Source organism: Bos indicus, chromosome 8 (genome assembly GCF_029378745.1).
Source record: "Bos indicus isolate NIAB-ARS_2022 breed Sahiwal x Tharparkar chromosome 8, NIAB-ARS_B.indTharparkar_mat_pri_1.0, whole genome shotgun sequence".
In the NCBI taxonomy this organism is placed as follows: domain Eukaryota; kingdom Metazoa; phylum Chordata; class Mammalia; order Artiodactyla; family Bovidae; genus Bos; species Bos indicus.
Window position 1 is genome coordinate 71,387,713 of NC_091767.1, and position 288,358 is coordinate 71,676,070.

At 39.1% G+C, this 288,358-nt stretch overlaps 2 protein-coding genes across 10 annotated transcripts; both read left to right on the forward strand.

Annotated features, from left to right (window-relative positions):
- The first annotated feature begins 70,130 nt into the window (after nt 1-70,130).
- Nucleotides 70,131-194,756, forward strand: LOC109563140 (disintegrin and metalloproteinase domain-containing protein 28). Of its 6 annotated transcripts, XM_019966372.2 has the most exons (35): nt 70,136-70,331; nt 79,200-79,303; nt 84,918-84,994; nt 86,458-86,536; nt 88,070-88,146; nt 89,883-90,072; nt 94,686-94,757; nt 96,026-96,097; nt 101,214-101,383; nt 103,608-103,692; nt 107,251-107,381; nt 111,551-111,728; nt 113,683-113,772; nt 126,461-126,656; nt 128,825-128,927; nt 131,340-131,499; nt 132,640-132,720; nt 133,520-133,598; nt 144,592-144,700; nt 145,625-145,703; nt 147,283-147,345; nt 169,272-169,434; nt 169,671-169,789; nt 170,570-170,646; nt 172,078-172,156; nt 174,973-175,049; nt 176,307-176,493; nt 176,719-176,781; nt 177,466-177,537; nt 178,561-178,730; nt 179,093-179,174; nt 180,140-180,270; nt 181,362-181,536; nt 187,400-187,483; nt 194,053-194,756. In XM_019966372.2, the coding sequence occupies exons 1-34, from the start codon at nt 70,280-70,282 to the stop codon at nt 187,478-187,480; spliced, it is 3,723 nt and encodes a 1,240-aa protein (XP_019821931.2). In that variant the 5' UTR covers nt 70,136-70,279; the 3' UTR covers nt 187,481-187,483; nt 194,053-194,756. The 6 variants fall into 6 exon arrangements, 5 of the variants coding, with proteins under 5 accessions (XP_070651037.1, XP_019821931.2, XP_070651034.1 ...); XM_070794933.1 differs by lacking the exon at nt 147,283-147,345; XM_070794934.1 differs by lacking the exons at nt 169,272-169,434; nt 169,671-169,789; nt 170,570-170,646; ... (9 more) ...; nt 187,400-187,483; nt 194,053-194,756 and adding an exon at nt 149,199-155,497.
- Nucleotides 194,757-222,267: 27,511 nt separating this feature from the next.
- Nucleotides 222,268-277,952, forward strand: ADAM7 (ADAM metallopeptidase domain 7). 4 transcript variants are annotated; one of them, XM_070794937.1, is made up of 25 exons: nt 222,289-222,421; nt 223,456-223,528; nt 226,037-226,178; nt 227,626-227,729; nt 231,443-231,519; nt 234,894-234,972; nt 236,508-236,584; nt 240,023-240,215; nt 241,789-241,842; nt 243,020-243,091; nt 246,212-246,381; nt 250,608-250,692; nt 252,320-252,450; nt 253,996-254,170; nt 255,639-255,728; nt 256,789-256,984; nt 257,656-257,758; nt 262,404-262,590; nt 267,027-267,107; nt 268,450-268,528; nt 269,449-269,554; nt 269,932-270,031; nt 274,460-274,525; nt 276,167-276,223; nt 277,704-277,952. In XM_070794937.1, exons 2-25 carry the CDS (start codon nt 223,520-223,522, stop codon nt 277,746-277,748), a joined length of 2,478 nt encoding a protein of 825 aa, XP_070651038.1. In that variant the 5' UTR covers nt 222,289-222,421; nt 223,456-223,519; the 3' UTR covers nt 277,749-277,952. The 4 variants fall into 4 exon arrangements, with proteins under 4 accessions (XP_070651039.1, XP_070651041.1, XP_070651038.1 ...); XM_070794938.1 differs by lacking the exon at nt 274,460-274,525 and having other exon boundaries at nt 222,268-222,421; XM_070794940.1 differs by lacking the exons at nt 231,443-231,519; nt 234,894-234,972 and having other exon boundaries at nt 222,288-222,421.
- The last annotated feature ends 10,406 nt before the right edge of the window (nt 277,953-288,358 follow it).

Consider the following 288,358-nt stretch of genomic DNA (forward strand, 5'->3'; position numbering starts at 1 on the left):
ATGTGAAGCAAAACACCATAAAGAGTAGTGCCTCAAAAATATTTATGAAATAAAATGGAATTTATTCTCTATCTTAGGAAAATGTAACTTTTTCATCCTACTAATTACCTGGAAATTAAAAATCCACATGGACTATAAAGATAAATGAAAACAATAAAGTAAGGGCTATCACAGAAGAACTAGACTTGAATCTACCACTGTCTGTGCGTGAGCAAGTTACTCTACTTTGCTGTGGTTTGGTTTTCTAGCTTTAAAGTTTGAGGAATCAATTATTTTTAATTGGAATGGGATGAAGATAAGAACAAGTCTGAGGCAGTACCACTTTTCTTTCTGTACCTTTAGATTTATGTGTATTTGAGCTGTTCAAAGATTCTGTGTGTTGTGTATGTGTTAGTCGCTCAGTAGTGTTCCACTCTTCGTGACCCTGTTGACTATAGCCCACCAGGCTCCTCTGTCCATGGAATTCTCTAGGCATTCTCTAAGAATACTGGAGGGGGTAGCCATTCCCTTCTCCAGGGGATTTTCCCCACCAAGGAATCAAACCAGGGTCTCCTGCATTGCAGGAGGATTCTTTACCTTCCGAGTCACCAGAGATTCTAACACCCTTAAAACCCTAACTTCCAGTGCAAAAATCTGTGTTATATATTGTGTTGAGAGTGAATATGATCTACTATTATAGGTAGTTTATAGAAGTCAATCTGTACCCATCTTAGAAAAGTAGACATCTGGGGTTAAGTGTCCAAATCAATAAAGTAAAAAATATTTTCCCATTAAACCCAATAAATCATTTAGTTCAGTTCAGTTGCTTAGTTGTGTCCTACTCTTTGTGACCCCATGAACCGCAGTACACCAGGCCTCCCTGTCCATCACCAACTCCCGGAGTTCACTCAAACTAACGTCCATGGAGTCAGTGATGCCACCCAGCCATCTCATTCTCTGTTGTCCCCTTCTCCTCCTGCCCCCAATCCCTCCCAGCATCAGAGTCTTTTCTAATGAGTCAACTCTTCGCATGAGGTGGCCAAAGTATTGGAGTTTCAGCTTTAGCATCATTCCTTCCAAAGAACACCCAGGACTGATCTCCTTTAGAACGGACTGGTTGAATCTCCTTGCAGTCCAAGGAACTTGCAAGAGTCTTCCCCAACACCACAGTTCAAAAGCATCAATTCTTCAGCGCTCAGCTTTCTTCACAGTCCAACTCTCGCATCCATACACGACTACTGGAAAAACCATGGCCTTGACCAGACGGACCTTTGTCGGCAAAGTTAAGAGGCAGACATGACTGAGCACACATGTACCTTTAGGATTGGCATCTCTCAAATTTAGTATAACGGGGACCTGGGAAAGAGGTAAGTAAGGGAGAAAGAAGTATGGTTTGATTAATTTCCATTTCAAGATACGCAAAGTCTCTGGATTGTGTATTTTCATAACATGAAAGTCAGTTAATTTCAATCATATTAATCCTGTTACAGGCTTCCCTGGTGGCTCAGTGATAAAGAACCCCCTGCCAATGCAGGCGATGTGGGTTTGATCCCTGGGTCAGCAAGAACCCCTGGAGGAGGAAATGGCAACCCGTTCCAATATTCTTGCCTGGGAAATCCCATGGACATAGGGACCTGGCGGGCTACAGTCCAGGGGGTCTCAAAGGGTCAGATACCATTAAGCAACTGAACACATATGCCCGTAATCCTGTAACAATTGGAGAAACCCTTTATATAACAGATATGTGTTAAGATCATTTGAACTATTAATGAAGCCATACTCAAGCATCATCTGAAATTTAAAGAAAAAAAAAAAAGTAGGGACTTGGTGAAAATAGGTGACCCTGGAGGGTGAATCTATTAGGTTTAAACCTGTAAAGGAACAGCCAGCCTCAAACACAGGGGTGAATGAGTGAGTGCCCACATCCTAATTCAAAGGTCAAAGGCATATGTTTAGTATTTGGAGAAAAAGTGACACTTTTCATTAGCAAGTGAGACCCTAAATGACTCTGCAGGAAGCTAACATCTTAATCATGAATTACACATCAGCATTACAAGTGCTCTTAGTGGAAACTTTCTCTATAGCAATCTTCTCAGTAGATGACTAAGCTAGACCTCACTGTCTCTGTTAATTAAATGCTCTGTCATGATGTTTCTTTATAAATCATGTTGGAGTATTTAATTAACACATTAAAGTCTGTAATAATATTTTCTTACGTGGGACAAGTATTTTCTTGTGTGGAACAAGAGTTTAGTTTTTTTTAATACGACAATTTTTTTTTTTTTTTCTTTACCCTCTTTTGGTCATTTTTGGCAGAATATGGATAAAAGATGCATGATTTATGACACAGATCTGACTAGATTCACTTGAGGATTAAAAGTGCAGTGGCCAATTGAAGCCATACTACTCTCGTGATGTGCTTTAGAATCAATACATTCAACTTGCCACCTTTAATTACACTAGGTAGGTGAAAATGATTCTGTTTTGGTTCCCTCTTTGGCACCGAAGTATGAAGCATGCCATCCCTTTTCCTCATAGAATTTATGAACCTTTCCATTAAATTTGAGTTTGGGACTCTGATTTCTCAGCTTATTGTTTCTAAGGAAATGGCTCAGAAAGGTCACCATCAGCTTTTTAGTGTAAAAATAATGAATGGGCATTTGAAGTTAGTAAGAATTAGTCCTCACCCTCTGTCCCACCTAGGCCACGTGTTTGCCTTGTGCCTCATTTCCCACAACTGGAAGCTCCCAGCTGAATAATCACATCCAAACATGCTGAGCTAATTGAAGAAAGGGGCTATATAAACACAAGGTACTATTATTATGGTCATTTTCCCAGGCCTTGGGCTCCCCCACCCACTTCCTCTAAATGCACAATGAGATGGAAGGCACGCTTCCTCCAGAGGCGACTCTGAGAGCAATGCCTCTGGTGCCCTCAAGTGGTTTCCTCTGGTAGAAATTACTCAGCTGTGGAGCTGAAGCTCATGGCACAGAAAAGATTCCCTTGAACTCTCCAATTTAAAGGGGGAACAATATATGACAAAAGTATATAAGGCCTTTTAGGTTAATATTTTTTAAACAAACTGATTTACATGTATAAAAATGCCAGGCAGTCTTCACTTTATTCCTCTGTCCATGGAATTCTCCAGGCAAGAATACTTGAGTGGGTAGCCATTCCCTTCTCCAGGGGATCTTCTTAACCCAGGGATTGGATCCTGGTGTCCTGCCTTGCAGGTGGATTCTTTACCACCTGAGCCACCAGGGAATCACATTTAAAATAATATTAGTGGGCAGAAACATTTTCTAATAAAAATAAGAAAAGGGACTTCCCTGGTGGTCCAGTGGTTAAGACTCTGCACTTCCACTTCAAGGGGCATGGGTTCGATCTCTGGTTCGATCTCTGGTTGGGGAACGAAGATGCTGAAAGCCACGTGGTGTGGCCAAAACGAAAAGAATTAAAAAAATAATATTAGTATCTCTTCTTAACAGGAAAATATAAGTACAAAAAATTTTTTTTCTTAATATCTAACCCCTCTAGAGGTTGTTGAGACAAATCTTTCTATCCCTACACTGAAGGTTGCATTGCGGATGCATGAGGGCATGTGCAGATACTGAACATGCAGCCAGTTCTTCCTAAATATTTCCTGAATCTCTTTCTTGTCTCAAGTCAGCCACCATCTAGCTGGGTGAGGTCAAATAGTTACTTGTCCTAGTTGACCTGTAATTTCTTTATTCTTAAAAGAAAAGCACTTAACCAAATGAGTGGTTTTTGAAGTTATCTATTGGTTTAATCAGCTGAGCCTCTCTTTATGAAAGACATATTCCTTATAACTCCAAAATGTCAAATAAATGGGAGTGGAACCGTTCTGGCTTAGGCTTTGCTGAAGAGGCTGATTTTTACATACTTAGTCTCCTTTCCTTTTGATTCCCCCCAAAGTCCTTGATACACCTTACAGAATCTCAGAGCTCTAAGGAATATAGTTTTTAAATCATTGTATTAGCCTACTATTTATTAACTCTCCAATTTTAAAAATGTTCCAAAGTATTACTTAGTCATTTTCCTTATAGTTTTCTACAATTTTAATTTTTCTGCTGTTCTGTAGTAAAACTATTTTCTCACTCCAGTCATCAACATGCACACAAACATAATAAAGTGGAAAAGATGAACTTCCAAGGTTCATGTCTATCCTCATGCTTTTGAGACTTTATGAATCTATAAATGATTCTATTTAATCACACACACTGTTGAGTATCAGATACTCAACTTGATGTTGGGTTTTTGTCAGGATAAAGAAACTGGTTGAGGCGTAAACTAATTGACAAAATTTTAAAGCTATAAAGTATCGCATCATAAGTAATTGGATCATATTAAAATATATATGTGTTGACATTCATGTGATAAAGTTGTCTAAAGTTTATTGCTGTTCAGAGGAAAAGGAGGCAATTTTGGCAGGAGTCAGAAAAAGAACAAAGTGAGATGAGCTCAGACTAGAAGAAACCATGAGTTTGGACAGACACAAAAGAGCAGAGGTTAATGAGATCTTTATACAAGTTTCATGGGGGCACTGAATGCACGGAGACCAGCTGTGTGAGGCTGTGTGATATGCGGGAGGACCAACAGCCGGGGTCAGCGCCTCTGTTGCTGGGCCCTGACTTTCCTTCTTGGTCAGTGAAAGAATGTTTGTGAAGACATAAACAATATTTGGCACTGAAACCAATTCATTTCTGCCTCTCTCTTTAAAGGGGGATGTGAAGAAAAACATTAATCCATGCACTCTGCTTCCACTTACACATTATTTTTGCCATGTGAAACTACTGGAAAATAACAGCATATTTATGGCAGAAGTGCACAACTTATACTTTGAAATGTATTTAAGTTATAGCCCTTACTCTAAGCAGATAATTCATTTTTTAATAAGTGTGTCAACTAAAAAAAAAAAATTCACACCCTAAACATAGAGAACTGTGTTTTATTCATGGGAATTTGTAGGACTTTAAGTTTGGGAGGGGCCTCCCAGGTGGTTCAATAGTAAAGAATCCACCTGTCAATGCAGGAGAAGTGGATTCAATCCCTGAGTTGGAAAGATCACCAGGAGAAGGACATTGCAACCCTCTCTAATGTTCTTGCCTGGAAAATCCCATGGATAGAGAAGCTTGGTGGGCTACAGTCCATGGAATGGGGATCACAAAGAGTTGGGCATGACTGAGCAACAAAACACACATGCAAGTCTAGGAGGCAGCATCTCAAGGAACCCTGAGAGAACTGCTCCATGAAGGTGATGGAGGCAGCCAGGATATACAGGAGTTTTCCAACAGAAGGTGGGTAGTTGGGAACTTTGAAAATTATTGTTAATTAAAGAAAACCAGATATCCCCAGTTAAGGAATTTAGTGCTTTTCTGTGTATGGTAAGATGCAAGAGCTTGGGCTCACTGAAATCATTCCTTTGGTATAGAACAGTCTTATGGACTCTGTGGGAGAGGGAGAGGGTGGGAAGATTTGGGAGAATGACATTGAAACATGTAAAATATCATGTAAGAAACGTGTTGCCAGTCCAGGCTCGATGCACGATACTGGATGCTTGGGGCTAGTGCACTGGGACGACCCAGAGGGATGGTATGGGGAGGGAGGAGGGAGGAGGGTTCAGGATGGGGAACACATGTATACCTGTGGCGGATTCATTTTGATATTTGGCAAAACTAATACAATTATGTAAAGTTTAAAAATAAAATAAAATTAAAAAAAAAAAAAGAAATCATTCCTTTGCTGTCCACCTCAGTTATCTGGGGCCAATATCTTGTGTTTGCGTATCCTGAATTTCCTCAGGGCTCACTGTGGGGAGTGACTGCAGTCTGATAGCTGCTAGATGGCAGATGTTCTTTCCTTCCTGAGTTCCCCCAAGGCTCATCAGAACTTTAGGCTGTGGCTGCAAATGCTGATGGCTGTGTTTACTGATATGGCAAGAAACACTGTTTCTCATGTAGATCGGTGACGTTAAGAATTGGTATAATATTTTCAAACATGAGTGCTTATAGTTCTGTGAAAATTTTCTCACTGTCAGGTAGGCAAGGAACTCTGCCTCCTAGGTCAGTGCTGCCTGAAACAGATTCACAAGTCATCAGGTGTCCCCTGTCCCAAGAAGTGAGATAGGTTAAGATGGAAATCTAGCTTTTCACATGTAAGAAGTGGAACATGACTGAAACAGAGTCAAGTGACATCTTCAAGGAGCAAAGCTCAGATAGATAAGGTAAGAGGTAACACAAATTTTGTTGTTGTTCAGAAGCTCAGTTGTGTCCGACTCTTTGCAACCCTATGGACTGAGGCACACCAGGCTCTCCTGTCCTTCAACATCTCTTGGAACGTGCTCAAACTCATGTCCATGGAATCAGTGATGCCATCCAGCCATCTCGTCCTCTGTCGACCCCTTCTCCAGCCTTCAGTCTTTCCCAGCATCAGGGTCTTTTCTAAGGAGTCAGCTCTTCACATCCGGGGGCCAAAGTATTAGAGCTTCAGCTTCAGCACCAGTCCTTTCAGTGAATATCCAGGATTGATTTCTGAGTATGGAATTTAGTTGATCTTTATAAAAACACTATAGATCCTATTTGGTGAAGGAACAATAAAAATCTACCCCTCCACAAAAGTTGGTGGTGTTTCTCCTCTTAAATGCTATAATTTTTCTTTTTCATTTCATACCTTGGCTCATTGACTTTCTGGCCCTGAAACAGATTGAAGTGAAAACAGGAAAACATCATTTCTCTTTTCTGTTTCCTGCCAGATCAGAGCTAGGAAGTGCTATGGACCTGGAGGTGTGGACTCAAGTCAGTTCCTGAAATCTTCCTAAATCAATGTGGTTCATCCCCTGAGAAGAAGACTTGCTGTCAGTAAAATATTGTGACCCAGACCCAGGAAGAACATTGATAGAAAATCAATTAATGTATTTTATCATCTTAATAGGCTAAACAAAATAAAGTTGGATAATCTCAAACGATGCTGAAAAGTTATTTGAAAATATGAAAAGCTCAACAACTATTCCCAAGTGAAAAATATTTTAGGACATTTGGAATTAAAAGATAAATGGGCTTCCCTGGTGGCTCAGTAGTAAAGAATCCACCTGCCAATGTAGGAGACGTGGGTAAAGAAGGAAATGGCAACCTACTTCAGTATTTTTGCCTGGAAAATCCCATGGACAGAGAAGTCTGGCAGGTCACAGACCGTGGGGTTGCAAAAAAATCAGACATGACCTAGTGACTAAACAACAGTGACAACAATAATTAGAATAAATATGTAATATGTTTTCTAAGGAAAATAATATATAAGTAATGGGAAAGAGGACAAAGAATTATTATTATACATAGATGGTGCACCAATCAAGAAAATCAATAAACTACTTTGACAATTACTTAGAAACAAGAGATTGTAAGTATGTAATTATAATACTTACATATGAAAATTATTAGATGTTCTCATTATAGCAATAACAAGTTGTAATGAGAAAATTTTATTTAGAATAACAATAAAAATGAAAATATCATGAATAAAACATAAGAAATGTTTTAGAAAAAAATTGAAGGATATAATAATAGAAAATGATTTAATGTGGGTATAATCTATTGTCTTACTGAAACTTGCAATGTTTATTTCTTTAGCTGTCCTTGCCTTGGGTTGCAAGAGGTAAGAGATTATAACTGTTACTATTATTAAAACTCTCAGTTTTTCAGTTTATGCCTTGGGCTGAGAATTCTAGACTTGTATGTAAGTTGTTAATTCCTGTCTTTAAGCTCTCAACTACTATTAGAAGCCACCAATTCACCTCCAATCCCTTGAAGTTCTCTTGCCCTATATACTATATATTCTTCCATGCACAGGCCACTCAGACTTTCAAGTGTTGCCTGTTATGTGCTGTTTATTACTTGTGATCCCAGACAGCCATGCATGCCTCTAGATGCCAGAGTTCCAGCCCTTAATTGCACCAAGAGTTTTCACTGCTGTCAGCATCAACTGAGCCAGTAATATATCCTAAATTTCACCGACTTCTTTGGTGGAATTTTTGTTGATTGCTTTAGTTTAGTTGTAAACATAAGAGTATAACTTATAATGTTAAGAGTAAAAAAAAAACATTGTTATAAGCAAAAGGATGCTAGGTTTATATAGATTGGAAAGGATTTTTTTAAATTTTATTTTATTTACCTTTACAATATTGTATTGGTTTTGCCATATATCAAAATGAATCTGTCACAGGTATACATGTTGGGGAACTTACATAGGCAGGAAGAATGCTTCAAATCCTTCCCACCACCCTTCTACTACTACAGGGACCTAGGTATTCCAACTTGGTGCATGCTAAGTCCTTCAGTCAAGTATGACTGTTTGTGACCCCATGGACTGTAGCCCACTAGGCTCTTCTGTCCATGGGATTCTCCAGGCAAATATACTGGAGTGGGTTGCCATTTCCTCTTCCAGGGAATCTGCCCAACCCAGGGATCAGACCCACATCTCTTATATCTCCTGCATTGGCAGGATGGTTTTTTACCACTAGCACCACCCGGGAAGCCCCAGGGGACATAGGTATTATGTATAAGTAATGCTAATCACTCACTAATGCCCCAGGCATTGCTGTCACTGCAGCTAATGGAAAGGACAAGTAGCTACTGCTTCTACTCCTATCAACACAATGTGAATTTCCAATTAGGACCCGAGGAAGAGTGTGTCTGATTGGCTTGGCATAAACCATGTGACTGCAACTTGAGCTATGGAGGCTGGGAATGCAAATATTTCACATTTACAAGCCTTCTAAGGAAGCAGCATTAGTTTCTTCAGGAAAAGGAGTCTCTAAGTACAGGAAACAGTTCTGTTGCTGGGATGCAAAAACAATGACAAATAGTAGATGTGAGAAGTTCTTGTTCATGTATTCTTTCTGAAAAACATTTCTTCTCAACATTTCAATCTTATTGTTTCCAAAGGGATCATAAGGTCATATGATACATTTTGAAACTATTAAGTAGAGTTCAGATTTTCATTACAATAAATTTAAATCAATGAGATAAATTGAAAAAATTTGCATTTTATAATACTCAGTATTTCCATCTAGGACTAAAGCATGATGCAATTGATTCACATATTCATTTATAATTTATAACCAAGTGTGCATATATTTTATGTGAAGATAAATTACTAAATTTATTCCAAGGTGATTTTTCTGTTTCAAATGAGGTCTTTATATGCTTTTAAACTTTAAAACTATTTACTAAAATATAGAAAATTCTTTGACTTGTAAAAATTGTTTTGTTGAAATATAATATACATTTAGAAAAGTATATATGTCATATGAATTTTCATAAATTGAATATAAACTCATAATCAGCAACTAGACCAAGGAACAAAAAATTACCAAGCTTACCACCAAAGGCAAAAGGTTAGCATAATTATTTTGAGCTTTATGTATGTATCAATAATTCATTTCTTTAGAGCTGAGTAGTATTTTATTATATGTGTGTATCACAATATATTTATTCATTCATCTGTTGATGGACAATTGAGTTGTTTCTAATTTTTGATTGTTATGAATGAAACTGTTATGAACATTATGTCTAAGTCTTTGTATGGGCATATGCTTTCATTTCTGTAGGATAAATACTCTGCACTGAAAATTTGCCTGGGATTCTCATCTCCATCTTCATAACTCAGGGAAACTATACATTTGGGTCTGCCTTCTTGTGCTTTGTCATGGAAAATCTTTCCAGGCTGGAGCAGATGTGGGATTTACCTCCATGTTTCTCATCTTTCTGGGATCACTGTCTTTAAATTGCTAAATGTCCAAATTCTTGAAAACTGTTGCTTAATAATTTCTTCCCAATTTTTTGTGTCTGCTAGAAGGGTTGTTTATTTATGTCTGCTAGGAGGGTTGATGGACAAGGCAATGGCAACACACTCCAGTACTCTTGCCTGGAAAATCCCATGGGCAGAGGAGCCTGGTAGGCTGCCGTCCATGGGGTCTCGAAGAGTCGGACACGACTGAGCGACTTCACTTTCGTTTTTCACTTTCACGCGTTGGAGAAGGAAATGGCAACCCACTCCAGTGTTCTTGCCTGGAGAATCCCAGGGATGGGGGGGCCTTGTGGGCTGCCGTCTCTGGGGTCGCACAGAGTCGGACACGACTGAAGCGACTTAGCAGCAGCAGCAGGAGGGTTGAGTCTGCTAGGAGGGTTAAGTGACATGTTTTTCCATGTTGACTTAAAGTTGAAGTCCTGATAGATTTTCTTTTTTAAGAATAATAACCTTATTGAGAAATACTGTTGTTTAGTTGCTCAGTTGTGTCTGACTTTTTTCACACCATGGACTGTCACCCACCATGGACTGTCACCCACCATGGACTGTCACCCACTATCCATGGGATTCTCCAGGCAAAAATACTGGAGTGGGTTGCCATTTCCTCTTCCAGGGGATCTTTCCGACCCAGGGATAGAACCTACATCTTCTGCATTGGTAGGCCGATTTTTCACTACTGAGCCACTAGGGAATCCCATCTTGAGATACTGCACATGCTAAGAGGTTTACTATTTTAAAGTGAAGAATAAGCATTCTGTAGGTTGCCTTTTCATTCTGTGAAATGTTTTATTTGCTGTGAAGAATCTTTTTTAGCTTTTTTCACTTTCTTATTTCTGCTTTGATTACTTTTTGCTTTTGGTATCAGATTTTAAAAATCGTCATCAAGACCTATGTCAAGTAGTTTATCACCTATGTTTCCTTCTAGGAGTTTCATGATTTTAAGTCTTATATTCAAGTCATTAATCCATTTTGAGTTAATTTTTGTGTCTGGTGTAGTGTTCTGTAGGCCTGGTATGGTTCAGTTTCATTCTTTTGCAGGGAACTGTCCAGTTTTCCCAATACTATTTATTGATGAGATTGTTCCTTTTCCACTGTATATACTTGGCTTCTTTGTCATGAATTAATAGACCATATCTGTGTGGGTTTATTTCTGGGCTCTCTATTCTTTTTTTTATTAATCTATATTTTCTTGCCAATATCATACTCTTGGTTACTATAGTTTTGTAATATAGTTTGAAATAAAGAAGCATAATGCTTGAAGCTTTATTCTTCTTTCGGAAAATTAGTTTGGCTATTTGGGGTCTTTTGTGGTTCCATACTGGAGAAGGCAATGGCACCCCACTCCAGTACCCTTGCCTGGAAAATCCCATGGATGGAGGAGCCTGGTGGGCTGCAGTCCAGGGGGTCGCTAAGAGTCAGACATGACTGAGCGACTTAACTTTCACTTTTCACTTTCATGCATTGGAGAAGGAAATGGCAACCCACTCCAGTGTTCTTGCCTGGAGAATCCCAGGGACAGGGGAGCCTGGCGGGCTGCCGTCTATGGGGTCGCACAGAGTCGGACACGACTGAAGCGACTTAGCAGCAGTAGCAGCAGCAGTGGTTCCATACAAATTTAGGATTGTTTGTTCTATTTCTGTGAAAAAATGCCATTGAAATTTTGATATGGGTTATGCTGAATCTGTAGATAGCTATTCTTTTTTCTTTTTTAAAAAAATTATTATTTTAATTGGAGGCTAATTACTTTACAATATTGTCGAGGTTCTTGCCATATATTTACATGAATCAGCCATGGGTGTACATGTGTTCCCCTTCCTAAACCTCCCCTTCCAACTTCCCTCCCCATCCCATCCCTCAGGGTCATTCCGGTGCACCAGCCCTGAACACCCTGTCTCATGTGTCAAACCTGTACTGGCAATCTATTTCACATATGATAATATACATGTTTCAATGTTATTCTCTCAAATCATCCCACCCTCACCTTCTCCCACAGAGTCCAAAAATCTGTTCTTTACATCTGTGTCTCTTTCACTGTCTCTCATATAGGGTCATTGTTACCATCTTTCTAAATTCCATATATATGCATTAGTATACTGTATTGGTGTTTTTCTTTCTGACTTACTTCGCTCTGTATAATAGGCTCCAGTTTCATCCACTGGATTCAAATGATTCAAATGCATCCAACTGATTCAAATGCATTCTTTTTAATGGCTGAATAATATTCCATTGTGTATATGTACCACAGCTTTCTTATCCACTTTTCTACCGATGGACATCTAGGTTGCTTCCATGTCCCAGCTATTGTAAACAGTGCTGTGATGAACATTGGGGTACACATGTCTCTTTCAATTCTGATTTTCTCAGTGTGTATGCCCAGCAGTGGGATTGCTGGGTCATATGGCAGTTCTATTGCCAGTTTTTTAAGGAACCTCCACACTATTCTCCATAGTGACTGTATTAGTTTGCATTCCCACCAACAGTGTAAGAAGGTTCCCTTTTCTCCACACCTTCTCCAGCATTTATTGTTTGTATACTTTTGGATAACAGCCATTCTTTTCAGCATGAGATGGTACCTCATTGTGGTTTTGATTTGCATTTCTCTGATAATGAGTGATGTTGAGCATCTTTTCATGTGTTTGTTAGCCATCTGTATGTCTTCTTTGGAGAAATGTCTGTTTAGTTCTTTGGCCCATTTTTTGATTGGGTCATTTATTTTCCTGGAATTGAGCTGCAGGAGCTGCTTATATATTTTTGAGATCAATTCTTTGTCAGTTGCTTCGTTTGCTATTATTTTCTCTCATTCTGAAGGCTGTCCTTTCATCTTGCTTATAGTTTCCTTCATTGTGCAAAAGCTTTTAAGTTTAATTATGTCCCATTTATTTGTTTTTGCTTTTATTTCCATTACTCTGGGAGGTGGGTCATAGAGAATCCTGTTATGATTTATGTTAGAGAGTGTTTTGCCTATGTTTTCCTCTAGGAGTTCTATAATTTCTGGTGTTTCATTTAGATCTTTAATCCATTTTGAGTTCATGTTTAGATCTTTAATCCATTTTGAGTTTATTTTTGTGTATGGTGTTAGAAAGTGTTTTAGTTTCATTCTTTTACAAATGATTGACCAGTTTTCTCAGCACCACTTGTTAAAGAGATTGTCTTTTCTCCATTGTATATTCTTGCCTCCTTTGTCAAAGATAAGGTGTCCATAGGTGCATGGATTTATCTCTGGGCTTTCTATTTTGTTCCATTGATCTGTGTTTCTGTCTCTGTGCCAGTACCATACTGTACTTGATGATTGTAGCTTTGTAGTATAGTCTGAAGTCAGGCAGGTTGATTCCTCCAGTTCCATGCTTCTTTCTCAAGATTGCTTTGGCTATTCGAGGTTTTTTTTTTGTCTGTCAGTCAGTTCAGTTGCTCAGTCGTGAGCTCAAAAAAAGAAAATCCCTCACTGTTTCCATTGTTTCCCCATCTATTTGGCATGAAATGATGGGACCAGATGCCATGATCTTAGTTTTCTGAATGTAAAGTATTAAGCCAAGTTTTTCACTCTCCTCTTTCACTTTCATCAAGAGGCTCTTTAGTTCTTCTTCGCTTTCTGCCATAAGGGTGGTGTCATCTGCATATCTGAGGTGACTGATATTTCTCCTGGCACTCTTGATTCCAGCTTGTGCTTCATCCAGCCTGGCATTTCACAGTACAAGTGAGAAATAGATTTAAGGAACTAAATCTGATAGACAGAGTGCCTGATGAACTATGCACAGAGGTTTGTGACATTGTACAGGAGACAGGAATCAAGACCATCCTCAAGAAAAAGAAATTCAGAAAAGCAAAATGATTGTCTGAAAAGGCCTTACGATTGGTTGTAAAAAGAAGAAAAGTGAAAAGCAAAGGAGAAAAGGAAAGATATACCCATTTGAATGCAGAGATCAAAAGAATAGCAAGGAGAGATAAGAAAGCCTTCCTCAGCAATCAATGCAAAGAAATAGAGGGAAACAATTGAATAGGAAAGGCTAGAGATCTCTTCAAGAAAATTAGAGATACTAAGGGACCATTTCATGCAAAGATGGGCTCAATAAAGGACATAAATGGTATGGACCTAATAGAAGCAGAAGATATTAAGAAGAGGTGGCAAGAAAACACAGAAGAACTATACAAAAAAGATCTTCACGAAGCAGATAATCACGATAGTGTGATCACTCACACTCGCCTAGAGCCAGACATCCTGGAATGTGAAGTCAAGTGGGCCTTTGGAAGCATCACTACAAAGAAAGCTAGTGGAGGTGATGGAATTCCAGTTGAGCTATTTCAAATCCTGAAAGACGATGCTGTGAAAGTGCTTCACTCAACATGTCAGCAAATTTGGAGAACTCAGCAGTGGCCACAGGACTGGTCAGTTTTCATTCTAATCCTAAAGAAAGGCAATGCCAAAGAATGCTCAAACTATCTCACAACTGCTCTCATCTCACACACTAGTAAAATAATGCTCAAAATTCTCCAAGCCAGGCTTCAGCAATACGTGAACTGTGAACTTCCAGATGTTTAAGCTGATTTTAGAAAAGGCAGAGGAACCAGCGATCAAATTGCCAACATCTGCTGGATCATCGAAAAAGCAAGAGAGTTCCAGAAAAACATCCATTTCTGCTTTATTGACTATGCCAAAGCCTTTGACTGTGTGGATCACAATCAACTGTGGAAAATTCTTCAAGAGATGGGAATACCAGGCCATCTGACCTGACTCTTGAGAAACCTGTATGCAGGTCAGGAAGCAACAATTTGAACTGGACATGGAACAACAGACTGTTTCCAAACTAGGAAAGGAGTGCATCAAGGCTGTATATTGTCACCCTGCTTATTTAACTTATATGCAGAGTACATCATGAGAAACGCTGGACTGGAAGAAACACAAGCTGGAATCAAGATTGCCGGGAGAAATATCAATAACCTCAGACATGCAGATGACACCACCCTTATGGCAGAAAGTGAAGGGGAACTCAAAAGCCTCTTGATGAAAGTGAAAGAGGAGAGTGAAAAACTTGGCTTAATACTTTACATTCAGAAAACTAAGATCATGGCATCTGGTCCCATCAGTTCATGCCAAATAGATGGGTAAACAATGGAAACAGTGTCAGACTTTATTTTTTTGGGCTCCAAGATCACTGCAGATGGTGTCTGCAGCCATGAAATTTAAAGACACTTGCTCATTGGAAGAAAAACTATGACCAACATATTAAATGACATATGACAGGATATTAAAAAGCAGAGACATTACTTTGCCAACAAAATTCCGTCTAGTCAAAGCTATGGTTTTTTCCTTAGTCGTGTATGGATGTAAGAGTTGGACCTAAAGAAAGGTGAGCACTGAAGAATTGCTGCTTTTGAACTTCGCTATTGGAGAAGACTCTTTAGAGTCCCTTGGACTGACTGCAAGGATATCCAACCAGTCTATCCTAAAGGAAATCATTCCTGAATATTCATTGGAAGGACTGATGCTGAACCTGAAGCTCCAATACTTTGGCCACCTGATTAGAAGGGCTGACTCATTAGAAAAGACCCTGATACTGGGAAAGATTGAAGACAGGAGGAGAATGGGACGACAGAGGATGAGATGGTTGTGGCATCACTGACTCAATGGACACGAGTTTGCACAAGCTCCAGGAGTTGGTAATGGACAGGGAAGCCTGGCGAGCTGCAGTCCATGGGTTAGCAAAGAGTCAGACACGACTGAGAGACTGAACGGAACTGAACTGAACTTTGAGTCCACTTCCAGTCCACGGATTGATTCAAACAAGCCAATCACATCCTCCTGGGCATCCTATTCTCTTGATACTACAAAGTCTGTTTCCTGTAGTCCCTGGTTGTTCACCTTGTTCCTAAATGCAATCCCTGTGTGGCCCTTCGTAGCAGAGTTCTCCTCTTACAGGGTGTGAGTACGTATGCCTAATATGCTGCTAATGATCTTGTCTGTGCAGTATTATATGTTGTGTGTCTCATAACTCTATGGTAGGAATCTTTCCTGCATGAACTGGGAAAAACCATCAAAACTCAGATTAAATGATTTTATTTACTAAATGTATATATTTATGTATAGAAAGTAAGACCCTTAATAGATAAAACTCTTATGAATTAGTGACAAAATAAAACAAATAAAATGGGCAAAAGATTTGAATGAACAGTTTACTGAAGATCTTGAAAAGCTAAAATGCATCTTGAAAGATTCTCAACACCATTAGTCACAAGGAACATATCAAGATGAATCTGTAATGGATATTACACAGCCTCTAGATGTTACTGACCAGGGTTCCTGGCCTTCCCCAATCAGTAAATCTGGCTAGAGGCCAGACAAGAATTCAGGTAAGGTTTTATCAGGGCTTCTGCTGCAGCAGTGGGGAGCAAGAACAAAAAATAGGTTCCCTTGTTTCTTGCTCCCTAGGTGGGGGAAAGTCCCCTCCTTATATGTGGTGAGGGTAGGGGTGTGTCCAGGAGTCGGGCTGGAGGGATGGCTTAGGTGTTTTTCTCACCCCTTAGGTGTGCTGCATACAGGACGCATGCTCAGCAGATTGCCTTTGCTTCCCATCATCTTGCCTTTGTTCCATGCTCCTCAAAAGTGGCTCTTGTGTTCTCTGGTCTCTCTGTATCTTTAGGGCTCAGAATTTGCCCAAACTGCGCATGCACACAGCCATTCCTAGTCCCATGCAGTATCCTGATATTCTGCCAGTTCAGGAGAGGTGTGTTCAGGTGCAAGCACTGCAGCAAAGGGTCCCAGGTCCCTTGCCCATCTCATACGTAGCCTATGTGTATATGCATGCTCAGTCGCTCAGTTGTGTCTGACTCTTTGCGACCCATCAACTGTAGCCCACCAGGTTCCTCTGCCCTTGGAATTTTCCAGGCAAAAATACTGGAGTGGGTTGCCATTTCCTTTTCCAAGGGATCTTCCCAACCCAGGGATTGAACCCGAGTCTACTGCATCATCTGCATTGGCAGGTGGACTCTTTACCACTAACACCACCTGGGAAGCCTCATGATTCCATTGTTATATTCTATATAAAGCAGATCTTGATATTAACAGAAATCAGATCACTAATTATTTAAGGCAATGGAAGAATATCTTAGAATAATGAAAGGAGATAACTTTCCCTGGTGAATTCTTTAAAAGCAATAACAGTCACCTGAATCTTCAGACTCTGCATTGTTTAAAACACATATATTCTCACTTGTTCAAAATATATCAAATTTGGAAGTAGCTAACTGAGTTTACATCCCACCTAAATCACTAATTGTGTGATCTTAAGCAATTATGTGGGACTTCCCCAGTGGTTCAAGCAGAAAAGAATACTGCATTGCAGGAGACACAGGCGCTGCAAGTTTGAGCCTTGGGTCAGGAAGATCCCCTGAAAGAGGAAATGGCAACCCATTCCAGTATTCTTGCCTAAGAAATCCCATGGACAGAGGAGGATGGTGGGCTAAAATTCATGGGGTCACAAACAGTTGGACACAACTGAGCCCACAAGCAAGCAAGACTGTATGATCTCTGAGACTTACTTTTGTTAGAGTTAATTGTGTGATAATAATAATGTTTCATAAAGGCATGATGTGAGGATTATGAATATAATTTATTAAAAGCACAAAGCCTGACACAATGAAGCTGTTCTTCACATGGTAGTTATTTTATTTGTTCCATTGTATTTGGTGTCGAAAGAACTAAAGCAAGAGCAGAAATAAAGGAATTATCATTCCACTCACATTGTATTATTTTCAGTTTTGTGAATCAATCAATTTGAAGCTTTTAAAGAATAGGGCTTATGCATCTTCCATAGAACCTAGATGTATAATGAGTATGGAAGTTATTCAATAAACTTTACTCATTTCCTATTTTGCTATTGAGCACTTACTGTGCTCATGTGTGTGTGTTAGTCAGTCATGTCCGACTCTTTTGCGACCTCATGGACTATAGTTCTCCAGGCTCCTCTATCCATGGGATTCTCCAGGCAAGAATACTGGAGTGGGTTGTCATCCCCTTCTCCAGGGTATCTTTCCAATACAGGACCAAACCTGGGTCTCCCACATTGCAGGCAGATTTTTTACCATCTGAGCCACCAAGGAAAAGTAAAGCTGAGAGTGTTTAGGTCTGTCTTGGGGCTTCACAGGTGGTACTAGTAGTAAAGAGTCCACCTGCCAGTTCAGGAGACCCAAGAGACTTGGGATCGATCCTTTGGTCAGAAAGATTCCCCTGGAGGAGGAAATGGCAACCCACTCCAGTATTCTTGCCTGGGGAATCCCATGGACAGAGGAGCCTGGCAGGATACAATCCATGAGGTCACACAGAGTCAGATAGGACTGAAGCAACTGAGTGTGCCCGTGTGCACACGCACATACACACGCACACACACAGATCTTCTTGTCTTGGTGTTTCACAGAAAGATTTGACCACTAGGGGGCAACAACATACAGGGAAGAACATTAAAGATCTGACTTTCTCTTATATAAATTAGCTGGTCTGTGTAAGCTTAAAGAAGCTTGTCAGCTTCCCTGTCATTGGTAATGGTCTGAGTTACTTTCTAATGGTTACTATGAATGCATTTCATATCTGGTGTTAATGAAGCAAAGCCATAGTTTCACTTTGGGACCACGCCAACAGGATAGAGTTATATTTGGGAATTACGTTTTTTCTTTTTAGTGAAGAGTATTGCTAAATAAACAATGTTCTCCAAAAATGCTCCCACTGCACTTGATACCTACCTCTCTTTCAGCTCAGACCAGCTTGTCCTCCATCTTTTTCTGTAGCTGTGTCACAAGCCCCTGGTGAGAATATACATATATATTTTTACCTTTAAAGGCTTCCCTTGAGGCTCAGTCTTAAAGAACCCACCTACCAATGCAGGAGATGTGCCTTCGATTCCAGGGTCAAGAAGATCCCCTGAAGGAGGAAATGGCAACCAACTCCAGTATTCTTGCCTGGGAAATCCCATGAACGGAGGAGCCTGGTGGGCTACCATTCATCGGGTCACAAAAGAGTCAGACACAACTGAAGCAACATGATGACAGGTATGGAGCCCTATATCAAGGTCACAGATGCCAGGCCTTGTACCAGGCCATGGATGTAGAGCCCCTTACCAATGTCACCTCTGGAACTCACCAAGCCTTATTGTAACCATTGCCCAAGGCTCTCGACCTCCGATCCTTTCCAACTAGCTTCCTTGGCAAAAATACTTACCCTGGTGAACACCATGTAGCGCCTTAATCAATCACCTAATGCCACACTTCCAGCAGGCATTTTCTTTGTCTTGAGACTATAAAATTTGGCTACTAGCCCATGAAAAGTGTTGGCTCTCCCATGAGCCTGTCTGCTGTTCTAACAGTGTCTCCTACTCTAGTAACCTCTACTCTCCCTTCAGTTGATTCTCTCTGGTCTGTCAGGAGGTCAACCCACTGTGCTTGCAGTGTCCACATTAGCTCTATTCTTTGTTCCCAATGAACACACTCCCTTCTGTAATGCTCTGTATCTGAAAATTCTTTTCCAACCGTGCTTGGACCACTATAACAGCAGGTAATATTCCATTTCTCAGTTTTAGTCATATACCAATGTCCAGATGAAACCTTCTGCATCTAGTCACTGTCCAGAGAAATCCACCAATTAAGAGGTACCTTTGTTTGCCCAAGATTTTAAACCAAGTTGTTTCTTACTACCATTTCCAAACTCCTTTCATAGCTGCCTGTGTGTGCATGCTAAGTCACTTCAGTTGTGTCCAACTCTTTGCGATTCTATGGACTGTAGTCTACCAGGCTCCTCTGTCCATGGGATTCTCCAGGCAAGAATACTGGGGTGGGTTGCTATTTCCTAATCCAGGGGATCTTCCTGACCCAGGGATCAAACCCACATCTCCTGTATCTCCCGCATTGGCAGGTGGAGTCTTTACCACTAGCACCACCTGGGTAGTCCTTTCATACCTGCCTATTTGCATTTTATTCCCAATTCTCAAACGATTTTAATGTAGTTACTCTTTACTGCAACCTTTATGAATAGATGCAATAGGCATTACTCTGTCAAATTTACAGATTTTTGCATTTTTACAGATCACTAAAGAGAGAATTAGAGAGTTTAACTACATTAGAACTAAATCCATGTAGGAATTTATACCAAAGAGTTTGACTCTGAGGTTACTGTTCTATCTTCTCTACCTCATTGCTTTTACCTCTGTAGACATATAACAGATTTGTATGTGTGTGTGCTCAGTCATGTCTGACTCTTTGCAACCCCATGGACTGTAGCCCACCACTGTCCATTAGATTTCCAAGGCAAGAATACTGGAGTGAGTTGCCATTTCCTCCTCCAGGGGATCTTGTCAACCTAGGGATCAAACTCAGGTCTCCTGGGTCTTCTGCATTGACAGGTGGATTCTTTCACCATTGAGCCACGTGGGAAGCTTTTAGAGACCACAGGGGCTGCTAAAAATTCTACAATGCAAAGGGCAGCCCCGGACAGCAAAAAAATTATTTACCTCTACTCAAAAGTATCATTGTAGAGAATGGGACAAAAAAAAAAAATTTGTACCCTTCTTAGTGGGTTATATCCTACAATCTGTGAGATTTGATGAGTGTCCTTCAGAAGGGTGTGTGCGTGCATGTGTGTGTATTTGTAGTGTGTGTTTGAGTGAACAGTTACCTACTGATTAACCATGAGGATAAAGAGGTATGCTACCTAGGCCTAAACTGGATTGGATTTGGAATGTCACTGGCTTCCGGTTCCTTAAGTTCTCTCTCTCTGTTTTTTGTTTTTGTTTTTTTTTTCTGTTAAGTTTTCTTATAGAAAAAGTTGAAGATCGTAACCAATACTTTCCTGTGCTTTCCTACTCAAGAATTTCCAAATACATTCAGGCTAGGAAAAATGTAGTTCTTGAGAGAGGGACAGTGAGGGAAAAGTGGTTAGCCTCATAGCAGAAGGTGAAGAGTCACATAGCAGAACTTAGAAGAAGCAGACGGTTTCACAGACAAGCACCAACAGGACTATGGGGTGCAGGGCATACATACTGGAGTGGGCTGCCATTTCCTTCTCCAGGGGATCTCCTGACCCAGGGATTGAATCTGGGTCTCTTGCTTCCTTCAGGTGGCTTCTTCACCAATGAGTCAACTGGGAAGTTCTTGCAGAACTGCCTAGTTACAAAAAGGCTGAGAGCTCTGATTTTACCCTTGTTATCCAGATAACTATTAAAAATAGAGCTCTTTTTCATCCTAACCATGGAGCAAGTTGAGCCCCCAGAGTGAACACATGCAGAGTTTATTCAGGGAAGGATTGTGTTTCTTGGGTGCTTTGCCATTACACTAATATAGAAGTCAAATTTTAAGGCTTTATACATCTCCTATATTGTAATTCTTTTTTATTTGCCCTAACCTTTTAATAAAATCATGTATTTGTAAAGCTGTGTCAGGAAACTAAAGAAACAGATCTGTCAGTCTCACCCTCTTTGGCAATCAGCAGCCAAGTAGAGTTCAGTGACCATAGGGTCATCAGAGGCTGAGCTGGGAGAACAGGCCAGTTGTGGAGGAGTAACCTAGGAAAATCAAAAGGATTTAGTTCTTTTGAATTGAGGTTTTTTTTTTTTGTTTTGTTTTGTTTTTTTAACTAAGGACTTGACAAGCTGATTTAGTTATCAAAGAGTTTTTGTGGTGTTTGTTTGTTTGTTTGTTTTACACTTAAACCTCATTCTCTGCACACAGGTTGGCTCCATTTTATTTACTTATTTATTCATTCGTTCATTCACTCACACATTCATTCATTTATTATGTAGTTTCATTTCCTGTAAAATTCCCATTTATGCTGCATGAATATTGGATGCAGGCTGCTCCCCTCAGGCTGCTCTGACGTCTTTTTTCCTGCTTATCAACCAAGAATCTCATCCACTCTTTGTCTTGTTTTTGGATTTAAGTTTGTTCCATGACCTGACTTTTAGGTTATTCATCGACTCATGATTCAAAATACTCACATTTCTGCTGCTGTTTCTCCTTGACATAGGAAAAAAATAAAAATAGAGTCTTATATCAGTGTGGCTGGTATAAGAGAGAAAGTAATACTTGTTGGCAGGCCAAATTCTTGGCTTTCTCAGCCCCACAAAGACAAATGAAAAATACAGAGACAGAGTTTGGAGAAAGTAGAAAGGTAGCTTTAATTCTCAGCCAGCAGAGAGAGGAACACAGTAGGCTCATGCCTCAAGAACTGTGTTTCCTCCTCGCCCCTCCAACTAGGGGCTTATATAAGATGAGGGCTCATAGTCAGGAGTTAATGATGAGGAACAAATGTGTTAGGATCTTGATTTCTTGCTCTTGCACTGTTTCAGAGTCATAGGCTTGTGTCAGTAACCCAGTAGTTGGGTCTGGCAGTTTGGGTGGCTCTGAGACTTTCTTAGGCTCTGAGGCCTAACAGAAGCAGAAGATATTAGGAAGAGGTGGCAAGAATACACAGAAGAACTATACAAAAAAGATCTTCATGAAGCAGATAATCACAATGGTGTGATCACTCACCTAGAGCCAGACATTCTGGAATGTGAAGTCAAGTGGGCCTTAGGAAGCATCACGACGAACAAAGCTAGAGGAGGTGATGGAATTCCAGTTGAGCTATTCCATATCCTGAAAGATGATGCTGTGAAAGTGCTGCACTCAATATGCAAGCAAATTTGGAAAATGCAGCAGAGGCCCCAGGACTGGAAAAGGTCAGTTTTCATTCCAATCCCAAAGAAAGGCAATGCCAAAGAATGTCCAAACTACTGCACAATTGCACTCATCTCACACACTAGCAAATTAATGCTCAAAATTCTCCAAGCCAGGCTTCAACAGTATGTGAACCATGAACTTCCAGATGTTCAAGCTGGATTTAAGAAAGGCAGAGGAACCAGAGATCAAATTGCCAACATCCATTGGATCATCAAGAAAGCAAGAGAGTTCCAGAAAAACATCTACTTCTGCTTTATTGACTATGCCAAAGCCTTTGACTGTGTGGAACACAACAAACTGTGGAAAATTCTGAAAGAGATGGGAATACCAGACCACCTGACCTGCCTCTTGTGAAATCTGCATGCAGGTCAGGAAGCAACAATTAGAACTGGACATGGAACAACAGACTGGTTCCAAATAGGGAAAGGAGTATGTCAAGGCTGTATATTGTCACCCTGCTTATTTAACTTCTATGCAGAGTACATCATAAGAAATTCTGGGCTGGATGAAGCTCAAGCTGGAATCAAGATTGCTGGGAGGAATATCAATCACCTCAGATATACAGATGATACCACTCTTGTGGCAGAAAGTGAAGAAAAACTAAAGAGCCTCTTGGTGAAAGTGAAAGAGGAGAGTGAAAAAGTTAGCTTAAAACTCAAAATTCAGGAAACTAAGATCATGGCATCTGGTCCCATAACTTCATGGCAAATAAATGGGGAAACAATGGAAATGGTGAGAGACTTTCTTTTTGGGGGCTTCAAAATCACTGCAGATGGTGACTGCAGCCATGAAATTAAAAGATGCTTGCTTCTTGGAAGAAAGTTATAACCAACTTAGACAGCCTATTAAAAAGCAGAGACATTACTTTGCCAACAAAGGTCCATCTAGTCAAAGCTATGGTTTTTCCAGGAGTCATGTATGGATGTGAGAGTTAGACCATAAAGAAAGCAGAGAGCTGAAGAACTGATGCTTTTGAACTGTGGTGTTGGAGAAGACTCTTGAGAGTCCCTTGGATTGCAAGGAGATCCAACCAGTCCATCCTACAGGAAATCAGTCCTGAATATTCATTGGAAGGACTGATGCTGAAGCTGAAACTCCAATAGTTTGGCCACCTGCTGCAAAGAACTGACTCATTTGCAAAGACCCTGATGCAGGGAAAGACTGAAGGCAGGAGGAGAAGGGGATGACAGAGGATGAGATAGTTGGATGACATCACCGACTCAATGGACATGAGTTTGAATAAACTCCAGGAGTTGGTGATGGACATGGAGGTCTGTTGTGCTGCAGTCCATGGGGCCAAAGAGTTGGACACAGCTGAGTAACTAAACTGACTGACTGAGGCCTTCTTTCTGATATGTAACTACAAGGCGATGGGTGTTGTAAAGGTAAACACCGGATACAGGATGTATTAGGATAGAGTCAAAGGAAAATAGGTGCGAGTGTAGCTCATGGAGAGTTAGGGGGCAGAAAAGCAAACTTACTTATAGACATGCAGAATTAGAGCAGTTAAAGTTAAAATTAAAAACAAAACAAAACAAAAAACAACTAGGAATGTTCAGGCCTGCTCACTCTTCTTTTTGTTGTCAGGAAAGGAAAAGGGAAAAAAAAAAAATTCACTCCTCTTTTTTTTTTTCTTTTTCACTGCAACAGTTTTACATTTCTAGATTGAGCCAAGGTCTGAAAAGCAGACCTGAGGATTGAGGTCCACCAGGCATTAGGAGAAAGAAAACCAAAAATATGGAAGTCCAAAGAACAGATCTGGGGTGGAAGACCTTAAGGCAGTATACTCTCACACCTGGCTGGTCATCATATTACATGTAAAATTTATAAAACCTAGATGGCGTGCCTCACTACAGATCTGATCAGTGAGAAGCATCCATATTAAGATTCAAGGATCTCAATTGATCTAGAGGATTTGTATTTTTGGAAAGCATCCCAGGTGATTCTGAAGACTGATTAAGTTTAAGAAATTGGGTTCTGTGGATTTCAGATGAAGAGCTGCCTTTCAGGTATGACCACATTTGTGGATCCTGAGTACCGGGGAGAGGCTTACAGAGTTAATGAGATGCAATATTGTTGGCTCCGGAGTTCTGCTTGGGCCCAGCCTAATTTGTGTCATGCACTCTCCTGTACTCCAACCTTGGGCCAGGTCCTCACTGCCTAAGTGTTCCTAAACTTAGGTGGAGCACTGCTCTAATGTACAGATTCCATCAGTTTGGACTGGACCTTACTGTATTTCTCTTGGCTTACACTCATGGCATAAAAAAGAGATGAGAATAATTTGTTAGATTAGCCACAATCCCTATATATATTATTTTTCCATAAAATCCATGCCACAAAGAAGGAGTCATTTCCAGACCTGGGCAGCCTCTAACAGTTGGCATATGTGGTTCTGGTACTGAAATCTGGTACTGCTCTTTCTGAGGGCTTTGGCTCATCTCGCTGCTTGCTGTTGGAGATTTTTAAGTTACAGGATATTAGTGTATGATTTTCAGGGAATTGGCACAGTTATGCACAATGGGACCTCCTATTATAAAAGATCCTGCCCTCATATAGTATGTCCCCTAATCTTGCATTCAGGACTTATTTTAAAAATGTAAACATCTTATTTGCTTTTCTGTTTACCACACTTTCCTGTTTTTTAACTATCGTATGATTAACACTTTCCTGTTATTTAAAAAAAATCAATGATTATAGTAATGCATGACCTAAAAGTATAGTCCTCCCATAGTCCCTTCTGATTTAGATATGTTTAATATTCTTCATTAGGGACCCTGTTGTATAACTGTCGTGTTGCCTGGAGAATCCCATGGACAGAGGAGCCTGGCGGGCTACAGTCCATAGAGTTGCAGAGTCAGACGCAAGTGAAGTGACTTAGCACGCATATAGTACAATGTTTGGGATTCCCAAGTGACCCTAGTGGTAAAGAACCCATCCGTCAATGCAGGAGATGAAAGAGATTCGAGTTAGATCTCTGGGTTAGGAAGATCCCCTGGAAGAGGGCATGGCAACCACTCCAGCATTTTTGCCTGGAGAATCCCATGGACAGAGGAGCCTGGCAGGCTACAGTCCATTAGATCACAAAGAGTTGGACACAATTGAAGCGACTTAGCACTCACCGCATGTACATATGTTTACAAAAACACAGAGACTCATAATTTGAAAACGTAAAAATAAAAGCTAATGTGGTAAAAAGAAGACTTAAAGTGGGTATCACTGAATGGGTTCTAGGATGATATGTGTCAACAAGTAACAAGATTAGCTTACCCGCAGCATCTCAGTATTGTACCTTTGGAGTTTGGTATTAAAAAACTAAGATTATATGAGATTACAAAGAAACTCTGGGATTCTGATAGTATCTTATACTTCGTGAATTAATGCCTTTATAAAATAAGCCCCAGAGAGGTTGTATCCACCATATGGGGACATAAGCAGTCTTGCAGCCTGAAACAGGACCCTTACCCTACCTGGCTGGCCCCCTGATCAAGATTTCCAGCCTCAAGAACTTTGAGAAATATATTCTATTGTTTATAAGCCACCCAATCTGCTACTTTGTTGTAGCAACCAGAATGGAGTAAGACACTTAATATAGTGGTCAATGCCTGGTCCTTATTGTATTTATTATATCATGTCCTTATTTATTATATCATGTCCTTGCTCCACCACCATCTTTAGTTACTCATCATCCATGGGCAAAAATTAAAATTATCTAGTTTCATGTTCTCAATAATTTCAAACATCTGGCTATAATTAATCGAAGTCCCATTTTCATCCAATTTTCTCTAAGAATCTTCTATTTCACCCAGACTACACAATTTCCTCATTCTTAGGGAAAATATCTTTGTTCAAGATTTCCTACTCTTCAGAAGGGTCAGTCTAACTTTTCCCATATATCTGAGTCCTACTTATAATTTAACACCTAGTTTGCATTGGACCCAAAACAAAAAGCCTTTTGACATCCCAAGACCAAAATGTTCTTTTCTATCTTTGAAGGCTCATTTCATTCTTCTGGCCATTAAAATATGCTGTGCTGCACCGTCAGAGAACTTTAAAGCTATGTTTTTATGTTATAATCTTAGTTATGTTGAAAGTCCCTAAGGATAGAAATTTGGAGACGTCTTCTTCGTAATCTCTCACAATATACAGAACAGTGCCTCTCATATTGCATTCAAATATGTATTTAATTATTAATATACCCAACCAAAGTAGGTATAATATAAGTGCTATTGAATTTCTAACTGCTTGTTTATAACAGTATTTTTCCTACCTATGAAAAATGTGTTAGTATTCGTTCCAGTCACTTATTTTTTTATTTTCATAATATCTTTGGATAACATGTGAGTTTCTTTTTCATTTGTTTTCAACAACTCCTAATTTTAAATGTTTAAGCACAGTTTTTAAAGATGTTAAATGGTAATTCTGGCTAAAAATAATTCTCATCGAATGGGTCTGTTTTTGGACCAAAGTTTGAAAGGAAGAAAAATCAATGTTTTTTTCTAAAAGCTTCTTTTTAAAAGGGCAATACACATTCCCAGAATTGTGGAGAAGCTATAGCACAGTTCAGTTTATTTGCCTGGAAGCCAAAAATTCAAAAGAACATATGTTTGGCAAGTTAGTAGGCTGTCAGAAGATGGGTTTAAGTAATCATAGGATAATTCTGTGGCTAAGCTTTTCAGGATTTGGACATTTTAGATGAATGTCACTGGGACTGGGGAACGGCGGGAATGAGCAGAGCCTGTAATTGTGGTCATTTATTTTATATTTTATTACACTTACCATGATTATGTGCGTCTCTCCCACAGCAAATAGATGTCTGCTCTGTAATATTCCATTACTCAATTGGAAAGTAGAAAGCTCCATATTTCCAGGTTTGTTCAGTAACGCGCTATATCAGTGCCAACCACCCTAGCTCATTCTGTCTTCAGAGATAATTACCATCATGAGACCATTGTATACATCACCAATTCAACACCCTGAAAGTGACTGAGCTGTTTTTCCAGCTATTCATACCTCACCTAAATATCCTGAGAGAACCAAACAGAAATAAGAGGACTTGACTTTCTTGTTCAAGTCTTCAGAGATTAACTTGGCATTTATTTGTTTCACTCTCAGAAAAAAAAAAAAAAAGAAAAACCCAATAGATTTATTTTAAAATCGAATACAGACTCATAATAGATAATTTGGAAACAAAAGACTAGAGAGCAAAGAAAAGAAAACGTTCTTGTATTTTCATCCATCATGATCCGCTAAGAGCATTTTGTTGCATTTTCTGTTTGTTCTTGGAATATACATCATATTTTAAAATAAAATTTGAATCACACTGCCCTATTTTATAATTTTTTTAAATTTCACAATGTGATGTGCATGTTATACACCATGCACGTTATTATCATGACATGCATTATTTGTCCTCTACAATGTCATTTAACGTGTCACTTTAATATTTTTGTAAGTGCAAGCGCTTTTCTTCTAAATACAGAACAATTTCTCAAGCTCGCTTTCTAATTCCCTCTAGTATCCAACCTAATGTATTCTGCTTCTTCTACACATTAGTAAATATTATATTTTCCATCCCTAGAATTTTCCTTATTTGAGCTTTTCTCCTGCCATAAAGGTCTGGCCTAATTTCAAGATGTAATATTTTCTCAGATAACTTGATGAGCAAAAATCAAATATTTACTAACATTGCTGATATTTCACAATATATCTGTTTCCTTTAAGGCTATTTGTTAACGTCTTAATCAACTCCTTTCTTTGAATAGCTGTCTTTTCATATGTAGCTAATCCTTTCCCACATGATGATCCTATGTACTAAGCCATAAAATGACACATGATCTGAAAAAAATAGTTTGATGCAACTGCTGGTAACAAAAAACATGTTAAGAGGTATACCCTTAAATGTTAGAATATCTGCAATGTCTGGTCTCTACTATAGAGACTATTGAATAGTATTCTGATAATAATGTTTTTCCTAAAAAATGGACAGGGTTAAAGTTTATAGAGGAGATCACTGAAATTGTTACAGCAGGAAGGTAGGTGAGTATGAGCAGAGAACGGGGGGCAGGGGCCAGGTGGCAGGAAAACAAGCATCTTGTAAACAACAGGATTCCACTGGGCTTCCCATGGTGGCTCAGTGGTTCAGAATCTGCCAGCCAGTGCAGGAAACCCGGATTTGATTCCTGGGTTGGGAAGATGCCCTGGAGAAGGAAACAGCAACCGACTCCAGTATTCTTGCCTGGGAAATCTCATGGGCAGAGTAGCCTGGTGGGCTACAGTTCATGGAGTACACAAAGAGTTGGATACAACTTTGAGATTAAACAGCAACAATAACAACAACAACACAGGCAGACAAGGGAAACAGAAATGGAAACCTTCAGACTGACAAGAAATTGGGAGATAAAGGTCTGAGTAGAAGACAAGGAAAAGTGGGAAAAGGCGAGAATCTTCTGCATTCAAATGTAGTGTCTTGCTCATGATGTTCTCACTGCTATGAAATTCCTTAGAGATAAGAAGTACTTATCAATGATGTCATGGCATTTCTGATCCAAGCTAAATAGGGACAGAAACCCCCCCTTCTTGTTGGAGCTGGGAGGAAAAATCAGGGAAGTTGACCCCCAGCCTCCTCCTTCCCCAGTGAGTATTCCTCCCCTTCATTTGTACATCCCTCATAACAGCCTTGACAAAGAAACTCAGAATACAGCTCCTAACCTGCCTGCCAGCTCTTCCTCTTCCTTATCTTTGCTTGAATAAACTCTCACTTTACTTTCTTAACCTCTCTGCTTTGTCTCCGAATTCTTTCCCAATGAAGAAAGAATCTCAAATTCCCTGGCAACAAAATCAATAAAAGGAAACATAATTGTTAATGCATGTGCTAATTATGTCAGCAAATTCTTGTGAAGTTTTTTATTAACATGGCTGGTAAATACAACATTAGGGATATTTCCAAAAGGAAGAGCTTCTTAGAGAAGCAAGGTAGAAATCCATGTTTTATCATGTTAGGAGATTTTTTTTCTGGTTTCAGTTCTGTCTTGTTTTAATCTCCAGACAGTGCTTTTTTATTTTTTAACTGGAAGATAATTGCTTTACAAAGTTGTGTTAGTTTCTGGTGTACAACAACATGAATCAGCTATCAGATCAGATCAGATCAGATCAGTCATTCAGTCATGTCCAACTCTTTGAGACCCTAAGAATCGAAACACGCCAGGACTCCTTGTCCATCACCAACTCCTGGAGTTCACTGAGACTCATGTCCATCGAGTCAGTGATGCCATCCAGCCATCTCATCCTCTGTCGTCCCCTTCTCCTCTTGCCCCCAATCCCTCACAGCATCAGAGTCCTTCCCAATGAGTCAACTCTTCGCATTAGGTGGCCAAAGTTTCAGCTTTAGCATCATTCCTTCCAAAGAAATCCCAGGGCTGATCTCCTTCAGAATGGACTGGTTAGATCTCCTTGCAGTCCAAGGGACTCTCAAGAGTCTTCTCCAACACCACAGTTCAAAAGCATCAATTCTTCGGCACTCAGCCTTCTTCACAGTCCAACTCTCACATTCATACATGACCACAGGAAAAACCATAGCCTTGACTAGACGGACCTTTGTTGGCAAAGTAACGTCTCTGCTTTTGAATATGCTATCTAGGTTGGTCATAACTTTCCTTCCAAGGAGTAAGCGTCTTTTAATTTCATGGCTGCAATCACCATCTGCAGTGATTTTAGAGCCCAGAAAAATAAAGTCTGACACTGTTTCCATTGTTTCCCCATCTATTTCCCATGAAGTGATGGGACCAGATGCCATGATCTTCATTTTCTGAATGTTGAGCTTTAAGCCAACTTTTTCACTCTCCTCTTTTACTTTCATCAGGAGGCTTTTTAGTTCCTCTTCACTTTCTGCCATAAGGATGGTGTCATCTGCATATCTGAGGTTATTGATATTTCTCCCAGAAATCTTGATTCCAGCTTGTGCTTCTTCCAGCCCAGCTTTTCTCATGATGTACTCTGCATAGAAGTTAAATAAACAGGGTGACACTATACAGCCTTGAGGTAGTCCCTTTCCTATTTGGAACCAGTCTGTTGTTCCATGTCCAGTTCTAACTGTTGCTTCCTGACCTGCATACAAATTTCTCAAGAGGCAGATCAGGTGGTCTGGTATTCCCATCTCTTGAAGAAATTTCCACAGTTTGTTGTGATCCACACAGTCAAAGGTTTTGGCATAGTCAATAAAGCAGAAATAGATGTTTTTCTGAAACTCTCTTGCTTTTTCCATGACCCAGAAGATGTTGGCAATTTGATCTCTGGTCCCTCTGCCTTTTCTAAAACCAGCTTGAACATCAGGAAGTTCACGGTTCACATATTGCTGAAGCCTGGCTTGGAGAATTTTAAGCATTACCTTACTAGCATGTGAGATGAGTGCAACTGTGCGGTAGTTTGAGCATTCTTTGGCATTGCCTTTCTTTGGGATTGGAATGAAAACTGACCTTTTCCAGTCCTGTGGCCACTGCTGAGTTTTCCAAATTTGCTGGCATATTGAGTGCAGCACTTTCACAGCATCATCTTTCAGGATTTGGAATAGCTCAACTGGAATTCCATCACCTCCACTAGCTTTGTTCATAGTGATGCTTTCTACGGCCCACTTGACTTCACATTCCAGGATGTCTGGCTCTAGGTGAGTGATCACACCATCGTGATTATCTGGGTCATGAAGATCTTTTTTGTACAGCTCTTCTGTGTCTTCTTGCCACCTCTTCTAAATACCTTCTGCTTCTGTTAGGTCCATACCATTTCTGTCCTTTATCGAGCCCATCTTTGCATGAAATGTTCCTTTGGTATCTCTGATTTTCTTGAAGAGATCTCTAGTTTTTCCCATTCTGTTGTTTTCCTCTCTTTCTTTGCATTGATCACTGAAGAAGGCTTTCTTATCTCTTCTTGCTATTCTTTGGAACTCTGCATTCAGATGTTTATATCTTTGCTTTTTTGCTTTGCTTTTCGCTTCTCTTCTTTTCACAGCTCTTTGTAAGGCCTCCCCAGACAGCCATTTTGCTTTTTTGCATTTCTTTTCCATGGGGATGGTCTTGATTCCTGTCTCCTGTACAATGTCACGAACCTCATTCCATAGCTCTTCAGGCACTCTATCTATCAGATCTAGGCCCTTAAATCTATTTCTCACTTCCACTGTATAATCATAAGGGATTTGATTTAGGTCATACCTGAATGGTCTAGTGGTTTTCCCTACTTTCTTCAATTTAAGTCTGAATTTGGCAATAAGGAGTTCATGGTCTGAGCCACAGTCAGCACCTGGTCTTGTTTTTGTTGACTGTATATGTATACATAAATCCCCTCCCTCTTGAGCCTCTTTCTTCCCTCCATCCCATTCCTCTAGATCACCACAGAGCATCAAGCTGAGCTCCCTGTGCTGTATAGCACAGGGATCTTCCCTTCCTCCCCCTGGAGGGAAGTTCCTCCAGAGGATCTCCTCAACCTACACATTAAACCTGAGTCCCTTATGTCTCCTACATTGACAACCAGGTCTTTACCAGTAGTGCCACCTGGGAAGCCCAATTCTAATTTTAAGTGTAGGGCAAAAAATCTCTATTAATGGCTGTTTCTCACTGGCTACAAATTTTTGTTTTGTTTTGTTTTTAATGTTTTGGAGGAATGGGGTCTGAGTGTATGTGTTTTTGTGTGTGTGGGTGTGTATGCTTGCACAACCTTAGGAGGCAGTAGAAAAGAGAAAGAGAGATGGGGGGATTGTTAAGAGATGCTCTAATAGAAAGGATCAATAAGAGACGCTTTCCATTGAAATCACCAGGAATGGTACCATCTAAAACAAGTGAATAAAGAGAATAAGAAATGACTTGGCTAGAATTTGTAAGAGAATGAACTCTAATAAAATTATAACCTTTGAGGGAGGGTAGATTTGATGCAGACAATTGGAGAGGCATGTTATGCTGAGGCACTAGATGGCTGGTGACAGTTTATGGCTTAACAATGAAAATTGAAATTTGAAAATTCTTTTCAAATTCTATTCAAACTGATTTGAGAAAAACAAACATTATCTCTCTATGTTACCATGGTATTGTGTTATCATATTACAAGTTGTTGGGGCAGGCAATAATTGCTTTATTTGGAGACCAAGAAGTTTTTAGTGGACTAGGATCCCAGAAAACCATCTTGCCTGGGTTTGGATGCTATTATAAATAGTTTCTCTTACAGAACAAAGAGGGGGAGATAAGGAGGTAAAGTTAAAATAAAAAAAATAAAACAGGCGATAAGGTGTTGCAAATATTTCCTGGTTCTGTTAGGGGAAACACACTGATTGAAACAACAGCCTACCCTCCCCCACCCCACCCCACCCCCCCCCCCCCCCCCCGTGCCAGGCACCATAGAAACAATTTGCATGAGCTGTTCTATGATAGGAGGTCCTGGTAAGGAACACAGAACTAACAAGCCACAACCATTGGGAAGAGTTCAGGAAAAGTCAAAAGGAGATGCCACATATCCTACCACTTCCCAGAATCCTTCTCCCTGACATCCATCTTGGCTGAGCAATGTGTGTGGCACCAGGAAGGACCTTGAGTCAGAATGATTGGCCAAAGACATCCAGAAACTAACCCTATCACCATAAAACCCAAGACTGTGACCCATGAGGCAGAGTAGTCCTCCTGGATTCCCTTACCTCCTGCTCTCCACCTGGGTGCCCCTTCCCAATAAAGTCCCTTACTTTATCAGTACATGTATCTCCTCAGACCATTCATATGTGAGTGTCAGACAAGAGCCCACACCTGGACTCTGGAAGGGGTCTCCCTTCTTACAACTGTTCCAGACAGACTTTGGTGGGAATGTGTTAATTTCTTTCTTGAAGCCATCCACCGTTTGGCCTGGTCAGGATACTTTCTGTGGCATTAAAGACAGGTATTTTAGCTTAAGGCTCAGGCCTGGAAAGTAGAATTCCCATAGATGGACCATTATGTTTACTTTAAGCTAAGGGCAACATTCCTTTCAGTTAAGTTCAGTCATTTAGTTGTGTCTGACTCTTTGTGACCCCATGAACTACAGCACACCAGGCTTCCCTGTCCATCACCAACTCCCAGAGGTTACTCAAACTCATGTCCATCGAGTCAGTGATGCCATCCAACCTTCTCATCCTTTGTTGTTCCCTTCTTCCACCTTCAATCTTTCCCAGTAGCAGGGTCTTTTCCAGTGAGTCAGTTCTTGGCACCAGGTGGTGAAAGTACTGGAGCTTCAGCTTCAACATCAGTTCTTCCAATGAATATTCAGGAATGATTTCTTCTAGGACTGATGGATTTGATCTCCTTGCAGCCCAAGGGACTCTCAAGTGTCTTCTCCAAAATCACAGTTCAAAAGCATCTATTCTTTGATACTCAGCTTTCTTTGTAGTCCAACTCTCACATCCAAACATTACTACTGGAAAAAAACATAGCTTTGACTAGACAGACTTTTGTTGGCAAAGTAATGTCTCTGCTTTTTAATATGCTGTCTAGGTTGGCCATAGCTTTTCTTCCAAGAAGCAAGCATCTTTTAATTTCATGGCCACAGTCACCATCTTCAGTGATTTTGGAGCCCCCCAAAATAAAGTCTTTCACTGTTTCCATTGTTTCCCCATCTATTTGCCATGAAGTGATGGGACCAGATGCCATGATCTTAGTTTGCTGAATGCTGAGTTTTAAGCCAAGTTTTTCACTCTCCTCTTTCATTTTCATCAAGAGGCGCTTTAGTTCATCTTCACTTTCTGCCATAAGGGTGGTATCATCTGCATATCTGATGTGATTGATATTTCTCCCAGAAATCTTGATTCCAGCTTGTGCTTCATCCAGTCCAGCATTTCTCATGATGTGCTCTGCATATAAGTTAAATAAGCAGGGTGACAACATACAGCCTTGATGTATATTGTCCTTTCCCTACTTGGAAGCAGTCTGTTGTTCCATGTCCAGTTCTAATTGTTGCTTCTTGACGTGCATACAGATTTCTCAGGAGGCAGGTAAGGTGGTCTGGTATTCCATCTCTTTAATAATTTTCCACAGTTTGTTGTGTTCCACACAGTCAAAGGCTTTGGAATAGTCAATAAAGCAGAAGTAGATGTTTTTCTGGAACTCTCTTGTTTTTTTGATGATCCAACAGATGTTGGCAATTCCTTTAGTGATAACTTACAGCAAAAGGTATGGAATACAAAGTTAAAGTAAAAGAAACAAAACCAATATGGAATCAGATTTGTTCTTCCCTATTACAATAGTAAGACATATATATCTTGATCTGTATCCTTGGCCCCTGGCCAGACCTTCCCAAACCCTTGTAATTTCTTAAATAATAAGAGCAAAAGAAGCATCTTTAGTTACATTTCCTTTTTGTCCCTAGTTCTTGAAATAGCTTTGGAGCTATAAATGGGAAATTTCAGCTATTTAATTCATAATAGGCCCATTTCAACCTTTATTATGTTAATAAGGTAAATTTTATAAAGCCTCTCAGGATACAGAGCTGGTTGCCAGGAGAATCAACCACATGATTAGAGGATTGGAGCTTTTGGTCCCACTCCCTGACACCTGGGGAGGAGAGAAGGGCTTGAAGTTGATTTAATCACTAGATCAAAAAATAGGCAGATGACCTGAATAGACCTTTTTCAAGAGAAGATATGTAAGTGCATGAAAGTGTTCATCAAGGAAATGGAAATCAAAACCACTGTGAGATATCACCTCACACCTGTTAAGATGATTATTGTTGAAAAGAGAAGAAATAACAAGTATTAGCAAGGGTATGGAAAAAAATGGAAATCTTGTACACTGTTCACAGGAATATAAATTAGTGTGGCCTCTATGGAAGACAGCATGGAAGTAAGTTCCTCAAAAAATTAAAAACAAACTACCATATTATCCAGCAACTCCACTCTGGGAATATATCCACAGTAAATGAAATAATTATCTCGAAGAGATATCTGTATTTCCCTGCTCATTGCTCAATTATCCATAATAACCAAGTTATGGATATAATCTAAGTGATCATCAATGAAATGGAAAAGCAAAATCATACATATTATTATAATATATACATACATATGTATATATACCCAGTGAAATATTATTCAGCCTCTAAAAAGGGAAAAAATCCTGTCATTTGTGACAACATCTAACAGGTTGGAGGACGTTAAGCTTAGTGAAATAAGCCAGACTGAGAAAGATGAATACTACATTGTGTTACTTACATTTGAAATCTAAACTCCCCAAAAGTCAAACTCAATGCAATAGAGAATAGAAAAATAGTTGCCAGGGTGGGGGAAATAGGGAGAGATTAGTAGAAGGGTACAAAGTTATAAGATGAATAATGTCTGAGGGTCTAATGTATAACCTGATGACTATAATTTATAACTGTATTATGTAGTTCTATTTTATTTGCTAAGAGAGTAGAATTTAAATGTTCTTACAAAAGATAATAATTATAATAATAATGAGGTAAATATGTGGGATGATGGGCAGGTTAATCAGCTCAATGAAGGCAACCCTTTTACAATGTATACATACATGTATCAACTCATCAAGCTGTATACCTTAAATATCTTATAATTTTGTCAATTACACCTCAATAAAGCTGGGTGAAAACACCCTTAATGACCAATGATGTAATCATTCATGCCCATGTAATGAAGCTCTTTATAAAAACTCTAACTAAAGGAATTCAGAAAGTTTCTGGGTTGATCAACACATCAGTGTCATGGAGGGTGGGGTGACACATTCAGAGAGGATACGGGAGCTCTGGGGTCCTTCCCTACACCTCGCCCTAGTCATCTCTTCCTTTTGGCTGTTCTGAGTTATATCTTTTGGGAACTTCCCTGGTGTTCCCCCGTTAAGATTCCATGCTTTCACTGCAGAGGGCACAGTTTCAATCCCTGGCCAGGGAACTTCCCTGTGCAGCATGGTGAAAAAAAGGAAAAAATAAAGTACAAATTCTGAGTTTCATCATTTATAATAAACAGGTAATAATAAGTAAACTTCATTCTGTGAACCATTCCAAGAATTTCTTTGAACTTGAGGAGTGGCTGAACCAGTTTCTATTTATAGCTGATTGGTCTAAAGTATGGGAAGCCTGAACCTGTGGATGAGATCTGAAATTAGAGTAGTTTTGTGAGACTGAGCCCTTAATCTGGGATTTGAAGCTAACTCCAGGTAGATAGTGTCAGGATTGAGTTGTAGGACACCCAGCTGGTGTCAGATAATTGGTCAGTGTCAGAGGGAAAAAAACACACATGTGTGGTGTTAGAAGTATTGTGTGATGAAGAAAGATTATTTTTCTGTATAAATTGGTAAATATGCATTAGTTATCCACAATGTGGGTTCCCAGGTGGCTCAATGGTAAAGAATCTGCCCACAATGCAGGAGACACAGGAGACATGGGTTCGATCCCTGGGTAGGGAGGATCCCCTGGAGAAGGAAATGGCAACCAACTCCAGTAGTCTTGCCTGAAAAATTCCCTGGCCAGAGAAGCCTGGCGGGTCAAGAGGAGTCAGACACAAGTTGGTGACTGAGCACATATGCATACATCCACACTGTAATAATCTCTATGACTTGATGTAATCTCTTTAAGAGCATTCAGTCTGAAATACTGAGACTACTGTCACTGCTATGATAGCTTGTGCCAAGCTCCATGTGCCAGACACTATTTTGAGAGCTTGACATATATTAAGTCATTTAATTTTCACAATAACCTAGTAAGACAGGTAACATTATTACATCTAAGACAGGCAAAGAGCAGTGCCATAAGCATAACTTGTATGTGGTGGAGCTGAAATAAGACACACAATGGAAAAATTATTGATATTAAAAAAAAGAAATTGCACTAAATGCCACATGAGTGTTAGAGGCAGTAAGTACAATAGGTGTTCAGTGGAGCAAGAAATCAGCGTGGGTTCTGTATGGTCAGGGAATGTGTCTTGGAACGTACAGGATCATAAAAGATAAAAGCGTCTTTTAAGTATAATCTGAGCTTACTGGAGCATAGTTAAGACAAGGTCAAGCTCCATGGTTTTTACCTAACCACATGTTTGCAGTGTGAGTTCAAAAATGAGGGCAGAGGTGGGCATCAATAGCAATTGGTCACTTCCTATGTTCCTTATTTATTCTGCTTTTTTCAGAGGCAATATTCTGTTTTGTGGTTGGGTGATTTTAAAAAAAATGTAGAGCAGAAATCAAGGTGAAATAGATTAGGTTTGAACACTAGAAAATGGTTTATAAGACTCAGTTGTTTTGTTTCTCTTCATTCTCTTTTTTTTTATTTTTTAAATTTATTTTTTAATTGAAGGACAATTGCTTTACAGAATTTTGTTGTTTTATGTAAAACCTGAACATAAATCAGCCATAGGTATACATATATCCCCTCCCTTTTGAACCTCCCTCCCATTCTCTTTTTAAGCCACTAAATAAATCTGAAATAGCTTTACCCAGGTCTTTTATGATTACCTGAGATTTATTGTTAAAGTAACTGAGTCACCTTTGGAATACACTCAGTGTGTGGACCGTTTTCAGTCTTTACTGTTGTTACAATACTCTTTCTGTTTTATATATATATATTTTTTTTTGGCTGGGAGGCATAATCCACAACCCCTGCATTGGAAAGTGAAAACTTAACCACTAGACACCAGGGAGACACCAAGAATTATTATCCAATAATTCTTTTATTTAATTATTGTGTTGTCTCTGTTGCATTATTTAAAATGGCTGTTTCAAACTTTTTTCATTTCCTTCAAATCTCTTCTTCTGTCTCATTTCAGCTCCTGTGAGTAGCTGATAAAGCCCATGATAAAGTCTGTACCTCCTTGCTGCTCTTGACTCTATTATGAAGAATAATTAGTTGTTCAGTCGCTAAGTCAGGTCCAACTCTTTGAGATCCCATGGACTGTAATATACCAGGCTTTCCTGTCCTTCACTATCTCCTGGAGTTTGTTCAAACTCATGTCCATTGAGTCTGTGATGCCATGTTGGGTCCATCCAATCAGAAGTCCCTTGAACATTTTTGCATTTTATCTGGATATTTCCTTGAATTATCATATTTTCTGTCCCTCTTTGATCCTGCCCAAAATTCCTTCTAAAGATCAGGTTAACTGAAGCCCATCTTATCCTGCTCCTATTAGGTGTTAAGTCATCTCTCTGCCCAGCCTCTTCCCTCACTCCCTAGTCATTGACTTATTGCCTTCAGGCATGTTGAGGTCTTACCACCTCAGTATAAATTCTCCTTCATCCTAGATCTACTTATATTACCAAGATATCTTCCTCTTTCCTAGATAACAAATCTCCTAAATGCGCAATCTTTCCTCAGTTCAGTTCAGTATGCTCAGTCGTGTCCGACTTTTGCGATCCCATGGACGGCAGCACACCAGGCTTCCCTGTCCATCACTAACTCCCAGAGCTTGCTCAAACTCATATTCATCGAGTGGGTGATACAATCCAACCATCTCACCCTCTGACGTTCCCTTCTCACCATCTCATCCTCTGTTGTCCCTTCTCCTCCTGCCTTCAATCTTTCCTAGCATTAGGGTTTTCGCCAATGAGTCAATTCTTCATATCATATGGCCAAAGTATTGGAGTTTCAGTTTCAACATCAGTCATTCCAATGAATATTCAGGACTGATTTCCTTTAGGATGAACTGGTTGGATCTCCTTGCAGCCCAAGGGACTCTCAAGAATCTTTTCCAACACCACAGTTCAAAAGCATCAATTCTTTTGTGCTCATCTTTCCTTATGGTCCAGCTCTCACATCCATACTTGACTACTGGAAAACCATAGCTTTGACTAGATGGACTTTTGTTGGTAAAGTAATGTTTCTGCTTTTTAATAGGCTGTCTAGCTTTGTCACAACTTTTCTTCCAAGGAGAAAGCATCTTTTAGTGTCATGGCTGCAGTCACCATCTGCAGTGATTTTGAAGCTCAAGAAAAGAAAGTCTCTTGCTGTTTCCATTGTTTCCCTATGTATTTACCATGAAGTGATGGGACTGGATGCCATGATCTTAGTTTTCTGAATGTTGACTTGTAAGGCAGCTTTTTCACTCTCCTCTTTCACTTTCATCAAGAGGCTCTTTAGTTCTTCTTCGCTTTCTGCCATAAGGGTGGTGTCATCTGCATATCTGAGGTTATTGGTATTTCTCCCAGCAATCTTGATTCCAGCTTGTGCTTCATCCAGCCCAGTATTTTGCATGATGTACTCTGCACAGAAGTTAAATAAGCAAGGTGACAATATACAACCTTGATGTACTCCTCTCCCAATTTTGAACCAGTCTATTGTTCCGTGTCTGGTTCTAACTGTTGCTTGTTGACCTGCATACATATTTCTCAAGAGGCAGGTCAGGCAGATTGTTTACCATCTGAGCCACCAGGGAAGCCCAACAATAATAATAAAACCAAATCAAATACATGAATCTCTTTTACGATAACAAATGCACACTGCCTTTGGTGTATTTTAAAATTTGTCTCATTTCATATCCTCATTTGGAATGTTAAGTGACAGCAGAGAGTATATCCCATCATCTTTGTTTTATCTGTGGTCCCTAGAATTTGCCCACATATAGTAGGCAATCGATAAACATTTACTAAATTTACAAAGATATTCATGAAGTTCTTGAGGTATATAATGCAAAAAGCTGTTCCAAATATGGGATGGTTGGTGGAGCAATTGCAGACAATAGAGTAGAAAGGTTACAAAAAGCAATCTTTGCATATTTGTTTATTTTTCCCTAGGCCCAGACATTACTGTGACCTGTTCAGTAAGAAACAAAGGACATTAATACAAAAAATGGATACATTTCTACCCATATAAACACTTTGTGCTTTTTAAATCCCTTTGTTTTCTTTGTGATTGGGGAGCCCTACATATTTAGATTAATGTTCATTCTGGATATACATCCAGAAATATTATAGGATTAGTTCATGTATGAAACTTAAGAAATTTTTGTATATTATTATTACTAGTAATAATAATAATTAGTTAATAAAGAGAACATTGATTCAAGACCAACAGAGCTCTCAAAACCATTCAGTGTTTGAAATCCAACTGGAGGTGGTACTTGATGAGTCAATGAGTGTGAGCCAAGAATTACAGAAACATAAACCTTAGGGAAACTAACTTCCAACTTCATAAATTTCCTCTTTAAGTTTCAAAGTTGCTTTTTTAAAAAAATTATAAAATACCAGAACTTTCCATTTTATTTTGGAACTAAATTGTCTCAGAATCGAGCCACTGCTGTTCTCTGAGTTTTGGTTGGTTTCATCCTGCATTTTCATTAATGTGTCTGGCACTGGCTCTAGCATTATTCCTAAAAGTGTGGGCTCATCAACAAAATTCAGTTTTTTGTTTTTGTTGCCAATGTGTTACTTGTGTCCTCACTGAATATTTACTGGGTAAATGGAATAGTCTCCATTATCTGTGGCAATAGGAATTATTTTTGAAAGAGTCATTTGCTGTAAATGAATGTGCTGATGTGGGCTACTGCTTATACCAGCAGTATGTAAAATTAGAAACATATTTTCAAAGAAACCTGAATATGAAGACATGATTTAAATCTTGGAAAGTTTTTGGATTGGTATTTGAGTTCTTAGACTAACCCATGATGTATGGAGTATTTACCAGCGAAGAAATAAGGAACAGAAAGAAAAAAAGGCACACAAAAACCTTTTCTTTGACTTTTATTTTTTTCTTTTAGCCTATACAGATGAAAGTTCAGAATTTACTGCCAAGCACTTGTCCCATGAGTTTAAGACAAATTAAATGAAGATAAGTTAAAAACAGCACTTTGTAAAATGATAATTAACTAAATAAATGAAAGGTATTATTATATTGCAGATCATTTAAAGTAATATTAGACAATATGGAGCAGTTTAGGAAAGATTTGAATTTATGAAAGATTGTAAAGTCCTTAATGCTAGGAAAGAAATTCTGCTTCATTTTTGTATCTATTCAGAAAAGTGGTATATTTTAAATGAAGATATACATGTGAGTGTATTAATATAGGATTTTATATGTGTATATAAAATATATCAATATTTTGATGTTATAAAATATTTAATTAATATTGCAAAATATAATATGCACATATGATCTATATATGCAGAGTCACAAGTATATGTTTCTATTGATTTATGGAAACATAAAAAGTTAAATTCAGGAAAGAGAAAGCAGGAGCCCAGAATTCTCCAATGTGACACACTAGAAATATTCCTACAAAACAGAAATATCTATGAGTTGATAGCCTGATCTGAGAATATGGCCCTACAAAGATAATAGGACGAAGAAAACAGTTTGTTGACTCATCTCTTTTCAATAGATGTTCCTATGTAGTATTGTGAATGAAAGGCATTCCCACTCCAAAATAACACACCCATTCAATAAAGTCAACTTCATATGTCCATTTCTTTAGAGAAAATTATAAAGCCAGTTGTTTACACACTTTGGAGACCTAGTAAAGATTCACTTAAAGCATAGAATTGGCTCAGATGGTAAAGAATTTGCCTGCAATGCAGGAGACCTAGGTTGGGACGATCCCCTGGAGAAGGGAATGTCAACCCCTTCTAGTATTCTTGCCTGGGAAATCCCATGGACAGAGAAGCCTGATGGGGGCAGAGGAACCTGTGTCCATGTGGTCACAAAAAGTCAGACATGACTGAGCAATTAACATTTTCACTTTTGTCTATTCATTAATTCTAACAGACCCTCCAATCCCAGGTCTCACCTTCTCCTGGAGTCACCCACTCTGCAGAAAGGAAAATTAAAAACCATCTTATTTGACTGTATTATTTTACAGGCTAGAGAACTGAGGTAGGGGGAGGTGAAGTGAATTGCCTAAAGTCACACAATCTGTTGTTCTAAAGCCAGAATGCAAATCTTCAAGTCCAAGTCAAATTCATTTTCTTCACTTCCTCACCATCCTTAGTGAATTTCTCAGGCTTTGAAAATGACCAATAAATACAGCTTAGGGACGTGGTGTTCTCAGAAATTGGTAAAATGTTTCAGGGCCAGATCCCTAGAGGGTGTTGTCCTGACAAAGGAAATAGATATAAGAGGTTTCTTAGAGGCTAAACCTCAGTTTTTCCTGGCTGATGAGTTTGAGTGGGTGATGATGGCATTTATAACAGAGTTGGGACAACCTCCTAGCCAACGTTATTACAGCTTACCTTTGATATCAGGAACTGGTGTACGTTCTAGAACACTGACTTTGAAAATGAATCTATCAATGGGCTTCACAAGCTCAGTACCTCTCCTGAAAATCTATGTCCAATTTTGTTCATTTTTTTTGCACTTAATCAAGGGTAAAGTCCAGAGATTTCCTCATATCATCTAAGGATTTTGTGAACCAAAGAAGATATAAAAATTACTGACCTAGATTGTCAAAGAAACTAAATCTTACTCTAAAATTGCCAAGTTGATGCTTTTATGTTTCATATTTCTAGACTCATTTTTCTGTAATGTTTTGACTTGATTAACAATGTTCTGTTCCAGTCATTCTCTGCTGTTTCAGTACTCTGTTCTTATGGTTTTTTCCCCCTCCCCTTTCAAAGACTGTCTTCAAGGAAAAAAAATTCAAAACTCTTTACTCCCCACTGTGATGTTTGTAACCATAAGGTTAGCATACACCTACTCTCTTCTATTTAGTTAAGCTGGAGGTTTAAGGGTGTCCAACCACTTCCTGCTTTGGTAATGAGAGGATGTCCTCAACATTCCTTGGCTATTTGCCATCCTCTTTGTCAGACCAACTTTAATGGTTCTAGATGGGATATAATTCTTTTCCTGTGTTTATCAATTTAATCTTCTAAAGACATGGAGTTTTTTTTGTGTGTGTGAAATGATTACCAAAATAAAACTCATTAATATATCCAATCACCTCCCATAGTTATTTTTCTCTGTGTGTGAGGTCTGCTGTCTTGGCAAATCTAAAGTATACAATAATGATGTATTGTTAATCATTTCAAGAACAAAACTCCATGTTCTTGAGGAGGTTTGCAATATCAAAACAGAGACACAGATGCAGAGGACAAACATATGCATACCAAAAGAGGAGTGGGAGAGGAGGGTGGGATGGATTGGGAGACTGGGATTGACATATATGCACTCCTATGTATAAAACAGACAACTAATGAAAACCTTCTGTATGTCAGAAGGAACTCTACTCAATGCTCTGTGGTGACCTAAATGGGAAGAAAATCCAAAAAAGAGGGGATATTTGTATATGTACAGCTGAGTCATTTTGCTGTACAGCAGAAACTAACACAGCATTGTAAAGCAACTATATTTCAAAAAGGATTTTTTTTTTTAAAGTATACAATGCATAAGGCTTCCCAGGTGGCGCTAGTGATAAAGAACCAGCCTGCAAATACAGGAGACATAAGAGAAGCAGGTTCAATCCCTGGGTCAGGAAGATCCCTTGGAGGAGGCAGTGGCAACTCACTCCAGTATTCTTGCCTGGAGAATCCCATGGCAGAGAATCCTGATGGGCTACAGTCCATAGGGTCACAAAGAGTTGGACATGACTGAAACGACTTAGCATACAGGCATGCATTCACCAATATTAACTCTGACTACCATGTTTTACCTCAGATCTCCAGAATGTATTCGTTTTATAACTGACAGTACCATTTGATGAATTTCTCCCCTCTTCCCTTTCACCTCCATTCTCTGGTTTCTATCATTCTGTTTTCTATTACTCTGAGTTTGACTTGCTTTTTAAAAGATTCCATTTATACATGAAGAAAGGACTGCTGGACTAGCCTGAAGAGAAAGGATTTGCTTTGGGAATTATAGGAAGTAAGCCTGAGCACCTACCAGAAGATAAGTTACGTAGGGTTTTCCATTCTATGATGAATTTGAATAGTGTTTACAGATTTGGTATGGAACATGTTCTCTTTGTGGGGACTTATGGCAAGAAAAAAAAAAGATGCTCAGGAAAGTGACTTACCTGCAAGAGTGACCCTACAGGTGCAGATGGGTGGAGGAGACAGTATAAGATTTGGAAAATAATTTAGGTGACCAGTGAATCAGGTATTCAGAACAAAATAGTAGGGAATTTAGGCAGAGGTTAGTTTTCAGATTTCAGCAAGAAGGTCAGGAAGTACTTGCTATTTGTGAAAATTCTTCATGGATGATGAGGTTCTTCACACTGACTTGGGTTGAATGTAAAGCTCAAAACTTAAGGTGGGACTATAAGCCACATCAGGATCTCTCTCTACAAACACACATGTGCACACATGTACACGCACTTGCATACTCACACACTTGAATGGGCACAGCCCTAGATCAAAGACACAGAATAATAGGCTAGGCCAACATTTTGGTCAGACTGGAGAAGGAATTGTATCAACTGTACAACTTGTATCCAGAACTATTTTCTGGCATTACAAAGCTCTGCATTAACAAAAGGGATACAGAAGAAATGGCAACCCACTCCAGTATTCTTGCCTGGGAAATCCCATGGACAGAAGAACCTTGCAGACTCTCAAGGAGTCAGACACAACTTAGTGACTGAACAACAATAACAAATATTAGAGGAGTCCAGGTGTGGTAATGGCAACTGAGAAGGGGATGGTAAACATGATATAAAATCTGCAGGTGCATTGAAAGTCTAGCAGGTACCAGATTGAGGGCTTGGTTATAGGCAAGTTAGTATGGAATTTATCATCCAAATCAAGACGTATCTGAGAGTGAAAGAGCAATAGTTAGGCTGGGACAACAGGAGTAAACTAGGGTTGTCCCAGGCAAGCTGAGATAGAGGGTCACCTTGGGTATGGAATTCAGGCAAAAGAAGGAGTCCAAGTGAATTCTCAGATTTGATCAGCTCAAAGGAAACTTCCACACAGCCTACAGGGAAGTAGCTCTTTGCATTCATTCACTCTTTGTATGATATGAGATTACAGGGTCTAATAAATCTGCTGTTGTTGTTTAATCACTAAGTCACGTCCGACTCTTTGCGACCCCATGGACTGAAGCCTGACAGATTCCTCTGTTCATGGGATTCTCCAGGTAAGAAGACTGGAGGAGGCTGCCGTTCTCTTCTCCAGGGGATTTTCCCGACCCAGCGATTGAACCCAGGTCTTGTGCATTACAGGCAGATTCTTTACCACTGAGCCATCAAAGAAGCCCCCAAAATCTTCTAAGTACATGCTATTTTCTCCTTTTTCAGACTCATTTTGTTTTAACAATTTGTATATCTAATATTTGAAGTCCTCAGTATGATAATGCTCCAGGCTTTGGATGCATTAAAACTAGTTCAGAAAATATCTAAAAGACAGTTTCCAAACCATATTCTAAGAAACATTGTTTGCAATAATGTGATGGTTTTAAAACTTGTCCTCTGATGATTCTCTGACACTCCTTCCATGAAGAGAAATCTAATTCTCCTCCCTTTGGTGACTTGTTTCTAATGATTAGAAGTTGGTGGAAATGGTTCTGTATGATTTTTAAGGCTAGAGTTTTGAACTCCCACCTCCTGAGGCTCTCTTGGGACACTTGTTTTTGTTCTGTTTTGGAACTGAGATGACTTGCTCTGAGGAGTGCCTGGCCATGTGGAGAGACCATATGACTGGTCAGTTGCTGTCTGGTTTGGATCCCATGCAACAGCCAGTGCTCACCTCCAGACATATGAAAGAATGTACCTCCAGGTGTGTCAAGAGGCAGCCACTGTCAGATATCTCAAGAACAACCTAGCCCAGCAAATTCCAGAAATAGAAATATTTGTCTATGGTTTGAAAAGATTTATCTATGGATGTTTTATAAGTACTAAAATGCGTGGGGTGGTAAGGTATGCATCAACTGGGCTCCCCAGGTGGCTCAGTGTTAAAAAAAACCTGTCTGCCAATGCAGGAGATGCAGGAGACATGTGTTCGATCCCTGGGTAGGAAGGATCCGCTGGAAGAGGGAAATAGCAGCCCACTTCATTAATCTTGCCTGGGAAATCCCGTGGACAGAGGACCCTGGCGAGTTACAGTCCATGGGGTCACAAAAGAGTCAGACATGACTTAGCAACGAAACAACAACAAATAAGTTACTAGAACAGACAGTAATCATTCTTCCACCAAAAATATTTCAGTGATCAAATATCTTCTGGCAATTCTACAGTGTCTCGTCATGTCATCAGGGATAGTATAGTTTCTGATACGTCTTACAGTAAGGATAGCTTGTCATTGCCTAACTCGTGAAGTCAACGAACATCCCCACCCCACTTCTTTTTTTGCGTAACTTTATTTATTTATCCATTTTTATTTTGGCTATGCTGGGTCTTCTTTGCTGCGCTGGTTGTGATGAGTAGCGGCTACTCTCTGGTTTCAGCATGTGTGCTTCTCACTGAACTGGCCTCTCCTGTTGTGGAACACTGGCTCTAGAGCAATCAGGCTTCGGTCCTTGAGGCACCTGAACTCAGTAGCTACTGTTCCCAGGCTCTAAAGCACAAGCTCTGTACTTCTGGCTCACAGGCTTAGTTGCTCCACGGCTTGTGGGATCATCCCAGATCATGGATCGAATCCATGTCACTTGCATTGGCAGGCATATTTTTTACTACTGAGCCACCAGGAATCCCAGAATCCCCACTTTTTCTGATAGAAATAGCTTTTAAATTCACAATGTATCAGAGACTGTATTGACAGTATTGAAAACCACCTAGAAAACTCTCTATTTCTACTAGATATTTTAAATTGTTGCTGAAGTGTCTCACTAAGAGCTAAATTTTTTCTTTTAGGAGCATTGCTGTCTTTCTAATTTTTCTAAAATAAATTCTGTGCAATTGAATAAAACCTTTTCCTCCAAGCTATCCAGTGTCCTTCCTGGCCAGTAAAGATCATCATTTCAAGAATGGGCTAGACAATAAAAAAGAATGAAATAATGTTATCTGCAGCAACATGGAAGGGCCTAGAGATTATCATACTAAGTGAAGGAAGTCAGACAGAGAAAGACAAATATCATATGATATCACTTATATGTGGAATCTAAAAAGGAAAATGATAGTTGAGAACTTGTCTAGAAAACCGAAACAGAGTCAGAGACTTAGAAAACAAATTTGTGATTACCAAATGGGAAAGGTGGAAGAGAGGGATAAATTAGGAGGTTGAGATTAATATATGCACATTACTATATGTAAAATAGATAACTAATAAAGACCTACTGTGTAACACAAAGCCCTCTACTCAATACTCTGTAATAGCCTAAATGGATAAAGAATCTGAAAAAGAATAGACACTTCTTTGCTATACACCTGAACTAACAGAACAGTGTGAATCAACTATCAGTTCAGTTCACTTCAGTTCAGTCGCTCAGTTGTGTCCAACTCTTTGTGACCCCATGAACCGCAGCACGCCAGGCCTCCCTGTCCATCACCAACTCCCGGAGTTCACTCAGACTCATGTCCATCGAGTCAGTGATGCCATCCAGCCATCTCATCCTCTGTCGTCCCCTTCTCCTCCTGCCCCCAATCCCTCCCAGCATCAGAGTCTTTTCCAATGAGTCAACTCTTCACATGAGGTGGCCAAAGTACTGGAGTTTCAGCTTTAGCATCATTCCTTCCAAAGAAATCCCAGGACTGATCTCCTTCAGAATGGACTGGTTAGATCTCCTTGCAGTCCAAGGGACTCTCAAGAGTCTTCTCCAACACCACAGTTCAAAAGCATCAATTCTTTGGCACTCAGCCTTCTTCACAGTCCAACTCTCACATCCATACATGACCACAGGAAAAACCATAGCCTTGACTAGACGGACCTTTGTTGGCAAAGTAATGTCTCTGCTTTTGAATATGCTATCTAGGTTGGTCATAACTTTCCTTCCAAGGAGTAAGCGTCTTTTAATTTCATGGCTGTAATCACCATCTGCAGTGATTTTGGAGCCCCAGAAAATAAAGTCTGACAATGTTTCCACTGTTTGCCCATCTATTTCCCATGAAGTGATGGGACTGAATCAACTACACTCCAATATAAAAACAAATGGGCTAGACAGAACCCAGGGATGATAAAGCAGCTTATTAGGCTGGAATGGAATAAAACTCAGGTTCCTTGGTAACCTGAGCTCAAATTTTGTTTTTGTTTAGTTGCTAAGTTGTGTCTGACTTGTTGTGATCTCATGGATAGTAGAATGCCAGGCTCCTCTGTTCTCCACTATCTCCGAGAGTTTGCTCAAATTCATGTCCATTGAGTCCGAGATGTTATTTAACCATCCTATCCTCTGTCGTCCCCTTCTCCTCTTGCCTTCAACCTTTCCCATCATCAAAATGTTGCACCTTCAGCATCACTCTTTCCTGTGAATATTCAGGGTTGATTTCCTATAGGATTGACTAGTTTGATCTCCTTTCAGTCCAAGGGACTCTCAAGAGTCTTCTCCAGCACCACAATTTGAAAGCATCAGTTCTTCGGTGCTCAGCCTTCTTTACGGTTGACTCTCACATCCATTCATGATTATTGGAAAAACCATAGCTTTAACTGTAAGGACCTTTGTCGGCAAAGTGATGTCTCTCTGCTTTTCAATATACTGTCTATGTTTGTCATATCTTTCCTTCCAAGGAGCAAGCATCTCTTAATTTCATGGCTTCAGTCACCATCAGCGGTGAGTTTTTGAAGCCCAAGAAGATCAAATCTGTCACTGCTTCCACTTTTTTTCCTTCTATTTGCCATAAAATGATGGGACTGGATGCCACAATTTTAGTTTTTTTAATGTCGAGTTGTTTCAAGCCCCTTCACCACAGCAATGCTGTGATCCATGAAAGAGGAGCTCAAATTACCTACCTTTTATCTCCTGAGTGTCTCATTCTGATCTAGAAGATCATTTTGCTTAAATTCCATCTGAAGTTTTCCTGAAGTAAACATGAACGGGCTGAGAAAAACTAGCACAATAGTAAAGAGCACAGAACCAGGATTAATACGCACATAGGGCTTTGGGGGAAGACTTACGTGTTACACCATTTACTCTGGGATCAAGTATTAATGAGACATATAAAGAGGAGAAAGTAATTATGACTCACTTTGTCATCTGGTACAAAACACATCCTCTGGTGTGCGAACACGTCCTGTTCCCCTCCAGAAATGGTAGAAAAAATGGCTTTGAAAAAAATCTGTTTTGCAAGATAAGATTCTGAAGGGCCTAGTGTGTTTCTTTTCCCAATGAGCCTTACCTCCAAACACAAGGCCATCAAGTCCTTTATTTTTTATCAGGCTGTGGAGAATGCCAGCTTCTCTCAGTTCATGCTGACAAATTTCTTGCCCTGGCACTGGTCCATTTCTGCCTAAATGAATTCATGAGAAATGATATAACTGGAGACAATGTTTGCAGCCAAAACATTTGACTGAGAGAGAGAACTAACTTTATTTTCCACTTTGGTATTAAGTGATACTGGGATTGTTTTTAAAAAGTAACTTAGCCTTGTTGATCCCAGCTTTCTTCCTCTTTTGTTATTGTTGTTTTAATGTTTATTTATTTATTTGACTTCGCTGGGTCTTAGTTGCACCATATAGGGTCTTTTATTTGCAGCTTGTGGGATATGGTTCCCTGACCAGAGGTCAAACCCGAGTCCTCTGCATTGGAACATGGAGTCTTAGCCACTGGACCACCAGGGAAGTCTTGATCCCAGCTTTCTTATTAGAAATGGAATGTTTGAGTAGAGGTAGGTTTGGGTAGAAGGCCCACCTAACAAGATCTCAGATTCCTGATGCATTCAGTTTCATTTGTGTTAGGGTTAACAATGCTGTGTTGTGCAAGCAGGGTTGATTTCCACAGCTCAGTCTTTCCTTTGACTGGTTCTATCTTCTCCCTCTTCTTCTCACCACGCACATTATCTATTCACTGATAATGAATGGATGCCTCAAACAGCATCCCCAGCCTTCCCGTCCCTTACATCTTCCAATAGTTCAAATTCTAGATGTCTTCTCCTCATTTCCTCCCAGACTTCTCTCTCTCAGCCTTCACTCTGACACCCAAGTCATTAACAATCATTACAATTGTTCCCTTTATGTGTTCCAGTTTCTTTCTCTTTGCATGCATGCATACTCAGTCACCTCAGTCCTGTCGGCCTCTTTGTGACCCCATGGACTGTAGCCCTCCAGGCTTCTCTGTCCATGGAATTCTGCAGTCAAGAATACTAGAGTGGGTTGCCATTTCCTCCTCCAGGGGATCTTTTCCCCAACCCAGGGATCGAACCCACATCTCCTTTGTCTCTTGCATTGCAGGTGGATTCTTTACACACTGAGCCACCTGGGAAGTCTAGTTTATTCTTACAAGAAGTTGTTCTGCCTGGACAGAAAGAATAACTAAAACAGAACCAATGAAAATTCTGCCTCTTCCCTACCATCTTCTCCCATATGCTGTGAGCTATTTAATCATTGATTTTATGATATTCAGGTCTCCAGTTCTTGATTATAAATTCTCAGAGAAGAAAAATGTTCTCTACTTGAGCAGTGGGCATGGGAGAACAAAATTCTCATGCTGTGTGATCTTTGGCAAGGGACTGCTGTGTGATATATGCGAATTCACGTTAGGACCTATCTCATGATCTCAGCATGTCATCATGCAGTAAATGAATTGCTTTCTTCCTTTGCTCTACTTTTTTTCTTTTTCCTCTCAGAAATGCTCCCATTAGGAGCTTATGTGAGCCTCTTGCAGGTAGTTTCTTTAGTGTCTGCTGTGTGTGTGTCTGTATGTGTCTATGACAGAGAGAGAGTGAGTGGGAATGTGAATATATAAAGAAGGTAATGATTAGTCACTTATGGAATGAATGAATGAAAGTAGTTAAAATATATGAAAATCAATGGGTTGTCATTTCTATTAATAAATATAACAGAGAAACATATTCACTTACTAATTGCATTATACTTAAGAAGGAAAAGCCAAAGTTTTCAAAAATTCAGTGAGTTTTTTTTTGGTAGCTCCCATTTTTCATGTCCGACTCTTTGTGACCCCATGGACTGTAGCTTACCAGTACTGGAGTGGGTTGCCATTTCCTTCTCCAGAAGATCTTCCCAACCCAGAGATCGAACCTGGATCTCCTGCATTGTAGGCACACACTTTACCGTTGAGCCACCAGGGAAGTCCCAATTTATTTCAGAATTTTCCAAACTCCACATCTTCTTAGAAGGTGTATTTAATGTTTTTAAATGTAAATAAAATAAAGCATGCTTCCAGGAAAATGCCTAAGTGCTAACAATTAGTTGTTCAAATTTTCAAGTGACTATAACTATTAATTCTTAGTTGATAGAGACTTTGTGAGCACACTATACTCAATAGCGAGAGATTTGCCAACAACAGCTTTATTTTTGTTTCCAGTGAAAGGCGTTGCCCATTTTGGCAAAAGTAGAACTAATTAATAAATCATTAATTTACTGTTATGTATTTACATATGGGTGACTCAGTGGTTGGAGAAGGCGACGGCACCCCACTCCAGTACTCTTGCCTGGAAAATCCCATGGACGGAGGAGACTGGTGGGCTGCAGTCCATGGGGTCGCTAAGAGTCGGACACGACTGAGCGACATCACTTTACTTTTCACTTTCATGCATTGGAGAAGGAAATGGCAACCCACTCCAGTGTTCTTGCCTGGAGAATCTCAGGGACAGGGGAGCCTGGTGGGCTGCCGTCTATGGGGTCACACAGAGTCAGACACGACTGAAGTGACTTAGCAGCAGCAGCAGACTCAGTGGTAAAGAATCCACCTGCAGTGTAGGAGACATGGATTCAATCCCTGGGTCAGGAAAATCCCCTGGAGAAGGAAATGGCAATGCACTCCAATATTCTTCCCTGGAAAATCCCATGGAGAGAGGAGCCTGATGGGCTACATACCACAGGGTTGCAAAAGTGTAAGACAAAACTGAGAGACTAAACAACAATATACTCTCCCAGTAAACAGCCCAGTTATTCAAGCCTGCTTTCCAATTTGCAGTATTTAAAAAAAAAAAAGGCTGAAATACCAGAAGATGTTCTAATAAAATTGTATGTCTACCTGCAAACTGTGAGAGTGTTCCCATGTTTCTGCATGGGTATTTTCTATAACTCTGTGACAAAGAAATGTTGGAAACAATCCCAACAAAAGTGCATTAGCTAAATTGTATATCCATCCAGTGGGGTGCTGGGCAGCAATGCAAGTGCTTCAAAACTGTACCTATTAATTTAAAAGATTTTCATGGCAAATTTTTAAATGAAAAGAAAAGCTATAAATCTTAATATCATGATCTCATTTTGGAAAAAGTAACACACATACAGACGTGTAGAAAATTTCCTAAATGATTATACCCTGAAGTGAGAACTTGTCTGTCTTGTGGGGAGGTTAGAATCTTTAAAACTAGGTATTTTTCCTTTGTTGCTTCTTGGTACTTTCTGCTTATCTATACTCAGCATAACATGATAATAAGGAGAAACACTTTCAGGATGGCTATTTGGCCATATATATTAAAGCCCAAGAATCATCATGCCCTCGGGATAGGAAAAATTTTTATACTTTGGGATATAATGCATGAAAATGATTAGCAATGTATATGACATATTCAAAATATTGGACTAATTTCCCTGCCCTTCAGCAGTGGTATTTTTGACAATATTAAGCATTATCATTTAAAAATTTTGTGCCAATTTGATGGGTGATAAGAGGTGTTTATTTATATTTAATATATTAATTTTTAAGCAATGTGGAATTAATATATCAGACAGGAATTATAAGTTGATTTTTTTCTATGTAGTTAATTAATTAGACTTACTATTTAGTAAACCTACTAATTATTACCATTTATTGAGGACCATAAGCTGGTATGAAAATTTAACCTTATTATATGGAACAACAGACTGGTTCCAAATAGGAAAAGGAGTACGTCAAGGCTGTATATTGTCATCCTGCTTATTTAACTTATATGCCTAGTACATCATGAGAAATGCTGGGCTGGAAGAAGCACAAGCTGGAATCAAGATTTCTGGGAGAAATATCAATGACCTCAGATATGCAGATGACACCATCCTTACGGCAGAAAGTGAGGGGAACTAAAATGCCTCTTGATGAAAGTGAAAGTGGAGAGTGAAAAAGTTGACTTAAAGCTCAACATTCAGAAAACGAAGATCATAGCATCCGGTCCCATCACTTCATGGAAAATAGATGGGGAAACAGTGGCAACAGTGTCAGACTTTATTTTTTTCGGCTCCAAAATCACTGCAGATGGTGATTACAGCCATGAAATTAAAAGACACTTACTCCTTGGAAGGAAAGTTATGACCAACCTAGATAGCATATTCAAAAGCAGAGACATTACTTTGCCAACAAAGGTCTGTCTAGTCAAGGCTATGGTTTTTCCAGTGGTCATGTATGGATGTGAAAGTTGGACTGTGAAGAAAGCTTAATGCAGAAGAATTGCTGCTTTTGAACTGTGGTGTTAGAGAAGACTCTTGAGAGTCCCTTGGACTGCAAAGGGATCTAACCAGTCCATTCTAAAGGAGATCAGTTCTGGGTTTTCTTTGCAAGGACTGATGCTAAAGCTGAAACTCCAGTACTTTGGCCACCTCATGAGAGGAGTTGACTCATTGGAAAAGACTCTGATGCTGGGAGGGATTGGGGGCAGGAGGAGAAGGGGACGACAGAGGATGAGATGGCTGGATGGCATCACTGACTCGATGGATGTGAGTCTGAGTGAACTCCGGGAGTTGGTGATGGACAGGGAGGCCTGGCGTGCTGCGATTCATGGGGTTGCAAAGAGTTGGACACGACTGAGCGACTGAACTGAACTGAACTGATACTAAATTTTATAGATATATTTCTGTCTGTTTCTGGACTATCTAGTTTATCTCATTTAACAGTCTATTACTCTGCCTGGACAAGACCTTTAAGTATTGTAGCTTCATGACTTAACTCTGGTGAAAATTTGCCCCTCCTTGTCATCGATTTAATGAAAGTTTGTTTACTAAAATAGAGAAATGTTAATCAAGAAACTCAAGAACATGAATAGGACTATTTGGGAGCCCTTTACAAAGTGCTTTGTTTTGTTTTTGTTATTTTGGCTTTTTTTGGTTATGCTGGATCTTCCTTGCGGCAGGCTGCTTTCTCTAACTGTATCTCGAGGTTTTAGTTGCTTTGTAGTATGTGGGATCTTAGTTCTCTGATCAGGGATTGAATCCCTGTCCCCTGAATTGGAAGATGGATTCCCAACCACTGGACCAGCAGGCAAGTCCCTCTTTACAAAGTTTTGACAGATAAACTGGTGGTATATTTCTCTAGGTATCTAGGTAAGTGATTTCACCATGACTTGTTTACACGCATAGACAGGTTTCATGTGCCCATCAGTACTTCTAATCAGCTTCTCTACTATAAATTTTCTTACTCTTTGCCACCCAGTTTCTTTCCTAGGGACAAGGAATAACAATGTAGAAACTTCATACAGCAACTTGAGTTCTGTGGGTCATATTTCATTCTATTCATCCTACTCCTCTGACCCCATTCACAAGGTATCACTGTTCCTGACAAATACCTTTCCTAGGTATAGTAAGGCACCTGCTAAGGTCTGCTAAGGAGAAGGCAACGGCATCCCACTCCAGTACTCTTGCCTGGAAAATCCCATGGATGGAGGAGCCTGGTAGGCTGCAGTCCATGGGGTCGATAAGAGTCGGACATGACTGAGTGACTTCACTTTCACTTTTCACTCTCATGCATTGGAGAAGGAAATGGCAACCTACTCCGGTGTTCTTGCCTGGAGAATCCCAGAGACGGGGGACCCTGGTGGGCTGCCATCTATGGGGTCGCACAGAGTTGGACACAACTGAAGTGACTTAGCAGCAAGGTCTGTACCCAAGAGCTCTGGTAGGTCGAGCAGCTCTGGCTGTGATTCATTAGACGGTTATGCTGGAGACATTGGAGATTGTTTTTATAAATCTCTGTGATCTATGAAGATAGTTCAAGATACTGTTTGTGCATGAAGGTCTCATCTCCCCTTTCTGCATTCTTTTTATCCTTTCAAGTATTTTCTCCTAGAACTGTACCTTTTTAAAAAAATTTAGTTTTTGTTTTATAATGGAGTTGAGTTGACTTAAAATGTTGTGTTACTTTCAGGTATACAGCAAAGTGATTCAGTTATACATACACATATATACTCTCCTTTTCATATTCTTTTCTCACACAGGTTATTAGAAAATATTGAGTAGAGTTCCCTGTGCTATGCAGTAGGTCCTTGTTAATTATAGAACTGTAACTTTGGTTTTTCAAGTCCTGCCATCCTTGGACATCTTCCAAATGAAAACTACTCTGATTAATTTTTTTCTATAGCTTTATCTCAGAATTTCTCTGTGCTTCCTTTGCCACCTTGTCACCATACCAATGCTTTCTCTTTCAGACTTTCCATTGTGCCTTCCAGAATGACTGTGTCATTATTTACAAAACCTGTGTCTCTTTTAATATCATTCAGCTCTAGCAAGGATAATGCATATCTGTGCCTTTTTATTAGACAGTCTTCATTCAATTACCTCCTAAGAATGCGAGTAGTGTTTCATTTTCCTAAGTTTCTCACTGCTCTTGGCATCTCTCCTCTTCTACATGTGTGACATCTCTTTTCCTATGAAGTTCTGTATTTGCTTAGCCTCCAAACTACTTCTCCGTTTTCATCTAGAAGTTAGTACACGTTTCACAGGTTTTCCTCTTTCAAACCCTGGTTTCTGCCATCATCCCAAGTGAACACAACCCTCATAAGATCTGACAGAAATATCTCAACTTATCTCTCAGTTCCTTCACATTCTGTTGTATTTATCTTCTCCTTATGTCATTCTCAGAAATAGCTTCATCCTCGACCTGTTTATGATTCTAAAATTTTCTGGTTTTGAAACATTAAAAGGTTTTTGATTTCTAATTTATTTTATTAAATTAATCATGTGCTCTTTAGGAAAATTTTGAGATTTTAAGAATAAAAAAATATACAACTCACCATGATGTTGGTGACTTGTATGTTACATATCTATCTATCTCTATATCTATCTATCATTCAGCTATCTATCTATTTTTTGTCTATCATATGCACCTGATGTGAAGAGCCGACTCATTAGAAAAGACCCTGATGCTGGGAAAGATTGAGGGCAGAAGGAGAATGTCGACAGAGGATGAGGTGTTTGGATGACATTAGTGACTCAGTGGACATGAGTTTGAGCAGACTCTGCGAGGTAATGAAAGGCAGGGAAGACTGATGTGCTGTTGTCCACAGAGTTGCAAAGAGTCAGACACAACTGAGCAACTGAACAACAACAACAATATGCACGTTATCTAGCTAACTAGTTATCATCTGCTGCTGCTGCTAAGTCGCTTCAGTCATGTTTGACTCTGTGTGACCCCATAGATGGCAGCCCACCAGGCTCCCCCATCCCTGGGATTCTCCAGGCAATAACACTGGAGTGGGTTGCCATTTCCTTCTCCAATGCATGAAAGTGAAAAGTGAAAGTGAAGTCACTCAGTCGTGTCGGACTCTTCGTGACCCCATGGACTGCAGCCTACCAGGCTCCTCCACCCATGGGATTTTCCAGGCAAGCAGTTATCATCTAGCTAGATAGTTATTGATCTATAATTCTCCCTCTTCAAACCCTTAGCCAGAGACTTCCCTGGTAGTCTAGTGGGTAAGAGTCCACCTTCCATTGAGGGACACAAGTTCAATCCCTGATCAAGGGACTAAGATTCCACATCCTGCGGGGTAACTAAGCCTGAGTGCCACAACTAGAGAGGAGCCTGTGCACTGCAATGAAAGACCCCACGTGCTGCAACAAAGATCCCACATGCCGAAGCTAACATCCCATGCAGTCAAATAAATAAATAAATATTTAAAAATTAAAGAAAACTCTCAGCCACACAGTGACACTTAACATATAAGTTAATGCCAGTGTGTGTGTGTATATATATATATGTGTGTGTGTGTGTGTGTGTATGTATACATATATATATATATATATATATATATTTTTTTTTTCCTATGTCTGCATGAAGTGGCAAGTGAAACCCATTCTGGCTCAGACTGCTATGAATATGCACATGCCCTGAAAATATGGCTGTGTGGATGAATTCTCAACATCATCACATTGTGATTCAAGCCAATTTGAGCAAGAAGCAATACCATTTCAGCCTTATTGCCTCTCCTGGTCTAAACAGGAGACCTCTTTAACTCCCTATAGCTCTTAAATAATCGTGAATAATGTGACCAACAACAGTGCAGCAACTGTCCTGCAAGGCATGCAGGATTCACTGTGTTCTGTGTATCTCCAGGGGACGTGTAGTGCCTATAGCAGAAAGATTAGATTCCTAAACTCACATGGCCATCTGACATAGGCATTCTTCTACATGATTTTTTGTTTGTTTGTTTTTTCATTACAGGTAGCTCTCTTTGCACATTAAGTGTGTTTCCTTTTCATGGCTTTCTTCATCTGTTATATGGAAATTAAAAATACATGTATTTTGTTGGGGGCAACATATGACTTCTAAATAAACTCCTAAATAAACCCATGTCTCCTGTGTCGGCAGGTGGATTCTTTACCACTGGGCCACCTGGGAATCCCCAAAGTTTCAGTTATTTAAGGTAAATAAGTTCTGGAAATCTACTGTACAGAACAGTGCCTACAGCTAATAATACTCTATTATAAGCTTAAAATTTACCAAGAGCGTAGGTCTTAGGTTAAGTGGTTTTGTCACACAAAATAATAATGATAGTGAAAGTAAAAAAATAACTTAAAAAGAAGTGGGAGGAAACCTTAGGAGAACTTAGATATATCTATGGCCTTGATAGTGGTGATGGCTCCTACTCCCAGATTCATCAGCTTATATACAGTGAATTTGTACAGCCTTTTACATGTCAATTGTACTGAGAGAGTCAGTTCCTAGGCAGGTTGATAGGGAGTCTAGGGGTCCTCAAGGAAAGAGGGGTCTGGAATTCTCAAGGAGGAAGAAAGGACAAACTTTTTTTCTTTCTCCACATTCCTTAGGATTATATAACAATAATGTATCCTGCCTGAGGACAGTCTTTGGATTAAACCTTCTGGCTAATTCTGTTATCTTAAAATGTAAATTATGGGAGTAGGTCTGATGAGTTCTTTACAACCTCCAGATATTCTTTGGATTCATTGGAGAGTATATAACTTCATTGCTAACACTAGCAAGCGGGTACTCTTTCTGCCCCCTTCTGATGCCTATGTCAGAAGCTTTCTCTATATCCTTTATACTTTAATAAAACTTTATTACACAAAAGCTCTGAGTGATCAAGCCTCATCTCTGGCCCCGGATTGAATTCTTCTCCTCCGGGGGCCAAGAATCCCGGTGTATTAGCGTGATTCAACAACAACCTTTCAGTACCTTAACAAAATGGTTTTAAAAAAGAGTTTGATGATTTAAATGTTAATCTCATCAAAAACCATCATAGAAACATCCAAATAATATTTGATCAAATATCTGGGTAGGATACTGTGGCTTTAGTCAGGTTGCCACATGATATTAATCATCATATATTCATAAGTTATATTGACTAAAAAGATGGTCAATGTGATAGTTGCAAGTTAAGTTTTATATGGGGCAAAGTGAGGACTGCAGTCTCGGAGACAGCACCTCAGATAGCTCAGAGAGATTGCTCCAAAAACGCACTGGGGGAAGGTCAATATATAAGATTTCAGTGAAGGGGGAGCTCAATGCAATCAAGTACTTACTTTACAAAAGGTTTTCTGCTAGTCACGAGGAACTGATGTCACCATGAAAGGATTTAGTGCTTTTCTAGATATGAGGAGATGCAAGGTCTGGGATCATAAAACTGGTTTCTGAAAATATCTAACTATCTACAGACCTGTTCCACCACTTTCCCTAGAGCACAGAGTGCCTCACTGTCGACCCTGAATTCCACTCAGGGGATGTTGAAGGTCTGAAGCTGCAATAGCACAGCGTTCAGTCTCTGCAAGGGCAGATGACAAATGCCTTTGCTGTTCAGTCCCTGACAAATGCTCTTGGCAAGTGTCATTTGTAGTTGACAGTTTAAATTTTAAATCTTAATTTCTTCAAGCTCTCTTTTCTCATTTCTTTAACATTCAGTTGCATTTATCTTTTCTTAAACCACTCTCAGAAATAGTTTTATTCTTTACCTATTAAGCAGATCTATTTAATACAATATTAATTTAATCTGTGAATAATTAGGTGATTTTCATTCATACACATAGTGCCTAAGTGATCACACATTAATAAAAGCATGGGTTAGCAGCTTTGCTTGGTCAAGTATAGAGAGAAATCAGAAAGGATCATTCAATCATATATTTTTATTCTATTGAGCTTACAGAGCACTTCTTATCAACCCAGAAACATGTGACACAGAACTAGAGTTTGCAGAATGACTCAGTTATAAATAAATTTGTTGAATGTTACTCCTGGAGAAGGAAATAGCAACCCACTCTAGTATTCTTGCCTGGAAAATCCCATGGACAGCGGAGCCTGGCAGGCTATAGTTCATGGGATTGCAAGAGTCGGACATGACTGAGCGACTGAGCATACACACTCTCCTGGAACAATGTTTTTCCATATAGTTTATACAAAAGTAAGGTCAATACCGTCAGCCTCAGGGGTGTTTTTTGGTTCTAGTTTATACCAGGTTAAAAGGTAAACAAGTCTGAGAACAAATTCACAAGACATTTACTCAAAACTTGTAATCAGCTTTCACTTCTGGTTTTTAAAGTTCATTCTAATTAACCTGTCACAGTTTCCGGCATTATTACTTACGTGGGTATCCCTTCTTTGTACAAGGAGTTCAAGATTTCTAATCCTGGGTTGATCTTCTTTGTCTGGCAAAGGATCCCTTAGAGAACCTTCTTTGATATGCAAATAGAGGGCTAGCAGGAACACATTTTTTCTGGGATTAGAGGATTAGTGTATAGCTAGTTCTGTTTTTAAAAAAAAATAATTAAAAACCTACAACACCCACTTGACATGTACAAATACATCTCTGTAGAGAGATTAAAGCCCTGGGTTTTCTGGAAGGAAATAAATAAATAAAATTTAAATTAAAAGCCCTAGATTCTCTGGAAGGAAAGAGTCAAATTCCAATCTGTATGTTCAGCATATGGCCAGCACGCTTGTGAAAAAGCCTTCTCCTCCTGCCCTCAATCTTTACTAGCATCAGGGTCTTTACCAATGAATTGGCTCTTTGTATCAGGTGTCCGAGTTATTGGAGCTTCAGCTTCAGCGTCAGTCTTTCCGGTGAATATTCAGGATTGATTTCCTTTAGGATGGACTGGTTTGATTAGGGAACTCAGGGAATACTTCATGGTGAGAGTTGGACCATGAAGAAAGCTGAGCACTCAAGAATTGATGCTTTTGAACTGTAGTGTTGGAGAAGAGTCTTGAGCGTCCCTTAGACTGCATGGAGATCCAACCAGTCCACCCTAAAGGTGTTGTAGCCATGCGTTCCTGGAAACAAACTCACTCAGAAGGACAATGCAGATAGTGGAGTGCAGTTTATTACACCAGCGGGCCCAAGGCAGAATCTCCTCTTAGCCAAGGACCCTGACCAGTTTTTGTGAAAACCTTATATACCCTAAGTGTACTTGCTCAAACCCACCTCCCCAAATTCCTTGAAACTAGTCTGGACAAGGTAAAAGAGAGATACGATCAAAGTTAACCCATGATTCATGTGTCACAGGACTAGATAAACGGTGGATATTTATCAATAGGTCTGTGGTCATATCCCGATAAACATAATGGAATTTACGACTTTGTTCTGTTACAGAGATATTAGCATATTCTTTCAGGCAATGGAGAGTCCAAGTACAAGTCCTGAGGCTCTTTTATCCAGCGGTCTGGTTTTCCATTGGTATGCCATTTCTATAGACACCAGGCACAAAGTTCAGAGTTCATTGGGAGGATGACCATGCGTGTAGCCTGAAGTTCGCAGCCTGGCCTAAGACGGAGTCCAGCTCTGTCTGTTTCCTCCTTCAAAGGAAATCATTCCTGAATATTCATTGGAAGGGCTGATGCAGAAGCTGAAGCTCCAATACTTTGGCCACCTGATGCGAAGAACTGGCTCATTGGAAAAGCCCCTGATGCTGGGAAAGATTGAAGGCAGGAGGAGAAGGGGATGACAGAGGATGAGATGGTTGGGTGCCATCACCAACTTGATGGACATGAGTTTGAGCAAGCTCTGGGAGTTGGTGGTGGACAGAAAGGCCTGGTGTACTGCAGTCCATGGGATCTCAAAGAGTCAGAAATGACTGAGCGACTGAACTGAACTGAACTGATGATGACCAAAAGTGGAGACCTCTAAATTAAATAACATGTGAGAAAGAGAGTTTAAGCTGGACAACTGGGCTTTAGACAAGGGCTTCAGTTTGATTGAGAAGAGTAGGTTTGAAGCAGTATGTAGCTGCTACATCCTTTAAATCTAGGCACCCTGCCATGAACAAGCCATGAGAACAATACCTAACCAAGTCAAAGTGAACTAAGAACATTAGTGCTTTAAAAAAATACTTTTATTTGTATACTTGGCTGTACCAGGTCTTAGTTGCAGGATCTTAGTTGTGGCATGCAGGCTTTTCAGTTGCGGCAAGTGGGATCCTGCAATTTACTTGAGGGAGGAGTCAGATCTGTACCTCCACCCCACCGCTGCCCCCCGCCCCCTGCCCCTGCCCCAACCAGGGTAAAGCAATTGGAGATTCATTCTCTATTGACAGAAAACTCCAAGACAAGAATAGCAGGACAGTTAAGGGAGGAGGCTGGGCCCTGCTCATATCACATATTTCTTGTTTCTGAAATCAGGAGACCTCCCCAACCACACATGTGCAGAAGACCAGAGGGGGAGACCTGAGGGGGAGTGATGTCAATGGATGCTCTACCCAGATGCCTCTTCAGTAGAATCCATCTTGGCTAAGAGAGGTATGCGCACACATTGGAGGATCCAAACATGAATTGTGAAAAAGGCAAATTATAATGATTGGCTAAAGGAAAACTGGAGGAAATGCCCCATGTAAGTGATTTAAACTGCCATGCAGGTGCAACTCAGGGACGCTCCCTCTGAGTCTGCCCGTGTGCGTATCCACAGTAGTGTTCTTTTTTCCTTTTAATAAATATTTTACTTGCTTCATTACTTTCTGTCTTTGTGGAAATTCTTTTCTGCAAAGCTGGAGGCCATTACACTTGTCACTTACCACTGGTCTAGTGGCTAGCATCTGGTGCTTTTCACTGCCATGACCCAGCCTCAACCTCTGGCTGGGAACCCAAGCCCTGTTTCAAGCCATTCCAGGCCGAGTCCACCTGAGATCATACCCATGAAACTAGAATAGAAAGGGAAATTTGTAGTTGGATCGATCTAGACCCTCTTGCTTTTTGCAGGATGTCAAAGCACACATAATATGGGATCTTAATTTTAATTTTTATGCTAGATGAGAGATAGGGGAGAGTGTAAGTCAGCAATGGAGCACAGAAAGAGCAGAGGAATCACAGATATAAAGATGGACAATGTCTATTTTTATTCCGCCTAGTAAAGTGTTTTGACAACCCTGTCTGCTTGTTAAGTACATCAGATTATGCAAATGATGCCTAAGTTTGATTGGACTCAATAAAACTCTACTAATTAGCTGCTGCTGCTGCTAAGTCACTTCAGTTGTGTCAGACTCTGTGCGACCCCATAGACAGCAGCCCACCAGGCTCCCCCGTCCCTGGTATTCTCCAGGCAAGAACACCAGAGTGGGTTGCCATTGCCTTCTCCGACTGATTAGCTACTGCTTTTTAATTTATATTCTGCATGATGTCAGGAACGGCCATTTCATGTTATATACCACTCCAGTATTCTTGTCTGGGAAATCCCATGAACAGAGGGGTCTGATGGGATAGTCCATGGAGTCCCAAAATAGTCAGACATGACTTAGCGACCAAATAACAACAACAAATGAAACATACCATGTCTTAAATAATAGTGAATCATTCAAGGTGACTGGACATGGAACAACAGACTGGTTCCAAACAGGGAAAGGAGTAGGTCAAGGCTGTATATTGTCACCCTACTTATTTAACTTATATGCAGAATGCATCATGAGAAATGCTGGGTTGGAAGAAGCACAAGCTGGAATCAAGATTGCTGGGAGAAATATCAATAACTTCAGATATGCAGATGACACTACGCTTATGGCAGAAAGTGAAGAAGAACTACAGAGCCTCTTGATGAAAGTGAAAGAGGAGAGTGAAAAAATTGGCTTAAAACTCAACATTCAGAAAACTAAGATCATGGCATCCAGTCCCATCACTTGATGGCAAGTAGATGGGGAAACAGTGAAAACAGAGACAGACTTTCTTTTTTGGGGCTGCAAAATCGCTGCTGATGGTGATTGCAGCCATGCCTTGGAAGAAAAGCTATGACCTTCCTAGACAGCATATTAAAAAACAGAGACATTACTTTGCCAACAAAGGTCCCTCTAGTCAAAACTATGGTTTTTCCAGTGGTCATGTATGGATGTGAGAGTTGGACTATAAAGAAAACCGAGTGCTGAAGAATTGAAGCATTTGAACTGTGGTGTTGGAGAAGACTCTTGAGAGTCCCTTGGACTGCAAGGAGATTCAACCAGTCCATCCTAAAGGAAATCATTCCTGAATATTTATTGGAAGGACTGATGTTGAAGCTGAAACTCCAATACTTTGCCACCTGATGCGAAGAACTGACTTATTTGAAAATACCCTGATGCTGGGAAAGGTTGAAGGCAGGAGAAAAAGGGAACCACAGAGGATGAGATGGTTGGATGGCATCACCAACTCAGTGGACATGAGTTTGGGTAAACTCTGGGAGTTAGTGATGGACAGGCAGGCCTGGCGTGCTGCAGTCCATGGAGTCACAGAGTCAGATACGACTGAGCAACTGAACTGAATTGATTCAAGGTTAGAGGGATATTGGCTGATTATAATAGTAAAGGCCTAAGCAAGAAAATAAAATCTCTGTAAATATAGTACCTGAAAAGAGATAGCAAAACCTTTTGGCTTTCTTATATAAAAATGTATTTACAGAGCTTAAAAGCAAATAGCTTTCTTTCCTTTGTGTCACACTACATCACCACAAGTGGGAACATGATAAGTTAGAATAGGACACCTTTAAGGCTTTACCTTTGTTCTAGTTTTGACAGACTAACAGCTCTTTCATCTCTTTTCTTCTAAGACTCAGCTGCTCCTTACTTGTGGTTCAGGGGCTCTGCTTGTTTTTTGAATGATCCTCCTTCAAATCCCTAATTAGTATCAGTAGCTACTACTTTCCAAACACTGTGTTGGGGTTTTGGGAGTGCAATGATGACTAATGTGTATCATAAAGGAAAGCTCAGTTTAGAGGAGAAAAGATCTGTCTATGGTTTTTGGAAAATAATCTGATTTTTGTGTTTGTTTTACATAATTTTTAAATTACAAGAATAATAGTAAAAAATAGCAATAATTAAAAAATACAAAAAAGAAAAGTAGTGAAAACACTCACTTTCCCAGCACATACAGAAATGCCTCTCTAAATATTTGGGGATTTTTTGCTTCTTCTTTTTTTTAAAACTCCAAATAAGTTTTTGAAGTTTTTATTTAGCTGTAACAATTTTGTATATACATTTATGGCTTCATTTTTATTCCAATATTATAATGGTAAGATTTCCCGTAATATTAAATGTTGTTTTAAGTGGTTTAATAGTTCATTAATTAAGTAAGTCATTGACTACATACCTATCTTTTTACTTTTGGATATTTCGTTTTAGTTTTATCCGTTATAGATACTGCAATTAACATCTTGATGTATATCTGAATTATATTTCAGACAATTTTCATAGAGTGATTCTCACTCTAAGAAATTATTTGTTTAAAATACAGAAAATATTTTAAAATCTTGAATTTGATGACCAATCTGTCTTAACCTCTAAGCTTATATGTTTGTTTATTTTTTTCTAGAGATGTGATCTGATAAATTTTCCACATGTATGCAGTATACTTGCCTGAAAAATCTCTCAACAGAAGAGCCTGACAGGCTACAGTCCAAAGGGTGACAAAGAGTCGGACACGACTGAGTGACTGAGCTTACATACAGTATATCTATAGAGCAGACAAAAGGAACGTATTCAGCCATGTTAAAACCTGAGTTCCTTATGCCCTACAACATACCTTTAATAGCATCTCTGGAAGCTATTTATTTACTCAGTGCCAAATCTGTATAGTTCATTTCTGGGCACAGGAAAAACAAACGTGCCTCAGTGTTTGAATACCCTATAGTCTGTCTCCGGGTTATAGGAATGGTACTTTTCTGTCTGTTCCAAAAGCAACTAACTGTAAGAGTGTAGACGTTTAAGAATATTTTAATTAAATAAAAACACACTGAAGATCTTATGCCCAGTGGTCCCAAGATCTGCCACACATGCTTAGAAAAGATTAATGTCAAGTTTTTGATATTTTAATGACATTTCCTTCTCTAGGTTGTGGTGAAGATGATGCATTTAATAAAAAGCAACTGGTGCTTTCTAATCACCCAGGAAGTTTTTGCTCCCTTCTCTCTTCCTACTAAGAAGACTTTGCATCCCCTTGAGTGAGGTCACGGTGGTGACTGAATCATCCTTTTATCCCCGTTCCAATACTAACATCATTTGCTTTTCTTTTGATGTGATGTTCTTTGAAATAATCAGTATGGAAAGCGGAAAGAATAGTGAGAATTCTGGACTGAAGGGATTTTTGTGAAGTCATTTTGAGGAAGAATACAGTCTTCCATGTGTACTATTTCTCTTTCACCCCCAAGTGAATAGGAACAGAACTATAATGGCCCAGAGAGATGAAACTGTGATGGTAAGGTTCTCCTAGAGCTTCAGTGACAACACGCCCACCTCAACTCTACCCAAGGGGACAGAGTTCAGGACGTGATTTCTCATTCACATATCTTGATGGGCTTCCTAGGTGGCACTAGTGGTAAAGAATCCACCTGCCAAAGCAGGAGATGCAGAAGACGTGGGTTCCATCCTTGGGTAGGGGAGATCCCTTGGAGGAGGGCATGGCAATCTACTCCAGTGTTCTTGCCTGGAGAATCCCATGGAAGGAGAAGCCTGGTGGGCTAATCTTGATGGTTCTAAATAATTATTTTTGAAGATATTTTGAAGGCCTTGAATGACATAAGCATACAGAGAACACAGAAGAACTATTATGATTATTTAATCAGATACAATCTAAGAGTCTTAGTAACCTACCCATAATTGGGTCTTTATTTTCCCCATCATTCCACTCCCAGTTTTAGGTCCATCTACTCCTAAAAGGTAAGGATAAGATGTTTTAAACCTTGAACACCTCTCCAACCCATTTATCTGTGTCTATTCCAGGAGTTTCTTTTTTGAGGTGTGCAGCAGGGTGGAGAATAAGAAGAAAGGATATCCTACTATGATACAGATACTCTGCTCCAAAATACACACCCAAAGCACCAATGAAAAGCCAGAGCTCAAGACAGATGCTCTCTGGTGCATTGATCCTCATTGTTTCCTACTTGGTGCTAGATCTTTTCGTTATCAATCTGATCCCAGCCAGCATGCCTAAAGGATTTCTTTTTCTGGCATTCATCTCTCAGTGAACTGTGCTCCTGAGGGGCACACAACTATTCTTTAAAATGATAATGAAACTATTACCTAGTCCATAGGAACAATGTGAAAATAAAAGTGTTGATTCTCATATGAAAGCTCAATATATGTAATCTATTATTTTCTGAAATAGATCTCTAGTCTGAAATCTGAATCTATTTTTTCTAATTAACAACTGAATATTCTACCTCTGAGCGTCCCTGGTGGCTCAGAGAGTAAAGCATCTGCCTGCAATGCAGGAGACCAGGGTTCAATCCCTGGGTAAGGAAGATCCCCTGGAAAAGGAAATGGCAACCCATTCCAGTATTCTTGCCTGGAAAATCCCATGGATGGAGGAGCCTGGTAGGCTACAGTCCATGGGGTCGCAAGGAGTTGGACACGACTGAGCTATTTAACTTTGACTAACGTGTCTTAGTCACTTCCTAATTATTTCTTATTCCATTTCCAGATCTCTTTCTGATTCCATTACCCTCTTTGCTGTATGAATAATCTTTTAGAAACTTAAAGTAACATATATTGCCCTCTGCTCAAGCACCACCAAGATCTTCCTGTTGCACTTGAAATAAGGTACTTAAAAGCCCAACATTATCTGGCCCTAGGCCCACATACCCAATTTCCTCTTTTCCTCTCTTTCGGTTCCTCCAGCTACGTCAGCTCACTTTTTTTTCTTGGCTATGTCAGCTGTGCTTCAGCTTGAATCCTTTTGCATTGTCTCTTCCTTCTTCCAAAATGTTCTTCTCTCATATTTTTCCCTGCCTGAGTTCTCATCATTATGTTACTTTCCTGAATCCATCCCTGTAGGCTGGACTTTAAAATAGACCAGTGAGACTTCTGAGCCATCTGAGAAAGAAGGTAAAGCTAAAGCAGATACTGACTAAAACAGCTTCTTCATAATTGATTAAAGTGAATAAGGTAAAGTGAAAAAAATTTTAGTCACTCAGTCATGTCTGACTCTTGTGACCACATGAACTCTAGACCGCTAGGCTCCTCTGTCCATGGAATTTTCCAGGCAAGAATACTTGATTGTGTAGCCTTTCCCTTCTTCACAGGATCTTCCTGACCTAGGGACTGAACCCACGTCTCCTCCACTGCAGGCAGATTCTTTACTGTCTGAGCCACCAGGGAAGCCCTGAAGGTAAAGGTGACTTATAACTGTGGAATAAGCATGTTTGCCAGTGCTTATCCTTAGGATTCAGAAGACTCACATACCTGTCCTAGAAATTCCACAGGGCAAGCATCTTCTGACCCACAGGAGGACTCATTTGCACAGCACCCGTGCACTGAAGGTGTTGAGAACAGAGACTCCTAATCCTGATGGCTGACATAGTCAATAAATAAATTCAAAAATTCCCTTATGGGGGGCTTCCCTGGTGGCCTGATGGTTAAGAACCCGCCGTACAATGCAGGGGACATGGGTTCAGTCACTGGTTGGGGAACTAGGATCCCACATGCCACAGAGCAACCAAGCCTAGGGACTGTAACTACTGAGTCCAAGGGCTCTGAAAGATCTCACATGACACGAGGAAGTGTCCACGTGCTGCAACTAAGATGCAGCACAGCCAAGTAAGTAAGTTAAAAAAAGAAAATTCCCTTATGCTTGTTAGCCAATATGTGTATGATCATTTGGACATGTCTTCTCTCATTGTAATCACTGGTATAAGCATGTGTTTCAGAATCCATAAAATGATGTATATTTTTAGTGGACCAGAAATGGGTTTTGTAATAATACTTCAGTATTTTTAAAAAATAGGAATTGTATATTTATTTCTCAACAGAAATAAATATAAATAAATAAATATAACTGGGTGTATAAATCCGTATAAGTCAGAAAGCATGTAAGTAAGTGATCAGACAACACAAGTTCAAATCCACTTCTGCCACTTACTAGATAGGTGACTTTGGGCAAGCTACTTAATCTTTTTATTCTATAATATAAGGAAAACTAAGTCTCAGTCTCTTGAATTTTTAAACTTTTAAACCCAATTTTTTTTCTTATACAAAATAGAACTAAGATATTTATTAAACAGGAGTATTATAAGAATCAATATGATAATAAACATAAAGGACCTGGAATTTAGTAAGCAGCTGTAATAAATATTAGCTGTTTAATTAGCTATACAGTGTGAGAGCTGGACATGCCAACTTGGACTCACTACCACCTGTGACAACTCCTAATATTTTTCTGGAAATTAGATTCTTTGAATCTTAAAGGCTTCCCCTAACCCTTCTTTCCTGGTTGTTATTGATGATATGAATACCCTTGGGGAGCTCAAAAGCCTTGAGCTTATAAAGTCATACATTCTTATTTCATGATAGCTTAAGTTCCCCGAGATCACTATTGTGGAAGAAGAGGCTAAGGATAAAAGACAATGGAAAAGAGAATTTTACATAAATTCACACTGTAGGTGTTCCATGGTGCCCTAAATGGAAAGGAAACTCTACTATATCATGACCTACTTCTTTTTCATATTCTTTTCCCTTATAGTTTACTACAAAATATTGAGGAGAGTTCTCTGTGCTGTACAGTAGGTCCTTGCTGGTTATCTATTTTATATATAGTAGAGTGTACATTGGAGAAGGCAATGGCCTTCTTGCCTGGAAGAAGGCCATTTCCCACTCTTGCCTGGAAAATCCCATGGACAGAGGAGCCTGGTGGGCTGCAGTCCATGGGGTCGTGAAGAGTCGGACACGACTGAGTGACTTCACTTTCATTTTTCACTTTCCACTTTCCTGCATTGGAGAAGGAAATGGCAACCCACTCCAATGTTCTTGCTTGGAGAATCCCAGGAACGGGGGAGCCTGGTGGGCTGCCGTCTATGGGGTCGCACAGAATCGCACACGACTGAAGCGACTTAGCAGCAGCAGCAGCAGACTGTACATACAAGTATATTTCTTATACAGATAATAAATACACATATTTGTCAAGCTACATTGAAGCCATTCTCCTGGTGGCTTCTGGGAATATAGAATTTTACTGGACAGGGACTACTTTTAAGTGGGGAACATGGGGAAGGACAGAGAAACAATAGCATAGGATAAAGGGACCTTGGAGCCAGGCAGCAGCCAGAACTTCCGCCTGCTGTGCCATTGTCACAGGACCACAGCTCCAAGGTTGTGCAACACCTTTAGTAAACACTTCCTGAACCAGAGACAAGAATGAACCCTGGGGTTTCAGTCTGTCTCACTTGAAAGGAGGAAGGGGCAGATCAGGAGGGCAGTCTGCTTGAGTGAGAAGAGTGGATACCAGGCTCCTGGGAGCACCTAGAATGTGGCAACAGCTTCTTCTGATGGCCACCTTACTCCTTGCTCCATGTCCAGGTAGGCGTTTAACTCCTTTACAGATTCTGTTAAATACCTGCTTGCTTTTCATCTTCTCCCAACAGTTTTTTTTCACCAGCTTTACTAACCAGTTTGGCAGGCTTAATCTGTTGTTTTGGGGGGCTCTGACTGATATAAATAGTATAAAGGAGAAGCAAGGGGACTTTTTGATCACTATTTACACATCTAATCTGAGAATAGGGAAGTCAGAGGGGAGATTTCATTCACCAACATTTAACCAATGAATATATGATCTTTGAGTTAAAGAATGGAAGGCCTCAAAATCAACCTTGTCATTTTTAGAGTAGTTAAGATGAGACAGATTTGGCTGGTTATTACAGTGCAGGAGGCTTCAGAAAGTATCCGTTATTATCGTTGGGGCCAGTTTGACTCTTTTCATTTCGATCACATTTTTGTATTTGTTGTTCAGTTGCTCAGTCATGTCCCCGACTCTTTGTGACCACATGGACTGCGCCTGTCCTTCACGATCTCCCAGCATTTGCTCCAACTCATGTCCATTGAGTCAGTGATGGCATCCAATCATCTCATTCTCTGTCGCCCCTTCTCCTCTTGCCTTCTTACCCCTTTTTATATTTAGTCCTCTCATTATTGGTGATAATAAATACATTGAATTAGAAATAAATATGATGCATTAGAAATAAACATTTCATATTTATAAAGCTCTGTGATATTACTTAATAAAACAATGCTGCCATTAAGCTTAAGTTGATCATTCACTTCCATTTTTCTGGTTAGATCAAACATTTGTTGATTGAAAAACAGGCACAAATAAAGCTTCATTCACAAATTTCATATTGTGCCTTTTTTTCAATCAACAATGATTTTAGTGCCTTTGTAGATATGGGAAAATGCAAGAAATTAGGCTTATAATATCTTCCCCTAAAAGTATCTAACTGTCTGAAGGTCGGTTCTGCTAGTTTCTCCCAGAGCCAAGTGTCTCATTTCTCATCTTTGCCCTGAACTCTTGTTTCAGGCTGTGTATTAAAGATCAGTTACTACAATGGCTAGTAACTTCATTCTTGTCGTGCTAGATGGCAAGCAACAATTTTTAGTTTAAGAATTAAAAAATAGGGACTTCCCTGGCAGTGCAGTGGCTAAGACTCTGCACTCTCAATGCAGGGGACCCTGGTCAGGGAACTGGATCCCACATGCTAAAAGTAAGAATTGGGGATGCTGCAAATTCTGAGTGCTGCAAATAGGACCTAGCACAGCCAAATAAATATATTTATAAATATATGTGCATGCATGTTAAGTTGCTTCAGTCCATGAGATTCTCCAGGCAAAATAACTGGAATGAGTTGTCGTGCCCTCTTCCAGGGGGTCTTCCCGACCCAGGGGTCGAGCCCAAGTCTCTTACATATCTGGCATTGGCAGGCAGATTATTTACCACTAGAGCCACCTGGGAAGCCCTTGTATGTTAGATCGGATAGCATACTTCCTTTGATTATTTCTAGCTCTAGAGCTTACTGAAGTCAGCACATTAGCTTCAGTGCCTGAGACTCCTTTCCTGAAAACGTTTTCTTGGGTTTTAGAATGTTTGTTGGGACCTAGAAATGAGACTAACTTATCAACAAGAAGGATGAAGTTAAGAAGGGAAAGGCTCTCCTACCCCTTGCACCCACTCAGTACTTGTTACTAAAAATTATTTTCCTTTTACCCTGGTTTCTGATTTCTTTTCTAGACCTGGAAAGGTTTTACATTATATCCTACAGTATAGAACAGTGCTAGGCAAGAAAAAAAAAAAAAGGAAAGAAATTTTAAAAAGAAGGCATGTATGTATACATATAGCTGATTCACCTTGCTGTGAAGCAGAAGCTAACACATTATAAAGTAACTATACTCCAATAAAAATTAATTTAAAAATTGTGCTAGATATTTAAATTATTGACTTAAAATTCCTATTTTTTAAAAATCAAACTTACTAGACACCTTCTTTTCCCACATTTTCTGAAAATACAATCACTAAAAACCCTCTGGGGCCCTTTGCTTGGTTGAAACATAAGAATTGTTTGTGTACTAGCCTTATCCAACAGCATAAAGATCAATCTGGATCCATGAACAGAATAGTTGACACTTGGTGCCACCCACATTATAGCCTTTTTGATGAAACTGGGCATCCCAACTGATTCTCTTCCCCTATCTTTGCATTCACAACAATTGCCCCAAGAGACACAATATTTTTAGAAGTTGTGTCTAAAAGTATGATATCTCTGAATGCTTAGTGGTGGGGGACCAAGGTTCTGAAGTGGCTTTTGTGAGGATGGGGAGGAGAGTCCTTACAGAAAGCTCCCCTGACCCCATCTTCCATCTGAGACAGAAAGCTCCCTCTCTTCTTACCTTCCAATGTGTATTTTCAAGAGTGTTTCTATGGTCACTGAAATATCCTGATATCATTCCCATATTAATTTCTTTTCCAGCCAAATGTAAGAAGTAAAACAATTTTCATTTTCCCATCTCCTTTTGCTTGTTTGTTCATTTGTTTGTTTCTCATCACCCAGAGAATAAACAAGAGCCACTCCCAGCATACTTTTGCCCAGTTCTTAAATATGTGAAGTTTAAAAAATGAAGTAAAATCAGGCCAACTGTTTGTATTGAGCTTTACAATCTCTCAAGAAAAATAACTTAAGAGATTTCCTTGTGGAAAGGGGGAAAAAATTTAAAGAATGTGGCAGGTGCTTGGGGGTGAAGAATTGAGACCAAGGAGAAAGGTCTTTATTTCAGGAGAAAACCCAGGGAATACAGTACCTTTTGAAATCATTTTACTTCACATTAGCAATTTCTTATCGCTTTCATCAGGTAACTAGAAGACCGAAAAGAATATCTGTAATTTAATCTTAATAACCAAAATTATAGACCTAATTAGGATGTGTTTTTTCCTTTAGTGTCTGTACATTTTTTATTACATAAAGTTTAAAATCATCAGATAGTTTGATGGGCTACAGAGAATTCCAAAACTTAAGTCAATGTCATTGCATAAACCCTAATTCAGGGCTTAACATCATGTGTTTAGTTTGGAAAGATACTTCTTTAAACAGTATCTTTGAAAAAAAAAAGAAAATATCAGTACTACATACAAAAGGGCTAAACTCCAAAATGCCCCATGCATGTTAAAAAATAAAGTAGACTTCCAGATTAATGTCTGTTTTATTAATCTTGTAAACAAGATTTAACTTTTCTATAGACAGAAAAGAAGTGCCAGTGGTAAAGAACCAACCTGCCAATGTAGGAGACAAGACAGGGCTTCGATCCCTGGGTTGGGAAGATCCCCTGGAGGAGGCTGTGGCAGTCCATTTCAATATTCTTGCTGGAGAATCCCATGGATAGAGGAGCCTGGCGGGCTACAGTCTATAGTGTGGAAAAGAGTCAGACATGACTGAAGTGACTTAGCACACACACAAGTAAAGACAGAGAGAGGGAGTGAAAGAGAGACAGAAACAGGAAGGAAGAAGGAAGGGAGGGAAAATTCTAGATTAAAAAAGGTAGAGAGATGTGAAAACTAAATAAAATACCTGAACCTCGACTGGACCCTGCAATGGAATGAATAAAATACCAAAAAGGATATTGCTGGGTCAATTGACAAAATTGAAATATAGATGATAAAGTGTTGGGTCAGTGTTAAGTTTTAAAAATTTGATTGTTTGGCTATGGTGGCATAAGAGAATATTCTTATACTTAGGAAATATTGAAGTTTGTAGGAATAAAGAATCATGGTGTATCTAATGTAACTGTTGCTGCTGCTGCTAAGTCGCTTCAGTCGTGTCCGACTCTGTGCGACCCCATAGACGGCAGCCCACCAGGCTCCCCCATCCCTGGGATTCTCCAGGCAAGAACACTGGAGTGGGTTGCCATTTCTTTCTCCAATGCAGGAAAGTGAAAAGTGAAAGTGAAGTCACTCAGTCGTGTCTGACTCTTAGCGACCCCAAGACTGCAGTCTACCAGGCTCCTCCGTCCATGGGATTTTCCAAGCAAGAGTACTGGAGTGGGGTGCCATCACCTTCTCCGAATGTAACTACTCATCCTCAAATGGTTAGAAAAAATTGTATGTATATGTATATATACACACACATGTATATAACATATGTATATATGTGAGAGACTGAGAATATGCAAAATTTTTAGTAAGAACAACCTCAAAATATTGGTGGCTTACAAGAATACTTTATTTCTCACTCATCAGCATGTTTTGAAAAGGGTGAATCTGTGAATCAGGTAAATCTGGGCAAAGGATGTTGTTTGAACTATTCCTATTCTTGCAAGTCTCATATACATTTGAATTTATTTCCAAATAAAAAGGGTTTAACAGTCCAAAAATAAAAGATTTAACTTTTCTAAAACTATTAAACAGTGTAAATAATGGTCTAACCCAACCCCAAATAACAATTTTCTTTTTTGATCCAGTTCTGCTAGTTAGAACTAATCTAGTTTGTGAGTTCTGTGATAGAGAGAAAAGCAAGTGTTGAAATGAATTAATGGAAACATATTGTGTTTTGTCTCAGATTTGTGGAATTCCTGGATGGTAGTTAGATGTGATCATTCCACAGGCTTCAGAGTAATTAGCCTGATGTTCTTCAGCTGGGAGGAGACTGCAGTATCTCCATCACACTTAAGGACGAATGAGCCAAATAACATCTGGGTCCATTGTCTCTTCTTTCCTGCTGCATAATTAGTTATACCTCAAGTCTCATTCTTTCAGGGGCCTTCTTGGTTTCAGAAAAAGAAGGACCATTAAGGGAAATTCTATCTGTTTTCCTTAGAGATGTCCAGTGTTGTAAGAGCATTAAGAACTAGAAATCTGTTCACTTCAAACTGAAAAAAATACAAGAGGTTGCTGGAAGCTTTTGAAAAACCCTGGTAGTTTAGTTTATTCATTGATTTAATTTGGTTGTCCATTGGAAGTGTTTGGCCATCAAACAAAGAGTTGGAAAGACATTTCTCCACAGATTTACACATTTAGACTTCACATTAAAGAGTCAGTTGATGATTTCTGATTTCATGAAATGTTAGAATTTGGATTACGAACTGGGTGCATGGAGATCAATGTGGACATCAGAGAAAACTTGTGCTGGGTGGATTTGCCTGTTTCCACTCACCACCTCTGGTGGGGAGCATGTGAGTGTTATCACCCTCTGCTTTTATACAAAGAATTAGTTGAATAGTTATTTTTTTATGACCTGAGGGCAGCTTGGACTAATATTCCCCATCAGAATAATGTGTATTATGAATGAAAGCCATTTTTCATGCAGCATTTTTAGAAGAGGTACTCTGGTTGCAGCATTGGTGGAATATATGGCTTCATGAGCTCCACATTAATGGGACTAATTGTGTTGATTGGACACAATCACCAGACAGCACATGGGTGCCTTTGGTGTATTTATACACAGAGTAATGGGAAGCTGTAGGGAATTGTGTTGCTGCTGCTGCTAAGTCGCTTCAGTCGTGTCCGACTCTGTGTGACCCCATAGACGGCAGCCCACCAGGCTCCGCTGTCCCTGGGATTCTCCAGGCAAGAACACTGGAGTGGGTTGCCATTTCCTTCTCCAATGCAGGAAAGTGAAAAGTGAAAGTGAAGTCGCTCAGTCATGTCTGACTCTTAGTGACCCTGTGGACTGCAGCCCACCAGGCTCCTCCATCCATGGGATTTTCCAGGCAAGAGTACTGGAGTGGGGTGCCATTGCCTTCTCCGAATTGTGTTGCTACCATCAGTTAATTTCTGGATAGAATAGTGTCTGTGATTTTTAATAAGCTGCCTAGATTTGTCATAGATTTTCTTCCAAGGAACAAACATATTAAAAAGCAGAGACATTACTTTGCTGACAAAGGTCCATATAGTAAAAGCTATGGTTTTTCCAGTAGTCATGTATGGATGTGAAAACTGGACCATAAAGAAGGATGAGTGCCAGAGAATTGATGCTTTTGAACTGTGGTGTTGGAGAAGACTCTCGAGAGTCCCTTGGACTGCAAGGAAATCAAACCTTCAAGGAGATCAATCCTAAAGGAAATAAGTCCTGAATATTCATTGGAAGGACTGATGCTGAAGTGGTCAGTACTTTGGCCACCTGATGTGAAGAGCCAACTCATTAGAAATGACCCTGATGCTGGGAAAGATTGAAGGCAGGAGGAGAAGGGGACAACAGAGGGCAAGATGGTTGGATGGCATCACTGACTCAATGGATATGAACTTGAGCAAGCTCTGGGAGGTGACGAAGAGCAAGGAAGCCTGGTGTTATGCAGTCCATGGGGTCACAAAAAGTTGGATACAACTTAGCGACTGAGGGACCACACAACAGCAACAATGACAATTTTCACTAGATGGAAAGAAAATGACTGATTTAATATTCCTCTAAGATTTTGAACTTCAGTTATGAACTTTTAAAACTAATGCTATTATTTTCCTTTACCAAAATTAACTAAATAAAAATAAAAGATGCCCAGACTGCTTGAACTGTCCTTAGAGATCATTTAATTTGACCACTTTTTCTGAACAATTAAAAAACCCAAACTAAATCCAAAGTTAAGGTAAGTGTTGATGTCATGGCTTTAAGTGTTTTGGGAATATTTTTAAGGGTAAATCTTGAGTTGGTGAAAGAAAAGCCATTTCATTACTTAAGCACTCCATTTTGAACCCAATGAACTCTTTGCCAATTTAATCATTTTTCCTATCCTTCAGAGTTAAATGCAAATGGCTCTAAGAATGGTCAGATGAATGAAAAACACCCTAAAATGATAAAACAAAATCAACATCACTAGGCAATTTTGGAAAATTTCTACTTTAGTTTCTGAAGAAACTTTGAAAAAATAAACACTTTTCTTCTCTGGAGCACCATTGGGATAGGTGTACACTCATGCAAGTTGATTAATGAAAAATACTGTTTTCTTTGCTATAAGATCAGCCACAGTCACATAAATTTGTATTATCATAGCATTTAGGTTTGCCTATTTTTATTTATTTATTTATTTTTATTATTATAATTTTTAAATTTCTGGCTGCCTTGGGTTTTTTTCCCAACACGTGTGGTCTTAGTTCCCTTGTCTCCTGCATTGGCAGGCTGATTCTTAACCACTGGATCACCAGGAAAGGCCCTAGGTTTACCTATTTTAATAAGCTAAGAATACCCTCTAGTCATTTAAAGCCTTCGAAGTCACAGTTAGGACCTAACTTCTGGGTTGGCCAGAAGTTTCAAACCAAGTTGTATACCTTGATTTCCCTGTACCTACATTCTGTGCTGAACCATGTGGGCAAATAAAAAAGAAAGTAGAAAATTTTGTGTTAGCTTTGGGAAATCTGAATTTCTCTAAAAAAAAAAAGAAAGAAAGAAAACTTCTAGAAGCAACATTGATATGAGATCTCAAGATGCAGATAGAAAATTGAAGCTTTCCAATTCTCTTTCAACATAACTGCAGGCTCAAAAATTTTCCTTCCTGACCAGTGCTAGTGTTCTAATTGTCTGCTTCTCCAATTTCCTTTTTTTTTTTTTGGTTTAAACAATAGAAGTTTATTTTCTCACAGTCTGGAGGCTGAAAGTCCAGGATCAGTTTCTACAGGTTCGGCATCTCTGGAGGTCTCTCCCCTTAACTTCCAGATGGCTGCCTTCCAACTGTGTCCTCATGGGCTCTCCTCCGTGTATCCACATGTGTGTGTCCTACTTCCTCTTCTTTCAAGGACAGCACTCGGGTTAGATTTGGATGCACTCTAATGGCCACACGTTAGCTTAATTGCCCATTTAAAGGTTCTATTTCTGAAACAGTAAGTTCTGCAGTACTGGAGACTAGGGCTTCAACATATGAATTCTGAGAGGATGCAACTCAAGCTGTAACAGCACCAAATTGTACTCCGTGAGGTCGTGATGTAGCATCCCTGCCAGCAATGCCTGGAGAACACCTTTCTTCACAGCCTCAGCAACCGAGTACATTGCCCAACGTTGGAATTGCTGACAAACACCGAGATATGCCCATCTCAGTGTAGCTGTCTCTGTAAATTTTTTGCTGAAGTATGACATGTATGAAGTAAACTACACAAATCTAAAGGCCCCATTAATTTCTCCAAAGTGAACATGCATGTATATTCCCTGCCCAAACCAAGATGGGAGATTGACCTTGTCCTGGAAGCCTGCCTCAAGCCCCCCTCAGTCACTTATTCCCTCCCAAGGTGACACTCATCTGACTTCTATCACCCCATTCTGTGAACCTCTTTTTTGAACGTGATATAAATAATATATTACTCTGCCTTTTTGGTATTTGTATGCAAAAACATGAAGGTTTGTTTGTACTGCAAAAGTGAGCCCAATCTATGGAGCTGGTACTGGAGACTTTTCCTACTGATTCAGTTTCTTTCCCTAGTGAAAAATATTGCTGTTGAAAAACCCAACAGAAATATACTTGAATCTGAAGTGGCATCCATTCATTATTTAATTTTTATAACACTGTGTAGTTTCAGAGTGCTTCAATTTGATCATTCTGACACTGATTAGCTTTCTGGAGGATTAGTTTGATTCATTCTCTCCTGTCCTGGTTTTGTCTGTACTGTTGGCTTCATTCCTCTAGGGGATCCTAGAGGCAAAGAGAAGTGGGGACATTCCAAAGAAATATGTTCACCAAGCTGAGAAGCTCTGGTAAACTTTCAGTGGAAAAAATTTCTGAAGATATAGGTTAAAGATATGAGAGAAAGAGCGGGTTTCTGCTTTTGTTGGTTGTTTCTGAGGTTGGCACCTGTATAACTCTCTCATATAACTAAGTTAAAGCCCCTGCCTGTGGCATCATTCATTAGCAATGCCATCAGGAAGGCCATTACCTAGTAGCCTATGTTAGTTCTACTTAGCTGAATCTTCTCCAACTCTTTTTTTTTCTCAGTAAATTCTATAAAAGAGCTTCCAGGAGTACAAAACTATGAAGTGGTTTATCCCAAAAGACTTCATCCACGACATAAAAGAGAGGTCAAGGATCCAGGTCAACAGGTACAACTTTTTATTTAATAAAGAATTTTTAATATATATGCGCACACACATATATGGGCTTCCCTGGTGTTTCAGAGGTAAAGAATCCACCTGCCAATGCAGGAGACTCTGGTTCTAGCCCTGGGTTGGGAAGATCCCTGGAGGAGGAAATGGCACCCCACTCTAGTATTTTTGCCTGGCAAATTCCATGGACAGAAGAGCTTGGTGGGCTTTAGTCCATGGGGTTGCAAACAGTCAGATATGGATATACATACTTCCCTGGTTGCTCAGAGGGTAAAGCATCTACTTGCAATGCAGGATACCCAGGTTCAATCTCTGGGTCAGGAAGACCCCCTTTAGAAGGAAATGGCAACCCACTCCAGTTCTCTTGCCTGGAAAATCCCATGGACGCAGAAACCTGGTAGACTACAGTCCATGGGGTCACAAAGAGTCGGACACGACTGAATGACTTCACTTTCACGTTCATATATACATATAAATATATTTCATATATAAGTATACACATTTTTTGTAGATAGACATATACACATTTGTGTATGTTTTTGACCAATATTATTTTTATTAATCTTCATGATAACCCAACATCCTATTATTAGCTTTATTTTGATGCTAAAATTCTGACAGTTGAAACAAACTATCCAAGGTCACATAGAGAGCAAACTTTAATTACTTATGGCAATTAATAATTCATTCTGTTACTTTTAAAGAATTTTATACAGTATTTTTTATCTCCATCTATCTATCATCATCTTTAGATATATGGTGATGGTGGTTTAGTCAGTAAGTCGTGTCCAACTCTTGCGACCCCATGGATCCCTGCCAGGCTCCACATACAAACAAAACTAAAATTGAACACTAAAATTGAAGTAAAAAAATAAAATATTGTGGGTGAATGCATGCATAGATGTGTAGCAAATTAGGATTAATTACTGTAATTAAACACAAAATTTACCCTGCTTTTTTCAAAAGAAGTGGTTATTAAAGTTCGTAGAATTCTTACCACTTGACAAAACACACATTCTCAGTCAAAAGACGGAAGCTGAAACATGATGATTCACTCCACGGCAACTTTCTAATTACCTACACCTGCAATTCTTTTGCTGAGAGCCAGGAAAATACAAATATATGAGATGGAAATAACTTTTACATCTACCTACTGTAAGATGAAACTCACTGGAAGACTTCCTTGGTGGCTCAGATGGTAAAGAATCTGTCTACAATGCGGGAGAGCCAGGTTCGATCCCTGGGTCGGGAAGATCCCCTGGAGAAGGATATGGCAATCCACTCCAGTACTATTGCCTGGAAAATCCCATGGACAGGCTACAGTCCATGGGGTCGCAAAGAGTCGGACACGACTGAGCAACTTCACTCACTCACTCACTCACTCTCTGTAAGATGAAACTCACTGGAAGTTCATATTCCCCAACTGGACAAAGTTCCTCACAGGTTATTCTTTCTGACACAAACACATGTATAACAACTAAAGTCAGAGAAGACTCTCTTTCCCAAAATAATAGTCTCTCAACAAAATGTTTCTGCTAAATTTATATAGGACCCATATGTATCGGCTTCTGTGTCAATATTACTTTCTTCAAAAGCTCTCTGGCAGTATCTTAAAAATGCCAGCTACCTTTCTTACTGAGTATTTTGAGGTGGAAACCAAGTTCTTGGAAATGATCTTGGTGATTTCTGTATTGAAACTTTTGGTCTTCCTTGTGCAAATAATTAATTAGCAATTACTTGAAACATTGAGAATTTCTAATGCCTGACCTAGGGGACCTACATAGATCTCAATCTGAATTGATCACTTCTCAAGGCAATCTGCCTGCAGTGCAGGAGACACAGGAGATGTGGGCTTAATCCCCGTGTCAAAAAAATCCCCTGGAGGAGGAGATGGCAACCCAATTACAGTATTCTTGCCAGGAAAGTATCACAGAGAGAGGGGCCTCATGGGCTACGGTCTGTGGCTTTGCAAAGAGTCAGATCAACTGAGCTCACTTAAGGCAAGATAGAGGACTCTTGTACTTATACAACTGTGCCCCCTGCTGGACCAGAGCAGTAAGGCACAAGCATTACCTGTCAGGTGTGCCAAGAACATGGCCCCATCTCTCTGACTTCATCACACTTGTCCAAGTCACTTAAGATTTGAGCTGGAATGAAGTAATCCTTTGAAAACTTTTCTGGAGGAGGCACTAATAGCCAAGGTAGAATTTGAAAGATTTTATTCATGATTGTATTCTTGATTGTATGTTACATACATGGCATAAAGAGGCGTGAATAAGCTTTTGTGGGATAAGTGAGCAAATAAAAAAGTAAACAAATAGATGAATGAATGAGTATAAGTGGAATACATTTCCTATATACCTGCATAGATGCATATTCAGCAAATACTTAGTCAAGGTCCCTGATGTTGAAACTTACATTCTAAAGTTGATCACTATTCTTCCTAGAATTCTGCCTTCAGATCACACACTTCCTTAGAGGCCAAAACCATCTTGCTGTCAGCCTATGACACAAAGTAGAATATCTGGCACCACAATGTGTGCCGTGCTTAGTCACTCAGTCGTGTCTGACTCTTTGTGACCCCATGGCCTTTAGCCTGCCAGGCTCTTCTGTCCATGGGGATTCTTCAGGCAAGGGTACTGGAGTGGGTTGCCATGTCCTCCCCCAGGGGATCTTCCCTACTGGGATTGAACTCAGGTCTCCCGTATTGCAGGTGGATTCTTTACAAACTGAGCCACACGGGGAAGCCCAGCACCACAGTGCCTCCCTATAGTGCAAACAATTTCAGACCTTACCTTAGTCCAACAGGGTTTCTAGAGCTTAGATTACCATATGTTATGATCACAGTTGTGCCATTAGAATTAAGAAACTCCCTGGACTTCTGCGGTTTCCTTGGTGTGATCGCTTGCCATTATCTGGTTCTGCTTCCATCCCAGAAGCATCCAGAACTATGACCTTCCCAATCCACCCAGTAGTCCTTACCCATGGTGTTTCCTAGAGGGAAATTTTATTTATATATCCCTGTGCCCAGCTAATCTTACTCAGTGGGCTCCAAGTCATTTCTTTCTAGTAGAATCTCTCCAAATCAAGGTGCCAATTTCCTCTCCCAACCCCTAATTCAAAGCCTAGATAGATGAGAAATAAGACACACTTCTTACTAGCAGGCATTGTCCTTCACCATGAACTTCTACTTGAGAAGTGCAGCTGTAAGGTTACCCAGTCCTCACTCTACAGTGCTCAGTCACTCAGTCATGTCTGACTTTTTGCGACCCCGTGGTTGGTAGCCCATCAGGCTCCTCTGTCCGTGGGATTTTCCAGGCAAGAAAATGGAGTGGGTGCCATATCCTTCTCTAGGGGATCTTCCTCACCCAGGGATCAAACCCTTGTCTACTGTGTCTTCTGCATTGGCAGGTGATTCTTTACCACTGAACCACCAGGGAAGCCCTCTTTCTCATAGTCTCTGGTTTTCTTCTTTGCTGTTTCCTTTCATCCATACCCTTTATGCTAATATCAGCTAAAACTTCCATTCCACAATTATCTTTTCTGAAATAACCTCCAACTAATATTGGGTTAGCCAAAAAGTTCTTTTGGGTTTATATCAGAAAAACCCAAACAAACATTTTGGTCAACCCAATATTTTAGCTCACTATCCACCACAAACCTTCATGACAGAAAATAGATATTGGGAAGGCTCTTCTGTATGGAAGGTCAAATCTAGTATTCTCCTGATATTTTCATTCTATCTGGCCTTTCTTAAACCTGAACAAAAAGTTGTGACAATAATTCCCCATGACATTTGTTTTCAACCTTCAGGCTTTTTGCAGCTCCTGTTATTCATGAAAATGAACTCAATTACAACATCTTCCCCGCATTTAGACCCACAGTGTAGGATATTTATAGTTCTGGATTTTTAACACCAGATGAGCCTTCAAAAGCTAATCACTTAAAGGAAATTTGGGCTGAAATAACTGACCTTGGAGATGGCAAATCCCTGTACAATATTTTGAATGGATGGCTCTTTCTTTTTGTAAAAAAACTTTTATTTTATTTATTATTATTATTTTGGCTGTGCATGGTCTTTGTTGCAGTGCACGGGCTTCTCATTGCAGTAGCTTCTCTTGTTGTAGAGCGTGGGCTATAAGGCTTGTGAGCTTCAGTAGTTGTGACATCATGGGCTCAGTAGCTGTGACTCACAGGCATAGTTGCAGCTGCGGCATATGGAATCTTCTCAGAGCAGGGATCGAACCCGCGTCCCCTGCATTGGCAGGTGGATTCTTATCCACTTCACCACCAGGGAGGTATAGATGGCTCTAACTTTCTGTTGTCCTTCGATGAGCTCAGGTCCTATTCCCTTTCTCAGGACAGGGAGGAGACAGGAAAGCTTGACCTTAAATGCAACACAGCAGTGGAAACAGCACTCAGCTCATAAGTGGTGCTCCATTGCATTTGGTCTGCCATATTGGATCTCTTTAATAATAACAATGTCCTGGCACTTCCCAGAGAATTGGTAGATATTATGTGCCACCATGGCTTATAATCCTGCTTTAAATCCTTCGATAGAGACCTGTCTCCTCCTGTATATATAAATCTAAACTTAAAATAGTTCTTTTCTACACAGTGTACTAGAAGTGACATTGTCTTCTCTTTCTGAACACCTGAGACTGTATTTTCTTCCCAATGACCTCTTCCTGCCTTCAGGTACAAATCTGTGTTATTTTCCCCATATTCTGCCCTCCACTTAGCCTTGAGAAGACCTAGAGACCACATTAGTGAGGACTTCCTTGGTGGTACGGTAATAAGAATCTGCCTACCAATGCAGGAGATAGGGGTTCTATCCCTGGTTGGGATGGTTCCACATGCCACGTGCACCACCACTACTGATCCCATTCTCCAGAGCCCTTGGGCTGCAACTACTGAAGCCTGGGTGCCACGGAGCCCATGCTCCTCAACAAGAGAAATCACCCCGATGAGAATCTTGTGCACAGCAATGAAGAGTAGCCCCCACTAACCACAACTAGAGAAAGTGTGCCCAGCAACAAAGACACAGCACTATCAAAAAAAGATGTTAGTGAGAGGCTTGCAGGTCTTTGGGTCTGTGTGCGTACTAGTTTTTCTTCTCAAACCACTTCCCCATGCTGCATCACCTGTTCAATTCATATCTTAGCTTTCCTTATTTCCTCAGGAAAGCCTTTCCTGCCCTTAAGATATCAGACATCCTACCCTGCTTCCATATTTATGCCTCTTACCACAGGCAACTCACTTTTATTGTGTCTTTTTCACAAGGCTATAAGTTTTCTGATAGTAGGTACCGTTTTTTCCTGCTTAGAAGCCCATTTCCAGAATTAAACAGTGTCTGGCATGTAACCGGCACTCAGTCTTTGTAGAATGAGCAACTGGATGGATGGATAGATGGCTTGGCATAAAGATCTCAGATAATTTGTCTATTCAGTTGGCAGTCGTTTGATTTGTTAAAAATGACAGAAGTAAACATTTGGGATTACAGCAATTACTGGAGAAAGAAAGCAGGCATTGTTTCCAGTGATGAACATAGCCAAATGAATATGTGTATGTATGTTTTTAATTACCAATAAATGTTTGTGTATTTTTGCAGGAAAATTTTGAAACTGAATTGAAGTATGAAATGACGGTTAATGGAAAAATCGCAGTGCTTTACTTGAAAAAAAACAAGTAAGTGCCTTTACTTCTAATGTTATCCTCACCAACAACCAGTTAACATATCGAAAGTGTGCTAATTGAGTCTGTTACTACTTAGGGGCTCTTGGAAATCTTGGATATTCAGCTTTTACTCTCAATTGACCCAATGGGTTCCTTGAATATTTGTTCCTACTGAAGTAGTAGAGACACATTGAGTAAAACCACAGTTGACTAGTGTTCTGATAGTTGGAGTCATAAAACACAATGCAAGCAGACATATATTTTAGTAATTTCTATGAAATAGCATAGAGTTTTAAATCTTCCCATGCATTATTGCATTTTATTATTTTAACACTGAAAGATTAGCTATCAAAACATTTTGCAACTATTTTTATTAGAAAAAAGACATATATGTGTTAAATTCTAGAGCCAAAATTCAAGTCAGTGGTAAAATCAAAATTGGGGTCCCCTAATTGCAACACCAATTTGCTTTCTACCCACATCCACCAACCTTCCATGTTCTCAAACACTCCATTGTCTCTGATTCCTTCAGTCAGTTCATCTAAATTCAACATTGCTTTTCAAACTTCACTGCCTCAGCTCCCATCCAGATCTTGATCATCCTATGTCTATACTATTTCCAAAGTAGTTTTCCCTCGTTCTACTCCTTCAAGGTTTTTTAATCCCTAAACTGTTCAATATAGGAACAACAGGATGCTTTCCCCACCTCAAATAGACTATTACCTTTTACAAAAAGTCACAACTGACTAGAGTATGAAAATAGTTTGAAGCAAAGGAAATTGTACAGGCTTTGAATTCAAGCAGACCTGGATACATTCTTTGTCACTATTTAATCTCATCTGAAATATAAGGAAGATAATATTTATCTTGTTCGACTGTTGAAATGATTAAATGTTACACATAATATATCTATTCCAGCGGCCAGGATAGAGACAGCATCTAATACATATTAGTTACTCCCTTTTCTCCTTGCCCTGCCTCTTTAAAAAAAATACTCAGACTCCTATTTGCTGGTGAGTCATTGAAAGAATTTTAAGAAGCTCAGTGAAAATGCTGAAAGGTCCCTAACTGCCAAGTGCAAGTCAATTTTCAATACACTTTCCACTGCTGCAATTGTTAACTGTTACTGCTAACTGACAAGGACTGGGTGCAAAAGGCAGTCATCTGAAGCTGAGGATGGGGCATGCCTTGCTCTTTTCAGTCATTTTTATCAACCTTGCCCATTTCAGTTCTATTTCTTCCTCTAATCGCTCCTCTGACAAGCATGCAAAGTTTGATGAGGAAACAGACATTGTTGCACACTACTCAGGAATTTCCCTGCCTTTCTCACTCCCTCCAATTTAAGCACCTCTTCCATGTTGGATTCGTTTTGGGGGACTAGGAGGAAAAGCTCACCACATCCAGGAAAATCTCTGTTGAATCACTAGACTTCGCAGTTAGCATGAATAAACATGACATTTCTTTTTCTCCCCCAGGAATCTCCTTGCTCCAGGCTACACAGAAACATATTATAATTCCAGTGGAAAGGCAGTCACCACGAGCCCACAGATCATGGTAAAACAGAGTATCCTAGGTTCACTGTTAATTGGGGGTGTGACCCACATACCCAGAGGCAGTGTCTTTGCCAGACAATATTAGTGAAAGTGAAATGGTGTTATAGAAATGTTGTTTTTTTCAGCTGTAATAATTCATTATTTTTTAATTTTTTTTATTGGAGTGGAGTTGATTTAGAACATTGTAAAGTTGTACAGCAACTTTCAGGTGTATAACAGAAGTGATTCAGTCGTACATATACATGTATCTGTTGTTTTCCAGAGTCTTTTCAAATATAGATGGTTACAGATTATTAAGTAGAGTTCCCTGTGCTATAGTTGATTATTATTATATATATAGTAGTATGTATAAGATGTGTTACATATATATAATGGAATATTACTCAACCATTAAAAGAATGAAATTATGTTAATGCAGGATATGGATGGACCTAGAGATTATCATACAAAGTGAAGTAAGGCAGACAAAGATACATATCATATGATAGCACTTTGTGAAATCTAAATAACAATGATTCAAATGAACTTACAAAACAGAAGCAGTAGTAATTCTTAACAGATCCTCCAACATTTTTACAGTTTGACAAGAACATACCCATTCCTTGACCACCTTGGTAACCCTTTCCGGCTTTCATGCACTCCTTATTGGAGAGTAGGCAGAAGGAGCTTCTTGTTTTCATTAGAAATATACAGAATTATGTGCATCTGGTGTTTTCACTTAGCGCCAATCGCCTCTCAGTGTCATGTAGTCTCTCAAACTCAACCCTATATCCTCAACATTAGAATTGTAGAATTGTCGAATTCCCTAAATAATTTCCACTTTGGACTCTTATTCAGAGAAGACAGGATGAAGAGGTATGAGGGGTGTTTTATCTTTGCCATCTTTTCTGAGAAAGGTCTTCAAGAATTCTCTTCCATAGCAATGCAGAGGTTTACGTTGGCCAACATGCTGCCTGTCCCAAAGTAGAAAAGTGAATTTGACTGAAGGACATCCACGTGAAAAAGCATTAAGGTCAAGCATTTTGCTTCGAGTGGAGACAGAGTTGTTATATTAATATTAATCCAGTTAGCCTGGTGGCACTCTTTGGATAAATCAAGAAACAACAACATGATCTGAATAATCCATTCATTGGAAAGAGCTTGTTGGTGTTAGGAAAATTTAATGAACAATTATCCAGGGAAAGAATGACTGTCTGGTATTTCAGGGACTCAGGTTTTAAACTTACATCTATGAGTTGGTCTTTTCCCAGACTCTATTCATCCCTGGCATTCTTCTCCTGCAACAATAAAATTTACAACAAGGTATAGTTAATGCCCCCTAGGCATTTGGGATCATCAACTAAATGATGAAAATTTTATCCACAGAAGGCTGGTTTAAAATTTTTTTTTTTTTTACAGCTCTAATTGCTGTTTAGCATAAAATGGTTTGAAAACATTTTTGATCCCATTTCAAGATTTCAAACTCAAATTTAGTTGCTGGTCTAAAATACATTCACACTTGTCCTTGGTCAACCCCCTTTTCCCTTTTTCCTAGGATAACTGTTACTATCAAGGACACATCGTTAATGAAAAAGTTTCTGATGCTAGCATCAGCACATGTAGAGGTCTAAGGTAAGGAAGGCTTCACGATGGTTTGTATATTCCTGTGATGATGATGATGATATGTGTGAATAATCTAAAGAATCTCAAATATAATTAATTGTACTATAGTTGAGTTTGAATTCTAACAGCTCAAAATTTTTGAAATTTGCAGGAAACATGGTTTTTATTGATAGTAGTTTATAAATTACATCCCTAAATTGCTTGCAGAGTTGTTTTTGTTTGTCTGCTTGTTTTCAAAATATAGGTTATCAAGTCCTAGTTTTAGAGTCAGAACCTTTAGGGAATGAAACCTTCTCTCTTCACTCTAAACTCTTTCTAGTGTGTCCTATCCATTCCTATGACATCCATTTCCTTCTGGATGTTTATGACTTGCCATGTATCTGTCTACAATAAGATATCTCTTCTGATGCCCAGACTTGATTATCTCATTTCCTTTTCCATAATTCTATATCTCTCCACATCTGGAGATTTCAAGGAAATCTCAATCTTAATATACAACAAATGATTTTCTCCCTAATGTGGTATTTTTCCAGTGATTTCCATCTCAGTGAATGTTATAGTCAACCAACCACTTGCTTAATCCGGAAACCTAGGTTCTTTGATGACTTCTTGCCTTTCAAATACACATTTTCAATTCATTTAATGAACCCTGTTGATTATATGTTCTAAATATTCCCTGAGATTATTCACTATAGTCTCTCTCTGCTGCCACATCCTAGTCCAAACTGCCATGAACCTTTATGCAGACCACTGCAATAAATCACCTATGTGGAACTTCCCCGGTGGTCCAGTGGCTCAGATCCCTGTTCCTAATGCAGGGCACCCAGGTTTGATCCTTGGTCAGTAAACTAGATCCCACATGCCACAACTAAGACCTGGCACAGTCAAATCAACAAAATAAATAAAATTGAAATCATCTAACTTATCTCTCTATATCCACTCTTCTAATTCCATGTACACTCAGTCCAGTCTCCCTTCTACTGTATGTTCTTGGGCTTTTCCTTCCTAGCAATTATCTGCTGTAATTGTATATATTACATATACATCATATAATTATGTGTATTTGTAGATCCAATGTGATCATTTGATTCACTTCCATCTTCCTCATTTTAATATAAGCTCCATGAAATGAGACAGCGTGACTTTTCCTTTTTACCTTTTGCCCTTGCTCCAATGTCTAGAGAATAATGGGTGCTCCCTAAATAATGGTTAAGTGAATCCTACCTCAGGATTTCAGCAGAGAGAAGTGAGAAGAAAATGATAATATTCATTGATTGTCTTATCTCCTTATCTTATCTCCTTCAGCCTTTGCAACTATACTGTTCAGTAAATATTATTATTGCCATTTTGTAGATGGAGAAACTGAGGTTATGTGACTTTAAGTCATAGACCCAGAATTTTAACCCTTGCTATAAGACTCCAAAGTCTCTTTCATTGTCAGTGTACCTCTAGAGCAGACAATGCATGGGAATTGGAAGGCCACTGGACTGAGGGTCACAAAATTTCCCTACAGCACCAGCATAGCAGTCTGACTGCAGTAGTCACTTCTCCCCAACAGGTCTGGTTTCCTCATAGAGAAAACAAGTTTAGGTGATCTCTAAGGGTGTCTTCAGCTGTAATGTTATACTATATTCTACTGCCCTGAGTTTGGAATCCTTTGGTGGTAGTCACTTTTTAGAGTCTACAAGTCTTTAACACTCAAAACTGGAATATTTTTAAGAAGCTTAGACTCTTCTGTTTTTCAGGGGTTACTTCAGTCAGGGAGATCAAAAGTACTTCATTGAACCATTAAGCCTCACAAACCAGGATGAACAAGAACATGCACTCTTCAAGCACGATCCTGAAGAACAGAAGACTAAGAGCTCCTGTGGGATGAATGACACAATATGGGCACCTGGAATTCATCTGAAGGCACTCTCATCTACCAGTCTGGCTGTATGCCTACTTTTATTTTTTATTTTCAGTGTTCTTATATATCTCATCCTGGTTGCTCTGGGTTCCAGTCCTATTAAATCCAATTGACTGAAACTTTACAATCATTGTTGAAACTAGTAGGTTACAGAGACATTAAAACCTCATTGTACATTGATGATTTATTTAATAAGTACATATGGACCTGGAGAAGGAAATGGCAACCCACTCCAGTATTGTTTCCTGGGAAATCCCGTGGACAGAAGAGTCTGTGGGCTACAGTTCATAGGGTTGCAAAGAGCTGGACATGACTTAGCAAATAAACCACAACAACAATGACTATTATTAACAATATGTTGTGTTCAAGGGTTAAAAAGATGCATAGATATAATATTGGTCTCCTAGAAGCAGACAACTTTCACAATGCTACATCATACAACAAGGGGATAAAGTATTATTATTGTTTTGAGATAAAATACCTTGTTGTCTCCATGAATGAATTTATTCAACAAATCTTTCTTAAACTACTGCTGTAACTCTTGGGGATATGGCAGTGAGCAAAATAAATATGGGATCTGCAACTTAGAATATTCTGTTATACCTGGAATTCAGCTTCTGGTCACACAAGAAAATGAATGTGGTTTGTGTTGGAAGTGTTAATGTTAGTCACTCAGTTATGTCCAACTCTATTTGACCTTATGTACTGTTGCCTGCCATGCTCTTCTGTCCATGGAATTCTCCAGGTGAAAATACTGGAGTGGGTAGTCAGTACCAGAGGATGAGTCCAACCCAGGGAATGAACCCGGGTTGGAAGGTAATTCTTTACCTTCTGAGTCACCATGAAGCCAGCATGGAAACTATAAAATAGATACACAAAAACTTTGTCATCCTTACCTTCATTTTCTTCAGGATGCATGTCACATCCAATCATCTCTTATACATGTTCTCAGAATCCATAATACCTGGACAGAAGAGGTCTGAATAAAACAGAATCTCTGTTGGATTCAATTTTCTGTGGATTTAAATTCTACCAGGCTTACCAGGTGGTTCAGCAGTAAAGAATCCACCTGCCATTGCAAGAGACACGAGTTTGATCCCTGGGTTGGGAAGATCCCCTGGAGAAGAAAATGGCAACCCACTGCAGTATTCTTGCTTGAAAAACCCCATCGACAGAAGAGCCTGTCGGGCTGCAGTCCATGAGGTCACAAAAAGGACACTTCTGAGAGACTGGGTACTGAGCAATAAGTTCTACCAGTGCTATGATATCTAAGAGCCCAGAAGAATCACTCTGAGCCACAAACTTCCATGAATGTTGATCTCCTGGTTAAGCTTGATACAGGTCCCTAGTCTTTCTGCCTCAATTCCTTGGTAATCATGTGCAAATATCCTCACTCTCATTACATCTTACTGTTTCATTTTGGTACTCCTCCTCAGGTCCTCTTACTATTAGCCCACCTCTGCTGGACCACTAAATATTTGAGGCCTCATGTAGCTCAGGAGAAGGCAATGGCACCCCACTCCAGTACTCTTGCCTGGAAAAGCCTATGGATGGAGGAGCCTGGTAGGCTGCAGTACATGGGGTCGCCAGGAGTCGGACACAACTGAGTGACTTCACTTTCACTTTTCACTTTCATGCATTGGAGAAGGAACTGGCAACCCACTCCAGTGTTCTTGCCTGGAGAATCCCAGGGATGGGGGAGCCTGGTGGGCTGCCGTCTATGGGGTTTCGCAGAGTCGGACACGACTGAAGTGACTTAGCAGCAGCAGCATGTAGCTCAATCCTGCATCACATTCTTTGCTTTATTTACATATCCTTCCTGGATAATCTCATCCAGTGCTATGTCTTATTTAAATAGGAACTTTGCACTAATTACCATCAAATGCATATCTCCAGCTTTGGCCTTAAGAGGCAAGACTGTGACAACTTACTGCCTACTTCATGCATCTAACTCTTGTCTGAATTTTTCACCTAGCTTCTTATCAATTACTACTGATTAAAGAGTTCAAGGATTTCCCTGGTGGTCAGTGGTTAAGACTCCTTGCTCCCAAGACATGGGTTCATCCCCTGGTCAGAGAATTAAGATACTGCATACTGCATACCACACACACACATGCACACACAGTTCAAGAACTCGGGTCAGTAACAAATCTACTGTGAAACATGATTTTTGCTTTGTTTTGTGGAGAGAAAGAAACTGAAATGAGGGAAGCTTGGAATGTGCAAAGGAGATGCAGCTCTGTTTGAGAAGCAAAGGACAGACTAGGTGCTATGGTGACTCTTGGCTTTGAACCCTTAGTAGAGGAGGGGCTACTTATTAGGATAGGAATACAAGGAAACAAACAAAAAAAAAACCAGACCCTAAGAGAATGCTGAAGTTAACATGTCTATTTCATGGACTAGTGGAGAAACTCCACTGTTCAAAAAATCTGAAGACTTTGGTTTTATTTTTAGCATTCCTATTAATTAGTTGTGTGTGTGTATATAAATGATAAGTGAAAAATCGCTCAGTTGTGTCTGACTTTTTGTGACCCCATGGACTATAGAGTCCATGGAATATTCCAGGTCAAAATACTGGACTGGGTAGCCTTTCCTTTTTCTGGGGGATCTTCCTAACCCAGGGATGAACCCCCTACTGCATTGCAAGTGGATTCTTTACCAGATAAGCCAAAAGGGAAGCCTGGTTTTAGAAAAGGCAGAGGAACAAGAACATTTCATGCAAAGATGGGCACAATAAAGGACAGAAATGGTATGGATCTAACAGAAGCAGAAGATATTAAGAAGAGATGGCAAAAAAACAAACAAACAAACAAAAAAACAGAAGAACTATACAAAAAAGATCTTCATGACTCAGATAATCACGATAGTGTGATCACTAACCCAGAGCCAAACATTCTGGAATGGGGAGTCAAGTGGGCCTTAGGAAGCATCGCTATGAACAAAGCTAGTGGAGATGATGGAATTCCAGTTGAGCTATTTCAAATCCTGAAAGATGATGCTGTGAAAGTGCTACACTCAATATGCCAGCACATTTGGAAAACTCAGCAGTGGCCACAGGACTGGAAAAGGTCAGTTTTCATTCCAATCCCAAAGAAAGGCAATGCCAAAGAATGCTCATACTACAATTACACTTATCTCACGTGCTAGTCAAGTAATGCTCAAAATTCTCCAAGCCAGGCTTCAGCAATATGTGAACCATGAACTTCCTGATGTTCAAGCTGGTTTTAGAAAAGGCAGAGAAACCAGAGATCAAATTGCCAACATCCGCTGGATCATCGAAAAAGCAAGAGAGTTCCAGAAAAACACCTACTTCTGCTTTATTGACTATGCCAAAGCCTTTGACTTTGTGGATCACAATAAACTGTGGAAAGTTCTTAAACAGATGAGAATACCAGACCACCTGACGTGCGTCTTAAGAAATCTGTATGCAGTTCAGGAAGCAACAATTAGAACTGGACATGGAACAACAAACTGGTTCCAAATAGGAAAAGGAGTACGTCAAGGCTGTATGTTGTCACCCTGTTTATTTAACTTATATGCAGAGTACATCATGGGAAATGCTGGGCTGGAAGAAGCACAAGCTGGAATCAAGATTGCCGGGAGAAATATCAATACCCTCGGATATGAAGATGACACCACCTGTAAGGCAGAAAACAAAGAAGAGCCTCTTGATGAAAGTGAAAGAAGAGAGTGAAAAAGTTGGCTTAAAACTCAACATTCGGAAAACTAAGATCATGGCATCTGGTCCCATCACTTCATGGCAAATAGATGGTGAAACATTGGAAACAGTGACAGACTTTAAAATCACTGCAGGTAGTGATTGCAGCCATGAAATTAAAAGACTTTTGCTCCTTGGAATAAAAGCTATAACCAACCTAGACAGCATATTAAAAAGCAGAGACATTACTTTACCAACAAAAGTCCATCTAGTCAAAGCTATGGTCTTTCCAAGAGTCATGTGTAGATGTGAGAGTTGGACTATAAAGAAAGCTGAGTGCCGAAGAATTAATACTTTTGAACTGTGATGTTGGAGAAGACTCTTGAGAGTCCCTTGGACTGCAGAGATCCAGCCAGTCCATCCTCAAGGAAATCAGTCCTGAATATTCATTGAAAGGACTGATGCTGTAGTTGAAGCTCCAATACTTTGGCCACCTGATGGGAAGAACTGACTCATTTGCAAAGACCCAGATGCTGGGAAAGTTCTAAGGCAGGAGGAGAAGGGAATGACAGAGGATGAGATGGTTTGATGGCATCACTGGCTTGATGGACATGAGTCTGAGCAAGCTCTGGGAGCTGGTGATGATCAGGGAAGCCTGGCATGCTGCAGTCCATGGGGTCGCAGAGTCGGACATGGCTGAGTGACTGAACTGAACTGATTAATTATTTATGCAATCCTTTACACTCTGGTAAAAATGAAGGGGACAGACTAGAATATCACCAATGTCTCTTCTACCTCTGACATTCTAAGTCTAGTCTGTAAGATGATCCTGGTGGTTAGTTAGAGTCAAAATGGTAGTATTGTCTTCCTTCCTTCCCAGATACCAACCAACTCTTATTAGATTACACATTTCATATTTAAGAATGATTCTTGCAGAGAGAGACATTGCCTTCATAATTTTCCTTTTTATGGTTTTTACAGACATCCAAAGACCAGAAGTTTTGGGAAAAAAAGAAATATGTAGAATATTATTTGGTCCTGGACCATGGTGAGGTAATTATATAGATAAATGAGTCTTTTAAAATGCTATGCTGCATAAGTTTATTATGCAAGATATTAAATAGTGGATATGTTCTTAAAATAATGAATATGAACTATTCTTTTTTATAAATTTAGAAATTTGACATGCATTTAGGCTGATATTTTACTTTTTAAGGAATGAGTGCCTAACATAATATGCATAAACTGATCATTTTGCACTAAAATGCTCCTTTCTTATTGTCTCAAGAGCTCCAAACTTATTTTCTAATTAAATTCTTTAGTCACTTGTTTTATGTTAAGTAGTTAAATCATTGGTAAATTAAAGTTTATGCTTATCAGGGAGTGATAAATTTTTAAAAAAGCTAATAGAATTTTCTGAAAAAGGCACTTTTTGGTAATATTCATTGTTAATCGTTTTTTTTTTTTTTTTTTTTTTAATTTGAAATAAAGCTTTGTCATGGGCCAGATTAGGTTCTTAGTTTGCAGATGCCTGACCTAAAAGCCAGAATCCAAAGTGAAAGTTAAAACTATTCCTTTGGCTAACCAGCCTATAAAAGAATTAGGACCACAAACTGAGAAAAATCATTTGTAGCATGTGTGACTGATAAAGGGCTAGATTCTTAACTTGGAAAAATGTTCATCACAAAGAAAAGAAGACAAGGACTCTGATAGAAAACTCTGTAAAGAATTTTTCATTTAGTTACATAACACATGGTGCTTTGGTTACAGTTTTGAATGCATTTTAATATATTGATTATTCTAAACCTGAATTCCATAAATGTGATCACAAAGGAAAACTTATGATAATATGAATAAGTTAATTCATTTTTGACCTCTCTTATTATAGAAAGTTTTGACCTCTTATTATATAATGTTTTATATATATATATATATATACATATATATATATACTTATTATATAAAGTTTTGACTTTTCTTATTATACTAAATTCATTTATTGCTCGTATTTCTTTAAATGAGTAGACTCTTCCTTGCATTAGTTCTACACAGTTTAGGAAGCCATGGTATTTAACTGAAAATACCTCAGGAATAGTTCCTTAGATCTTTACACTGAGCTAGTACTTTATAGGATGAAACATCATCTTCTTAAGTGTTTTCATTTAGCTAAAGGAATAAGGAAGTGCTTTGTTTTTAATAAGTGTCAACTTTTATAATTGATCATTAATTATAATAAATAAAATTAGTGAAATTGCTATTTTTAATCTTCTAATTACATTCATTTCTATCAATGTCTATATTTTGTCTGTGCTGTTTTTTAGTTTAAAAGGCACAATCAAGACCAAGAGGAAATAAGAAAGACGGTATTTGAGATGGTCAATTACATCAACATGGTATGGCATATTTTATTGAGTGTAGTTTTAACAATTTGTTAGGTGGTGTCATTGGTCATTTCATGATACAGGGAAGAAAAACCAATACTTCTAAGAATATGGCTGACTGTCTCTTGAAAGGTGACCATGACTTTGGCTACTTCATTGAATATTAATATTACATGATAGAGAAGTATCTCACCTACTTGCCACATTATTCTCAGGTCCATCAAGATTTAGAAGGTGGTTTTGTTTCATGGTCTTTGTTTTTCTAAAGCCCATTCTAAAGAAAATGCTGACATACAAATCCCAATAGAAAACCAAATGGAAAAACCAACTAACCAACCAATGAGATACGCCAAACTCTGGTACAATAGCAGCTTTCAATACATTATCTCATTTAAACCTTGAACAACCCTAATGTATTATTAAACCTAATTTATAGCTAAGGAATTAGCTTCTAAGACACAAAATAACTTGTCTAAAGTCACAAAGTTGGAAAACATAGAGAGAAGATTTAATCTTAGATTGGTTAGATTTCCAAGCCTATTTTCATTGTGCAACTGTTGATTCAGTTCTTTAAACATGATTTTATCATCTAATTTCCATTAAAATTATTTTTATATCCCTTCTATTCAAACCTTGTTAGTTGAACATATGGTTAGCTTACTTTGTTGAAATGGCTGAGTCACCTGCGGTCCTGCAAATACTGTAACAATAGAAATGAAATGAAGGTGGACCCAGTAACCAAGGTCATATCTCATTTTCTCACCACAAAGAGTATGCTGACTCCTCTTAGGAGACCTCAAGAAGTGGCCATGTTTATTGAGCACTTACTTTGTGGCAAGTATTCTTCTAGATTATGGAAATAAAAAGATGAACAAAACTGACAAATATCTCTTTCTTCAAGGCATTATTCTTCCCTTCAGGAAGTTAGCATTCTTGTTCAAAGAGGCAAACAAGTCAAATAAAGAGTGTGTAAGATGATGATATGTGCTGTAAAGAATAATAAAACATTTTTTAAAAAGAGAGAAAAAGAGAAAGGAAGAGAAAGATTTAGATGTATGCATTGTGGATTGGTTTTTTTTTTCTTCTTCTTCTTCTTTTTTGACTATGTTAATTCTTTGTTGCAGCACTCAGGTTCTTCGTCATGGCATGCACACTACTCTAGTTGCAACGCATGGGCCCTTCGGTTATGGTTTGAGGGCTTAGTTGCCTGCAGTATGTGGGATCTTAGTTCCCTGATCAGGGATCAAACTCCAATCACCCTGCATTGGAAGATGGTTTCTTTACCAGAGAACCACCAGTGAAGTCCTGAGGCGAGATATCTTGGGTGCTGTGTTAAATAGGGAAGTCATCTCTAATAGGGTAATATTTGAGCAGAGACTTGTAGGAAAGAAACAGATGTAACCCTAGGAAGAGCAAATGACCTGAGTGCAGAACCCAGATTGCCTTGCTTGAGGAGTAAGTGGAAGGCCAGAGCCAAGAGAGGGAGATGACATCTAAAGGTAGTGGTGGCCAAAACTTGAAGGCCCTAGTGAGCCTTTGTAAGGACTTTGTTTTTTTTTTAATTAAAATATAGCTGATTTATAATGTTGTATTAATTTCTGCTGTACAGCAAAGTGATTCAGTTATACATTTATGTACATTCTTTTTATATTCTTTTTCATTATGGTTTATCACAAGATAAGCCATTTCAAAGTATGTACGGTTTATACTGAGTACAGTTTCCTGTGCTATGCAGTAGGACCTTGTTGCTTATCCATCTTATAAATAATAGCTTGTGTCAGCTAATCTCAAACTCCTAATCCATTCCCCCATGCCACCCTCTCCCCATTGGCAACTACAAGTTGGTTCTCTATGTCTGAGAGTCTGTTTCTGTTTCCTGAGTAAGTTCATTTATGTTATATTTTAGATTCCACAGATAAGTGATCACAGATGGTATTTAGGACTTTGTTATTCTTAATGAGTGAGGAAGACATTAGAAAGGCTGAACTGAGATGTGACATGTTTAGATCTGTGTTCTTAAAAGATGACTTTGGCTGTTCTGTTGAAGATAAACTGAAGGAGTGCAAGAGCAGAAATGAGGCCAGGTAGGGGAACTGGCCTTGTTCAGGCTAAGAGATGGTGGTGGCTTGAGAGAAACCAGTGATGGGTGACCTATTGAGAAGGTCTGATCTCTGGATAGAGTGACTTGAGTTTAGAAGGTGGATGGGATATAAGAAGCATAAAAAAAGAGAGAAGTCAGGTGACATCAAGGGTTTTGACCTGAGCAACTTCAAGAATGTGAAGCAATGGTGGGGGGACAATGGGAACCTTTCAGAGAAGAGATTAGGCTTTCCATTTTGGACACATCAACTTTGAGGTATCTTTTTGCACAAAGACTTCTAGTTGGAAATCCTGAAGACACAAGATTGGAGTTCAGGGCAAGTTCTGGGTGGAGATATAAATTTATACCTTTTTTTAAACTTGGTCATTATTTATTTATTTTTAAATTGGATTCTAATTGCTTTACAATGCTGTGTTAGTTTCTACAATAGTGTGAATTAGCTATATGTATAGCACACATAGGTGGCATAAGATGGGTCAGCAAACTGTGGCATGTGGACCAACTGTGGCCTGTTGCCTCTTTATAAGTTTTATAAATAAAGTTTTATTCAATCATAGCCATGCCAATTTGTTTACATTGTCTATGGTTGCTTTCCTGCTATAATACCAAAGGTGGTGAGTAATTGCAACCAAGACCATGTGGCCTCAAAGCCTAAAATATTTTCTATCTGGACCTTTACAGAAAATATTTGTAAAATCACCAGGGAAATGGGTGTAGGTAAGCAGGAAAAGGACACAAAAATATATCCTTGAAATACTTCTTTGAGGAAGAGTAAGAGGGGAGGAGGTGAGAGTGGAGGTGAGACCAAGGAGTAGACAGGAAAGAAAAGGAAAAGTTGTGGTTGTGGAAACTACTTGAAACAAACATCTATCAAAGAAAGACATAATCAATGATGTGAGATGCTTCTGAGGACCAGGGACTGGCCATTGGATTTAACAAAGGAGAAATTGTTGGTCTCCTGGATGAAGCAACAGACTGTAAAAATCATGATTTTAGGGAGTCTAGAAACAATGAGAGAAGTGAACTTAGAAACAGCAAATACAGATTTTTTTTTTCTGGAAGTTTTTGCTATAAATGGGAGCAGAGAAATGGGGCATAACTCAAAGGAGGAAAAATCACAAAGAGACATTTCCCCTGCCACAATGAGGCATCCTTTTGATTCTGATGAGAATCATTGCGCAGAAGGCTAAACACTGACAGTGCAAAGAAGACGGAAAAATTGCTAGAGGAATCTCTGATACGGGGTGAGATGGCAGGTCCGGTGCATAAGTGAGGAAGCTGGCCTTGGGTCACTGACCTGTCATTCATGCAGTGAAGAAGGGCAAGTACAGGCTGTTTGAACAGGTGTAGACCAGTGTGGGTGGATGGATGGAGCTTGTGGAAATTCTCTTCTGGTTGCATCTTCAATGAATCTGCTTAAAGTCAGGACTTGAAAGAAAGTGCCAGAATGTTTAAGAAAGAGAGGCATGTGCAGAAGGCTGTGAGAGTGAATGGATTTTGGAAATACAGCAGGTTTGCTGGATGGTGGTTCAGACCACTTGAGGTTAGTAGTCATGTCTTCTGAGTGAAAGCAGTCAGCATCATTTGCTTTCGCCTGTCTGAAAGCAGAGCTTGATGGAGGAGAAACAGAAAGGACAGTTTGTTTTAACCAGGGCTGAAGTTTTGTCAGGTGGGTGAAAAAAAAGAAGAGAGAAATAAGAAAGTTGGAAAACAATCAAAGCAATATTTTAATCTGGTTAGATTTTTACTTCCCTTTTGATGATAACTGCATACCTCAACACTTTTCTTGTTTTCTTTTTTAAAAAATGTCTTCTCAAATTTCTTAGCAGGGAGTTTCCCCAAGAGAAAGTCTTAACTGTGGTTTTCCCCAGCTTTATTGAGATATATTTGACATATTATATTGGACAGATTTAAGGCATTCAATGTGTTGATTTGGTATACTTATATATTGCAAAATGATTAGTTTGGCTAACCTGATAGGTTGGCGAACATCTCCATCATGTCACATGATTCCATCAGTTTTTTTTTTTTTAATGATAAAAACATTTAGAGATCTGCCCTTTCTGCAATTTTGAAGCATAGAATACAATATCATTAACTGTAATCCCCATATCATACATTAGATCCCCAGAACTTACTTATCTTATAACTGGAAGTTTGTACTCTTTGCCCAACACTGTGCAGTTTTACAAACTATAGTAGCAATATAAGTTTTTGTCTGTAAAGTAAATGTATTGTCTCATAAGCTTAACTGGTTATTTCTAAAGGTATCCTATATGGGCTGTAGATTCTTTGGTTCAATCCGTTTGATAACAGAGGTCCCTTACTTTATTGTAACTCATTTATATGCAGGACTTTTCCATGTAGCCTTTTCCTTTTCTGATGTTCAAATCAGCACTGAGTCAAGTTTGCTAATTCTTTTTAAAAATTTATTTATTTTCCATAGCAAGATTTTTTTTAACTTTTTATTTTGTATATTGTAATAGTTTCACGTGGACAGTGAAAGGACTCAGCCATACATACATATGTATCCATTCTCCTCCAAACTCCTCTCCCATTCAGGCTGCTACATAATACTGAACAGAGTTCTCTGTGCTATACAGTAGGTCCTTGTTGGTTATCCATTTTAAATATAGCCAAGCTTGTTAATTCTGAAAGATTATGACTCTTAGAAAGTTACATTGCAATTGAGGAAATATATTTATATAGTGAGGTCATAGTCATGAACTACTAGAAGGATATTATAATATTTCTTGAGGTTGCAAGCAGGAAAATTTTGTTTCAATAGACCCTTTGTCACCAAAAAAGGGAGTTTATAGACTAAGAGTGTCTGTCTTGCCTACAAATGGGGATGCTAGTGTCTGCCAAAAGAGGTGGTAACTTCCATTACACAAGTATGTTTGGAAATAAGGTTTTTACAGTGTAGTTGTAAATAAATTTGAAAATCTGGAGTACATAGAAAATATTAAAAGATAATAACACCATTATGAATAGTTGCTTTGCCATTTTTTTTTTCTTTTGTAACAGCTTTATAAAAAGCTCAATACTTACGTGGCCTTAATTGGGATGGAGATCTGGAATGACAAGGATAAGATAGATATATCTTCCAATGCAAAACTCACTTTAGAAAATTTTTCTAAATGGAGGACAGGTGTCCTCCTGAAGAGAAAGCACCATGATGTTGCTCAACTACTCACGTATGTATAGATTTTCCCCCTTTTTACATTCTGTGGTATTTGGCATAGACATCTTTGAAAGTCTTGGCAAAGCAAATGGTATCTCAAAACATTACAGATTTACATAGGATGCTAAAAGTTTAAAAAATATTCTTTTGTATCTTACGTTGCATATGGTCTTCTTTTCTTTTTTTTTAAAGAGAGAGAAGCTATATGGGAGCAATGATTCATCAGAAGATTTTTTTATTGTTATTTGGTCTATAACAGAACAGAAAGACGGGGTTTAAATAACGGGGGCTTCCCTGGTGTCTCAGAAGTAAATAACCTTCCTGCCAATGCAGGAGACATAGTTTTGATCCCTGGGTTGGGAAGATCCCTTGGAGGAGGAAATGGCAACCAACTCCAGTATTCTTGCCTGGGAAATCCCAAGGATAGAGGAGCCTGGTGGACTATAGTCCATCGGGTTGCAAAAAGTTGGATACTACTTAGCTACTGAACAACAGCAGCAGCAGCTACACAGGATATGAATACTGCAAAGCTGGTTCATTGGGGTTATCTTTGAAGGATAGCCACCACAGTTTCTTAGTTTGGAAAGATGAGTTCCAGACTCAAGGACTCAGCACAAGACATACCTCATTTTTTGGAACTACTAACACAACAGAAGTATCGAAATTAAACTTAATGACTGAGCTACAAACATAACAATATGGGAATTAAACTTTTACTAGACTGGCTAGTAACCTCAGATATGCAGATGATACCGCCCTTATGGCATTAAGTGAAGAGGAACTAAAAAGCCTCTTGATGAAAGTGAAAGAGGAGAGTGAAAAAGTTGGCTTAAAGCTCAACATTCAGAAAACAAAGATCATGGCATCTGGTCCCATCACTTCATGGGAAATAGATGGGGAAACAGTGGAAACAGTGTCAGACTTTATTTTGGGGGGCTCCAAAATCACTGCAGATGGTGACTATAGCCATGAAATTAAAAGTCGCTTACTCCTTGGAAGGAAAGTTATGAACAACCTAGATAGCATATTCAAAAGCAGAGACGTTACTTTGCCAACTCCAGATTCCAAATGAACTCTCTCCACTGGAAAGAGAAAGCAAAATAGTGAACTCCATAATGGGGGAGAATTTTATTTTTTATAAATGAGCTAGGAGCAAGAATTAAATCCACAAAAATGTAGACTTGAATATAAAAATTTTCTAATATAATTTTAAAAGAGAATACAAAGGCCATAAATCTTTAAAGTATTGTGTATGACACAAAGTATTATTTCAAAATAACAGATAACTCCATAAGGAATGGAAAGTGGAAGGAAGTTCTCTAATTTCCTCATTTTTTATGGCAAAATGTATACTCTCCATTTTTGATGTTGATAAGTGGGAAAATATAGGTTCAACTTTTTATGTAAATGCATCTACTAAGGGAATTTGAAAAATAATGCATACTTTGCAAATTTCTAGAGACAGACCAGAGTGACCATCTTGAACAGATAGCACAATAGTAATAATCAAAGAAGCACATGGTATACTTACAAATTGAAAGGAAAACAAAATGGAATAAATTTTTAAAAAAGAAATTAAAATGACTAAAGACCAAATATATTATCTATGTGAACAAATGCAAGTAGTTAAAATATCTCTTAAACAGGACAGATATTTCAATTGCATAAGTACTTCAATAATACAAAAGCTTTCATAATGGGGCCAAATTCCAAATCCAGCTACAGCTATAGCAGTGCTAAAAGAAAATCAAAGTAAACATATATGAGGAAAATATAAATTAAAATGAAAGATATTTCACTTTAATATATGTATTTATATACATTTATAATTTAATTTATATTTATAAAGCAAAAATATTAACAGTGATTACATCCAGATGCCTGGATTTAGATGGTATGACAACCATAATATAAAAAAGTGTCGTGAGGTCCTCTGCTAATCAGCATTCTAGAGGAATTGTCTATAGTAAAAATGTCTATTATTAGAATCATGAGTGCCTGCTAAGTTTCATTTGTGTCCGACTCTTTGCAGCCCTGTGGACCAGAGCCCATTTCATGGGATTCTCCAGGCAAGAATACAGGAGTTGGTTGCCATTTCCTCCTCCAGGAGATCTTTCCCACCCAGGAATCGGAGTCTCTTATGTATCCTGTATTGGCAATCAAATTATTTACTACTAGCCCCACCTGGGAAGCCCAATTAGAATCATAAGTTGTATCAATTTCTTTCTTTTTCACAGGACAGTAGCATTTTCTGGAACAACTGTGGGCCTTGCTTACATATCTACAATGTGCTCTCCTGATTTTTCTGCTGGCATCATCAAGGTTTGTTTAAAGATAAAATTGCTGGTTCTACAGTTCAAGTCTGTCAAGGGCTGTTGTGCTGAATCTATGGAGAAAATATTGTTTTTCTCCTTTAATCTGTTGATGTGGGAAATAACATTGATTTAATTTCAAATATTGACTCAATCTTGCACATTCACCATAAACCTGGCATGGTCATACTGTATTATATCTTGTATATATTGCTAAATTCAACATGTTAACGTATCATGAGGATTTTTGCATCTATATTCAGAAGGGATATTAGTCTGTAGTTGTCTTTTCCTATATATGTATTTTTCAGGTTTTACTCTCAGGACAAATATCAGTATAAACTTGACCATATATAGTGATGTGTAATTTTCAATTTTCTGGAATATTTGAATAAAACCAGTTTTTTTTTTTTCTGGAATATTTGAGTAATATCAGTATTGTTGTTTAGTTGCTAAGTCGTGTCTGACTCTTTTGCCACACCATAGACTATAGACTACCAGGCTTCTTTGTCCATGGGATTTCCCAGGCAAGAATAATGGAGAGGGTTGCCATTTCCTCCTCCAGGGGATGTTCCTGACCCAGGGATCAAACCTACATCGCTTATGTCTCCTGCATTGGCAGGCAGATTCTTTACCACTAAGCCACCAGGGAAACCCCAAATCAGTAGTATAACATAGTAAAGTGTTCAGTACAATTCACCAGTAAAACCATACGGGCCTGGTATTTTTTGTTGCAAGGTTTTTAAGCATGCAATCAATTCTTTAATAGATATAGAGCTATTCAGGTTATTTATCTCTTCTTAAGTAAGCCATGGTAGTTTGTGTTTCAAGGAAAGTTGTCCATTTAATTTAACTCAGCATAAATTTGTTGATGATATTCCCTTACTATCTTTTTAATATATGTAGAATTTATAGTGATTTCCCCTCTGTCATTCATGATATTAGTAGTTTGTGTGTGTGTGGAGAGGCGGAGGGTTTCCCCATAATCAGTTTGGCTAGGGTATATCAATTTTATTGATCTAAGAGAAACAGTTTTAGCTTTACTGATGCTCCTATGGTTTTCCTGGTTTCTATTTTATTAATTTCAGTTCTTGTCTTGACTATTGATTCTTTTCTTGCTTTCTCTGTATTTAATTTGTTCTTTTTTAGTTAAGTAAGGAAGAATTTTAAATCATGAACTTGAGACTTTTCTTCTTTTCAAATATGATCATTTAATGCTATTAATTTCTTACTAAGCACTGTTTCACGACTGAGCGACTGAACTGACTGATGCCCTGTTTTAGCTGCATCTGAGATATTTGGCTATGTGTGTTTTCATTTTTATTAAGTTAAATTTTTTTCTAATCTTCATTTTGATTTCTTTTTGGACTCAAGTATGATTTAGATATTCAGGTCAATTTAGATTTGATCCATTTATCATATAATGTTCCTCTTTTTCCTGAATTATCCCTGTTGTAAAGTCTACTTTTTCCAATATAAGTATAATACTTTGTGGACGGTTTACTTGATACAACGTTTTCCTTTAATTTTTAACATGTGGACTTCTTTCCATTTAAAGATTAATGCTAGACAGTATACACCTGGGTTTTTTTTTTTAAGCTAGTCTGACAATCTGTATTTTACATTGTATGCTTAAGTAATTTATATGTAATACATTACTGATATTGTTGAACTAAAATCTCGTCTTGCTAGATGTTTCCTATACCATTTCTTCTATTTTTTCTGCCTTTTTAGAATTGAGTATTCAAAAAATAATTTCATTTACCTCCATTATTAGATTTTTTATTGATTTTCCTTTTTAATGGTTGATGGGATTTATTACACATCTCTGCCTATCTGTTTTACCTTTGTTGTTGCTGTTGTTTAGTCACTCAGTTGTGTCTGACTCTCTGCAATCCCAAGGACTGCAGCACACCAGGCTTCCCTCTATTTTTCCTCTATTTCCTTGTATTGTTCACTTAAGAAGACTTTATTATCTCTCCTTGCTATTCTCTGGAACTCTACATTCATTTGGGTGTATCTTCCCCTTTCTCCTTTGCCTTTCACTTCTCATCTTTTTTCAGCTATTTGTAAGGCCTCCTCAGGCAACCATTTTGCTTCTTGCATTTCTTTTTCTTTGGAATGGTTTTGATCACTGCCTCCTGTACAATGTTATGAACCCCTGTCCATAGTTCTTCAGGCACTCTATCAGATCTAACCGCTTGAATCTATTTGTCGTATCCACTGTGTAATCATAAGGAATTTGATTTAGGTCATATCTGAATGGCTTAGTGGTTTTCCCTACTTTCTTCAACTTAAGTCTGAATTTTTCAATAAGGAGCTCATGATCTGAGTCACAGTCAGCTCCAGGTCCCATTTTTGCTGACTGTGTAGAGCCTCTCTATCTTTGTCTGCAAAGAATATAATCAATCTGATTTTCGTATTCCACCATCTGATGAAGTCCATGTGTAGAGTCATCTCTTGTGTTGTTGACAGAGGGTATTCTATGACCAGTGTATTCTCTTGGCAAAACTCTATTAGCCTTTGCTCTGCTTCATTTTGGAGAAGAAAATGGCAATCCATTCCAGTACTCTTGCCTGGAGAATCCCTTTGACAGAGGAGCCTGGCAAGCTACAGTCCATGGGGTTGTAGAGTCAGACATGACTGAGTAACTCACACACACACACACACACACACACACACACTGCTTCATTTTGTAGTTCAAGGCCAAACTTGCCTGTTACTCCAGGTGTCTCTTGACTTCCTACTTTTGTATTCCAATCCCCTATGATGAAAAAGACATCTTTTTTTGGTGTTAGTACTAAAAGGTCTTGTAGGTCTTCATAGAACCGTTCAACATCAGCTTCTTTGGCATTAGAGGCATAGACTTGGATTACGGTGATGTTGAATGGTTTGCCTTGGAAATGAACCGAGATCATTCTGTCATTTTTTGAGACTGCACCCAAGTACTGCATTTTGGACTCTTTTGTTGACTGTGAAGGCTACTACATTCTTCTAAAGGATTCTCACCCACAGTAGTAGATACAATGATCATCTGAATTAAATTCACCTAATCCCATCCAATTTAGCTCACTGATTCCTAAAATGCTGACGTTCACTCTGCCATCTCCTGTTTGACCACTTCCAGTTTGTCTTGATTCATGGACCTTCTATGCAATTTTGCTCTTTACAGCACTGGACTTCATTTTCACCACCAGATGCACGCACAACTGCATCTGCACAAATGCACAACAGATTTCTGCTTTGGCCCAGCCTCTTCACTCTTTCTGGACCTATTTCTCTGCTCTTCCCCAGTAGCATATTGGACACCCACAGAAGATGAGGTGGGGGGCTCATCTTCTGGCATCATATCTTTTGCCTTTTCATACTATTCATGGGGTTCTCAAGGCAAGACTATTCAAGCGGTTTGTCCTTTCCTTCTCCAGTAGACCACGCTGACAAGGTGAGGAGGCTGAAGCTAAAATCAGACTCTCTACTCCACTTGGCTACAGTAAAAATATTTAATTATTTCCTGAATGATAATTCAGTTTGCAAACCAGAGGATCTGTCTCTCTCTTCTTATCCTCAGGATCACAGTAACAACGCACTTCAGGTTGCAGGAACCATGGCCCATGAAATGGGCCATAACTTCGGAATGTTTCATGACAACTACGATTGCAAGTGCCCTTCTATAGAATGTGTGATGGACGGATCATTAAGGTGAGCCTTTCTGGGAAGATGATACTTATTCTTGTTTTGGGTTCACTCTGGGCTATGCTATTCTTTTCTGTCATATTTATCAACCTGTTCAAACATAAGCAGCATCAGGACATGATCATGAATGTGGGTCTATACCAGTCTACCTGTGATGATGGTATCATCACACTCTTTGTGATGCCAAGGACTGTAGCCCACCAGGCTCCTCTGTCCTTGGAATTCTCCAGGCAAGAATACTGGAGTGAATTGCCATTTCCTTCTCCAGAGGATCTTCCCGACCCAGGTATCGAACCCAGGTCTCCTGCATTGCAGGCAAACTCTTTACCATCTGAGCCATCAGGGAAGCCCCATACCATCACACGGTACTATATATATATATATCATGTAGTATTTTTCATTAACTGAGATATAGTTTAAATATATTGTCTCTTTGCTCTTGGGGTGACATGTCACTCTATCCTCATCTTAGGCGCACAAGATCTGGGTTCAGAAGATCATTAGCATTTACCACAGTTTCAGTGAATTCAGATTGGTTGCTCATGAGGGAAAAGTTTTAGAAGAAAAATCTAATTAAAGAAGAAGGAAATTAGAACACTTACTAACACCATACACAAAAATAAACTCAAACTGGACTAAAGACCTATATGTAAGGTGTAATACTATAAAACTCTTAGAGGAAAATATAGGTAGAACATTCCTGACATAAATCACAGCAGGATCTTTTTCTATCTATCTCCTAGAAGATTGAAAATAAAAACAAAAATAAACAAATGGGATCTAATTAAACTTATAAGCTTTTGCACAGCAAAGGAAACCATAAAATGAAAAGACAACCCTTAGAATGGGAAAAAATATTTGCAAATGAAACAACTAACAAGGGATTAACCTTCAAAAATATACAAACCACTCATGTAGTTCAATATAAAAAAAAAAACAAAACAGACAATCCAATCAAAAAATGGGCAGAAGATCTAAATATATATTTTTCCAAAGAAGACATACAGACAGCTAAAAAGCACATGGAAAGGTGCTCGACTCACTCATTATCAGAGAAAGGCAAATCAAAACTACAATGCGGTATCACCTCACACTGCTCAGAATAAAGTGAAGTCGCTCAATTGTATCCAAATCTTTGCAACCCCATGGACAGTAGCCTGCACCAGGCTCCTCCATCCATGGGGTTTTCTAGGCTAGAGTACTGGAGTGGGTTGCCATTTCCTTCTCCAGGGAATCTTCCTGACCCACGGATCAAACCCAGGTATCCTGCATTGTAGACAGACGCTTTACTGTCTGAGCCACCAGGGAAGTAAAAAAATCTACAAACAGGGCTTCCCTGGTGGTTCAGTGGCTAGAAGCCCGCTTTGCAATGCAGGCAACAGCAGCTCTGTCACTGGTCCAGGAAGATCCTGTTCGCTATGGAGCAAGTAAGCCCGTGCGCCACAAATACTAAGCCCCTCTAGAGCCTGCAAGCCGCAACTACTGAAGCCTGTGCACCTAGAGACTATGTTCCACAGCAAGAGAAGCCACAGCAATAAAGAGTAGCCCCCACATGACATAACTAGAGAAAAGCCGCGTCCAGCAACGAAGACACAGCGCAACCAAAAATAAATAAGTAAAATAATTATAAAAAGAATACATTTATTAAAAAAAATAACTATAAACAGTAAATGCTGGAGAGTGTGGAGAAAAGGGAACCCTCCTACACTGTTGGTGGTAACATAAATCGGTGCAGTCACTATGGAGAACAGTATGGAGGTTCCTTAAAACAATAAAATTAGAGCTATCATACCATCCAGCAATCTGTCTCTTGGGTATATATATGGAGAAAATATATACCATATTTTTATTGGTATATATTCTGAATTATAATTCAGAAAGATACATGCACCCTAATGTTTATTGCAGCATAATTTACAATAGCAAGGATATGGAAGCAACTTAAACGTCCATTGACAGAGGAATGGATAAAGAAGATGTGGTTAATATGAAATATTACTTAACCGTAAAAAGAATGAAATAATGGCATTTGAAGTAACATAGAGGGATCTAGAGATTGTCATATTGAGTGAAGTCAGACAAAGACAAATATATGATATCACTTATAGGTGGAATAAAAAACCTCAAGAGATGATTGATATTTGGTCTCGGTTTCAGAGTGCTCATTTAAAATGCTGAATTATGTGCAAACTACATTTTACATAGAAATGTATCTCAAATAGTTCCCATTTGTGATCTCTTCCAATAGAGGTCATTTCTATGTAAAACCATCAAAATTGCCTTTATAGGTCATGTCCATTTGATGGCCTCTAAACCCTTCAGTTCAGATGGTAAAGCGTCTGCCTGCAATGCGGGAGACCTGGGTTCAATCCCTGGGTCGGGAAGATCCCCTGGAGAAGGAAATGGCAACCCACTCCAGTATTCTTGCCTGGAGAATCCCATGGATCGAGGAGCCTGGGGGGCTACAGTCCACGGGGCCGCAAAGAGTCAGCCACGACTGAGCGACTTCACTCACTCACTCACTCACTCATAGGTGGAATCTAAAAATAGGGTATAAATGAACTTATCTATAAAATAGAAATAAAGTTACAGATGTAGAAAACAAACTTATGTTACCAGGGGTTTGCTGCTGCTGCTGCTAAGTCGCTTCAGTCCTGTCCGACTCTGTGTGACCCCATAGACGGCAGCCCACCAGGCTCCCCCGTCCCTGGGATTCTCCAGGAAAGAACACTGGAGTGGGTTGCCATTTCCTTCTCCAATGCATGAAAGTGAAAAGGGAAAGTGAAGTCGCTCAGTTGTGTCCGACTCTTCGCGACCCCATGGGCTATAGCCCACCAGGCTCCTCCATCCATGGGATTTTCCAGGCAAGAGTACTGGAGTGGGGTGCCGTTGCCTTCTCTGACCAGGGATTTAGGTGGGGAATATATTGGGAGATTGAGATTGACATATACACTCTACTATACATAAAATAGATAACTAATAAGGACCTACTGTATAGCACAGAGAACTCTACTCAGTACTTTGTAATGGCCTATATGGGAATAGAATCTTAAAAAGAATGGACTTATATATATATATATATATTTATATTTATATATATATATATATAAAACTGATTTACTTTGTATCTGTATACCTGAAACTAACACAGCATTATGCATCAACCATACTCTAACAGAAATTTTTTTAAAAAGAATGTTCTCACAGGAAGATGAAGAGAAAGTCTTTGAAAAGAGATTACATACTCCTGCCTCATCTGAGGCAAAACTGCTCTGGAATTTTATCTTTAAAAACCCCACAATTTCTTTGATGTGTTCATTTTCTCTTGTATTTCCCTCTCTCAGTTCACATTGGCTAAAGTTAAGTCTCCCATGCCCTTCCACAAAATAGAATATGACTTGCAGGCCAGTTACATATCTTATGCTATCTCTTCCAGATATCAATGCATTTTTATTTAAAAAAAATTTTTTTAATTTTTATTTAAATACAGTTGATTTACAATGCTGTATTCTGTACAGCAAAATGACTCATATATATATGTATATACATATGTATGTATATGCACATGAATATATATATATATATTATTTTTCATATTCTTTTCCATTATGGTTTGTCACAGAATGTTGAATATAGTCTCCTGTGCTGTACAGTAAGACCTTGTTGTTTATCCATTCTATATATGAAAGTTTGCCTCTGTTAATCCCAAACCCCAATTCCTTCCCTCCTCTCTTCCCACCACTGCCTTTTTAAACCTCATCCTTATTTATGGAATGAAAAGAGGCCATCAATTTAACTTCCTCTGAAGGAAAGTGAATTCTTAAACATATAAGTAAACATAATTTTAGTGCCTTTAGCGCTTCTCAACCAAAATGACCTAAGGCTGAATGAATGAGATTATCAGGATAAATTAGAAGAATTTTCAATTTATTTAACAGCAGCCTGGATGCTCTATTTTGAGATGTGGCCATACTTGCTCATTAAGCTGGAGGTGTTTCTACTTGCCCAGGTGAGCTAATTCAGGCACAAAAAAATGAGCTCATGATTTAGCAGCTGCTGAGTGGATTCCATTCGCACTTTTGGGTTATGTTTTGAGTATATCACACTCAGCATCTGATATTTCTCCCTATCTACTCAGTGTGATTGTATTGTTTTCTCTTTCCTTACCTTTACAGCATAAATATACCTACAGACTTCAGTTCCTGCAGCCGGGCCAGCTTTGAAAAATTCTTTGAAGATAAATTATCCAATTGCCTCTTTAATGTCCCACTGCCTACAGATATCATATCCACCCCGATCTGTGGGAACCAGTTGGTAGAAATGGGAGAAGACTGTGATTGTGGGACCCCTGAGGTACCACCAGCTCTTTTAAAAATGATCTAGTTTGTTTTTCAATTGCTTAAGAGATGAACTGTTAAAGAACATATGTGTGCATGCTAAGTCGCTTCAATAATATCCGATTCTTTGGGACTCCATGGACTGTAGCCTGCCAGATGTCTCTGTCCATAGGACTCTCCAGGCAAGAATACTGGAGTGGATTGCCATGCCCTCCTCCAGGGGATCTTCCCCATCCAGGGATTGAGCATGAGTGTCTTACATCTCCTGCATTGGCAGCCTGTTCTTTACCATTGGCCCCACCTGGGAAACCCAAATGAACCTTGTGTTTCCTGTAATTTTGTAGATTTGTGTTTGTAGACAGTGGTCAGGTCAACCTTTCTCACAAAAAAACCCCTGAATTGCTTAAGATCTTCCTTGCTTCCCTCTCAAGATTCCTTCCCCATCTTCTGTTTTATAAATTCCACCCACCAGCTTGGGCTTCATATCCTCAACCCTCCTTTTTTGGGAGAAATACCTCACATTTCTTATGTGCCTAAGACTTACTGAGCAATTACTTTAGACCCAGCCCTATGATAGATCTCAGAGAGTGGAAATAACCTGCTTAGGGTCATGGGGCTGGTAATTGGAGGAGCCAAGATCTGGATTCAGGTGTTAGGTGTGTGTTTTTTTTTTTAAACAACCCTAGAGCCTCCCTGCCCTGGAATTCAGTCATTTCTCACTGCTTTGGGACTCAGAAATTGTTATCATTCAAAGTGCCTGGCTTGGTCCCACCCTCTTGATAGGGAAGCAAGGACTCTGAATGGGACCTTTGCCCCTATCTTATTAACATTCAAGTGAGTACCAGGCCAGGCCCTTAGGATGTGAGCCTTTCAGTAACTTGAAAACTGTGCATGCTTGCTCAGTGTCCAACTCTTCAACCCCATGGGCTATAGCCCACCAAGCTCCTCTGTCCATGGGATTTTCCAGGCAAAGATACTGGAATGGGTTGCTCTTTCCTCCTCCAGGGGATCTTCCCAACCCAGGGGTCCAACTCTGTATCCTGTGTCTCCTGCACTGGCAGATGGATTCTTTACCACTGCACCACCTGAGAAGCCTAACTTCAAAATAGGATTACACATTTATCTTTTCTGTGGGAAAAAGGAAACTTTCCCAGATGATGTTTGTTTGAAATAAGGTCAAGAGTTTCAACACTAAAAATCTGTGACTCTAAATACATCACACCTTTTGGCTGAATCTAAACAGCTGGGAGGGATTGGGGGCAGGAGGAGAAGGGGACGACAGAGGATGAGATGGCTGGATGGCATCACTGACTCGATGGACGTGAGTCTGGGTGAACTCTGGGAGTTGGTGATGGACAGGGAGGCCTGGCATGCTGCGATTCATAGGATCACAAAGAGTCGGACATGACTGAGCAACTGAACTGAAACAGCTACAAGGGGAGATTCCCCAGTAGGATTTTCCCCCATGCCTCGTGTAGGTGTTTGATTTCTTAGAAACGAGGAGGAGAGAAGAAGACAAAGTATATTGCCTTACAGAGAATTGAGTTAAATGTCAAACTTGATTAAAGAACTGTATTTTTAGATTTTCTGTACATGCTCTAGAGCTTAAACTTACTGCTGGATAGATACAAAACTGATGAGCTGAATTATGTTCATTAGTTAGAAGAATTTGATTTTCAAAAACTATCCCTTTTTTTGTTGTTTTATTTCATATTTCACCAAAAGTATACCATGTTCAGTATTAATCTGGAAGATTGGAGAAGCTAGAAAAGATATTTAAAAAAGAAAAAGACAAAGTCAAATTCAGATAAACTCAATATTTCTAATGTTAAGCTTGTGTTTTTTCTCCCAAATTATTTTCAGACCGTATCAAAGGAATGTCTGTGTGATGAGTAAATTATATTATGAATAGTGCAAAAAATGAGACCAAAAGCTAATCTGGTATTTACATTTGTTTCTGGATTTCTTAGGAATGTACCAACATTTGCTGTGATGCAAAAACATGTAAAATGAAAGAAAATGTTCAATGTGCATTAGGAGAATGCTGTGAAAAATGCCAGGTAAGATTATTATTTATTTATACCTTAATAATTATGTTTGCTCTTTGGTTTTTTTTTTTTTCTGTATTAAAATCTTATCTTAGAGGTTATGTTAAATGAAATAGGCAAAGTAATATTTTTCTGTCTGTAAAATAATGTTAGCTACCATCTCTCAAGTCCTCACTGAACACTTTGCAACCTTGGGCTCTTTAATTCTCTGACAGCCCTTTGAGGTAGATATTATTATTTAATTTTGTTTTTGAGGGGACAGAGTCTCAGAACAGAAAACATACAAAATAATATAGCCACTAAATGGCAAACTCCAAATATGACCAGTTCTAAAGCCAATGTTTGGTTACTCCTACCTACTGTTTCTTCTGATGCCATGGGGTCTTCTTGGACCAAGTCCAGTAACTGTTTGCGTATACCCTTTGTCAACAAAAAACAAATCAGTTAATCTAAGAAAGAAATGAAAAATTTCATTCTAGTCAAATTGAGGATCATAACGGGAAGACCATCTCACAATGCTCTGGAAACCAGTGAGCCCCATTAGGATTCAAAGCACAGTTGTGTAAGTTTTTCAAGACAAATACATTAATTAACATATTATCGATAATTTACACAATCCAGATCTAAGTGCCATCATGGCCCCTTACAAGCTCAAGAAGGAAAGTTATTGTTGGTGCTGGGAGGATGTTGCTCTTTATGATTGAGCAGGTATTTCTGCCCATGGCGAGGTTTGATTCATCCTAATGCAGATACACAATGCATATTCAGGGGAGAGAGGAGGCCATAGGGCAAAGATACTTTTTTATGTTTAAATTTTTCTTGTCTTGCCATAAAATATGAATTTATTTCATATTTTAATAATGGCTTAGTGGGAAATTTTATTTTGAATAATATAGGGGTTCCTTTATCTTCATCCTTTGAAGTCACTTCCAGATGAAATTCTTAGAAAAAAAGACTTAGGATGAGGATGCTCTGTCAGTTTCTCTGTGGGGCTTTTTTGAATTTCTCTTCCAGTTAAGAGTTTAGCATATTTCATTCTACTATGGCACAGAATTCTGTATTGTGATTATTTATTTGTTTTCTTAATTAAACTGATTGTTAAGGTCCAGGATCTGATTCATGCTCACTTAACAATGAATTGCATATATTTTAAATGCACGGTAATCATGTAAAAAAGGAATATGCAGATGGCATGCTGGGTTATAGGTAGTGTTTTGGATAGATGTTTTTTGTTTGTTTTTGTTTTGTTTTGATGTTGGAGGGAAAGGAAAGAAATAAAGAAAACCAAAAGGAATAAAATTGGAGAATGTAAGTAGTATTCAGCAAGTATTTAAGTCCCATTTGTTAGAGATTACGGGTGATTAAAAAAAAAAAAGTAGCTTGTTTCTAACAAGCTGTGTGTGCTGTGCTTAGTCACTCGGTAGTATCTGATTAGTTGTAATCCTTTGGACTGTAGTCTGTCAAGATCCTCTTGTCTGTCAGGGGAGTGTGTAATTTCCTCAGTTCTGTCTCACTGCAACAAAGATTTGAAACGGCGGACCAGTGTTACAGTTCAGTTACAGCTCAGTTTTATTTGGCAAGCAAAGGATAGTACACTTTCAAGGCGTGAGGGCAGGCCGACCCCAAAGGAGAGGTCTTGGCTTACTCCTTTTATTCATTTGTTTTCTCCCCACTGAGCCTGCCCTATGCAAATTGGGCTAGCCAAGAAGTGGGTATGTTTGTTTCACAGGAAGTTCTCACTCCAGTCCACAGGTTTTCTTTTGTTCCATTTTTGCAGGCTTTTCCCTTTCTTTTTTAGCCACTGCCATTTTGGACTCCTTTTTCCTATTCTAACTACCTAATATTTCCCCCTCAAGAGATGGGAGACCCAATTCCTAGGGAATAGGGGCGTCAGGGTCTCTGTGGCTACTTTCTGCTGAGCTGGGATGCGAGGTGCATTGGACCTCCCCCTCTTTCTAGTCTCAAGCCTCAGAGTCCTTATAGCGGTGTCCATCTAAGGGTGAGTGATATTTTCCATGGTCAGATGTAGTTTCATCTATCCTTATTGAACTAGCACCGTATTTTGTAGCTTGTTGACCTGGGCAGAGACAAAATGGGTTAAACAATTGATAATGCATGGAGCAATCATAAGCAGCATCAATATGGTGATAACAGGGATTAGTAGGGGCATTAGCCAACTCCAAATCCCCCCTTGCCAAGAGAAAGATCCCCCAAAGAGAGATTGTAGCCACCCTGAAAACCCTCCAGCTTGTTCTTTGAGCTCATTCTTTGAGATCCCTTAGGATTTGAATGTTTTTCTTGAGGACTGTGAGACTTTAACTTAGCTTGAGATATTTACCCAGAAACAACACATCTCATTCAAGATGGCTCAAGTCCCTTCTTGTTCAGGCATCAGGAAATCTATCTTCTGGATTTTTCTGTATTTTGGAGTACAACCCCTGCCAAGCTGTGTTGGCTCTTTAGAGCTTTCCTGAGAAATCTTATCCCCAGAAACTTAATTTTGGGGGTGTTCATTAGAATGGCACTCATCTGTAGTCCTGAATAGTTATCTGAGATCTCCCAGGGGCTTACAGGTGTATTGAGTGTCCTCTTCTGTTTTCTTCCACAGCTTGACTCATTAGTAGTAAATCCAGGAGTTGTGTCCTGGTACCTTGACTGTTGTGGGGGTAGAAAGCATTACAGGATAGGGGGCTCTTCCATTTGGGCTGGAGTTGAGTCTTTGGGGACCCATCTTTCCAGACTTTAATTTGGACTTGAGTCCCTGGAGCATATTGTGGTAGGTCTTTAGAATTTTTTGGGTCCTGGTTGACAACCCACAAGCGTATATCTTGTTGGAATTGCCCAAAGGCCATGGATTAAGACTGGGGGGTCTGAACCTCCGGATCTAGGAAGAGGTCATTGACATAAACAAAAAGTCTCCCATATAGCATCTCATAAGGACTAAGACCAACCTGTTCCTTAGGGGCAATATGGGTGCAGAGGAGAGATATTGGTAAAGCCTCCTTCCATCCCAGGGAGGTCTCCTAGGTTATCTTTTTTATCATTGATTTTAAGGATTGGTTGGCTCTTTCTACTTTTCCTGAAGACTGAGGGCTCTAGGCACAATGAAGGTAATAAGTAATGCCCAATGCTTTACAGACCGCTTGGGTGACCTTAGAAGTAAATGATGTCCCATTGTCACTTTGTAATGAGCTTGACAGACTAAATCTTGAAATGATTTCATGGAACAGTTTTTTTTTTGTTTTTGTTTTTTTGTTTTTACCACCTCCTCAGCCTTCTCAGTGTGGGTGGGAAAGGCTTCAATCCATCCTGTGAATGTATCTATCATGACTAGTAGGTATTGAGAAATTGGCATCTGGGGGAAGTCGATCTGCCAGTCCTCTCCCGGGTAGGTCCCATGTCATTGGACAGGGTGGGCCAGCTGGGGTCCTCAAGCTCCTTGGGAGTTGTTTAACTGGAAAGTGGAACAAGAGACCACTTGCCTTATAGTCGTTTGGAGGCCTGTTCCTCTGAAGGCCCTTTCTAGTAATCTTTGGAGGGCCTTCTCCCCTAAATGAGTGTTGGCATATAAGGAGTTAACCAACTACCACTGAAAGTTCCCAGGCAGGAAAAGGAGTCCCTCCTTTTGGAACCAGCCCATAAGATCTTCTTGAAAGCCCTCGCTCTTAGCTTTAAGAGTCTCACTTACAAAATATGAAGGAGTTTCTGGCAAATTAGTCTGTGGAACTAAGGTGGTAACACCTATTAGGTCATTGTTTTGTCATGCTGCTCTCTTTTTGGTGTCCTTTACAATGGGAGACTGAAACCTCAGCAGGCAGATGGACTGCCTCCAAGAACCTAAGGATTTGATCACCATATTTGATTGGGGACCCTTGTGTGGTCTAGTGGCCTCTTTCTTCCTAAAATAGCAGCATATGCATGTAGCACCAGAAAGGCAAAGTTGGAGTCAGTGTAAATGGCTACTCTTTTTCCTTTTCCCAGCTGTAGAGCTTGAGTCAGGACTATTAGCTCAGCCAATTGGGCTGAAGGACCTGGTGGCAAAGGTTTAGCCTCTATGATCTCAAAATTGGAGTCTACTGCATATCCAGCTCTTCTTTTTCCATCCAAGACAAAGCTGCTTCCATCAGTGTACCAGATTTCCTCAGGATTGGTCAGAGGATCTTCTGACAACCCCTCTTGGGGTTTTGTCCAGTGGTCCAAAGTTTCTAGGCAAGAGTAAAAGGGGAGAGAGTCCTTGGGGCTAGGCAGGAACATAGCTGGATTAAGAACCTCACAAGGGGATACAGTCAGGCCTGAATTTTCCATCAGCACTACTTGATATATGAGGATCCTTTGATCAGACATGCATAAATGGCCTCTCCCATTCAGGAGTTGTTCCACTTGGTGGCTGGTAAAAATAGCTGATTTGCCCCTAAAGTTCAGTTCAGTTGCTCAGTCATGTCTGACTCTTTGCGACCCCATGAATTGCAGCACACCAGGTCTCCCTGTCCATCACCAACTCCCGGAGTTCACTCAAACTCACGTCCATTAAGTCAGTGATGCCATCCAGCCATCTCATCCTCTGTCTTCCCCTTCTCCTCCTGCCCCCAATCCCTCCCAGCATCAGAGTCTTTTCCAATGAGTCAACTCTTTGCATGAGGTGGCTAAAGTTGCCCCCAAAAGAGAGTTTTAAAGCATCTTCTATCAGGACTTCAGTAGCTGCAAGATTTCGAAAGCAGGGAAAGATCTCTTCCCAATAAAGGAGTAGGACACTCAGGCACCACCAGAAACTGGTGGGAAAATATTTGTCCATCCGAGTGACAAAGAAGTGCTTAGGTGAATCTTTTTGTTATTGTTTTTCCTGTAGCAACAAAAATGGCACAGGTTTGGGAGGAGAATGCTCCAGAGTAGGAGGTCAGGACAGAGTAGGTAGCCCTGTGTCAACCAAGAAATTCTTAGACCTACCTGCCACATCCGGTTGGACCCTTGACTCTGGCTCCATGAAGGTTATCTGTGACAGGTAGGCTGGCTGGAGCAGGCCACTTCACTTCTGTTGAACTATCAAGAGGGAAGGTTTAGTGCTTGACCTTGAGGCTCTTGGGTCCCAAGGGCAGAGTGCCACCCAGTGTTCCAATTGATGGCGTTTGTAGCAAATTTTTTAGCAGACTTGTCACAGTTTGGATACTCTTTGGCCCAATATACCACCTGTCTACAGATTAGGCATGTGCCTTGTGCCTTGTCCTTCAAGGACTCGGAGTTTGCCATAGGGCTTCCCTGGAAGACAGCCAGCATCTGGACATGCCTTATTTCTTTCCTTCTTTCCCTTTCCTGGGCCTTGGCCTCCTTCTCCTGTTCTCTGATATAAAAGGTATTGGTGGCTGTCTGGACCATCTCATCTAAAGAGGCAGCAGGGTCCTGCTGCTGTAGCTGTTGCAACTGTATCCTGATGTCTGATGTACACTGGGATAGGAATTTGTCCTTTAAGATCACCTGTTCCTCATAAGAGTCTAAGTTGGTAAACTTTTGAAGGGCCTCTTTTAGACTTTCCAGAAAGGCAGTGGGGTTCTTGTTGGACTCCTGAGTTATTGCTGAGACTGGGTAAAGTCCCACAACTAATAGGCTTCCTTCTATTTTCCTTGGGTGGACTTCCTTAGGGGTGAGTCTATCTGAAGCTTATCCTACCCAGTACTGTTGTAACCTAAGAGCCAGGCATACTTGGGTCAGGGTGCAGATCCCCAGGCAGGTTGAGATGTGACAACCTCCTGGAGATTGAATCCCCGGGCAGGTCGAGGCATGACAACCTCCTGATAATTGGGTCCCTGGGCAGGTCAAGGCATGTAGACCTCCTGGGACCCCTGGACTGGTGGATCCCCAAGCAGGTTGAGGCATGACATCCTCCCAAGGACCAGATTCCTAGGCAGGTTGACGCAGGTCGACCTCCTGGGACACCCAGGCTGGAGCTGGGCATTCCCAATGACTCTAGTATGACTAGTGCTGGGTAGGATTAAGGGGTTGTAATCTTAACTCATTGCTGGTTTGTCCACCACAGATGGGAATAGATACCATGATGTAAAGCAATCCAAGCCTGTGCCCTGAGACTGGGAACCTAAGGAAATAGCCATAAACCTTATCCTCTTATTTCTCTGAGGGAATGTAAGTCACTGATTTCCTCGCTTAGCCTTCCAGAGCAGTTTAGGGTATTTCCAGTGGTAAACATTTCATTGTCATAGACCCACTTTAGGTAATAACAGAGGTAATGACAAAGGCTTTCTTATCTTTTCTTGCTATTCTTTGGAACTCTGCATTCAGATGTTTATATCTTTCCTTTTCTCCTTTGCTTTTCGCTTCTCTTCTTTTCACAGCTATTTGTAAGGCCTCCCCAGACAGCCATTTTGCTTTTTTGCATTTCTTTTCTATGGGAATGGTCTTGATCCCTGTCTCCTGTACAATGTCACGAACCTCATTCCATAGTTCATCAGGCACTCTATCTATTAGATCTAGGCCCTTAAATCTATTTCTCACTTCCACTGTATAATCATAAGGGATTTGATTTAGGTCATACTTGAATGGTCTAGTGGTTTTCCCTACTTTCTTCAATTTCAATCTGAATTTGGCAATAAGGAGTTCATGATCTGAGCCACAGTCAGCTCCTGGTCTTGTTTTTGCTGACTGTATAGAGCTTCTCCATCTTTGGCTGCAAAGAATATAATCAATCTGATTTTGGTGTTGACCATCTGGTGATGTCCATGTATAGAGTCTTCTCTTGTCTTGTTGGAAGAGAGTGTTATGACCAGGCTCGGCAAAACTCTATCAGTCTTTGCCCTGCGTCATTCCGTATTCCAAGGCCAAATTTGCCTGTTACTCCAGGTGTTTCCTGACTTCCTACTTTTGCATTCCAGTCCCCTATAATGAAAAGGACATCTTTTTTGGGTGTTAGTTCTAAAAGGTCTTGTAGGTCTTCATAGAACCATTCAACTTCAGCTTCTTCAGCGTTACTGGTTGGGGCATAGACTTGGATTACTGTGATATTAAATGGTTTGCCTTGGAAACGAACAGAGATCATTCTGTCGTTTTGAGATTGCATCCAAGAACTGCATTTCAGACTCTTTTGTTGACCATGATGGCTACTCCATTTCTTCTGAAGGATTCCTGCCTGCAGTAGTAGATATAATGGTCATCTGAGTTAAATTCACCCATTCCAGTCCATTTCAGTTCGCTGATTCCTAGAATGTCGACTTCTTCAGCGATCAATGCAAAGAAATAGAGGAAAACAACAGAATGGGAAAGACTAGGGATCTCTTCAAGAAAATCAGAGATACCAAAGGAACATTTCATGCAAAGATGGGCTTGATAAAGGACAGAAATGGTATGGACCTAACAGAAGCAGAAGACATTAAGAAGAGATGGCAAGAATACACAGAAGAACTGTACAAAAAAGATCTTCACAACCCAGATAATCACGATAGTGTGATCACTGACCTAGAGCCAGACATCCTGGAATGTGAAGTCAAGTGGGCCTTAGAAAGCATCACTACAAACAAAGCTAGTGGAGGTGATGGAATTCCAGTTGAGCTATTCCAAATCCTGAAAGATGATGCTGTGAAAGTGCTGCACTCAATATGTCAGCAAATTTGGAAAACTCAGCAGTGGCCACAGGACTGGAAAAGGTCCGTTTTCATTCCAGTCCCAAAGAAAGGCAATGCCAAAGAATGCTCAAACTACTGCACAATTGCACTCATCTCACACGCTAGTAAAGTAATGCTCAAAATTCTCCAAGCCAGGCTTCAGCAATATGTGAACCGTGAACTTTCTGATGTTCAAGCTGGTTTTAGAAAAGGCAGAGGAACCAGAGATCAAATTGCCAACATCTGCTGGATCATGGAAAAAGCAAGAGAGTTCCAGAAAAACATCTATTTCTGCTTTATTGACTAGGCCAAAGCCTTTGACTGTGTGGATCACAATCAACTGTGGAAACTTCTGAAAGAGATGGGAATACCAGAACACCTGATCTGCCTCTTGAGAAATCTGTATGCAGGTCAGGAAGCAACAGTTAAAACTGGACATGGAACAACAGACTGGTTCCAAATAGGAAAAGGAGTTCGTCAAGGCTGTATATTGTCACCCTGCTTATTTAACTTATATACAGAGTATATCATGAGAAATGCTGGACTGGAAGAAACACAAGCTGGAATCAAGATTGCCGGGAGAAATATCAATAACCTCAGATATGCAGATGACACCACCCTTATGGCAGAAAGTGAAGAGGAACTCAAAAGCCTCTTGATGAAAGTGAAAGTGGGGAGTGAAAAAGTTGGCTTAAAGCTCAACATTCAGAAAACGAAGATCATGGCATCTGGTCCCATCACTTCATGGGAAATAGATGGGGAAACAGTGGAAACAGTGTCAGACTTTGTTTTTCTGGGCTTCAAAATCACTACAGATGGTGACTGCAGCCATGAAATTAAAAGACACTTACTCCTTGGAAGGAAAGTTATGACCAACCTAGATAGCATATTCAAAAGCAGAGACATTACTTTGCCAACAAAGGTTCGTCTAGTCAAGGCTATGGTTTTTCCTGTGATCATGTATGGATGTGAGAGTTGGACTGTGAAGAAGGCTGAGTGCCGAAGAATTGATGCTTTTGAACTGTGGTGTTGGAGAAGACTGTTGAGAGTCCCTTGGACTGCAAGGAGATCCAACCAGTCCATTCTGAAGATCAGCCCTGAGATTTCTTTGGAAGGAATGATGCTAAAGCTGAAACTCCAGTACTTTGGCCACCTCATGCGAAGAGTTGATTCATTGGAGAAGACTCTGATGCTGGGAGGGATTAGGGGCAGGAGGAGAAGGTGACGACAGAGGATGAGATGGCTGGATGGCATCACTGACTCGATGGACGTGAGTCTGAGTGAACTCTGGGTGTTGGTGATGGACAGGGAGGCCTGGCATGCTGCGATTCATGGAGTCGCAAACAGTCGGACATGACTGAGCAACTGATCTGATCTAATGACAAAGGAGCAGGTTATCTGGTCCTGTTAGGAGCTTTAAGAGTATTTTAATAATAAGCTGGGTGGAGCAATGTTGCCTACACTAGGGGCAGGTTTAAGGTTGTAGGAGGTTGTTAGTAAGTGGCTTAAGGACAAAATGATAAGAGGCAATGATAAGAGGCAATAACAGGCAACAGATCAGATGTTCATAAAAGTAGAGTGGAGATTTGATCCAGGGATATGTTTGTAGCTTTAGGAGAAGGGTGGTAAGGGTTTGGGCCCAAACAATCTGCAGGGTTAACTCCCAAAGTGGCAAACATTGTCCCTGGAAGCCCAGTTTCCCTTGAAGGGATGCCACCAACAGATTAACTTCTAGCAGGCATTGTGGGCCTGTCACCCACCCTAGCAGATTCACTGAGAGGTGCTGTTATTGCATCTGTTGTGGGAAACATGGAAGACGAAGGTGTGAATCTCTAGAGGGATTGGATATTATACAGTATTTCCCTCCCAAGGGCTACCTATTTTCTGGTTGTCCTGCCAGAAGATTGCAGAGGCCTGGACAGGGCTCATGAAAAGAGCATGAAACAAGACTGAAGCAGGCAGGGCGAAACTTTTGAAAGACTGATATAGCCCAAGGGCATAACATAAATCAATTAAAATCAAATGGGTCAAGAAGCAGACAAGTCAAATTCAACTAAAAGCCTTCAATCTGCAAGTTAAATGACACATCTGGAGGCGCCATGACTGTTCTAAGGCACTGTCAAAAGACCAAGGAGTGTTTCCCCAAATGTTGGAATGATCCTCCCACTCATTAGCATATGAAATCACCCAACCCATAAAAACTAACCACACCACATTTCATGGCCACCATATATACCCTGTGTGATGGCACACACTCTGTGGACTGTGCTTCTCTGTGAATTCAAACAAATCTACCTCTTACTTATCGCTGTGTCTCTCACCGAACTTTTTTGCAATGAGACATCAAGTACTTGAGCTTCATTAGGTGCTGAAACCAGGCACCATGAGTTTTGGCTGGGCTCAAGTCCTGCCACATAGGTTTCAGTCCCAATCTTAGGTAAACAGTTTCAAACACAACTTTCAGAAATGGAAAGATGATGACCTGCCCAATACTTTGTAAACAGAGGCATAGATGGAGAGAGGAGGTAAAGGACGGGAGAAAAAAGCAGTGGGAAAAACATACCAAGGAACCCCTTTCATAACTTGCTGGAAAAACTGCTAAATGCCTGACCTGTGCCCACAATTTTCATTGGCCTGATCCTAGGCACAAAGGAGGTTAAGGACCGAAGAACCCTCACCCACTTGGGCAACAGCTACTAGGGCACAGCAGATAGTGGAGCCTTCAGGACACACTGGGGAGTAGTCCCTGCCGGAGTCCCTCAGTGGCACCCATGGCCATTCATCTGTTCACAGGGTGTTTGAGGAAATAAGAAACAAGAGACTGTAAAGGAATTAAGATTCTGTTAGCCATATGTCCATCCAGCCATAGGGGTGAGGACCTCCTACCTAAACTGGAGGTCTTCTGGAATCTGAGACTGAACCTCGTGAGCTTTTGTCCGAGTTTGTTTTTTCTGTCCCAGTTTCCAGCACACTGGGCTTCTTGTCATTTCCACTGTGCTGGGTTTCCTTTGCATTCAGCTTCCAGCATGTGAGCTTTCACCAAGTTGGTCTTCTGCTGTGCTTTGTCTCTGCCTCACTGGGGATGAGCTGAGGTTGTTTCAGCCAGGTTACATCTGGGTCATGGCACCAGATATGTCAAGGAAGTGTGTAATTTTCTTCGTTCTGTCTCACTGCAACAAAGATTTGAAATGGCGGACCAGTGTTACAGTTCAGTTACAGCTCAATTTTATTTGGCAAGCAAAGGATAGTACACTCTCAAGGCGTGAGGGTGGGCTGACCCCAAATGAGAAGCCTTAATCCATCGTGGCTTCCTCCTTTTATACATTTGTTTCCTCCCCACTGAGCCTGCCCTATGAAAATTGAGCTAGCTAAGAAGTGGGTATGTATTTTTCACCTGAAGTTCTCACTCCAGTCCGTGGGTTTTCTTTTGATCCATTTTTGTGGGCTTTTCCCTTTATTTGTCTTTTAGACACCACCATTTTGGACTCCTTTTTTCTATTCTAACTACCTAACACGTCCATAGTATTTTTCATGCAAAAATACTGGAGTGGGTTGCCGTTTTCCTCCTTCAGGGGATCTTCCTGACCCAGGGATCAAACCTGTGACTCCTGTGTCTCTTGCATTGCACACACACACACACACACACACAAAGTGGTATTTTTCCTCAAAATATTTGCTGTTTCCTTAGGGTGAGGATATATTCATACATACCTGAAATGGATGAAAATACTATACATGATTAAATGCCAGGTAGATATTATAATGATATATAACCTTTGGGTATATTACTTTCCACATATTTTTTCACTTAATTTTCCTAATGGCTTATAAAGTTAAGATTAAACTCATTTGCTAAGGGTATACATCTAACCACTGGCAAAGCCAAGTATGTATCTTTCATATCCAAAGTATGTGTCTTTCATATCCAAATTCTGGGCTGTTTTCCTACTACATGTGGAAAAGAGGAGCAGTGATCCACATTGAAGGGATCAGAGGAGTTTTCATGGAAGAATTAGGGTTTCAAATAGTTTGTGAAGTAGAGCAGATTTTATATAAACAGAAAGAAAAAAAAATTCCAAATGAGGAAAGAATAAACAGAAGGTAAAACATGGTTTGTGTGACATCTGATAAGAAAGTTAGTCTGACTGGAGCAGAGGGGCTTTGCAGGGTCTCATAGGCCCCGATGAAAATTTTGATTATATGCTCTCACCAGTGTAAAGATATTAAAAGTTTCTTGATGATGTGAAGTAGTGGTGGTTTGGTCACTGAGTCATATCTGACTCTTTGCGACCCCATGGACTGTAGCCCGCAAGACCTCTCTGTCCGTGGGATTTCTCAGGCAAGAACACTGGAGAGAGAACACATCTAGTTGCTTCAGCTAAGGAAGGAGGTGATTCCAGTATCCACACAGGCTTCTTTATATCTGCCTGAATGGCAGGATTTCTTTGGCTAACATTTCTCTGAGCAAATAAGAGCAAGATTTGCAGTAACAGATTTTAATGGAATTAACATAGCAAATGAATGTTTTTGGTTTGTTTCTCTCTCCTAATAAATCATTCCATAGGAAGATGTGAGTGAAAAGGAAATATCTAAAATTACACTAAAAGGAATTCAGGATTAGGAAACTCGATGCCTGGGAAAATCTCAGAGCATGCTGATCTGGGCTTCGAAGCTTATCTTCCTTATTACAAAAGATTCACTTCACCAGTAAATTTCTGGAGCTGCAGATTTAAATCTCCTTGAAAATCTTGTGAAAGATGCATTTAACAAAGGGACAGGTAACTTCCTTATTTGCATCTATTATATTGCTGGGTGTTCTAAAGTATTTTTTCGTTGTTATTTTTGTAGCAGTTGCTCTACAAATTCAGAAGTATTGATTGCTTTAACAACTCAGGGCTTGGCCAAAGTCAGTAGAAGTGACATTATAGGAGATGGTTTTGGCTTATACAATACAAATGTAAACTAAAAATAGAACAATGCCTCTAGGTACACATTGCTAATTAACGGCCACAGGGAAAATATAATTTGCATCAATTTGAGATATTATGGTAGGTCAGGTGGAAAAAGTCCATGTCTATGGTTTTATTTCCCTACAGTTAAAAAAGGCTGGTGAGGTGTGCAGACCAGCAAAAGATGAGTGTGACCTGCCTGAAATATGTGATGGCAAATCTACTCTTTGCCCCAGTGATCGATACCAAATCAATGGCTTCCCTTGCCAGAATGGGAAGGGCTACTGCCGGATGGGAATGTGCCCCACCCTGGAGAAGCAGTGCACTGACCTCTGGGGACCAGGTACGAGGACAAGCCCAGTGTCACTGGCATGTCTGCCTCTCTCCATGTCCATACACAGGAAAACCATATCATTCCAAGTGAGAGCGTTTCATCATGGCTGAAGTAGCATTCTGTCCCATTCGTCCTTCTGTTATGGTTTCCTTTGCTGTGCAGAAGCTTTTATGTTTAATTAGGTTTCATTTGTCTATTTTGTTTCTATTTTCATCACCCTAGGAGGTGGGTCAAAAAAGATCTTGTGATTTATGTCAAAGTGTGAACTGCCTGTATTTTTCTTTAAGAGTTTTATAGCATCTGGCCTTACATTCAGGTCTTTAATCCATTTTGAGTTTATTTTTGTGTGTGGTGTTAGTAAGCATTCTAATTTCATTCTTTTGCATGTAGCTGTCCAGTTTTCCCCGCACTACTTATTGAAGAGACTGTCTTTTCTCCACTGTATATTCTTACCTCTTTGATCACAGATTAGGTGACCATAGGCATGTGAGTTTATCTCTGGACTTTCTATTCTGTTCCATTGATTAATCTTTTGTTCTGATCTTTTGCTGTGAGTGTATAAGTATGCAAGATTTCTGTGTATTAATTTTGAATCCTGCAACTTTACCAAATTCATTGATGAGCTCTGCTGCTAAGTTGCTTCAGTCGTGTCTGACTCTGTGTGATTCCAGAGACGGCAGCTCACCAGGCTCCCCCGTCCCTGGGATTCTCCAGGCAAGAACACTGGAGTGGCTTGCCATTTCCTTCTCCAATGCATGAAAGTGAAAAGTGAAAATGAAGTCGCTCAGTCGTGTCTGACTCCTAGCGACCCCATGGACTGCAGCCTACCAGGCTCCTCTGTCCATGGGATTTTCCAGGCAAGAGTACTGGAGTGGGGTGCCATTGCCTTCTCCATGATGAGCTCTAGTAGTTTTCAAATTCATTGATGAGCTCAAATTCATTAATGAGTAGTTTTATGGTAGGATCTTTAAGATTTTCTGTATAGCATCATGTCATCTGCAAACAGTGACAGTTTTTTGTATTTCTTTCCATTATGGTTTATTACAGGATATTGAATGTAGTTCCCTGAGCTATACGATGGGACCTTATTTCTTACCCATCCTATAATCGTTTGTATCTGCTAGTTCTAGACTCCATTGGCTTTTTATTATTTTTAACTATATTGTTGTTTTTTCAAAGGCTGGATTCATATTTTCCAGGTCTTCCTTATTGATTTCCAAAATGGGGGAGAGAGAAGGAGTAGAGGCATTAGAAAAAGAAGGATAGAGGTATTTGACTCAATAGAACTTGATTTGAAGTCTGATTTTTCATCTCTCTTTGTGGCTTTAACCAATACCACCCTCTGTACCTTTATTAACAAAATGAGAATGATAATAAGAATGGGTAATATTTATACACCATGTTCTACTGACCAGGCACTCTTCTCAGTGGCTCACATAGATTAACTCATTTAATCTTCTTAATAGTGGACTTCCTTGGTGGTCCAATGGTTAAGACTCTGTCTTCCAATGCAGAGGGTGTGGGTTCAATCCTTGGTAGGGGAACTAAGATCCCACATGACTCCAGGTATGGTCAAACATTTAAATAAATAAAGTTTGTTTTTTAAAAAAAACATAATCCTAAAAACTTAAAAAAAATAATCCTCAAAATAACATTATGAGGGTATACTATCATACAGTCATCATTTTTACACAGAGCAAATTGAAAGTTTAAGGCAATTAACCATATCACACAGCTGTTAACCACTGATTGCCCATCTGATGAAGACTGCATGAGAAATTAAACTTGTGATGCACATTACTTCCTGGCAGAGTAGACGTCTGACTAAGCATAGGGTGTACCTGTCACATGTGTACCCTCCAACAGGACAGCATTCCAGTATCTGCCTGTGGGCTGCTGCTAGGATAACTATGGCTCTTCTAGCTAAGTCTTCAATCTTACAGATGTTTCCAAATATTTAGATAGTCCTCATTCAAAAATAGGCCATCCAAAAGATTTTTTTAACTCCAGACATCTCTCTTGATATCATATCAAAGCAAACTATATTTCCAAGAAGAGGTATGATGCTAAAATCATGTTCTTCATGCTGGCTTTCTGTTTCATGAATCCTTTGTAGCACAAAACTACTTACCTCTCTTCTTTCCATCTATGACCTTACTGACCTTGTTTGATCCCAGGAGCCCAGGTTGCAGATAAGTCATGTTTTAGACGAAATGAAGATGGGTCAACTTATGGATACTGTCGAAAAGTGAACAACACACACATTCCCTGTAAAGCAAAGTAAGTGACCTTGCTATTTGAACTTCCTGCTCATTTTCACACATGCTGATTTATCTCATTTAAAGAGAAAGTAATTTGGACATCATTTATTTGATAAACATTCATTGAGTGATTATTACTTGCTTTATTTTAGGCTAGGCACTGAGTTAAAAAGGTAAATAGGGAATGATTCCCATTTTTCAGTTTCTCATAATGCATGCTTCAAAGGACACCAAGTATAGCTGTTGTTAAATAGAATGAATGTTTGAGAAGGAACATACCAGAGTAAATGGGCCTCGTTGGAAATGTATACACTTATTCTCCAGTATGCTTCAGATGCTTTTCCATCTACTGCATTTCATGATGATTCTATGGTAGAAATACTTATCTTCTCAGAGGAATAAGCAGCACAATGATTGTACAGTTGTTTTTTTTTTTTTTTTTTTAACTTGACATGGCATTCCATAAAGAAAAAATACAGTGAGGGAAAAGATTGACAATTGACCTAAAGAATTTGTTTTCCATAAAAAAATTGATAGTCTGAAAAAAGAAAAGATAAAACTCTGTAATCAATGAACTTGAGATTTTTCTATATATTTCCCTTGGATTCTACAGTTCTAAGATGATTTTTAAAAATTAAATGATAATAGGTGAAATACCTGTTCCAAACTTTGCATGTGCATACTAATGTGTAACAAGACACTGAATGAAAAAGATCAGCATTTCTCCAAGTTTTTTTTTCTGTTGAAATAACACTAATTTTTCTCAAAGATAGTTATTACCAAACTATTTTGGACAGAAGATCATCTCTTGGGGAGTCTGAACCTCAAAGATGGTCATGCCTTGTGGGCTCTCCTTTATAGGAAATCAGGGGAGAATATATTAATAAAAAGCTATATGTGTGTGGGAGTAGGGTGAGTGGGTAGCAATATTTAGTATGAGAAGTTGTGATAGGGAAAAAAGGCTAGGATAATTCCATCTTTCCTCTGTAAAGTGTACACACGCCCTTGTCCTGTATAAATGCTTGTGTGAATACTGGATAATTTCTGCAACCAAAGGCATAAGCACGTCATTTCTTCCCACAGTCTGGCTTTCTGATCACTTGTTAATAATTTTTGCTTGTAGTGAGAAATAAGCCTGAAATTCCCTGGGTCCTAGAGCCTTCCCAGGGCTTCCTTGGTGGCTCAGAGGATAAAAAGGCTGCCTGTGATGCAGGAGACCTGGGTTGATCCCCTGGGGAAGGAAATGGCAACCCACTCCAGTATTCTTGCCTGGAGAATTCCATGGATAGAGAAAATTGGCAGGCTACATACAGTCCATGGGGTCATGGAGTCAGATATGACTGAGCAACTTTCACCTTTATAGAGCCCTCTTCTTAAAGCCCTACCTAAGTGATTCAAGAAAAATAGCATCTCAAGTCTGGAAAGAATGCATGCCTTTCTCTGCTCCTCAGTGGTATTTTTTCTAAAAGCCACCAGAGTAATCAGAAGAATCTGATTCTAACACTCTCAGAAGACTTTTTTCACAACTTTCCTCTAAATTTTGCATAAAAGCAATTGATTCCAATATTGTTGGCATTGACTTTCTTCCCCTTGCTAGTGAATGCAAGGCTTTAGTGATCCCCTGGCAGTTTCATCTGAATTTGCAGGGGTTCTTTCAGGAACCCACATGATGCCTTAGAGTGTCATCCAAGGCTCAGCCTTATACTGATACAACTATAGTCAAGAGAATTATTCTGCTGCGATTCATGCAATAAATGACCTTAGCTGAAACAAGACAGAAACTGACTTCCTAGGTGCCCTCCTTGATGTTAAGAACTGATGTTGAAGCTGAAGCTCCAATACTTTGGTCACCTGATGCAAAGAACTGACTCACTGGAAAAAACCCTGATGCTGGGAAAGATGGAAGGCAAAAGGGAAAGGGGAAGCAGAGGGTGAGATGGTTGAATAGAATCACCAACTCAGTGGACATGAATTTGAGCAAATGTGGGAGATAGTGAAGGAGAGGGGAACCTAGCGTGCTGCAGTCCATGGGGTCCCGAAGAGGCAGACACAACTTAGTGACTAAACATCAGCAACAACACATACCCTCACATAAGGCCACATTCAAGAATCTGAAGTTAGGGTTCTGCATCCTTCCCACTGGCCAGAATTTAGGTTACTGGCCAAAGTTAGGGAATCTGGGAGACAAGGGTTTTGTTGTTGTTGTTTGTTTGTTTTTTTAGCAACACCTGGCCTTGAAAAGCATTGAATATGGTGGTTCTGTTACTTAACAATAAGGGGAAAACTGGTATAATGGAGAACTAGGAGTCTCGGCCTTAGGGAAAAATACCATTAGTTAAATATGGATAGTCCAGGAGGTGATTTATATTTGTATAAAACTCCAGTTTGAATCCTGGTGTTTCAACTGCAACAAATTTTGGCTTTTCCTCAGAGATGCCACGTGTGGGAAGTTGTTCTGTAATGGTGGCTCAGATTATCTGCCCTGGAAAGGACGAATAGTCACAATCCTGACATGTAGACTATTTGATCCTGAAGACAGCAATGAAGAAATTGGCATGGTAATCAATGGAACCAAATGTGGAGATAAGAAGGTGAGTTGAAATTGCAGCTTTTACTCAGAATGTTCTTTCTGTTTGTTTTTTTGTTTTGTTTATTTTCTTCTCAGGGCCCCACTGTGTTTCATGAAGCACCATTTTCAAAGTAATGTTTATGCCATTCATGTATACATGACTGTGTTCTTCCCTTCAGTGTTATTTAATAAGTACCTATTATGTGCTTAGCACTAGGGTGTTAAATTTGGGCAAGTTTTATTGCCCCTAAATTGGTAGGTTCTCAGCAAATGATAGCCACTGATAATAATAAATATAATCATAACAATACTACTTATTTTTACACACATTTTTATTTTAATCTTAGAGATGATATGATATTAACATGTTTTCCATAGATTTTTGCTTGGAATGAGTACCTTGTATCATGTGCAATGCTTACTTAGCTCAGTGCTACATATCAGTCTATAGACTTGAACTAAAGAAGTGGATTAAGGGAATAATCCATGAGGAATGAAGTAAGGAAATTTTCTTTAGAGAGGACTTCCTAAATATTTTATTACAAAAATTACCTAGATTCCATCTTCCTATTTTCAAAAGGGTGTTGTGATTTCTCTAATAAAAAGCAAGTTTAATAACAATGTGTGCGTGCATACTTAGTTGCTTCAGGCTTTTCCAATTCTTTGTGACCCTGTGGACTGCAGCCTGCCAGGCTCCTCTGTCCATGGGATTTCCCAGGCAAGAATACTGGAGTGGGTTGCCATTTCCTCCTCTAGGGGATCTTCCAGATCGAGGGACTGAACCCACATCTCCTGCATCTCCTGCATTGCAGGCAGGTTCTTTATCCACTGAGCCACCTGGGAAGCTCTTGATAGCATTGAAGTGAAGTGAAGGGAAGTCACTCAGTCATGTTCGACTCTTTGTGACCCCATGGACTATAGCCTGCCAGGCTCCTCTGTCTATGGGATTTTCCAGGCAAGAGTCCTGGAGTGGATTGCCATTTCCTTCTCCAGGGAATCTTCCCAATCCAGGGATCAAACCCGAGTCTCCCACATTGTAGACAGACGCTTTACTGTCTGAGCCGCTAAAAATAAAAGATTAACTCCTGAAGAGTCAACAGTTTGCATAAGTGATATCTTTGGACATTCATATCAGTTTTTTGTTTTTTCACATCACTTTCAGGTTTGCATTAATGCAGAATGTGTGGATATGGAAAGAACTTACAAATCAGCAAATTGCTCCTCTAAGTGCAAAGGACACGCTGTAAGTAAGTCTTGACAGTGTTTCCCAAAGCTTGCTGAATCTTATGTCATTTTAGGTCAGACAGTTTGGGTGATGTTAATGTAGTGTTTCAGTGTTGAATGATTAAAACAATTAAGTTTATCCAACTCTTCAGTACTTTGATTCAATGAAAACTTCCTTCAAAGAACCTGTTACTGAAATTCCTGTGTTTTTTTTTTAACGTTTTATTTTGTATTGGCATATAGCCAATTAAACAAATGATGTTGTGATAGTTTCAGGCAAATATCAAAGGGACTTGGTCACAAACACACACACACACACACATATCCATTCTCCCCCAAACTCCCCTCCCATCCAGCCTGCCGCATAACACTGAGCAGAGTTTCCTATGCTGTACGTAGGTCTTTGTTGGTTATCCATTTTAAATATAGCAATGTATACATGTCCATCCCAAATTCCCTAACTATCCCTTCCCCCCCAACGACCATAATTTCATTCTCTAAGTCTGTGAGTCTCTTTCTGTTTTGTTAAGTTCATTTTTATCAATTCTTTTAGATTCCACATATAAGTATGTCATATGATATTTCTCCTTCTCTGCCTGACTTACTTCACTCAAGATGACATTTCTCTAATTTCATCCATGTTGCTGCAGATGGCATTATGAAATTCCTATTATTGATGTTTAAAATATGTAGGTAGTTGAAAGGCTGCAGAGCAGGGGTTATTCTTTTTTTTTGAAATGTACTTAATTATGGATGAATAAGCCCTTGTGTTGAGCATTAGTTCAGTGAGAAAACTAACAGAACCATTGCTCCTCTAGGTGTGTGACCATGAGCTCAAGTGTCAGTGTAAAGAAGGATGGGCCCCTCCTGACTGCTCTGATTCTTCCACAATCTTCAGTACGTAACATTACATGCCTAACTTGAGAAAATTGCTCACCTCTTCCAAGCGTTTATTTCCTATTATGTTAGATTCCATGCCTTTTTCTCTTTCTTCTTGTAATTCCTGTTCTGTAGGTAATGAATTCATGATATTAATCTCCAAAGTCTCTCATCCAACTTTTAAATCATATTTCCCACCTTGTGTTTTTATATTTTACCGAAAAAATTCTTGAAATTTTATATTTGTCATTTCATTCTAATTTTCTGAGTTTTCTTGCTTTACAATTGTCCCATTTTCCTAACAGCCTTGACTGAATGTATACTAGGTTTAATATCCTCATAAAACTCTCTAAGAATATGACTTATTATTTTTGCAGGTTCAGTCTCTTCTCCAGATTACCTCTATTTCTTTTGAGTTGAACTTTTTTTTTTTCACTCTATCTTCTCTTATATTGCACGGTGCTATTTTTCTTCAGGATATATGATCCTTCATTGAATGTGGGATTCAGTTCACTTCAGTTCAGTTCAGTCACTCAGTCATGTCCGACTCTTTGTGATCCCATGAATCGCAGAACGCCAGGCCTCCCTGTCCATCACCATCTCCTGGAGTTCACTCAGACTCACATCCATTGAGTCGGTGATGCCATCCAGCCATCTCATCCTCTGTCATCCCCTTCTCCTCCTGCCCCCAATTCCTCCCAGCATCAGAGTCTTTTCCAATGAGTCAACTCTCATTGGAGGTGGCCAAAGTACTGGAGTTTCAGCTTTACCATCATTCCTTCTAAAGAACACCCAGGGCTGATCTCCTTCAGAATGGACTGGTTGGATCTCCTTGCAGTCCAAGGGACTCTCAAGAGTCTTCTCCAACACCACAGTTCAAAAGCTTCAATTCTTCGGCACTCAGTTTTCTTCACAGTCCAACTCTTACACAAATACATGATCACTGGAAAAACCATAGCCTTGACTAGACGGACCTTTGTTGGCAAAGTAATGTCTCTGCTTTTGAATATGCTATCTAGGTTGGTCATAACTTTCCTTCCAAGGAGTAAGCGTCTTTTAATTTTTTGACTTGAATCAGCTCACAGGGGTTTTCTTGGCATGTGTGCATGCTTGTTGGACCTTAACTCTCCTGATAGGAGATCTGCCTGAGAGCTCTGTCAGTAGGCAGATCTTCCTATAGACCTCAGACCTTCTCTGTAGAAACAGCCAGAGAGCCTCACCTCCAGTTGCCATGGTGATGAATACCCTGCCCTGAGGACAGAGCTCTTCATTACGTTTACTTTTAGAAACAGCTGCTCTTCCTCAGGACCCCTTCCTATTGCTTTATAACCTTTAAGCGGTTTGGCATAAATAGAATTGTTATATTTTAGCAACTCTTGTGGGTCAGTAGTGATAACACATTGAAATTTTCATTTAAATTCTTTTTATAGCTAGTAATAATGATAGAATCTTTTCTTAATTTTTTTGGCCATTGGTATTTTCTCTTTTACGAAATATTTGTTCATGCCATTTTGTGTATTTTTCTATTGGGTATCTCCCCGACCCCCTATTAACTTGTTTAATTTTAATATACTTGATATAAGCTATTTTTCAGTTATACATGCTGCAAATAGCTCCCTTCATTGTGTTTTCTCACTCTTTGTGATGTCATGTGATTAAAGAAGCTTTTAATTGTAATGTAGTCAATTTGTTTATCATTTCCTTGATGATTGGTTTTCCTTTTTGTGTCCTTTTTAAGGAATTTTTTTCTATCTTGAAGTTATGAATGTATATATGATCTTCTGAAAAGGATTATTTTATTGCTTTTTCAAATTTAAATCTATAGTGTATCTGGAATTATTTTGTTTATGATACAAGTGTTCAATTTCACTTTTATCCCAGATAGACACTCAATTGTCACACCATCATTTATGTAATAGATCTGTGCTGTGCTAAATCATTTCAGTAGTGTGATCTCTCTGTGATCCCATGGACTGTAACCCACCAGGCTCCTCTGTCCATGGGATTCTCCAGGAAAGAATACTGGAGTGGGTTGTCATGCCCTTCTCCAGAGGATCTTCCTGACCCAAGAATCAATCCCTTGTCTCTTGTGTCTCCTGAACTGGCAAGTGGGTTCTTTACCACTAGCACCACCTGGGAAGCCCATGTAATAGATCACCCTTCCTTAATGCTTTATAGTACCAATTTTCCAATAAAGCACATGTGTCTGCATGTGTGTCTTTCTGGGATATTTCTACTTTTCTGGGGATTCTATTTGACTATCCATATGCCAGTATAAGGCCTTCATAGGTGACTCAGTGATAAAGAATCCTCCTGCCATTGCAGAAGATGCGGGTTCAGTCCCTGCATTGGGAGGAAATTTCCTCCTCCTGGAAGAGGAAATGACAACTCACTCCAGTATTCTTGCCTGGAGAATCCCAGGGACAGAGGAGCCTGGTAGGCTACAGTCCATGGGGTCACAAAGAGTCTGACATGACTGACCACACACATGCCAGTATAATATTCTTTTATTACTGTATATTTAAAATAAGTTTGTTATCTTAGAGGCAGTCCTTTAATTTTGTTCTTCAAGAATGTGTCGGCTATTAGCTTTTGTACTTCCACATATTTTTTACAGTCAGATTTTCAAGTTACACACACAATTCCTGTTGGAATTTAGTTAGTCTAAACTGTATCTATAGATTCACTTGGGGAAGAATGAGCATATATAAAATATTGAATTCCAAACCTAGTACATGAAATAAGTATCCATTTACTTAGCATTCTTTAATTTTGCCAAATAATATTCAATGATTTTCACCATAGAATTTTTACATATAATGTATATTAATTGGATTTTTAAGAAACTACCACACAATTGCACTCATCTCACACGCTAGTAAAGTAATGCTCAAAATTCTCCAAGCCAGGCTTCAGCAATAAATAGTGAACCGTGAACTTCCAGTTGTTTAAGCTGGATTTAGGAAAGGCAGATGAACCAGAGATCAAATTGCCAACATCTGCTGGATCATGGAAAAAGCAAGAGAGTTCCAGAAAAACATCTATTTCTGCTTTATTGAGTATGCCAAAGCCTTTAACTGTGTGGATCACCATAAACTGTGGAAAATTCTGAAAGAGATGGGAATACCAGGCCACCTGACCTGCCTCTTAAGAAACCTATATGCAGGTCAGGAAGCAACAATTAGAACTAGACATGGAACAACAGACTGGTTCCAAATAGGAAAAGGAGTACGTCAAGGCTGTATATTGTCACCCTGCTTATTTAACTTATATGCAGAGTACATCAGAGAAGGTGATGGCACCCCACTCCAGTACTCTCACCTGGAAAATCCCATGGATGGAGGAGCCTGGTAGGCTGCAGCCCATGAGGTCATGAAGAGTTGGACACAACTGAGCGACTGCACTGAACTGAACTGAGAATATAGAACTTCAACTAATTTTTGTATATTTATTTTTATATGAAGCACCTCTGCTAACCTGTTGATAATTTTAGTAACTTATAAATTCTTTTAAATTTTCTACATATTCAATCATACTGTTTGAGAAAAATGACAGTTTTGCTACTTCCTCTTGTACTTTTTTTCCTTGTGCAATGTTGAACAGAAGTAGCAAGAGATAGCAAGCCTCTTTATTTCTTTCCCTATCTTAGGAAAGACTTTCAGTATTTTGCCCTGTTATCTAAAGGTATTCTTTCATATTAGATCCTCTTCATCTGACTAAGAAAATTCACTTCTATTCCTAGTTTGCTAAGAATCATATCAGGTACTTTTTATGTATTGGTTAAGATTTTTAACTCTTTACTCTGTTGGTATTGCAAAATAAATTGATTGATACTTGAACATTTATCTAACTTTGCATTCCTTGCATAAACCCAACATGGAAATATTTAATAGCTCTTATAAATACGCTAGAGCCATGAAGAGATACCCCATGTCCAAGGTAAGAGAAACCCAAGTAAGGCGGTAGGTGTTGCAAGAGGGCATCAGAGGGCAGACACACTGAAACCATAATCACAGAAAACTAGTCAATCTAATCACACGGACCACAGCCTTGTCTAACTCAATGAAACTAAGCCATGCTGTGTGGGGCCACCCAAGACAGGTGGGTCATGGTGGAGAAGTCTGACAGAATGTGGTCCACTGGAGAAGGGGACGGCAAACCACTTCGTATTCTTGTCTTGAGAACCCCATGAATAGTATGAAAAGACAAAATGATGGAATACTGAAAGAGGAACTCCCCAGGTCAATAGGTGTCCAATACGCTACTGGAGATCAGTGGAGAAATAACTCCAGAAAGACTGAAGGGATGGAGCCAAAGCAAAAACAATACCCAGTTGTGGATGTGACTGGTAATAGAAGCAAGGTCTGATGCTGTAAAGAGCAATATTGCATAGGAACCTGGAATGTCAGGTCCATGAATCAAGGCAAATTGGAAGTGGTCAAACAGGAGATGGCAAGAGTGAATGTCGACATTCTAGGAATCAGCGAACTGAAATGGACTGGAATGGGTGAATTTAACTCAGATGACCATTATATCTACTACTGTGGGCAGGAATCCCTTAGAAGAAATGCAGTAGCCATCATGGTCAACAAAAGAGTCCAAAAAGCAGTACTTGGATGCAATCTCAAAAACAACATAATGATCTGTGTTCGTTTCCAAGGCAAACCATTCAATATCACAGTAATCCAAGTCTATGCTCCAACCAGTAACGCTGAAGAAGCTGAAGTTGAACAGTTCTATGAAGACCTACAAGACCTTTTAGAACTAACACCCCAAAAAAGATGTCCTTTTCATTATAGGGGACTGGAATGCAAAAGTAGGAAGTCAAGAAACACCTGGAGTAACAGGCAAATTTGGCCTTGGAATACGGAATAAAGCAGGGCAAAGGTTAACAGAGTTTTGCCAAGAGAACGCACTGGTCATAGCAAACACCCTTTTCCAACAACATGAGAGAAGACTCTACACATGGACATCACCAGATGGTCAACACCAAAATCAGATTGATTATATTCTTTGCAGCCAAAGATGGAGAAGCTCTATACAGTCAGCAAAAACAAGACTGGAGCTGACTGTGGCTCAGATCATGAACTCCTTATTGCCAAATTCAGACTGAAATTGAAGAAAGTAGGGGAAACCACTAGACCATTCAAATATGACCTAAATCAAATCCCTTATGATTATACAGTGGAAGGGAGAAATAGATTTAAGGGACTAGATCTGAAAGAGTGAGTGCCTGATGAACTATGGAATGAGGTTCGTGACATTGTACAGGAGACAGGGATCAAGACCATCCCCATGGAAAAGAAATGCAAAAAAGCAAAATGGCTGTCTGGGGAGGCCTTACAAATAGCTGTGAAAAGAAGAGAAGTGAAAAGCAAAGGAGAAAAGGAAAGATATAAGCATCTGAATGCAGAGTTTCAAAGAATAGCAAGAAGAGATAAGAAAGTCTTCCTCAGCAATCAGTGCAAAGAAATAGAGGAAAACAACAGAATGGGAAAGACTAGGGATCTCCTCAAGAAAATCAGAGATACCAAGGAAATATTTCATGCAAAGATGGGCTTGATAAAGGACAGAAATGGTATGGACCTAACAGAAGCAGAAGATATTAAGAAGAGGTGGCAAGAATACACAGAAGAACTGTACAAAAAAGAGCTTCATGACCCAGATAATCACGATGGTGTGATCACTACCTAGAGCCAGACATCCTGGAATGTGAAGTCAAGTGGGCCTTAGAAAGCATCACTATGAACAAAGCTAGTGGAGGTGATAGAATTCCAGTTGAGCTATTCCAAATCCTGAAAGATGATGCTGTGAAAGTGCTACACTGATTATGCCAGCAAATTTGGAAAACTCAGCAGTGGCCACAGGACTGGAAAAGGTCCGTTTTCATTCCAATCCCAAAGAAAGGCAATGCCAAAAAATGGTCAAACTACTGCACAATTGCATTCATCTCACACGCTAGTAAAGTAATGCTCAAAATTCTCCAAGCCAGGCTTCGGCTATACGTGAACTGTCAACTTCTAGATGTTCAAGCTGGTTTCAGAAATGTTCAAGCTGGTTTCAGAAAAGGCAGAGGAACCAGAGATCAAATTGCCAACATCCGCTGGATCATGGAAAAAGCAAGAGAGTTCCAGAAAAACATCTATTTCTGCTTTATTGACTATGCCAAAGCCTTTGACTGTGTGGATCACAATCAACCGTGGAAAATTCTGAAAGAGATGGGAATACCAGACCACCTGACCTGCCTCTTGAGAAATCTGAATACAGGTCAGGAAGCAATAGTTAGAACTGGACATGGAACAACAGACTGGTTCCAAATAGGAAAAGGAGTGCATCAAGGCTGTGTATTGTCACCCTGTTTATTTAACTTCTATGCAGAGTACATCATGAGAAACACTGGGCTGGAAGAAGCACAAGCTGGAATCAAGATTGCCAGGAGAAATATCAATAAGCTCAGATATACAGATGACACCACCGTTATGGCAGAAAGTGAAGAAAAACTAAAGAGCCTCTTGATGAAAGTGAAACAGGAGAGTGAAAAAGTTGGCTTAAAGCTCAACATTCAGAAAACTAAGATCATGGCATCTGGTCCCATCACTTCATGGGAAATAGATGGGGAAACAGTGGAAACAGTGTCAGACTTTATTTTTTTAGGCTCCAAAATCACTGCAGATGTTGATTGCATCCATGAAGTTAAAAGATGCTTACTCCTTGGAAGGAAAGTTATGACCAACCTAGATAGTATATTCAAAAGCAGAGACATTACTTTGCCAACAAAGGTCCGTCTAGTCAAGGCTATGGTTTTTCCAGTGGTCATGTATGGATGTGAGAGTTGGACTGGGAAGGAAGCTGAGCACCGAAGAATTGATGCTTTTGAACTGTGGTGTTGGAGAAGACTCTTGAGAGTCCCTTGGACTGCAAGGAGATCCAACCAGTCCATTCTAAAGGAGATCAGTCCTGAGTGTTCTTTGGAAGGACTGATGCTAAAGCTGAAACTCCAGTACTTTGGCCACCTCATGCGAAGAGTTGACTCACTGGAAAAGACTCTGATGCTGGGAGGGATTGGTGGCAGGAGGAGAAGGGGACAACAGAGGATAAGATGGCTGGATGGCATCACCGACTCAATGGATGTGAGTCTCAGTGAACTCCAGGAGATGGTGATGGACAGGGAGGCCTGGCGTGCTGCGATTCATGGGGTTGCAAAGAGTTGAACATGAGTGAGTGACTGAACTGAACTGAACTGAATAGATACTGATGGGTGATGTTTGCTATTACTTTATGTTCATGGGTTATGCCTATAATTTTCTCATAGTGTCTTTGTAAATCTGAGTACAGGATTATGCTAGTCATGTTAAATAAAATGGAGTGTTCTCATTTATTTAAATTCCCTGGAAAAATTTGTATAAGAATGGAAGACTCTCCTTAAACATCTGGTTAGAACTTGTCAGTAAGCCAAGTGGGCCTAGAGTTCTGAAAAATATTTTAATTAAAGATCCAATGTCTTTAGTAGTTATAAGAATCTTCAGGTTTTTTATATCTTCTTATACAAGTTTTAGTATATTTTACTAGACATTTTCCTCATTCACTTGAATTTCAGTGTTTTGGTTTAAAATTCCTCATAATACTTACTTATCTTTTCAATATCTATAGGATTTGTAGCATGTTTTTTTTTTTTATCGTTTTTTTTTTTTTGTATTACCATAACAAAATTTTAAAACTTTAATTATTGTTTATGGTTTGTTTTTCTTTTTCATACTTTTTTTTTTTGCTATTTCAAATTCTGCTTTATACAATTCCCTTTCCTTAAGTTTATTTCATCTTAAAATTCTTGAAAGAAATCTTTGCCTCATTACTTTTCAGTTTGTAGCCCATACGGTAACTGATATTTTCATTATCATTTGATTCAAATTATTTTCAATTTTCCATTTGCTTTCTTTGGCCCTTTAAATGTTTAGTTTTATATTTCTTAATGTATATGCATATACAGATTATCTAGCTATTGTTAATGTTATATGCAGCATAATTCCATAGGGATCAGAAAATCTACAGTGTTGAGAATGTGTTGAAATTTATTGACACTTTCTATGACTCAGCATATGCCCATATTGTAGGTGTTCTGTCTGTGCACAAAAAAAATATGTATTATGCAGTTATGTGCAGTGTTTTCCATGTTTTTTAATCCATGTTTGTTAGTTGTATGTAATATATTAATCATTACTGATATCTTGTTTGTTTGTTGTACCAATTACAGAGCCACAAGTGTTAAAATCCCCACTATAATTGTGAACTCGGCTATCACTTCTGGTTCTATTCAGTTCAGTTCAGTTCAGTTCACTTCAGTCCAGGTACTCAGTTGTGTTCGATTTTTGTGACCCAATGGACTGAAGGCTTCTCTGTTTTTCACCAACTCCTAGAGCTTGCTCAAACTCGTGTCCAACGAGTTTGGTGATGCCATCCAACCATCTCACCCTCTGTCATCTCCTTCTCCTCCTGCCCACAATCTTTCCCAGCCTCAGAATCTTTTCCAATGAGTCAGCTCTTTGCATCAGGTAGCCAAAGTATTGGAGCTTCAGCTTCAGCATCAGTCCTTCCAATGAATATTCAGGACTCATTTGCTTTAGGATTGACTGGTTGGATCTCCTTGCAGTCCAAGGGACTCTCAAGAGTCTTCTCTAGCACCACAGTTCAAAAGCATCAATTCTTCAACACTCCACTTTCTTTATGGTCCAACTCTCACATTCATACATGACTACTGAAACAATCATAGCTTTGACTAGACAGACCTTTGTCAGTAAAATAATGTCTCTGCTTTTTAGTATGCTGTCTAGGTTTGTCATAGCTTTTCTTCCAAAGAGAAAGCATCTTTTAATTTCATGGCTACAGTCACCATCTGCAGTGATTTTGCAGCCTAAGAAAATTCTGGGTCTATTAATGCATATGTATTTTGAGACCTTGATATCTGCTACAAAAAAGACTTAGAATTGTATGTCTTCCCAGTGAATTAATACTCTTGTCATTATGAAATGCTTGTGTGTATCTCTAGTTTTCTTGCCTTTTAAAGTCTACAGATCATGGAGAAAAATATAGCTGTACCATATTTATTTTGGTCTATATTGTTTTGGTTTAACTTTTTTCTTACTTTTATTTTCATCCTTTCTTAAACCTCATGTTTTACATCTGCCTCTCATTTTAAAAATACAAATATATTTAAAAATTTTAGATTGATAATACTTTTTAAAAAACCTGGTCCATTTAAATTAAATATAATTACTGATATACTTGGGTGTATTCTTCCTATCTGGTCTCTTCCTTTTTCTCTTCTTTCTCATCTTATGGGCATCATAAGGATTTTAATCACTCCAGTTTTCTTTTTATTAATTTGGAGATTATGCATTTATTTTGTATTCCTTTAGTGGCCATCATAAAAATTTCCACTTTATTACTTTTAATGTAGACTTTACTTTTTAGAGCAGCTTTTAACTCCACAGGAAAACTGAGTAGAAAGTCCAAAGGTTTCCCATATATCCTGCCCCACACGTGCACAGTCATCCCCACCGCTAACATCCCCCACCGCTAACATCCCCCACCAGAGTGCAATGTTTGTTACAGTTACTGAACCTACATGGAGGCATGATTATCACCCAAAGTCTACAGTTTACATTAAGGTTTGGTCTTGGTTTATTTACTCTTCATTCTTTTGTGCATTTCTGGGCTTTCATCCAGAATCATTTTCCTTTCTGTCTTTATGAGTTCCTGCTCTCTCACGCTAAACTAATTTTCTCTCATTCCAGAGTAATTTCCCCCCATTCTTTAGCACTTCTGTGTTTTTAGGAAGCTTTTTTTTTTTTTTTAGTTCAATTTGCTGTTTTTAGTAAGAGAGCTGGTTCAAATTTCCTAGACCTACGTTTCCAGAAATAGAAAAGGCTGTGTTTTTGTTCAGACACTGCCATCTTCCACTATAAAGCTGCTTCCTGTTATAATACTCTCCATCCGTCATGCCCCAGCTTTATCCCTAGACCACGACCTTTCAAATTATGGGTGTCTGTGAAGTACTGCTAAGTTCATTAAAAAAGTTCTGAACATATCTATACTATTTCTAACACAAATACCTTATAATTGTATTTCCTTTGGTTTTTTGAATAGAAATTTTTATGGAGGGTAGAGAGTATTCAGTATTTGAACAATTATTATCTTGCCTAGAATTCTACTTCTGAGGTCTCTACCTTTCTGCATGCATGTGTGTTCACGTTTGTGAGTTTGTCTTGCATTTATGCAAAAAAAAAGTATTCTTATTATTGATTTAGTGATCTCTGTAATGAGAGAGCCGTCAGTAGCTGCTAGCATTGCTCTTCAAACTTGTACCCCTGAGTCTTTGTGGTTTCAGATTATCATGAGAAATTAATACATGAGATAATAAAAGATTAAAGTTGCATTCATTAACTAGACTGTAGATAAAATAGAAAACATCTAATAACCCCCCAAATATAATTCTTACATAAAGCAAACGTCAATAGAACTTTCACTTATGTCCCATCTATCAGTTATCAATTATCCATCTGTTCTCTTTTTTATGTCTCAGCTTCTTATTTGCTCCTGAGAAGAATAGGATTTCAAAACTTCAGGTTATTTTTACTTGCTTTATTCCACGGTTGAATTTTTAAAAATGTTTCTTTCCTCTTCTGCCATCCCCCTTACTTCATATACTTTCTGATTTTCCAGCCTTTTGTTTTCAATTTATTCCTTCTAAGAATTCTCAGTTATTTTGATGCTTTACCAATCTCATGTAAAATGTTCTGCATAGATATCCTCTTTAGCCCCTTTATGTAAATAACATTATGATAATCATTATCAAGATACATTTTCATTTTACTGGTTATGAGAGATTTTCCAGGAAACACATGTTCTTTGGAAAAAGGATCGATGACGTTTGTGATAAAGAAATCAGGACCAGTGTGATGTGTATTTGTGAACTGATCATATTTTCATGAGGCCCTTGTTCTCTTTGTTGCAGACTTCTCCATTGTGGTTGGGGTGCTGCTCCCTGTGGCTGTCATATTTGTGATGGTTGCTATAGTAATCCGATGCCGAAGCTCCAGAGAAAAGCAGAAGTTAGTCCAGAGGTAGGCCCTGCTTTGGGGACAGCTAATTCACTCTAAATGTAAGGACCCAAATTATCAAATTTCATTTCATTTTAGTTTGCTTCAAATACTCAGAAATAAGTACAGATACATTTTTCTTAGAGCAGATGCTTGGTATTCTGTTTATTGGGGCCTGCTTTTTTTCTTCTGTTCATCACTGTTTATAATTCATAAGAAGAAGAACTCTCATTATTAAAGATTTTAACATCATTATACAAATATAGTCTTTAAAATGTATTGATGACAGCTTTATGGCAAGTACCTTGCTTAGCCCTTTTGCATATATTATGTCACTTAATCTTCATAAGAACATTTAATTTTCACAAGGAAATAAGATTTAAATATTAGTATTTCAACTTTATAGATGAAAAGGTATTATATATTTATCCTCACAACAATCCTGCAAGGTTAGGGACTTCACATTTTTACTGATGTGGAAACAGAAGCTCAGGGAGGTAAGCAAGCATGTTTAAAGTCTTACAACCTAAGTAATGAAATCTAGATTTGCATCTACATCAGTCAGTCTTTCAAACATAATCTTGACACTACAGTATCTTTCCAGCATTTTCAAAAGACTGACTTATTCACTAGAATGGGCTTCTGATAAATATCAAATGAATAAAATAAATCTTTATTTATTTAAAAGACATAATTTAGATAAAAGTTGGACTCAAGACCATCATTATTAGATATCATGGTTCGGTAGAGAATCAAAAAGAAAATCAGTGGTGATGATTATGAATTACAGAAAAGGGAAACCCAGAGGATGTCCTAGGGAGCAGATGAAAAGCCCATCAGTTACCAAGGACACATAAGGGCAAAGGAAACGAACAGACTTCTCTCAAATCTCCCTCTTGTTGTGAAGACACTGCTAAGTCACTGTGAATGCTATGCTTTTACGTACAGGCCACTGTCTACCACTGATGCCGGCCTACACAATCAGAAGAGGAAACCACAGATGGCCAAGACTGTTCAACCCCAAGAGGTGAACCATAGTCTGTAGTGTGTTTTCTGTGGACCCCAGCTTATGATCCTCTCTCTCTCTTTAGTTGTCATTTCTACTCAGCAATGTTTTACAAATCTATTTCACTAGTTATGTAGTACTAGTATGTAGCAAGGACTGCAAGCTTTGTAACTACACATTCAGAAAGTTCGCCTTTGCCTTTTGTTAAATGCAAAAGACTCTCTAAAATGTAGAGGCTGCTTTGCTGTGGTTTACAAAAGGCAACGAGAATAAAGAAAAAAAAGAAAGGTAGATGCCAGCTTCCTCTCCCTCCCTTTGTCTCTCTCTGTGTGATTCTAGGTTGACTCCTTATTCCTTTTGCAATATCCTGATAATGAAAATAATATGCATACTTATGGGCTTCCCGGGTGGTTCTAGTGGTAAAGAATCTGCCTGCCAATGCAGGAGACACCAGACAAGGTTTTGATCCCTGGGTCAGGAAGATCCCCTGCAAGAGGGCATGGCAACCCACTCCAGTATTCTTGCCTGGAGAATCCCATGGACAGAAGACCCTGGCAGGCAACAGTTCAAAGAGTTGGACATGACTTAGCGACTATAACAGCAACAACATGTAGGCTTTATGACAATACATGCAATATGTATAATCTTTAATGCCCAAGTTGTGTCCTGCAAGTTTAGAAATTTAGATAGCAATTGATTAATGATAATGACATTGATAATAATGTTTTTGATGGAAACATAACCATATCTGATAGCTTTGTACCCAGCAGAGTGCAGAGATTGGGTCACTATGATTGTCCCTCCAGTTTCTCGGTGCCATCTTAGTTCTGAGCTGACATTATCAGAAAAGGTGTTTATTTGGAAGCTGAAATTAGGAAACTTACTATTTAAAATTTATTTATTTTTATCAAATGAAAGATTCTTTAAATTCTATAGTGCTTTACAATTTTCAAAGTTTAATATAACTATTTTATGGACATATGATGAACATAGCTTTCTACGTCTGTTGGCATTGAGTTTATTTCTGAACTGTATGTACACACCTAAATGGAAGCAGTAAACATATGTGCATGCATGCTGAGTCACTTTTGTCATGTCTGACTCTTTGTGACTTCATGGACCATAGTCTGTTGGGCTCCTCTGTCCATAGGATTCTCCAGGCAAGAATACTGGAAGGGGTTGCCATGCCCTCTTCCAGGGGATCTTCCCAACTGAGGGACTGAACCTGCATCTCTTGCATCTCCTTCGTTGGCAGGCAGGTTCTTTACCCTAGCACCACCTGAGAAGACTCGGGAAGCCCGTATGTAAATACTCAGGTTTAGATTATTCCTATTTTTCTATATCTGAAAAGGATTTAGTGAAAGTCAGTTGTGTCCAACTCTTTGTGACCCCATGGACTATACAGTCTATGGAATTCTCCAGGCCAGAACACTGGAGTGGGTACCCCTTCCCCCGGGGACCTTTCCAACCCAGGGATCAAACCAGGGTTTCCCACATTGCAGGCGGATTCTTTACCAGCTGAGCCACATAAGCCTTTCTTTTAAGCACACCTATTTTCAAGGCCCCATTTTTTAATTTTTTTTTTTTACCTTCTTGCTAGCTACCTACAAATCCAAGTTTTCCTCCACCACTTATTTCTACATCTGTATCATCCTCTTTTCTTGTAAGTATCAGATGGTCACTGGCAATGTTTGAAAGAACTCTGTGCCCAATGTGAATGATGTCTTCCAAACTCTGGGTTCCATTTTAGGATACTCTACACTAACTTGAAAGATTGTAGCCCAAAGGAATATTGGAGAAAGCAAGGCCTCCTCACTATCTATAAATTAGTATGGCTATTATTTTTGATTGTTAAAAATAGTTCTGTTATATAATTGTTAAAAAGGGATATATGGTTCTGCTGTAGAAGATGAATTGTCTCCTTCAAAGAATAGTCTCTAGATGCATAGTTTGGAGGACATTAAACTGTGTTATAAATTAGATTTTACTTCCTTATTCTAGATAGAATAAGGCCTCTACTACTCACAGTTTTCTAGAGGAGGAAGTGTATGAAAAAGAGTCCATAAAGGGAAATCCAGAATAAAAGCCAAAACCCATGAAGAGGTAGAGTCATTCACTCAACTGGATCCCGAGAATCTTGCCTCCTACTTGGTACTCTATTGTGAGTAAATGAGAAAGAACTAAAATTTAAGGTCATTTTTTCAATGATTTTTACATTTTTGCTGGGAAAGCAAGTCATATACATATGCAGCACCTGTGCTGTGTGTGTTTAGTTGCTCAGTCATGTCTGACTCTTTGTGACCCTCTGTCCATGGGGATTCTCCAGGCAAGAATACTGAGCTGGGTTACCATGCCCTCCTCCAGGGTATCTTCCTGACTCAGAGACTGAACCCAGGTCTCCCACATTGCAGGTGGATCCTTTACTGCCACTAGGGAAGCCCATGGAATGCCTCATATGTGATGGGTGCCAAAGTAGATGATACTATAGAGAAAAGTATGGTGAAGGGATAAGGAACAGGGTACAAATGGTACAGTAAGAGGAAAATGACTAAGTGGGGAATCTGTACTGGACCCTGAGAGTCAGGTAGAAATTAAGTGGCCGAGACTTCCCTAGTGGTCCAGTGGTTGGGACTTCATCTTCCAATGTGGGGATATAGGTTCAGTCCCTGATTGGGGTCCTAGGATCCCACATGCTTCATGACCAAAGAACCAAAACATTAAAAAAAAAAAAAACAGAAGCAATATTGTAACAAATTCAGTAGTCTCTAAAAATGGTCCACATCAAAAAAAATCTTTTAAAAAAGTAAGTGACAAGGAAGTAAGGAATGACTGAAATAAGGAAATAAGTACAGTAAAGACAAGAATTGAATAATATTTTTAATGCCAACCATTATTTTTGTTTCTATTACAGCATAGAAACATAAAAGGACTTTCTTCTACTGTTTTCAAGGATAATCTAGTGTCTAAATCTAAGATTACTGATACATAGTCAAACTGTTACAATCTTGTAGCACTCCTAGAATCAAGGACACAAATTCTAACCATGTCTTCCAAGAAGATGTTCACTGAGGACAGTATCTCTATAACTGTGCAATAGGCTTTAGTATCTGTTTGCCCTCTAGTTTGGACAATAACCAAGAGAAAGAAGATGTAAGGGTCTTTACTAGAAAGTGATGACCCCAATATTCTTTGTTTTCTCAGAAATATTACCCAGGGATAGTGAGATGGAGAAAATTTCCCACAGAAAAACACTCAGCATGATATCACTGTTCTTCTGATCCCCACCTTCTTTCCTATAAGTACCCATATGGATAGTTGGATCCCAGTGTGATGTTTTTCTCTTTTTCTTTCTCTACCCTCCTGTGTTTCCACTCCTTCATTGTGAAGTATCACGGAATCTATAGAAAAGGATGTGTGACTACAAAGAATTCATTTTAACTTCTTAATAGTTAAAGATTATAGAATATCTACATTTTTAGGAAAAATTCATTATTTAAGAGTTTTGTCTTTCCTTAGGACTCCAATCCAAAAATCTGAAGTAACACCTAAACAAGTGTTGCCGGGTAAATGATCAACTTGGAAGACCAGACAATCTGGATGGAAGAGAAATGTACTAACTTCCTTACTATTATTTGCCATCAATATCCAGCAAGGCTACTATTTCTTGATTCCACTCTAATGACACAAAATTTCAAGAGAGACATATTCTTGATAATCTTTGAACGATTTAAAATTTTCTGTTCTCCATACTTATGGGAAAGACGATGATTCTAAAGAATGAGCTATGAAGCTGATTTTCTAATTAGGTGAATTTCCTAATCTTTCTCACACCCCATTTTTTACCATGATGCTGGCTAATATTTGTTAAAGGACTTGTGCACATTTATTTTCTCACTTGCTAGGAATTAATTCACTGTCTAATGAAGATAAAAAATAAGAAATCACAAGAAATTGGGAGAAAATTGCACATTCGTCATTATATAACTAGCAACATCTTAACTGTTTGAACCATGAAACTGTCACCTTAGTTACAAAAAAAAAATTATATAAACCTCTGGTTTATATAATATCTTTTTCCTACATTATCTTCTGCAGTCCTTATTAGCTGTGTAATTGGAAGTTCACTACAATTGATTAAGCTTTATTAACTAATTTTTATAGAAATTTGTATAATTCAGTTGTATAATGCCAGTTACTTGCAAGCATAAAGTGAATATTACTAAATAGAAAAGTTTTAGTTAAATAAATTACTAACATAAACCAGAAATTACTAACATAAACCAGAGGTTGTAAATTGGTGACTTGCAGGGTGTTTTTGGACTGCAGATTTATTTTGTTTGGCCTGAGTGATTTTGGCCAAAAAAGTATTTTCAAATGTTTTGAATGTATTGCCAATATTTAAAAATTGGGAAATCTTGCATAAACATCCAGATACAAGCATTTTAAAAGTAATCAAATGGTTTGTCAACACTGCAATCACATTGCCAACAGTAACCATCGGCTTAGTTGACTAGTGATGGAACAGAGTTGGTAGATTCTCTACTAAAACTTTCTTCCCTTTCAGAACTCAATTTTGTTTTCAGTTTTTCATATTAAAAAATATCTCTGTAATAACCTCTATGGGAAAAGGATCTGAAAAGGAATAGATATATGTTGTTGTTCAGTCACTCAGTCATGTCCAACTCTTTGCGACATAATGGACTGTAGCACGCCAGGTTTCCCTGTCTTTTACCATCTTCCAGAGCTTGCTCAAACTCATGTCAATTGAGTCATTGATGCTATCCAATCATCTCATCTTCTGTAGATTCATGAGTGTGTATAATTAAATCATTTATACTGTATACGTAAAATTAACACAGCATTGTAAATCAACTATATTCCAATATAAAATTTTTTAAAAATTAATAGTAATCCTAACTCCATCTCCTGAATAAATTTCTGTCACACTACATCCATCACAATAATCTCATTTCCTTACCAGTGGTTGATTGATTTGGAGGTGTGGGTACCATTACTGCAGATGGAGGGGGTAGAGTTACAGGTGCATCCACAGTTGGAGGGCTGAGATTGCATGTCCCACTGCTATCTGGTTCCCTTGGCCACAAACATCTCCTGCAGCCAGGAGGCCAGCATTGTATGGACTGCCTCCCTTGATGCTACCTGGTTCTCAGGAGCTGTGGGCTCAGCTGGAGGGATCCAGGATGGCAGACACTGCATCTGCTCTTTCCCTGGTCTCGCCTCCTCTGTCTTCTAGTCCACCCACCTTTTAGAAGGACAGCTATGTGGAATGCTCTGCTGCCCATGCGTGTTGGACAAAGACACCTTTGAATTATGGATGTTTTACTGTTTGTAGATTGAAGGAAAGAGACAAAGGGAACATCTCACATTGTCATGATGCTGACATCACCCTTGAAAAGCATTTATTAAGGAGTTTTACATGCAGAGTTTCCTAAAACAAAAAATGTGTTTTTCTTAGTGGTCTAATTCCATTTAGTCATTTACTCTTTTTTTGTTATTGTCTTCTTATCCTTCTTTTTGAGGTAACTGCATTGAAGTAGGCTTTGGACCGAGGAATATTAAAAAAAAAACCAAAAAACAAAAAACACAGCACCATTTTTGCTGATGGGACAAGTCTAGAGATATGTTAGGGAATTTCTAAGAAAGGTATCCTGGTTCTTTTTGGATATGATAGACTGAATAAGATGGAGCAGAAAGATGAAAAGAATACAACCTGGTCTTTTAATGCTGTCATAAATTGGCAGATTAATAACTGCTTGAGTCATTGTGTACTTTCTTGGGACTTCTGTTTATGACCAATAAAATTTGTCAAGTTAGATTTGCTCTTACTTGCCACGGAAGCCATCCTGATTAATAAAGTAACTGCTTCTATTATTAGGATACATGCTTTCCTCTTCATCATCACTGCCACATATTGCTTTCAGAAAAAGAACTTGCTTTGCCAATGACAACTTTAGACATTGCTTAGCAATTAGCCCTGGATTTAATTTCCACTAAATTCCTAGGCAGGAGAAAATTATAGTATGCAATTTACTATGACAGTATCTCCTTGTTAAAATTTAACTCTTGGGACTTCCCTGGCTGTCCAGTGCTTAAGATTTCACCTTGCAATGCAGGAGGTGCAGGTTCAATCCCTGGTCTGGGAGCTAAAATTCCACATTCCCCATGGCTACAAAGCGAAAACATAAAACAGAAGTAATATTGCAACAAATTCAATAAAGAGTTTAAAAAATAGTTCATATGAAAAAAAATCTGAAAAAACAGTTTAACTCTTTTTTCTATCACACCTAGTGTAGAAGTCCATACTCTTTTTTTAAAATAAATTTTAAAAGATGTATTGTGGTAAGAACATTTGACATAACATCTGTCCTCTTGACAGATATTTAAATGTGCCATAAAATATTGTTATCTATTAATATAAGTACAATATTATATAGCAGCTCTCTATTCTTATTCATCTTTCAAAATGGAAATTTTATACCTATTGATTAGCAATTCCCCATTTCCCACCCACCCCTAGTCTCTGGCAACCACAATTTTATGCTTTGCTTCCATGAGCTTGCCTATTTTATATACCCCATATAAATGGAATCATGGAATATTTGTCCTTCTGTGATTCATTTATTTTATTTAGCATAATGTCCTCCAGGTTCACCCATGCTGTTGCCTATGACAGGATTTCCTTCCTTTTTAAAGATTAAGTAATATTCCATTGTATGTATATACCATATTTTTAAACATTCATTCGTTTATTGATGGGCATTTACATTGTTTCACATTTTGGGTATTATGAAGCATGCTGCAATGAACAAGGGATTGCAGATAACTCTTTGAGATCCTGATTTCGCTTCTTTTATATAAATACCCAGAGATGGAAGTGCTGAAACATATGGTAGTTCCATTTTTAACTTTTCTGAGAAATCTTTGTACTGTTTTCCATAGTGGTGTCCCAATTTACACTCCCACTAACAGTGCACAAAGTTTCCCTTTTCTTCACACCCTCGCCAACTCACGTTGTCTCTGGCCTTTTCAATACTAGCCATCCTAACAGGTATGAGGTGATATTTCATTGTGATTTTGATTTGCATTTCCTTGATGATCAGTGAAGTTGAACACCTTTTTATATACCTGTTAGTCACTTGTCTGTCTTCTTTGGATAAATGTTTATTTGGTTCCTTTGCCTGTTTTTTAAAACCTGTTGTTCTCTTGAAAAAATATATATATATAAATTTTACCTTTTTAACCAGTTTCAACTTCACAATTCAGTGGCATTAAGTACATTCACAATGCTGTGTACCCATCACCACTATCTATTTTCAGAACTCATTCATTACCTCAAACACAAGTTCCTATCCATTAAAGAACTTCCCATTATTACTTCCCCCAGGCCCTGATAAGCTTTCTTCTACCTTCTGTCCATATAAATGTGCTGATTCTAGGTACCGTCATAGGGGGGATTATACAGTATTTTTTTTTCTTTCATGTAACTTATTTATTTCACTTAGCACAATGTTTTCAAAGTTCATTCATGTTGTAGAATATTTCAGAATATCATTCCTTTTAAAGTCTGAGTAGCCTAATACCATTTTTTATAAAGTATTTTTAAAGTCTTTATTGAATTTGTTACAACATTGCTTCTGTTTTATGTTTTGGTTTTTTGGCCATAAAGCATGTGGGATTTTAGCTGCCTGACTGGAAAAGTGAAGTCTTAACCACTGGACTGCCAAGGAAGTCCCCTAATATCATTTTAATATATTTTCTGTGTAAAACCGCTAGAGACAATCTCTGGGTGTCCACATCCTCATGCACACTATCATTGTGTTCAGACTTTCTCATTTCCTAACCCAGTCATGCTTTTTACACTTTGCTTCTTGGTGAGTGTCCTTTTAAGTGATAATTTTACTCACTTTAGTCTTAGTGTTTTAGAACCTTGTTTTAAAGCAAAGTTCTTGCTATTCTTTTCTTAGTAAGAACCACAACTCAGGTTGTTTTCTCAGCCTTACCAAGCATCCATGTAAACTTAGTGTTGAAATCCTTATTGTATAACCCTAATAAGGAACTAAAGAAAGCCCATAAGTTTGTCTAAATAAAAAAGAGGATGATGATAATCTGACTATAGATAATGGTCTCCATCTGGTCATCTTAGTAACTTCTAAGGAATGGGATCTCAGCCCCTTGACTGCAAAAAATTTGTTGCATTTCTCATAGAGAAGGGGCTTCCCTGGTGGCTCAGATGTTAAAGAATCTGCCTGCAATATAGGAAACCTGGATTCGATCCCTGGGTTGAGAAGATCCCCGGAGAAGGGAATGGCCACCCACTCCAGTATTATTGCCTGGAGAATTCTATGAACAGAGGAGTCTGGTAGGAGGGCTACAGCCCATGGGGTTGCAAAGAGTCGGACATGACTAACTAACACTTTCATAGACAAGGACCCTGAGTCACAGGCCAAGTGTTACGACTCAGCTCATAACATTTTCCCTTCTAAGTCAAAGCACTGTCACCAGTCTGGCTTTGTAAACTCTTCAACTTCTGTGAAGTAGCTCACTGTGATTTGTGTGTCTCTGGGGGCTTGTTGTAACTATAACTGTAATGGAGTCCACAGGAGTCAGTTCTAGGCAGACATTCCTTTGGTCCTATTTTCCAATAGCAGACTGAGCAGATCTAGTGGTAAGCTGAAGTGTCAGAATGGGAACTGGAGAAAATCAAGAGAAAATTGAATGGAAATGTACAGAAAAGAATAAGGAAAACTAAAAAATGAATTTATGCTTTTGAATTGTGGTGCTGGCATAGACTCTTGAGAGTCCCTTGGACAGCCAGGAGATCAAACTCAGTTAATCCTAAAGAAAATCAACCCTGAATATTCATGGAAGGACTGATGCTGAAACTCCAATACTTTGGCCACCTGATGCAAAGAACTGACTCATTGGAAAAGACCCTGATGCTGGGAAAGATTGAAGGCAGGAGGATAGAGGATGAGATGGTTGGATGGCATCACCAGCTCAATGAACATGAGTTTGAGCAAACTCCAGGAGATGGTGAAGGACAGGGAAGCCTGGCATGCTGCAGTCCATGGGGTCACAAAAAGTCAGATGCAACTTAGTGACTGAACAACAACAACAACAAAATCGCTATGTGGGGAAAATATACAACACATAGGGATAAAATATACAACACATAGGGATAAAAGCAGAGACAGTTCCCCTGGTTTTACCATTAACTAAATTTTAGACTTAGTAAATCACTTGAACTCTGTGGGCATCTTTAAATTTCCACACCTATGAAATGCAATGAACAATTCATAAATTGCCAGTATCTAAATAGGATTTTCTAAGACATGTGCTTTTCTATGAAAACATAAAAAGAAAATGAGAAAAGAAGAGAAATGTCCATTGTGTAGAAGGGCAGATAATGTCCATATGTCTAGGATTTACCCATAAGATAATTGCATTCTTGGCTTTGTCAAAGGTGTGGCCCTCTCTGTACAGCCTACTGTTTCACATGTCTTTGAGCAGGAAATAGGGCTGAGTTACTTATTATTTGTAGATATTTCATCAATGAGACTCTATTTTTCTTTGTGCTTATTCTGCCTATGAAGTGCTTTTAGAATTTGCTTCATATCCTCATTCATATTCCTCTTCTTCCATTACGTCTAAATCTCAGCCAAAACTTCTGGGTTAAACTCAACACTGTCCAAGATTTGGGGCTGCCATGTGAAACTACCCTGAAATGATAGTTGGGGGAAATCAACAAGCACTGAATGTATAAAACTTTTATAAAAAAGCAAAATTAAAACTGATTGTAAATTTGGTGATTTTTTAAAAAGGTTAGAATACCATAGGGTAGTGTAAAAATTTATAATTATAGGATGCAATATGATTTATACAAGTCTGTATATATATGTGTGCACAGATGTCTTCATTTAATTCTTCTAACATTGTCTTCATTGGAGCTTCCCTGGTAGCTCAGATGGTAAAGAATCTGCTTATAATGCAGGAGACCTGGGTTCAATCCCTGGATCAGGAATAATCCCTGGAGAAGGAAATGGCAACCCATTCCAAGTATTCTTGCCTGGAGAATCCCATGGATGGAAGAGCCTGGTGGACTATAGTCCATGGGGGTCACAAAGAATCAGACACGACTAAGCAACTAAGCATGCAAACATGCATTTTACAGATGAGAAAACAAAGATAAAATGAGAATATTTTTCTCTAGATTACTCAGCTAGGAAGTGTTGAAATAGGGACTCAAACCCAACTCTTCTGACTCTTAAGAGTTTAGTTCCTTCTACACAAACTGTCTCAGAGAAGGCAATGGCAACCCACTCCAGTACTCTTGCCTGGAAAACCCCATGGACGGAGGAGCCTGGTGGGCTGCAGTCCATGGGGTCGCTACGAGTAGGGCACGACTGAGCGACTTCACTTTCCCTTTTCACTTTCATGCATTGGAGAAGGAAATGGCAACCCACTCCAGTGTTCTTGCCTGGAGAATCCCAGGGACGGGGGAGCCTGGTGGGCTGCCGTCTGTGGGGTCGCACACAGTCGGACATGACTGAAATGACTTAGCCGCACACAAACTGTCTACAGCAAAGCTATCTTGCACAGGAAAGCACATTTAATGTTAAAGTACTAAGTATGGAAACTCCATTTTATCTCCAGCTATCATTTCTTTTCTACAATATTACTAGTGACAATCTGTCTGATGTTGAAGTCAAATCTTATATCTCTTGGCTGTCCACTATTATTTTTTCTCTCCATTCTGGCCACTAATGATTAGCAAAGAGTCTTGAAATGTTATATACTCAACGAGTCCTTAAAAGAATTCTTCTGTCCAGATTCTAGATTTATGCATTATGCAACTTACACTTACCTGTGTTTCTTGTTCTTTAACTAAAACATTTATAAAAATGCCAGTTTATTTATATTATGTTGACCTTGAAGACAGAAATATTAACCTCTTTCCATGCTGTTCCAAGGCTCACAGCCTCATTCTAAAAAATGACATAAATAAATATGGAAATATAATCATTGCTAAAATAACAGCATAAGGGAGCTCATGGGAAATATTTGTCAAAGAAGGGAATGAGAAGTTTCTCAGGAAGGTACTATTTAAACCTTAAAATAGTAGGTTTGTCAGGCCTACAAAGGAAATAAAAAGAAAGGGACATTCTAGGAAGATAATGAGATTCAACGATAGCATGTATAAAGTCATGGTTCAGCAGGTTTATCAAGGTTAGACTGAAATAAAGCATCTTATTTACTTATTTTTGAGTCTTTTTGTATATTTATATGCATTGCACACACAAATTGAGCAGGTTTCAAGAAGCATAAAAGAAACAGGAAAATTAGAAAGCAAAACAAGATGTTTCAATGGTTGCCCAGGGAAAGGATGGAGGGAAGGGACAGTTAGGGATTTGGGGACGGACATGTACACACTGCTATATTTAGAATGGGTAACCAAAAAGGACCTACTTTATAGCACAGGGAACTCTGTTCAATGTTAAGTGGCAGCCAGGGTGGGAGGGGATTCTGGGGGAGACTGGATACATGAGTATATATGGCTGAGTACTTCCGCTGTTTACCTGAAACTATCACAACATTGTTTGTTACTTGGCTATATCTCAATACAAAATAAAAAGTTAAAAAAATAAAAATCTTACCTAGGGAAAAAAAAGCAAGAACGTTCCAGAAACCATAAAGCCATGGGTAAGATGAGACCAGTGAAATATAAAACATACAGCCCTACATGGCTGATAAGTATGTGCTCCAAGTTCTCTTCTAAACTATTGGAAAATAAAACAAAACAAATCAAAGAAACAAGAGAAGTAAACAAGATTGATAGGAGATTTATAGCATCCATAAAGTAAAATTAATGTACTATCAACAAGGATAATAAAATTACATAAACAGGACAAAGCCAGCCAGCTAAGTTCAGTTCAGTCACTCAGTCCTTTGCGACTGCATGGACTGCAGCACGCCAGGCTTCCCTGTTCATCACCAACTTCCAGAGCTAGCTCAAACTCATGTCCATCAGGTCGGTGATGCCACAGCCATCTTGTCCTCTGTTGTCCCCCTCTCTTCCTGCCTTTAATCTTTCCCAGTATCGGGGTCTTTTCTAATGAATCAGCCCTTCTCATCAGGTGGTGAAAGTATTGGCACTTCAGCTTCAGCATCAGTTCTTCCAATGAATTTTTGGGATTGATTTCTTTCAGGATGGACTGGTTGGATCTCCTTGCAGTCCAAGGGACTCTCAAGAGTCTTCTCCAACACCACAGTTCAAAAGCATCAATTCTTCAGTGCTTAGCCTTCTTTATGGTCCAAATCTCACATCCATACATGACTACTGGGAAAACAAACCAGCCAACCAAATAATAAAAATCAATGATTCAGAAGGAACACAGTTCTTCCTGCTTGGCTAGGGGTGTGGGAGGAATGAATCTGCAGAATAAATAGGCTAGTGCCATACAAATGCTTCCCTGGCAGCTCAGCAGTCAAGAATCCACCTGCAATGCAGGAGATGCAGTTTGGACCCCTGGGTAGAGAAGATCCCCTGGAGAAGGGCACGACAACCTACTTCAGTATTCTTGCCTGGAGAAGCCCATGGACAGAGTAACCTGGTGGGCTGCAGTCCATAGGGCCACAAAGAGTCGGACATGACTGATGCAACTGAACATGAGCATGGACTATAAAATTAACAGAAACAACTTGTAAAGAATCAAGAACAAACAATATTTATATTTGAGATGCTTATATTTATCTTGCTGGTTGCTGAATAACAAATTTTTATAAGGATATCAAGTATAAGCAACAAAATATACGCAACTATGCATGTGTGCTCAGTTACTTCTGTCTTTGTGAACCTATGAACTGCAGCCCACCAGACATCTCTGTTCATGGGATTCTCCAGACAAGAATACTGCAGTGGATTGCCATGCCTTCCTCCAGGGAATCTTCCTGACCCAGGAATCTAACTCCTGCATTGCAGGTGGATTCTTTACCACTGAACAGCCAGGGAAACCTATATGCAACTATAGCAGAAACCAAAGCAATTGGGATAATCTGATTAGCTGCAGCAAACACACGGTTCACTCATTTTATTTTGGTTCATTCCCATGACTGTAGAGAAGAGACAAAGATTTTATTTTCTAGAGAAGTTTTAGATTCACAGTAAAATTGAGTGGAAGGTACAGAGATTTGCCATATACTTCCTACCCCTCACATGCACAACCTCCCCTATTATCAACATTCCCCATTGGAGTTGGACATTTGTCATAGTAGATGAAACAACGTTGACATATCATTACAATTCAAAATCCTTAATTTACATTCAGTTCAGTTCAGTTCAGTCACTCAGTCGTGTCCGACTCTTTGCAACATGAATTGCAGCATGCCAGGCCTCCCTGTCCATCACCAGCTCCCGGAGTTCACTAAAACTCAACGTCCATCGAGTCAGTGATGCCATCCAGCCACCTTTTCCTCTGTCGTCCCCTTCTCCTCCTGCCACCAATCCCTCCCAGCATCAGAGTCTTTTCCAGTGAGTCAACTCTTTGCATGAGGTGGCCAAAGTACTGGAGTTTCAGCTTTAGCATCAGTCCTTCCAAAGAACACCCAGGGCTGATCTCCTTCAGAATGGACTGGTTGGATCTCCTTGCAGTCCAAGGGACTCTCAAGAGTCTTCTCCAACACCACAGTTCAAAAGCATCAATTCTTCGGCACTCAGCCTTCTTCACAGTCCAACTCTCACATCCATACATGACCACAGGAAAAACCATAGCCTTGACTAGACGGACCTTTGTTGGCAAAGTAATGTCTCTGCTTTTGAATATGCTATCTAGGTTGGTCATAACTTTCCTTCCAAGGAGTAAGCATCTTTTAATTTCATGGCTGCAATCACCATCTGCCATGATTTTGGAGCCCCCAAAAATAAAGTTTGACACTGTTTCCACTGTTTCCCCATCTATTTGCCATGAAGTGATGGGACCAGATGCCATGATCATTGTTTTCTGGATGTTGAGCTTTAAGTCAACTTTTTCACTCTCTTCTTTCACTTTCATCAAGAGGCTTCTTAGTTCCTCTTCACTTTCTGCCATAAGGGTGGTGTCATCTGCATATCTGAGGTTATTGATATTTCTCCTGGCAATCTTGATTCCAGCTTGTGCTTCTTCCAGCCCAACATTTCTCATGATGTATTCTGCACATAAGTTAAATAAGTAGGGTGACAATATACAGCCTTGACATAGGGTCCATCTTTAGTGTTATGTGTTCTAGGGATTGGACAAACACAGAGTGATGCCATATATCCACCATTAGAGTACTAGACAAAGTATTGTATGGTTGTTATTGTTTAAACTCTGAGTCATGTCTGACTCTTTTGGAACCCCATGGACTGTAGCCCCCAAGGCTCCTCTATCCATGGGATTTTCCAGGCAAGAATACTGGAGTGAGTTGCTGGGTTGCCATTTCCTTCTTCAGGGGATCTTCCTGATCCAGGGATCAAACTGACCCAGGGATCAAACCTACATCTCCTGCATTTGCAGGCAGATTCTTGACCACTGAGCCACCTGGGAAGCATTTATAAGGTACTTGCCTCTTTTTTTCTGCAGATTCTTTCCTCCCACACCCCTAGTCCCTGGAAACCATTGCCATACAGTTGAAATCAAAAGGTATGTAACTTTTCTTGTATTGGCTTCTGTCACGTGGCCATATGCATTTGCTTCTTCCATGTCTTTTCATTCTCGGTAGTTCATTTATTTTCACTGCTGAATAAAATTCCATTTCTAAATATACTGCTATTTATTTATCCATTCAACTACTGAAGGATATCTTAGTTACTTCCAATTTATGGCAGTTATGAGAAAGCTGCTGTAATTGTCCATATTTAGGTATTTGCACAAACTTAAGTTTTCATTCATTTGGCTAAATACCAAGGAGTGAGATTGCTGGACTGTATGGTTATGCTAAACTGTCTTCCAAAGTGGCTGAAACATCTTGCTTTCCCACTAGCATATAACAAGAGCTCCTGTTGCTTTACATCCTCCCCAGCATTTGATGCTGTCAGTGCTCTGGATTTTGGCCATTCTAATAGGTGTGTAGTGATATCTTCAGTTTATTTCAGTCACTCAGTCGTGTCTGAATTGTTTCGACCCCATGGACTGCAGCACACCAGGCTTCCCTGTCCATCACCAACACCCAGAGCTTGCTAAAACTCATATCCATCAAGTTGGTGGTGCTATCTAATCATCTCATCCTCTGTCATCCCCTTCTCCTTCTGCCTTCAATCTTTCCCAGCATCAAGGTCTTTTCCAGTGATCATGTATGGATGTGTGAGTTGGACCATAAAGAAAGCTGAGTGCTGAAGAATTGATGCTTTTGAACTGTGGTGTTGGAGAAGACCCTTTTTTTTTTTTTTTTTTGGAGAAGACTCTTAAGAGTCCCTTGGACTGCAGGGAGATCCAACCAGTCAATCCTAAAGGAAATCAGTCCTGAATATTCATTGGAAGGACTTATGCTGAAGCTGAAGCTCCGATACTTTGGCCACCTGATGCAAAGAACTGACTCATAGGCACCTTTTATTTTGTTGTAACTGAAGATAATGCCATAAGCAAACTTATATTTAAGTCTTCTAATTTCTCTTGAGATGGTAAATCTTCCACACGCTATGGCTCTAGTGACCTCAAACAATACCTCCATTAGCAATGTGTGGGTCTCACAACCAAAGATACAAGAGCTGTTTGGTTTAGGCTTCTGCTTTTTTCTTGAAACACTAAATAGAGAAGCAAATAGGAAAAAAGAAGCAACACTGATACAAATCGGTTTCATAACTAGAAAGGGGTTTTGAGGGACTCATTCAACAGAATGATCTAATTCTAAGCAAATTTAGTGAGGAAAGAAAACATGTGTATCTTGCTTATATTTAAAAATCATCCAGGGATTTGGAGCAAAGAGCTGATGTAGCCCAGCTGACTATTTCTTTGGTCCAAGAAGAACTTAAGACAACTGGAAGACTTCCCTGGATAATGTGGGAGTGACTGTGGGCTTGTTTTTAGATTTCTGTGTGTGGTTTTGGCTTGGATCAGGAAGCAGCTTGGGCAAGTCTGTGAGAGGGTAAATAAGAGAGGAACAGGATGTATTGTGCTCCTTTGGCTGTTTGCCAGCTTTGCTTTGACTACGCAGTGTTGTCTACTATAGCTACCACAACTGGGATAAGTCCTGGCAGACTCAGGGATAAAATTATGGCAAAAGAGAAACCCTGAGAAGTAAGAATTCAGAGGCAATAAGACTAATCCCTGAAAGTTGCTTTCTCACCCCACCAGCTCTAAACTGACAGAGGAAGTTAACAACTAAGGGCTTTTTCTTCCTAATACTATTTCTCTAGGTGCAAACGGTGAAGATCTGAAAACTGTCTGTGAGTGTTGAGTAACTGATTTGTTTCTTGGTCTTTGAGGTTTTTCAACCTGTGGGAAACTCATCAACTTCCCACTTTCTAGCTTTTCTAGCTGGTAATATCTGAGGCTGTCCATCTCTACATGTATTGCTTAATAGAATAAGTAACAATGTCATGTCAAAATGAGGTAGCTGACTCCAAAATAACACATTAAGGAAGCAAACATTTCCAAAGATTAATGATAGTAGAAATGTTAAAATCCAAATAATAGAAATGCCCCAAAGACAGAAAATTCAAAAAAGTAGAGATAAGGAAATAACTTGAATAATGGAAATGAATTTTCCAGACTTAAGAAAGAGAAAAGAGCATGGTGTGAGAAAAACCATGGAGAGTCAAAAGGAGAAGAGGAGCAAAACATTAAAAAAAAAAAAAAAAAATTGTGCCCCTAGGTAGTTATAGAAAATTTAGGAACTTTAAAACAAAGAAAAAAAAATCCAATGATTCCAAAAGAAATAGTATATCACATTGAAAACAACCAAGATTATACTGAAACCACATTTTCCAACAGCTGTAATAGATGCAAGAAGAAAATACAATAGCAATTTTAAAATATTGAAGGAAAAGAACTTAGAACTATGATTTTATGCCCAACTAAACTATTCAATTATCAGAGTTTGATTCAAAAATATTCTCAAGCATTAAAGGTTATAAAAATTAATGACATAAAGACCCACTTGAAAGCCTTTTATATAAATTAATAAATAAGAAGAAAGAAAATCCAGTGTATACCACAAGAGATATATGAAACAGAGATGATCAAATACCTTGATAAAATGTATGTATCCTAAAACAAAATCATTATAGCCCCCCCAAAGTGTATTCATAATTTCCATGATTTGAAAATCTAGGTAATTCTATCCAAGAAAACTTTCTGTTTTGATGGACATCTTCTATATCATCACCCTGCAACATGGGAGTCACCAGCAACATAGTTACTGAGTACTTGAATTATGACTTCTATGACAGTGGAACTGAATGTTTCAATTATATTTAGTTTAATTAATGTTAACCTTAACAGCCACATGTGGCTAGTGACTATTTTTTAGACAGTGTAAGTCTAGGTAGTACTTTCACAGCATCATCTTTTACGACTTAAAATATCTCAATTGGAATTCCATTACCTCCACTATCTTTGTTCGTAGTGATGCTTCCTAAGGCCCACGTGACTTCGCATGCATTCCACAATATCTAGCTCTAGGTTGGTGATCACACCATCGTGATAATCTGGGTCATGAAGATCTTTTTTGTACGGTTCTTCTGTGTATTCTTGCCACCTCTTCTTAATATCTTCTGCTTCTATTAGGTCCATACCATTTCTGTCATTTATTGTGCCCATCTCTGCATGAAATGTTCCCTTGGTATCTCTAATTTTCTTGAAGAGATCTCTAGACTTTCCCATTCTGTTGTTTCTCTCTGTTTCTTTGCATTGATCACTGAGGAAGGCTTTCCTATCTCTCCTTGCTATTCTTTGGAACTTTGGATTCAAATGGGTATATCTTTACTTTTCTCCTTTGCCTTTCACTTCTTTTCTATTCACAGCTATTTGTAAGGCCTCCTCAGACAACCATTTTGCCTTTTTGCATTTCTTTTTCTTGGGGATGGCCTTGATCCCTGTTTCCTGTACAATGTCACAAACCTCCATCCATAGTTCATTGGCACTCTGTCTATTAGATCTAATCCCTTGAATCTATCTGTCACTTCCTCTGTATAATCTTAAGGGATTTGATTTAGGTCATACCTGAATGGTCTAGTGGTTTTCCCTACTTTCTTCAATTTAAATCTGAATGTGGCAATAAGGAGTTCATGATTTGAGCCACAGTCAGCTCCCAGTCTTGTTTTTGATGACTGTATAGAGCGTCTCCATCTTTGGCTGCAAAAAATATAATCAATCTGATTTTGGTATTGACCATCTGGTAATGTCCACGTGTAGAGTCTTCTCTTGTGTTGTTGGAAGAGGGTGTTTGCTATGACCAGTGCATTCTCTTGGGAAAACATTGTTAGCCTTTGTCCTGTTTCATTCCATACTCCAAGGTCTAATTTACCTGTTACTCCCGGAATTTCTTGACTCCCTACTTTTGCATTCCAGCCCCCTACAATGAAAAAGACATCTTTTTGGGGTGTTAATTCTAGAAGGTCTTGTAGTTCTTCATAGAACCATTCAACTTCTTCAGCATCACTGGTCAGGACACAGACTTGGATTACTGTGATATTGAATGGTTTGCTATGAAAACAAACTGAGATCATTCTGTTGTTTTTGAGATTGCATCCAAGTACTGCATTTTGGGCTCTTTTGTTGACTATGATGGCTACTCCATTTCTTTGAAGGGATTCTTGCCCACAGTAGTAGATATAATGGTCATCTGAGTTAAATTCACCCATTCCAGTCCATTTTAGTTAGCTGATTCCTCAAATGTCGATGTTCACTCTTGCCATCTCCTGTTTGACCACTTCCAATTTGCCTTGATTCATGATCATGGCAAATAGATGGGGAAACAGTGGAAACAGTGACAGACTTTATTTTCTTGGGCTCCAAAATCACTGCAGATGGTGACTGTAGCCATGAAACTAAAAGACACTTGCTCCTTGGAAGAAAAGTTATGATCAACCTAGACAATGTATTAAAAAGCAGAGACATTACTTTACCAACAAAGGTCCATCTAGTCACAGCTATGGTTTTTCCAGTAGTCATGTATGGATGTGAGAGTTGGACCCATAAAGGAAGCTAAACACCAAAGAATTGATGCTTTTGAACTATGGTATTGGAGAAGACTCTTGAGATTTCCTTGGACAGCAAGGAGATCTCACCAGTCCATCCTAAAGGAAATAAGTCTTGAATATTCATTGGAAGGACTGATGCTGAAGCTGAAACTCCAATACTTTGGTCACCTGATGTCAAGAACTGACTCATTTGAAAAGCCCCTGATGCTGGGAAAGATTGAAAGCAGGAGGAGAAGGGGATGACAGAGAATGAGATGGTTGGATGGCCTCACTGACTCAATGGACATGAGTTTGAGTAAACCCCGAGAGTTGGCAGTGGACATGGAGGCCTGGTGTGCTGCAGTCCATGGGGTCGCAAAGAGTCACACATGACTGAGAGACTGAACTGAACTGAACTAAAGTCTGGGTAATATCAACACCATGTAGGACTTGGGAAAGAGGAAGGAGTATGAGAGCCAGGTGAATTCTTATATTTGGGGGAGAAATAGTTGTCACTTATTTAGTTGATGAGTATAAATAGGTTTTAATTATAGGCCAGAAGACTTGAGTGGGCTACCTTGCACTCCTCCAGGGGATCTCCCTGACCCAGGGATTGAATCTCCCTGGGTCTCTCACATCTCCTGCATTGGCAGGTGGGTTCTTTACCATTAACACCGCCTGGGAAGCCCACACATGTCCATACACATACATATATCCCCTCCTTTTGTACTTTCTTCCCATTCAAGACACCAGAGCGCTTTAAGTAGAGCTCCCTGTGCTATACAGTATATTGTCATTAGTTATCTATTTCATATATAATATCAATAGTATATATGTATCAACCCCTATGTTTAATTATTCTAAATCCTGTCTTCTCATCTCAAACCTCTCACTCAACCCACTAATTACTACCCTCTCATATTTTTAAAATAGACTTTTTCCTTGAAGCAGTTGAAGCCATCATGGATATCTCCCTCAATAAAATATTTGAAATACTTTAGTTCTCTTATCAAGCAACTCTCCTATGTCAGTGACTTAAGAGACAGATATTACATACCTTCTGGATGATTTGTACTAAGTATCTTTGAGTCATCTATAAATTGGGAATCATAATCTTTGAACCAAAGACTTAAATCTATTACAATTACCAAATAAAAGAATGCATGCAAAATATTTACATTTTAAGGGATTTTGCCATTTTTATTCATGTTGCTGTTTTATTTCTAGTTAAACAGTATTTAAACAACTTTCCTAATCACCAAGTATACTTTATCATGAAACTTTCCAATTACTGTTAAGTTGTTAAGTTTTATGGGAACAAAATTCTCTGTGGTCAGGATATTTGCCATGATTTCTTAGTTTAATGGTCGTAAATTAAGCCCTATGTTTAGTAATTCCTTGGATATTTTATTCAGAAGGGTACATGTATATATCATTCCTTGTTCCCTCCAGATGCATTAAGTAAACAACCCTTTCATTGTTATTTCCCCAGCTTTAATTTATAGACTGATACTCAACTCTCTAACAAACAGCATCAGTATCTTGGGCAGATAGTGCAGTTTATAAACTTCTTTTACTGAACATTCATATTTTCAAACATCTGTTATCTTCATGGTACTGTGCTCCTGAAGGACACACCAGGATTTATATATCCTGCCTTTAAGAGTTTTAACTAAACTGCAACTCTCACTAACTGACCAAATTGGAAGATAGCATCTGTCAAATTTATACAGTTGCTCAAACTTCACCTTAACAATCATTCAAGATTTTTCTATATCCCTTAGTTGCTACATCCAATCAATTAGCAAGTGTGATAATTTTATGAGCTAACTATTTCTAAGATATGTACCAATACGCACCATTATCTTCAAGGCCTTTAATATTTGTCTCTCCATAAGTTTGTTGTTGGTTAGTCGCTAAGTTGTTTCCAACTCTTTGCAATCCTCTAGATCATAGCCCACCAGGCTCCTCTGTTCATGGGATTTCCCAGGCAAGAATACCAGAGTGGGGTGAATACATACTTTTTATGCTGTATTTAAGTCATGGAAATGGACTGTAGTTATACATACATTTGTGTTTTCTACATATCCATTGGCTTTTCTCACTTAGTTTTCTCTCACCAGAATACTCCTTCCACTATTTCTTTTCTAGCTAATAATAATCTCTCTCCCCCCACCCCACCCCCTGCACCATATGATGTATTCTAAAATCTACCTGAATATAATGCACAAGCCTCAGTCACAATATTTACCATTTGCATAAACTGTATCTATTTGTAGATTAATCTCTATTATTAGACTTTATTACAGGAATACTAAGGATAGCATCGGGCTTCCCTAGTAGCTCAGCTGGTAAAGAATCCACCTGCAATGCAGTAGATCTGGTTCAATTCCTGGGTCAGGAAGATCTGCTGGAGAAGGGGATAGACTACCCACTCCAGTATTCTTGGGCTTCCCTGGTGGCTCAGACAGTAAAGAATCCGCCTGCAATGCAGGAGAACTGGTGTTCAATCGGAAACCACTGAACAACTTACACTTTTCATTTTCAAGGACAGTATCAGGGTCATCTTGAAATGCCCAGAAATGTAGTATTAATTTAGTGTAAACTCAAATTAACATGATCTCAATAAATATTTAATTTATCTTGCAATATTAGTAGTATGCTGCTGCTGCCAAGTTGCTTCAGTCATGTCTGACTCTTTGAGACCCTATGGGCTGTAGCCGGCCAGGCTGCTCTGTCCATGGGATTCTTCAGGCAAGAATACTGGAGTGAATTGTCATGTCCTCCTCCAGAGGCTCTTTCCAACCCAGGAATGGAACCTGTACGTCTTATGTCTTCTGCATTGTTAGGCAAGTACTTTTACCACTAGCGCTACCTGGGAAGCCCTGTTATTTGTATAAATAGCAAAAATAATAATAATAATAATTTGTTTTTTAATAGTCTGAAAGTAGAATTTTCAACAGTAATATGAGTTGCCCCCCCCCAAAAAAAAAACAGTAAAATAGTTCCCAAATGCTGATACATTTATTGTCATCCTAAAACTGTATTCCCACCTAACTACCATTAAAGAATATAGTGAAATAAATATAGTCTCCTGGGAAAGAATTTTAAAACACAGTACTCCGTTTACTCTAAGAGATGCTTTGTTAGAAAATATGTTTTACAAAAAGGAATCTTGGAGAAAAGAAGATGGTATGCTTATGAGTAATTTCAAATAGTATCTGTATAAAACACAAAACTAACTATAATGACCAGGGGATGAAAATCATGGTAGAATTAAAACACCTGACAACAACATGTAAGGTGGCTAGGGGTGGGATGCTGATAAGGGTTACACCATTGCAGGATCTTGTATTAGTTGATGGTAGTTAGATGTTATTAGGATTTTATTTTGCTAAATTTTAATGGTAACTACTATAGGATACGGGAGAAGGAAATGGCAACCCACTCCGGTATTCTTGCCTGGAAAATCCCATGGACAGAGGGGCCTGGTGGGCTAAGGTCCATGGGGTTCCAAAGAGTTAGACGTGACTTAGCAATTAAATCGGAGAAGGAAATGGCAACCCACTCCAGTATTCTTGCCTGGAGAGTCCCATGGGCAGACGAGGGTGGTGGGCTGCTGTCCACGGGATCACACAGAGTCAGGCACGACTGGAGCGACTTAGCATGTATGCATGCATACTATAGGATACATGTAGAATTTTGATCTTCTAGACCAGCAAAAGATATAGAAAATTATAGAGCAAACTTAAATGACTCAAAAGAATGTAGAAAAACAAAGAGAAGCATAGACATGGAGAGATTACTATAAAACTTACAATCTGATGCTTGCAAACTCCCAAATGTATCAGTAAAAAATAAACTCAGTAGTTAAAGAGCATTGATTTTTAGATTGGGAAAACTCTACTAATAGGAATATAATTTAGAGTTAACTGAGAAATACCAGGTCAATGGATACCAAGAATCTCAAATTGTTTTACCTTTTTTACTAAATAATATTGTTTCTAGTATTTTATCCAAAAGAAGTCATCTGAAATCAAAGAAACATAAACATAATCTTGGGCCATTGGGTGCCCAACTATTTTTCTCTCAATTTAAGTTTTCTCTATAAGCATTTATATCTTTTGCTGGTCCAGAAAATCAACAACACTTTTTCAAAACATGTACAGACTGATAGATTTTCTTAAATATACAGATATCTCAGTGTTAGTAGATACTTTCCCATGCTATTGGAGCACCAGGGCCAAGCAGTTGCCCAGATGTGAGTCCTTAACAAGATGTAACCACAGACATAAAAACTTCTCAGAAATGAGGAACATTCTCATGGTCTTGACAGTGCAATGTCTTGGCAACTTTTCAAAGCCATTAGGAAACATTCCCCAAACTTCCAAAGAAGGTTTGCGATTTTTAAAACTTTTTTTCAATTTGTAAAGAGAAGTAGGGGGAAGATAAAGCTGGACAGTGAAGGAGGGGAGATAAAACTGGACAACTGGTCAGATCACAACTTTGTGCTGAGTAGGACTTCTCAGCTACCTGCAGTAGCCAGCATGTCTTTGGTCCTGCTCTCCATCCTCTGCCTCATTATTCAGACTCAAGGTAAGCACTAATATACTGACAATTCCAAAGAATTAATTTCATCATTGTCATGTCTTTCCAGGAGAGGGAGAGAAAGCTAAAGAAAAATTCTTTGTTATCAAAGCTTAAGTAGAAGAAGGAAATTGTTCTTCTCAGCGTTTCTCTTCTCAATGGGAATTGTCTTCCACGTGATTTCAACAAACCAGTCAACAAAAACATTTACATATTTTATATCAATATTATGTCTCTTTCTCTAGCAATAACCATAAGACAAACACTTGAATCAGAGCTGTATGAAGTAGTTCATCCTAAGAAACTACACATTTTACACAAAAGAGAGATACAGAATAACCAAAAAGAGAAGCATGGCAAAGAGGTAAGCAATGGATTGACCATGGTGTCATCTAATGAGACAGCAAAGGATCTTTTTACTAGTAGAAGTGATGTCACAGTCAACATCTAATAGTTTAGTTTTGAAATACATTTATACAAAAGCTCCCCTTTGCCCTGGAGAGGGCATAGGTTTTCTTCAAATGCTTTTTTGCACTGAAGCAGCAGGAAGGAAGTTAACTGACTCCCTGGATCAGAAAGAATAAAGCAGCTTGGATATTTCTCCAAGTTTGTGGGGAGAACAAAATAAAGGAAGACAGGAATGGCAGCCATTTCTAGGAGATAAAATTATCTCATTAATTTACAAGATTTTTTTTTACTGTGTTGAAGATACTCTTTGACTATTACATTTTTGCAAATATTTTCCTCATTTAATAATTTTTATTTTAACTTTTAGCATGTTTTTGTTTGAGCTTTTTTAGTATACTTGGTTTAGCTTTAAAGCAGTAAAAATATGTGCCTTATTATTACCCTATTAGGATCCATTAGAGTACAGAACTGTATACCATACGTTAGAGCAAATGATAAGTCCCTATCTTACATATTAGAGTGAATTTGATCTGTATTATTACCATGTTATTGTACTTTTTGGAAATCTATCTTGGTGTAAAATTTGTGTTTTCTTTTATATATTTTAGAAGCATGAGAACTGCTTTTATCTTACATGCATTTGTAATTATTATTCTGTACAGCTACCTATATCATTATAATTATTTTAGATAGATTCAGAAATGTAAATTATCATTATGTTATTAAATATTTTTAGGAAAGATATGAACCTGAACTTCAATATCAGATGATGTTAAATGGAGAAGAAGTCATTCTTTCCCTACAAAAAGCTGAGTAAGTTGCATTTTCTGCAAGTCTAATCGCTGGATTATTCTAAAAAAAATGTAGGAAAATAAATCTTGAAACTCTGTATAGTCTAATTTCACAAAGAAGACGTAAAGCATATTGATCATTAGATTCTAATAGTTTGTGCTAATATTATCGAAGAAGCTTGATGTTTCTCTAGGAAATTATATGCAAATTATAAAACAAAGTCAGCTGCACAAACGACTTTCTTCCTTGGTAATTTTGGAATTTGCTGCAAATATATTCTACCCAGATAAACTCAAACCTTTGATGTGACTTTCCAGTACTTTTATTTAATTGGAGTATATTTTCTTTAAAATATTATGTTAGTTTCTACTGTACAGAAAAGTGAATCAGCTATACGTATATGTATATCTCCTTTCTTGAATTTCTTTCCCATTTAGGTCACCACAGAGCATTGAGTAGAGTTCCCTGTGCTATACAGTGAGTTTTCATTAGTTATCAATTTGATACATCACTTCAGCTCAGTTTTGTTCAGTCGCTCAGTCGTGTCCAACTCTTTGCGACCCCATGGACTGAAGCAAACCAGGCTTCCCTGTCCATCACTAACTCCCAGAGCTTGCTCAAACTCATGTCCATCGAGTTGGTGAAGCCATCCAACCATCTCATCTGTCATCCCCTTCTCCTCCTGCCTTCAATCTTTCCCAGAATCAGGGTCTTTTCCAATGAGTCAGTTCTTCGCATCAGGTGGCCAAAGTATTGCAGTTTCAGCTTCAGCATCAGTCCTTCCAATGAATATTCAAGACTGATTTCCTTTAGGTTTGACTGGTTTGGTCTCCTTGCGATCCAAGGGACTCTCTAGGGGAGAAGTCTAACACCACAGTTCAAAATCATCAGTTCTTTGACACTCAGTTTTCTTTATGGTCCAACTCTCACATCCATACACCACTACTGGAAAAAGCATAGCTTTGACTAGACAGACCTTTGTCAGCAAGGTAATGTCTCTGCTTTTATATATAAGGCTCAGTCAGGGCACACAGCCTTGAGATACTCAGGGAATAGGGTTACACCAAGTTCTATAATAGTCAGTAAACTTCTCCCTGAATGCAATGCTCCTTGATGTGTACTTGTGACCAAACACCCTTCCGAGATTGCTTAGAGGCTGTTTTCTTGGTGTGAAGAATCCCAATAATACATTTGAAGTTAGAAAAATCACTCTCTGATTTCTGTGTTAGTAAAATATTGGAAGACATTTCTGTCCTCAGATCTAAGAGGTATAACTGAATGTTTGATTTGCTTTAGGAGTAGACTCACAATATTGGAAAAGTATCAGTGCATCAGAAATTCAGCTCTTTCTCACCATAAATATTATCATTCCTTTAATGCTGAAGATCGAATCAGGGATATTAGCCTTAATTATCACCATGAGAGTATTGTTCAACTTTCTGCTCTCTCCAGGCATCTTCTGGGACCAGACTACACTGAAACATATTACTCACCCGGTGGAGAAGAAATCACCACAAGACCTCAGAACATGGTAGGTCTGAATGCTTTCTGGGACTCGTAACTTGGATCAGCTGCTTACATCATGAGATTCGTAAGTCCAAGGTAAACTTAAAAAAAAAAAAAAAATCAAAGGACTTGAAAGCAAGGGGCTCATCTATGACCAAGGAGACAACAGGTGAAAAAAAGAATTATATCTTTTTTAAAAGATAGGAGTAGTAGGAGGCTCTCAAGTGTTGCATTAAACTTTTTTTTTTTTTAGCATTCATGTATTTGAGTGTGTTGGATCATTGTGGCACACAGGATCTTCACTGCATCATGCTCAGTATTTCGTTGTGGTGCGTGGACTCTCTAGTTGTGGTGCACGGGCTTAGTTGCCCCTCGGCATGTGGGATCTTAGTTCCCTGACCAAGGAGTGAACCCACAACCTCTGCATTGCAAGGCAGATTCTTCACCACTGGACCACCAGGGAAGTCCCTCAAGTGTTGCATTTTAAGAAGCAACTAAAAATCTATTTTTCCCTTAAACCATTTTATCACCAGGTTAGAAATATTCTCTCCTAGGTACTCAAAATGTTATGCCACTATTTACTATTTTGTAGTGATAAATGCATTTATCCTGAGATTCACAATGGTATATCAATTTTTAGTTAATAAAAATTTTTATCTGGTTAAAACACTATCATAGAAATGATGCCAAGGTGTAGGTGTCAGACATAGAGAATCAAGGCCAAGAAAAGAACAGGAAGAGAATATAAAAAGGCTCAGTCATATGTATACCTATGGTGGATTCATGTTGATGTTTGGCAGAAACCAATACAATACTGTAAAGCAATTATCCTTCAATTAAAAATAAATAAATTTAATTTAAAAAAAAGGCTCAGTCATGAGTATTATCAAGCTAGGGTGTTTCTCAGAGCCACCCTCCATGGTGTCCCAAACATCTGCTGCTGCTGCTAGGTTGCTTCAGTCCTGTCCAATTCTTAGCAACCCCATGGACTGAAGCCTACCAGGCTCCTCTGCCCATGGGATTTTCCAGGCAAGAGTACTGGAGTGGGTTGCCATTTCCTTCTCCCGTCCCAAACATCTATGTCTCTATAAAAAAACAAACAAGATTTTGGCCACAGAATGGTCCTTTGTTCCCTTCTTACTCTCTTATTTCAAGGGCATCTGGAGTTTTGCTAACATTGACCTTTGGGGAAAGTATCTGATAAATTAGTTCATACTTAAGTGTGGCTTCCCTGGTGGCTCAGACAGTAAAACATCTGTCTGCAATGCTGGAGACCCAGGTTCGATCCCTGGATCGGGAAGATCCCCTGGAGGAGTAAATGGTAACCCACTCCAGTACTCTTGCCTGGAAAATCCCATGGACAGAGGAGCCTAGTAGGCTACAGTCCATGGGGTTGCAGAGTCAGACACGACTGAATGACTTTACTTTAAGTGTGAATGGCCAATGACATCTTAATGTGGTACCTTTCCCAACTTGTCTACAAGCAAATGTTAATGACATTGTTATAATGAAAATGTTATAATGACAACATTTTTTTTTTCTGCTGATACCAGCCATTTATTAAAAACGCATTTCTACTAAAATTGTTCTTAAATTCTTAGATTTAGAGCATGTGATAGCTGGACCCAGCTGAGTTTTTATTTTACAGATTAAAAACGCAGGGATGAAAATACATTACAATAATTAATGTAGCTGTTCTAGTTTAGCCTGAAGAGATTTAAAGTTTCCAGTGATGGCTTGTACTGCTGCTGAGGAGCTCATAGACTGGAGCTCGACCAGATAACCACAAACAGCATCCAGGCAGAGATTTGTGAATCTTCTCCTCTCACAATTTAAAACTTGGCTAGGATTTTCAACATATCTTGTCAATAGTACATGTATACAATCCAAAAGGTGTAAAGGCAAGAAAGACACAGATGGAATGTCAGACCCTGAGGAAAGTCAATTTGTTTTGAACAAGAGTTTATTCATTAGCTTTCTTGGACTGTTCTACACAAGTGATCCCCTACTTTGCTTATATGAAATGCCAAAATGTCTGAGTCTCTGTGTGGTGGCTTGGTCGCTCAGTCATGTCCGACTCTTTGCAACCCCATGGACTCTAGCCCACCAAGCTCCTCTGTCCATGGGATTTCCCAAGCAAGAACACTGGAGTGGGATGCCATTTCCTTCTCCAGGGGATCTTCCCAACCCAGGGATCCAATCTATGTTTCCTGCTTGGCAGGCAGATTCTTTACTACTGAGTCACCCGGGAAGCCAGTCTGAATCTCTAGCTATAGACAAATTCTTTGGGCTTTCGAGGCTGGTAAAGGGCTACCACTAACATTCCAGTTTTTTAAAAAATGAGTTGGACCCATAAATCAGAGGGTCTCAGACATGGTGGTGTGGCCTCTTGAGGACTGTAGAATTTAGAAAAATGAATACCTCATTTTATTGATATGTAATGCCATAGTGGAGCTTGCATAGAGGTACTAAATTCTCCAAAGTTGGCACTCGAACCTGAGAGTTCTTGGGGAGTGCTATAGACCACATAAAGCAAATGGTTACTTCTCAAATGCAGTGTCTACTCTTGCCCTAAGTCCATTTAGGTTCAAATTTCCTGAACTTTTCTTTAGTGTGAATTAGTGTCACAAAGACAGTTCAACCACCAAATATGGAGAGTTTCCAAAGTCATAGATAGAGAGGTCCATGAAACTGCTGAGATTCTCCATGTTTTTGTTTCTGGGAGCTAATCTGGTCACAGCCACTATTTGTAGAACATTCTTACATATTCAAGATAAGAGTTTTCAACACAACTGGGATACATTTATTTTTGTAGTTAGAAATTTTTTTTCCCAACCTTAGGAACACTGCTACTATAAAGGACACATCCTAAATGAAAAGGACTCTGTTGCCAGCATTAGTACTTGTGATGGATTGAGGTGAGTTACCACTTGTAAAAATATTAAACATCAAGCACTATTTTGTTGCATAATATTGAGTCTTCCTGGACACCATGTCTTCTTTCTATTTTGGTAAAATTGTCTCCATTGATAAAATGCTGAATCTATGTGGTTAAAGTGAAGAATAATGCATCATCTTTGCAGTTATCTCATTATCTGCAGTTCTAGTAAAAGTTAGAGTTAATAATTTTTAAACAAGTACTCTATTCGGGAGCATGATGACATCTGGATTCACTTTCATATTTATTATCCATCCACCCTTCATTCCCTGAAACCATCTGTTTTATCTTCTTAAAGATGCTACCCTGCAGTTGTCACATTAAACATAATTTTTAGAAGTTTGTGGGTATGAGTGTGTTTGTGTATCTGTGTGGTATTTCTGTTTACAAAGGTGATTCTTGCCAGTTAGGGAAAATTTGTAAAGGGTGAGAAAGCACAAATAAGAAAATAACCACCAAAAAGTTTTACCTCTGAGTATCACTATTATTAGTGTTTGATAATAGTTCAAACTATTATCAAAGAGGGTTCAATCTTTTATACAGATAAACAAAAATATCATTTATATGATTGAAATGTAAAATAAAATACACATTCTTTGTCCAACACGGGACATACCACATGACATCAAAAACCTCTTCCCATATCATACAATGCTTTTGTAGATGTAATTTTTTTTTTACCAGCTGTGTTAGCTTTATAATATTTCATCATACAGTTTCACTATATATTTCTGAACTAATTTTCCTTCTAAGAAGAGAAAATCTTTAAGTTACTACTAGTTCCAACTTGTTCCTCTGGCTGATCTGCTCATCAATCTTTCTCTTTGGGATTCTTGGTATCCACAAGATACCTACTCCTTTGTAAGGTATCCTTTGAGAGGTATCTACTCCTTTACTACATTCTCCCTTATATCCCTGGGATCTGCCAAGAAATATTTGCTAAATGTGAAAATAAACTATGGACAAATATTTACTGAGCTCATGGTATAAATTTCAAATTTGGGGGGATAGCTTCATCTTAGTACTTCTTGTTCAGGATGCCCTGGGTAATTAAAATAGGATCTATTTTTGTATTGACAAACACTGATTATAACTTAAATTAGCAAAAGTTAGCTGTAAGACATATGAATGAAAACTACGTGTGAGCTTGGTATTGAGGGAGAGGAATACCTTCACTCTGGTCAGCGGGTGTGACTCTGGCAGAGAATCTTGAAACATGAGCCTCTGTGTCTCACAGGGGTTATTTTACACATCACAATCAAAGATATATGATAAAGCCTCTGAAAAGCACAGGCCGAGAAGAACACGCTATACTCAGATACAACCAGGAGGAGCTCAACCCAGCTAATCACACCTGTGGTGTAAGAAATGTTGGCAGGAAACAGGACCTTATTCGAACCTCAAGGTCACTCAGAAGTCCAGAGGTGAGTACAGTTTCCCACCATCATTCATTTCGACTGACCCAATAATGATGTATGAAATACTGGTATACCCAGAAATGGCTTGTGTGAGTAAAGTCCAACTCTTATTTACTTATTCTTCAGTTTACTTTTCCTCTGAATGAAAATAAATAAATAAATCTTTTTGTAAGCTTTTTAATCTCTTAGGTTGAAGATATTATTAACAATGTTCTTTCATTCTTCACAAAGATAGAAGAATTTCTTCAGGGTGAGAAATACATTGATCTGCTTTTGGTGCTGGATAATGCCTTTGTGAGTATGAAATGAGCACTTCTTGGGTAGTTAAGTCAACTTTTCAGTTTTCTTATCAAGCAGACACAAGCAATAAACTATTCTCATGAAAAATACGAAGCCTGTCCACGTGGTTGTCTTATCTGTTCTACCTGCCATGTCAGAAATAGTTTTCATTCATTCCTGCTCTTTTAAAATTCATCTGCTGCCAAAATATTCAGATATGGGAAATAAACTTAATGACAGATAGCAACAGTAAAACAACCACAATAACTAGAAACATAAAGAGTTGGTTATTAATATCTTTTTAAAGTTCTCACTATGAATGTAAATATAAAATATATATAAAATTATATATTATTTATTTATTACAGTCATATATTAAAATATATGAGAATTTATGCTTCATAACCAAATTTTAAAAATATCAAATTGGCTTGAAAACATTAAAATTAATATGATTTATTCAACTTAATTTGAATTGAAATTTTATATGAATGCTTAAGTTTTCTTTTGCCAAAAACGTCTTACATTTGAAATAGAATTTGTTGAAACAGATTCTTAGATAAGTCTCATATAAGGTAGATGTGGAATGAACATTTATTTACATTGAAATGTGTACGTCTTCTTAAACTATAAAATCCCCATCAGCTTTCTCACTTTAATTTGTGGTTTTAATTACTCTTTGCATTTTGTATTTTACAGTATAAGATGTATAATGAGAATATAACTGTGATAAGAAGCTTTGTGTTTGATGTGATAAACCTACTCAATGTGGTAAGATATTTGTTCCATAAACATATGTTTCCACATAGGAGTTTAGGGCTTTTCTATATTTTAAGCAAATAAGAATTGGTAGAATTACAATGGATTAAGGTCAGCAGTTTGGGGAAATTTGGTAGACAAGGATTAACATCAAGGTAAAATCACTGTATACTGTAGCAAAGGCAACTTCTAGGTTTTCTGTTTTCAAAATGGGATACATTTATCCATCACTTGAAATCAGTGAAATATCTAAAAAAAACTAAATAAATCTTTCCTACTGTATAGCACAGGGAACTACATACAATATTCTAGGATAAACCATAATGGAAAAGGATGAAAAAGAACATATATATGTTAGGTAGTTAGAATAGAAAACAGGAGTCCAGAGTGGCGGTAGCTAAAATATAAGGAAGGGAAAAACCCACAAAAATAGAACAAAGGAAGGCCTGAGGACCAGAGTGAGGACCTCAGGTAGAAAAACACTCCTGGCTAGCCCAATTTACATATGGCAGGCCCAGGGCGGGGAGGGTGGGGACATATAAAAAGAGGAGCCAAAGGGCAGGGGGTCTCTCTCTCTCTCTCCCGTGCGCTGCTCTTCTCTTCCATCTTTGGGTCGACATGCCTTCACGCCTAGAGGATGGATTTTCCTGCTATTTTCTAAATAAAATAGAGCTGTAACATGGAGCTGTAACACTGATTTGTCTAAGAGCTATAACACGGTCTGTCCAAGACCCAAGAGCTGTGACGCGCCAAGGGCTTTAATGTCTGTCACTCCAAATCTTTGTTGCGACGAGAGAGAACTGAGGAGCATAAGCTCGCCTGATATATATATATATATATATATATATATATATATACACACGCACACACACACACACACATATATATGTATAACTGAAAACAAACAAACAAAACTCAGTCACTTTGCTATACAGCAGATATTAACATAACATTGTAAATCAGCTATACTTCAATAATTTTTTTTTGAAAAAGAAATATCAAACATTTTCATAATGAAAAATGTTCTTCCCTCAGATTTACAATACCATAGACATTCAAGTGTCCTTGGTAGGTATGGAAATATGGTCTAACAGTGACAAGATAAAGGTGGTGCCCAGCACAGCTGTCACCTTTAAAAACTTTCTGAACTGGCATTATTCTAACTTGGGGAAAATGAAGACCCATGACCATGCTCAGCTACTCAGGTAAGCACACACTGGTCAGGGCCAGGTCTATTTTGACAGAGAAAATAGTTATCCCAAAGGTTTCTTGGCAGAGATTCCTGTTCAATTCTACCTCCTTGTTCAGTGATCAGAGAGCCTAAAGTTCTATTATTAGCAACTCACCTGTGGGATTGTTGCAGACCCATGTCAGATCACTAAAATTGACTCTTGGAAGTGGGATAACCATATGTGGTCATTCTAATGCTATAGGATAGCAGTGGCTTTTCTGGGACCTCATGAATATGAAGAGGGTAGGGGAACTAGGGAAGTCTCAGACAGAGCTGACAGAAGCTGATGGTTCAAAAGACTCAGATTGTGACAATGTACCCGTAACTTTCACACAGTGGAGTTGGCTTCAAAACTCGAATGGCAGGACTGGCGACCTCGAATTCCTTGTGCTCCCCATCATCCGTCGCTGTTATTGAGGTTTGTAAACATATAGATCCCTGAGGTTCTACAACCTCTATGAAGACAAGCACAATGTCTTACTTAGAGTAAGCACAATGTATATCTGCTGAGTCAGTAAATAAAAGTAGAAATGAACCTGTATTAGTAGATCACTATACTGAGGATTCCTTGGATTATGAAAGAGAATATCTCTTTACATTGACCCTCCCAGAGGTTTCACTCTTTAGTTGGTGTTAGGGAGTTAGAAGAGGAAGATCAGAACAAAAACAAAATCCAGGTGCCCCCTAGGATCTGAGGTATCTTCAAATTAATCATCGCCAGTGCCCTCTGGGATCTGAGGTAACTTCAGATTAATCATCGCTAGTATCTATGGCCGGAGAAGGCAATGGCACCCCACTCCAGTACTCTTGCCTGGAAAATCCCATGGACGGAGGAGCCTGGTGGGCTACAGTCCGTGGGGTCATTAAGAGTTGGACACAACTGAGCGACTTTACTTTCACTTTTCACTTTCATGCATTGGAGAAGGAAATGGTAACCCACTCCAGTATTCTTGTCTGGGAAATGTCATAGACAGAGGAGCTTGGAGGGCTACAGTTCATGGAGTCACAAAAGAGGCAGACTCCACTTAGCAACTAAACAACAACAATGAATAATGGAATTATCATGATTTAACCATGGTTTATAAATAATCCATATCGATTGAGCAATGGCTTAGCAGTTAGATTTCCAATAGCAAATCATTTCAAATGTTTACAATGTCATTTTTTATGTTTGAAGTGTAAACATTTTTAATGTTTACAATGTCCTGTCAGCTGTCTCAAATGTCTATAATTTACAATAACCAAAGAAAGGGGAAGAAGCTCAATGATTCAATAATTTTCATGTGAAACTATTATTCTTTGTAATACCAAACATCAATGATAATGAACAAATAATTGAATAAAATCACAAATAAAAATATTTCTTTTTTTTTTTTCCACCAGGGTAAGAGAAAGAACAGTGTCTCTCTTGTAGGAGTGATGTCACACGAATTGGGTCATGTCCTTGGTATGCCTGATGTTCCACATAACACCAAGTGTCCCTCTGGGAGTTGTGTGATGAATAAATATCTAAGGTGAGACCTTGTCATTCTAGAGAAAAAAAAAATTCTTAAATCTTAAAGAATTCAGATGCAGGCTGTATAATTGGATGAATATTTTTTAATATAATGGCTGTGTTTCCAACGAATTCATGCTCTAGTTTCTTGATATACAGGATTTACCAGCTAGCAGAACTCATTATTTAAGATTTCCAAATATGCCAAGGTAGAGTTTATAAGTATAATGATCATGTTAATCTGCTGCTGCTGCTGCTAAGTCGCGTCAGTCGTGTCCGACTCTGTGCGACCCCACAGACAGCAGCCCACCAGGCTCCCCCATCCCTGGGATTCTCCAGGCAAGAACACTGGAGTGGGTTGCCATTTCCTTCTCTGATGCATGAAAGTAAAAAGTGAAAGTGAAGTCGCGCAGTCGTGTCCGACTCTTTGTGACCCCATGGACTGCAGCCTACCAGGTTCCTCCATCCATGGGATTTTCCAGGCAAGAGTACTGGAGTAGGGTGCCATTGCCTTCTCTGGATCATGTTAATCTAACTTAAAATAATTTTAGCTTAAAACAGTCTTTTCTAAAAATATTTATATAATTAAGATGAGAACATCCTTATAAATCCCTGTCACCAATCAATTCATTTTTATGTTATTAATGTTGTCTTTTAATAATTCTAAGCACTTTGCAAGGACTTGTGATAGAAAAATCAATAAACATATCTTACTGTTGAAGTGCTCATAAATAGGAAGTTAAATATCCCCATTGAACCTTTAAGTCTACAGTTATTTCCTTTCACTATTCATTGTTATTATCATTTGCCTCTCAGCCTTCAATAGTGAGATGAGTGGATGATAACAAATGGTGAAGCTCATCACTGCTGCCATTTAGGGCAGAATTGAATCTGCACAGGAAGTGAAATTCTTCCAACTCCTACAACTGGGTATCTAGAAAAAGAATTTTCCAATGAGAGTAGTATTCATGCTCTATCACACTCCACATATAACATGGCTCATTTATACTAAATTTGGAGTTTTTGTTGAGCTAGTAAGACAAGTTAGATTCTTATGTTAACTTATCACTGTATATAACATGGTATTTCTCATTTTTCTTCTGGTTACAGTTCAAAATTCCCAAAGGATTTCAGTACAGTTAGTCGCTCACATTTTAAAAAATACATGTTATCTCAAAAGCCAAGATGCCTACTGCAAGCATTGGTTCCTAAAAATATGACAAAACCAGTGTGTGGGAATCAACTTTTGGAAGTAGGTGAAGACTGTGATTGTGGCTCTCCTGAGGTATGCAAATATCCGCGGTCTAAAAACTTTACTAGAGAGTTATTGTGGCTTTCTTTTTAGTTTTAATTAGAGTATAATTGCTTTACAATGTTGTGTCAGTTTCTGCTGCACAACATGAATCAGCTATATGTATACATATATCATTTCACTCTTGCACCTCCCTCCACTCCCAACCACGTCCCACACCTCTAGGTCATTACAGATCACCAGGCTGAGCTCCCTGTGCTGTTCATAATGTTATCTTTTTTTTTCCTTTTAAAATGCTCTTTTGGAAGTTCTTTCTAAAGACAAACTTGGCGTCTTAGTAAAAAGTAGGCTTGTATTTGTTTTCAGTACTGACTTTGGTCATCTTTTGAAAAGCATTTCAAAAGCCAGGATACGCTTATTATATGATTGTATAAGAACTTCAATGAAAAGAGGTAAATCATTAAGGTGAAAAGACAGCTCTCAGAATGGATAAAAATATTTGCAAAAGAAACAAGTAACAAAGGACTAATATCCCTTGTGATACAAACAGTTCATGCAGCTCAGTGTAAAAAAAGGGGAAAAAAAAATCTAAAAATAGGTAGGAGACCTTAATAGACATTTCTCCAAAGAAGATATACAGATGGACAAAAAATACATGAAAAGATGCTCAACATCACTAGATATTAGAGAAATGCAAACCAAAACTATAATGAGGTATCACCTCACACTGCTCAGAATGGTCATCATTAAAAAATCTACAAACAATAAATGCTGAAGAGGATGTGGGGAAAAAAGGGAACCCTCCTACACTGATGGTGAGAATGTAAATTGGTACAGTTACTATCGAGAATAGCATGGAGATTCCTTAAAAATATAACCATACACTACCACGTGTGTGTGCTAAGTTGCTTCAGTGGCGTCTGACCCTTTGCGACCCTATAGACCATAGTCCACCAGGCTCCTCTGTCCATGAAATTCTCCAAGCAAAAGTACTGGAGTGGGTTGCCATGACCTTCTTCAGGGTATTTTCCCAACCCAGGGATTGAACTTATGTCTTTTAGTCTCCTGCATTGGCAGGCAGGTTCTTTACCACTAGCACCACTTGGGAAGCCCCCAGAGCTACCATATGCCCCAGCAATCCCACTCCTGAGCATGTATCTGGAGAAAACCATAATTCAAAAAGATACAAGCATCATAATATTCATTGTAGCCCTATTTACAATAGCCAGGATGTGGAAGCAACCTAAATGTCCATTGGTGGAGGAATAAAGAAAATGTGGTACATATATATAATGGAATATTACTCAGCCACAAAAAGGAACAAAACTGCGCGATTTGTAGATATGTGGATGAACCTAGAGACTGTCATACAGAGTGAAGTAAGTCAGAAAGAGAAAAACAAATATCATATGGTATCGCTTACATGTGGAATCTAGAAAAGTGATACAGATGAACTTATTTGCAAAGCAGAAATAGAGACACAGACATAGAGAATGGATGTATGGATTCTAGAGGCTAGGGGTGTGGGATGAACTGGGATATTGGAATTGACATATAAACACTATTGATATTATGTATAAAATAGATAACTGTTGCTGCTGCTGCTGCTAAGTCGCTTCAGTGGTGTTCGACTCTGTGTGACCCCATAGATGGCAGCCCACCAGGTTCCTATGTCCCTGGGATTCCCCAGGCAAGAATACTGGAGTGGGTTGCCATTTCCTTCTCCAATGCATGCATGCATGCTAAGTTGCTTTAGTCGTGTCTGTCTCTGTGCAACCCTATGGACAGTAGCCCACCAAGCTCCTCCATCCACAGGATTCTCCAGGCAAGACTACTGGAGTGGGTTGCTATATCCTTCTCCAGAAAATAGATAACTAATGAGAACCTACTGTCTAGCACAGGGAACTCTGTAGTGCTCTGTGGTGTCCTAAAGGGGAAGGAAATCCAACAAAGAAGGGATATACATAAGCATATAGTTTCTACTATACTTTGCTGTACAGTAGAAACTAACACATTATAAAGCAAGTGTACATTCTTTTAAAAAGTAAATCCTTAACTATACGTGTCACTTATGAACTTTCTTAAATGTATTAGTCAAATTTCTAAATCACATAAACTCCCAGCTGATTGTTTTGTTGAACAATAACAATTAAAAAGGGGTTTCCCATGTGGCTCAGTGGTAAAGAATCTGCCTGCCAATGCAGGAGATGTGGGTTATATCCCTGGGTCTGGAAGAGCCCCTGAAGGAGGAAATGGCACCCCACTCCAGTATTCTTGCCTGGAAAATCCCATGAACAGAGAGGAGCCTGGCAGGATACAGTCCATGGGGCCGCCAAGAGTAAGACACAACTGAGAGACTAAGTATGTACACACAGATGCAACAATTGAAAATCCAGAAGTAAATTCCGTTGAGAGAGAATTGGTCTTTCATCAAGCAGTGGGAGCAGGTAATGGCACCCCACTCCAGTACTCTTGCCTGGAGAATCCCATGGACGGAGGAGCCGGGTGCGCTGTGGTCTGTGGGGTCGCACAGAGTCGGACACAACTGAGCGACTTCATTTTCACTTTTCACTTTCATGCATTGGAGAAGGGAATGGCAACCCACTCCAGTATGCTTGCCTGGAGAATCCCAGGGACAGAGGAGCCTGTGGGGCTGCCGTCTGTGGGGTCGCACAGAGTTGAACACGACTGACGCAACTTAGCAGCAGCAGCATCAAGCAGTGTGTGAGAAGGAGAAATTAAAACGTAAAGAGGAAAAAGAAAAATCACACAAGTCTGTAGAAGATGGATTAACATAGAACATCTAAGATAATTACTATACATATGGCTAATCTTGATAAAAATCTAACCCTTTTGAGAAATCAGTGTACCCTAAAAAATATCTCTGATAAAATGTTTATTAGCAGTCTCAGACTAGGTTTCTAAAAGAAAGCGTTCTATTTAAGACTAAAAAAATGAATTACGATTTGAAGAGACTTTTTACATGTCAATCTGCCGAATGCTTTTTTTTTTTAATTTTATTTAATTTTTAAACTTTACATAATTGTATTAGTTTTGCCAAATATCAAAATGAATCCACCACAGGTATACATGTGTTCCCCATCCTGAACCCTCCTCCCTCCTCCCTCCCCATACCATCCCTCTGGGTCGTCCCAGTGCACTAGCCCCAAGCATCCAGTATCGTGCATCGAACCTGGACTGGCATCTCGTTTCATACATGATATTTTACATGTTTCAATGCCATTCTCCCAAATCTTCCCACCCTCTCCCTCTCCCACAGAGTCCATAAGACTGTTCTATACATCAGTGTCTCTTTTGCTGTCTCGTACACAGGGTTATTGTTACCATCTTTCTAAATTCCATATATATGCGTTAGTATACTGTATTGGTGTTTTTCCTTCTGGCTTACTTCACTCTGTATAATAGGCTCCAGTTTCACCCACCTCATTAGAACTGATTCAAATGTATTCTTTTTAATGGCTGAGTAATACTCCATGCTTTTATAACCACAGCCTCCTTTATTACTCACAACAAACCTGCAAAACAGGTTTGTTATTTTCCCAATTTAGAAAAGAAGTGAAACTCAGAAAAGCTAAGTAACTAGATCCAAGGATACAAAGCTAGTAATTGGTGAAACCTGTTGCAACCCAAGATTTATCCATTACTCTAAGAGACTTTGTGACAATGGGGAAGACATATAATCATTCTATGCTATTTATTTATTCAGAAATTTAAATTTATTGAGGGCTCCCCTGGTGGCTGAGTGGTAAAGAATTTGCCTGTCAATACAGAAGACATGGGTTCCATCCATGATCTGAGAAGATCCCATGAAGCAACGAAGCCTGTACATCAAAAAAGAAAAACAAAACACAAAAAAGAAAATTTAAGTTATTAAATTATATTAGAAGTTTACATGGTGCAACTTAATTATTCACAAAGAATAATGTAAATATTCTGTTAATTATAATGAGATATGAAATTTTACAAGTGATTTGATGCTTTACAATAATTTAGATTTATGTTTATCTCATTCTTACTTATATTCCCATATGGTTTCTAGAGTGGAGGATAACTGAAATTGTTCACAATCTTTGGCATTTCTAATTTCAACAGGTAAAATGCTGTGTGTTCAGTACATACACACACACACACACACACACACACACACAAGAGAGCAGGACGAGAACAGGAGAGGAGAAACTACTATTATACCGTGTTTAATATCTTATTTTCTTTAACTATATTATCCAGTTCCCATATGCTTTCCATATCTTGCTGATTTTCTTCTTCTGTAGATGAATAAAATTAGAGAGCTAGAGAGTCCAAACTTAAGAACAACTGAATTTTTAAATAGCTGTTTTTTATCAAAAAGTGGTATAAATACTTTATATAGAATTCTTTAATGAAAAATTCATTTTCCAGGATCTTACATGATATTTTATTATTTTTAATAAAAATAATCATTCTTTCTGTCTAGATATTATCAAACAACCATCATGCCATTTTAATGATTCTAACTATGTAACACACTTTAATATCAGTAATGGAAAATTTCTTCACTGACTTTTTTTTGCAGTGTTTGCATAGTAATTATTGAGTGTTCATTCTTCCATAAATATCTTGGTTTTATTTTTATGTTTTTGTCAATTTGCCTGCAAATACAGTTGAGATTCTGGTTGATATTTGTAAAATTAATAATTCACTCTAAAGGCCACTGGCATTTTCACAATATTAAGTATTGTCTTAAAAGATAAGTTGCCTTTGAAGTTTTTCAGAGAAGTTAAATAAAAAATTCTTCATGCAGTTCTTGCACATTTTGAAACTTTATTTTTAAATATTTTCAATTTTTTTCTTTTTGCTGTTAATACATATGTTTTCTTTTTATTTAGGTTCTCATTTGTTACTGTTCTTGACATTATTTTATTATTATCTTAAACAGCTATCTTAGTGACTAACTCAATGTTTTTAGAATTGATCCTCTTTTTTTTCTAGCTCAAGAATTATATCATATATAAACAGTGAAAACATTATTAGTATTATTTATAGATAATAATTATTATATATCTGATTATTATGCTTTCATATATTTTTGTCTCATAGCATTTGTCAGAATTTACATAATAATAACATAAAAATAATCCTTTCTTTATACTTTATTGGATGTGTTTTTACTATTCACCAGATAGATTTTCTTTATCATGATGATCAAAACTGTTCATAGTTTACTAATATGTGTTAATTAAATAATGCTTGCCTAATTTGTACTAATTTTTGCCACCTATCACATTAGTATTAGTTGTTTTCTTCCCTCAGTCTTTTAATATAATGGATAATGTTACTTTATTCCGTACTGTTGAGACAGCCTTGCATTTTTGGTGACAAAAGGCTCTGCAGAATTTGTAATGGAGAATTATTATATTAATAAGCTAGTGTTTGGCTAATATTTTACTCAAGTTTTTGCATTTATACACACAAATGAGAATGGTATGGTGTATATATTCATTACCAGTTCTCATTATCAGGATTATGCAGGCTTGGCAAAATGAATTGAAGATTAAAAATAATTTTTTTCTCTATTGTCAAGCTGTTTGAAGAGAATAGAAATATTCTCCCTTGAATTTCAAATTAACTTACATATAATATCATCTAGGTGAATTTGTTTGGGATAATTCTTGGGTTATTCTATTTTTGTCCTTTTAAGAGATAGTTTTCATTACTCAGCATTTTTTTTTCTGTCATTAAATTTCCTTGGTCATTTCAACTCGAATTTGTATAGCAGAGTAATTTAGTTTAAAAAGTGAAATTTCATTGTCATCATATGCCAGAATTCTGCACACCTGGTCTATAGGGGAAAAAATGCTTGAACTCACTTTTGCATTGTGTGTGTGTTTTAAAGGAATGTACCAATCCTTGCTGTGAAGCCATGACCTGTATGTTAAAACATGAAGTTGACTGTGGAAAAGAGACTGAGCAATAACATGTAAGACTTTTTTTTTTCTTTCTTTGTTCTCAAACATTTTCACATTTTTATGTGATTCAAGAAAGATATGACAGAGTTCAGCAAAGCTAAAACTCAGTTTATTTCATTTTACATTTTTAAATGACTCAATTTCAGAAATTTTAAAAAGCCACTATTATGAACATAAATAGCTCAGACTTGTGTATATACTAATACACTAATGAGAAAAGTGGGTATTTTGTCATCATGAAACTAGGACTTCTGAAACCTGTGCTAAAATTGTATGAAATTCTGAAAGGTAATAATGAGTTTAATATAAAGTAATATGACAAACAGAAAAGTGAACGTGAAAGTCGCTCAGTTGTGTCCAACTCTTTGCAACCCCTTGGACTATACAGTCCCTGGAATTCTCTAAGCCAGAATACTGGAGTGGGTAGATCCAGGGGATCTTCCCGAACCAGGGATCGAACCCAGGTCTCCTGTATTCCAGGTGGATTCTTTACCAGCTGGACCATGAGGGAAGCAAAGACCTCAATTGATGAACAAATTCTTTTCTTGTGTAAGTGCCGATCATTGAAATTGCAAGGTAGTCAGAAGATAAAATTTAACAACACACTACAAGATTTGACAATTTTATTCCTTTTAAAATGCCTAGGGAATTCCCTGGTGGTCCAGTAGCTAAGACACAGTACTTTCACTGCCATAGGCCTGGGTTCGATCTCTGGTCTGGGAACTATAAGCTGTGTGGCATGGGCAAAAGATTTTTTTGAAATAAATAAAATGCTTCAATAATGCATAATTCATGGATTATTTTTGTATTTTACACACTCCTACATAAGTTGGGCTAGGAAACCTAATTGTTTTTGATATATTCCTTTCAGTAAAAACTAGTCTCCAAATCTGAAAATGGCAGCAACGATCAAAAATTATGAATAGGAGAAAGACTTGGGACAAATTATTAATATATGAATGGAGTTATTCTTACCAACTACCACCCTTTCCTGAATTTCCTGAATCTTTTCTGGAATTTTTTTAAATTTATTTATTTTAATTGGAGACTAATTACTTTATAATATTGTTGAGGTTTTTGCCACACATTCACATGAATCAGCCATGGGTGTACATGTGTTCCCCATCCTGAACCTCCCTCCTAGTTCCCTCCCCAATCCCATCCCTCAGGGTCATCCCAGTGCACCAGCCCTGAGCATCCTGTCTCATGCATTAAAACTGGACTGGCGATCTGTTGCACATATGATAATATACATGTTTCAATGCTAGTCTCTAAAATCATCCCATCCTCGCCTTCTCCCACAGAGTCCAAAAGTCTGTTCTTTATATCTGTGTCTCTTTCACTGTCTTGCATATAGGGTCATCATTACCATCTTTTTAAATTCTATATATATGCCTTTGTATACTGTATTGGTGTTTTTCTTTTTGACTTACTTTGCTCTGTATAACAGGCTCCAGTTTCACTCACCTCATTAGAACGGATTCAAATGCATTCTTTTTAATAGCTGAGTAATATTCCATTGTGTATATGTACCACAGCTTTCTTTTCCATTCGTCTGCTGATGGACATCTAGGTTGCTTCCAGTCCTGGCTATTGTAAACAGTGCTGTGATGAACATTGGAGTACACCTGTCTCTTTCAATTCTGGTTTCCTCAGTGTGTATGCCCAACAGTGGGATTGCTGGGTCATATGGCAGTTCTATTTCCAGTTTTTTAAGGAATCTCCATGCTGTTCTCCATAGTGGCTGTACTAGTTTGCATTCCCACCAACAGTGTAAGAGGGTTCCCTTTTCTATGCACCCTCTCCAGCGTTTATTGTTTGTAGACTTTTTGATAGCAGCCATTCTGACTGGTGTGAGATAGTACCTTATTGTGGTTTTGGCTTGCATTTATCTGATAATGAGTGGTGTTGAGCATCTTTTCATGTGTTTGTTAGCCATCTGTATGTCTTCTTTGGAGAAATGTCTGTTTAGTTCTTTGGCCCATTTTTTGATTGAGTCGTTGATTTTTCTGGAATTGAGCTTCAGGAGTTGCTTGTATATTTTTGAGATTAATTCTTTGGCAGTTGCTTCATTTGCTATTATTTTCTCCCATTCTGAAGGCTGTCTTTTCACTTTGCTTATAGTTTCCTTCATTGTGCAAAAGCTTTTAATTTTAATTAGGTCCCATTTGTTTATCTTTGCTTTTATTTCCATTATTCTGGGAGGTGGGTCATAGAGGATCCTGCTGTGATTTACGTCAGAGAGTGTTTTGCCTATGATTCACTCTAGGATTTTTATAGTTTCTGGTCTTACATTTAGATCTTTAATACATTTTGAGTTTATTTTTGTGTATGGTATTAGGAAGTTTCATTCTTTTACAAGTGGTTGACCAGTTTTCCCAGCACCACTTGTTAAAGAGATTGTCTTTTCTCCATTGTATATTCTTGCCTCCTTTGTCAAAGATAAGGTGCCCATGGGTGCATGGATTTATCTCTGGGCTTTCTATTTTGTTTCTTTGATCTATATTTCTGTCTTTGTGCCAATACCATGCTGTCTTGATGACTGTAGCTTTGTAGTATAGCCTGAAGTCAGGCAGGTTGATTCCTCCAGTCCCATTCTCAAGACTGTTTTGGCTATTCAATGTTTTTTGTATTTTCATACAAATTGTGAAATGATTTGTTCTACTTCTGTGAAAAATACCATTGGTAGCTTGATAGGGATTGCATTTAATCTATAGATTGCTTTGGATAGTACACTCATTTTCACTGTATCGATTCTTCCGATCCATGAACATGGTATATTTCTCCATCTATTTGTGTCATCTTTGATTTCTTTCATAATGCTCAAAATTCTCCAAGCCAGGCTTTAGCAATATGTGAACTGTGAACTTCCTGATGTTCAAGCTGGTTTTAGAAAAGGCAGAAGAACCAGAGATAAAATTGCCAACATCCGCTGGATCACGGAAAAAGCAAGAGAGTTCCAGAAAAAACATCTATTTCTGCTTTATTGACTATGCCAAAGCCTTTGACTGTGTGGATCACAATAAACTGTGGAAAATTCTGAAAGAGATGGGGATACCAGAACACCTGATCTTCCTCTTGAGAAATGTGTATGCAGGTCAGGAAGCAACAGTTAGAACTGGACATGAACAAAAGACTGGTTCCAAATAGGAAAAGGAGTTTGTCAAGGCTGTATACTGTCACCCTGTTTATTTAACTTATATGCAGAGTACATCATGAGAAACACTGGACTGGAAGAAACACAAGCTGGAATCAAGATTGCCGGGAGAAATATCAATAACCTCAGATATGCAGATGACACCACCCTTATGGCAGAAAGTGAAGAGGAACTTAAAAGCCTCTTGATGAAAGTGAAAGTGGAGAGTGAAAAAGTTGGCTTAAAGCTCAACATTCAGAAAACGAAGATCATGGCATTCGGTCCCATCACTTCATGGGAAATAGATGGGGAAGCAGTGGAAACAGTGTCAGACTTTATTTTTCTGGGCTCCAAAATCACTGCAGATGGTGACAGCAGCCATGAAATTAAAAGCCGCTTGCTCCTTTGAAGGAAAGTTATGACCAACCTAGATAGCATATTCAAAAGCAGAGACATTACTTTGCCAACAAAGGTTCATCTAGTCAAGGCTATGCTTTTTCCTGTGGTCATGTATGCATGTGAGAGCTGGACTGTGAAGAAGGCTGAGCACCGAAGAATTGATACTTTTGAACTGTGGTGTTGGAGAAGACTCTTGAGAGTCCCTTGGACTGCAAGGAGATCCAACCAGTCCATTCTGAAGGAGATCAGCCCTGGGATTTCTTTGGAAGGAATGATGCTAAAGCTGAAATTCCAGTATTTTGGCCACCTAATGCGAAGAGTTGACTCATTGGAAAAGACTCTGATACTGGGAGGGATTGGGGGCAAGAGGAGAAGGGGACGACAGAGGATGAGATGGCTGGATGGCATCACTGACTCGATGGACGTGAGTCTGTGTGAACTCTGGGAGTTGGTGATGGACAGGGAGGCCTGGCGTGCTGGGATTCATGGGGTCGCAAAGAGTCGGACACGACTGAGCGACTGATCTGATCTTATCTGATATATAGGTCTTTTGTTTCTTTAGGTAGCTTTATTCCTAAGTATTTTATTCTTTTCGTTGCAATGGTGAATGGAATTGTTTCCTTAATTTCTCTTTCTGTTTTCTCATTGTTAATGTATAGGAATGCAAGGAATTTCTGTGTGTTGATTTTATATCCTGCAACTTTACTATATTCATTGATTAGCTCTAGTAATTTTCTGGTGGAGTCTTAGGGTTTTCTATGTAGAGGATCATATCATCTGCAAACAATAGAGTTTTACTTCTTCTTTTCCAGTCTGGATTCCTTTTATTTCTTTTTCTTCTCTGATTGCTGTGGCCCAAACTTCCAAAACTATGTTGAATAGTAGTGGTGAGAGTGGGCACCCTTGTCTTGTTCCTGACTTTGGGGGAACTGCTTTCAGTTTTTCACCATTGAGGGTAATGTTTGCTGTCGGTTGTCATATATAGCTTTTATTATGTTGAGATATGTTCCTTCTATTCTTGCTTTCTGGAGGGTTTTTATCATAAATGGGTGTTGAATTTTATTAAAGGCTTTCTCTGCATCTATTGAGATACTCATATGGTTTTTATCTTTCAATTTGTTAATGTGGTATATCATACTGATTAATATGCAAATATTGAAGAATCCTTACATCCCTGGGATAAAGCCCACTTGATCATGATGTATGATCTTTTTAATATGTTGTTGAATTCTGTTTGCTAGAATTTTGTTAAGGATTTTGCATCTATGTTCATCAGTGATATTGGCCTGTAGTTTTTGTGTGTGTGTGTGTGTGTGGCATCTTTGTCAGGTTTTGGTATCAAGGTGATGGTAGCCTCATAGAATGAGTTTGGAAGTTTACCTTCCTCTGCAATTTTCTGGAAGAGTTTGAGTAGGATAGGTGTTAGTTCTTCTCTAAATTTTTAGTAGAATTCAGCTGTGAAGCCATCTGGTCCTGGACTTTTGTTTGTTGGAAGATTTCTGATTACTATTTAAATTTCTGTGTTTGTGATGGGTATGTTAAGATTTTCTATTTCTTCCCAGTTTAGTTTTGGAAAGTTATACTTTTCTAAGAATTTGTCCATTTCTTCCAAGTTGTGATTTTATTGGCATATAGTTGCTGATAGTAGTCTCTCATGATCCTTTGTATTTCTGTGTTGTCTGTGGTAACTTCTCCGTTTTCATTTCTAATTTTGTTGACTTTCTTTTCTGGGACTGAACTTGTTCAGTTCAGTTCAGTCGCTCAGTCATGTCCGACTCTTTGTGACCCCATGAATCACAGCATGCCAGGCCTCCCTGTCCATCACCAACTCCCGGAGTTCACTCAGACTCAAGTCCATCGAGTCAGTGATGCCATCCAGCTATATCATCCTCTGGCGTCCCCTTCTCCTCCTGCCCCCAATCCCTCCCAGCATCAGAGTCTTTTCCAATGAGTCAGCTCTTCACATGAGGTGGCCAAAGTACTGGAGTTTCAGCTTCAGCATCATTCCCTCCAAAGAAATCCCAGGGCTGATCTCCTTCAGAATGGACTGGTTGGATCTCCTTGCTGTCCAAGGGACTCTCAAGAGTCTTCTCCAACACCACAGTTCAAAAGCATCAATTCTTTGGCGCTCAGCCTTCTTCACACTGAACTTGTAGAGAGATTATAAAGGAAATAATCAACTCAAAGTGGCTTCCCTGTCAGTGGTAAAGAATTTGCCTGCCAATTCAGGAGACACAAGAGATATGAGTTTGATCCCTGAGTCTGGAAGGTCCCCTGGAGGAGGAAATGGCAACCCACTCCAGTATTCTTTCCTGGAGAATTCCTTGAACAAAGTAGCTTGGAAGGCTACAGTCCATGGTGTTGCAAGAGTCAAACAAGACTTAGTGATTCAACTACCACCACCCAATCAACTGAAAGATCACTGACTATCACCTCTTCAAGGAAAGGACCAGCAAGGTCATACAATAAGGAGTATCACTCATTCAGGGCTTCTGAATTCTTTCCTGGAAAATTCCATGGACAGAGGAGCCTGGAAGGCTATAGTCCATGGGGTCGCAAAGAGTCAGACACAACTAGCTACTGAGCATACAATCACTCATTCTCTTACCAAGCATCATTTCACTCAGTTGAACCCCTAGTGTGATCCACTCTACAGGAAATGCTAGAAATTAGTCCCATCTTCTTCCTTTGTGACAGAGATCAGAAGCATATCATCACAAACCATAACCACTCAATTTTTTAGGGGCTTGGAATGATAGATGGGCTTGCACCATTACTGGCCAATATAGGCAATTTAGTATCATGGAAAGAAAACTGAACTTGGACTTGGGATACTTTGATCATTTTCTCAGGTTAGGTACAAACTACCGGTAGCACTTAAAGTCAAATTATTTACTTCATTTTCTCACCTGTAAAGTGAAGCTAATGGTATTGTCTTTCAGTAGGGTTGTTAGAATTATTTAAATTCTATAAATATTTGCTATTATTACATAATATTTTATAATTTATAATGACCATGGCTTCCAAATTTTTTCTTTTGATCAGAGGATGAATCCAAACATCTGCTTCATTGAGATGCTACTTGCCAGGACAAGAATCAAGAAATCCAAACATGCCAGGAATCTTACATAGTCTCACCATTGTCCTTAACTGTATTTTGCTTTTCACTTGTCCTTATACTTCCTGTAATATTACCTCTCCAGTCAGCAGATCTATACATGTATTTAGGGAAGCTGCCTATTTTCTAAGTCTGATCTTTAAATGCATTTTTTAAGGATCTTGAAGCTGTTGTTTAGCTCTTTTCTTTGGAGAACAAAAGAAACTAGTCCTTGACTAAAACAGTGCAAAATGCTCTACTGAATTATGCAAGTTCAATTCAGAATTGTATAATGGCAAGTGACTTGTGTTTTAATCCCACTTTTATTTTAGTTTAGTCCATGAAAAAATAAGATCATTTGATGAGTGTAATCTTTGGTGGAAGATAGGAAAGCAAAGTTCATATGTCATTTCTTACTCCTCAGTATTCTGCTTTCCTTGCACTTAGAAGTGTGATATTTTTCTATATCATGTCAAGGCTAATGAAGTATTTTTTATTTTATCATGTATAATCCTTTCACCATTACATTTAATGTTAATTTGAAGAGGTCTGTATTGCTTACACTGTCATTTAGCCACCAAGAATTGCTTCATTCATCTATTGGTTTAATGAACCACAGTGTCAGTGAATAAAAGCACAACTTTTTGAGGAATTTGTTTGTGTGGTCATTTTCAAAAATGAATATTTTCCAGCCTTGTTGTAGGTCTGTGTTAGATGGTAAAGCCTCACATAACTAGACAATTTTCCCTTTGGTCATTTGACAGCACTGCCACAGAGAGCCAGGCATAATGATGGGGAGGAGAAAGGCCACATTCTCTTTTAATGCCCAGAATGAAATGACTTGAGGCCAGTCACACAAACTTTTTGAAGTTTCTCTAAACTGTTTTTTTTTTTTTTTAACAATTTACTCAAAATAAATGTCCAAATTTCCACTGATGCCTGGGTCAGGAGAACAAGAACTTAGACATACTGGTAAAAGCAAGCAACTTTCTGAAACAAGCAACTTTCCAGAAAGCCCTGCTTGCTAGTATTGGCTGCCTCCCCCTTCCTTGCCTCCATGTTGTTGGTGGCTTTGGCTCTACAAGTGTTACAGCGACACTCTATGTCTGATGTCACTGGTGGCCATGCTGTAGCCATGACTTGTCAATATCCGCAACTGTCCACTGTGTGTGTGTGTGTGCGTGCGTGTGCATGTGTGTGTGTGTGTGTGTGTGCTTATTTGCTCAGTCATGTCTGATTCTTTTGTGACCCCCATGGACTGCAGCCCACCAGGTTCTTCTGTCCATGGGACTATCCAGGCAAGAACACTGGAGTGGGTTGCCATTTTCTTCTCCAGGGGGCCTTCCTGACCCAGGAATGGAACCCATGTCTCCTGCACCTCCTGCATTGGCAGGTAGATTCTTTGCCACTGAGATACTTGGAAACTCCACCCAAATCTTCCAAGGAAAAGGGGCTTCTTTAGGCTTATTTCTCCCACACTTCATGAACAGATAGAGGCTTCTTATAATAAAACAGCTTGAGCTACAGGGATTTAGCAAGTAGCATGCTGGTGACAGCTAGGACTGGTTCATGAGTGCCAACTGCTAAAATGATCAGCAATATTATGAACTTGTTGTGAAACAACCATTACTAAAAAACCAGCCTGTATAAAATTTCAATTAAAAATCATATTAAAACTTAGAGTTCTGCAGAGAAACTTAACAAATTATGTTAAATAAACTATATTTAATAAATTATATCAAAACTTAGAGTTCTTCAGAGAAACATCATACATCCTATATCTATATTTATTCACTCTGTGATATAGATAAATAGATAGAGAGCTATATAGATATGTATCTATCTATCTAAATCACAGAGTGAGAAAATGTAAATATAGTATGCATGGTGTTTGTGGAGTTCTAATATAAGTTTTAATAGATACATAAATATGTCTGTCTCTATCATCTGCCTATCTATATATATATATGTAAGAGAAAGAAAGATCGAATTATGTTAGGAGAAATTGGCTCACAATTACCAAAGCTAAGAAATACCCAAATCTGCTATTTGCCAGTTGGAGACCCAGGAGAGCTGGTGGTGTCCAAGGGCAGGAGAAAATGAGATGAGATGTACCAGTTTGAGCAGGCAGGCAGGAAGAAGAAAAAACAAAGATTCTTCTTTTCATCAACTTTTGTTCTACTCAGATCCTCAACAGATTAGATGATTCCCACCTACCCTAAGGAGGGCACTCTGCTTTACTGGGCCCAATGGCATCCTGTGGTACAGTCAAGTTGACCCATAAAGTTAGCCATCACACTAAACATGTTATATAAGTAGAATTATACTGCAAAAATTAAAAAAAAAAAAAAAAAAACCAGAGACATCACTTTGGAAACAAAGATTCATATAGTCAAAGCTATGCTTTTTCCAGTAGTCATGTATGGATGTGAGAGTTGAACCAGAAAGAAGACTGAGCCTCAAAGAATTGATGCTTTTGAACTGTGGTGCTGGAGAAGACTCTTGAGAGTCCCTTGGACTGCAAGGAGATCAAATCAGTCAATCCTAAAGGAAATCAACCCTAAATATTCATTGGAAGGACTGTAGCTGAAGCTGAAGCTGAAGCTAAAGCTTCAACACTTTGGCCACCTGACATGAATATCCAACTTATTGGAAAAGACCCTGATGCTGGGAAAGATTGAAGGCAAAAGGAGAAATGGACAGCAGAAGATGAGATGGTTAGATAGCATCACCAACATAATGGAGCAATGAACTTGAGCAAACTTTGGGAGACAGTGGAGGACAGAGGAGCCTGGTGTGCTATGGTCCCTGGTTACCAGGCAGTAAGCAGGAGGGAATAAATTGGGAGATTGGGATTGACACATACATACTACTCTGTATATAATAGATGACTAGTAAGGACCTATTGAATACAGAGAGCTCTGCTGAACACTGTGTAATGGCCTATGTGGGTCAAGACTCTAAAAATGAGTTCATATAATCACACAGGATTCACTTAGCTCTACCCCTAAAACTAACAAAGCATTCTAAATTAACTATGCTTCAATAAAAAAATTAAAAATAAATGCATAAGTTTAAAAACCAAAAAATATTAAAAAAACAAAAGGCTCACCAGAAGGAAAAAGTAAGGGTCAGAGAGAACAGAATGGAAAGAAATCTACTATCATCAATGGATGTATCAGAAAATACCCTTTCTCAGTGGCTACCACTCTGTTTTAGATGACTGTAAAAATCATTCTTCATTTTGACCATCCAGCATCAAAATATCAGAAACATAGAGCACTACTCATATCTATGAGCTTCCCTGGTGGCTCAGGGGGTAAAGCATCTGCCTGTAATGCAGGAGCCTGGGTTCGATCCCAGGTCGGGAAGATCCCCTGGAGAAGGAAATGGCAACCCACTCCAATACTCTTGCCTGGAAAATTCCATGGACATAGGAGCCTGGTAGGCCATAGTCCACGGGATCTCAAAGTATAACACACGATTGAACAGCTTCACTTCACTCACATCTATTCAGCTTTGCTCATCCCCAAGTTTACCGCCACCTGCTGCTGCTGCTAAGTCGCTTCAATCATGTCCGACTCTGTGCGACCCCATAGACGGCTGCCCACCAGGCTTCCCCAGTCCCTGGGATTCTCCAGGCAAGAATACTGGAGTGGGTTGCCATTTCCTTCTCCAGTGCATGAAAGTGAAAAGTGAAAGTGAAGTCGTTCAGTCGTGTCCGACTCTTAGCAACCCCATGGACTGCAGCCTAGCCAGCTCCTCCACCCATGTAATTTTCCAGACAAGAGTACTGGAGTGGGTTGCCATTGCCTTCTCCTGCTGCTGCTGCTGCTAAGTCGCTTCAGTCGTGTCCAACTCTGTGCAACCTGAGACGGCAGCCCACCAGGTTCCCCGTCCCTGGGATTCTCCAGGCAAGAACACTGGAGTGGGTTGCCATTTCCTTCTCCAATGCATGAAAGTGAAAAGTGAAAGTGAAGTCACTCAGTCGTGCCTGACTCCTAGCGACCCCATGGACTGCAGCCTACCAGGCTCCTCCTAGAGACCGGCTAAAATGGACAGAACTTTGAATTTCTGAAATAAAACTAATCGGGATTTTGGCAACTTCCTAGACAAATGACAATAATCAAAGAAAGATAAACCTGTAAAAGGGAGAGTCTTCCCATACTCATCTTGGGGGTGGAAAAAAAAAAAGAGTACTGTTTTCTCAGAGAGAATAATGTCCATGGAATTTAAGAAAGCAGTGAGAAATTAGAATCAAGGGACAGATAGGAGGACACTGAGAGGGAGAATCAAGGTTTGAAAGGTCAGTGCTGTGGAATCAAATTAGAATTTTACATGGTTAGTTCAGCTTTATAGAAACTGCTTATAAGGAATTGAATCCATCATACAAGAAGCATGCATAACTTCTTCCAATATGTTGGAGCCCCAACTGTCCTCCTGGGCTGGACTCATTCATTTTCCTTCTCCTGATGTTCCATGAAAATTCCTGACATAGTTTTTCCTCCCTTGTTACAATCTAACCTTAAATAATGAAAAATAATACCTTCTTTCTTGAGTTTCCCTTAGCAGAGCTAACAAAAGTTCTTTTTGAAAAAAAACAAAACACTTTACTATAATCTTCATAATGGGAAGAGATGAATAGCTCTATAAAAAGCAAACATACATAGCTGTCTTCCCACAGCGTGGCACTGTTCTTTTGACAAACATCAGCCCAAAGGACTACATTTTTTAAAAATGATTTTTTGATGTGAACCATTTACAAAGACTTTATTGAATTTGTTACAATATTACTTCTGTTTTATGGCTTATTTTCTTAGTTACTGAAGCATGCAGGATCTTAGCTCCCTGACCAGAGATGGAAGCTGCATCCCCTGCATTGGTAGGCGAAGTCTTAACCACTGAACCTCCAGGAAAGTCCCAGGATTGTAAATTTTCTGTACTTTTCCCACTCCCCTTGTTCCTCCCCTATACTTCACTGGGAGGGATTTCATTTTATTATTAAGTTATTAATTTAAAATAAATAAGTTAATAACTTATTTATTTAAGTTATTACCTATTAATGTTTCTTCCTCAATTTCTGATCCTTCAGTTCAGTTCAGTTCAGTCACTCAGTTGTGTCTGACTCTTTGTGACCCCAGGGACCGCAGCATGCCAGGCCTCCCTGTCCATCACCAAGTTCCGGACTTTACTCAAACTCATGTCCATTGAGTCAGTGATGTCATCCAACCATCTCATCCTGTTGTCCCGTTCTCCTCCTGCCTTCAATCTTTCCCAGCATCAGGGTCTTTCAAATGAGTCAGTTCGTCGCATCAGGTGGCCAAAGTATTGGGGTTTCAACTTCAGCATTAGTCTTTCCAATGAATATTCAGGACTGATTTCCTTTAGGTTGGATGGGTTTGATCTCCTTGCAGTCCAAGGGACTCTCAAGAGTCTTCTCCAACACCACAGTTCAAAAGCTTAAATTTTTTGGTGTTCAGCTTTCTTTATAGTCCAACTCTCACATCCATACATGACTACTGGAAAAACCATAGCTTTGACTAGATGGACCTTTGTTGGCAAAGTAATGTGTCTGCTTTTTAATATGCTGTCTAGGTTGGTTATAACGTTTCCTCCAAGGAGCAAGCATCTTTTAATTTCATTAATTTTAATTTTAATTTTAATTTCATTAATTTTTTTTAATCACCATCTGCAGTGATTTTGGAGCCCCCCAAAAATAAAGTCTGACACTGTTTCCACTGTTTCCCCATCCATTTGCCACGAAGTGACAATGTTTTCTGAATGTTGAGCTTTAAGCCAACTTTTTCAGTCTCCTCTTTCACTTTCATCAAGAGGCTCTTTAGTTTTTCTTCACTTTCTGCCATAAGGGTGGTGTCATCTGCATATCTGAGGTTATTGATATTGATATTTCTCTTGGCAATCTTGATTCCAGCTTGTGCTTTATCCAGCCCAGCATTTCTCATGATGCACTCTGCATATAAGTTAAATAAGCAGGGTGACAATATACAGCCTTGACGTATACCTTTTCCTATATGGAACCAGTCTGTTGTTTCATGCCCAGTTCTAACTGTTGCTTCCTGACCTGCATACAGATTTCTCAAGAGGCAGGTCAGGTGGTCTGGTATGCCCATCTCTTTCAGAGTTTTCCACAGTTTATTGTGATCCACACAGTCAAAGGCTTTGGAATAGTTGATAAAGCAGAAATAGATGTTTTTCGGAACTCTCTTGCTCTTTCAATGATCCAACGGATGTTGGCAATTTTATCTCTGGTTCTTCTGCCTTTTCTAAATCCAGCTTGAACATCTGGAAGTTCACTGTTCACGTACTGTGGAAGCCTGGCTTGGAGAATTTTGAGCATTACTTTACCAGCGTGTGAGATGAGTGCAATTGTGTGGTAGTTTGAGCATTCTTTGGCATTGCCTTTCTTTGGGACTGGAACGAAAACTGACCTTTACCAGTCCTGTGCCCACTGCTAAGTTTTCCAAATTTGCTGGCATTCTTATCCTTCCTAAGGTACTAACTAAGTGAAGTCTGTCAGTCGTGTCTGACTCTGTGACCCTATGGACTGTAGCCTATCAGGCTCCTCCATCCATGGGATTCTCCAAGCAAGAATACTGTAATGAGTTGCCATTTCCTTCTCCAGGGGATCTTCCCCGCCCAGGGATCGAACTCAGGTCTCCTGCATTGCAGGCAGATGCTTTACCCTCTGAGCCATCAAGGAACTTACTCATCACTAAAAATCCCGTCTAAGAACTGTCCGCGAGGGTCCTCCCTGTAAATTTCCAGGAAAGCCGCTTACTCCCCTGCAGGACACTTTCAGGAATGCTCTGGACAAGGAACGGGCTTCCAGTGACAGGAAACAGACAGCAGATTTGCTCAGCCTGGCTTCGGGGACACAGAGCAGAGTGGGCGGGGCTCTCCAAGGAAAGGTGATTGGCAGGACCTCCCGGAGCAAGGATTTCCTGCCTTTTCCTAGTCTTGCATCTCTGTCTATTCTACTTTTCTCCTGCATCTGAGGGAAAAAAAAAAAAAAAAAATCAGAAGACTTCGGGAGAAGGGCGAGAGGACTTTGATTTGAAATCCGGAAGCTTAAAGAGGGACCCAGGCAGGGACGTGTGTTGTGGACTCAAAGCTTGCTTGCAAAGTTGTGGACAACACTTAGGGCTTTGTGCGCCATCGTGTGGCAAAAATATATATAGCAGCAGAGCCTATGTAGAAATCCGCTGTTAACCTAGGAAATCCTCAGCGCTTCTATGATCCCGAGACAATACCTTTTCTGCAGACCCTCGGTGTGCTTGTGAAGCATACGTGCTACAACGGCAGAGAGAAGAAACATACTTCTACAATCACTTAGCATCTGTCCCTGAATTAAGGCCTTCCTGCAGCCTCAATTACCGGTCCAACCTGCATTTCCTTCAAGTCATCTTAACAAAGTTGATCCACTGGGTGGGATTGAAAACTGCCTCCCTGGCCAAGCTTTATCCATTCAGTTCAAAAGAACAAACTGCTCTCTGGTTAACTGTTGAATGAGGAAGCTGGTATCTTGGTTCTACTTTTGGTTTGAACTTTATTATTATTTTTTTTAATTGTGTTATTGGCCCCAGGTGACTCAGTGGTAAAGAATCCACCTGCCAATCAGGAGCCTGGGTTCGATCCCTAAGTCGGGAAGATCCCCCTGGCAAAGGAAATGGCAACCCACTCCAGTTTTCTTGCTTGGAGAATCCCATGGACAAGGGAGCCTAGTGGGCTACAGTCCATGGGGTCACAAACAGGTGGGTGCAACTGAGCACGCACATGTTCAGTGTGCATTTGATATTTGATTTTTTAGGGCAACATTTTTTACTTTCATAAATAAACAGAACAGAAGAAATAGTAAGTTTGAGGACTCATGTCTGGAATATGCTAGGATATTTTTCACAACTCAGCAACAAGAAAAATTAGGGGCTAATTTACTTTAAAAAAAAAAAAAGAGAGAGAGAAATGCAAACAAGTGGTATTCAATAGTAAAGCCTTCTCCAAGAAAGTGAGCAAAGAAAAACAAAAGCTTCCACTGAACACTGGGAGATACAGTTAATCAAAGTCTGTTGCAGGCTTCGGATGGTCATTGTGAGAAGATTGCTAGCTAGTTTGCTTTGCCTCTGCTTATTGAGCTCCTACTGTAGGCCAAGGGAAAAAAAAGCAGGCACCTGCTGCGGGCTCCTTTTTCAGACAGCAGAGAGAATTATTTATTTCCTTCTTGTGTGCTAAGTAGCTTCAGTTGTGTCTGACTCTTTGCAACCCTATGGACTGTAGCCTGCCAGGCTCCTGTGTCCATGGGATTCTCCAGGCAAGAATACTGGAGTGGAGTATTGGCAACATGGCAACTAGAGGGTTGCCACGCCCTCCTCCAGGGGATCTTCCCAAACCAGGAATCAAACCTGTGTCTCTAATATCTCCTGCACTGGTGATGGGTTCTCTTTCACTATCGCTACCTGAGAAGCCCATTCCCTTCTTAATCACACCAAAATATAAATGGAAAGGAGGGTACGGCCTCCTGTGTCCATCAGCAAATACCAGGGGCACCACCATTCTTCACCATCCCAGACCCTGTGGCCTCAAACTTCTCTATTGTTTTCTTAAAGCATTGGCCAGCAGGTATAATGATGCTCGGTAGGTACCCTCCACAGTTAGGCTCTGTGCAAAGGAAACTGAACTGGGTAGATGTCTGGGACATGGGGAGGCAGTGGCGGGGTGCAACTCACCTGCCACTTGCAAATAGCATGTGGTTAGGGACCATATTTCCTTGGTACTAAGGGTAACATCCTTTCACACTTTAACATTTCTGAAGTTGGGATACTGCTCGTAGCATACATGGATGTATTTTTTTACACACACACTTTTGATGAGGCAGTGTTTCCTTTTTCCCTTCAATGTGCATGCTCAGTCGTGTCCAACTCTTTGTGACCTCATGGACTGTAGCCCACCAGGATCCTCTGTCCATGGGGATTCTCCAGGCAAGAACACTGGAGTGGGTTGCCATTTCCTCCTCCAGAGGATCTCCCAGACCCAGGGATCGAACCTGTGTCTCCTGTGGCTCCTGCTTTGGCAGGCACATTCTAACAACTGTTATTAAATCAGTGCTATAGCTTACCAGTATGTTACTTGCCACTGGAGGCAATGCAGTCATGTCAAATTTCACAATGTGTTAATGATACTAGCTGCATATTTTTTAGTGCTTTCCTGGTGGCTCGGAGGTTAAAACGTCTGCCTGCAACGTGGGAGACCTGGGTTCAATCCCTGGGTTGGGAAGATCCCCTGGAGAAGGAAATGGCAACCCACTCCAGTATTCTTGCTTGGAGAACCCCATGGACAGAGGAGCCTAGTGGGCTACATCAAGGTGATTAGTACCTTAATATCATATATGAAATGAGTCGCCAGTCCAGGTTCGACGCATGATACTGGATGCTTGGGTCTGGTGCCCTGGGACGACCCAGAGGGATGGTATGGGGAGGGAGGAGGGAGGAATGTTCAGGATGGGGAACACGTGTATGCCTGTGGTGGATTCATGTTGATATATGGCAAAACCAATACAATATTGTTAAGTTAAAAAAAAAAATATAAAATAAATAAATAAATAAAAAATAAAAATAAAAAAACTTCGAATATGCTTCTCTTTTATTAGGCAATCCTGACACCTGCTGTCAGAAACAAAGCATATACTTCCTAGTCCCTTGCTGGTCTGTCCTATGGAAAACAGCTAAATACTGCTAGAACATGAAAACTTTTAGAAGAAAATGAGCAAATAACAGATGATTTTTTTCTGGCCATTGAAATCCCAGTATAAAGTAGGTAGCATTATGTGTTGAAACATGTAAGCAACCCAAGAGGTGTCTCTGGGTTTCCCTTATATACTCCTGAGGATTTGGTGATGAGTGACTTAGTGACCACTAGATGGACAAATATTTGCAAACATCTACCCATTCTTTGAGCAGATAGATAGCACCCTTCTCTAGTTTCTAGTTCCCTTTGTATGCCTGTCCCCTTTGTATTTTCATACAATTTTATAGAGGTACAATTTGCATACAATAAAATGTACTTAGTTTAAGGATCTATTTCAATGAATTTTGACAAATGTCATCACAATCAACATACAGAGCATTTCCATTCCCCATTCTTTATGCCCATCTTCCAGTCAACCCCAAGCCTCCTCTCCCCCAGGTTCCAGGCAATCACTGATCTGCTTTCTTTCACTATAAATATCATATATACAGTTAGACTCATGTAACTTTTTCAAATGGGTTTCTTACACTTTTTCAATAGTAATGTGCATTTAAGGTATTTTCCTATCTTTCCATGCTTGATATCTTTTTTTTTTTTTTTGGCCCTGAATAATATTCCATTATCTGGATGGAAACCACAGTGTATTTATCCATTTACCTAGTAAAGAACAACTTGGTTATTTCCAAGTTTTGGCAATTATGAAGAAAAGAGTTATATTTTTGTGTGGACTGATGTTTTCAAAGCTAGGATGTGTAAGACGAGTGCAGAGAAAAAGAGAGCAAGCCCAGCAGTCAGGCCAGAAAAGGGAAATTTATTAGAGGGAAAAGAGAGGGTGACTGGCCCTTAAGGAGAACCAGTGTCCTCCCTTTCTGTCAGGGTCTTTCTTCTACCCCACCAATGAAAAATTCTCTGAAGGGATGGTACATTGCTGGAGGTCTGCAATCTGGTGGTCTCGCAGCTTTGAGAAGATAGATACCACTGAGAAAACAGCATGCCATTTGGGCAATTTGGTCAGTCTCACGGATCACTGTGATTTTATTCTTTGCAAGGTTGACATAATGAGCAATCTTATCAATGAGGCCCCATGCGGGCCCTATCATTCCAGCCTTTTTGATTTAGGATAAGGGCCTAAGGTCAATCCTCTGTAACTGCTTCCTATGGGACGGGGACATCATGGGAGTGACATAAGAAAAGGATGGAATGTGGGTCAAGGGGATTTGTGTGGGGTTGAAGTTTTTGATAATCTGACTTAGATAATCTGAGTTAGTTAGCTCGTGGATAGTTCAGTTGGTGAAGGCTAGTAAACAGTCCTGAAGAAATTTTGAAAAAAGACACATTAAACACGGGCTGAAAATTAGAATAAGTGTAATAGAAGGAGAGGATCTAGAAAAGGTAGGACCCAGGGCATCCAATTCCAATTGCTTAACCAGTTTTCCCATGAATTACTGAGGCATTGACGTATCTCAAGGCACTGTTTGTCAGATTTCTTGCTGCTTCCTTTATAACGTCTTATTTATTGGTGTAGAAACAGGAGGCTTCCTCCAAAAATAGGCATCAGTTCAGTTCAGTTCAGTCACTCAGTCATGTCCAACTCTTTGTGACCCCATGAATTGCAGCATGCCAGGCCTCCCTGTCCATCACCAACTCCTGGAGTTCACTCAAACTCATGTCCATCGAGTCGGTGATGCCATCCAGTCATCTCATCCTCTGTCGTCCCCTTTTCCTCCTGCCCCCAATCCCTCCCAGCATCAGAGTCTTTTCCAATGAGTCAGCTCTTCGCATGAGATGGCCAAAGTACTGGAGTTTCAGCTTTAGCATCATTCCTTCCAAAGAACACCCAAGACTAATCTCCTTCAGAATGGACTGGTTGGATCTCCTTGCAGTCCAAGGCACTCTCAAGAGTCTTCTCCAACACCACAGTTCAAAAGCATCAATTCTTTGGCACTCAGCTTTCTTCACAGTCCAATTCTCATATCCATACATGACTATTGGAAAAAACATAGCCTTGACTAGACAGACCTTTGTTGGCAAAGTAATGTCTCTGCTTTTGAATATGCTATCTAGGTTGGTCATAACCTTCCTTCCAAGGAGTAAGCGGCTTTTAATTTCATGGCTGCAATCACAATCTTCAGTGATTTTGGAGCCCAAAAACATAAAGTCTGATACTGTTTGCACTATTTCCCCATCTATTTCCCATGAAGTGATGGGACCAGATGCCATGATCTTCATTTTCTGAATGTTGAGCCATAAGCAAACTTTTTCACTCTCCTCTTTCACTTTCATCAAGAGGCTTTTTAGTTCCTCTTCACTTTCTGCCATAAGGGTGCTGTTATCTGCATATCTGAGGTTATTGATATTTCTCCCGGCAATCTGATTCCAGCTTGTGCTTCTTCCAGCCCAGCGTTTCGCATGATGTACTCTGCATAGAAGTTAAATAAGCAGGGTGACAATATACAGCCTTGATGTACTCCTTTTCCTATTTGGAAGCAGTCTGTTGTTCCATGTCCAGTTCTAACTGTTGCTTCCTGACCTGCATATAGGTTTCTCAAGAGGCAGATCAGGTGGTCTGGTATTCCCATCTCTTTCAGAATTTTCCACAGTTTATTGTGATCCACACAGTCAAAGGCTTTGGCATAGTCAATAAAGAAGAAACCCTCTTCCAACAACACAAGAGAAGACTCTATACATGGACATCACCAGATGGTCAACACCAAAATCAGATTGATTATATTCTTTGCAGCCAAAGATGGAGACGCTCTATACAGTCAGCAAAAACAAGACCAGGAGCTGACTGTGGCTCAGATCATGAACTCCTTATTGCCAAATTCAGACTTAAATTGAAGAAAGTAGGGAAAACCACTAGACCATTCAGGTATGGCCTAAATCAAATCCCTTATGATTATACAGTGGAAGTAAGACATAGATTTAAGGGACTAGGTCTGATAGATAGAGTGCCTGATGAACTATGGACGGAGGTTCGTGACACTGTACAGGAGACAGGGATCAAGACCATCCCCAAGAAAAAGAAATGCAAAAAACCAAAATGGTTGTCTGGGGAGGTCTTACAAATAGCTGTGAAAAGAAGAGAAGCGAAAAGTAAAGGAGAAAAGGAAAGATATAAGCATCTGAATGCAGAGTTCCAAAGAATAGCAAGGGGAGATAAGAAAGCCTTCCTCAAAGATCAATGCAAAGAAATAGAGGAAAACAATGGAATGGGAAAGACTAGAGATCTCTTCAAGAAAATTAGAGATACCAAGGGAACATTTCATGCAAAGATGGGCTCGATAAAGGACAGAAATGGTATGGACCTAACAGAAGCAGAAGATATTAAGAAGAGATGGCAAGAATACACAGAAGAACTATACAAAAAAGATCTTCACAACCCAGATAATCACGATGGTGTGATCACTGACCTAGAGCCAGACATCCTGGAATGTGAAGTCAAGTGGGCCTTAGAAAGCATCACTACGAACAAAGCTAGTGGAGGTGATGGAATTCCAGTTGAGCTATTTCAAATCCTGAAAGATGATGCTGTGAAAGTGCTGCACTCAATATGCCAGCACATTTGGAAAACTCAGCAGAGGCCACAAGACTGGAAAAGGTCAGTTTTCATTCCAATCCCAAAGAAAGGCAATGCCAAAGAATGTTCAAACTACCGCACAATTGCACTCATCTCACACACTAGTAAAGTAATGCTCAAAATTCTCCAAGCTAGGCTTCAGCAATATGTGAACCATGGACTTCCTGATGTTCAAGCTGGTTTTAGAAAAGGCAGAGGAACCAGAGATCAAATTGCCAACATCCGTTGGATCATTGAAAGAGCAAGAGAGTTCCAGAAAAACATCTATTTCTGCTTTATTGACTATGCCAAAGCCTTTGACTGTGTGGATCACAAAAAACTGTGGAAAATTCTGAAAGAGATGGGAATACCAGACCACCTGATCTGCCTCTTGAGAAATTTGTATGCAGGTCAGGAAGCAACAGTTAGAACTGGACATGGAACAACAGACTGGTTCCAAATAAGAAAAAAAGTCCGTCAAGGCTGTATATTTTCACCCTGCTTACTTAACTTCTATGCAGAGTACATCATGAGAAACGCTGGACTGGAAGAAGCACAAGCTGGAATCAAGATTGCCGGGAGAAATATCAATAACCTCAGATATGCAGATGACACCACCCTTATGGCAGAAAGTGAAGAGGAACTCAAAAGCCTCTTGATGAAAGTGAAAGTGGAGAGTGAAAAATTTTGCTTATGGCTCAACATTCAGAAAATGAAGATCATGGCAACTGGTCCCATCACTTCATGGGAAATAGATGGGGAAGCAGTGGAAACAGTGTCAGACTTTATTTTGGGGGGCTCCAAAATCACTGCAGATGGTGACAGCAGCCATGAAATTAAAAGCCGCTTACTCCTTGGAAGGAAAGTTATGACCAACCTAGATAGCATATTCAAAAGCAGAGACATTACTTTGCCAACAAAGGTTCATCCAGCCAAGGCTATGGTTTTTCCTGTGGTCCTGTATGGATGTGAGAGTTGGACTGTGAAGAAGGCTGAGCACTGAAGAATTGAAGCTTTTGAACTGTGGTGTTGGAGAAGACTCTTGAGAGTCCCTTGGACTGCAAGGAGATCCAACCAGTCCACTCTAAAGATCAGCCCTGGGATTTCTTTGGAAGGAATGATGCTAAGGCTGAAACTCCAGTACTTTGGCCACCTCATGCGAAGAGCTGACTCATTGGAAAAGACTCTGATGCTGGTAAGGATTGGGGGCAGGAGGAGAAGGGGATGACAGAGGATGAAATGGCTGGATGGCATCACCGACTCAATGGACGTGAGTTTGAGTGAACTCCAGGAGATGGTGATGGACAGGGAGGCCTGGAGTGCTGCGATTCATGGGGTCGCAAAGAGTAGGACAGGACTGAGTAACTGAACTGAACTGAACTGAGATGTTTCTCTGGAACTCTCTTGCTTTATTGATGATCCAGCAGTTGTTGGCAATTTGACCTCTGATTCCTCTGCCTTTTGTAAAACCAGTTAGAACATCTGGAAGTTCACGGTTTACATTTTGCTGAAACCTGGCTTGGAGAATTTTGAGCATTATTTTACTAGTGTGTGAGATGAGTGCAATTGTATGGTAGTTTGAGCATTCTTTGGCATTGCTTTTCTTTGGGATTGGAATGAAAACTGACCTTTTCCAGTCCTGTGGCCACTGCTGAGTTTTCCAAATTTGCTGGCATATTGAGTGCAGCACTTTCACAGCATCATCTTTCAGGATTTGAAATAGCTCAACTGGAATTCCATCACCTCCACTAGCTTTGTTTGTAGAGATGCTTTCTAAGGCCCACTTGACTTCACATTCCAGGATGTCTGGCTCTAGGTCAGTGATCACATCATCGTGATTATCTGGGTCGTGAAGATCTTCTTGTACAGTTCTTCTGTGTATTCTTGCCATCTCTTCTTAATATCTTCTTCCTCTGTTAGGTCCATACCATTTGTGTCCTTTATCGAGCCCATCTTTGCATGAAATGTTCCCTTGGTATCTCTAATTTTCTTGAAGAGATCTCTAGTCTTTCCCATTCCATTGTTTCCCTCTATTTCTTTGCATTGATCTTTGAGGAAGGCTTTCTTATCTCCCCTTGCTATTCTTTGGAACTCTGCATTCAGATGCTTATATCTTTCCTTTTCTCCTTTGCTTTTCGCTTCTCTTCTTTTCACAGCTATTTGTAAGGCCTCCCCAGACAGCCATTTTGCTTTTTTTGCATTTCTTTTCCATGGGGATGGTCTTGATCCCTGTCTCCTGTACAGTGTCACGAACCTCCATTATAGTTCATCAGGCACTCTATCTATCAGATCTAGTCCCTTAAATCTATTTCTCACTTCTACTGTATAATCATAAGGGATTTGATTTAGGTCATACCTGAATGGTCTAGTGGGTTTCCGTACTTTCTTCATTTTATGTCTGAATTTGGTAATAAGGAGTTCATGATCTGAGCCACAGGCAGCTCCTGGTCTTGTTTTTGCTGACTGTATAGAGTGTCTCCATCTTTGGCTGCAAAGAATATAATCAATCTGATTTTGGTGTTGACCATCTGGTGATATCCACGTGGAGAGTCTTCTCTTGTGTTGTTGGAAGAGGGTGTTTGCTATGACCAGTGTGTTCTCTTGGCAAAATTCTATTAGCCTTTGCCCTGCTTCATTCTGTATTCCAAGGCCAAATTTGCCTGTTACTCCAGGTGTTTCTTGACTTCCTACTTTTGCATTCCAGTCCCCTATAATGAAAAGGACATCTTTTTTGGGTGTTAGTTCAAAAAGGTCTTGTAGGTCTTCATAGAACCATTCAACGTCAGCTTCTTTAGTGTTACTGGTTGGGGCATAGACTTGGATTACTGTGATATTGAATTGTTTGCCTTGGAAACGAACAGAGATCATTCTGTTGTTTTTGAGATTGCATCCAAGTACTGCATTTCGGACTCTTTTGTTGACCATGATGGCTACTCCATTTCTTCTAAGTGATTCCTGCCTGCAGTAGCAGATATAATGGTCATCTGAGTTTAATTCACCCATTCCAGTCCATTTTAGTTCGCTGATTCCTAGAAGGTCGACATTCACTCTTACCATTTCCTGTTTGACCACTTCCTATTTGCCTTTATTCATGGACCTAACATTCCAGGTTCCTATGCACTATTGCTCTTTACAACATCTAACCTTGCTTGTATCACCAGTCACATCCACAACTGGGTATTGGTTTTGCTTTGGCTCCATCCCTTCGTTCTTTCTGGAGTTATTTCTCCATTTATCTCCAGTAGCCTATTGAGCACCTACCGACCTGGGGAGTTCCTCTTTAAGTTTCCTATCATTTTGCCTTTTCATACTGTTCATGGGTTTCTCAAGGCAAGAATACTGAAGTGGTTTGTCATTCCCTTCTCCAGTGGACCACATTCTGTCAGTCCTCTCCACCATGACCCGCCTGTCTTGGGTGGCCCCACATAGCATGGCTTAGTTTCATTGAGTTAGACAAGGCTGTGGTCCTAGTGTGATTAGATTGACTAGTTTTCTGTGATTATGGTTTCAGTGTTACCCTCTGATGCCTTCTCTCAACACCTACCATCTTACTTGGGTTTCTCTTACCTTGGGCACGGGGCATCTCTTCACGGCTGCTCCAGCAAAGCGCAGCCACTGCTCCTTACCTTAGACAAGGGGTATCTCCTCAATGCCACCCCTCCTGACCTTGAATGTGGAGTGCTTCTCTCGGCCCTCCCCGCGCAGCCACCGCTCCTTGGACGTGGGGTTGCTCCTCTCGGCCACCGCCCCTGGACTCGGGCTGGGGGTAGCTCCTTTCGGCCGCTCCTGCACCGTTGTAGGCTGGCACTCTTGGCCACCGCCCCTGACCTCCATCACTCAAAAGGACTGAGGAAATACGGGGCCTGTGGAGTAGCCCTAAGGCGAGCCAAACCCATGGGAAAGAGTTCAGTCCATGGCCTTTGTAGTTCTAGAGAGAGTTTGTTTAGGTGCATTTTGAGAATAAAATTTGCCTTTGCTACTTTTCCTGAGGACTGGGGTCAGTAAGGAATATGTAATTTCTAGGTTATGACAAGGGATTGGGCTACCTGTTGAGTGATTTGGGAGATAAAAGCTGGCCCATTATCGGATTGGAGAGAGAATGGGAGGCCAAAGCAAAGGATGATTTCTCATTTGAGAAACTGTGTTACCTCTGAGGCAGTTTCTGATTTCATAGGAAAAGCCTCAATCCACACTAAAAAGTGTCTACTAGAGTGAACATGAGTTTTATTTTTCATGTTGGAGGCATATGAGAGAAGTCAATTTGCCAGTCCTCTCCTGGGTTATGTCCTTGAGCCTGATGTGTTGGGAATGAGGGAATAGGCTTTAGGGCTCCCTGTGGTGAGACTGAGGAACAGATAATGGAAGAGTGAGTGATTTGTTGTAGGAGTGAAAGGAAGTTAGGATAGGTGATAAGAGGTCTTAGGAGATGATAAAGAAGTTTAGTGCCTATGTGTAGGATCTAATGAATGTCTGTAAGAATCTGTGTGGCCTGAGATTGGGGAAGGATATAGCGGCCCTGTTTTCATAACCAGTCTCCTTGTAGTTGGGCTCCCTCTTGTAATAACTGTGATTTTTCATTTCTTCAGGGAGGTAAGGGAGCTTTATGTTGGGGATTACTATAAGTTGTTGAGCTGATAATCATAGTGAGGCTTGTTTTGCTTCTCTGTCTGAGGCATCGTTGCCCAGTGAAATGGAGTCTGAGGCTACCTGGTGACCTCGGCAATGCATGATGCCTACTTCAACTGGCATGTTAGCTGCTTTTAAAAGTTGGAGTATAAGTGGGGAGTTAGTTATGGGAGAGTCTTTAGTAGATAGGAGCCCTCTTTCATTCCAAATGGTAGCATTTGAGTGTATGACGTGGAAAATATATTTAGAGTCAGTGTATATATTTGCTCTCTTGTTAGCTGTGGGGGTAAGGGCTCTAGTTAGTGCAATAAGTTCTGCCTTTTGGGAAGAGGTTCCCGAGGGGAGAGGTTGGGATTCAATAATTTTGGTGTCAGAGACCATTGCATATCCAGCTACTTTTTTTCCTTCTGATGTTGTAGAGGAGCTGCCATCAATATACCAAGTAAAGTCAGGGTTATTTAAGGGGGTTGAGGAAATGTGGGAGAAATGGGGCATCAGGTCTTCTAATGCCTCTTTGCAAGTGTGGATGGGGAGCTCAGAAGAATTAGGGATAAGTATGGCAAGGTTGAGAGTAGGACAGTGTTCAAAGGAAAACTCGGGAGATTTGAGAAGGGTGACATGAATTAGTTCAATGCTTGAAGGAGATAGAAGGGTCATGGATTTGTGAGAAAGTAAGTCCTTAAAGTCATGTGGTGAACGAATGACAGTGGGTACTCTGAAATCTGAAAGTAAGTTTTTTTACTTTTCTGAGCGAGATGTGCAACTGCTGCCAGAGCACGTAGGCAGGCTGGCCATCCTTGAATTGTGGTATATAAGTGTTTTGATAGGTAAGCGAAAGAGGTGAAAGAGAAACCCTAATTTTGTCTCAAAACTCCCAGGGCAATTTTGTGTCTCTGAGTAGTGTAGAGTATAAAGGAGTGAGAAAGGTCAGGGAGTGTTAGAGCTGGGGCTGAGAGAATGGCTTGCTTAAGGTTGTTAAAGGCTGAACGGACATTTGATTTTAGCTCTAGAGGATCTGAAAGATCTCCTCGGGTGGCTTGATATAGGGGTTGTGCCAAGAGGATGAAATTAGGAATCCAGAGGCGTAGATATCCAGCTAACCCCAAGAAGGCCTGGATCTCTGTTTTTGATGTAGAGAGTGGTAGGGTGGATATAAAGGACTTTCTATTGGTAGTAATATATCTTTTCATTGGCGTTAAAAGGACTTCAAAACAGGTGACTCTAGGAAGAGAGAGCTGAACCTTGGTGGGAGATACTCAATAGCTTCAATCAGCTAGAAAATTGAAGAGTTGTATATAGTGTGTTGTTGAGAGTATGTAAGTGAAGGACTACAAAGGAGAAGATTGTCCACATATTGGAGGACAGTACTTGGAGTAAGGTCAAGAGAGGTTAGGTCTGATGCTAGAGCTTGGCCAAAGAAATGAGAGCTATCACGAAAGCCTTTTGGGAGGACTGCACATGTCAATTGTTGGGAGCAATGATTGTCTGGATCAGTCCAGGTAAAGGCAAAGAGGTCTTGAGAGTCTGGGTGTAAAGGCATAGTAAAGAAGGCATCTTTGAGGTCTAGAACAGTGAAGTGGGTAGTGGAAGACAGAATGAGAGAGAAAAGTATAGGGATTTGGAACTACTGGGTGTATGGGGATAACAGACACATTGATAAGTCTCAGGTCCTGGACCAGGCAATAGGAGCCATTTAGCTTTTTAACAAGTAGGATATATATGTTATAGGGAGAGTGAGTTGGGTGCAAGAGGCCCTGATGTAGGAGTTTAGTGATGATAGGCTTTAACCCTTGTTGATGTTTTTGGGAGATGGGGTGTTGTGGTTGATTGGGAAACTGTTAGGTAGTTAGAATAAGAAACAGGAGTCCAAAATGGCGGTGGCTAAAAGACAAGGAGGGGAAAAGCCCGCGAAAATAGAACAAAGGAAGGTGAAAGGAAGGTCCAAGGACTGGAGTGAGGACTTCAGGTAGAACAAACAGCACTCCTGGCTAGCCCAGTTTGCATAGGGAAGGCCCAGGGGGAGGGAAAAACATATAAAAAGAGGAGCCAAAGGGCTCTCTCTCTTTCCCGCTCTGGCACACTCCTCCACTCTCTTCTCTTTGCGTCTTTGGGTTGGCACGCCCGCACACTTCAAGGATGGATTCTCCTGCTATCTTCTAAATAAAATAGAGCTGTAACACTGATTTGTCTAAGAGCTATAACATGGTTTGTCCAAGACCTGAGAGCTGTGATACACCGAGGGCTTTAATGTCCGTCACTCCAAATCTTTGTTGTGACGAGACAGAACTGAGGAGCATACACTTGCCTGACAGGAACATAGGAGGTCTTTGAGATGGATATGAATTGGATCATGGTGAGAGGCAACAGATGGGTTATCTGTATCCCAAACTATGGGGTTTATGGACAAAGAGGGCAATGGGGCAGGGGAAGAGGAGGTGGGGATGAGGAGCAGTAGCCAGGCTAGATCAGAGGGTGAGCTTGGGATAGTAATAGAGGCTTTGAATTTTGAGAGAAAGTCTCTCCCAAAAATAAGGGTGGAGCATTTAGGGAGTATGAGAAAACAATGGGAAAATGAGGTATCTTGAAGTGTGCAAGGTAGCCTCCGTTATTCATGGTGTAGATATTAAATCATCAATCCCCATAACAGAGACCTGAGAGACCTTGGTTTTTCCAGAGTAGGCAAGCATAGCAGAGTAAGTGGCCCCTGTGTCAATGAGAAAGGAGACCAGCTATCTGCCACTGTAAGAGTTACCCTGGGCTCCTTAGAGGTGGTGAGAGTTGGGGCCTGGGGCCCTGGGCAACTTCAGGCTTCAGCAGTGAGTCCAGGGAGGCTGGGCAGAGCTGGGTTGGAGGACTCCTGCTTGGGAACAGGAGGGGATGTCTGGATTCCTGGAAGGAGATTTGGGCAGTCGACCTTCCAATGTCCCTTTAAACCACAGCTGGGACATGACCTGAAGCAGGCCTTGACTTTAGGCATGAGTGGGTCCAGTGGTCTTCTTTACCACATTTGAAGCAGGGCCCAGGTGGCTTCCTTTCTTTGTTGGTTGATGGAGGCTTGGAGCCATGTAGGGCAGTGGCTAAAAGGTGGCATTTGGCCTGATTTTGTTGGGACTTCTCTAGCTTTGCCTGTTCTTACCAGTTATTGAAAATCTCAAAGGCTAAATTTAAAAGGTCTTGTTGAGGGGTTTGAGGGCTTTCTTCTGCCTTTTTTAGTTTCTTTCAGATATCTGGGGATGACTGGGAGATAAAATGGGTGTTAAGGACAATGGTGCCCTCTGCTGAAGTGGGATCTAATTTTGTAGGGCTTCTGTTAACCTGGCTAGAAATTGTGCTGGGTTTTCATCTAGTTTTTGAGTTACTTCCTGGAACTTATCAAAGTTGACAGCTTTATGCCCTACCTTTTGAAGGCCCACAATGGGGCAAGCAGTCATAGGATTAGGAGCTGCTCACCCAGGTCTCCCTGCCTGATAATCCCTGTTGGGATCATCTCCAGGGACAGCCCCTACAGGGACAGCTCCAGGGACTTAGTGTTATCTGTCCTGTGTATCTCATCAGCATGAGAGGCTTGCCATCCTCATTCTTTCTCTTCTGGGAGAAGAGTGGAGGAATGTAAGATGTAAATATCATGCCAGGTTAAGTTTTAAGACTGGATAAGATACTTGAAATCTTTTAGATAATTATCAGGGTCTGCTGCAGCCATGAAATTAAAAGACGCTTACTCCTTGGAAGGAAAGTTATGACCAACCTAGATAGCATATTCAAAAGCAGAGACATGACTTTGCCAACAAAGGTCCGGCTAGTCAAAGCTATGGTTTTTCCTGTGGTCATGTATGGATGTGAGCGTTGGACTGTAAAGAAGGCTGAGTGCCGAAGAATTGATGCTTTTGAACTGTGGTGTTGGAGAAGACTCTTGAGAGTCCCTTGGACTGCAAGGAGATCCAACCAGTCCATTGTGAAGGAGATCAGCCCTTGGATTTCTTTGGAAGGAATGATGCTAAGGCTGAAACTCCAGTACTTTGGCCACCTCACGTGAAGAGTTGACTCATTGGAAAAGATTCTGATGCTGGGAGGGATTGGGGGCAGGAGGAGAAGGGGATGACAGAGGATGAGATGGCTGGATGGCATCACTGACTCGATGAACGTGAGTCTGAGTGAACTCCAGGAGTTGGTGATGGACAGGGAGGCCTGGCGTAATGCAATTCATGGGGTCACAAAGAGTCGGACACGACTGAGTGACTGAACTGAACTGAACTGAGGAAAAGGAGACAAGACGCTTTTCAATCTGAGATAGATCGGTGAGGGAGAATGGGACATGAACCCAAACAATGCCTTCTGCTCCAGCTACTTCCCCTAAAGGGAGTAGTGGAGCAGGGGAAGGAGCAGGATCCTGCAATGAGGTTTCCCCTGGGGAGGGGATCTAGGGACCCTCAGGGTAGAGGGTGGGGCTGTGGTCTCAGAGCTTGCCTCAGGCACAGGCTGAGGATGGGGGTTGGGAGCTGTGGCCTGCACTTGAGAAGGAGGGAGGAAGGAGGGGACTTAAGGTGGAGGTTGTGGAACTGGATCTGGAATGGGATTGGGAGTGATAGGGGGTGGGCTGTGGTTGCAAAGGTCAAGGAAGAAGAAGAAAATTCTGAACAGGGATCAGGAGACATTGTATTAGGGGGATGTCACCCAGAGTGGGCTAAGAGTATTTGAGAAGTAGAACAGGACTCACAGAGAGTGGGTTGAGAGCAAAAAGTAAAGAAAGCCTGAACATAAGGGATTTCTAACCACTTGCCATTGCAGCGGCATGTTACCGAGGTCCCGTAGAGTATTATAATCGAGAGCTCCGTTTTCTGGCCACTGGGACCTGTTATCAAGTCTATATTGCGGCCAGAGTGTGTTAGAACAGTAAATAAGTCTTTTTGGTTTTATCTCTCCTTGAAAAACCAAGGTTTCGGAGAAGGCATCCTAGAGGAGTAGATTTTGAGGGCTGGGATTGAGAATTTCCCATTGCAGCTGAATAGGGAGGTTAGACAAGGGTGAGAGAAAGCGAGGAGAAAGGTCTGAGAGAAAGCGAGGAGAAAGGTCTGAGAGAAAAGGTGTCCCTGTTCTCAGGACTTTCTCAGATAATAATAATAGTCTGCTTTGAAATGGGAGTCCCCTACTTCAAAGTCAGACGGAGGCACAAGGCCAAGGGCCCAGGGACCTTGGGGATCCTCCTGCCTATGGCTAGGACTTGGAAATGAGGCAAGAGAGAGAGAGAGAGGATCCAAGAGAATGGGATTTCACTTACCCTTCTAACGGATGGATGAAATGTGGGCCAGTGTGTGGATGTCAGTCCAGCAAGGCAAGTGGAGAGTCTTGTCCCGGAGCACAACTCAGTTTCTCCGCAAGGTCCAAGGGAGGGACCACCGGAGGTGGGCTCGTGAGAGGAACCCACCCAGTTGCAGTGCTCTTCCTTCCGAGGTTTCGGCACCAGAATGTAAGCCGAGTGCAGAGAAAAAGAGACCAAGCCCGACAGTCAGGCAAGAAAAGGGAAATTTATTAAAGGGAAAAGAGAGGGTGACTGGCTCTTAAGAAGAACCAGCGCCCTCCCTTTCTGTTGGGGTCTTTCTTATACCCCACCAACGAAAAATTCTCTGAAGGTATGGTTACGTAGCCAGAAGTCTGGAATCTGGTGGTCTCACAGCTTTGAGAAGATAGGCACCAGTGAGAAAACATCATGCCATTTGGGCAATTTGGTCAGTCTCACAGATCACTGTGAGTTTATTCTTTGTTTGTGAGGTCTACCTAATGAGCCATCTTATCAGTGAGACCCCATATGGGCCCTATCAGCATGGTAATGTTCAAAATTCCCCAAGCTAGGCTTCGAAAGTACATGAATCAAGAACTTCCAGATGTTCAAGCTGGATTTAGAAAAGGCAGAGGAACCAGAGATAAAATTGCCAACATCCATTGGATCATAGGAAAAAACAAAAGAATTCCAGAAAAAACATCTACTTCTTCACTGACTATGCTAAAGCCTTTGACTGTGTAGATCACAACAAACTGTGGAAAATTCTTAAAGAAATGGGAATACCAGACCACCTTATCTGCCTTCTGAGAAACCTGTATGCAGGTCAAGAAGCAACAGTTAGAACTGGACATAGAACAACAGACTGGTTCCAAATTGGGAAAGGAGTACGTCAAGGCTGTATATTGTCACCCTACTTATTTAACTTATATGGAGAGTACATCATGTGAAACCGGGCTGGGTGAAGCACAAGCTGGAATCAAGATTGCCAGGAGAAATATCAATAACTTCAGATATGCAGATGACACCACCCTTATGGCAGAAAGTGAAGAAGAACTAAAGAGCCTCTTGATGAAAGTGAAAGAGAAGAGTGAAAAAGTTGGCTTAAAGCGACTGAGGTGACTTAGCAGCACACATTACTTTTGAGTGCTTCCCTGGTGGCTCAGCAGTGAAGTACTTGCTTGCTAATGTAGGAGAGCTGGGTTTGAGCCCTGGGTTGGCAAGATCTCCTGGAGAAGGAAAATGACAACCCACTCCAGTATTCTTGTCTGGGAAATCCCATAGATGGAAGAGCCTGGAGGGTTACAGTCTGTTGGGTTGTTAAGAGTCAAACATGGCTTAGCAACTAAACCACTACACATTGCCTTAAGGACTTGGGTGTACACAAAGCTCCACCACTTGCTGACCACCCTCAAATGGATGAATTTCTTTCTTGAGACTCAGTTTTTTCATTTGTCAAATGGCTGAGTTATTATTTCATTTAACTGCCACATATCATTAACACTGAACAAGCAAATGCCTCACAGAGTGAGTGCTCAAGGTGTAAGTTTTATATCATTACAAAGTAGTGGGGTTAATTTCAAGGATGAATCAAGACTGTACAGTCTGAGTTAAGAGATATCCAGGTGCCAACATCCCCTCCCTCCTTTAATGTTCCCTCTGTGAGAAGACGACGTTGGCCCTGTGGGGGAGTTTCTGGCACAGGCTTGAGGGCCATTCCCAGCCTCTGCCCCACGATTAATGAAGTGCTACTGGTACAGGCACACCGAGATCAAGTTGTGCTGGAAGGTATCCTTGTGGGTGAAAGTAAACTGCAGAATTTGAATGGGCAGACTCTAGAGATGGTATCACATCCTTTCCTGGTTTCAGAAGAAAGGCACAATGCATATCCAAGCTATTTGAAATATTAATATGACCCTGGCTCCTAGTACTTGATGGTCCATGAATAGCTCCTAGTCCCAGGTGACTGTGGGGCTTCTAAGCCTTGGGTTAGCTATAACAGAGGTCCAAAGAAGCTCAAAGATTCAGGAAAATAGGAATTTAAGTAGAATATTTGTTCAGTTCTGGTAAACTCGTATTTATCAACTGTAAATTAGGTGCAGCAATAATGTCATGATAAATTACAATCAACTTCTTAAATTGCTATTTATTGAGTACTAACAACATGAAAGCTCTGGTACTCTTAGACTCCACGGGGGACATGTGAATATTCACCATGGTCTCTGTTTTCAAAGGGCTTGCACATACTTCAGGAGATAAGGTGAAAATTATACTAGTGATCTCTATCATTGCAGATATTTGAGAGCAGTGATAGGCACAGGATAACTCAGACATTGTTGTTGTTCAGTTGCTAAGTCATGTCTGACTCTTTTCCACCCCATGGACTGCAACACACCAGGCTTCCCTGTCCCCATCTCTCAGAGTTTGCTCACACTCAAGTCCATTGAGTCAGTGATGCTATCTAACCATCTCATCCTCTGCCACCTTCTTCTCCTTTTGTCTTCAATCTTTCCAGCATCAGGATCTTTTCCAATGAGTCAGCTCTTCACATCAGATGGCCAAAGTATTGGAGCTTCAGCATCAGTCCTTCCAATGAATATTCAGGGTTGATTTCCTTTAGGACTGATAGGTTTGGTCTCCTCACAGTCCGAAGGACTCTCAAGAGTCTTCTCCAGCACCACAGTTCCAAAGCATCAATTCTTCAACACTCAGTTTTGTTTTGTTTTTTTTATGGTCCAACTTTCATTTTACTTTATTAAGATATAAACAAGAAAGCTCACTCAATACTGCAGGCTCCATTATATCAAGTCTATTATAAAAAGCAGAGAAGAAAGATTCACTCAAAGATGCTTACATACCAATATGTCAACTGTACACCAGAGGTAGGCATGGTTTTAGGAATTACGGGAAGGAAGAACCAGTGTGTGCTACGGTGGCTAACAGAAATATCATGGAGAATGTGTTCCTAGATGTGTTGGGTTTGGGGAAGGTGGGCAGCATGGCCCCTCACTGAGAGAGTAATTTATTATATTTGTCAAACTGGAGGCAAAGAATAGCATGAAATGAAGAATACAATGAAACCACAAAAGACCGACAAGTATACTCTGAGTTCTATTTAACCAACCTTGAAAAAGATGTTTCTGTAGGCAGATGAAAGGGTGGCCAACTGTATAGGAGAACTCACACGGGCGTACTGATGAAAGGAGCAGGGGCACCAAGAACTGAACAGGCCAACCAACCGAACAATCACTCAAACTAAAGTTCCACCACTCTTTTAGTTGATGATCTTAAAATACTGTGCAGACAGTGGGTAGCTAGAATAACATATGTCTCCTTACACTTGACCATTCATGCTACTAAGAAGGGCTTCCCAGGTAGCACTAGTGGTAAAGTAACTCGCTGTCAATCCAGGAGACATAAGAGAGTGACTTAAAGAGAGAATGAAGAACTAAGAACAGGAATTATTGAAAACTCCTTGAGAGGATTTTGTTATAAAAGGATCAGAAAAATATCAAGGTTGCTGGAAGGGCATGAGAGATCAAGAAAGTTACTATAATTTATTAAAATATGAATATTACAGTTCGTTGAGAAGTGAGGTGAATGTGTGACATAGTTCTGTAGGAACTGGACTTATGGATAGGATCATGAATGTTGCCACTTATTCAACTGGAGAAAACTTAATTACATTTCATTTCATACCTTGTCACCCATTGACTTTAAGTCTATGTTGTTTAAACATTTTGACCTCACTGAAGTTAATGTATTTCCTAAAGCTGTTATGAAGTAGAGTTAAATTGAAGGTGAGGAATAACGTCAACCCTTCAACAAGATTAAGAGTAGTGTGCTATGTATTAGTACTCGTTGTTAATGATCTTACTTAATCTACACAGTGATCTGGTGTAGGAAGCACTATTATCTTTAATTCGCCATAAAGAAACCAAAATTCTAGGAATATTAAGTAATTTGTTCAATGTCATTAGCTAAGTAATTTGATTATCAGAATTAAAGGGTGAAATGCCTATGCACTCTTTTTACTCAGGATCTGCTACTCCCCACAAATAACTTATTTCTGCATGGCAAAGTAAGTCAATTTTTTTTATTGCTCTTGTGGCATCTATATCATGACATTTACTGTGTATATCAATTTACAGACAGTAGGATTCACTAGAAAATACCCTTATCCTGAGAAAGAGGAGAAGGGGGTGACATAGGATGAGATGGTTGGATGGCATAGCTGACTCAGTGGACATGAGTTTGAGCAAACTCTGGGAGATGAAGGACAGGGAAGCCTGGCATGCTGCAGTTCATGGAGTTGCAGAGATATGACTTGGCGACTGAACAACAACAAAAAAGGATAGTGAGAAAAAAAAATCCAAACTTGTCGTTATTCTAACAAGTCAAAATTTCTGTTTACAATGAAGAGGTCTTAGAAAAGGATATTCAGTAAAAGCATGGAAACATAGCACTCTGATGTTTAAAAAAAAAAAGATCTTAGAGATCAAACAATCTAATATCCCTAACTTATACATGAAGCACTGGGGCCAAGAAAATAAATGATTTGCCAAAGAAAGAACAATTACTCACAGGTGAACATAGAGTTCCTTATTTTGAATCTAGTGTTCTTTTCAATGCACTGAAAACACAATTAATGGGCTGAAATTAGCTTCTACAAAAAGAATTGCAAGTTCCCTTTAATGAATGTGACTTTGGAGTACTTTATAATGATATTTCTTTTAAAGTCAGATAGAAAATGCTAATCTTTCATCCAGTATTTCTGTGTTTAGTTTTTGCCGTTTCTATTGTAATTTGGATAAGATTTTCTTTATTCACTTAATTTTTTGCCCCTTTTCCCATGTTTCTCTTTGCAAAGGACAGAAGAGAATAAGCTGTTTGAGTCTGCGTAGTGGACTGCCTCTTGTTTCTGACTTGGAGTGTATTCTTTATCATCTGTCACACTTCCTGGGCCTCCACGATTGTGAATTCACTCTAAGTCTTTAAGAAGGATTGAGGACTTGCTCTCTAAGTTCCTAGCTCAGAGAGAGGGAGCAGGACTGAGGAAAAGAAAGGGAGAAGGAAGCTCAAGAAGAAACCTGAAGGGGTACGTGGATTGTGAGGGAGGTCAAAGGGAGAAAGCAGACATGCTCTTATCAAAGCTAGGAGGCCCCTGAGACACATACGCCTGCCTGACTTAAAGGGTTGATCCTAGCAACCATAAGGATTGGACACAAGAATCTAAAATCTCAGGATTTCCCTGGTGGTCCAGTGGTTAAGACTCCATGCTTCCAAGCAGGGGACATGGGTTCAATCCCTCATCAGGGAACTAAGATCCCACAAGCCATGTGATACAGCCAAAAAACTAAATAAAAATCATTGAAATATTAAAAAAAAAAAAAAAGAATTTACAACCTCCAAATCCCTCACTGAAACCAAGATAGGAGTAGATTTGAAAACCTCCTATGAGAAGTTGCTCCACAAATTTGCAGCAGAGAAATAAGGAGGAAACAGAATATTCTCATATTTGTTTAATCCTTAAAATCTGCTTTTGTATGATAATTGGACTTCCCAGAGCCACTTTCACTGAAATCTGCTTCAGGGTTAATTGTTTGTTTGTTTTTAAAACTTTATATACTTTAGTGATGCTGTTATTTTGAAAACAGAAAGCTGTGACTTGAGAGTGAAAAAAATATATAAACTAGCTATAATATTTCACTGTGCTACTCTAGTCATTTGGTAGGGTTCAGAATTGAAGTATAATATTCTCCAGGTTTGAATGCTTGATTATAGAGTGATTATGGGAAAATAAAGCTTGTCTCTATGTCCAAAAAACCACTAGCATATAAAAAGAACATGGGGTCAGGCAGAAATTTTAATGCCTGCTTTCCCCTTATTGATTATGGGGCCTGATTAAGTTACAAAAATTTTTCTTCGTTGAAAGTTCTAGGTTGTTTCACCTGGATTAACTGTGGATAATGCTGTATCTCTAATATTTTAGACATGCTGGAAAGTTAGCTTAGCCATAGCTAAAGGCATTAGACAAATGCCTTTAAGCCTTATCATTTAACATGACACCATAAATAATTAGGATTCTACAACTGGTATTTAATTTTTTTTTCTATTTTTACTGTAATAAAGGCAACTTCAATATGATTCCTACCTATTATCCAATTTAAAATGCTGTCTGTAACCATCACTGTGAATGAAGCTGGTAAGTTCCATCTGATATGTGGATGAATATTTGTTTGATAACAGGTTGGATATATTAAGTATGCCCTTTGGTCTTCAACTATCTCTTGTATTGACCTGAAAGAAACTCTGCTGGTAGAAGTGATCACTTAAAGTTATTCCAATTACGTTCAAAATTTTGAGAAACACATGAAGATGGAAGCAGATCCTACTCATATTGCAAATTAGTTTTATTGCATTGAACAAATTTATATTGAATACACTGTCTATATGCAAGACACTTCTACATATATGGTTCCAGACTAAGAAAAAGCAAGCAGAGTTTGCTTTCTGGAAGTTATGTTTTGTTTCAGGAAACAGATAAAAGCAATTGGATGAATCAGTTTGTTATAAACTAACAACTTTTCAGAAAAGAAAAAGGTATCTTGTTTCAACAAGAAGCTTGTTCTAGACCCTGTAGTAAGAGAAGTCTTTCTTGAGAGAGTGACCCTTGAACTAAGAATTGAAGCATGATCAATTAATCTGGCCACAGAGAAGCAGAGAAAGAAGTGTATCCAGAGGTTCTTGGATAAGAGAAAACGCATGTTGGGGTAAAGAAAGGAAGCCAGAGCTCCTGAGTCTCAGGGAAGGAGAGGAAGATGAGAAGTGGATAAAATCGGTACAGAAAAAATAATAAAAGCAAAATTCAACACTTATATAGTTCTTTAAAAAATCATCACTTATCTAGCCTTTAATATGTAGCAGATACCGCTTTTAAGTGATTCAGTTAAATTAACCCCATTTAATCCTAGTTATTAACTCTACCCTCCTCTAGGGGATCTTCCCAACACAGGGATTGACTCCCGCATTACAGGCAGACTCTTTACCATTTGAACCAGCAGAGAACCCCCAAGATACTGTTGTTGTACTTATTTTGGGAGAAAAGAAAACTGAGGTATGGGGAGGTCAGACCTTGTCCAAGGTTTGTAGGCAGGAAAAACAAGTGCTGAGAACAGAAACCAGGTGGTTTGGATCTAAATGTCCACTTTTATTTACTGCATTATAAAACCTCCTCCTAGTTAAGTTAAATAATTATAGTCTACTTTTATTGGGTGCTTACTATTACCGAGTATTTTTCCAAACTCTTCAATATGTTAATATGTGTGCTCAGTTGCTCAGTCATGTCTCTTTTGCAACCCCAGGAATGTAGCCTCCTCTGTCCATGGGATTCTCCAGGCAAGAATACTGGAGTGGGTAAACATTCCCTTCTCCAGGGGATCTTCCTGACCCAGGGATTGAACCTGGGTCTCCTGCATTGCAGGCATTTTCTTTACCATCTGAACCACCAGGGAAGTCTGTTAATTGGCTATACCCCAATACAAAATAAAGAGTTAAAGAAAACTTCCAGTTATGGTAGACTGGTTCCATTTATGGGAATATTATGGGGATAATCAATAATGGAGATAGTGGAGGGATAGAATCCCAAGCAGATATGGGGTTATATTGCAAAGGTATATCTCTTCTAATATAAGGAGAGAACACCTGCATATAGAAGGATTTGTACAGGTCCTTTGCACATTTGCCCATTAATGTTTTCTTTTTGTATTGATTTGAAAGAGTTCTATATTATTAGGATCTATGCCCTCACATTTTATTATATATGTTGTATGTATTTTTGGAGTTTTTATTTGCCTTTTTTTTGAAATTAATTTGTGATTTATAGCATAAATGAGCTTTCATAAATAAGTTTAGATGAAAGTGATCTATCCTAGCTATCAGACCAATAAGTACTAGGGATGTAATGTACAACATGATGACTGTAGTGTACAGGGTTAGGTGGTATATTTAAAGTTGTTAAGACAATAGATCTGTAGAGTTCTCATCAAAAAGAGAAAAAAAAGGTGGGGTGATGGTTGGTGTCTATATGACATGAACCATTTCATAATATATACTGTCAAATCTGTATGACATATACCTTAATCTGCTGTCAATTATATCTTAATAAAACCAGGGAGAAAGGGAAAGTTATTTCCCTTCATCTCTCCCTCTTACCCTAGTGACTCTCTGGATTCTTTTATCAGGGTGGGGATAAAATATGGATTCATATCTTGTGTTTCGTTTAGTACCATAACATCATTATCCTCATGTCCTACATGGTCCAGGCCTTTATTTGGCTAAGAAGAAAAGTTCTCAATATTTCTATCTACTTTATTTTATCAAATTTTCCTTGACAGTTCTTACATGTGGCTTTCAGCATAGATGACTTTCTTCCACCACAGTTTATATGAACATGCTTCAGTAATTTTTTCCAAGACAAATGTGATGTTTTCATTTTAAAAATAATTTAGTACATCTGGAGTCATATTTGTAACAGGTATAATATAGGGATCTCTGTCCAGCCCACTTCCTCCACCACCACCATCTCAGTGGTTGCCTTTAATTAGTACATGACGTCCACCCTCCAGGTTTTAGCCTAAAGCACCTCACAAATTGTGTAACACGATAAGGAACACTCCTTGTGCTGGATCGAAACTGTCTGTCTGTCTGCTAGGGTCTTCGTCCTCTCTGTGGCAGCAAGGACCAAGAACTGTGCGCGTCTTTTCTCAAACACATGTGCCCCAGTTTGCCAGAATCATTCAGAATGTTTCCCGGGAGTTTATGTTTCATGATTTTACTCATTTTTCAGATTAAAGGTATGTGTTAATCTTTTTATGATAGTTTTCTTAGTATGCTATAAGGCAACATCTCTTTTGTCACCAAGTTTAAATTGTAAATGATAAAATATTAATATTCACTGATTTTGCTGAAAACATAGCATAGAATTTGGACTAGATTATGTTTAATCTTGAGATTCAATAGTTCTATAAAACATTGTATTAATCTTAAGTACTCTGATAGATGGTGAGAAGGATTTTACTGAATATCTGCAAGGCAGCAGACACCATGTTTGAGCAAGCTCCGGAACTTGGTGACAGCAGGGAAGCCTGGCATGCTGCAGCCCATGGAGTCACAAAGAATCGGACATGACTGAACGACTGAACTGGAACTGAGACAACATGTTAGCCATTAGCCACTTTGTGTATTAGCATGCTTAAAATTCTATATTATCTCCATTTAGCGGTAAGAAAATTGAGATTAATATCTGTGGATCAGAGAGATTAGATGTATTACTCATTGTCATGTATGTGTGTTCAGTTGCTCAGTCACGTCCAACTCTTTGCAACCCCATGGACTGTAGTCCACCAGGCTCCTCTGTCCATGGAATTTCCCAGGCAAGAAAAATGGAGTGGGTTTCCATTTCCTCCTCTAGGACATTTTCCTAATGCAGAGATCAAACCTACATCTCTTGTGTTTCCTGCATTGGTAGGCAGATTCTTTACCACTGCACCACTTGGGAAACCCCACTCATAGTCATACTGCTAATAAACCAGTAAAACTCTGGTTCCAATAAGAACAGATTCTAAAAGCCTATGCTCTTTCCTTTACATCACTCTGTAGTGGGGTTGGCAGGGCTCACCTGACAGATGATTACCAATCTGATAGGTAATATAGAGATTATTTTAGCACTGATTCAAAATGTCTAAAATCCCTTTCACATGGGAAAGTCTTACATTTAGCTCTGAGAGCTGTCTTCAAATACAAATGCCCCATAGAGATAAAATCAGTAATTTACATTGAAACAAACTATTGCAGTGACTGGCTTCAACAGGAGGCAGGATCCAGAGACAGGCAGGAGAAGACAAAGGTCACACCTGCAGAATAAAGTGAAAAGATGTAAGAAACTGAAGGACCCCAATCTGTTTGCCTACTTTCCAATGGAATTCTCCAGGCAAGAATACTGGAGTGGGTAGCCATTCCCTTCTCCAGGGAGTCTTCTCAACCCAAGGATCAAACCTGGGTCTCTCACATTGCAAGCAGATTCTTTAGTGTCTGAGCCACCAGGGAAGTCCATATTTTCCTAACTTAGATATATCAGTCTCAATTTCCATACTTGTAAAGTGGGGATGCTCTTCTACCTGGCTGCTAATTGGGAACAAATGAACTCCATGAGAATAATTCTGTTATCCAATTACCATGGATCAATGTTAATGTCAAATATATCTCCTCCACCCCTGGCCCCCCGCTTATATTCCCTTTTAGAAAAGGTCATCCTTGGAGTAGAGGGTCAAGAACTGGTTCATCCTAAAAGGCTTCCTCTGATTCAGAAGCGAGATGTTTGGCACATCCATGAGGATGACATACAGGTATGGGCTTTGATTTAATAAATGAAATGCATTGTTTCGCAGGTATGCAGAGAGCAAACAAGTGCCATATCGTGTCTTTTCTGAGGATTCTTACTCCTCTTAACACATATGCTTGGGTGGAGAATGGTGTGGGGCGGGGAGACCAATCCCTTAATGGATTAGAAAACAAACAAACAAAAAAAGTTCAGGTTTGTTGGTGGGTGGATCCTCCAGTTTACATGAAGAGTTCCACTAACAGTTTTCCAGGCTGATCCAAGACAGCCTCATTTGTTCTGAGCTGATGGCCGTGGAGTGTCCCTCTTGAGCATTTTGCTCTCCCAGTGATCTGATCTGCAGGTTTATTGACCTCACAGATTCTACAGCATGGCTGAACAACTTTCACAGGAATACAAAAGCCTGCTGCTGAGAAGAGTGTTTAATTCAAGTGTTAAAATTTAAAAACATTTAAAATGTTAATCCCGAAAATAATAAATATTTATGTAGAAAATGCACAATACTCCTAATGGGGAGGAAGCTTCAAAATTAGGTTCTTTGCAATGCCCACTATTGTCAAAGAGGACTTCTCTGGTGGCTCAGACTATAAAGAAGGCTGAGTGCCAAAGAACTGATGCTTTCAAACTGTGGTGCTGGAGAAGACTCGTGAGAGTCCCTTGGACAGCAAGGACATCAAACCAGTCAATCTTAAAGGAAATCATCCCTGAATATTCAGTGGAAGGACTGATGCTGAAGTCGAAGCCCCAATACTTTTGCCTGATGTGAAGAGCTGACTCCTTGGAAAAGAAACTGATGCTGGGAAAGATTGAGAGGCAGGAGGAGAAGGGGGTGACAGAGGATGAGATGGTTGGATGTCATCACTGACTCAATGGACATGAGTTTGAGCAAACTCTGAGATGGTGAGAGACAGGGAAGCCTGGCTTGCTGCAGTCCATGAGGTTGTAAAGAGCTGGAGATACTTAGCAACTGAGCAACACTGCATTGTCAAAGACATACAATGATTGTTTTTATTTTTATTTTTAAATTACTTTGTTTAGTTTTTAAAAACTTTTTATTTTGTATTAGGGTATAGCTGATTAACAAACAATGTTGTGATAGTTTCAGGTGAACTGCAAAGTGACTCAGCCATACATATACATGTCAATGACTGTTTTTAGATACTTATTATCAGGCATTTCCATTTTGAGACTTAGGTTTTTCATTTGACCCATGGAGCATCCTGACTGTCACTTTGCCTCTGCACTTCTTGAGAAAGCCGGCCTTTCAAATGCAATGACTTGTTCTCCCTCCACCATAACAGGAGCTCACTTTTTAGGTTTCTCGGTCACAAGTAAGACACAGTTCAACTTTCCAAATGGTCCCATAAGGCCTCTTTCCCATGGCTTGAGATGATTAAAAAAGTAACTCTCCATCTACTGCCATAAAGTCTATTTTTTTTTTATAATCTCCTTGCAAATAGTTTTTCTCTCTTTTTTTTTTTTTTTTCTTTTTTGGGTCGGGAGCTGCCTGCTCCATGGCTGCGGCTCAGCGCAGCGGACACACCGCGCCGGCGCCGCCTCGCCTGGGCCGCCCACCCACGGCCTCCGACCAGGCCCCGCCCCCTCTGCCTGCCAGTTTTTCTCTTGATCTTCAGTTCTTTCCTCATCTTCCCAGACCTTTTAATGGTTGGACATTGGTGCTCAGCCAAGAGGTCAAAACCTGCTTTCTACTATCCATTGTGCAAAATCCGGTGGGCTCTTTTGGTATCTATTGTCTGAAGACTTAATCCAGACTAAGATGAAAAGTTCCAGGATGAACCTACAAAATAAGCCTGGACAGGGCAGGAAATATGAGTTTGGAGCATCTTGCAGCTGTAGAAAGTAAGGAAGTTCTCAAACAAACCCAAGCTCACATTTATGGGAATGTGTCAAGAAAACAGAGGGATCAACAGAAGGATCTCCTAGTTTCCAAAAGAAAAATTTGAGCAACAAAGTCAATAATGTGGTTTTAGACCATAATGCAAAGTATCAGTCAATATCCATGAGCCCATATTTGCATAAAAAGTGATTGAACAAGGAAATTAATGAGGGAGAATAGACAAATCTCTCTTAAAGAAGAATCAGAAACTTGATGCAGAAATTCACCCCCCTCCCCAGGAGGTGGAGCATAGCACCCCACCTTTGAGCATGGGCTGTACTTCATGACTTCCTTCCCAAGAGTAGATAGAATAATATGGAAGAAAGAAAAAAGTATAACTTACAGTGAAGAAGGCTGAAAAATGTTGCCTCAGTGAGATGGTCCAGGTTAACATCAGTAATAAGTCATATTGACAGTATGTTCTTCTGATATGATGCTATGAAAAATGACATTTGATTTTGTTGTTTTCTATCAATTCTCCATAACTCCAGTCTAAACATGAGAAAAACATCAGATAAACCTAAACTGAGAGACATCCCACAAAAAACCTGACCAGTATCTTTGACCAGTACTGTTCAAAACCATCAAGGTCATTAGAAATAAGGGAAGTCTGAAAAATTAACACGATTTAGAGGAGCCTCAGAAGAAATGACAATCCCATGGACAGAGGAGCCTGACAGACTATATAGTCCATGGGGTCACAAAGAGTCAGACACAACTTAGTGACTGAAAAACAACAACAAAAGGATATAAATTGAAAAGTCATATACAAATAAAAGGAAAATATCATTTTCAAAAGTAATCAAAAAGAACAATTTATCATAATGTTATCATGTCATTATTCAAAAGACTTTTATTAGCAACAATATCTAAGGCAAGGAAACAAGAATGACTATAAATTTCTGTTGAAATTCTAATTTTGAACTTCCTTTATTCAAAGCTATCTGGTAATATTTACCAAAAGCTTTACATTCCTCCCCCCCCCCCCACATTGTTAATAGTGAAATTCTAACTGCAGTGAATATCCCAAGTGAAATTTCTAATATAGATGTAGATTAAATAAGTTCATTTTGTGTCTTCAAGTAAAAAAAATACGCATACTGTAAAAGAAGATATATTAGAACAGGAAATGCTCATGGTCATGATTTATTTTTATGTGAAGATGTAGAGTATAGGATAGTGTATACCAACTGTTAAGAATACATAAACAGAAGATCCAGGGGAGTAAAACTATAAGGATATATAGTAACTTGTATACCTCTGAATTAGGGGAAAGTATGCATTTTTTTTCATTTAATTTCATTTTATAACTGGAGAAAAAGTCCACCAAAATTAAAAAAAAATAACTTGACAATTATCCTGCAATTAAAATAAATAAATTTTAAAAACTCTACTCCAATATAAAATAAAAATTTTAAAAATAACTTGGGGGGACTTCCCTGGCAGTCCAGCGGTTAAGACTTCACTTTCCGATGTGGGGAGGCTGGTTGGATCCCTGGTTGGTGATCCAAGCTCCCACAGGCTGAGATCTTTGGATCCTGGCCAAAAAAGTAAAATACAAAGCAGAAGCAATATTGTAATAAATTCAATAAAGATTTTTAAAATGGTCTATGTAAAAAAAACTTAAAAAAATAACTTGAAAACAAAATTTTTCATAGAAATTCAGCTTTATCAGTATTTATTATTTTGCCTGAAAGGACTTTTGGGTTGCTGGGTAGAATGTGAAAGATCTGTAATTTTCCCCTCTACCTACCCCTCTACCCACCACCAACACAGACTCAAGGGGCACACATTTAAGTCACATGATGGATACTGTTTTTCAGGAAGCTTATGAAGAAGAATTGTTGTATCAACTAAACCTAAATAGAAAAATCTTAATAATTCACCTTCTAAAATCAAGGTAAGTTCTATGATAATTCAATACCTTATAGACATATTAGTCTATAGTATCCTAGTTTTCATAAAAAACTTCTGGTAAAGTGACTTCCTTAAGCCCTTCTTATGTATATGTAATCTGAATTCTTACTCTTCTAAAATAAGCTTGTATCATTTCAACAATTTAATAACATTTAACAACAATTATAGATACTGCTCTCCTGTTCCTAAATTACTTCCTATCTGGGGCACCTGGAGTATGCTCACTTTAAGGGCTCATACATTAATGCTTTGGAAATCAGTGGGACAAAATAAACTTGAAAACTAAATTTTTTTTAAGTGACTTCTAAATTATTGAAAATAGACATCAAATAGAGTTCTGCTGGAGAGGACTCTAAGGGATGGGAAGAATTTAGTTTATCAAGTTATTTTGTGTACCTTAAATAATTCTAATGCATTAAACTTTCTTCAGTAGCTCTCTTCACAACTGTTGCTGCTGTTTTTGTTGAATTTCCACTTCTTTCTTTTCCGTTGGTCCTACACACAATAGCTCTTCCTCCCAGCCTCAAACATTGAAATCATGAAGAATTGTCAAATGAGTAAAATATAAGGATAACTCCACTGAAGAATTGAGACTCTGGCCTATTAGCTAAAAAAATAAAGTAAATAAATAAACAACAACAAAATCTCCTTCCACTTTGAGTCTCCCACTGGACAAATGTACAGAAATATGAACCTAATAACATACTTATATTGATAATTTGTTCAAAATCTGCATATTCTAACATCCTCAGGATGGAAGGAAGCTAATATTTGTTGAGAAATTTCTATGTGCCTTTCCTCAAAGTTCTGTTTTAGTCCCCAAAAGTTCTGAAAGTGTTAACCTCTGCATCCGTTGAAATGTCCACATGGTAGTTTACACTGATTGATATTTGAATGTTAAACCACACTTGAATCCTTGTGATAAAACCCTCTTTGCTGTATTCAGTTCACTTAGATTTTGTGAAAGGTTTTTGAAACCATGTTAATGATGAATATTATTAAGCATTTCTACCTTTTTGTGATGTTTGTCACATTTTTATATTAACATTATGTTGGCCTCAAAAATGAGTTAGGAAGTATTCTCTCTTCCTATATGTTCCAAAAGATGTCAGTTTTAGAATGCTTGATGGAATTCATGAATGAAACTACCTGTGCCCTGAGGATTTGTGTGTGTGTGTGGGAGTGGTTTTATTATTACAAATTCAATTTTATTCAGAGAGGGTTATTCAAATTTTTTACTTCACTTTGTATCAGTTTTAAATTGTAATCCACAAGGAAAATGTACATTCATGTAAGATGTCAAATTTTTGGTATAAAGTGTTTTTTATAATATTCTCTTAATATTCTTTTAATGTCTATAGTATCTGATAAAACTTTTATAATTTCTAATGCTAGTAATCTGAGTTCTCCATCCTTTTCCCTTGACAAATCTGAAGAGGTTTATCAATTAGTTCATCTTTTCAAATAGCCAAAATTTGGATTTGCTCATTATTGCTCTAATCTATTTATTTCACAGAATCCATCTATTATCTTTATTATTTAACTTTTCTACTTATCTAGGGTTTACTTTTCTCTTTTTATAGAAACATTTCATCTTTTCTGTCATAAGTATTTAAACTATTTAAAACCATAATATTTCCTTCAAGTATTAATTTAAATGCATCTAAAAAACCTTGACATGTTTTATTTTTATTATCATTCCTTTCAAAATATTTTGTAATTTCTTTTGAGACTTCTTCTTTGACTCATGGATTACTTAAGAGTGTGTTATTTATTTGATACCAATATCTGATAGTTTATGGTATAACCTTTGTCAAGATTTGTATGATATCATTTTTTTAATAAAAATTTATTATAATTTGTTTTATAGCCAAACCTATGTTCTAACTTGTTAAACATATCATATGCCCTTGGGAAAGAAAATATTTTTCAGTTACTGGATGAAGAGTTCTAGGTTGATAGAATTATTTAGATCTTTTATTTTTACTTACATTACTCTTTTATTTGTTCTGTCAATTGCCAAGGGATGAGTATTAAAACATCCAATTATGAATTGGAATTTTTATCCTTTGAATTTTTAAAACAATTGCTTCATGTATTCTGAAGCTTAGCAGTTAAACTCATACATATTTATCGTTTTTTCTTTATGGTGTACTGACTCTTTTCTCATTATGTCATTATAAAATGTCACTTTTGCTGGGAAGTGTATTTTACCTGATATTAGTACAGTTTAGCTCTGTCTTCACATGTTTACTGTTTCCATAATGTACAGTTTTTCATCCATTTTCTTCAACCTACCTGTGCTTTAACATTTAAAATGTGTCTCCTATAAGATGGCAAGTGGTTGGTCACTGCCTTTTAGTGACTTCTGACACTATTTCTAACTGGAAAGTCTGATTTCTAATTGGCAAGGTTAAGCTATTAATATTTAATGTAATGAATGATACATTATAATGTTATGAAAGAATGATATGGTTGTATTTAATTTCTGTTTGTCTCTATTTTTGTTTCTCTGGGCTTCTTTTCCTACTCTTCTTTGGATCTTTGAATTATTTGACTTCTTTTTTACTTTATCTACTGGCTTTTTGTTTATCTATTGTCTTTTTAGCAATATCTCTCTGCTTTAATTTAAAGTTTTTGTTTTGGAGATTAAAATATATATTTACAGTTAATATTGTATGAAAGTGAAATGAAGGTCTCTCAGTTGTGTCTGACTCTTTGCAACCCCATGGACTGTAGTACATGGAATTCTCCAGGCCAAAATACTGGAGCGGGTAGCCTTTCCCTTCTCCAGGGGATCTTCCTAACCCTGGGATCGAACCCACATTGCAGGCTGATTCTTTAACTTCTTTACCAGCTGAGCCACAAGGGAATATTGTATAATTTTTTATAAAATGTAAAACCTGCAATCATTTTAAGTCCATGTGTCATATGTACATGATACATATATCTTAATGCACATTAACCCAACAGATATATATTTTGATAAAATATATACTATATATATATATCATATATACATATATGATATATAATATCACAAATATTTTGCATTAATTTTGGCACTTAAGGCAAGAGATTTTTCCTTAAATAATGTTTTTCCTAGGTTCTTCTCAAAATGATGCAGTTTTAGAACTGCCAGGATCTTTTTCTGTTTATTTTGTTGCCTGTACCACACCCTGAAATCTAGATAGAGAGTCTTCTCATGTGACCGGGATTGATTTTGCTTATCTTTAGCATAAGAGGATCTTGCTGAGAATTGAAAGCAGCCTAGAGGCATCTCTCTCACATAATAGGCTTTATCTGTTTACTTATTAGAATAAATGAATCTCACCATCTCCCTGTCCTCTTTTCCAGGGAGCTTTTAGCCTTAAATTACAGTGAGACGTACTACTCCACAAAAGGAGAGGAAATCACCAAACATCCTCAGATCACGGTATCTTACAGGACCTTCCGCTGTCTCTTCTTTGAAAATATTTATTTCCTTGCGTAATTTTGAAACCTTTCTAGCTTTTGAAACCATTCTAGTAGTTGCAGAAAGCATTACATCAGAATCAGAAAGTTGCGGGAAGTGTTAGTTAAAAAATAATAATCATAAATAATCTAAAAAAATTTTAAAAACTGAAGAGTTAACTTGGTTCTAACAACTCATGAGAGCTTCTAAGCACTACTGTCCACTTGTTCCTCCCACTAACACTGGTCAAAGAGTGTGGAAAATACATAGAGTAAGTATAAAATTAAAAAAAAAGAAATTAATCTTGCATTGACTACCATCACTGAATGATCCTAGAATAGAAGCTATGATCCTCTGAATGCTAAAGGAGGCTGATCACTGCCTAACAAGCAAATCAATGACTGCTAATGTATCTTATTGATTTCTTTGTACCCCAAATGGTGTTAAGTCTGGACGAAGGGTAAAACAGGACTCCAAAGAAGTATGAGGTACCTGATGGAGTAGTAGTTAAGCTAAAGGATAAAACTTAAAGATATGGAACAATTTTAAAACTCCATCTATTTGACTCTTATGTGAATAAAATCCCCTTGCCCAGTCCTTCTGATGCACCAACACTGAGTCCTCTCTTTCATTCTCCAAATGAGTTTTGGTTCATTTACTATAGTATTATTTCAGTGGATACATGTTCTGTTTTTATATTTATTTTCCATTCCAGAAGATGCCCACTGAAGCCTTCTAGCCAAGGATGACTTTATTCTCTTCTACCAAATGTATACTTTTTAAACCATATCACCTCTATTTAAGGCAGTTATCAGCTATGAAATTTAAGTCATCATGCACTCTTTGTAAAATAGAACAGTAAGAAAGCTGGATTACATTCTTCTACAAAGGGAGTGGATATTAGTCTGTGAGGGTCTGAGGTTTAGGGCCATAGAAATTGTCACACATAGACAGGAACTGAACAGAAGGAATTGATGGAAAGAGAAATTATTGGTGGAATCACCATGAATGGAGCCCCAAGGAGGAAGTAATAAAGATATCAACTGATTGAAGCAGAGAGGCAGGGAAGTCATGAAGGAACCTGGTTAAAGAGTGAGACCTGATTTTTGCGATCATCAAAAACTGATTTGATTTCATATGCAACAGGGGGAAATGTATAATGATAGCACAGGGAGGGTAATTTGATAGAGATATTAAGATGGATTAAGGAATAATATTTCTAAGTAAAAGGGTCACACTTCTAAGGTTAGCATCAACTCATAGACTGTTAAAATTGTGAGGGAAGAATTTATATACTGTTTTAAACAAAATAATCAAGCAATTAAAATAAAAGAATTCTAAAGTAGCTTTAAAATCTTCCAACACAAGAATGCAGTGAATGAATGCATTAATGAATATAAGTGTAATTTGTGAAAATAAAATAATTATTATTATTATGAATATAAAATGTATATATATTAATATTTATATAATACCAAAACATGTACTTTTGTCAATAGCCTCTTCATCTCTTTTAGGATCACTGTTTTTACCAAGGATCTATCTTACATGAGTTTGATTCTGCTGTCAGCATCAGCACATGTCATGGTCTGAGGTATGCACTGTATCTTTCTACTTAAATGAGTTATTCTATGAATTTTCAAAGACATTCTCTTTTATTTTTAAATTTTTTTAATTTTTTTATGTTTTATTTTTTGCTTCATTCATCTGTTGAGTTTATTTTAAATTTTTTATCTTATTTTTTAACTTTACAATATTGTATTGGTTTTGCCATATAACAAAATGAATCCGCCACAGGTATACATGTGCTCCCCATCCTGAACCCTTCTCCCTCCTCCCTCCCCATACTATCCCTCTGGGTTGTCCCAGTGCACCAGCCCCAAGCATCTAGTATTGTGCATCGAACCTGGAATGGCAACTCATTTCATATATGATATTATACATGTTTCAATGCCATTCTCCAAAATCATCCCCCCCTCACCCTCTCCCACAGAGTCCAAAAGACTGTTCTATACATCAGTGTCTCTTTTGCTGTCTCATATACAGGGTTATTGTTACCATCTTTCTAAATTCCATATGTATGCATTAGTATACTGTATTGGTGTTTTTCTTTCTGGCTTACTTCACTCTATAATAGGCTCCAGTTTCACCCACCTCATTAGAACTGATTCAAATGCATGGATTGGAAGAATCAATATAGTGAAAATGAGTATACTACCCAAAGCAATTTATAGATTCAATGCAATCTCTATCAAGCTACCAATGGTATTCTTCACAGAGCTAGAACAAATAATTTCACAATTTGTATGGAAGTACAAAAAACCTCAAATAGCCAAAGCAATCTTGAGAAAGAAAAATGGAACTGGAGGAATCAATCTGCCTGACTTCAGGCTCTGCTACAAAGCCACAGTCATCAAGACAGTATGGTACTGGCACAAAGACGGAAATATAGATCAATGGAACAAAATAGAAAGCCCAGAGATAAATCCATGCACATATGGACACCTTATCTTTGACAAAGGAGGCAAGAATATATGATGGATTAAAGACAATCTCTTTAACAAGTGGTGCTGGGAAAACTGGTCAACCACTTGTAAAAGAATGAAACTAGAACACTTTCTAACACCATACACAAAAATAAACTCAAAATGGATTAAAGATCTCAACGTAAGACCAGAAACTATAGAACTCCTAGAGGAGAACATAGGCAAAACACTCTCCGACATACATCACAGCAGGATCCTCTATGACCCACCTCCCAGAATATTGGAAATAAAAGCAAAAATAAACAAATGGGACCTAATTAAACTTAAAAGCTTCTGCACAACAAAGGAAACTATAAGCAAGGTGAAAAGACAGCCTTCAAGATGGGAGAAAATAATAGCAAATGAAGCAACTGACACACAACTAATCTCAAAAATATACAAGCAACTCCTACAGCTCAATTCCAGAAAAATAAACAACCCAATCAAAAAATGGGCCAAAGAACTAAATAGACATTTCTCCAAAGAAGACATACAGATGGCTAACAAACACATGAAAAGATGCTCAACATCACTCATTATCTTTTATTTTTTTTAAGACACTTCATACAGAAAAATTAATGGCAAAAAACATACTGTATATTTTTGGCATGAATATCCAGCCTAGCCCATTTTTAATGTTCATTTTAGACAAAAAGGTACAACATGCTCTAAGCAAGATTGATTTTTCAATATATGATCAAGGGATTCAGAATTGGAAGATAACTGATATTTATCCAGCTTGGCCTCTCATGTTATCAGTCAGGATACTGACATCAGAGATTTGTTCCTAAACATTAATTTTGCTGGTGGTTGAACTCTGTCCAAAAACAGGCCTTCTACTTCCTAATCCTATACATTCCTACCACATCACAGCACAATGCTTCACAGCTTTTTACTAAATTAGGCAGTGTTTCCAGTCTCTGGAAAGTAAAAAAGTCAGAAGTAAAGCCTATATAAGATGTCTCTAGCTCTCGGGCTCAGGGACAAAGGAAGAAGATGTTGGGAGGCAAAGTAGAAAAACAAGAAACTTGTATCTTCATTTATGAGGATTTTACGTGTTCAGTTTTCAGTATTTGCAAGAATAAAAAACCCTTTAACAACACAATTACCACATAGCAGTGTCTGTACCTTCATATATTTACTCTTTAATTAATACATACAAATTCACAAAATTTTTGCATGAACTCAGACTTTCCAGGGGTCCTCCCCATGAGTGGGAATTGCTACTCTACTCATGCTTCAGAGGAAAGATGGAGCTGTCAAACTTCTGAAATCCAGATGAGTTGTCTCTTAGCAAAGAGTCACATGCCATATCACCTCTCGTCGTTGTTGTTCAGTCTCTAAGTCACGTCTGACTCTTTGTGACCCCATGGACTACAGCATACCAGGCTTTCCTGTCCTTCACTATCCTCAAGGCTTTGCTCAAACTCATGTCCATTGAGTCAATGATGCCATCCAATCATCTCATCAGTATATCACCTCTTATTCACTCAGAATACCTGGCTACCTGCTGACATGAGGCCTTGACTCCACTTTCTTATTTTTTTAAATTTATTTATTTTAATTGGAGGATAATTGCTTTATAATATGTTTCCCTTTCTTAAAAAGGCAAACTCCATAAAGTGGAACAGAGAAATACTGTACTAGAAATATCAATAACCTCAGATATGCAGATGATACCACCCTTATGGCATAAAGTGAAGAGGAACTAAAAAGCCTCTTGATGAAAGTGAAAGAGGAGAGTGAAAAAGTTGGCTTAAAGCTCAACATTCAGAAAACTAAGATCATGGCATCCGGAACCATCTCTTCATGGCAAATAGATGGGAAAACAGTGGAAACAGTGTCAGACTTTATTTTTTGGGGCTTCAAAACCACTGCAGATGGTGATTGCAGCCATGAAATTAAAAGACGCTTACTCCTTGGAAGGAAAGTTATGACCAACCTAGATAGCATATTAAAGAGCAGAGACATTACTTTGCCAATATAGGTCCATCTAGTCAAGGCTATGGTTTTTCCAGTGGTCATGTATGGATGCGAGAGTTGGACTGTGAAGACAGCTGAGTACCAAAGAATTGATGCTTTTGAACTGTGGTGTTGGAGAAGACTCTTGAGAGTCCCTTGGACTGCAAGGAGATCCAGCCAGTCCATTCTAAAGGAGATCAGTCCTGGGTGTTCTTTGGAAGGAATGATGCTGAAGCTGAAACTCCAGTACTTTGGCCACCTCATGCGAAGAGTTGACTCATTGGAAAAGACTCTGATGCTGGGAGGGATTGGGGGCAGGAGGAGGAGGGGACGACAGAGGATGAGATGGCTGGATGGCATCACCGACTCGATGGACGTGAGTTTGGGTAAACTCCAGGAGTTGATGATGGACAGGGAGGCCTGGCATGCTGCGATTCATGGGGTCACAGAGTCGGACACAACTGAGTGACTGAACTGAACTGAACTGAATGTAGCAGTAAAATGAGAGAGATTTTAAATAGACATTGTATTCCCAATTTCCACAGGGGGTTCTTCAGGGTGAGAGATCAAAGATACCTTATTGAACCAGTGAAATATTCAGATGAGGGAGAACATTTGGTGTTCAAATATGACCCCCTGATGCAGCAGCCTGCCAATTATTCTTGTACAGAGCTCAACTTTACCAGGACAACTATTCCAAAGGGTAATACTAAATCCCTGGAAGATTCCAAAATGGAAGTGAGTGCTTTATTTTTAAATCATTTTTATCCCATGTCAAATGCCTCTTATTTTTCTTCTCATCTCAAGACAGAGATTATAAGCCCAATGAAAGCAGTGTATATGCTACCTGAATCTGACTCTTCACTGTTTGAAATCTGAAATGTCAATTTTTTGTTGTTCTTATCTTTATAGGAAGTGTTCATTTCCTATAGCAAATCTCAGTTTGTCTCACCAAGTTCAAAGAAGGTGGCTATCTACAACCCTAAATATATAGATTTATAGTATTAGAGCTAAATGTGGTTGGAAGGAATGAAATTTACATCTTGAAATCGCTCCTAAATATTGTCTTTTCTTTCCTTGTCTTTCTTGCCACATATTTTTGGGGAGGAGTTGCTGCTAATAAACCAGATTATCTCCCTCACATCAAGCCAAATAGTCTAATTGTTAAGGTGGAATTTCTAGTGGAATGACACTACAGTGATAGTCTTCTGTGTTTTAGGCTTTTCTATACTAGCTCATTGGAGAAGGCAATGGTACCCCACTCCAGTACTCTTGCCTGGAATATCCCATGGACGGAGAGGCTTGGTAGGCTGCAGTCCATGGGGTCGCAAAGAGTCAGACACGACTGAGCGACTTCACATTCACTTTTCACTTTCATGCATTGGAGAAGGAAATGGCAACCCACTCCAGTGTTCTTGCCTGGAGAATCCCAGGGACAGGGGAGCCTGGTGGCTGCCGTCTATGGGGTCGCTCAGAGTCAGACACAACTGAAGCGACTTAGCAGCAGCAGCAGCATGCTAGCTCATATCATCTTAAATCCCCAAAAGGTGTTAGCCTTAAAATCTGTGAGTGTTTGTCTTCTTCACATATCCATGGTTTAGACTGTGTCTGAAACTTTCTAGATGCCTAAGAGGAGTTTTCTGATTAAATCAATCAATTAATAAATGATTAGTTAGCTCAGAAAAGAATAACTTAGCCAAATAGTTGAACGATATGCCTCTGGTTTATACTCAAGAGAATATGCATGTACCTAGCACCTGATACTGAAGGCTGAAAACTTAGAATTTCCTGAAACTGTGTTTTATAAAATAAAGACCTATAATTAGCAATGTTTTACAAGTTTCCTTGGAATTGAATTTCAACAAAGGGAGATTGGGAGACAGAAGAGTAGAAGGAATACGGTCAGTCCTATTGACTGATTTTATGTCCTACTCTCAACTATAGATGGCCTTTTTTTATATGAACTTACTTAGTAAGTGTTTACTTTATAAAAGAAAAAAAAAAACTAAATGTTAAAAACTGTATTCATGATTCCTTACTTATAATAACTCTTATTTTACCTGAAAGACTAAACAAAGAAATGAAGGAATATAAAATATGGAATGTTGCTTCAGTTTCACTAAAACCTGATGAATAGAGCCACATGTTTTAATAACATAATGGGTTTTATTTACCTAAATTTCTAGAATTATTAGATATATTCTTGGACCTCACCTTACATACCAACATTTTTCACCTTGAAAATTTTAACTTAAAATGTTAAGATAAGAAATATTAACCATACTTCATTTAATTTTCCATACATTTCCAGAGCAAGGAGAAAGAAAAGCATATTGAACTATTCATTGTTGCTGATGATAACATGGTAAGTTTTCACTTAAACATTTGCTGTCTATTGTAGTTGTGATCTTTTAGCAAAGAGAAAGTAGTATTTTCATCAGAATTTCATTCCAGGTTCAAAGTTCTGTTTTTAGCTTCCCCGGACATATGTAAGAGACTATAAGGTCCTTTGAGTATACAGCAGACTAAGTCAAAATAGAACCCTCTCTCTCCATTATGAACATATGGAAATGATAACAACTTACAAAAAAATTGAAAATGTGTTTACAGTCTATACGTGGGTTTGTGCTCAATTGCTCAGTCGCGTTTGATTCTTTGCCACCCCATGGACTGTAGCCTGCCAGGCTCCTCTGTCTTTCCCAGGCAAGAATGTTGGAATGTGCTGCCATTTTCTTCTCCTGGGGATCTTCTTGACCCAGAGTTGAAACCTGTATGTCCTGCATTACTGGCAGTCTCCTGCATCACAAGCAGATTCTTACTGCTAAGCCACCAGGGAAGCCCAAGTGGAGAGAAGTGGGGTGGACCACAGTTTCTTGTCCTTCTCTATCATATCTCTGGCTCCAGGATGATCCTTGATTATATGCTCCTGAGCCTGTGGCCACCATGGATACAGGAGGGCTGATGAAGTTGTTGTTTTTTGCAATATAGTGGTTGCTATGCAGCTTTAATAAGTTTTGTTATAAATATGGACTCTAAAGCAGCAGTCCCCAACCCATTTTGGCACCAGGAATTGGTATCTTGGAAGACAATTTTTCCATGGACCAGGAAGCAGGGAGATGGTTTCAGGATGATTCAAGTGCATTACACTTATTGGGCACTTTATTTCTATTATTATTACTTCAGCTCCACCTCAGATCATCAGGCATTTGATCTCAGGGGTTGGGGACCCCTGCTTTAAAGAACTGTTATCAGTTGGCTTAATAAATAGGTATAATGCTATATAATGTAATGTGAGGAGGGAACAGAGTTGTAAAGAAACACCTTTAAATAGTGCCAAGTTAAAGCTGCCTTTAGAAACTGCTATATCTGGTTATTTTATATTAAAAGTATATTTCTGCATAAGTTGTCTAGATTTTTCAGCTCACTGGAAGGAAAGCCAATGAATTTTTTTCTTTGAAATATACCATGATGGAAATAATTTTGTTGAAATTGCATTCAGTTTCTATGATTAATGAATGTTAATTGAATGTCTATTTTTCCAGTATCGCAGAAATAGTCAACCTCACAGTAGACTGAGGAACCGAGTTTGGGGAATGGTCAATTTTGTCAACATGGTAAGATTTGACATGGTTTGAATCAAGCCAAAAACACAAATGAAAGAAACTTTTAGGCTAGATCTCTGCTGGATTTTTGTAGTAATCCTGATACTGATACAGCCCAAAATACAATTCACCAAGGCGGCTAATTAACAAAATTCCATTGGGGGAAAAAAAAAATCAAAGCAACAAATGAACCACAACTGTAAGTTTTAAGTTTTCTAAGTAAATGACATTTAATATTTACATAAGTTTCAAACATTCGTTACTAAGCACAAAATTTACAAGGCAGTGTACAAAGACTTGACTACCCACCATGAATAATTAAACCCATTCTTTGAAATTACTGTTCCATGACCTTGCATTGTATAGCAGAAAGGCTATCAAGCACTAATATATAATCTGTCTTCAGAGAGAGAGATCAGGGGAAATATTTCTATGAAAAGCAGCAAAATGATTACTTTGTCTAACTTAGAATGAACTAGAACCCTTTTAAATAAATAATACTGTGAATTTTACACATCTTTTAAAAACTGACTCCTTCTGAGTTAGCCAGCTCCTTTACTAGGATAAAGAGGGCCCCCCAAAAAGACATTGTAGAAATCACCCCTTTAGCTCAGTGATTTTTTTCATTCACCAGCTAATCTGTTTCTAGTTTTTCACTAGAATGTTTGGGGACCTGAACCAGCCCTGACTGTGCACTGAATTCCTGGGTTAAGTAAGGCCACCAGTTTTGCTCTGCACATAGGGGAAGTCATGAGCTGATCTCTATTCAAATTCTACTGGGCCTAGGGCTGTTGAATAGGCTATGAAGATTCCATGGTGAGGGTCCCTGGTCAGACAGATTGAAGTCTATATTTAGCAATGAACAGGGCTGCAAATCAGATTCCCTGCTTGGGAACAGCAGGAGAAGCAGCTCTGAAACTGGTAAAGCTCTGTTAGCTGTCTTAAGTCAAGTTGATCCCCTTTCCTAGCTGAACAGGATCACTGACTTTGCTTGAAGACTATTAGCTCTGTCTGCCCATCTCTTAGGCCCATCTTTTAGGGGTTTTCACCAGTCCAGAAGGGGGTTTGCTCTGGGGGAATCTCAAAGGCTGCTTCTCCTGTTTCTTGCAGTTATCTTTATTACTCCCCTAATATGGATCCAAATATAACACAGATCTATCTCTCTCCTTGAGTTCCCATCCACAAACTGTTGCACATTGCTGAATTAGTACTAAATATTTTCAGTTCAGTTCAGTGATATTTTCTCACTAGAAGAGAATATATCCAGAGAATGGCAAATATCATTTCCAGTTGCACTTGATTACAATTTTATGAACCTGAAGTCCAACCAAGAAGGTAGAGAGTCCAAAGAACCCGTTAAGAAAAAATCTTACTGGACCTAACTCATCAAAAAAGACAAAGGAGTGGACATCTAGTTAGGTTTGAGACCATGTTTTAGCTAAAGATCTAACTTTATAAGAGTTTATGAAAACCATAGTTCTTCATGGTTATGAAATGACCGTGAGTCATGATTATTGTGTCAATACATGAAATTCTATATAGTCATATTAAAAAAGTGAAAAATTAGTACACGATTATTGTTATAGCAATGATGTGAATATTAAACTTCTTAATAATAAGTTACATCTTCTATGAATATTATCAAGTTGACCTCTCTATTTCAGTTCTTAACTCAGTGTTTATAGTTTATCATCCACTCCTCCTTTCAACTGACTTGTACTGGCTATTTTGAGATATAAAATTGATTTAACACATAGTTCTTTGTCTCAAAATCTTCATAATATTTGCTTAAATTCTTTTTGTCCTGGCATCAAAGTATCTACCAACTATGTGTTTACAAAAGCAGATGGGAATAAGGGTGACAAGGCTTGAGCTACAACTATTTTTGTCTGCTTTGAGGCTTTGAGCAATTTCCAATAAGTTTTCTTACACAACAAAGTAATTCCAAAAATCAAACATGGAGCACAAGCATGACACCTAGGTTACTGTTTTTTGTTTTTCTTTTTTAATTTCTACAACTTTTTATTCATAGAAAATTTTAATCACATACAAAGTAAGCAGAACAGTATAATGAACCTCTGTATATTCATCATCCAATTTCAACAGTTATCATCATTCTACTCTTTATCAATATCACTAGCCAATGCCCACCACTTGCATTATTATTATTGTATTTTTACAAGTTTGGGGAGGTAAATTCAATGCTTTGAAATACACAACTATGCATTCTTCTTCTTATTATTATTTTACAGGTTTGAGAGTGGTAAGTTCAATAGTTTGAAATGCACACATCTTAGCTATAAAAATTTGAATAATGAACCCATCTATGTGAGCCACACTCCTATGACCATAATAGAATCCATTTCCCACAAAATTCCTGTATCCCTAGGAGTAATCTGGCTCTCCACTTTTCTGAAAAATTTCTCTGTAGATTAGTTCTACTCTAAGAGTTTCACGCAAATGGAATTACGCCATGTGTCCTCGTCTGTGTCTGACTTCTCTTGCTTAGCACAATGCCTGAGATGCATTCATGTTGCTGTGTGTATATTGGTGGTTTGTTCTGACATTTCTAGGTAGTTTTCTAGGGTATGGAAATCACAATTTGTTCACGCATTCTCCCATTGATATTCATTTGAGTAGTTTCCAATCTGGGCTACTGTGAATGAAGCTGTTATGAACATTTTTGCACAAATCCCTTTGCAGACAATGCAATATCAATGTTCTAGTCTACTACCAAACCAACTCATGACCTCAGTAGAGAGACAGATAAGGAATATTCATTCTGTTGTGTGCCAGTGTTCATAAATTCATGTTTTCAGGCCAGGTATTATCTTGGAGCTTTATTTATGTATTTGTTTTAGACATATCCTGAGCCCAGTGTCTATCAGAATTATAATTCTAAGAGAATCAGATGTTTTTAGTCAAGTTTCTTGGTTGGCCATGGTGGTTCACCCAATATTGATGATTCAACCTCACATTCTGTTTCAATACAACTATTTATAAAATGAGGCCTGAACTTTTGACTATGTACTACACACATCAAAATTACTTCTTTAATATAAAGAAATATAGTCACAATAAAGGATCCTTCTGCAATTTGACATTGTGAAAAATTGTTTCTCCTTTGAACAGATTTATAAAACCTTGAACATTCATGTGACATTAGTTGGCCTTGAAATATGGACAAATGGAGACAAAATAGAAGTAGATTCAAACATAGAAACTACCTTATTGCGTTTTTCAGCTTGGCAAGAAATAATCCTTAAAAAAAGGAAAAATTTTGATCACAGTATGTTACTCAGGTATGTAACTGCTCTATTTTTCTGCATATTAGATGGATTATTTTTAAAAAGAAAATAATACAAATAAACTAAAATATTTTTAAAGCAGTTGACTTTTGGATAAAAGTCACAGGAATAAAACATTATGTGTGGTTATATAGAATATTTCCAAGTGACCTTGTAAATGATCTTTTTCCTAATAATGGTCTTTCAGCATCTCTTTTGATGTCCTTAAAGCTACTATATAAGGGTGATACCAGCTTTACCTATTTAGTCTATCTATAATCCCAGTATTTCTCCTAAGGCCTACAAAACAGCCCACCAATACACTTTCTAGAGATTTCTTCAAGAAAATTGGAAATATCAAGGGAACATTTCGTGAAAGGATAAGTATGATAAAGGACAGAAAACAATAAGAACCTAACAGAAGCAGCAGAGATTAAGAAGAGGTGGCAAGAATACACAGAAGAACTATGCAAAAAAAGGTCTTCATGACCCAGATAACCATGATGGTGTGATCACTCAACTAGAGTCAGGCATCCTGGAGTGTGACGTCAAACGGGCCTTAGGAAGCATTACTACAAACAAAGCTAGTGGAGGTGATGGAATTCCAGCTGAGCTATTTCAAATCCTAAAAGATGATGCTGTTGAAGTGTTGCATTCAATATGGCAGTAAATTTGGAAAACTCAGCAGTGGTCACAGGACTGGAAAACGTCAGTTTTCATTTCAATCCCAAAGAGGCAATTTCAAAGAATGTTCAAATTACCATACTGCTGCTACTGCTAAGTCACTTCAGTCGTGTCCGACTCTGTGTGACCCCATAGACGGCAACCCACCAGGCTCCCCTGTCCCTGGGATTCTCCAGGCAAGAGCACTGGAGTGGGTTGCCATTTCCTTCTCCAATGCATGAAAGTTAAAAGTGAAAGTGAAGTCACTCAGTCATGTCTGACTCTTAGCGAGCCCATGGACTGCAGCCTGCCAGGCTCTTCCGTCTATGGGATTTTCCAGGCAAGAGTACTGGAGTGGGGCGCCATTGCCTTTTCCAAAATTACTGAACAGTTGTGCTCATTTCACATGCTGTTAAGATTATGCTCAAAATCCTTCAAGCTAGGTTTTAGCAGTATATGAACAGAGAGATTCCAGATATATAGGCTGGATTTAGAAAAGGCAGAGGAACCAGAGATCAAATTGTCAACACCCATTGGATCATAGAGAAAGCAAGGGAATTCCAGAAAAACATCTACTTCTTCTTCATTGAATACACTGTATGGATCACAACAGATTGTGAAAAATTCTAAAAGAGGTAGAAATACCAGCCCACCTTGCCTGTCTCCAGTGAAACCTGTATTCAAGTCAAGAAGCAACAGTCAGAACCTTACATGGAACAACTGACTAGTTCAAAATTGGGAAAGGAGTACAACAAAGCTATGTATTGTCTCCCTGTCTGTCACATGCAGAGTATATCATGCCAAATACCAGGCTGGATGAATCACAAGCTGGAATCAAGATTTCCAGGAGAAATATCAACAACTTCAGATATGCAGATGTGTACGTGTGCTAAGTTGCTTCAGTTGTGTCCAGTTCTTTGCTACCTTGTGGACTGTAGCCTATCAGGCTCCTCCTCTATCCACAGGATTCTCCAGGCAAGAATAATGGAGTGTGTCACCTTGCCCTCCTCGAGGTGATCTTCTTGACCCAGGGATAGAATCTACATCTCTTAGGTCTCCTGAATTGGCAAGTGGCTTCTTTACCACTCATATCACCTGGAAGCCCAGATATGAGAATGATACCACTCTAATGGCAGAAAGTGAAGAGAAACTAAAGAGCCTCTTGATAAGGGTGAAAGAGGAGAGTTAAAAAGCTGGCTTAAAACTCAGCATTCAAAGAGAAAGATTATGGCATCTGATCCTATCACTTCATGGCAAGTAGTGGGGAAAAAGTGAAAGCAGCAGCATATTTTCTTTTCTTGGATTTCCAAATAACTGTGGACAGTGACTGCAGCCATGAAATTAAAAGACATTTCCTCCTTGGAAGGAAAGCTATGACAAATCTAGACAGTGTATTAAAAACTAGAGACATCACTTTGCCTAGTTTTAGTGTATAGTCAAAACTGTGTATAGTCAAAGCTATAGTTTTTCCAGTAGTCATGTAAGGATGTGAGAGTTGGATCATAAAGAAGGCTGAGTGCCAAAGAATTGATGCTTTTGAATTGCAGTCTTGGAAAAGACTCTTGAGAGTCCCTTGGACTGAAAGAAGATCAAACCAGTCAATTCTAAAGGAAATTAACCATGAATGTTGGAAGGACTGATGCTGAAGCTAAAACTCCAATACTTTGGCCACCTGATGCAAAGAGCTGACTCATTGGAAAAGACCCTGATTCTGGGAGGACAGGAGGAGATGGGGGCAACAAAGGATGAGATGATTGGATGGCATCATTGACTCAAAGGACATATGTTTGAGCAAACTCCAGGAAATAGTGAAGGACAGGGAAGTCTAGCGTGCTATAGTCCATGGGGTCACAAAGACTCAGACACGACTTGGTGACTGAACAACAATAACAACAGCATTATCTCAATGTTAACTTTCAGTCTGAGCTCAGAACTATGAGGCTTGCAAGGCCCATAATCGGAGCTCAGGTCTAGTCATTTGGCAGATTGATGAGCAAACCAGAACTCCAGATATCATTTCTGGTATCACAATGGCTGTAACACATAGCTCCAGGGGAATAATTGTATCTGGTTTAGTTTCACACATTCATGTACTGCTATGTCCCAAAATCATAGGGGGTAAACTAAAATATCATCCTGACCTTCATAGCAGGCAAGACTAGCCCCTTTGCCTAATCCATGTATGTATGTCTTAAAATACATAATAAGTTAGTCTAGGAATATTAATTTGCTTTACGTAGACAAACTTTTACTTCCACGAATGTCTCTTATTCTGAGCAGTAGCTTCACACGCTAATAGTATGTCTACAAATAGGAATATGGGGAGGGGAATGCTAAATATTTAACTGAGCATCATATTTGGAACTTCTTATGTGTTGGGTTTCTTATATGTCTTCCTTCTATATTCACATAGATCTAGAAGTGATTGGATACCATATATGACATTATCATGCTGTGACTTGGTTTTCAGTGACAATGAGCTAAGTTAGAATCCAGATGGTGCTTTCTCTGGTGTTTCATCTCCATAGCTGATATTATCTCAAGATCCCCAGAGTCTAGAAAGATCAGAATCCTAAATTCTTCCAAGATGCAAAGTCAAATACTAAGACTTTTAAATATAAGGAGATAAATATTTCAGTAGTGAAGACAGAAAAATAACATCTCTTCTTGATGAAAAAATTTGAAGATTGAGAGTGGTCACCTGACCTGACAACATTTCTTGTATTTGAACTCTCTGTATTATACTCTGAGTTTCCTTGGTGGCTCAGACGGTAAAGAATCCGCCTGCAATTCAGGAAACCTGGGTTCAATCCCTGGGTGGGGAGGGTCCCCAGGAGAAGTAACAGCTACCCACTCCAGTATTGTGGCCTGGAGAATTCCATGGACTGTATAGTCCATGGCATAGCAAACAGTTGGACATGACTGAGTGACTTTTACTTTCACTTTATTATACTCTAAGAATGGCCCTCCAACTTATGATAGTTCTTTTTAGAGTGGTAAAACTCTAAATGTTCTTCTTGAAAGCATATCAGATTTGGGTCCCTTTAGTATATGCATCTACATCTGTATTTTTAGACAATCCAGGAATAGGCCTTTTTTACATGACATGTGTTTTTAAATATCTGATAATAGTTATCAAATTCTCTATGAGTTTGTATGGTTAATTATTTTTGTTTTAATTTTCAAGCACAGCAAACTAATCATGGTGTTGAGTCTGTTCACTATGTTGCATTTTCCCCTCTGAACCCTTTTAAATATTCCGGTCTTTTAAGTGACCTTAACCAAAGTTGAGTGTAGGGCAAACTAAAGTTAAGTCAAATGGACTCTGACCTTATTATTATTTTTTTTGGAAAGGGCATTTTTATGATTTAATTTCAAGATTACATTGACTTTCTCAATGCCTCTAAAATGCCACAGGTTTAAAATGAGCTTGATATCAACTAAGGTCATCCTCCATTCCAGAACTCCAGGAAAAAGAAAAGGCAGTTTTCATGTGCCAGGGTACTAGCACTGGGGGTTCACTTCACTTCAGTCTTTGTGTTAATTGAACTATGGGTTTATTTGTGTCTTGTTCATAGTGGAAAGTGGCTCTACACACAGGCACATGGAACTTCCTATCCAGGGGGGATGTGCCTGCCCTATTATTCCTCCAGTGTTGTTAAGGTGAGCTGTGTTTTATTTATGTTACATTACTTAATTAGAAAGTTTACCTTAAATTACTGTAATTTTCTGTGTTCTATTGAAAAGAACCACGTATGCATCTTATCATACATTCCCATCAAAATATGTCATGATGAAGCTGTCGTGTTTCTTTTTTAAGTGGGAAATGTATTATAAAAACTATAGATACATAATGAAGATAAACCAGTGTTTTTCAGAATCTAAAAGAACATTGGATTTTGGATGATTCCTCCTGCCTTTGAAACCTTCTCTAGCATGATAAAAATAATCACACTGATAGAATTTTGGTATATATTTCTATTTTTTTACAAAGTCAAATATGAAATCTGAAGATTTCAGCCGCAACTTTCTGTCAAACTCCTATTAATGGTATAAACCTACTTAATGGTTCTTACGTATGAAAAGAGCATTCAGTACTTATGTTAATATATGAATTAACATGCAAAGACTAGGAAAGCTCTTTTGCCTTTTACATATAGTTATTTATAAGTACATGTGATGTACATAAAACTTGATGGCTGGTTTAGCAAGTGAACATAACTGCTTTTATTCAGAAAATGTATAAACTACTTCAAATATCTTATCTATATGGCCTTACCATTCAATTTTAGCAAGCCTACCACCTACAAACTGCCAACACCCCTTGTTTACCTGATCCCTTCCCAAGTCACTAGGCTTCCAGTAAATTCTGTCCAAGTAACCCTAAGATAAGCTTTAAAATGTCAAAGTTGATTTCCTGTCTTTACCTAGCTGTTGCTATGCTCAAGACAGTCTTGTAAGACCTTGAACTTAAAAGCTAGTACTTATTAAGATGACTACCTGATTTTTCATTCCCATGGTTCTTTTTATGATTATGATTTTGCCTATAGTATTTCAGAAATAAAATTTTGTATAATAGAGTCAAATTAACCTAATATAGGCTGTGCACTCCAATTATGACATTATAGCCCATCCAGGATACATTTTAAATGTCATATGGGTAAGACGAAATTACCGAATTAGGGGGGTTTTTCCTTTATAGTAACCTGATATCCCACCCCTCTTCAGAAATTAAAATTTTCCACTAACACAGAAATTAAAATATAAAGTAGAACTAAGAACAGTGATAGCAATCAATGCTGCCTTTGATTTTCCATTACTGATCTTCTGACTCTTTTCACAGTAGTAACTCCCTCCTCATGATTGTATCACATTATTGCCTAATGTGAGATTATAAATTGAAAACCCTAAACTCACATATTTTTATTTTTATGCCCTTTGAATATCTAGTAACAGGAGATAATCAATAATGTTTATTTTATTGTTAGGAGGTTAATTAATAAGTTTGAGCTATTTGTAAGAATGAGTCTATATAAAATCAATAATGAGTATTGCTTCACACACAAAAAAATTACAAATGTTAGAGACCATAAAAAGGTTTTGTCCAACTTCATTATATAAGTGAGGAAATTAAGGTGCAAGAATGGAAGTTAATTAAGTTCATAATCTCTCAGATAAGATACTAATTAGCCAGAAGCTAGAAACGAGATCTTAGCGACTACTTCAAAGCTTATGTACTGTAGTGTGCTATTTTATAGAAGTTTCTAATGCAAGACTTTTTTGGCCTCAGGATCTTTTACCTGACCTCAATGCAATTGCGAGCAGAATGGCACACCAGTTGGGGCATAACCTTGGGATGAGTCATGATGATTACCCGTGTACCTGTGATTTGGAAAAATGTGTGATGAACAGTGGTGGAAGGTGAGATTCCAACAATATAGAGAAAATATTTCAATATTGGAGGAATGACTTTGATTAAAACTCAGTGTTACAGGGTTATATGGTTATTATATGGCTATGGTTTCCTTGGTGGCTTGGAGGGTAAAGAATCTGTCTACAATGCAGGTGGCCCAGGTTTGATCCCTGGGTCAGTAAGATCCCCTGGAAAAGGGAATGGCAACCCCCTCTAGTATTCTTGCCTGGAGAATCCCATGGACAGGAGGAGCATGGTGGGCTGTAGTCTATGGGGTCACAACTGAATAAGTAGCACTATGGTTATTATCTGGAATTTTCCTAATATATCCTAGATAAGAACTTAGTAACTGATATCTAATTTTACATCATTATCTACATAATTAGTAATATTTGGGAGGGAAACACACCATCCCTCTCAAATGTCTTTAAAAATCCATCTGTAGTTAATCATTGTATCAATAATAATAAGCAGGGACTCAAAACCAGAGGAAGATAGAAGGGAGGTGAGTTTCATTTTGAAAAGAAGTATATCACATTCCTAGGAAGTTTACGAAAATAAATTGCTTCAAGAAATGTTATAGAGAACAATTTTTGCCAGGTATCCTGTTAGCTAGTGCTTATTTTTTTAAAAACTTGAATATGATTCAGACCCTGTACTGAGAAGCTAGTAATCTTGCATACATGACAGACAAAAATATAGATTATTTCAAGTGGAACAATAAGAAGTGACATGGAAACAGCAGATACAATTGGCCTAGATGTAGGCTTCAGGGTGCTTCCCAGGTAGGACTAGTGGTAAAGAGCCTGCCTACCAATGCAGCAAACACAAGAGACGTGGGTTCAATACCTGGGTTGGGAAAATTCCCCAGAGGAAGGCATGGCAACCCACTCCAGTATTCTTGCCTGGAAAATTCCATGGACAGAGAAGCCTGGTGGGCTACAATCCATAGGGTCACAGAGGTGAACAGAGCTGAAGTGACTTAGCACGTATGCACACAGGCTTCAGGAAGCATATTCTGGAAGATATATAGTCTGAATATTTTCACTAAACTAGCCTGCGTTGGCTGTATTTCAAAAAGACATTTCATATAATAAAGAGCCCCGTTACTGCTCTGCTGTAATAGTAAGGCAAGAATAAGAAAGGTAAATGGACTTTGAGTCCATCATTTCTATTTGTTTTGTTTTGGCTGCTCTGGGTCTTGGTTGCTGCGTGTGGGCTTTTCTCTAGCTGAGAGGAGCGGGGACTACTCTCTAGGTGTGGTGCATGGGCTTCTCACTGCAGTGGCTTCTCTTCTTGTGGTGTACAGGCTCTAGAGCATGGGTTCAGTAGTTGTGGCGCATGGACTTTGTTGCCCTGAGGTATGTGGAATATTCCTGGATCAGGGATCGAACCCACGTCCCCTGCACTGGCAGGCAGACTCCCAACTACTGGACCACCAGAGCAGTCCTCTCTTTGTTTTTTGTTCTCATTTCTTCATAGAATTTTCACAGCTGTTCTACCACTATGCATTGATATGATTAATCTTTATTTTTAACTTGTCCTATCTCTAGCATTCCTGCACTGAAATTCAGTAAATGCAGCAAAACCCAGTACCAGCAATTTCTCAAGGATTACAGTCTAACATGCATGTTCAATGTTCCATTTTCTGACAACTTTTCTGATTACCCATATTGTGGAAACAACAGGTTGGATGATGGAGAGGAGTGTGATTGTGGCCTTCTTCAGGTATTTGCAAATGATGCTGTCTTTCAATTTACAAAGTGTCAACTCAGCTAGAACCTAGGCAGGGATGTAGCCATTAGTCAACCATGGTAATCCTTGTAAAGCTTCAACAAGTATGTTTTAAAAAAAAAGAAGAATTGGAAACATGCTGTTGGGTAGCCTCTTTGCAAAGCTTCTTCCCAAGTCGTGAACTGTGTATAGTGATGTTGCCTCAGGTCCAAAGCATCTCATTAGCCTGGTTTATATGCTAATTGGCTCTTCTAGTGCGAAGGGCCCATAGGTCTCCTTAAGTCCAATCTCTCTTGCACAGTAGGATTTGTTCTACAAAATCCCTCACAGTCAGTTGAGTTTGATTCAAGGCCTTATGACACTAGTCTATATCCCTGTTGACCAGTTCACATTATTAGAAAGTTTAATTGAGCAGAAACCTTCCAAATGTACACAGATTTATAGCAGTCTCTGGAACATTTAGAGTAAGCCTTGCAGACATATTTTAAATTAATTCTTAATCTGCTTTTCTCCTACATAGAAGCTCTTTCTTTCAAGAGCTCATCATATAGATATGTGCCCTAGATAATGACTTCTCACATTATCAAGTGCTCATCAGTCACCCCGGCATGTTGTTAGAATGTGGACTCTGATTCAGTATGTCTGGAGTAGAAATGAGATCCTATTCCTACCAACCTGTAACATTGTGATGATGCTGGAAGTCCAAGGACCACATGTTTAGTAGCTATTCTGTAGACATTGCACAATTCAAAAGAAGTGTAGTAAGATGGCCACAAAGAGACTCCATGATCAGAGTGGAGACTGTGACAGGTCCAGAGGTGACAGCTTCTAGTTTTCAAATGTCTAGGATTAAATGTGAAGAAAATCTTAACTTCGGAAACTGATGCTTTTGCCCATGTGCATTGTTTGGAATATTGCTACAGCTTCATTCTACCACTTGAAATACCTTACTTTGGGGTTCCTAATTCAGGCCATGGACCAGTCTGTAGCCTGTTAGGAACTGGTCTGCACATCAGCAGGTGAGCAGTGCAAGAGTGAGCAAAGCTTCATTTGTATTTACAGCCGCTCCCATTGTTCACGTTACCACCTGAGCTCTGCCTCCCATCGTATCATCGGAGGTATAATAAATATAATGCACTTAAATCATCCTGAAACCATCCCTCAAACTCTCAGTCCATAGAAAAAGTGTCTTCTATAAAACTGGCCCCTGGTGCCAAAATGGTCACAAACTTTGGGCTTGTGGAGGACTGAACAGCTCCAAGGGAAGGAAACAAAGTAAAAGTCCCAAACACTAGCTGTAAGCAGTAGCCTTTATACACATATCATAGTCAAGGACCATGCATTTAAATTGAACTCTGAAAAACAACTAAGGCTAAGTTCCACAGAAACACAGTAAATGAACTCTTTAAACAGGAGCCAAAGTACAAAGCACTTCTGATCTTTCATTTCTGATAATTGCCAGGACTGCACTAATCCTTGTTGTGATGCACGCAAATGTATGTTGAAGCCAGGGTTCACTTGTGCTGAAGGAGAATGCTGTGAATCTTGCCAGGTAAGAGACTTTGCTAGGACTGGGTTTCTCTATTTTCAGTTTATTAAGCATACATAGAACCAAAGAGTTGTCTGATCACTGGGTGACCTTACATTACCAATCCCAGATTGCAGCCAGATATGCTGGTACTCAATAGAGCCTCTTCTGAAATGCTCTGACTTTTAAACCCTGATCTGTGCTGTGGTTTGGGAAGTGGAGAAGTGGGTAAGCATTGCTTAGAATTTTAGAAGTGGAGTCACACAACCAACATTATTTTTGGTCTTTTTTCAATGACTACTAGCCGATTTCACCTTAGCTGAGGGGGAAAATGGCACCCCAACTGCAGTGAACTAACAGCGAAAACAGTTATACTGGAATTGGAAAGCGATAGTAACTAGTACCTAGAGATAGATCCCTAGGAAAGATTACCAGAAACCCAAATGCTTCTGTCCAAGCATTCACTGACTCTTCCTTAATGCTACTGGATCATGAACTTAAAAAGGAAAGGAAGTGTGTTTAATTCATCTTCAAATCTCTCCAGCACAATCAAATACGTATTGAATGACTAAATGGAGAATATTCCCATGTCATGCCCTCCCTAAATGAAAGCCAGCATATATATATATATATATGCTGGCTTTATATATATATATAAACTATTATATATTAGTTTCTTCTGAAAAGATCTGATTTCTTGGGAGTGGTGGAGATTTCTCATTAGAGTCAGGGGTTCCCAGTTTTCTGTGTATGGTGGGCTGGGGGAGAGGGACGAAGGAATGAAGAAGGCAAGATGAGAAGAACACAAGCGCATTTCCCCATTTTATAACCATTCTAACTCTGCCCCAAGGCTGTTCTAATACCAAATTTCAATACCACCAGCTTGTCATTCCTAAAATTATATACAAGCCAATAAAGATAGTAATTCTCAGTGGAAAGGAGAAGGAAATCATGATCTCATGACCCATCCTTAAAACTTCTTTTAAATTAAATGGGTCAACCTACTTACTTCCTCCTACCAACTAACCCTTCCTTGCCTGCCTAAGGATGCCCAAAAATCAATCTCTTCATTTTTCTTCCACAGATGAAAAAAGCAGGGTCTATATGCAGGCCAGCAAGAACTGAATGTGATTTTCCTGAGAGGTGCACTGGCCACTCTTCGGGGTGTCCTAAGGACCAATTCCAAGTAAATGGATTTCCTTGCAAGAACGCAAAAGGCTACTGCTTCATGGGGAACTGTCCCACCCAGGATGATCAGTGCTCTGAATTGTTTGATCATGGTAAGAGACAGTGATAGTGAATGATGGATAAAGATAATAGCTGCTATTTCTCTGTTACTGTCCTTTAGGAATTTGGGGGCAAGATTGGAGATAATGTCATTTATGGAAGATATGACCTGGCACCTTTCTAAATAAAACCTTTAATATTCATTGATTTTACCTCTAATATTAATTGACTGGCTTCCCAGGTGGCTCGGTGGTAAAGAAGCCACCTGTCAATGCAGGAGATGTAAGAGACACAGGTTCAATCCCTGGGTTGGGAAGATTCCATGGAGGAGGAAATGGCAACCCACTCCAGTATTCTTGCCTGGAGAATCCCATGGGCAGAGGAGCCTGGCGGGCTATGGTCCATGGAGTGGCAAAGTGTCAGACACAATTGAGCAACTGAGAAGGCACACGCACACACACACACACACACACACACACACACACATTAACTATCTAAGTATGTGGGTTAAGGTATGTTTGTTTCTTTTTTATATCTGCATTCTTTCCTAAAATATCCTCCTGAGGCAATAAGATAGTTTTAAAATTATTTATTTATCCCATTCTGTTTCACTACTATGTAAGTGATAATGAAATTTCAATGATATTAGAAAAGTAAGGCATTTATGATTTGTCACATTCATGTTGTCATTGTTTTACTTTTATCATACTGCTTTGGATCCCAGAAGCGAAAGCCAGTTCTGATATTTGCTACAAGATGAATACAATTGGAAATAAATTTGGATACTGCAAAAACAAGGGACGCATTTTAATTCCTTGTGAAGAAAAGTAAGTACATTGTGAGGAAAAGCATGTGCCCTCTCAAAGCATTTTGCAAAATCAGAACAGCTTTTATTCCAATAGCCGACAGTCTCTCTTTTTCACTCAGGGGATTAGGAAGAGAGGGCTTCCCTGGTGGCTCAAGTGGTAAAGAATCTGCAAGCAATGCAGGTGATCTGGGTTTGATCCCTGGGTCAGAAAGATCCTGTGGAGTAGGGATTGTGACCTACTCCAGAATTATTTCTTGGAGAATTCCACAGACAGAGGAGACTGGTGGGCTACAGTCCATGGGGTGGCAAAGAGTTGGACATGACTGAGCAACTAAAATTTTTGCTTTTGTAAAAGAAAGGGGAGCAAGAAGGGAGAGAGCACACATTCCTGATGGAATTAACTGGTTTTTATGTTCTGTATTTTGTAACTGAAAATCATGGAATACAAGGAAGAAGGATGGGAAAGATTTAAGATTCTTAGAAAGAAAAGGAGGGGAAGAAACCACAAAAAAGAGAGAAAGAGATAGAAAGAAAGAGAAGAAGGGGGAAATAGGTAGAAAAGGGGAAAAGAAAAAGAAAGAAGGAAAGTCATTAGAAGAAAGAATGATAGACACTGACACTGAAGACAGAATGGGAGATTGAATATTAGATCTAATTTCTAAAACACATGTGCTAAACCCATCTTCTGGGTTTGTTTCTGATGTACGACATGGTTTCTGTATTCTCCCGAACAGGATCTGTACTGAATGCAATGATAAAAACTTAGAGTCAAGTTCAACTTTGCTTCTAAATACACTTCTAAAAATGGGCAGTCTCTTAATTTGCTTTATTTCCAACTGTTACATCATCTGTGAAAAGGGGGTTATATTATAGCAATCTTATAGATTTTTTAAAATGAGAATCAACTGATGTGCTCTATGCAAGAAAGAAAAAAATTTACTGTCCTGACTCAAGTTCAGTCAGTTCACTTCAGTCGCTCAGTCGTCTTCCAATTTTTGTGACACCATGGGCTGCAGCATGCCAGGCTTCCCTGTGCATCACCATCTCCCAGAGTTTACTCAAACTCATGGCCACTGAGTCGGTGATGCCATCAAACCATCTCATCCTCTGTCGTTCCCTTTTCCTCCTACCATTAATCTTTCCCAGCATCAGGGTCTTTTCAAATGAGTCAGTTCTTTGCATCAGGTGGCCAAAGTATTGGAGTTTCAGCTTCAGCATCAGTCCTTCCAGTGAATATTCAGGATTGATTTCCTTTAGGATGGACTAGATGGATCTCCTACCCGTCCAAGGGACTCTCAAGAGTCTTCTTCAACACCACAGTTCAAAAGCATCAATTCTTCGGCACTCAGCTTTCTTTATAGTCCAAATCTCACATTCACACATGACTACTGGAAAAACCATAGCCTTGACTAGACAGACCTTTGTTGGCAAAGTAATGTCTCTGCTTTTGAATATGCTATCTAGGTTGGTCATAACTTTCCTTCCAAGGAATAAGCGTCTTTTAATTTCATGGCTGCAGTCACCATCTGCAGTGATTTTGGAGCCCCTAAAAATAAAGTCTGCCACTGTTTCCACTGTTTCCCCATCTATTTGCCTTGAAATGATGGGACCAGATACCATAATCTTCGTTTTCTGAATGTTGAGCTTTAAGCCAACTTTTTCACTCTCCTCTTTCACTTTCATCAAGAGGCTCTTTAGTTTTTCTTGGCTTTCTGACATAAGGGTGGTATCATCTGCATATCTGAGGTTATTGATATTTCTCCCAGCAATCCTGATTCCAGCTTATGTTTCATCCAGCCCAGCATTTCTCATGATGTACTCTGCATATAAGTTAAATAAGCAGGGTGACAATATACAGCCTTGACATGCTCCTTTCCTGATTTGGAACCAGTCAGTTGTTCTATGTGGAGTTCTAACTATTGCTTCCTGACCTGCACACATATTTCTCAGGAGGCAGGTCAGGTAATCTGGTATTCCCATCTCTTTAAGAATTGTCCACAGTTTGTTGTGATCCACACAGCCAAAGGCTTTGGCATAATCAGTAAAGAAGTAGATGTTTTTTTTCTGGAACTCTCTTGCTTTTTTGATGATCCAGTGGATGTTGGCAATTTGATCTCTGGTTCCTCTGCCTTTTCTAAAACCAGCTTGAACATCTGGAAGTTCACAGTTCACATACTGTTGAAGCCTGGCTTAGAGAATTTTGAGCATTACTTTACTAGTGTGTGAGATGAGTGAAATTTTGCAGTAGTTTGGACATTCTTTGGCATTGCCTTTCTTTGGGATTGGAATGAAAATTGACCTTTTCCAGTCCTGTGGCCACTGCTGAGTTTTCCAAATGTGCTGGCATATTGAGTGCAGCACTTTCACAGCATCATCTTTTAGATCTGAGATAGCTCAACTGGAATTCCATCACCTTCACTAGCTTTGTTCCTAGTGATGCTTCCTAAGGCCCACTTACTTCTCATTCCAGGATGTCTGACTCTAGGTCAGTGATCATACCATTGTGATTATCTGGATCATGAAGATCTTTTCTGTATAGTTCTTCTGTGTATTCTTGCCACCTCTTCTTTATATTCTTGCCACCTCTTCTTCTTCTGTTAGATCCATGCCATTTCTGTCCTTTATTGTGCCCATCTTTGCATGAAATGTTCCCTTGGTATCTCTAATTTTCTTGAAGAGATCTCTAGCCTTTCCCATTCTATTGTTTTCCTCTATTTCTTTGCACTGATCACTGAGGAAGGTTTTCTTATCTGTCCTTGCTATTCTTTGCAACTCTGCATTCAAATTGGTATATCTTTCCTTTTATCCTTTGCTTTTCACTTCTCTTCTTTTCACAGCTATTTGTAAGGCCTCCTCAGACAGCCATTTTGCTTTTTTGCATTTCTTTTTCTTGGAGATGGTCTTGAACCCTGTCTCCTGTACAATGTCATGAACCTCTGTCCTTAGTTCCTTAGGCACTCTATCTATCAGATCTAATTCCATGAATCTATTTGTCACTTCTACTGTATAATCATAAGGGATTTGATTTAGGTTATACTTGAATTGTCTAGTGGTTTTCCCTACTTTCTTCAATTCAAGTCTGAATTTGGCAATAAGGAGTTCATGATCTGAGCCACAGTCAGTTCCCGGTCTTGTTTTTGCTGACTGTATAGAGCTTCTCCATCTTTGGCTGCAAAGAATATAATCAATCTGATTTCGGTGTTGACCATCTGGTGATGTCCATGTATAGAGTCTTCTCTTGTGTTGTTGGAAGAGGGTGTTTGCTATGACCAGTGCGTTCTCTTGGCAAAACTCTATTAGCCTTCGCCCTGCTTCATTACGTATTCCAAGGCCAAATTTGCCTGTTACTCCAGGTGTTTCTTGACTTCCTACTTTTGCATTCCAGTCCCCTATAATGAAAAGGACATCTTTTTTGGATGTTAGTTCTAGAAGGTCTTGTAGGTCTTTATAGAGCCATTCAACTTCAGCATTCTTGGTCAGGGAATAGACTTGGATTACTGTGATATTGAATGGTTTGTCTTGGAAATGAACAGAGATCATTCTGTCATTTTTGAGATTGCATCCAAGTACTGCATTTCAGACTCTTTTGTTGACTATGATAGCTACTCCATTTCTTCTAAGGGATTCTTGCTCACAGTAATAGATATAATGGTCATCTGAGTTAAATTCACCCATTCCAGTCCATTTTAGCTCTCAGATTCCTAAAACGTCACCATTCACTCTTGCCATCTCCTGTTAGAGAAAGGAACAGTGACCCCCACAAGACACTGACCCAGAGTTGCCCGAGAGTGTCCAGGAGTCTCCAGTGAAGGTGTGGGTTGGTGGTGGCCTGCTGCAGGGTTGTGGGCACTGAGTGTAGCTGTATATGCATGGGATCTTTTGAAGGAGGTCGCCATTATCTTCATTACCTCCACCATAGTTTGGCCCCAGGTAAATAACAGGGAGGCAACACAGCCCCACTGGTCAACAGAAAATTAGATTAAAGATGTACTGATCATGGCTCCACCCATCAGAACAAGACCCAGTTTCCCCCTTTCCCATCAGGAAGCTTCCATAAGCCTCTTATCCTTCTCCATCAGAAGGCAGACAGACTGAAAACCACAATCACAGAACACTAACCGATCTGATCACATGGACCTTGTCTAACTGATCACAGCCTTGTCTAACTCAATGAAACTATGAGCCATGCTGTGTAGGGCCACCCAAGACAGACGAGTCATGGTGGACATTCTGACAGAATGTAGTCCAGTGGAAAAGGGACTGGCAAACCACTTCAGTACTCTTGCCTTGAGAAACCATGAACAGTATGAAAAGACAAAAAGATAGGGCACTGAAAGATGAACTCCCCAGGTCGATAGGTGCCTAATATGCTACTGGTTCAAGTTATGCTCATCCAAATTACTAATAATATTCTCCTGTAAGCTTAAGCTAATATTGCTTTATGAGAATTGCCTAGGTATCATAAAGAAATATAGCCATTTAGTATCTTTGTCTGCTCATCTCAGTTTTCAGGGTCAGAACTTTGTCCAGAGGCTTACCTGGCTTCTCGTAGGCTCTGACAAGCCTAGGTTTAGAAAAAAATAAGCAGGCCACTCCACTGCCAGCCTAGTTTCTAAAGTTCTATTTCTTGTCCCAAGTGTGAGAATATTCTTGCTTCCCTTCAGAGATATCAAATGTGGAAAGATATTTTGCACTGGTGGGCATCACTCTTCTGTCCTTGGAGAAGAGAAGATCTACCACCTTAAGAAGCATCTGAAACAGAATACCAGTGAATGCAAAACCTTCTATTTATACCATAATTCTAAGGATTTTGGCCTGGTTGCACCTGGCACAAAATGTGGCGATGGAATGGTAAGATGAATGCCCTTTGTTTTATTAAAACTTCTTGTTCAGTCACTTAAAACTTCATTGGATTCTGTAATTGGCCCCAGAGGGCCTATCTATGGGAACACCGAAAAAAATCTGCAACAGTTTTTAAATGAGCAAAATAGCAATAACACTATTAGTAAATATTCGTTTTAATATTTTTATACCAATTATGTAAATGTTACAAATGTGCTTAGTGTCTTAATGAAATTATACTGCTTTGAATTTAATTGACTATGAAGTAGCCATACAGTCTTCATCTATTTTATTCATTCAGATGTATTTACTGGGCATGCACGACGATGTCAGTATCTGTGCAGGACACAGATGATGTAAAGATGTGTGTACTTGAGAATTTCTTAGATTAAATCAAGTGTATCATTACAATTCAACTCAGTTGCTTTCACTGTGATGTGATCAATATGTATGAGTCCAAAGGAAGTGACTGACGTTTCTTAGAGAATGTGGAATGGCATCTCCGGATGCCATTAAATGAGAGACATTTCAGTTTCGACTTCATGAGCGTTTTTCAACGTACGGAAGAAGAGAAAGACATGTTTCTATGTTTTAACTAACTTTTATTGGCGTATAGTTGCTTTATAATGTTGTATTAGCTTCTACTGTACAGTAAAATGAATCAGCTATACGTTTACATATATCCCCTCTGTTTTGGATTTCCTTCCATTTATATCACCACAGAGCACTGAGTAGAGTTCCCTGTGCTATACAGTGGGCTCTCATCAGTTATCTATTTTATATATTGTATCAATATTGTGTACATGTCAATCCCAATCTCCCAATTCCTTCCACTCCTTCCTTTCCCCCTTGGTGGCCATGTGTTTGATCTCTACATCTGTGTCTGCTTCTGCTTTGCAAATAAGATCATTTTTCTCAATTCTACATATACACATTAATATATATTTGTTTTCCTTTTTCTGACTTACTTCACCCTGTATGGCAGACCCCAGGTCTATCCACCTCTCTACAAATGACCCAATTTTGTTCCTTTTAAATGTTATTCTGAATAATATTCCGTTGTATATATGTATCACATCTTCTTTATCCATTCTTTTGTCGATGAACATTCAGGTTGCTTCCATGTCCTGGCTATTGTAAACAGTGCTGCAATAAATATTGGAGTGCATGTGTCTTTTTGAATTATGGTTTTCTCTGTGTATATACCCAGTAGTAGGATTGCTGGACCATATGGTAGCTCTATTTTTAGTTTTTTATGGAATCTACATGCAGTTCTCTATAGTGACTGTATCAATTTACATTCCCACCAATAGTGCAAGAAGGTTCCCTTTTCTCCACACCCTCTCCAGCATTTATTGTTTGTATGTATTTTGATAATGGTCATTCTGACTGGTGTGAGGTGATATATGATTGTAATTTTGATTTGCATTTCTCTAATAATTAGTGGGAGAAGGCCATGGCACCCCACTCCAGTACTCTTGCTTGGAGAATCCCATGGATGGAGGAGCCTGGTGGGCCAGGTTGTGAAGAGTCGGACAGGACTGAGCAACTTCACTTTCACTTTTCACTTTCATGCATTGGAGAAGGAAATGGCAACCCACTCCAGTGTTCTTGCCTGGAGAATCCCAGGGATGGGGGAGCCTGGTGGGTGCCGTCTATGGGGTCACACAGAGTCGGACATGACTGAGCAAATTTTCATGTGTATGTTGGTCATCTGTATGTCCTCTTTGGAAAATGTCTGTTTAGGTCCTCTGCTCTTTTTTTTAATTGGGTGCTTGTTTTTTGATATTTGAGTAGCATGAGCTGTTGCTATATTTTGAAGATTAATCGCTTATCCACTGCTTCATTTGCAAATATTTTCTCCTATTCTGAAGGTTGTCTTTTCGTCTTATTCATGATTTGAGAAAATGCTTTTTTTTTTAAAGGCATACCTACATAATATACAAGGTACAAAGTATAATATATGGCATATCCAGGTAACTGACAGTTTTAGTGTGATTGGAGTTCTAGGTAAAATGGTGGAAAACTAAGTTGAACAGGTAGAATGAAGCTAGATTTGGAAAGGTTTTATCACTCTGAGATGAAAACTTGAGAATGTATACTAAAAACAATAACCAGCACATCAAGGTTTATAAGCACAGAGTTTTTGAAAAATATAATACTGTATTAAAATCAGCAACTTTGAAACTGAAAAGTATCTATGACATGGCTCTCCTCTCTAAACCACCACCCACAAACACAGTAGCATTCATATAATGAGATAGAAAAATTAATTGGAAAGTAAAAATTCAGCATATAAAAAAGAAATCAGAAGTTAATTTCATAGAGACCTATATTTCAAGTGCATAATTTTAAGTATAGAGGGACAAAGGAGCCTGGCAAGCTACAGTCCATGGGTCACAGAGTCGGACACAACTGAGCTACATACCTCATGAAAATGACTAAATAAATATAAAAATGGTGAGGAGTCAATAGTTATGAAAATTTGTTTGTGTAGCAACCACAATCTAGAAAGGTCAAGAGCTTTCAATAACAGAGTGTATGAGGCATCAGTTTAAAGAAAATACCAAATAGTTTTCTGTTCACTTCAGGTAAGGAAAATCAGCCAGAGGTATCAAGCAAAAGTATGAGGTCCCCTTCATAGAGTGACTGGGATTCAACAAAGAAGTTGAAAGGGGAGCAGTTGTTAAAGAGCATTTAGTGATGGTGCAAACTCACCATGACTAGGTACCACCACCGCACAGAGTACCTGATTCCTTCAAGAGAAAGCTTGTGCAGAAGTGCACCACCACTCATAATGCTGTTGGTTCCTCATAAGGGAAGCCGTGCATAGCAAACGCTAGTCTATAGAGGTATCACAAAGACACTACTTATAGAATTTGTCATTTTCATATTTACACTATGTTTTAGACATGAGTTACTAGTTTTTTAGACATGAGGAACTTCAAATGCCTTAAAAGCATTCTAGTTTCTCTTAGCAGTTATTCTTTCTTGGTCAATTTAATTTGGCATAGCAAAAGAGGGCAAGCGTATGCCATTACACCTAGGTGCCCTTTTCCTTAGTTATACTACAGAATGTACAACATAGATAAGAAAAAAAAGACAAAAAGAGAAGAGAAGGTAAGATAGAAAGATGTAGACGCAGAGAGATTAAGAGCAGAGAAAAGAGGAAATTCGCTGGTTCGTTCTCTCATACAGAATTGCTCAAAATTGGTCTCTGTAGCTATCTCTTTAGTAAACATTTAAAATTGCAAAATAAAAATAAGAAACATCTCAGTATTTTCCTTTGGTTGAGCCTGAAATCCTTGAAAAGAGGTCAGCATGGGTTTTAAAACAAAGTTTCTCAGTGTTTAATCATGTATATAGAAAACCCATTCAGTAAACATAAGGAAAGAAGACTGAAAAACAGACATGAAAGAAACCAGGTGGTGAACAAAGGAGACAGTCTGAGAAATCAAAGATGATAGTTCCTGTGAAACTGATACATTTTTAGAAAGAGGAAAATCCTTTAGAAATAAATTAAATTTATATTTTAATGGATATATAACATTATATAGCAACATATATATTATATATATAATAAACATAATATTATAAAGCAACTATGCTCCACTAAAAATTAATTTAAAAAATAAAAGATGGTATTATTTTAAAATTTTTAAAAAGGGTACTAAATTTATAAAAATGATACAATTTGAAATCCAGAAGCACTGCCTTCAGAGTACAAAATGAATCATGATTGCTTTTATGCAATTTATGCAGTAAGCCATGGAATCAAAACTATAAAAAATCAGTAAATTGAAAGCTACTCTTCTTAAAAAATAAAACTAAGATGAAATTTCTAAAAAGAAAAGAAAGTGAATTAAAGTAAGATATGTAGTTCTAAGAAATCTGATACAGATTTAATAGGAATTCTAGATAAAGAAACTGTTTGTTTAGTCCCTTAGTCGTGTCTGACTCTTTGCAAATAAATGAGCTAAGATAAGCCAGGTAATAACCAAGAGCAACAGAACAGTAATTTGGTCATAAAACTTACCCCCCCAAAAGCATAATTTAAAACAAAATTAATAAGTATAAATCATAATAATAAGATTAATGGATATTGACAAAATGCCCAACTAGCAACTGTGATATAACAAACATGGATCCTTATCAAATTAGAAGAAAATGTGGTAGAAATAATAGAAGAAATTGCTGCAATTACAATGGTAGAATCATTGATAGGTTAACATTTGAAGAAGTCATGAGGACATAGACATTATAATGATTAATGTATTTGTATATAACAGTATTTGATTGTACAGTGCATTTTTTTCAAATACCCACTTAACATTTATAGAAGATTTCCTTTTCCACAGAAGACTCTACATGTGGTTTTTCATTAGGACAAATAATGCAAATTCTGAGTGAGTGATTCTAATTGATCTTGGTGACTTCATTTCTAGGTGTGCAGCAATGGTGAATGTGTGACTATTGAAAAGGCCTACAATTCAACTGATTGCTCTGCTCAGTGCAATGAAAATTCTGTAAGGTTTGACCCCTTTTTAAATTAATGTCTTACCAGTCACTTGTTTACACAAGACTTCATTTCCGAGCCTGTGTATAAGTACAGGTGCACCCATGAGTGTGTGTGTGTGTATGTATATATGTATGCATGGTGATTTTTAAATCAAATATGCATTTGGGATCCATATTTTTTCATGCAGTAATAATACTGAACCAAAGAGCCAAACCAAGTGTTGTACATAGATAATGCCAATATTGCAAGTATATGTCTTATCATTGGACTGGTAATCTAGAAACCCAGTAATTTATGTATGTATGAAGTTTAAACCAAAAGTTTAAAGTTGGGTCTATTGGGACTTCCTTGGCAGACCATGGTTAAGACTTTAAGACTTCACCTTCCAATACAAGAGATTCAGGTTCAATCCCTCATCGGGGAACTGAGCTCCCACATGCCTCTTGGCCCAAAACCCGGAGCATAAAACAGAAGCAATATTGTAACAAATTCAATAAAGACTTTAAAAATGATCTACTTCCAAAAAAACTTTTTAAAAAGTTGCATCTATCATAATTTCTCTTACAGTTAAATTATACCAGTACTAACATTAGCCCAAAGCTTTTGAGAAAAACAAACAAACAACAAACAAAAAAAGCAACAACAATTTTTTCACTCATTTTGACGCTGTTCAATACTAGCAGTATCTAGCAGTTTGCTTTTGTGGGTAATATCTTTCCTAAATCAAATTAATCAGTAACACTATATAGAGTTGTACTCTTTCAAGAGTTTTATGTATATATTAAATTTTAAAAGTTTCATAATTGAAAGATAAGTACTATTCCTATGCCTTCTTTTAGAGATTGTGAAGCAATCACACTGATATTCTATGAAAGGAAAAGCTGAGCTTTCAGTATAGAAACAGTGTATGTCCTTAACCATTACACAATGCTTTTGGATGAAGTAAGCATTTATGTCACTGCTTTTTTCCCCTCACATTAATGTCATCTCACAAAATCTAGTTGAAGTCTTCTCTTTGGCTATGATATGCCCAAATTTGGCAAGAGCTATTCATTCAATAAGATTGATGGCTTCTGGAAAGATAAGCCAAACCATCTGGTTCATTGAGTTTCAAATTTGTCAGAATCCTTCTCTTGCTCCAAGGCCATCTTCAAAGATAGCTGCTCCTTGTATTTTATTGCCTTATTTTTCCCAACCTTGATTTTGGATTAGTTAATTAGTCAATAAAATGTCCATGAGTGTGTGGGTGTGTGTATGTTGGGTGTGTGTGAACACTAAGCTGAATGAGGTGGAAAACACAAGTTTTATGTCAGTCATGTGATGAATTATTTGATTTATGGCTCTTGCAGGTGGATGACGGTGAACTTGAGTGTCAGTGCGAGGGAATTCAGGCCTCTACGGAATGGGAGGAAACCTTAAATGTTACCAGTGAGCATCCCAGAATAATATACTATCTTAGAACATCCTGGTGGTCCTGTGGCTAAGACTCTGTGCTTCCACTAAAAGGGGCATAGGTTCAATCTTTGGTCAGGGGAGTTCTGCATTCTGTGAACTGCGACCAAAAAATAAATAAATAATAATCATTAAAAAATATATAGGGGCTTGCCTGGTAGCTCAGTGGTAAAGATTTTGCCTGCCAATGTAGGAGACATGGGTTTGATCCCTGGGTTGGGAAGATCCCCTGGGGTAGGAAATGGCAACTCACTCCAGTATTTTTGCCTGGGAAATCCCATGCACAGAGGAGCCTGGCAGGCTACAGTTCATGGGGTCACAAAGGGTCGGACACGACTTAGCAACTAAACAATAAAACAACAAAGTATATATACATAATATCTTGCATATATATCAGAAACCTCATCAGTGAGAATACTTTCTGCTTATATGCCAGGTCTGCTACACATGTGTTGTATTTCTGTATGGATTTGTATGATATTTTTCTTATTGTTAATGTTTAAATACCCAAGTTTGAATTTACTACAATTAATCTGGAATGAATGTATCTTCTTCCAGTTAAATGTAGATTAGTTCCTTCAAGAACCCTTAACCCAGTAAGACCTTTTCTAGTCAGTTAAACACTGATAATCCAAATTTTCCCACTGACTGGGATTCTCTTAAACATAATGTAATCTTGGGTGGAAAGTCCATTCCTAATACAGATAATAATTTGTACAATGTCCTGGTCTTTGACTTTATTAAAAAAAAAAAAAAAAAAAAAAAAACAGAGGAGGGTAGAATTAAAGTCCTTCAAGGAAGACAGAAACATAACTTTAACATCTCAGTTAAATGTTAAGATTCCATTGTTCCAAGGTTGATGTCTTGGCTGAAGTTCATGTGTTTTCATGTTACAGATCTCTCCATCCTGGTGGTCGTGCTTTTCCTGGTTATTTTTGGTGTTGTGGTTGTCATATTACTAATTCGTTACAAAAAGTGTATTAGGTTGAAGCAAGTTCAAAGGTAGGTCTGTATTCTTTATGTGTTGAAGGGGACCATTACCAAGACAGTATAAACTTTGTGGCCACAAAGAATATTTGATGGGAAGAAGGTATAAACCTCTTACTGAAGACCAAGTAAAAGTGTAACAAGTTGAGCTTTTACACACTTCATTCTCATTCAGATGTTAGCCCCATGGTTCCCAACTTCTCTGCACATCAGAACTACAAGTTTGTTTGTTTTTTTTTTACGCTAAATTTGATTCCTCCTTCAGATGTAATTGTTATAGAGTGGCACATGAGTATCAATCAGTCTTTTAAAAATCTCCTAGATGATTTACTATTAACCACAGGCTTATCCCATACTATAGCTGGTATCAATATTCAATTCCTTCTTGACAGCCCACCTCGAGAAACCCTAGGAGTGGAGAATAAAGGATACTTTGGTGATGAGCAGCAGACAAGGAATGAGCCCATCTTACCTGATATTCATCCTCTACATGTAAGAAAATATTGATTGCACTAGTTTTAATCAATTGCAAAAGTAGCTGTATGTATGTTTGAAGTGAACTATCCCTAAGCTAAGTGAAGTGGGAAATGTAGAAGAATAGTCTAACATGATTCCATATCAATGATCTTCTATTGACAGATAAGGAAGGAAAGAATGTCAGGACTGAAATAAATCAAGACATTATTTCTGGAGAATATATTGGTTAAATAAAATACTAATTTGTGCACAGCTAGAAAATTTTACAAATATAAACCACCACTGGGATATAAGACAAGTCTTAATAAATCTAAAAGAGTTGGTGTCATACAAAATATGTCCTCAAAATAAAATTCTATTAGAAATCAGTGGCAGAAAAATATTGGGAAAAGTCTTTTTCTCATAAAAATTAAAAATGTACAGTGTATAGTGTTAAGAGATTAATATTCAGGGGTGAAAGTATAATTGTGTGCAAGGAGGAGGTCATTTAAGATTGGAAAGTGGTTAATTTAGAGGGGTAGGAAGTGGGTGGCAGTAATGATGGGAAACTTGAAACTTCTTAATCAGTTTAGTAATTACAAGGGTATTTACCTTAAATGTTTCATTAAGCCACGAATCTGTTTTGTGTATTTTTTTTAGTCTGTATTGTATTTTCTCATGAAATGACTAGAAATGAATAAGGATGATAATGCCAATTATTAGTGGGGATATACAGAGTGAAAACTCTCATAAAAGCTAATGAAAATTTAAATGGTACAACCAGTAGGTAAAACTGATACTATGGCCTAAAACTGATCATACACATTCCCTGTAATCTAGCAATTTCGGTCATATGAATACACCCAACAGAAAGAGGTACATGTGCATATCAGAAAACATCAACAATAATGTTCCAACAGCATTATTTGCAAAAAGCAAAAATAATACAAATATTTAGTAACAAAAAAGGGGAATGATTCACTATATATTCATACAGTGGAATACTACAGAGAAGGAAAAATGGACAAACTATAGATGTTTACAACATATTATAGGTGATGTAATACTACCACAAACATGCTGCTAGACAACATGTCAGACTCAAAGGCAAACTGTACAGTTCAACTTACATAAGTTCGAACTAACAAAACCAATCTATGATATTAGATGTCCGGGTAGTTGTTATCACAGGGAAGAGTGGATTTTGGGGGGGTAGGGGGTGGCAGTACAGTTCTTTTTTTGATCTTGGTGGAGCTTGGTTACCCAGATGTGCTCATTTGTGGAAAATTCACCCATCTCAACACTTTTTATTCATATATTTCTTTGTGTATCTTTTTACTTTAAAGGGAAAGCTTATTAAAATAATACCTATAGAAATAATAATAATAAAAAAAGATGACAATCCTGGAGAAATCCCAGCAAGTTATGGCTTGTTTAGTACCTTTAACAATAGTTATGATTTCCAATGTATTTGGCTCAGTGGGGGGAAAACAAGTGTGAGTGCTGATTAAGAAGCTACGAAAGCATTCTTTAAAAAAATTAACCAATGAAGAAAACTTGGTGATAAGATTATACCAATGCAACTGCCCACAAGGACCTATTTCTTGAAGGAAGTATGAACTGATTATTGATAGATGCAAATGCCAATGAAAATATAGTGGTGTTAGTGTTTAAAATTAGAAATTTTTTTTGGTTAGTGATCTTGCCCCAACTCTCCATTTCTGATAAGTCCTGTGCTTTTTACTGTACAGTATTATAGAACATGCTCCCACCATACCCCCAGGGACATATCTATGACATGATAGTAGAAAGGTTTTTACTGAACTTCTCTTACTCAGGATTGTATACTCCTTCTGTGGTAATATGATGGTTTCTCATTTTTATCCATGCTTACTTTTTATTATGACAATAGTGACCCCAAGAAACAAGTCTTCATTGTCCACTCAGATGAACAGGAAATATTGTGTGGTACTTTTTTAAGCTTACACTGAGATTTTCTGATATGGAAACACAGGATGTCAATATCAGGGTTAAATAAGAAACTGTATATAACTGCACTTAGCCCCGTGTTTATATATATTTAGCACTTAATGTCTGTTAATTATCTACTATGCCTCATGCACTGTTGCAGTAGATTTCCCAATTGTATTTTCTTTAAAGTAATATGCAAAACAGTTTCACTCTCAGAGAAGGTAGTCGGGAGAAGGTAGTCTGACTATATGCTGTTGTTCAGTCACTATGTCATGTCTGATTCTTTGCAATCCCATGGACTGCAGCACGTCAGTTTCCTCTGTCTTTCACTAACTCCTGTTGTTAGTGTTAGGAGAAGGCGATGGCACCCCACTCCAGGACTCTTGCCTGGAGAATCCCAGGGACGGAGGAGCCTGGTGGGCTGCCGTCTATGGGGTCTCACAGAGTTGGACACGACTGAAGTGACTTAGCAGCAGTTAGTGTTAGACACTCAGTTGTGTCTGACTCTTTGCGATCCCGTGGACTATAGCCCATCAGGGTCCTCTGTCCATGGAATTCTCCAGGCAAGAATACTGGAGTGAGTAGGCATTCCCTTCTCTAGGGGATCTTCCCGACCCAGAAATTGAACCAGAGTCTCTGCATTACAGGCAGATTCTTTGCTATCTGAGCCACCAGGGAAGCCCCTATCTCCCAGAGTTTGCTCAGATTCATGTCCATTGAGTCGGTGATGCTATCTAACCATCTCATCCTCTGACCACATGAACAATGATAAATAGTTACCAGAAGTTCAAATAGAGCCTGGGGCATATTTGTTGCACTTCTAGAATACAAAATCCCTAAGAGCTATCCAAAATTTTAGTTAAATGGGGGAACTTAGAAAGTGAAAGTGAAGTCGCTCAGTCATGTCCGACTCTTTGCGACCCCATTGACTGCAGCCTGCCAGGCTCCTCTGTCCATGGGATTTTCCAGGCAACAATACTGGAGTGGCCTGCCATTTCCTTCTCCAGGGGATCTTCCCAACCCAGGGATTGAACCCGGGTCTCCTGGATTGTAGGCAGATGCTTTTACCGTCTGAGCCACGAGGGAAGTCCGAAATTTTAGTTAAATGGGGGAACTTAGAAGAAGAGTTTAATAAATATTTGGGTGAATTTAGCTATATAGAATAATATGGGGCTTCCCAGGTAGCACGGTGATAAAGAATCTTCCTGCCAATGAAAGAAACATAAGAGACACAGGTTCGACCCATGATTCAGGAAGATCCCCAGGAGGAAGAAATGACCACCCCTCCAATATTCTTGCCTGGAGAATCCCATGGACAGAGAAGCCTGGCAGGCTATAGTCCATGGAGTCACAAAGAGTCAGATATGACTAAGCAACTGAGCACACACATGCACATAGCATGATATACTGTAAGTGTAGATTGTACAGGACTGGAGAAGGCATTGGCAGCCCACTCGGGTCCTCTTGCCTGGAAAATCCCATGGACGGAGGAGCCTGGTAGGCTACAGTCCATGGGGTTGCTAAGAGTTGGACACAGCTGAGCGACTTCACTTTCACTTTTCACTTTAATGGATTGGGGAAGGAAATGGCAACCCACTCCAGTGTTCTTGCCTGGAGAATCCCAGGGACGGGGGAATCTGGTGGGCTGCTGTCTATGAGGTCGCACAGAGTCGGACACGACTGAAGCCACTTAGCAGCAGCAGCAGCAGATTGTAGAGGACAGTTTGAGTCCTTGCATTTCTTGTTTAGGCTTTTTGTATTATTTGTCATAAAATTATATAAATCATGATTCAACTGATGCCTGTTTGATACATTAGTTACCCATCAAAAGGCTAGTTCTTAGGAAAACAGTGGTTTGGGGAAGGATGGTGTTTGGGATCCTTTTTTCAGTTACATTAATGATGCTTGGTTAGATTTTTGGTACCCAGGGCCTCTCCCGGTTCTGTTTCCACTGAACCGTTCTTTCTGATTGTATTATAAAAACCACTGAGGGTTAAGAGACAGCACCTAACAAAGGGTAACCTAGGCCAGAACGTAAAGAAACTCCTGGGCTTCCCAGGTGGCACTAGTGGTAAAGAACCTGCCTGCAATGCAGGAGACATAAGAGATATGGGTTCAATCCCTGGGTCAGGAAGATCCCCTGGAGGAGGGCATGGAAACACACTCTAGTTATTCTTGTCTGGAGAATCTCATGGACAGAGGAGCCTGGCGGGCTGCAGTCCATGGGGTCTCAAAGAGTTTAAAATAACTTAGCACTAACACATGCAAAGAAACTCCCACTCTCTCAAAAGTATGATTGCTTTATAGGTAGGTTCTTAGACTCATCCTTCACAAGAGAACAACCTAGGCAAGAATGTTATCTCTGTGTGTTGCAACATTTGTACATTTACTAAGACTATATTCTAGGGAGGACTCGAAAAATGATTCTGTAGGCATGGGAAACAGTCCTATTTGAGCATTAACTGAAGGCTTAAGAGTATCTCTTTTCACCAGCGAAGAAACACAGAGTCCTTGGAGAGACTTCCAACCAGCTTCTCCAGTCCACACTACATCACTTTGGTATGTCCCTCCTCTGTATTAGTTGTGCTAATCTGTGTCCGTATCACTAATAATCTTGGTGCCACTTAACCACTCATCAGTTCCTTGAAAAGGTCCAGTGATATAACACAGCTCTCTGACTCTGGGCAGAAATAGGAACTTCTCAGCAGGGCTGGGATTACGGTGATAGGAGTACAATGACTCCTGTAAGTACACAGATTCTGTCTTTATTTAAAACACTGACTGTCTCATCATGAAGTCTTGGAAATTAGTTCTGATTTTTTAAAAAAACACAGTAACATGTTATTTACTATGATCACAGAGCTTGTCTGTAGCCCTTGAATGTTATTCCTGGGACAATGCCTTGCTTACCCTGCTCTAGACCCAGCCCTGGTTCTCAGGGGTCAAGCTGAATGATGGCTTCCAGAGAGGCCTTGAGCAGCAGAGGGCTTTCCACTAACTGAGGAGGTGTGTTTCTCAAATCAATATTGATGACAGAGAAACCAAGTAGTTAAATCAGCACACACATGCATGAGAGACATGGAGCCAAAACAGAGACATTACATAAGTAGGAAAGCAGAGAAGTAAAATACATCTTTCTTTACGATAAACAAGCCCAGATATTTTTCCTTAGCTCAGATTTATAGGTTTCTTTTATAATTTTTACCACCATATTGTTACTCAGTCGCTCAGCCATGTCTGACTCTTTGCTACTCCATGGATTGCAGCATGCCAGTCTTCCCTGTTCTTCACTATCTCCCAGAGCATGCTCAAACTCATGTCCATTGAGTCAGTGATGCTATCTAACCATCTCATCCTCTTCTGCCCCCTTCTCATCCTGTCCTCAGTCTTTCCCAGAATCAGGGTCTTTTCCAATGAGTCAGCTCTGTGCATCAGGTGTCCAAAGTATTGGAGCTTCAGCATCTGTCTTTCCAATGTTCAGGGTTGATTTCCTTTAGGATTGACTGGTTGGATCTCCTTGCAGTTCGAGGGACTCTCAAGAATCTTCTCCAGCACCACAGTTCAAAAGCATCAATTCTTCAGTGCTCAGCCTTCTTTAGGAGATGATTATTTGTGACAGGAAATTTGAGTGAATCATACAATCTCGAATATGCACCAATATCTCATAATCTCCAGTGTCTTTGATGGGCTTACTTCCCAAAGTTGTCATTTACTTGGATGCAAAAAGAAGAGAGAGATTACAGAGTCTCTAAGATCACCTGAACCACTGGAGTCTTTATCTGCACCAGTATCCTCAAGTACACATAGAACATGTATTATTTAGAGCTGGGTGCTAATCACCAAGATGCTCAACTATGTCTCTATAAAATCAGCAATTCTCATTGTGCATTCTTTAATGGATAGAAGGGGTGACCAAGACAGTGTTCAGTCTGTGACTTCACAGAATCCTCATATCACACAAAAGGGTCTCAGAGCATGCTGGACAGGCAGGGTGGTTACAGCAAGGCTAACAAGAAAACATGGTTTCTGATAAAACGTCACTTAACCAGTACCACCCCCACCCTCACCCACCTTTGCCCACTTCATTCCTACACAGTCTTAGTTTTTCATGGATCAAAAAGAGGTGGTCTGAGTGTGTATGTGTGTCTGTGCACGATATCTTCTGGTTCAGTTCCTGACACAACAAAACGTTTATTATAGAAATCTGCAAATAAAGAACACAGAGGAATGGCAGATCCCAATTCAAGTGCCAAAATGGTAAGTTCCCACATCAAATGGTTCCCTCCTTTTCAAATGCTAGCTTATTTTTGTGTTTTTTGCCTACTCGTTGATTGGAGGGATTCTCTGTTCTTATCAAAAGATTGAGATGATTAAAATTGTTTTCCGTGATGTGCTTAAATGTCTCACAGATAATTCAGCAGTGCTCATTTTAGTCCAAGAGTTTTCAACCTTACCAAAGGAGTAAGCTAGAATTTAACAGTGTCAGAGTCTGAATGCATTTAGGAAACAATAACAAAAACAAAATAAAGATATAGAAAATGGGCTCCCCTGGTGGTTCAGTGGTAAAGAATCTGCCTGCCAACACAGGAGATGAGAGTTTGATCCCTGGTTTAAGAAGATCCCCTGGAGGAGGAAATGGCAACCCACTCTAGTATTCTTGCCTGGGAAATCCCGTGGACAGAGGATCCTGGAGGACTACAGTCCACAGGGTCGCAAAGAGTCCAAAATGACTGAGCAACTAAACAATTATAGAAAAGTTATCCTTTCTAATGGAAGAGTTTGCTGCATGATTGCTCTGCGAAAGTTTTCACTTACAAATCAATAATTCACTAAACCTGATGTATAATTTTATTTTGAATGAGTATGTCTAATGATAGAAAATTTATCAAAAATTTGTAATTTTTGCAAAGGGAGACAAAAGAGCATTGTGTGACTGACTTCATTTTAGAGTTTTTGTTTTCATTCCCTCATTCATCCGTTCATTGACTTTTCTTGAGTCTTTACAAAGTACTGGGTTAATAGGAGGGTTTTCCCTAGAAAGCATTCTCCTGGAAATCCTGCCCAGTACACTTTCCCTTTTGGGATGGAGAAGGAAATGTTTTTTAGAAATGTGTTCTTTTTTTAAATATAATTTTATTTATTCTATTTTTGGCTGTGCTAGGTCTTTGTTGCTGTGCAGGCTTTTCTCTAGTTGCGGCTGGGGTGGGGGGCAGCTATTCTCTAGTTGTGGTGTGAGGGTTTCTCATTGCGGTGGCTTCTCTTGTGGAGCATGGGCTCTAGAGCACAGGCTCAGTAGCTGCGGTGCACAGTCTTGGTTGCCCTGCTGCATCTGGGATCTTCCCTGGGCCAGGAATCAAACCCATGTCTCCTGCATTGGCAGGCAGATTCTTTAACACTGAGCCACCAGAAATGTTTTCAAGCTGTCCTTCCACTCCACAAAGATGAAGCTGTCTCACATTGGAGAGCAGAGAGAGATGGTCCTTAGGGCAAGCAAACTGTTTGCCTTTCTGTATTAAAAAACAAAACAGCTTTCTTTCTTCTGTGACAGACTGGTCAATTTTACAATAACTGCTTAATCAGCCATGGCTAAGGAGATCTGGGAAAGCATGCATAAATATAGTACAACAGAATGTAAAAAGGTTACCGTAATTAGCAGATATAGATGAGTCACTGAAATGTAACATGCTTATAGATTTTGCAGAAAATAATTCACTTTTAACCATCTCTTTTTATTTAGAGCTTGAAATTGGATATCCAAAATGGCTGTGCGAGGCTAGGCTGAGGATCCTGGAAGCAAGATCTTCTTAACCTTCCCTAGATATTTGCTACACAAATTCTGGTAGTTTCTCAGCTGTTCTTTATCCAGACAGAACATGCTGAAGAGAAGCAGTATCTTTCTATAACATTTACTTGTAGAATTCACAACCTGTGGCTTAGACATATGCTAATATATCAAAAAAAAAAAAAAAAAAACTATCCTTTTTTACATGCTCCTTTAGCTTCATACAACAATAAGTAGTCTTCTTACACTAGTATGTTCTTGCAAAATATTAATCTAATTACTTAAAACTTGGAAGTAAATTACAATGTTGAATCTAAGAAGGAAAACATCTTTTATTACAGGTTATTGCTTTGGGAACATAAAAGTACTTCTCTTAATTTGAACCTGACATAATTACCACTAATTATAGTTTAAATAAAGTTCTCTCCTGCGGAGATGCCGAGGAAATCCATGCAGGAAGAATCAGATTCCACTTCCTAATTAAAAGGTCAATGGCTGTTCTGATCATTCCCTATCGCTGAAGGAGGAAAAAGAATAATCATTTTGGCTACCAAATCTTTCTTAAACTTGTGAGGGTGGCCAAAGAGGACATGAAGCTCTCCTGGTCATTCAAAAAGCCTAGAAGTCAATTCTAACTTCCTTAATTTTTTAGACTTCTTGAAAACTAGCCAGAAAACTCATAGACGTACAAAATTTTCAAAAAACTGACTCCAGCAGAGAGGAAATACAATTTCCATGAAAGGCTTTTGAGATCCTTGCAATATATGGGTTTGAGCACTCCAGTGTGCAATTTCTGTGCTGTTTCCAGCTGATTACTTTGGTATGTGGGGTTGTCCTGGGAATGATTTCAGCTCTTTCTTATAAGAGAGCATCTCATCATGTTCTCCTATGTTCTCTATTTTCTTTTTTCTTAACTGCTCAAGCTATCCGCAATCATTTTTTAATTTACTGAAATAAAGGTTTTAAGTGCTAAATGCAAATTTTCTGATTCATTTAAATAAAAGCTGCAAATGAAAGAAGAAAGCTGGTTGTTCCTGGTGCATTTCTGTTGCAATGCCAACTGGTTGATGGGAGGAGCTAGTTAAATCAGCAAAGGATAGCAGTGACTCAGCACTTTACACCTAGTGTGCTTTCAGTAAGCATCTGTTCTTATTAAAGCCATTCCTTGAGAAAGAATACTGATAAATGCATGCTTAAAGAAAACATGCTAATTGAAACATTTTATGTAAATTTCTGAAAAAAGAAAAATTCTGTATCATCTACACTAGCCTCATTAAAGCAAGCAATAATCTTCATGTCCAAGACAAATGTCATGTGATACTGCTTATATGGGAAGTCTAAAAAAGTGGTATAAATCAGCTTATTTGCAGAAATAGACTCACAGATGTAGAAAACAAACATGATTACTGGGCTGGGGGCAAGGATAAATAGGGAGATTGGAATTGACATATATCCACATATCTATATAAAAATAGATAACTGTTCAATACTCTGTAATGACCTATATGGGAAAAAATATAAAAAAGTGAATATATGTATATGTACAAGTGATTCACTTTGCTGTACATCTGAAACTAACGCAACATTGTATATCAACTATGAATAGTGTTTGTTTTTTTTTAATTTGACAAAATGGAGAGATGTTCACATATTCCAGTCCCCTGGACAATACATGTGTTGATGAACAATATACATTTTGGTGATATCTTATTCTCCCTTTAAAAGAATGATTTTTTGTTTTTGATTTGTTACTTTCCTTATTGTTCCCACATCTCCTTCAGGGAACTCTCCATCATCACTCATTTCCTCTGTCCTGGGCTCCACATTCAACTACCTACCAATTTCTAGTGATTTTTTTTTTTTTTTCCAAATTTCTCTCTCTCTCCAATTATAAATGTCTGGAATTCCCTAAGTCCTCCCACTTCATTGCTTCCTGCCTAGATAATCATTCTAGACTTCTCATCTGCTACCCTGTTTTTCAAACAACCCCAGGAGTCTTCTGACAATTAAGCCTCTTTTTAATTTTAAGTAATATTCATCATGCTCGTCCATATCACTCACCCTAGGCCTTCAAGACTTTACATTCGTTTCAAATGCCTCTCTCTGCTCTATCTCCTAGGGATCTTCTTCTAATACTGTCTACAGACTCAGAAGCATTTTCACAGCCACCTCTAACCAGTGGTCCCCTTGTAGACACAGTTCTGTCTCTGGTTGTGGAGCAGTTATGATTTCATAGCCCTAATATTTCTGGCTCTTGTCGTTTCCCCGGGGTTTGACTCCTACCCCTTGAATCCACAAGCACTGTCAAGGCTCCTTCTGGGAATGGACACACCTGCTAGACCTACTATCTAAGCAACTCTGCCCTGCACCTCCGCCCCCTGAACGTCTTGCTGTCCAGTCATGAATAAACAACCCTTATTAATGCCTCAGCTTAATCTGAACTTGCTACTAGCCTGGAATGTTGTGTCTTGAGATGCTGGACTGGCTCTCTGCACTGAGTCAAGTGCCCTCTGCCCTGGACAGAGGTGGATTTATCTGGAAGCTAACGAATCTGGGGCTCTTCAGGGCCCATCACATATGCTGCTGCTTCCAAGACCTTTTATCTAATTTTGCATTTATATTTTTTTTCAGTGACATTCAGTGGGCCATTGTGGATTGGGAAGAAGAAATTCAAACCATATATCAGCCATGAGAACCTATTGTATAGCACAGGGAACACACTACTCAGTGTGTGTATACAGCACAGTACTCTACTCAGTGCTCTGTGGTGACCTAAATGGGAAGGAAATCCCAAAAGAAGGGATATGTGTATGCATGTGGCTGATTCACTTTGTTGTACAGCAGAAACTGACACAGCAGTGTAAAGCAACTATATTCCACTTATAAGAATTAATTATTAAGTATTTAAGACTTAATTAATTAAGACAATTAATTATTAATTAATTAATTTTTTAAAGTGCCAATCGGAAACAAATAGGACAAAGATGCACCTTAGACTGAAGTTGTAATCACGGGGAGAGTGAGAGTGGACCAGCCTGAAATGGTACAAGAAGGATGTAGGCATAGGAGAAGCATGGTAGGTTTGATGAGCCTCCCACATCCTCCCAGTTAACTGGGGAACGACCTGCCTGGGTGTTGAGTACTCAGGAGAACGCCACAAAGAGGAAAATCCAAGACTGGAGTGAAACCCAGCTGAACCCTGACTATGCTCCCCAGCCCACATGCAGATCAATGGCTGAGGGCCAAAGGTTTATAGGCTCCCAGAGTTTGGACAAAACCGGTACCCAAATCTCCAACCACTGAGTGATGCAGGATCAGGGAACCCCATAGAAAAAACAGTATAAAATATAAAAGGAAGTCAAATTGATCAGAGCTACTAGTGGCTGTACATCTCAAAGGGTGAAGGATGGGCAGGGGATGAATTCTGCAATGTAAGTTTCTGCAAGTCACTTTTAAAAATCCTCTGAAAAAATAAATTAAAATCTGTATTTGTTACACTATATTATCTAAATGTTATGGTACCAAGGAATATCAAGTATATTTTTACATCAGTCCTGCCAGGACTACAGTGAGCCATTCCCTTCTCTAGGGGACCTTCCCAACTCAGGTATAGAGCCCAGGTCTCCTGACTTGCACACAGATTTTTTACCATCTGAGCCACTAGGGAAGCCTAGGACTGCAGTGATGACAACACAAACTAAAACAAACCCAACATTCCCAGTAGCATCCATTACAGTCCTCCTTGGGTATCAACGGAGGATTAGTTCCAGGCCCCCAGGGAAGACTAACCTCCTCCCAAGTTCAAGTAGCTTACATAAAATGGTGAACTTGTTCTTTTTTTTTTTTTGTATTATTTGCATGTAATCTATGGGCTTCCCTGGTGGTTCAGATGGTAAAGAATCCACCTGCTATGCAGGACACTTGGGTTCAAGCTCTGGATCTGGAAGATCCCATAGAAAAGGGAATAGCTACCCACTCCAGTATTCCTGCCTGGGAAATTCCATGGACAGAGGCTCCTGGCAGGCTACATACAGTCCATGGGGTCGCCAAGAATCGGACAAGACTGAGCAACTGACAAGACTGAGCGTCTAACACTTATGCAATGCAAATGTATACTTTAAATCATTTCTATATTACTTATAATACCTAATGCAAAGAAAATAGTTCTTTTATTAATAGTTATAAATACAATGTAAATGCTACATAAATAATGGCTGAGATGTGGCAAATTCAATTTTTGCCTTTTGGAACGTTCAATTTTTTTTTTTTTTTAATGTTTTTTCATCTAGGTTGAATTCCTAGATGCGAAACAGAAAACTGTCTTCTCAAATATCAACCAGATATAGAGCCACTCTGCCTTTTTATCAAGGCATCTGGGCTGATAGGTTATTGTGGAATTAAAAAAATGGACTTTGGATGTGCTACAATTGTGAAATCATTCTGAAGAAAGCTAAACATTTCCTTATAAACATTTCCCTTCTGCGGCAGGTCTCTCGGTATCTGATAATCCATCAATGAAGTTCCTAGAAGGGTCACTAGGAGGCGACATAGAAAACTAAATCTGCGAGCAGGTAGCCTGATTCCATTCCTTTGTTAGACACCAGTTGTAGGAACGGAGAAGGCGATGGCACCCCACTCCAGTACTCTTGCCTGGAAAATCCCATGGACGCAGGAGCCTGGTAGGCTGCAGTCCATGGGGTCGCTAAGAGTCAGACACGACTGAGCGACTTGACTTTCACTTTTCGCTTTCATGCATTGGAGAAGGAAATGGCAACGCACTCCAGTGTTCTTGCCTGGAGAGCCCCAGGGACTGGGGAGCCTGGTGGGCTGCCGTCTATGGGGTCGCACAGAGTCGGACACGACTGAAGCTACTTAGCAGCAGCAGCAGCAGCAGTCGTAGGAAACAGTGACTGTAAACAAACTCACTAAGAATTTTGTTAAAGTCCTCTTCCTGATTATTAAGGAAGTAGCTCTGGGTGAATTTTGACAGACATAACTTCCCTGTCTGCCAGGATCGTGGGTTCAGGGAGAAAACAAAGAGCATATCGCTGAAAAGAAAGGAGAGCCGGGTTGACAGCCTGAAAGCTTTGACTGGAGATTCTAACTAGAAAGACAAGTCCTGTTTATTCTGTTTTGAAATCCAGTCTTGTTGAAGCTGGCTTGTCAGTAGCCCCAAATAACCCAGTCTCCTGAAGACTCTTGTGAGTTTTGCTTTTGTTTTTAAATTTTGTAGTATCTTGTTTACTTAGTTTTTGGAGTCCATCAGATTGGCCACTGCTGCCATGGACGCGTGAAGGTACCGCCCCCCTCCCCCGCCAACCAGGTACACCTAATGGATTTTAAATGTCAGGAGAAGCCACAGCCTGTGTGACTGCTGGGACTCAATGGTGGACCCTTGATGACAATGGATAATCACCAAAGACTGAGAAATAATTGGAAGACTGAGCTTATTGGCAGCTTCCTGATCGCTTTCTGACTGAAGGTCAGGCTTTTAGGAAACTCAGAAGTCATTATGTAAGGAAGTGGCTGCCTGGAGGCTTTGACAGAATGCATTAACATCTTTCTCCAGGAAAAGCTATCCTAAGCTACACATAATGGATATCGATTGCTCAGAAAAGAAGATATAACTTTAAACCTTCTGGGGTCAGAGACGAAAGACATAAAGGAGGGCTAGTTTGGAAGAAACCATGCCAGAGCTATCTTAGAGAATCCTAGATAAGTGACTGCAAAAGCCGTGGACACCAGCGATTTGCTACCAGGAGAGCAAAGACGGCATTTATTGGGTGCATACTATTTGTTAAGCATTAATCTAAGCACTTAATAGCATAATTTCATTTTTAAATTGAAACAACTCTGTGAGCATTGTTCAGCCGAGTCCAGTTCTTTGTGATCTCCTGAACTGTATGCCAGACTCCTCTGTCTTCCACTATCTCTTGCGGGTTGCTCAGATTCATGTCCATTGAGGTGGTGATGCTATCTAACCACCCCATCCTGTCATCCCCTTCTCCTCCCACCCTCAGTCTTTCCCAGGACCAGGGTCTTTTCCAATGAGTCAGCTCTTCACATCAGGTGGCCAAAATACTGGAGCTTCGGCTTCAGCATCGGTCCTTACAATGACTATTCAGGGTTGCTTTCGTTTAGGATTGACTGGTTTGATCTCACTGCTGTCCAAGGGATTTTCAAGAGTCTTCTTCAGCACCACAATTCGAAAACATCAGTTGTTCAGCGCTCATCTTTATTTATGGGCTAACTCTTACATTCGTACATGTGAGCTAATATTATTATCCTCATTTTACAGTTTGAGAAAAATTAAGCTCAAAAGTCAAATAATCCACTGAGAGAGCGCTAGCTTATTAAATATCATAGTCAGGACATCAACCCAGGAAGTCTTAACTCCAAAGAGTATGCTTTCAATCACTCCCATGTTTCTTGGGTAAATATAATTTTGATAGGGAAAAGGCAGACTCACTCAATTTCAGACTCCTAGAAAGGAAATGAATATATCTCACTCCCACTTTCATTTTCCATCCAGCAAACTTCCTAACCTTTGGAGCCACAGGGACAATGATTCATAGGTTTACACAGCCAGGAAAGACAAGAGAATCACCCAGTAGTGACCCCCCAATTTAGGAACTCGCTAGTTGAGATGCTGTTGTTCACAGAGGGCTGTGTTTGGGGATACAGCTGAGGCTTCAGTTCCTTTTACCATTCTGTTGGCCACTCCCTAGGAGGTGCTTGTGATCCCGGAATCTTTACTGTGTTTTACAACTACTTTAGGTTCTGGCTTCCCTTGGGGCTCAGATGGTAAAGAATCTGCCTGCAATGCGGGAAACCTGGGTTCAATCACTGTATCAGGAAGATCCCCTGGAAAAGGGAATGAAAATCCACTCTAGTATTCTTGCCTAGAGAAACCCATGGGCGGTAGTGCCTAGCGGGCTACATTTCATGGGATCACAAAGAGTCCAACACACTGAGCGACTAACACTTTCACTTTCTAGGCTCTGGAGGATGCTTTCTCAACAGGACAGGGCTCTCTCTGGGTGATGTTCTACTTCAGTTTAGCATGCCTAGGAAAGCTGTCTGATGCTGCCCCACCATCTGTGCAAAGAAGGAAGACCAGCAGAATTACTGACACTCGAAAGGAGCCAATGCGTTGGGGGATGGTAGGCATCAATACAGAGTCAGAGTCTCTAATGAAACCTTCTTGCTTGCTTGAATATAGAATGCCCCAGATGACTGGTCATCTTTAATAGGTAAGGAAAGAGAGGACATTTGTACTGCACCCTTTTAGACTCCAGATCTAAACTTCCAGACTTTTATACACTCACCCGTGGGATGTCCTCTGCAAAGCTTTGTGACCAGTATTATTTTACAGATGAGAAGACTAAGCGTAACCGGTCCCCAGATATGCAGCTGTAAATGGCAAAACAAAAAAATCTGATCTATGCTTCAGACCAAAGCCACAATCTGAACTCTTCCCCACTCCAGTTTTGAGGCTGATTGGTCATGCCAGGTGGCTCAGTGGTAAAGAATCTGCCTGCCAATGCAGGACATGCGGGTTCCATCCCTGGGTCAGGAAGAGCCCCTGCAGGAGGAAATAGCAACCCACTCTAGTATTCTTGACTGGGAAATCCCATGGACTGGGGAGCCTGTTGGGCTACAGTCCGTGGAGTTTCAAAGAATTAGACACAACTTAGCTACTGAGCACTGAGTCATGCCCCAAGATGACAACAACACCACAGGTGGTCACAGAATGACTTCAGAGTTCACTCTTGGAGAAGGCAACATTGATCTAGAGAGTGGTTTGCCACCCAGGTGCAGTGGGTGGGCCTGCGTTTTTGCCGTAAAGCAGCAGGTATCAATTTCATTTTCACATCTTCTGCAGGTTCTTCAAAGTAATGATTAGAGGGAAGGAAATATTCAAAGGTCTGTCATCATTCCAGCTGGACTCAAAAAAGGCTCATTGGATAGAAAAACAAATGATTTTAGGCAAATCATCCAACATTTAAAAATCATTCTTGGGACTTCCCTGGAAGTCTGGTTGTTAAGACTCTGAGCTTCCCCTGCAGGGGGCAAGAGTTTGATTCCTGATCAGGGAACTGAGATTCTGCATGCTGCGTGGCGCAGCCAAAATATATTTTTTTAATATTTTTAAAAAAGGATAACAGTGTCCCATTGATTTCCAAAAATAAAGAAATAATAAAAATCATTCTCATCTCATATTTAAACTCTTTCATTCTCTTACCTTATCAGCATCAGGCTCTTGATATAATAGCTTATACTGATGACCCAGGAATGGTGAAATTTAAAAAAACAAAAACAAAAACAAAAAAAAAACCTCAGGTCCTGACTCAGGGACATGCTTATTAAGGTCCAGGGAAAGTAAATGGAGATGAATTTGATCTCAGAAATGTGTGTGGTGCTCTCTTTGAAGAGAGACTTGGATTTAGATACTGTTACCTATTGGAGTGTTTATGCTGCTGAAGGAATGAAAAAATACCTTCCAAGTAGCACACAGAGCATATTAGGTGCCACAGTATTGAGGCCGTGCTGGTCAATCCAGAGTAGAAATCAATTCATTCCATCTTATTAATGCTGCCTTGGTGGTTTAACAGGTTCTATGCTGAAAACAACACCAGCTGGACACTTGACATGTAATATCCCACCTTCAGAAATGAATTATCAGTCATAAGTCCAGTGTAATGCCAACTGCACCCTGGGGTCACTTGGATATTCAACTCTCAGAAAGAAGAGTGAGAAATCTAAAAGGGAAGGAATATATGCATACATACAGGGCTGCCCCTGTGGCTCAGCAGGTAAAAAAATCCACCTGCAAAGCAGGAGACACAGGAGATGAGAGTTCAATCCGTGGGTCAGGAAGATCCCCTGGAGGAGGAAATAGCAACCCACTCCAGTATTCTTGCCTGGGAAATCCCATGGACAGAAGAGCCTGTCAGACTACAGTCCAAAGCATCCCAAAGAGTCAGACATGACTGAGCGACTGACTGAGAATGCATGTATACAATACATATAGCTGATCCACTTTGCTGTACAGTAGAAACCAATGCAACATTGTAAAGCAACTATACTCCAATAAAAGTTAATTTAAAAAAGAGAGTGTTACAATGAAAATCTTCCCAGGATCACAGAACAGCCAAAATATGATCTTTTTCACTAGGAACTCCCTCACTTAAAGTAACTCTTTAAGCAAACAAGAAAAACCTAGAAATAGAGACCAATAATCCTTATACATTTCAGAGGGGGAAAATGGCTTAAAATAACTAAATATATAGCAAATATGGATCGATACCATTTAGGTTCTGCTTCTTTAATTATCCATTTACTCCATTATTCAGCATGGATTCATTGCATACTTGCTGTATTGGAGGTTATTATTCTAGGTACAGTAGATGTCACCACCCTAATGGCAGAAAGCAAAGAACTAAAGAGCCTCTTGATTAAGGTGAAAGAGGAGAGTGAAAAAGCTGGCTTAAAACTCAGTGTTCAAAAAACAAAGATCATGGCATATCCAGTCCCATCATATCTGGCAAACAGACGGGGAAACAGTGGAAACAGTGACAGACTTTATTTTCTTGGGCTCCAAAATCACTGCAGATGATGATGACATCCATGAAATTAAAAGAGGTTTGCTCCTTGAAACAAAACCTATGACCAACCAAGACAGAATATTAAAAAACAGAGACAATACTTTGCCAACAAAGGTCCATATAGTCAAAGCTATGGTTTTTCCATTAGTCATGTATGGATGTGAGAGTTGGACCATAAAGAAGGCTGAGCACCAAAGAATTGATGCTTTTGAACTGTGGTGTTGGAAAAGACTCTTGAGAGTCCCTTGGACTGCAAGAAGATCCAACCTGTCAATCCTAAAGGAAATCAGTCCTGAATATTCATTGGAATGACTGATGCTAAGGCTGAAACTCCAATACTTTGGCCACCTGATCCGAAGAGCCGATTCATTAGAAAAGACCCTGATGCTGGGAAAGATTGAAGGCAGGAGGAGAAGAAAATGACAGAGGATGAGATGGTTGGATGGCATCACCCACTAGATGGACATGAGTTTGAACAAGCTGTGGGAGATGGTGAAGGACAGGGAAGCCTGGCGTGATGCAGTCCACAGGGTCACAAAGAGTTAGACACAATTGAGTGACTGAACAACAACAAAAAATTCAAAGTAAAAGTCAGTTGCTCAGTCATGCCCAACTCTTTGTGAAACCATGGGCTGTAGCCCACCAGGGTGCTCTGTCCATTGGTTTTCCCAGGCAAACATACTGGAGTGGATTGCCATTCCCTTCTCCAGGGGAGCTTCCTGACCCAGGGACTGAACCTGAGCCTCCTGCATTGCAGATTCTCTACCATCTGAGCCACTAGGAAAGCCCAAGGAACCCAAGCCCCATAGAAAGGCAAAACAGGTGATGAAAGGCACAAAGGAGGAAGGTAATAGATGGGGTTGCCCAGGTTAAAGAAGAGGAGGTGTACACTCTTTGTTAGAGTGGAGGAGCCTTCAAGAAGGCACATTTTCATTAAGATCTTAACAAATATACAAAGATTTACCAAGCAGAAAATGAGGACTACAAGGAGAACTGGAAAGT

Bases quoted from the DNA above. Each gene is read 5' to 3' on its own strand.
- LOC109563140 (XM_019966372.2), top strand. From the start codon at position 70,280: ATGTGGCAACAGCTTCTTCTGATGGCCACCTTACTCCTTGCTCCATGT. The intron at 132,721-133,519 runs GTAAGTAAGTCT...TTGCTCCTCTAG, and splicing joins CTAAGTGCAAAGGACACGCT to GTGTGTGACCATGAGCTCAA. The intron at 181,537-187,399 runs GTATGCAAATAT...TGTGTTTTAAAG, and splicing joins GTGATTGTGGCTCTCCTGAG to GAATGTACCAATCCTTGCTG.
- ADAM7 (XM_070794937.1), top strand. The intron at 231,520-234,893 runs GTAAGTTCTATG...CCTCTTTTCCAG, and splicing joins ATTCACCTTCTAAAATCAAG to GGAGCTTTTAGCCTTAAATT. The intron at 241,843-243,019 runs GTAAGTTTTCAC...CTATTTTTCCAG, and splicing joins TTGTTGCTGATGATAACATG to TATCGCAGAAATAGTCAACC.